At 38.7% G+C, this 288,358-nt stretch overlaps 3 protein-coding genes across 4 annotated transcripts in view; 2 read left to right on the plus strand and 1 right to left on the minus strand.

Moving 5' to 3' along the window:
- Positions 1 to 68,535: 68,535 nt before the first annotated feature.
- Positions 68,536 to 213,765, plus strand: ST8SIA1 (ST8 alpha-N-acetyl-neuraminide alpha-2,8-sialyltransferase 1). 2 transcript variants are annotated; one of them, XM_044227706.1, is made up of 5 exons: positions 68,536 to 68,771; positions 119,697 to 119,841; positions 155,086 to 155,195; positions 165,028 to 165,120; positions 210,660 to 213,765. In XM_044227706.1, the coding sequence occupies exons 1-5, from the start codon at positions 68,536 to 68,538 to the stop codon at positions 211,144 to 211,146; spliced, it is 1,071 nt and encodes a 356-aa protein (XP_044083641.1). In that variant the 3' UTR covers positions 211,147 to 213,765. The 2 variants fall into 2 exon arrangements, with proteins under 2 accessions (XP_044083641.1, XP_044083642.1); XM_044227707.1 differs by lacking the exons at positions 68,536 to 68,771; positions 155,086 to 155,195 and having other exon boundaries at positions 119,780 to 119,841.
- A 31,677-nt stretch (positions 213,766 to 245,442) lies between these two features.
- On the plus strand, positions 245,443 to 261,339 carry LOC122890928 (sulfotransferase 6B1-like). The gene is made up of 6 exons (XM_044226364.1): positions 245,443 to 245,587; positions 247,922 to 248,106; positions 250,520 to 250,646; positions 256,598 to 256,692; positions 256,838 to 257,024; positions 261,221 to 261,339. Exons 1-6 carry the CDS (start codon positions 245,443 to 245,445, stop codon positions 261,337 to 261,339), a joined length of 858 nt encoding a protein of 285 aa, XP_044082299.1.
- A 13,980-nt stretch (positions 261,340 to 275,319) lies between these two features.
- Positions 275,320 to 288,358, minus strand: part of CMAS (cytidine monophosphate N-acetylneuraminic acid synthetase) — a 20,345-nt gene continuing 7,306 nt past the window's right edge. The window contains exons 2-8 of the mRNA XM_044227181.1: positions 287,747 to 287,889; positions 287,449 to 287,604; positions 282,193 to 282,326; positions 280,394 to 280,488; positions 279,845 to 280,016; positions 278,921 to 279,074; positions 275,320 to 275,917 (exon numbers count right to left, since the gene is read on the minus strand). Of these exons, the coding sequence (XP_044083116.1) occupies positions 275,727 to 275,917; positions 278,921 to 279,074; positions 279,845 to 280,016; positions 280,394 to 280,488; positions 282,193 to 282,326; positions 287,449 to 287,604; positions 287,747 to 287,889 (1,045 nt within the window). The 3' untranslated portion in view covers positions 275,320 to 275,726. The remainder of the gene's footprint in view (positions 275,918 to 278,920; positions 279,075 to 279,844; positions 280,017 to 280,393; positions 280,489 to 282,192; positions 282,327 to 287,448; positions 287,605 to 287,746; positions 287,890 to 288,358) is intronic.

Raw genomic sequence — 288,358 nt, forward strand, 5'->3', positions numbered from 1 at the left:
GTTGAATTAATTAGCTAATGAGAAGATTCATGAGTAATAATGACAGTTATCTTAAGCCAGAGAATTTGGGGGTAATTTTTATGGAGCAATAACTAACCAACATACAGCATTAACACTTTACACCGTTGTTGATTCGTTTTATAATTTTGGTACTTTTACTTTTTTGATGCTATGAATTTAGGTTTATGTAATTTTGTGATTTATTATCACCTTTGTTGTTTACATCTTTTATCAATGTAAATGTGTTTTTTCTTAACATGAAATATATTCCCACAGATGTATTTCTTAAAATCATATATTTTGAGCAATATGAACATTGGTGTGCCAGTTTTCTTTGGGTTAATTTTTGCCTGGTCTGCTTTTTTCCCAACCCATTTTATTTAAATTCTCTGTGGATTTTTGTTCTCATTGTGTCTTCTTATGTATGGCCCACCATTCCTTTGCTTCTTTTTTTTTTTCCTCTTTCTGTGTTTTCAGTTGGATTCAAGTCCTCCTACTTTTTTCTCTCATTCCAGTATGAAAATTCAGATTTGAAAAAACTAATGGGTGATATTTTATTTTTCCCCATGTGTGTTCTGAAGCAACCGAGAGATAGACAAGAGAGTGAGGCAGACAGAGGTCAAATGCCACTTTTATTAGTTATGAAGGTCTTGGACCACGTGACTCTAAGTCTGTTGTCTCTGAATTAGGCAGAACTACCTGGTCCCTAGTAGTGTTGCATAACCACAGAACTCCTTCCTCAGGGACAAGCACAGTTGAGCAGAACAGAGTGTTTATGTTCTCTCCTGGTAAACAGATCACAAGAGAGGAAAGAGATTAGAAGGGGCAGAGCTAAGCATTCAGTTTTGTTGGAGGAGGTCACTGAGAAGATGTGACCACTGGTTGGACTCATGAGCTGGACCCAGGGAAGTCAGAGGCTCTTCACCCTCTCCTGTGTCCTAGGAATGTATGTTCTACCCACCGTTCCCCGAGTAGGATCTGTTCAGAGATAGAGCTTTGAGAGAGTGAGAGGTTGTTGAGACCATCTGGACAGTATACATGCCTTTGGGGGTGCCTGGGTGGCTCAGTGGGTTAAGCCTCTGCCTTCGGCTCAAGTCATGATCTCAGAGTCCTGGGATCGAGCCCCGCATCAGGCTCTCTGCTCTGTGGGGAGCCTGCTTCCTCCTCTCTCTCTGTCTGCCTTTCTGCCTACTTGTGATCTCTTTCTCTGTCAAATAAACAAATAAAATCTTAAAAAAAAAAAAAAAGAAATGGACAGTATACATGCCTGAATCCAGCTAAGTCCTTCATATAAACCTCTAAGAGTCTGGCAGGGAGAGGCAGGGATTTTCTTGTCTTGCAGCAAGACTCCTATGCAAGTTTCCTTGCTTTTTAAAACTGTCACCTGCCAGTCTGGAGTGGGCTGTCTCTCCTTGCCCTCTGTGTACAGTGGCCAGTTTGCAAACCAGCAAATTGCCTTTCCTGAACTGTCATTCTGAGAAGTAATTTGTCTACCAAACAAGAGTGAGGAGGAGTGGCCTGAGTGCTCAAGAATATTATTTTAATAAAAATCACCCTTAGAAACACAAGTGGAAGCATACGTATTCTTAGAAAATAAATAATATGTTCCACAGCTGTTCTTTTAGTTACTCGCCCAAATTTTTAATCTATTAGTTTTCTATGGCTGCTGTAACAATTACAACAAATTTGGTGGTTTCAAACAACACACATTTATTCTTTTTTTTTTTTAAGATTTTATTTATGTATTTGATAGAGAGAGAGCGCGAGAGCAAGCGAGCAGGAGCACACAAGCAGGGAAGTGGCAGCAGAGGGGGAGGGGGAAGCAGGCTCCCCGCTGACCAGGGAGCCCAATGCGGGGCTCGATCCCAGGACGCTGAGATCATGACCTGAGCTGAAGGCTGAGGCTTAGGCCACTGAGCCACCCAGGCGCTCCCCGACACATTTATTCTTTTACAGTTCTGGAGGCAGGAAGTCTGAAAGCGGTATCCCTGGGCAGAGACCCAGGTGACAGCAGGGCTCTCTTCCTTCCAGGTGCTCTAGGACTTGAATCTCCTTCCTTCCTTTTCTACCTTCATGTCCTTCATCTTCAAAACCAGACCTTCAGCATCTTTGTTCCATCATTACATTGCTTCTGTCTCTATGCTCATCAACTTTCTTATGTGGACACTTTTGATTACATTAAGACCCACTTGGACAGTCCAGTGTTGTCCCAATTCAAGATTCTTTTTTTTTTTTTTTTAAGATTTTATTTATTTATTTGACACAGAGAGAGATCACAAGTAGACGGAGAGGCAGGCAGAGAGAGAGAGAGAGAGGGAGGCAGGCTCCCTGCTGAGCAGAGAGCCCAATGCGGGACTCGATCCCAGGACCCTGAGATCATGACCTGAGCCGAAGGCAGCGGCTTAACCCACTGAGCCACCCAGGCACCCCCAATTCAAGATTCTTAAGCCCATCTGCAGTGTCCCTTTGTCACATAAAACACTTTCACAGGTTCTGAAGATTAGGACATGGCTATCTCTGGGGGGCCCGTGTTCAGCCTAGCACACATATATATGTAATATTTTAGTTCTCTAACAAGTCTAAACTTAGAGCCTTTCTATCCTTCTCTCAAATAAGTCAGGACTTAATGTTGTTGTCTATGATTTTTGATTCTAACATTTTAAAACACATACAAATGATAGTTGTTTTTATATTCTAAATATTTACTGAGATTACCAATGTGCTTTTTTGATGTCTACTTATTAGTTTCTTCTGGGTTCATTTTCCTTCTTGCATCTCAAGTTTATTTTTTAGGTGTTGGTTTATTCAAATTCTTTTTTTTTTTTTTAAGATTTTATTTATTTATTTGACAGACAGAGATCACAAGCAGACAGAGAGGCAGGCAGAGAGAGGGAGAGGAGGAAGCAGGCTCCCTGCAGAGCAGAGAGCCCGATGCGGGACTCGATCCCAGGACCCTGAGATCATGACCTGAGCCGAAGGCAGCGGCTTAACCCACTGAGCCACCCAGGCGCCCGGTTTATTCAAATTCTTATCTTTCGATAAAAATTTGTACCTAGAATTGTTTTTGTTCCGCCTTCACTTCACTTCAATCTAATTTAGGTGATTATAGAATCCCAGGTTCTGGGGCGCCTGGGTAGCTCAGTCCATGAAGCGTCTGACTTTTGATTTCAACTCAGGTCATGATCTCAGGGTCTTGAGATCGAGCCCCACATCAGGCTCCTTGCTGGGTGAGGAGCCTGCTTCAGATTCTCTCTCTCCCTCTCCCTTTGTCCGTTCCCCCTCCTCAAAAAAGAATTCTAGGTTCAAAGTATTTTTTCCTCAGAACTGTACAATACTTCCTAGCAGAGTAGCAGAACCTCCAGATGAATGAATGCGTTTTTCAGATATTAGGAGGACAGAATAGTGAAAATAATCCTGGATTAGGAATCAGATAAACTGGCTTTAAATGCTAGATCTTCTACTTATTACACTTAGGCTTTGGTAAAGCCATTTAGCATAATGGTCTCACTTGAAAAAGGGACCCTAATTCACAACATCTTTGTGAGTTTTGAAATAAAAAGAAAAGAATGGATTTGAAAATTATTTGTTACCATCCAGTCATATAATTTCTTAGTGATCAATTAATTATTGCAAGGCAATTAATATCAATTGACAGATGTTTCCAGGATACTGACTTTTAAATCCCCATCCACTTATTGCATTTGAAAATGTGCCTTGCAGATGGTTTAGAATTTTTGATAAGGTTGTTTTATTTTTTACTGCTAAACTGTAGAATTATTTTATTATGCTTCACAGACATAACTCTTACCTGTAGAATTCAATTATGTCAATTAGTACAAAGTATACTGCCACGGCAAAAATGGATATTGCATATTTAAAGAATCCCCTCTACTATAGCAGCCATATAGTACTTTCATTGTGGTTTTAAAAATAATTTTAAGTATAAATGGTTACTTGGAAAACTTGATATTCCTAGCAGTAATGTTTTTTGACAGGAGATTATTTATTAGAGGTTGTTTAAGTGAATTACTCTGTAGAGAAGATGACAGATGAAGTTTAGAATGAATAATGATATGGAATCTATGATGGTTAGAAGAGTTTTTCTCCTTTTGCATTGCTGTCAGTCATGCAAGCATTTTTAAAAAAATTTATTTATTTTTAAAGTAATTACTTTTATTTAAATTCAGTTAATTTATAATATATTACTGGTTTCAGAGATAGAGGTCAGTGAGTCAGTCATCAGTCTTATATAACACCCAGTGCTCATCATATCACCTGCCCTCCTTAATGTCCACCACCCAGGTACCCCATCCCCCCACTCCTCTCTCCAGTAACCCTCAGTTTGTTTCCTATGCTTGAGTCTTTCATGGTTTGTCTTTATCTCTGATTTCATCTTGTTTTATTTTTTCCTCTCTTCCCCTGTGATCCTCTTTTTTTCTTAAATTCCACGTATCAGTGAGATCATATGATAATTTTCTTTCTCTGATTGACTTATTTGGCTTAGTGTAACAACCTCTAGTCACACAAGCATTTTTCTCACGGGTAAGGTTTTCCAAGCAACCACTCGAGATCAGGTCGAGGGAACAAGGTAGATTCTTTCTGACATAAGGATATCCACACCCTACAAGACACAAACATGTACATAGGTTTTAATAGCAGAGTCATCTGGTTAAATTATTCTTGTCTGCCTTGGGGGTATTTGCTAAGCTTGTTTAGAGAAACTGGTTTATCTGCAGACGTTATCCCTATCTCTTTGTCACTCCCTAAAATTGAGGAGAAATTATTTCTGTTTTCACCTGGGCACACTCAGTTATGTTTGATGGGCCCCCTCCGAATTTAAATTGAGGCATTTCTTAATCCTCCACTTTGAAAGAAAGTACTCGGCTGTTATTGGTTCCCAGTGTAGATATTAGAAATGCTTATTGGTCTGTAAGGTTTTCTTCTGCACATGGCACAAAGATCTCATTTACCAAAGGGGATGGTAATGGTGGAAATCACCGCTAAATCATCACTTCATAATGGGTAGAAGGAGGTGGTAGCAGCTGGGTTCTGGGTTGATTGCTGTTTTCCAGAGAGGCCTTTCAGATTTATTCTAATGATGTTGCCCAGGCATGAACCGAAAGGACCGCCACTTAATGGCCCCCACCATAGACCAATTTTCTTTCATACTCAACAGGATGGACAGAGGTAAACTTTACCCCTAATAACCTCTTTACAGTTGCTTTGATATTGCTTCAGCTAATCTTGGGATGTTAAGGGTTCTTCCACCACCGGCACAGTGACTGGTACATAACAAGGGAAAGTAAATATGTATTACATGTAAAATGATCGAAAGCTTTTATTTCTTCTTTTTTAAAAAAAACTTGAAAGGCTATGTTTTTACCGTCCAAGATAAATTTTTTTTTAAAGATTTTATTTATTTATTTGTCAGAGAGAGAGAGAGAGAGAGAGCGAGCACAGGCAGACAGAATGGCAGGCAGAGGCAGAGGGAGAAGCAATCTCCCTGTGGAGCAAGGAGCCCGATGTGGGACTCAACCCCAGGGCACTGGGATCATGACCTGAGCCGAAGGCAGCTGCTTAACCAACTGAGCCACCCAGGCGTCCCCCAAGATAAATATTTAAGTAAAAAGATGTTTAAGCTAAAAAACAGTTAATTCCCTAAGTGTTTATGTATAATCTGTAGTAGTTTGTTACCTTATTGGTGTCAGGCTGTCTGAGTTTTAATCTATCTAGGAGTTATCTTGTGTGTCTTTTCAGTTAACATTTTATTCTTTGATATCAGTGTTTCAAAGTCTTTGAAAATTTTATCACTTCTTTTGTAGGCTTGTTTCTGGAACTCAATGTGATATTTTAAAAGGTCACTAACCAAGAACCTTTTATTTGATTTTTCACAAACATCCCCTGCTATCTAAATAGCAGCCAATCTAGGAAAAAAATTAAAAGCCAATGAGGTCAATTATTCCTTTGCCCAAACTCCAAATTGATAATCCTCAATTATGATATTCATTTTGCCTAATTACTTAAAGCTTTGGCAAAAGTAGTGATAGATAAGAAAGTTGATATTAAGCCTGCCTTCCTTTCTTCTTTCTTTTCTTTCTTTCCTTCTCTCCCTTCCTCCCTCCTTCTCTCTCTCTTTCCCTTCCTTCCTCCCCTGCATTTTGCAGAGATGTTCAAGATTCATTCTCATAACATGACTTACTGATTGAAATTTGGATGTGTTTCATTGCATAAAATACCACTTATCTAAGATAGTTATTTTTCCATTTAAGATGACCAGATGAAGTAGTTTGCTCTGAAGGCCACATTTACTTTGAAATCAGAATAATGCCACTAGAGTGAAATTTTAAAAATAGGCTTTGGCACAGTCATTAAACCATCATCCAGCCCAGGTATGTTGGCAAGAACGTTGGTATTCCGGGAACTCTTCTGGTCCTGGCTCTTCTACCTGGTATTAATACTTCTTCAGCTTCTTCAGCTTAAAGTCACCTCCACAAGGTGAGAAATTTCATCATCTAACGAAGCCCAATTCTAATTCTCTCCCTGGCACCTACCACTCACTACAGATTCTCCTTGTTTGTTTCTTTTGATTATCCTCTTAGAATTTAAGCTTTAGAGATGTTACTGTCTTTCTTTATAGCTATACCCAGCATCTAGAAGAGAGCCAGGAATATACCATATATCCCTGTATCTATGATGACATCAATTGAAAGATACACCACCATTTCATGTATGTCTGAAACAAAAATGCCACCTTGTAAGTTATGGGGACAGTGCTATCTTGTCACGTCAGAGTTTTTGTTTTAATTCACTGAAGAGCTCTTTTAGTTTTACTTAGACCACAGATTGATCATATGTCTTACTGTGCACTCTAAATATGAGGATATAAGCAAAATAAATTGGTTAAGCTGTTCCTGAAACAACTCACTTGGAGTCCAAGTCTTCATTATCAATTTTCAGTGACAAGTTGCCAATATACACCTTTTCCTACACAGTACCACTCTCTGCGCCATCAAGAGTGTTGGTGAAGCAGTATTTCTTAAAAGATCCCTTCATTATTGTCTTTGAAATTTTCTTTCCAGTTGATGACCTTCACTCTGTGAGTCTTGGTGCTCCTGGCAGTCACGCCGGCAGGCATCAGCTCTAAGGCTAACCCTGATTTCAGAAATGTCACAATGTGAAAAAGTATACCTCTTTTTTTTTTTTTGAAAAAGTATACCTCTTTAAGTTTCAGAAATAGGGTGTGTGTATTCAGTAAATAAGTACTTTTTGAATACACAGATAAATGACTGTTTTCAACTATCTGTGTTCTTGGGTGAGCCAGTTTTTCCTTAAGCCTTATTTTTGAACTATTAAAAAAAAAAACAACAATGACTCTGTTCAGTCTAGTCTTAAAGGGTTCAAGGTCCGGGTCAAACAGTAAGACTCCCACCTGGCCCTTCTTTAGATAATCAATGAGAAGAGCAAGACTTCAGATCAGAAGATGAGTTATGTGAAGTCTGGGGGTTTTTGCCACATTTAGCTGACCCCTTTCTTTCTCCTGCTTCTAGCTGGTTGGTATGTAGTACATAGAACGCTATCATCAGAGAAAGAAAAGGTAATCAGTGAGAGGATTTACACACAGGAAGAACTGTACATTTAACCTTTAGATAGCTCAGTTCCCAGGCAGTGAGGGAAGGGACAGCCTCTGGACTCTGAAAGGTTACAGAACCTCTAGAGGGGCCGGGCTGAGGCTAAACTTCCAGTTGCAGCCATGACAGACTCTCCAGCCATTGTGGGGCTATCTGGCCTACCTGCAGGCGACCCAATAGGCAGAAGCTAAAAAATCTTGGTTGTCAAGTAAGAGCTGTCTGTACACAGCCCTCAGAATCGTATCTCTAGATGTGGCTGAATGGCCACTTTGTAAATACAGAATTGCTCGTTTATAAGCCTGAAGCCAGTGCCTACAAATGGGGGGGAGTAACTCCATGAAGCCCCACGAAACCTGTAGGTACGCGCACTATCCAGCTAAAAATATCTACAGGCCATGCCCCGCATGGTGACTTACACCCATTCATCTCCATGGCCTTAAATTTACTACATGTCCCACTGTGTTTCTGGAGACCGTATCTTGGCTACAGTGACCTCCTCCACATCAGTCAAAGGACGAAAAGTCGAGTAAGGAAAATCAGGATTGGTTTCTACTTTGTTTCTTCTATTACCGAAAGTATCTGACTCTATTGTAATTAATTGCTTCCTGCCTGTTTCTTTCCGTGGGTTATGAGATACTCCCCAGAGAACTGAGGAAGAACAATGGAGTACATTTATTAACTAAAATCAGTGCATTACTTTTTTTTTTTTTTTTTTTGGTAGCCATTCTGGAATAGATAATTTATCGTAGTTTGGTGCCCCAGGAAACATTCCATTTTGGTGACATGACAGAGAGGGGAGTGGTCTTAAACATCCTCACAGACTCCTTCATGAACTTGGCAGGATGCTAACCCTCGACACTGGTGTGGGAATCTTCTCTTCCCAGCAAAATTTGAATTTCTACTTCTAGATTAGAATCTAATAAGGATTAGAAGTCCATTTTAATATTTAAAGACCATTTTAGGACTACTTTTCATATCCTGGCAGTTATGAATGTTTTGCATTTACTAAAAATTGCTAAGTATGCTGCCAAATTTTTTTGTTAATATTATAATCAGAGTTACTTAGTTACTGATGTTTCTGCAGCCATGGAAAATGCCATGCAATTATATACCGAATATATTTTCTCCTTTGAAACTGCAAAGCCCCCGAGGTTCAGCCTAATAGCCATGCTCTTCCAGATACATTATTCATTGTAAACTAGCTTTCCAGAGTCCTACATTATGGAAAATTAATTAACCTGTCACATTTTAAAACACATGTGTGCTAATGTATATTATGAGCAATTTGAACAATCTTTCATTCCTGGTCAACTGCTTTTTTTTTTTTAATTATGAACCTTTTTTGGCAAAGTTTAAAAAATAAAAAAATAACAAATTAGGGAAATTTGACTAACAGAATTTGATGCACTTCATTATTAGATAAATAAAAAGTAAGTAAAATGTAGGATGGGTAAGAGATTTATGTGCTGAATCAACTGTTAAAATGTAAGTCTTTATTGCTTTTGATTCCGTGTAGGTGCTAAGCCTGAAATGGAAGTGATATGGGATGTGTCTCCCGATTGAGGACATGAAAGACACTACTCACCAGCTGCAGGCAATACCTCTGAGAGGATTAGATGGGATGATTTTGCTAGCTGCCCTGCTCCCTGTATATGGAGGTTTCCCAAAGCATAATATATTCAATTCCATGCTTAGAGGGGGTTTTCTGGTCACCCGGACCAGGCTTCTGTCTTTAAATTCATCCTTTGCTATAGTTTTTAGGGAAGGATGTTCAAAACTGGTCTTAAGTACAAGTCTTCAGAAACCCTGGGAAGTCCTGAAGTATTATAATCCACAGAATAGAGAGAAAATTTGAACAATAACAACAAACCAGGTACAATATTTTTTAAAGATTTATTTATTTTAGAAAAAGAGAGAGAGAATGAGTGGGAGGGACAGAGGGACAGGGAGAGAGCATCTCAAGCAGACTCCACACTGAGCATAGAGCCTGACATGGGTCTTGATCCCAGGACTCTAAGATCATGACCTGAGCCAAAAACTAAAACTCTGACACTTAACCAGCTGTGCCACCTAATGACCCTGAAACCAGGGACAATTGTTAGCAATATCTAGAATATAGATCTCCTCTGGTCAGACTTTCTCCATTAATTCCACCTGCACTGATGTCTCATTAAATTTAGAATGCAGTTAAAATCCCACAAGATTCAATACGAATTGTCTTCTGCCACTCTAGCTGACACTAGCTCTTATTTCTCTCCCAGTGTCCCTGGATCCTCTGCTTCAACTAACAGAAGATAGTTGCAATCACTGTATTCCTCACATAGTATTTAATAAATATTGGGGTGCCTGAGTGGTTCAGTTGGTTAAGCATCTGCCTTCAACTCAGGTCATGATCCCAGAGCCCTGGGATCAGCCCCACATCAGGATCTCTGCTCAGCAGGGAGCCTGCTTCTCTCTCTGCCTGCCACTCGTCCTGCTTGTGTGCTCCCTCTCTCTCTGACAAATAAATAAATAAAATCTTAAAAAAATAAATAAACATGTATACAAGTCTACAAAAAATGGAGAAGTTTCATATATGCATTTGTGTGTACATATATAAATACATAAATATATATATGTTTGCATGTACATATATGTATGTGATTTTTTGAAGACTGGTGCTTTATAGTTTTCAAAGTACTTTTACTTGTTTCTCTTGGTTTCATCTTGTTTCCAGAAACTTTCTACAGTTTTTGTCAGTTCTCTAAGAACTCCCATATTCTTGATATTGGATTATTAGGGTATTAATTATTAGGACATTAGCAGTTGGTAGAAGTAATAAAAAAAACTCAAGTCAATCAATGTGGCTTGTTGGAGGCATTGAAAACACAATTTAGTACAAAAATAGATGGGCAAATTTATTTATTGCTGTCAGAAAATACATGAAAAAGTCAGTGACTCCAGTTAGAAAAGTCAGACAGAAAGTGAGATTTTTAGCACACTCCTGGAAGCAAGGTAAGACCAAGTGCACAGATACAGAATAGAGTGTCAGCTGGGCAATTAGTGTACAGGGAAGAACTGCATTTAGGGGAAACCTTGTGTATCACAGACAGCAGCCTCAAACCAGAGGAAAAAGTCATGTGTCCTTAGATTGAAAAGCCTGTTGTGTCTTTAAGCCTGTCTTGTATGAAGGTGATGGTAACACTTTCCATCATGGGACCACTTAATGGGAGTAGAAAACCCAGAGTCATGTGCCCTCTGTAGAAAGAATAATTAGCATATGTGTTCAGATTCTGTTTATACTTCTGTCATAAATCTAAGTGTTTTCTTAGTTGAATGAGAAGGTCGCTTGCTTCATCCTAGCTCCAAGTTCAGCCTACAGCGTGTGCTGGCTGTTGACCACTCTGGCTGGGCTCACTTATTTGCTCAGCTCTGAGCTTTTCCTCCCTCACTCATGACATGAGAAAAGTTCCACAGAAAGTGTTTATGTGCTACATATCTCTGAGTTTCAGCTGTGAAATTAAATTGTTTGGTTTAAAATCTCGACCACTTTTTGAAGAATGTTGAATGAAAGGCTATAAACAAACAGGAAGGTGAAACTCCTTCTGCCTCCCCCACCAAGTATTTATCAATGCGCATTTATTTGTTTATTTTTAAGATTTTATTTATTTATGTATTTATTTATTTGAGAAAGAGAGGGAGAGCACAGGGGGAGAGTGAGAGGGAGAAGCAGACTTCATGCTGAGCAGATAACCTGATATGGGACTTGATTTCAGGACCTGAGCCAATGGCAGATGCTTAACCAACTGAGCCAACCAGTTGCCCTAGCAGTAAGCATTTATTTATTTATTTATTTTTAAAAGATTATTTATTTATTTATTTGACAGAGAGAGAGAGATCACAAGTAGGCACAGAGGCAGGCAGAGAGAGAGAGAAGGGGAAGCAGGCTCCCTGCTGAGCAGAGACCCCGATGTGGGGCTTGATCCCAGGACTCCGGGATCATGACCCAAGCCAAAGGCAGAGGCCCAACCCACTGAGCCACACAGGCACCCCAGCAGTAAGCATTTAAAAGACGTAGTGGCCCAGCTCACAGTGGGACGATCTGTCCTGAGTTACTGTGTGGCTCACTGTATTTACCAAAATTGACAATGCAGTGTTTTGAGTTACACATGCTCCCTAGACCTTGCCTTTCTGCACCAAGAGGTGAGGTAGCTATTTCCCACTTGAAATTGAAATAGAATAAAAGGAATTAACAAGTATAGGAGATACTACCGAACTTCTGAGGCTTCATCCTAAGAAGGTGATAGAGTCAATTCTCTCTCTCTCTCTTTCTCTCTGTCAATACTCAGCCTTGAGGTCCAGCCCCCCATGTTTTAAAGAAGCTCAAATGGCTGATGTGAAGAGATCACATAAAGCGTCATCTCAGACAGTCAGCATTATTGCCAGACATGTGTGGGAATGAGTTTTCACTTGATTCCAGCAATAGTTGATGAGAAATACAGATTTCATGTTCTTTGCTCGCTTGGAGGCTTGCCATAACCATGTTCTGTGCGATCTGCTTTGTGCTTCTGAATGTGTCATGCACTTCACTTGGAATGCGCTTCTCTTCCTCTCAGCAAATACACCTTCTCCATTTTCATTTCCCGGCATAACCCAAAACCTGTCCTCCAGAGCCCAATGCTGTTGTCCTTACTCTGCCTGTCCCTTCACTCAGTGAACATATTTATACTGTATTTTTCTTCATTCATGTGTGTTTTGTTTTTCTTTCTCTTTGCTTTTTCCCTCAGGGCCAAGTCTTGAATATTCCATTAGACCACGAATGACTAGACATTACAGGGAGGCAGAGGGGGTGGTGGGTTAAGAACATTGGCTGAAGGCCCAGACTGCCCAGATCAGGGGGGTGGCTCCACCACTTACCAGCAGTGTGCCCTTGAATAAGCGACTAATGTCTGTGTCAGTCAGGGACCTACCAGAGAGACAGAACTGCTAGGAGGTCTATACGTAAGCACATACATACACACACATACAGAAAACATTTATTTCTAGGAATTTCATGATTGTGACCTGGTGAGAGAAATTTGAAATTTATGTCTTTGCCACACCAGCTGAGAAGATCCCAACCCCGGGCCAGGCCAGCCATCTACCCTTTTCTTGCAAATTGGTACTAGAACGATCTCAGTTGAACCGTAAGCAATACACAGTAGACGTCCTCCTGTTTCTGTCAGGCTCCCTCTCCCCTTCCTCTCAGTAGCTAGGGCCATCTGTACCCCAATGTTTATAGCAGCAATGGCCACAGTCGCCAAACTATGGAAAGAACCAAGATGCCCTTCAACGGATGAATGGATAAGGAAGATGTGGTCCATATACACTATGGAGTATTATGCCTCCATCAGAAAGGATGAATACCCAACTTTTGTTGGGACGGGACTGGAAGAGATTATGCTGAGTGAAATAAGTCAAGCAGAGAGAGTCAATTATCATATGGTTTCACTTATTTGTGGAGCATAACAAATAGCATGGAGGACAAGGGGCGTTAGAGAGGAGTAGGGAATTTGGGTAAATTGGAAGGGGAGGTGAACCATGAGAGACTATGGACTCTGAAAAACAGTCTGAGGGGTTTGAAGTGGCGGGGGGGTGGGAGGTTGGGGTACCAGGTGGTGGGTATTATAGAGGGCACGGCTTGCATGGAGCACTGGGTGTGGTGAAAAAATAATGAATAATGTTTTTCTGAAAATAAATAAATTGGAAAAAAAAAGAAAAGAAACATGAAAACAAGCAATTAAAGAATATAATTTTGTAAGTGAAAAAAAAAAAGAAGTAAATAAAATCTTAAAAAAAAAAAAAACAAAACTTATTTACTCCTCCCTACTCTGCCCGAGGATGGGGGAGCCCTCCTCCTTTCTCTGGCTAATCCCTTTGTTGAGTTGAACGTCTCATCCGTGAGTTTCCTCCTGGAAATCCTCCCAGTTCTAATCCATCCCTTTTATTTTTAAGCTTTCCTCTCTTCTTGTTCTTGGTCTTAACCTACAAACTTGTTCTCGCTCTTCCCTATGTCAGTCTTCAGCTGCTGGGCCTCCCTTCTTCAAAGAAACTTGGTGAGAAAGTTGTCGTTGTCCTCTTTTCATCCGCACTTGCTGCTCACTCTTCCATCTGTGGAAATCTGGCTTCCACCTCTGTCTCTCCACCGAACCTGTACACAAGGTTGATGACCTAAAACCACAGATCCAAGAGATGACTAAATAGCATGTTGAACAATCTTGTTCCAATCTCAGCAGCTCTGGACACTGCATACCACTCTGCTCTGTGTGGATGCCTGTCTTTTCCGGGCTTCTATGGCATTACTTTCTCAAACACTTACGTCCTTTGTTATTCATAGTAATTGCTCAGCCTCCGTTTGCTCAAGTTCTCATGTCCTCCAATCAAATGTTTAAGAACCTGGAGGCTTACTTAGTGCCGAGGGGCCTCTCCACTGTCCACGTGCCAGGGCAGGAAGGAACCAAAGACTCCAACAGTCCATTGGGAGACTCATTTTTCAGCTGCTATTACTTCAGTCACGGCCACTCAGCATTCCTGTGGAAAACCTGTGAGACGTGGAGTCTTCAGGTCTCTTTCTTCAATGATGAAAATGCTGACCAAATTGAAAGCATGGGTTTATCTAAAGAGAAAAGAATTAGAAAACTTTAAATGTCCAGTTTTAAAAAGTCCTGCCTAACTGGCATTATCATATTTCACACAGACTCACTTCTCAGTTACATGAAAATATAAGTATTTCTTAGAATATAGTTACTTCATGTAGTATGGACATCTTAAAATAAAATATATTTTATATATAAAAATATATATAAAATATATTTTTATATATTTTTGGAGTTGTCAAATTAATTCTATTAGCATTAACTCTCTTGGTTACTATTTATTGATTCTGTAATTTGGACAATTCCTGGCTTATACTGTGCTATTTGTGTTAAATTTGTGGGCAGTATGTAACCTTAGAGTATAAATGTTATAATCCTCTATTTACTATGAAAATATATGAGGTGGGTTTTAGGGATGTCAGACTGTCAAGTGTAAAGTAAAGAGAGCTAAGGGGCCATGTAATAATTGCCTAAATTGGCTGATGGGTAGCTATTAAGAAAATGCAGTCATTGAAAAGGAGACCCGAGTGCTTGAGGTGAATTGAGTGAGTCAGTAGTTTTCTTGAAGACCAAATCAGAAGAAATGCACTGATATAATAATAGAAGGTAGAATATCAGCCCCGTGTTTGTGGTCCTTTATTTCCACCTGAACAAACCATAGCAAAAATAGCAGACATTTATATTATGCTTGTTATGTACAGGTGTTATTCTGAATGCTTTACATCTGTTAACTTTTTTGTCCTCACAACTTCCTGTGAGGGAAGGATCATACTCTCCTCATTTTTTGTTTCATGTTCTCCATGAAACACAGAGAAATGAGTTATTTTCTCCAAAGTCACACAGCTAGTAGTAGAAAAACTATTGTTTCTTTTTTTCTTTTTATTTTTTTATATTTATTTACTTATTTTATTACTATTATTTTTAAACATATATTATTAGCTTCAGGGGTACAGGTCTGTAAATCACCAGGCTTACACAATTCATAGCACTCACCATAGCACATATCCTCCCCAATGTTTATTACTCTGCACCCTATCCCTCCCCCCTCCACCCTCAGCAACCCTCAGTTTGTTTCCTGAGATTAATAGTCTCTGATGATTTGTCTCCCTCCCTGGTCCATCTTGTTTCATTTTTTCCCTTCCTACCCCCCACAACTCCCTACCCTGCCTCTCAAATTCCTCCTATCAGAGAGATCATGTGATAATTGTCTTTCTCTGATTGACTCATTTTGCTTAGCATAATACCCTCTAGTTCCATCTATGTCATTGTAAATGGCAGAATTTCAGTTTTTTTTAATATTTTATTTATTTGACAGAGAGAAATCACAACTAGGCAGAGAGGCAGGCAGAGAGAGAGGAGGAAGCAGGCTCCCTGAGGAGCAGAGAGCCTGATGCGGGGCTTGATTCCAGGACCCTGGGATCATGGCCCGAGCCGAAGGCAGAGGCCCTAACCCACTGACCCACCCAGGTGCCCCAGGATTTCAGTTTTTTGATGGCTGTATAGTATTCCATTGTTTGTATATATGTGTTTGTGTGTGTGTGTGTGTGTACACATATATACACACACACAACACCACATCTTCTTTATCCACTCATCTGTTGCTGGACATCTAGGCTTTGGTTATTGTGGACATTTCTTGTATAAACATTCAGGGGCACGTGCCCTTTCGGATCCCTACATTTGTATCTTTAGGGTAAATACCCAGTAGTGCAATCATTGGGCCATAGATTAGCTCTATTTTCAACTTTTTGAGGAACCTCCATGCTGTTTTCCAGAGCAATTGCACCAGCTTGCATTCCCACCAACAGTGTAGGAGGGTTCCCCTTTCTCCGCATCCTCGCCAACATCTGTCATTTCCTGACTTGTTAATTTTAGCCATTCTGACTGGTGTGACGTGGTATCTCAGTGTGGTTTTGATTTGTATTTCTCTGATGTCGAGTGATGTGGAGCAATTTCTCATGTGTCTGTTGGCCATCTGGATGTCTTCTTTGCAGAAATATCTATTCATGTCTTCTGCCCATTTCTTGATTGGATTATTTGTTCTTTGGGTGTTGAGTTTGATAAGTTCTTTATAGATTTTGGATCCTAGCCCTTTATCTGATATGTTGTTTGCAAATATCTTCTCCCATTCTGTCAGTTGTCTTTTGGTTTTGTTGACTGTTTCCTTTGCTGTGCAAAAGCTTTTGATCTTGATGAAATCCCAATAATTCATGTTTGCCCTTGCTTCCCTTGCCTTTAGTGATGTTTCTAGGAAGAAGAAAACTATCATTTCAATTGAAACTCTGAGTTGATTACAGTAAAGCCTGGACAGAGCTCTTTGGTTCCATTTTACCAACACGAGTGACCACAACTTCTTCTGTTTTTAATTCTATTGTCTTTTATATTGCTTCCTCTTCTGTCACAAGAAAAAGACAAAAAGGGTAAGTGATATAATAGAACAAACAAGGGCTTCACCCTTGGGGTACCTACCATAGACCACGAGGCAACAAGAGCAAGAAATGACTGGTGTTACTCACTGCAGAGCATCAGTGAAATGGGAGGCAGGTGGCTGGCCTAGGAGCTGGAAAAGGACATGCAAAAGTGTAGGAAGGTGTTGAGGGCGTCTGCAGTTCTCCTGAGTCAGTGGCATTTTGGATATTTATAATTTTTTCAAAAGATGTATGGTGGCTTCTATTCCACTTTAGATCACTGGAAGCTGCTTAAATAGAAATTACTGTGAATACTCAGCAGATGTGGGAAGAAAGTCTGATGTCCTTTACTGACTACATATAAAGTAATATCTTGCTGATATTCCTTGTGGAGGCTGAGGTGTTTGATACTTGTGTTGTTGAGGTTATAGAAATACTTACTGCATATATTTCCATTTCTTTTTTTTTTATGTATTTATTTGACAGACATCACAAGTAGATGGAGAGGCAGGCAGAGAGAGAGAGGGAAGCAGGCTCCCCGCTGAGCAGAGAGCCCGATGCGGGACTCGATCCCGGGACCCTGAGATCATGACCTGAGCCGAAGGCAGCGGCTTAACCCACTGAGCCACCCAGGCGCCCCTATATTTCCATTTCTTAAAAAGATTTTATTTATTTCCAGAGAGAGAGAAAGAGAGAGAGAGCAAGCAGTGAGGGCAGCAGACAGAGGGAGAAGCAGGCTCCCTGCTGAGCAAGGACCCTAATGTGGGACTCGATCCCAGGACCCAGGACCCAGGACCTGAGCCAAAGGCAGATGCTTAACCAACTGAGCCAACCAGGTGTTCCTATATTTCCATTCTTAAGAGCACAACTTTTTTTTTGAATGACATGACTTTTCATCCCCAAATTCAAAGGACTGATTTTGTCTCTTTGCTCTTTTGGATTGAGATTCCACAGAACTGTAGACCTTGTCAAATGTAAATTAACAAGGAATTTATTTTCATTATTTCAATGATAAACCTCAGCAGCCTTGACTCAAATAGTTCCCGTGAAAAGAAACTTACTGCTCACAAGGCAGCTTATTCTATTTTTAAAAAGACAATTTGAAGTATCAGAACACTGATATTAGGTAATTGTCAGAAAATGTTTTCACGATCTGTAAGTACAAAATATTCTTCATAGTTTGTGGCTCACAAAAGTCCATCTCACAGAGGTGTAACCAGGATATACTTTCAGATCTGTAACTACTAGTTTAAAGGACTCTTTGTCTCCTCCTTCCTCCCACCCGAGGTTGCCCAAATGCCAGTGCCCCACTCTGCTCTCCAAGACAGTGTTCTGAATCTAGGGACCCACTTCAGTGCAGTCATGTGTCACCACCACCACGAATTCTGACACAGAGCAGTTCTTCATGAAGCATACGTAGAATAGCAAACCTCTATGATTACATTTCCTAGTTTCCTACTTGAGACAGTTTTTAGTTTTTCTGACCTTAAAAGCCAGATGTCTAACACAAAGAGCAGTCTTGTTTCAGAAATCCCATTGAAAAAGTGTACTGGTAGTTGAGAAAACTTGCTCTTTTAATTGTAATACTGACATAAACAAGTTAAATTTCTAATCAGACAAGGGCTGTCTTTCTCTTTTTTAAACATAAGAAAGCCACACTGAAGTTCCCAGTGTTGCTCTAAGACGATGGGTACTACACAACAGTCATCTGGAAAAAAAGGGCCAGAGAAATGATTACTGGAACTGGATTATGTAATATTGGATGTGAAAGTCATCCAAGATATTAGCATTGTCCTAGAGAGGAAAGTTATGATACCCCAAATATCACAAGGTAATAGTCATTATAAGTGGTGCTGGAGAAATGTGTGGGAAGGAGACATTATCAATATATTTAGCAGTTTTCCTTCAAGAATGAGAGTATAACAGATACACATTGGAGACATTGAAGTTATGTATTTTCTTTCCCTTCAGATTATGATGTTCTGGGACTTTCCACCCAATGAAACAGTAGGTTTCAGGGCTTCAGAGAACATGCTGTTTCTTGCATGGATGTGTTTAGGGCTCTTGTAAAAGCAGGTTTCTGAGCTGCAAAGTTTATTGAGAGAGAAAAGGATTTCTACATTCCCAAACTCCTTGAAGTCTTTTTTTTTTTTAATATCTAGACCACAGATTTATTTGTGCTGATCAAATCAACTGACAAAATAAGCATTAACTAATAAACAGAAGTATTTTTAATAATACTTGTGATATAATACACAACAACGGAAACTCTGTTTAATGATATTACTCATTTCCTCTTTTTTTTTTTGTCTACAAATTTATTTATTTATTTATTTATTTATATTTTCAGCATAACAGTATTCCTTGTTTTTGCACCACACCCAGTGCTCCATGCAATCCGTGCCCTCTCTAATACCTGCCACCTGGTTCCCCCAACTTCCCACCCCCGCCACTTCAAAGCCCTCAAATTGTTTTTCAGAGTCCATATTCTCTCATGGTTCACCTCCCCTTCCAATTGCCCCCAACTCCCTTCTCCTCTCCATCTCCCCATGTCCTCCATGCTATTTTTTGTGCTCCACAAATAAGTGAAACCATATGATAATTGACTCTCTCTGCTTGACTTATTTCACTCAGCATAATCTCTTCCAGTCTCGTCCATGTTGCTACAAAAGTTGGGTATTTGTCCTTTCTGATGGAGGCATAATACTCCATAGTGTATATGGACCACATCTTCCTTATCCATTTGTCCGTTGAAGGGCATCTTGGTTCTTTCCACAGTTTGGCAACCATGGCCATTGCTGCTATAAACATTGGGGTACAGATGGCCCTTCTTTTCACTACATCTGTATCTTTGCGGTAAATACCCAGTAGTGCAATTGCAGGGTCATAGGGAAGCTCTGTTTTTAATTTAAGGAATCTCCTTGAAGTCTTAACTTCAAATTCTACAAGGGAGCACAGGAAGAGGGAGATTACACTTTGTGGTTTGGGTAGGCTGCTGTTGGTGTAGGGAAGGGCGGGAAATCTCCAGGAAAAGAAGTGGAGAGGAAAGAAGGGTGTGTGGTCACATTTCTGACTTCTTTCTCCCTGCTCCAGGTTAAGTTCTAAGATGGAGCATTAAAAATAATCAGATAAGGCTCAGGTATGTGGTAGCAGATGGACTTTCTCATTTCTCTGGGCAAAGGCTGGGATTTCAAGTCCCTTCAAAGAAGGAGAACAACCAGCAAGGGGAAATCCCAGGTGACAGGCTGGAATGAATTAAGGGATGCTCTCAACAGAAGAGAGGAAGAGTCAGCTCCTCTGCTACCAAGTTCAGGTTTGAAGGGTTCAGCCCATGGATCTGGTCAGGACAGAGAGAAGACTACAAGTTTCCAGGGCACCTGGGCGGCTCAGTCAGTTAAGTGGCTGCCTTCAGCCCAAGTCAAGATCTCAGGGTCCTGGGATTGAGCCCCACATAGGGCTCTCTGCACAGTGGGGAGCCTGCTTCTCCCTCTACCTGTCACCCCCCCTTCTTATGCTCTCTGTCTCTCTGTCAAATATATCTTAAAAAAAAGAAAAGGAAAGAAAAGAAAAAGACTCAAGTTTCCCTTCTTGTGGATTTTAGCAGCAGCTACCAGGAAGATGCCTAGTGTCAAGGCAGGATGAGAAATGGCCTGGCAGATTTCAGGGATGGCCAGGAACACAATGCTGGCCTACCCCCAGAGCTTTGGACCCCAGGATTCTTTTCTCCTCATCTCTACACTCAGATACCCTCTGACAAAGAGTCATTGATCGATTGAACCATTACCTGAAACAAATGAAACTAAACTCAAGTAGGCTTTCTAAATATAAGGGAGCCTAAGTTACCTTTAATTGAGAAATTTAATTCTCCTTTTGCTTCAAGCCAGTAGAGAATAAGAATCTCAGATCAGGATGAGAAGACCTCTTTTATTTTCTAGAAAAATAGAGAATGCTACATCTTCCTTCTTATTTTTTTTTCTCATCTCATAGTATTGTAGAAATGCTGATTTCTACACACAAAAAACATTACTCTAAATGTATTTGTTAATTTTATTTTGTGCAGGCCCTGGCTTCTGTTGAGAAAATTCTGGTTCCAATAATAGTTTCATATTTTCATGATCACACCAGCATGATGGTCTGTGGCAAGGACATTGCTTCATCCTCCACCCATCCCTATTTCCTTCTCTCTCCTGGATGCACAGTTAAATTACATTTAAATTACATCTCAGCTTCCCCAGCAGTAAGGTGAGGTCATATGACTTCATTTTGGGAAATGGAATGTGGAGAAATATTATAGGCCACTTCCAGGCCAGGCTTCTAGAACTTCCTATGTGGTCCACGTTGGTCCTTCTCTCACCTACCAGCTAAATCTAGGTGAGGACTCTGGCTGGAAGAGCCACTGGATGGAAAATGTCTGTGTCCCTTGAATGACTGTGTGTAACGGAGCCCCACACTCCATGTATCAAGAACTGTGACGGGTCTGGGATTTTACCCTACCTGCAAGATAGTAAGTTAAGTTCTTACTGTTTCTTGGATCCTGGCAGAACACCCAAAACTCCTGAGTCAGTGATAAAGGACTTCATTATTCCTGGCAAAAACAGTAGGCAGGACTTTGGATTGGCTTGTTTCTATTCTTGTCTCTCAAGTTGCATTCAGGCAGCACAGGACATATGAGAGATGTCTGCACATGCAGTGGACTACATTACGGAAGAGGAACACTGAGTTTGGGGAATTCACCACTTTGATAATAAGGAGAAGCAAGACTGCACTTTGCCATGGAGTAGACATTTTATCTCATTTTTCAAGATTGCCCATAGCAAGTGTAACTCTTAGAATGGCCCTGGTAAAAAATGACTGGGGTCTTGGCATGACTTGTAAAACTTGCAGTGATACCCAGGACATCTGCAGTTTTGGGCAGGAACTAAACCTTGAGTAAGTTAAGCCTGTGGATTTTGGGTGGCTGTAGTAATTAGACTATCCTGCCTAATACATAGACTCATCTGGGAAGAACCTCCCTTGCTCATCCCAGAAACTGAGCAGTAATTCCTTCTTTTCTTCTGTCTCATTCTTCATTTTCTCTATCTATAGCTGATAAACATCCAGGGGCTAGATTTTTAGACTGAAGAAAGCATTCATTTTTTCCTAAAGTAACTTTTTTTCCCCTCGAAAATTCTGACTACAGTTCAAGTATATCAAGGTTTCAGGGTTTTTTTTTTTTTTTTAAGATTTTATTTATTAGAGAGAGAGAGCACAAGCAGGGGGAGTGGCAAGCAAGGGAGAAGGAGAAACAGGCTTCCCACTGAGCAGGGAGCTCCATCCCAGGGCTCCAGGATCATGACGTGAGCTGAAGGCAGATGCTTAACCAACCGAGCCATCCAGGTGCCCCTCAAGGTTTCAGTTTTATTAGATTCAGTGTCAATGTTTTTATCTAAATATACACATTTGAAAAATTTGATCATGGCAATTCTGAGAAATTGGCAAAAATTTTCAAGGTGTCTCAATTAATGAGCCATTATGAAACATAATAAATATTATTACTTTTATTTATTGGTGTTTATATACTAGTAGTAATAATAATTATACTGTTACTATCATTAAATTTTTTTTTTTTTAAAGATTTTATTTATTTATTTGAGAGAGAGAGACAGTGAGAGAGAGCATGAGCGAGGAGAAGGTCAGAGAGCGAAGCAGACTCCCCATGGAGCCGGGAGCCCGATGTGGGACTCGATCCCGGGACTCCAGGATCACGCCCTGAGCCGAAGGCAGTCGTCCAACCAACTGCGCCACCCAGGCGTCCCACTATCATTAAATTTTTAATAGCTGTTTCTTTTACTCACAATGGAAAAGTCAAGTACTAAAAATATTGTTATAATGGGTATTATACAAAAGAGCTAGCAGTATGATGTTTTGCAATATCCAGGGAAGCTAGCAGGAACATTAGAATGTATTTCTTCTCTATGAGCTACCATGGTGAATTCTTTTAATGTTTAATGCTGAACTAGGAAAATTCAAAAGAAGACAGTTTTTCTGTGGAAAGTAGTGTGAGTTAAGTTGTTACTAGTCCTGTATGGTATATAAGTACTGTATCTCATATCAAGAGTGAAACAATGGGTTACAGTGCTTGAAATAATATTTAACAGTTTCTACCACTGATAGGAGTTACAAGTATCATTTGTGTTCCTAATGGTTGGCTCTTTTTCATATTAAAGCGGGTACTACTGGTCTTCCACCTGCAGAATAAGCCATTTGAGTAGCTTTCCAGTAATAGAGATAGATTCATATACACTCCCTCCCCTTCCCACATTCTGTCCTATTGAGGGAAAATTGTACAGTATAACCTGAAAACAAAACAAAACAAAATTGGCCCACCAGGGGATTTGAACATACAACTTTGACCTCATTACTGTTCGTTGGTACCATTTTCTACTTCAAAGAGCAACCCTCCAAAGACCAGATAATAGGTTCCTGCTCCTGTAACAAGTATGTTCTTAATCAATTTTCTATGTTCACAGGGTTTTAAGCAGACAGCACTATGAATGCATTGCACTGCGTTATATTTCTCTTCAAATATAGAGACATTATAGAGATGTAATATATATTTTTCCTCCTAGAATTGATCTTTTGGAATTTTACATTTTATAAAAATAAGGATTTCCTGTCTGGATTTCTGGATGACTTAATTTATGACTATCCGACTAACTTTGACGTCTGATACCCACTGTGGCGAAACTAGTGACTGTCTGTAATGATATATGGATGGATGCTGTTTCCTGAAGTGATCTGTTGATATTTGTTTCTCCAGCAGATTTATGTTGTCTATTAAGTCTTTTACCACCATCTGGTATAATTAATGACTTGTGAAACTTGCCTCTTGTAGCACAAAATCCATCACATGGCAGACAATGCAGATGGGCATTCCATGCGATGAGCCAAGATTTTGAATACAAAGGCTTCCTCAGCCAGCTGGGAGCACATACATGAAGAGCCCTTGCCACCTGGAATTTATTCTCCTTCCCTGTTCATTGTCTCAGAACACAGGGCAGCCGCTAGGCTTTGTGGCTGAAACTGAAGCTTGGTTAGCAGTAGGGTGAGCCTAGTCCAAACCAATTTCCTCATCCAAATGTTGACTTTATACTTCACTGATATTTGCCAGTACCTTTGTTCTTCATCCACAGCATTTTCCTTTACTCAGTAATTTATGAAATTCTATATATTATGTATTCAATTATTTCCTAGACATTTTTTTGCTTTATTGCTCTTGTTCTGGGTATCCTATTTCCTAGTATATTTTATAGTGGATGGTGATACGAGAGAGGAATGTTGTTGATTTTTACATGTTGATCTTACACAGAGCAAACTTGCTGAACTCCTTTATTCTCTGCACCACTATTGGTTAATTTATCTCTTTCCTGCCAATTCTTATACCTATTATTTCTTTTTCTTATCTCATTATGTTGTCCAGGACTTTAGTACTATTTTAAAAAAACAAAAGCGATAATAGATGATGTCTGTGCGAATTCTTTTCATGAAATCAGATAATTGCTGTGGCCTACAGTAGATAGTTTACCAAATTAAGGAAGTTCCTTAGTTTCCTAAGAAAAATACACTTTTTAATGGTTCTATAGTATTCTTTTGCACAACTACATTATAATTTATTTAGGCAATCTCCTACTGAGAAATATTTAGGTTATTTTCAGAAATTTATTTTTGCTATTACAAAAAATCATACAGTAAAAATCCTTGTACATTTTTCTTTCAACATTTGTGTAAATATATATGTAGGAAATATTTTGTTTCTTTTTTAGTGTATGCTCCATGCTGGGCATGGAGTGAGTCTTGAACTCATTTGGGGCTTGAACTCACGACCCTGAGATTAAGATCTGAACTGGGATCAAGAGTAAGATGCTTAGGGGCACCTAGGTGGCTCAGTGGGTGCCACTAAGCCTAGGTGGCTCTGCCTTTGGCTCAGGTCATGATCTCAGGGTCCTGGGATTAAGCCCCGCATCGGGCTCTCTGCTCAGCGGGCAGCCTGCTTCCCCCTCTCTCTCTGCCTGCGTACTTGTGAGCTCTGTCTGTCAAACAAATAAACAAAATCTTAAAAAAAAAAAAAAAGAGAGAGTAGGATGCTTAACCGACACCACAGTAGGAAAGATTTTTAGAAGCATAATTGTGGAACGGAGGATGTGTTCCTTAAATTTTTGATAAATGTTACCAAAGAGAGAGAGCTGAGCCTTTACTCATCTTGTTCTGTACATTATTTCAAGTTAACTAAAGATCCTTAGTTGATGGAAGTTGGTTTTATAGAATCCCAAATGAAAATATAGGTAAAGTGATAGCATTATAAATGCATCATTTTATGATTTTCAAAGCAGTAATTGATTCAGACAGTGACCACTAATGGATGTTGACATCTTGAAGAGAAAAGTTGATAATTATAACAGAAGGATTGACAGCTACTGTCTGAATACACCTGTTAGTCTTAATATTGACATAGCCCAACAACCAGACTTTGTGAAATACACAGAATGACACATTAGGTAGTCTCACAAAAAGGTTTGAACCTGAATCTAGGCTTCTAAAATCTAATTTCCAGGTTAATGGGAGGAGAAGGGAAAGAAAAAATTTAAATAGCACTAAAAGGAAGCAATCAGGCAAATCCAACTGGGGACACTCTATAGAAGAACCATCTTATTTCATTCACAAGTCAGTGAATGAATATGAAAGGGAGAAGGGACTTCTAAATTAACAGAACTTTAAAAAATGTAATTTAACAGTCAAATAGCATGTGTGGACCTTGTTTGGTTCCTGTTTCAAATGAATCTGCAAAATATTTTTAAGAAAGTTGAAGAAATATTATTACAATCAAGCTATTAGATGATGCTGAAAAATTACTGATTTTGTTACAAAAGAAAAAAAATTACAGTTATGTAAGAACATGTCCTTATATTTTAGTGAAACTTAGGGAAAGTACCTATGATTCTAAATAAAACAATACCAGTACTACTCCTCAAAAAACAAAACAAAATAAAACCAAAACTAAACCAAATCCAAACAAAAAACAACCAAAACTGAAAACAAAAACAGAAAAAAAAGGGAAGGAAGAAAAGAAAAAGAGTAGTTGAAACAAATATGGAAAATGTTGATAATCGTTTAATATGAGGAATATGCAGATCAGTTACACTGTTCTCTGAACTTCTATGTGTGCTTTACAACTTTCATCTCAAGTCCTTTTTTTTTTCTTTTTAAAAGATTTTATTTATTTATTTGTCAGAGAGAGAGAGAGAGAGAGAGAGAGAGAGTGAGAGAGAGCGAGCGCGCACAGGCCGGGGGAGCAGCAGGCAGAGGGAGAAGCTGACTCCCTGCTGAGCAAGGATCCCAGTGCAGGACTTGATTCCAGAACCTTGAGATCATGACCTGAGCAGAAGGCAGATGCTTAACCCACTGAGCCACTGCAGCGCACCATCTCAAGTCCTTTTAATTAGAACAAATTAGCTAAAGTCCACAGGGTTTAAAATCTGAAACCAAATTATTTTGCTTTTGTGAATTGCAAATGCCAAAAAAAGTCATAATAAATTTTGTTGATCTTTGAAACTCCAAAGAAATTATAATCCAAAAGTCTTAAATTACTTTTCCCATCCTCTGGTTCTAATTTCTCAATCTCTTTTCTAGTCATTCTTAGTCAGATGACTCTCACTCCAGTGCCTGTGTGGATTCAGGGATTCTTTAATACAGTGATTCTGAATCTCATGGCCAGACTCCTTGAGATTCTGATTTCATTTGCTTGAGATGAGCTAGGGCATTGGTGTTCAAACTTTACTGTGCCTTAGAAACCCTGTGAAGGTTCAGTAAAAAGATTGCTGGACTGTACCCCCCAGTTTGCATTTCTATCAAGTTTCCAGGTGTTATTGTTGATTCTGGTCATGGTCTGGAGACCACATTCTGATAATCATTGGGCTATGGAACTCACAGTTTTTAAAGGCTTGGAGTTGATTTTAATGTCCGACAATGCTGAAAATCAAAGCAAGAAAAGCTTCAATGGGTACTGTCTTTAATGGATACGATTTTGGGGGATCTCAGGAAATTAATTGAAACATGCTTCATCTTTAAAATAACAGGCTACTCAACACAATCACAATTTCAGCCCCTTACACGTAGCCCACCACAAAATTAAAAAAAATAATAATATTCCCAAACTCCTAGAGAAGAGCTATCGCAAGCAAAATGATGTTCCCGAGCATAATACTTGGTAAACTCCAAAGATGGGAAGTCTGGTTAGTGAAGGAGATAGATTGAGAAGAGAATACTTTGATTTCAGGTTCATCAGAATGTCTGTCCATCCAAGTGAGTTGTTTGAATTCCATGATCTGTGAATGTTGATTCACAAGAGGTAATTATGGTACTGTGTATTTGCGCACAAGGGGGTAAAAATCCTCCCGTAGGTACTGTCATCTCTCTCAAGAATGCAGATATTTCAACGATGGCAGACCCAGTTACCAGGTCTTTTGTGGAAATCTATTTTTGCCTCAACAAGAATATTCAAAACCTCTTCATTTCTTCTTTGGCAGCGGCTACCATCCTTCTGTGACTCCACAAGTTCAGGGCATGCTACAGAAGCCACTTCAGCTTCCTCTTACTAAGAAGTGCCTGTGAAATCTGCTTCCCCTGGAAGATTTTCACACAGTCTCCACTTATGTTCCACGTGGAGTATCAGACTCAGCAGATTCCTCAACTGAGGTTGTTCTTGTTGAATCTCAAGGGTTTGCCTCTGGGAGGTTAGGGTGGATGAATGCTTTCTGTCATGTGCTCCTCAAAACATGTTTTCCTTACCTTTTGTTTCAGGACTTGAGTAGCATTTCTTACTCTTCCATCTCTATTTTCCCAAATGTGGGATGTATCTCAAGTACTTCTTTTCCCTCTGCTCTTGCTCTACTCCTTTCAGAAACGCTCAGCTGAGTTTTTCATATTTAAATTACTTTTAAAAATCATCCCCTTTACTTTTCAACTGTAGATTCCAAAAAATTCCATTTTTGTTTTTAATTCTTTCTTCCCAAGTGCAGTGCTTTTTTTTTTTTTCTTCTCATGTATTCTTTCAGACTTTGTTTTGTGGGTTTCCCATTATAAGAGAAACAAGTCATTAAGTTATGGATCTGCTAGAAGCATCAACTATGGAAACAAACCTCACTTAACTACCCCTTTTAAAATTGGCTGATCTGACATAGGAGATGTTATCCCATCAATAAAAACCTATTGCAGGCCTCTACTTGATCTATTGTTACCCTGCCTGATCCCCTTTTATCTTGCCTCATTTTGGCTGTGTCTTTCCTTAAGAGTCCCAAAATCAGTGCATTTCTTGGCATGTCCCTACAGGGCATGGTTAATACTTATATTTTCCATTTATAATAAACTTTGTGTTACTTTGAAACTCACGCACTAATTCTTTGAATATTTTACTCTATTCTTGGTCTCCCCCCACCAGTGTGTCCAAAAATTTTATTTAGCAATTTTGAATACTTTTCCCACTCTTCAAGCGTAATTCCCCCAGTTGATCTCACCATGGCCTCTCTGTACGTTTAACCCTGTCTCCAGTGGAGGACATGGGATGGGTCATTTCAGATGACGGCCAGAGACCTCATTTCTCTTCCTTTGTCAGATTTATTTGGGCTCCAGTCACCCTTTATGCTACAAAACTTGCATCTCTCTCTCTTTTCCAATATGAGCAGAGATCTCTTTTTTCATTTAAATATATCTATTCTGGTCTCTAAAATCTCATGTTCCCTTTTGTGTCTCTCTAGATTGCTTTCTCTCCAACTTCTTAAAAAATATTTCTTCCTTCAGTTTAATCAACTTGTTTTTCTTTACTTTGTTTTCATTTTTTGGTTGTTGTTTTCTGTTCTGGTATTGAAGTAGTCACACTACTGGTTTGAAACCTGTGTGTGGGGTTTATGTTAAGGACATATCCACAAATTCCCATTTTATTGAATTTTAAAAACCAAGGGGCACCTGGTTTAACCACCTCAGTTGGTTAAGCGTCTGCCTTCAGCTCAGGTCATAATCTCAGGGTCCTGGGATCGAGCCCTGCATCAGGCTATTCCTCCCTTCTTGTTGGGAGGCCTGCTTCTCCCTCTCCCTCTCCCATTGCTTGTGTTCCCTCTCTTGCTGTGTCTCTCTCTGTCAAATAAATAAAATCTTTATTAGCCCTCAGGGAAATTCAAATTAAAACCACATTGAGATATCACCTTACACCAGTTAGAATGGCCAAAATTAACAAAACAGGAAACAACGTGTTTTGGAGAGGATGTGGAGAAAGGGGAACCCTCTTACACTGTTGGTGGGAATGCAAGTTGGTGCAGCCTTTTTGGAGAACAGTGTGGAGTTTCCTCAAGAAATTAAAAATAGAGCTTCCCTATGACCCTGCAATTGCACTCCTGGGTATTTACCCCAAGGATACAGATGTCGTGAAAAGAAGGGCCATCTGTACCCCAATGTTTATAGCAGCAATGGCCACGGTCGCCAAACTATGGAAAGAACCAAGATGCCCTTCAATGGACAAATGGATAAGGAAGATGTGGTCCACATACACTATGGAGTATTATGCCTCCATCAGAAAGGATGAATACCCAACTTTTGTAGCAACATGGATGGGACTGGAAGAGATTATGCTGAGTGAAATAAGTCAAGCAGAGAGAGTCAATTATCATATGGTTTCACTTATTTGTGGAGCATAACAAATAGCATGGAGGACAAGGGGTGTTAGGAGAAGGGAGTTGGGGTAAATTGGAAGGGGAGGTGAACCACGAGAGACAATGGACTCTGAAAAACAATCTGAGGGGTTTGAAGTGGTGGGGGGGTGGGAGGTTGGGGTACCAGGTGGTGGGTATTATAGAGGGCACGGATTTCATGGAGCACTGGGTGTGGTGAAAAAATAATGAATGCTGTTTTTCTGAAAATAAATAAATTGAAAAAAAAAACAAACAAAAAAACAAAACCAAGATGAGATAGTGAATTTTTCCACTCTGCCTTGGTTTCTGAAAATTCAGTTTCTGTTATTTTATGTTTGCTTCTATTGTTCATAAAGATATTCCCAAATTCCCCCACCTAGTACCTTCTTTTCCTAATTCCTTTTTATATTTCAAGCAATCTTTTACTTCTTTTCATCTTATTGTGTAGTTCTTCTTCTCAATTTTCAGTAGACAGTTTTACTTTCCTTGTCAACTATTTCCACTATGATTTATTGATTGGACCATGACTCATAGTTGAAATATTTCTTTATTTCCAAACATGGAATATTCCCCTGTTATTTTTTTATTAACTGACCTCTAGGGTAACTGAATTATGATCTTTATTTATATGACTTTGAAATCATCTGAGAGTTGTTTGGGGATTAACTCATGACAATTTATGTAATAATTGATACGTATTTGAGAGAATGTGGTTTGCCCTGTTTGTGCGGTGTTCCATATCCCTCCGTTAGGTCAGGTTTGTAGGGTGTGCTATACAGAATTTATAGCCTTTTTTTTTTTCATCTGTATTCTATCAGATACTGGGGAAAAGGTGTTAAAAAATTTTCCATTTTGATTGTGGATATGTTAACTTCCCTTACAGTTATGTACAATTTTCCTGTTTGTATTTTGTGGTTATAAAGTAGAAACATACACATTTAAAATTATTACATTTTTTGATATAGTAAACCATTTATTTTTTATAAATAAAATGTTTCTCTAGAATCTGCAGTGAAATGTTAACACAGAAATGGTGAAAGTATACATCCTTGTTCACTGTCTTAGGGGGAAGGCATTCCTTCACCATTAGTTATATTAGTTGTGTGATTTTTGTAGGTGACTTTATTGGGTTGAGAAATTTCCTTTTATTTCTGGTTTATTGAATGTTTCATTATGACAGAGTATTGGATTTTAGCAAATGATTTGTGTATCGTATGTGTGTCTATTGACATGATTGTGTAGGTTTTGTTCTCTATTCCATAATATGGTGTTTTCCATTGATTGGTTTTCACGGTAAACCAACCTTACATTCCTTAGATAAATCTTATTTGGTCATGTTATATAATCTTTTACGTGTTTCTAAATTCAGTTTGGTAATATTTTGTTGAGAATTTTTTCATTTGTATTCATAATGGTATATTAATCTGTAGTTTTCTTCTGATATGAATTTGTCTGATTTTGTTGTTAGAATAATACTGGCCTCATGGAATTAATGGGTTGGAAAGTGTTCTGTAATGTTCCATTTTTTGGAAGAATTTGTGAAGGATTGGCGTCAATTCTTTAGTTGTTTGGTAGTATTCATCAGTGAATCCATTTAGTCTTTGGCGTGTGTGTGTGTGTGTGTGTGTTTATGTGGTGGGAGGATTTATTCCAATTAAATCTTTTTGCTTGCGATATTTCTATTCAGATTTTCTTTACTTCTGGAATCTGTTTTTTAATAGTCATGTCTTTCTGGGAATTCCTTCATCTTTGTTATACTATCTAATTTGTTGCTATGTAACGGTCATAACATTTTTGGGGGGAAATTCTTTTTATTTCTATAAGATCAGTAGTAATGTCCCTGCTTTCATTCTTGATTTTAGTAAATTGAGTATTTTCCCTTTTTTTTTTCTTTTTCAGTACAGCTAAAAGTGTGTCAGTTTTGTTGATCTCAATCAACTTTTGGTTTTATTGATTTTCTCTTGTTTTTCTATTCTCTATTTCATTTGTTTCCACTCTAATTTTTATTTCTTCCTTCCCTCTGCTTATGTTTTGTTTAGTTTATTCTTTCCTAGTTTCTTCAGGTAGAAGTTTAGCTTATTAATTTGAGTTTTTCTTCATTTTTAAGTGTAAATACTTAAAGCAAATAATTTCTCTCTAAGCACTGCTTTAACTGTATCTCATGATTTTGGTGCAGTGTATTTTTGTGTTTATTTATTTATCAACATTTTCTAGTTCCCCTTGTGATTTGTTGTTGGACGTGTTGGTTATTTAGTATTGTGATGTTGAATTTACATATTTTTTTTTGTAAATTTCCCAAATTTCCTTCTGTTACTGATTCCTATTGTCATTTCATTGTGGCTAGAGAATATACTTTGTATGGTTTAAATTCTTATAAACTTACTGAGGCTTGTTTTACGGCCTCAGATATGATCTAAAGTGAAGAATGTTCCATGTAGCCCTAAAACAAATGTGTATTCTGCTGTTGTTGAATGGAGTACTCTGTGTCTGTTAGATTGGTCTGGCTTATAGTGTTGCTCAGATCTTCTATTTCCTTGTTGATCTGCCTTATTCTTCTATCTAGTATAGAAAGTGGTCTATTAGAGTCCCCAATTAATGTTAGTGAATTGTTTATTTTTATGTCAGTTTTTGTTTCTTGCATATTGGGGCTCTAGTGTTAGGTGCTTGTATCTTTATAATTGCTGTAGTTTCTTGATGAATTGATTATTTTATCATTATAAAAGTCCTTCTTTGTCTCCAGTAACAATTTTTGCTACTAAATCTAAATTATTTTTAGTATTATAACCACTCCAGTTTTCCTTTATTTACTATTTTCATGGCATATTTTTTACATTCTTCCAATCTATTATGTTTTTGAGAATAAAATTCTAGTACTGTTTTCTTAGTGGTTGTGCTGGAAAGTACAGTGACCATCTTAACTTATTGCCTAGTTCATATTGTACCTCCTTAATATGAAAACTATGACTCAGTACAGTTCTGTTTCTTCACTGCTCCTTTGTGCTATTATTATCATAGAAAGTATATCTTTATTCAAACCCTTCAAAACAGTTTTATAGTTATTATCTTATGCAGTTCTCTATTAGATCAAATAGGAGAAGAAAAGAGTTACAAATTATAGTACATTTATAATGTCTTTTGTATTTCTAAATGTAGTTACTTTTATTGATGTTTTTTATATTTTTATATGGATTTGAGTAACTATTTATTGTCCTTTTATTTCAGCCTGAGAAATTATTGTTTGTGTCTCTCATAGGGTGTATCTACTGGAGGTAGATTCTCTGTTTTTATTTATCTGGGAATGTCTTAATTTCTTATTTATTTCAAAGGTTAGTTTTGTTGGAAATAAAACTGTTCTTTTCTAGAGAAACTTTTTATTTATAAAAATAAATGGTTTACTATATCAAAAAATGTAATAATTTTAAATGTGTATATTTCTACTTCTACAGTCTATTTCCTTTAGTGCTTTGAATATGTTGTCCCACCATTCTTTGGCTGTGATTTCTGATCAAATATGTGACCTTGTCAATCATTATTTTTCAAATATTTTTTCTTCCCCCTTATCTCTTTTCTCTCCTTCTGGTATCAATGTATGTTGATATGCTTAATGATCTCCCATAGGTCTCTGAGTCTCTGTTCGTTTTGTTTATTCTCTTTTCTTTCTCTTCATAGGTTTGGATAAGCTCAATTAACCTAGGTTTAAGTTTTCTGGTTCTTTCTTCTGCCATTTCAAATCTGCTGTTGAGCTCCTCTAGTGATTTCTTTTTTTTTCACTTTAATTATTCTTTTCAATTGCAGAATTTCTGTTTGGTTCTTTTCATAATTTTTGTCTCTTTTGATATTCTTTGGTGAAACATTGTTTTCATATTTTCCTATAGTTCTGTAGATATAGTTACTTTCATGTCTTTGGAAATATTTATAATAGTTGGCATAAAGCCTTTGTCAGGTACATACAGTGTCTGAGTACTCAGGCCCATTTCTATTGACTTTTTTTCCCCTTGTGTATGGGTCATAGTTTCTTGTTTCTTTGCATGTCCTCATAATTTTTTGTTTAAAACTGAATATTTAGGGGCACCTGGGTGGCTCGCTGGGTTAAGCATCTGCCTTCGGCTCAGGTTGTGATCTCAGTGTCCTGGGATCGAGCCCTGCATTGGGTTCTGCTGGGCAGGGAGCCTGCTTCCCCCTCTCTCCCTGCCTACTTGTGATCTCTCTCTGTCTGTCAAATAAATAAATAAAATCTTTAAAAAAAATCCTGAATATTTAAAATAATCAAATATATTACCTCTGGGAACCTTTTTTCTTTTCCCTCCTTAGGGTTAACTGTTGGTATTTGTTGATGTTGTTGTAGCTGTTTGTTTAGTGACTCTCCTGGACTAATTTCATAAAGATTGTATTCTTTGTTGTATGCAGCCACTAAAATGTCTTTTCAGTTAATTTATTGGTTATGTAATGATTCAACAGGTATTTCCTTAAATGTCTTGATCCAATTGAGTATCCCAGTCTTTGCTGATGGGTATTGTGTGTGTGTGTTTTCAATGCTACAGCAGGAAGTTCATGATTCTTCCTTAACCTTCTCTTCCTGCTTGCACACAGCCTCAAAGTCTGTCTGAAGTCCAAGATCATGGCTTTGTCAGATCTTCCTGAACATGTACAGAGCCAGCCCTAAACACTGGGTGCAGCCATCTAGATTTCCTGGAATGTGTCAGAGCTATTCAATGCCCCTTATGGACATTTCCTTTCTTTTTAATGTTTTGGTAAGCTTTTTGTTAGCCCCACTAATTATTTTTAAGAAACACCCTAGGATAGGATAGTTTGCACAGATCAAGTCCTGAGTTAGGTAAAATGACGACAAGTTTTGAGAATGAAGCTTTTTCAGAGAACTGACAAATACTGATAATTCTCTTACTATGGAGCTATTTGAGGGGCTTCAAATCTATTCTGTTTCCTCAGGGCCTTTTGGCTGCTGGTTTTTAAAACTATGACAGTTGTGAATCTCTTGGTTTTCATGGCTATTACAGAGCTGGACAATCCAGATGAGACAAGAGAAAGTTAGAGGCTCACTACTATTACTGTAAATCAGCCTTGAGTAAATGTCCCATGAATTGTTGTTGCAAGCCAGTGGTTAAATTCCAGAATTCAGAAAAAGTTGCTTTTGACAATATTTTCTTTTGTGAAGGACCTGATTTTCAGAGATCCTTATTCCACAATCCTGAAAGTATTTCACCAAGTTTTTTTTTTTTTTTAAAGATTTTATTTATTTATTTATTTGACAGAGAGATCACAAGTAGGCAGAGAGGCATGCAGAGAGAGGGCGGGAACAGAGTCCCCACTGAGCAGAGAGCCTGATGTGGGGCTCAATCCCAGAACCCTGGGATCATGGCCTGAGCCGAAGGCAGAGGCTTAACACACTGAGCCACCCAGGCGCCACTTTCCCCATGTTTTAAAAATATTTTCAAAAGATGTTAAATTTTTCTCATTGTGCATTTTTCTAGATAATTTTTTTCTGATCTATTGTGCATTTCACTAATTCTCCCTTTAGCTCTGTCTCATTTGCTATTAAAATTTCCCAAATGAGGGACGCCTGGGTGGCTCAGTTGGTTGGACGACTGCCTTCGGCTCAGGGCGTGATCCTGGAGTCCCCGGATCGAGTCCCACATCGGGCTCCCAGCTCCATGGGGAGTCTGCTTCGCTCTCTGACCTTCTCCTCGCTCATGCTCTCTCTCACTGTCTCTCTCTCTCAAATAAATAAATAAAAATCTTTAAAAAAAAAAAATTTCCCAAATGAATTTCCCTCCTATTCCCCCTCTCCTCCACCTTCTTCTTCATAGTATAGTTTTTCTTTCTTTCTTCATTCCTTCCTTTCTTCTTCTTTCTTTCTTTCTTTCTTCTTTATTATTTTCAGGATCCCAGTGAGTTTTCATTTCAATAACCATGTTCCTTTGAATCAGTATTGTCATAGTTTGTAAAAAACCTTCCAACTTCAAGAAAGTAATAATGAAAAAATAAGTACATATTATATTCATGAAATTCATTATTAAGTTTTTTAATTCTAGAAGTTCTGTTTGTACTCTTTACAAATCTGCTGGTCTTTCTTTATAGTTTTCTGATTCCTGCAGATGCTTTCACACTAGTCATTTATGTTTTAAGCACAGTAATTATATTTCTGATAATTTCAGTCTGTTATCTTTTTTTCATGCCTGTATCTGCTATTATTGCTGCTGGTTTTGCTCATTTTGCCCTGTTTTTGCCTGTTTCCGGTGACTTTGAGGTACAATCGCTAATCATCCCTTTAAAATTATTTGTGGAAATTCTTTGATGCCTGAGGTAAAGATGAATTCTGACAGAAAGGATTTGTGTTTGTATTTGCTAGACCGCAGGCAATGCTACCATCTGAGACGATTTTACAGTGAATTTTTAATTTAGGATGTTTTCACAGTCCAGGAAATATGAACATGATCTAGTGATCCATGTGTAGACTCATTTGTGTTTCTTTCTTTTCAGGCTCATTCTCATTGCTCTCCTTTTCTGTTCAACTGAGATGCCGTTCTTTGTGACTATTTCTTAGGTTTGGGCCGGGAGAGTGGATTGACATTGTTTTTGCATTTATAGATTTAGTGTTTCTTCTTAGTTTCCTGAATTTCTCAGCCTAATGACCAAAATCTACTATAGCCAAAATCATAGTGGCTCACAAAATATAAAAATGTATTATTTTGTTCATGTCACAGTCAGATATAAGTCAGATGGCTCTCCTGGGTTCATCTCCTTCACAGTTTCTCTCAAGAAATCTTTCACTTTTAGATAAGGAATTTGGGGGTCTTACAGATTACCTTAAGGGCCAGGCCTGGAAGTGGTGTATGGAAGTTTCATTGACCAAAACTAGACATGTGCACTCAAAGAAACTATGAACAGGAATAGGAACAGCAGTCTTCCTGTGGGTTTGAGATGAAGAAAGGGGATCTCTGAGCACATCTGCTTTACCTCTCCATCCAGGACCATGTACTGCTGGAGGAATGAGAACAAAATCACAAGTTCTCCAGGTTTAGCAGATACTCTCAGGGCAAAAGTAGCCTCCTTGCTTGGTTTCCTTCTTGGTTCCTGTCTTCATCTAGATCTAGGTCTTGGAATTGCTTACCATCTCCTTTTATCGTGCCTTTAAGATGAGATGAAAACATTCAAGTTTTATTCAGGATTTACAGTTGTTTTCAGCTAGAGTGATAGCTCAGAAATCTAGGCAGCCTGTGTTTCAGAAATGGAAGTCATAAAAACATTTCCACTGCCTGGGCTTTTTGGGGATACACTATTCCTGTGATTCCCAGGAGCTCTAGTACCCAAAATTAATTATTTGTTTGGAGCTGATAATTATTAGGTTCTTGTTTTGCAAATCTAAATAATACATGTGTGAAGATAGAAGAAATAGCATTACATAAGTTTTAAGTGATCTTACCTCTAAGCCTCATACCAGCAATTTCAGGAAGGACTACTTTGTCTTTCTAGGTGAATGGGGAGAACTTTGGCCTTACCCTCTTTATGCCAGGGCAAAGATGATCTGCATTTTCATGAGGCTATCCAAAATTACAGATGGTTTCCAATTTACAATGATTTGACTTAGGATTTTTTGACTTTATGACGGTGTGAAAGTGATACACATTCAGTAGAAACTTACCTCAGATTTTGAATTTGATCTTTTCCTGGTCTAGCAATATACAGTATGATCCTCTCTGGTGATGTCGGCGAGTGGCAGCAGCTCCTGGCCAGCCACGTGATCACAAGGGTGAACAGCTGGTACACTGACAATCATCTGTCCCTGTACTACCATTCTGTTTTTCACTTTTACTACAATATTCAATAAATAGCATGAGATATCCAACACTTTATTTTATTTTTTAAAATATTTTGTTTATTTTTTTATTTTTATTTTTTTCCAGTTTATTTATTTTCAGAAAAACAGTATTTTTGAGATAGAAAAAGAGGAAGTGCACTAGTGAGGGGGAAGGGCAGAGGGAGAAGCAAACTCCCCGCTGAGCAGGGAGCCCGGTTCAATACCAGTTCCCTGGGATCATAACCTGAGCTGAAGGCAGATGCTTAACGGACTAAGCCACCCAGGAGTCCCTGGCAGTCTCTTTTTAAATTGGTTCTGTCATCTTGGGCATGTCCCAGCTGTACATGTGCAGGGATGGGAAAAACTTCTGTCTTGATTGAGTTTGGACACCACATATCAGCTTTCAGTTTGAGGATCCTCTTATCTCTCACTTCTTGTTCCAGGTTCATGGTATCCAAAATTCTGATGCTCTAACTCTGATAACATATTTTTTCTTTGATTAACATCATCCATTTAATCTCTCTCTCTCTCTCATTTTTTAAATTTTTTAAAAAAGATTTTATTTATTTATTTGACAGACAGAAATCACAAGTAGACAGAGTAGCAATCAGAGAGAGAGGAGGAAGCAGCCTCCCTGCTGAGCAGAGAGCCCGATGCCAGGACCCTGAGATCATGACCAAAGCTGAAGGCAGACGCTTAACCCACTGCCATGTAGATATTCAACACTTATTTTATTTTATTTACTTTATTTTATTTTATTTCCAACACTCTCTCTCTCTTTCGTTTTACGAAAGAATGCAAGAAAGGAGTAATTCTTTTTCTTTTTCATTTTAAAAATTATATTATGTTAGTCACCATACAGTACATCATTAGTTTTTGATGTAATGTTCCATGGAAAGGAGTAATTCAGGGACGCCTGGGTGGCTCAGTTGGTTAAGCAGCTGCCTTCAGCTCAGGTCATGATCCCAGGGTCCTGGGATCGAGTCCCACATCGGGCTCCTTGCTCCACAGGGAGCCTGCTTCTCCCTCTGACTCTGCCTGCCACTCTGTCTGCCTGTGCTCACTCTCGCTCGCTCCCTCTCTGACAAATAAATAAATAAAATCTTTAAAAAAAAAGAAAGGAGCAATTCAGACCTCAATTTCTTTGCTAAACATTTCAGAAGCTACAGAAACTGTGGATTCCATGTAAGATGTCAAACTAACCTAAGCCATATTATTTTTTTCCCTACTGCTTGAAATGTCAGGTCTAGGTATGATGCCAGTTTATTTGATCATAATTTATGAGAACCATCCTTAATAGAAAAGTAATAGAACTTAAATATTTAAAATAATGAGAGAGTAAAATAATAGAGTCTTAATCCTCCAGTTGCTTTTTTTTAACACCGTTTTCAAATTTAGTAAAATAGATTGCCCTGCAAATGGTAAAACTTATACATGTCTCAAAGACATTTAACTTGAATAGTATTCTATGTCTTTTGGCCTTGTATAAACAAAAATTTAAGAAGATATGATGTTATATATATTTTAGCAATGAAATTTTCAGGAATCTATTTAATATATAATTCAAATAAAGAAATATTTCTAAGGCTGTCTTTGAAGAACAGATTTTTCTTAGAATCTAATTTGTTTGTATAACTCTCAGTTACTTAGGCCAGGATTGTCACAAAGGAGAACAATTTTAATATACACTTAAAAAGATTTGTTGAAAATATGAATTTATGAACCAGCAATGGAAAATTATTTCCCCCATAATTAGCCTTTTTCATGTATTTCATGTATTCTCAAATACATGATATATATTTATCATTTAATATTTTAAAGTGGACAGACTAGAGACCATTTTTATAGTAAGAGACAGTATGTCTCTTAGACACAGATTGCATGGTATGATCTGACCCTTTTCCTCACCTGCCATGTGTACCCCTTGGGTACGTCATTTAGCTTCCTTGTGTCTTGATTTCCTGTCAACAAATTGCGTTAAAGAACAGTAATCCATTTCATAGTATTAATGTGAATGTTAAGAAAGTTAATACATGTAAAGAATTTAACACAGCCTTTTGTGCATAGTAAGCATTAAGTGTTACCTGTTACAATGATTGACATAAAGAATATTTTATTAAACCCATTGTTTCATAGGAGCAAGTTATTATTACTGTAATAAAAGTAATTTTAAAATGTTGTGTTCCTAGAACCATAGGTCTCAGGCTTTTTGATATAGTAACTTTTCTGCCACTCACGACCCCTCCCAACCTGGGTAAGCTCCTAAACCTCTTACTGTGTTATCTTTTCCATTCACAAAGATGGACATCACAGTAGTATGCACTTAGAAAGTTGCTTGGAGGACCAGTTGAATGGGTATGTCAAACTGCCAGAAAAGGGTGTGGTACACATATGTACATGACAAATGTGAACCATTCCCACATCTTTGTCACCACCTTTGTAAGAGTCACTAGGTCTCCTTTCATCTAAATCTTATCTCTCTTGGACCCATTTGAGTACTAAAAGGAACTCAGAGATATATCTTATGTTTTATTTTCAACCCTGTAAATTTTTGTATTTATGAAATACAGAAATATAACAGAATATTTTACTAAAAGTAACTGCATTTTTTTTTTTCAGTTTGGTGAAGTCAATGATAAATTTCAAAAAATTTTGACCAGTATCCCTTCTGATTTTCAGGACTGGGTCTCTATTATATTAAAACAAAAACAAAAACAAAACCATTGGCTATGGAGAACAAACTGATGGTTACCAGAGGGGAGGTAGTGGGGGGAATGGGTTAAACAGGTGATGGGGATTAAGGAGCATGGGGTGATGTATGGAAGTGTTGAGTCACTATATTGTACATGGGAATCTAATATAACACTGCATGTTAACTAACTGGGATTCAAATAAAAACTTTAGAAAATTTAAAAAGAAATGTAAAACAACCAAAACCAAATCAACAAACCAAAAACAAAACAAAATAAAACAAAACAAAACAAAAACCCCTGCCTATTCTAGGGTATAGAGAGAATGATTTCAGTGTTTAGAGTAATATAAATTTTCTGTCTTTCATATATTATGCCAAGTTGTTAAAAGTGTTGTATGTCTCACTCCTTATAATAACGTTGTAGGGTAGGTACTGTTGTTATTCCCATTTATTAATGGATATACTGAATCAGAAAATGATTAAGGAAGTTAAATAATTTGCCCAAGGTAACACCACTGTTAAATGGCTAAGGCACAGAAATTGAATCCAGGAAGTTTGGTTCTCAAACATAGACTCTTAAACAAAATGCTATGATTTGGAGGGAAAAGGATTTTATTTTATTTGTTTATTTTTAAAAGAATTCAACGTGGTGTGTGTGTGTGTGTGTGTATGCAAATATTTACATAAATTTTTTAGAAATTTAAATTGTTCTACCTAACACGGAGCTTGAATTAATAATCCAATGATCAAGAGTTGTGTGTTCTATCAACTGAACCAACTAAGACCCTGGGAGAAGAATTTTATAATCCTACTTTGAACTTCTTTGACAATTGCTTTCTCTATGGATTCCTTCTTCTTCTTAGGACAATATAATCAGATAGACCTGAAGTAGCGGCAGACTCTATCTGATATTCTGTAAAGCAAGCAGTTTTCTGGAGGTTTTTTTTTTTTTTAAAGATTTTATTTATTTACTTGACAGAGTGAGATCACAAGTAGGCAGAGAGGCCCGCAGAGAGAGAGGGGGAAGCAGACTCCCTGTTGAGAGCAGAGAGCCAGATGCAGGACTCAATCCCAGGACCCTGAGATCATAAACTGAGCTGAAGGCAGAGGCTTAAACCACTGAGCCACCCTGGTGCCCCTCTGGAGGGTTTTTTAATGTGTGTAGAGGAATCCTCATTTTTATTTGTATGTCAGTTCATATCTGTTTAAGCCTTAATACAAATTTATGAAAATATTCACAGATTCTTTATACAACCACAAATAAAAACTTATTTGTGTAGCCAATTAAAATTTCCAAATATTTAAACATAGATTATAATCAGTTTCATGTCTAATAGAGCAAATTTTCTTAAATACTTTAGTGTTCTAAAAATGAACATAAACACAATTACAAATTTTTCTTTACTCTTATAAACAAACCAGTTTAAAAAAATTTTTTTTAAGATTTTATATATTTATTTGAGAGAGAGAGCTTGCACTGGGCATTGCACAAGTGTGGGGTGGGGAAGGACAGAGGGAGAGGGAGAAGTGGGCTCCCTGCTTGAGCAGGGAGCTGACGTGATGCTCTGTCCCTGGACACTGAGATCATGACCCGAGCCAAAGCCAGACACTCAATGAACTGACCCACCCAGGCGCCCCACAAACCAGTTTTTCAAGGAAGAATATCATGACTCAAAATTGAGCATCATATTTTACATCATGTTACAGAGAGGGCCGGGAGAATTTTTCACCTTCATTCTCCCTCATCTATTTGAATAACTTTTGTCAGAGTAAGATTTTCACTCATTTAGATTTCCTTAGCTTTAAAAAATAGTTTTCTGTTTTATTTCATATATAATCTATTCACTTAACAAGGTGAACTCAAGCTTGTACTTTCTGTACCTCTCAAAGGTGAACAATATTACCTTAGTCTAGAGATCTATTAAAAATTAAATTCAACTTACTAACTTACTATTATTGCAGGAAAAAGAGTACCAATTTTTTAGGTATTTGAAAATACAATTCTGCTGGTATTTCACACTTTGAACTGGTTCCCCCCTTTCTTTCTTACTTTTTTTTTTAAGATTTTTATTGATTTGACAGAGATCACAAGTAGGCAGAGAAGCAGACAAAGAGAGAGGAGGATGCAGGCTCCCCACTGGGCAGGGAGCCTGACTCGGGACTCGATCCCAGGACCCTGAGATCATGACTTGAGCCAAAGGCAGAGGCTTAGCCCACTGAGACACCCAGGTGCCCCCCTTTCTTTTGCTATTATTTTTAATAAGTACCACAGGAATATTACTACTTCCCAGTGGAGACCGGTGTGCAATCCTTAGAGAACTGTGGAAGTTCCCATTCCTACTCACAGGGTCTATTCCTCTTCAGAGCTGATGTGGCTGCATAAACCAGGGTTCTGCAGCTGGAGTCAGAAACGGGCTGCAATGCTCAATATTACTAAAAACATCTTTCTTAGGTCTCTGAAGAGTCTGCTAATGGAGTCTGTGGTCTCTTACACAGAAACAAGCATCCTTATCAGAAAACCCCAAATATCAAAACTTCAAAAAACAAGCACAAACCTCAAATAAGTACTTGATATAAAAATAGGTACAGATAAGGAAGTGGATATTAAGAGTTACAGATACCAGTTTTCCAACTTTGGCACTCTTGATATTTTGGACTGGACAATTTGTTGTGGAAGGTGGTCTTTTGCATTGCCTGGCGTCTACCCACTAGATGCTAGTAGCAGCCTTCCACCAGTTATCATAGCCAAAAATGTCTCCAAGGGTCACCTGGAGAACAAAATCTCCTTGGTTGAAAACCCCTGATATGTCATACCACAATCCAAATTATGCTGCTATACAGAGAATCAGACCCAAGTAGAAGCTTTTAGAAAATCTTCTCTTACTTTGATATTGCTGACTAGAGGTAGAGAGTGGAGGATTCCTAATATTCCTCTTGCCTCTTTCCCTACTTTTGCAATTAACTACCACATCTACTGGCCCTTCACTCTTAATTGCTTTTTTTTTTTAACATTTTGATTGATTAATGTAGAAAATGACTAGCTTATAAATTTTATTAGCCTGGATGCTTTCCATTAGATTTGGCAGAATCCTTAACTCAAATGGTCTAATAAACATAGTGAATTTATTCACTCAAAAACTGAAAAGTTCAAAGGTAGATCTATAGAAACAGATCCAGAGACTTAATTAGGATCCCATTAGGATGCAGTCTCTACACACATTTCTAAGCTCTGCATTCTCTGTGTGTCTTCTTTCTCAGCTCTGTCCAAGTGGTAGTAAGATGAACACTAATATCTTTAGATGTACACTCTACTAGTTCAACTTAGGTACAAAAATATTTTCCTTTTACTAATAATTTTTTAAAATCCTAAAATAGAATCTCATTGGCTGTGATTGGCCTGAGTTGGGTTAGGTGCCCATACCCGAATCAATCAGTGTAGTAAGGGAGCCACAGTGTTCTAATGGTCCATACTTAGTTCACAGGATACTTATCCTGGAATGGGGTGGAGTCAACTTCATTTGCATTGTGTGGACAGATGCTAAAAGAGGGTTGGCTGTCACTGGGTTAGGCCCAAAAGAAGGGGATTAGAGGCTGGGACTGAAAAAACCTAAGATGTCTGTTCTAGTGTGTTCATTGGAAAAGCCAGGAAGAAGACTCGGCCATGCTTTGCTTCATAGGTTGGAAAATAAGATGTACAGTCCAAGACTCAGTAGACAATGAAATTCATGGAAATTCTCCAATTTTGATATACTTTCTTCTCTTAGCTTTAATTTATAGTGTACTTGGAAGTCTCTGTATATTTTCATTGGCATTTTAATAAATACAATTTGATTGGAAGGGTTTGGTATTTTATTTTCACGAAAGAAGTTACTTCTTTATGTCATGAAGATCTCCATGCCACATTATACTGTTAGAAATGTTGAAGCACCACATAGTTCCTGATAACTTTATGGTAGCCTTTCTCTGGCTGGTAAATTTTATTTCAGTGTTATTTTATACTTAGCATCTATGGACAAAGTAGTTTTCCTACATTTACAGGATATGAGAACCAGCATCAGACATACTCAGAAGAGAACATTGAGATAATTTCATTTTCTGAGATAGTTGGTGATGTTTTGTATGCCAGCTCTCCGGGGAAATAATTGACAGTATTTAGGTAAGGAAGAAGACTTTAAAAAATCTGTTTCAGTGTGTGAGAAAGTTAACATGGCTTTGTAAAAGGCAGTGACATTTAGTACCCAGTTGTACTGTATTTGTTTTCGCTTTTATATCTACATTATGGGAAATGAATGCTGCATAAGAAACATATAAAAATTTTGTACACTCTCTTTCTTCCATTGTATTTTTTCTCTATCTTGTCTTTCCTTTACAACCCTCCTTCCTTTCCCTTTTTGCACTATATTCTTTTATCCTGTCTTTTACTTTTCCTTTCTTTTCAATCTGGTCGCTTTGGATTAGCGACCTTTAAGCTCTTATAGTTTAGACTTTTAGCTTTTAGACTTTTAGACCTATAGCTCTTTATAGTTTTTTGAACAACTTCAATGGTTTCATCTAGTTTTTATATGGATGAGAGAGTGCTACAATTTTTAAAATTCTATCACTTGAAAATTTTTAATCTTTTCATCATTTCTCTGTATAGAAAGATTTTTTACTAGTGAATAATCCCATGGATCATAAACTTTCTATGGTGGCGACTAATGATTGTCTATAAGAGTCTGTTCTCTCACTTTTTTTTTTTTTTTTTTTAGCAACAATTATTGCTGGAGCCAAGGCTGAAGCACTCTGGCGTAATAAAAAGCACACAGATAGGATCTAAAATAAGATTTTATTTTAAAACTTATTTTTGTTAGAATATTTTAATTTTACATACACTTAATTTTATACTTTTGGGTGTCCAGTTCTATGAGTTGTGAGACACGCATAGAGTCATATAATTACCACAGCCATAGTCAAGATATGTAACATTTTCATCATCTGAAAAAAGTTTCTCATGCTACCTGTTTGTAATCAACCCCTCTGCTGTCCCAACTTCTGGCAACCACTTCTGTGTTCTCTATTCCTATAGTTCTGGCTTTACTATGATGCCATTTATTTGGAATGGCTTGGTATTAGCTTCTTGAATATGGCTTTTTAAACTTAGCATGATACATTTGAGATACATTTCTGTTGTGTATCTATAGCTCTTTTTTTTAAAAATTTTAAAAGATTTATTTATTTATTTATTTGACAGAGAGAGAGAGCACAAGCAGGCAGAGAGGCAGGCGGAGAGATGGGGAGGAGGCAGGCTCCCCACTGAGCAGAGAGCTGGGCGTGGGGCTCAATCCCAAAACCCTGAGACCATGACCCAAAGCAGAGGCTTAACCCACTGAGCCACTAAGGCACCCCTAGCTCTTTTTTAAAAAATTACTGAGTAATATTTCTTTTTATGTATGTATCAGAATTTATCACACACCAGTTAAAAGATATTTGGATTATTTCTAGTTTTTGGCAATTATAAGTTAATGCTATAAACATGCAGGTACACATTTTGAATGAGCATTAGTTTTTATTTGTCTTGAGTAAATATGTAGGAATGGGATTGCTGATTCATAGAGTGAGTGTATATTTAGTTTTATAAAAAATTGCAAACTGCTTTCCCAAGTGACAGTACCATTTCGTGTTCCCATTAGTCATGTATGAAAGTTTTAGTTGGTTTGCATCCTCATCAGCATTTAAGATTGTTAATGACTTTAAATCTAATTATGCCATTTTAATTGTTGTCTAGTGATACTCACTGTAGTTTTAAATAATTATGCATTATTCATAATGAATAAAGATGAAAAGCATCTATTTAGGTGCTTATTTCTCATTTGCATATCTATTTTGTTAAAGTGTCCATTGATTTTTTTTTTACTGAGCTATTAATTTGCTTATTGCTGAGTTTTGAGAGTTCTTTATTCTAGATACAAGTTCTTTGTCATTAACGTGATTTGTAAATATTTTCTCCAAGTCTGTGGCTTCTATTTTTTTTCCAAGTCTGTGCTTCTAATTTCATTTTCTTTCTTTCTTTTTTTAATTCCATTTATTTATTTGACAGAGAAAGAGATCACAAGTAGGCAAAGAGGCAGGCAGAGAGAGAGGGGGAAGCAGGCTCCCTGCTAAGCAGAGAGCCCCATGCGGGGCTCAATCCCGGGACCACCTTTTTGCACTAAAGACATCTCAAGAATTCTTTCTTGGATGTTAGCTTCGAACCCTAATGTCTTTCCTACATAATCTGGAAATAGAGACAGTTTTATTTGTTCCTTTCCAATCTGTAGACTACTTATTTTTTTCTTCCTCTATTACACTAGCTAAGACTTCCAGTATGATATTGAGTAGGAGCGGTGGAAGCAGAAACTCTGGCTTTATTATTGATCTTAGCAGCAAAGTCTTCAGTATTTTATTAGCAAGTCTTAGGTAGAAGGTAGGGTTTGGGGAGCTATTTTGGTAGATTTCATTATGGGAAAAGCATTCAATCTTTCATTTTATTTCTAGTTTGCTAAAGATTTGTATCATGAATAGCTATTGAATTTTGTAAATTGCTTTTTTTTGCATCTATTGAGATGACTAATCTAGTTTTTCTTCTGTTAATATTGTGCGATCTGAAACACCCTGGAATTCCTAGGAAAATACCCACTTGGTCATGATTACTGTTGTTTTAACATGTTACAAATTCTATTTGTTAATGTTTTGTTGAAAAAAATTATGATCATATTCATGAAGGATAGTTTCCCATAGTTTTTATTTTTTGTAATATTTGTGTTCTGGTATTGGTATTAGAGTAATGTTGGTCTCATAAAATAAGTTGACAGGTGTTCCTTTCTATTCTATTTTTTGAAGTGATTATATAGAATTGGTATTATTTCTTCTTTCAGTGGTGGTTGAATCTTGTTAGGGCATGGGGCTTTTATTTTATCTGTTTCTTCTTAAGTGAATTTTGGTCATTCCTTCAAACAATTATTCAGATTCATTTGAAGGATTATTCTATTTTATCCACACTTTCATATTACAGGCATAGAGAATTAAGTAGCATTCTCTTATTACCTTTTTTTTCTTTTTAAAAGATTTTATTTATTTATTTGACAGAGACACCAAGAGAGGGAACACAAGTAGGGGGAGTAGCAGCCAGAGGGAGAAGCAGGATTTCCGCTGAGCATGGAGCCTGATGCAGGGCTCGATCCAAGGACCCTGGGATCAGGACCTGAGCCAAAGTCAAGAGCCAGCTGCTTAACCATCTGAGTCACCCAGGTACCCCTCTGACGAGGAATTCAGAGCAGCCATCATAAAAAGCCTTTAACAAACAAATATATTTGAAATAAATGAAAAAGTAGAAAGTCTCAGAGAACATAGATAGCATAAATAAAAGCCTATTTTTCTGGTCCTCTAGCCAGAAAAAGAGGATTTCTCTTTGAGTTTTTGTTATCTGTGCCTACTGTGCAGTAAGCTACTTTCTGTTAAAGTCGGATGATAAAGGAGGGAAAAAATCAGAAAACTCACTGCATTACTGGTCATCATAAATTTTAATTTCTTTTCCTAATCTGCCTGCTGTTATTTAATTTTCAGAGCTCTCATGGTATTTTTGAATTCCTAACATTTTGAAGTTAGGGTTGTTGCTGACCCACTCTGGGTTCAAAGTTGTGGAAGGTGGGTGACAAATTACCAGGAACAATTCTTTTTTTTTTTTTAAACTTCTTTTCAGCGTAACAGTATTCCTTGTTTTTGCACCACACCCAGTGCTCCATGCAATCCGTGCCCTCTCTAATACCCACCACCTGGTTCCCCCAACCTCCCTCCCCTCACCCCTTCAAAACCCTCAGATTGTTTTTCAGAGTCCATAGTCTCTCATGGTTCACCTCCCCTTCCAATTTCCCTCAACTCCCTTCCTCTCTCCATCTCCCCTTGTCCTCAATGCTATTTGTTATGCTCCACAAATAAGTGAAACCATATGATAATTGACTCTCTCTGCTTGACTTATTTCACTCAGCATAATCTCTTCCAGTCCCGTCCATGTTGCTACAAAAGTTGGGTATTCATCCTTTCTGATGGAGGCATAATACTCCATAGTGTATATGGACCACATCTTCCTTATCCATTCGTCCGTTGAAGGGCATCTTGGTTCTTTCCACAGTTTGGCAACCGTGGCCATTGCTGCTATAAACATTGGGGTACAGATGTTCCTTCTTTTCACTACATCTGTATCTTTGGGGTAAATACCCAGGAGTGCAATTGCAGGGTCATAGGGAAGCTCTATTTTTAATTTCTTGAGGAATCTCCACACTGTTTTCCAAAGTGGCTGCACCAACTTGCATTCCCACCAACAGTGTAAGAGGGTTCCCCTTTCTCCACATCCTCTCCAACACATGTTGTTTCCTGTCTTGCTAATTTTGGCCATTTTAACTGGAGAAAGGTGGTATCTCAATGTGGTTTTAATTTGAATCTCCCTGATGGCTAGTGATGATGAACATTTTTTCATGTGTCTGATAGCCATTTGTATGTCTTCATTGGAGAAGTGTCTGTTCATATCTTCTGCCCATTTTTTTATATGGTTGTCTGTTTTGTGTGTGTTGAGTTTGAGGAGTTCTTTATAGATTTTGGATATCAACCTTTTGTCTGTATTGTCATTTGCAAATATCTTCTCCCATTCCATGGGTTGCCTCTTTGTTTTATTGACTGTTTCCTTTGCTGTGCAGAAGTTTTTGATCTTGATGAATCAGTGTCTTTCTTAATCACTAACAATGAAAATACAGAAAGGGAAATTAGAGAATTGATTCCATTTACTATAGCACCAAGAACCATAAGATACCTGGGAATAAACCTAACCAAAGAGGTAAAGGAACTGTACTCGAGGAACTACAGAACACTCATGAAAGAAATTGAAGAAGACACAAAAAGATGGAAGACTATTCCATGCTCTTGGATCAGAAGAATAAACATTGTTAAAATGTCTATACTGCCTAGAGCAATCTATACTTTTAATGCCATTCTGATCAAAATTCCACCAGTATTTTTCAAAGAGCTGGAGCAAATAATCCAAAAATTTGTATGGAATCAGAAGAGACCCCGAATCGCTAAGGAAATGTTGAAAAACAAACTGGGGGCATCACATTATCTGATTTCAAGCTTTACTACAAAGCTGTGATCACCAAGACAGCATGGTACTGGCATAAAAACAGACACATAGACCAGTGGAACAGAGTAGAGAGCCCAGATATGGACCCTCATCTCTATGGGCAAATAATCTTTGACAAAACGGGAAAAAATATACAGTGGAAAAAAGACAGTCTCTTCAATAAATTGTGCTGGGAAAACTGGACAGCTATATGTAGAAGAATGAAACTCGACCATTCTCTTACACCGTACACAAAGATAAACTCAAAATGGATAAAAGACCTCAACATGAGACAGGAATCCATCAGAATCCTAGAGGAGAACATAGGCAGTAACCTCTTCGATATCAGCCACAGCAACTTCTTTCAAGATATGTCTCCAAAGGCAAAGGAACAATTCTTATCAATGGGATTTGGATGTTAAAACTTTGACTCTTAAAGAATTGGGAAAATGCATGAAGAAGGAGAAACAAAATGAGGAAGAAATGGCTAGAAATACAACCCCTGGGGCACCTGGGTTGCTCAGTTGTTAGGCGTCTGCCTTGAGCTCAGGTCATGATCTCAGGAACCTGGGATCAAGCCCTGCACTGGGCTCCCTCTGCCACTCCCCCTGCTGGTATTCACTCTCTCACTGTCTTTTTCTCTCTGTGGAATAAATAAATAAAATCTTTAAAAGAACAACAACAACAACAATAAAAAAAAAAAAAAACCACCTCAAAAAAAACCCTGGTTACAAAAAACTGCTTTAGTAAAAGTTTAATCACTGATGGGACTAGGGAAAAATTCAGGTGAGACAACATGAAGTTAAAGCAGGTATTTGGAAACAAAAGAAAAAAAACATGTCAACTTTGCACATTGCTGGGTTGCACAGTATTGCTAGCTAGAAGGAAGAAGAACTACTTCAGCACACGTGAGCACCTGCCTAAAGGGTCTTGTTAAATTCGCTCTATTTACTGCAGCATGAATGAATTGAAAGTTCATAACACTGATAAGGAGTGGAAGAAGAATGTGGTAGAGCAGAGTGCTGAGTTTGCTCCATCTGTTAAGATGGTGAAAGCAAAGATGATTGACTTGAATCCCAACAGGGAGTCACAAGGCTGTATGCTGTGTTTAAATCGCATAGCCTTGGAGTGATGGAATTACAGCACACTGGTGGTGCACAATGGACTTCATTCAGTACCTGATACAGGGAAGTAGGAAACCGTCAGGAGGCTAAAGGTGAGTCTTTAGGGGTATGGTAAAGTTGTGGTGTTATATACTAGACTTATGGCAAAAACCATTGTTTTGGAAAGTGAGAGAGTAAACAACAATCACAACAAAACTAATGAAAAAAAAAAAAAACAAATGTAAAATCTTGCCGTGGCTTTCTCTATACCCAAGTGCACAAGTGGAATCATTGTGTTTGTGAATGGAGGCTTTGCTGTTGCTGGCAATTCTCCTTTTTGCTTGATTTTAATTGGTCATGTTAATTGGGAATTTTTGGATTTGCCTAAACCCTCCTTGGTCTCTGGTCTGTGAAAAAAAAGTGGGTGACTCCTGGAAACTAGCTGCTGTTTATTGTGCTTTAATCAAGTAGTTCTGCTGGTAAGTTCCAGCATGTTAGACATGGGGAAAGCTGTTCAGGAAATCCAAGAGGCTAAGATGACTGGGATACTGTGGTTGTCTTGGTGAATTCTTTCTTCTCCCTCGCAGTCTTAGATGCAAGTCAGGCAAAGTCACTCTTTCATGAGAGTGACTGATACATATTCACCATCCTTTCCTAAGGGTAGCTGAATTTGTCTATATGTTTTGACAACCTGGCAAGGTGAGGTTTAGATTCAGTCACAGTCAAATGCAAGTTAATAGTTGCATTAATGATAGCATGAAATCCTCCCTCTCAGAGGAGGAAGCCCAGAGAGAAATATTTGAGAATAACATTGGTACATTGACTAGTAGAAGATGACTAATCTGTTTGGCTAAAATACAAGGTTGAATTCAATTAGCTAAACATAGAGAATGACTTGGGTTAAAGGCTACAAGAGACAGTTCATACAAGGCTGGGGTTACACTGATATATTTGTGAGGCCCTGCTAATAAGAAAGAGACTCAGTACTTTGTGGGGTATTTGACTGTGGGGAATACTATACACTATTCCTGGGCATCTTGCTAACCCTAATATATTGAGTGGCAAGAAAAAAAATGAATTTGAATGGGATCTAAAACAAACAAACAAACAAACAAAAAATCAGGCTTTCAGAAATTTGCAGAGGGCGTTAGCCCCAAACAGTACCATTTGGGTTGGCCTAATGCACAAATTGTTTTGGAGACTTTTACTGTCTAGACACATGCACACTGGAGTGTCTTGCAGAAGTCTTTAACACTATCCTCTCCTCCCCAAACAGCGACTTCCGGAATATTAGATTCATAGTTACGTGATGCCAAGAAGAGATACGGCCCTTTTGAGTAACAATTACTGGCTTCTCACTGGGATTTAGTGGAGGTTGCTCCCACTAGTCAGGGATTCAAATGATTCTCAGATCCCAAACACCATTCTGTCTTGGCAACACCATTCTCAGATTCACTTCCCATAAGGAAGGAGCATCTCAGAGGAGCTCAGTGTTAAAGTGGAAATGGTATATGGATATAGGAGTACCTATCACGTTCTCATCCATATACCATATAGTCCCCACTGGCCGTGGCCCTGGGGATTATAGTGTATCTGTAACCATATTGCTGTCCTGCCCTTAGAACTAACAATAGGAGCTTCCAAAAGTGGCACCTCTTAGTGCTGAATGGTTTGAATTATAGGTTTCTCTCCTTGTTTTTTTGTCTTGCTTTTTTTTTTTTAAGATTTTATTTAAATTCAAGTTGGTTAATATATAGTATAATATTAGTTTCAGAGGTAGAATTTAGTAATTCATCACTTGCATATAATACCCAGTGCTTATTACATCAAGTACCCTTCTTAATGCCCATTACCTAATTACCTCATCCACCCACCCACCTCCCCTCCAGCATCTCTTATCGTTTCTCTCTCTCTCTTTTTACCTCATTTTAGTTTTCCTTCCTTCCCCTATGTTCATCAGTTTTGTTTCTTAAACTCACATATGAGTGAAATCATACAGTATTTGTCTTTCTCTGATTGATTTATTTCTCTTAACATAATACCCTCTAGTTCCAACCATGTCATTGCAAATGGCAAGATTTCATTCTTTTTGATGGCTGAGTAATATTCCATTGTATATATCTGTCTGTCTGTCTATCTATCTATCCACCACATATTCTTTACCAACTCATCATTTGGTGGACATCTGTGCATATTTTGGCTATTGTAGACATTGCTACTATAAGACTTCTCTTCTTGTTAAAGCAAAGTGAATTTCCTGGTTTACTGACAAAAGTTAACAAATTGAGAATGAAGTACAATCTAGAAGTTTGCCCCTTTTGATCACTGGCTCATAAAACCTTGGTTAAAGACACAAAGATAAGTTTTAATAATGGGTCAAAATTGAGGGTGGTGTATACGTAGTACTGCAAGAACTTGACCTTGCCAAGGTCTTGATGTATAGTCAATCAATGCTTTATGGAGAATTCAGTTATAGAAATACCTGTAGGAATTCCATTGTTGAATTGAAGTGGGCAGTGGAGATGCCAACCAGAAAGGCCCAGCTGATGGCTCAGAAGGGGATTAGAATGTAGAGGTTGTCCTTGTCCAGCCCCTGAAATAACTGCCTAGTTACTCAAACTGGGCAGCATGAAGATGCTCGTGTTATGAAATATTGGGTAGAAAAATGACAAAGTCCTTTGCTTCCTGCTGAAGCTTCTAATAATGTAAAAGATTGTATAAATGTCAGTAAGTAAAGAACTGCCTGAAGATGGGTAAGTCTCTGGGGTGCCTGAATGGCTCAGTGGGTTAAACCTCTGCCTTCTGCTCATGATCCCACCCCACATTGGGCTCTCTGCTCCGCGGAGAGCCTGCTTCCCTCTCTCTCTCTCACTCTCTCTCTGCCTGCCTCTCTGCCTACTTGTGATCTCTGTCTGTCAAATAAATAAATAAAATCTTAAAAAGAAAAAAAAAAAGATGGGTAAGTCTCTGAAGAGCCAGCGTTTAGCCGGCAAGTGAATATATGGGCATCTCAGTAGTAGTCCCAGCTGGTTTCAAATGGGTCCTGCTTGGAGTAGACATGTAATCTACTTTGGTCGGTGCTTACCCAGTGACCTAAACAGTGGCTGAGAATACCATTTATGGGTATGGAGTGCCAAGTTATACATTAATTAATTCCCTAGACTTCACTGGATCAAGGCATGCATTTAGCGACTGGCAACGTACAGAAATGGACTATAGAGATTAATAATGAATGGACGTATCATTGACTATACACAAAGTAAAAGTTTGTTTGAGATCTGGGATGAGCAATTAAAACACCTATTAGTAATCTGGGGGATAGTATGACAGGAAAAGATGCCTGACTAACTTTGATGAAGGTATCTTTCATATGACTACATGGGTAGTGAAGGGGAGATACTTTCGGACAGGTTTCTGGAATGTGGAATTGGGACAAAAGGAGTGGGCCTCAATGCAATCACAATAATCCTGCATTCTTCCTATCTTAAAAAAGTTTTCTTTGTTTTCCTGTATCCAGGTTTGCTGTCTGGGACTGCCCTTGTATGTCTGGAAGAAAGAGATAGTATTCAGAACACTATTTTAATTTCTCTGAATTTGACTCAGTGCTGTCTCACTGGTTAGTGGTAGAAATTCTCTCATCATTCTTAACCTTTCTTAGCCTAGTCCTGTTTTCCTGGGCAAACTCTGGCAAGGCTGTGCCTACTGCCTGTGCTGTGGTTGGGCACAGCCTCCTACCCAGGAAGGCTGAAACAAGGTAATAAATGGAAACTGTGGGAAAGGAGTATGTAACTGGGTAATGATGCTAGGAAAGGGCATCATCACTTTTTGAGAGAACATGTTAGAACCAGAGAATCCAGAAGTGGTGTTGAATCATAGGCAATGCTAGGTACGGCCCCCCAGATTTGTTTTCTCTTGAAAAAGAGAACTAGATTAAAGGCCATACTACAAGTGTGGAGGCCGAAAAAAATCAACGCCATCCCACCTCAGGTTTAGCCTTAGCGTAAGTACAGCCATCTTAGCTCCGGCAGCCATCTCAGACCCCTGTGCCCAAAGGCTGAACTTTGCCCCACCCTGCCTTAGTAAGCCCTACCCTGCTTTGGTTCCAGAGACCCCCACCCTGCTTTGGTTCCAGGAATCCCCACCCTGCTTTAGTAACAGGAACCCATAAATACCCCTGGTTTACTGACAAAAGTTACCAAATTGAGAATGAAGGTCGGGGTCCAAATCCCTACTCAGCTGTGTCTAAGCTTAAGCTTGTCAAATAAACCGTCGTGTGATTGCATCGGTGCTTGGCTCCTTGCTGGTCTCTTGGATGCGAAAACTCGGGCATAACCCAAGATTCACCGAAAGAATGTACTTGGGAAATTTAGAGAAAAGATATTAATCAGCGTCTCATGATGACTAATTTGAATAAGAGCAGTTTGCAATTGCCATTATGGGTAATGTTACGTCGGTTGTGTTTATTATACCTGTTCTTTTGCAGTTTCTAGAGAAGACCTATCATTGAATGGGTGCATACGTTGCAGATTTGCCATCTGTAGCTTAATCGGTGCCTTGGTGAGCTGAGTTGATAGCGTGTTAAGGCAGTTGGGCATAATAGGAGATTATTTGAGGCATCACTGCCTTCCTTGTGTGTCAGGGTCTCCTTTGCTCTTTTGACAATACCAGGTGTGAACACAAATAGAGTGCTATACAAGTTTGTTTTGATAGAATCAGGATGATGCCCCAAAAGGTGAATATTGGCTTGATAAGATTATCATATATCACTGATAGTTCATTCCTGGAACTTCAAGAAGAAAAATTGCACACAATGGTGACATTTGTTGTGCCTTAAATAATATTGGCCAAGATGTACTAAGAGGGACTTGTGGGTTTGGGGAGGTGGACTTGGCATGTGAAGACAAGTGGAGATAGCTCTTGTGGAGGCTTATCATCAAGATAGGAACGACCTGTTAATTCAGATGAGGATAAGTAGTGGGACCACTGCAGTTTTGACAGTTGATCTGAAAAGATGATGAAGCAATATGAGAATGGGCTTATTTATTACTAAATTGATGGAGGATCAGGCTTGCTAACATCTCTGTGGGAAGGCATGAACCTTGACACATCGCTTGCAGTAGCATCTGACATACTTAAAAAGGCAGTGGCCAGGAGTAATGGAAGCTCAGTCTGGAAGAGTCCATTAGTGGAAAACTATGGCCAGCCTGAACTGGCAAGATGTCGCTAGGAAGTGTGATCTTTATTTTGGTTCCATCAAACCCACAGTGCCACCAATTTCAAAAGATATTTATATTCCCCATAATTGGCTCGGTTTTGACAAATTAAAGATCATTGCTTACCATACAGAATAGCCTAAATCTTCTGCCCTTAATGACTGAGCCACCCAGGTGCCCCCAAATCTTCTGAGTCAGAATCTGCATTTTAAGAGACACTTGCTCCCCCCCATGAATCACAGGTACATCAAAATTTGAGAAACACTGAAATAGATTTTCTCTATCCTACTCATATTGTAGGATTTCTCTATTTCTTTCAGTAGATTTAGAAGAGTCATTAGGAACCTTACCCCATTTTTATATTTTCCAAATATATTATCCTGCATAAGAGAGATTTTTCAAATGCCATATACTTACCTAGAACTGCTAGGCTACATTTTTGTTGCTCCATTTGTACCCAAACATTTCTAACAGTATGTGGTAGGGCGTTTGTCTTAGTAGATATAATTGGAGTTACATCTAAATCCCTATTCTGGCACCTTTGACCTTACCTTCCCCAATCTCATTGGTATTTTACAACTTATATTAGAGTTTTCCTGCAAAACAGAACCAGTAATGTATACACACACACACACACACACACACACACACACACACACATTATAAGGAATTGGCTCAAATCATTATGGAAGCTGAGAAGTCTTCCAACTGCAGGCTGGGGAGTTGGGCAAGTCAGTGGTATAATTTCAGTCCAAGCCTAAAGTCTTGAGAATGAAGGGAGGTGATGGTGTAAATTCCAGTCCAAGGGCAGGAGAAGACCAATGTTTCAGCTTAAGCAGGCATACAGGAAGAAAAGGGGGCAAATTTCTTCTTCCTCTGCTTTTTGTTCTGTTCAGGCTCCAGGTGGATTGCTGATACCTACGCACATGGGGGAGGGTTATTTACTGAGTCCACTGACTGAAATGCTAGTCTCATCCTGAAACACCACCACAGACACACCCACAAATCACGTTTAATCTGGGCACCCTGTGATGCAGTCAAGCTGACAAATAAAATGAACCATTACACACCTAAAGAAATTTTTTCTTTGTTTCTTGTCCTTACTATTCTAATACTCTTATTACAAGTCTAGGTGGTATGTGTATAACTGTAGAATTCTATAACTGGAAAGAACTTCAACATTCTCAAGCATAATTGTTTGATTTTAGAAGAGAGAAACCTGTGGCCTAGAAGGATGAGGTGACTTTGTGGTCACTATTTGATATGGTGTTCATGATGACATTTGGAAAGAAATGAATATATTATGCCAGGTAAAGTGGGCATTTAGTCTCCACCAGGTCCCATAAAATAGATTAGTTTACAAAGTGCACAAAGAGTTTATTTGAAGATGACCCTGTTCAAAGAATTTGTTTGAATGTGACCCTGCTTCTGTATATTCTTACTGTCAAGAACAAAGATATTTGGGTATGGAAGAGCAGGGAATTTCTTTGTTTTAGGCTATGAGTTTGGGAATACAGACTTGTGTTGATAATTTTTTTTTCATGTTCCATGGGCCCTCTGTATAATGTTAAAGTCTGTTTCATGCTACACTAGTAGGAATCATGGGTAGGCATAGTCACCAATACAGCTTTATCTCCACTAATACAGCTTTATCTGCGGAGCTGAAAGGGGTGAAGACTGCAAACGCTGTGTGAATAAAGATTGTCTGTCTTGTTTCATAGCTTCATTTTTATACCCACCACAGTGGTGTGGCTATCAAAGATGGTCTTTTTTTTTTTTCCTTTGTATTTGCTTGGTGCCCGCTCTTAAGTAGTTTAAAATCTAGTGAGAAGGCAAATCATGTAAATCTAATAGGCAAATAAGAAAAAAGGTGAACAGTCAAGCCAGCTTGCAAGAGCTCTTGGTGCAGTGCTGCATGAAGTTTGTGGACACGGGCATAAAATCACGAGGGGAAAGATGACTGGCCTGGAATGCTGTGGAGGAAAAATAAACATTTATGAAAAGGATGGGATTTTGAAGTTGGGCAGGATCTGGAGAGGCAGAGGCAGTGACAGAATTTCAGACTGATGAGGGAGCAGAAGGCAAGCTGAGGACAAGCTGAACTGACACCCCACAACCTCCCTGGCAACTCCTCCACCCCCACTCCTGGGCAGGTTATGTGGGACATTCCTCGGTATCTTAATACTTTGCTAAAGTGAAAAACAAAGTTAGCTTGATAATTACAAGGCCTCCAGTATCCGGAGGGTCTTCTTTAACATACGAAAATCCTTTTGCACACCTCTCTCTTTACTTCCCCTAACCCTATTGTATATAATCAGTTGCTCCTCAGTACCCCAGTGCAGCTTTCTGCTCATGGAACCTGTTCCCTTGCTTTAATAAATCCACCTTTTTACACCAAAGATGTCTTAAGAATTCCTCTTGGCCTTCAGCTTTCAACCTTACCTACATTCAAAAACTACATCAAAAAGGGACTTAACATGAAGAAAGCAAGCACAAGAAAGTTAGGGGACACAGAGTACTAGAATGACTTAGGCAACAGATGTATGTAACCGGGAGTTCTTTTTTGATGTAATTACAAGTTTCTTTGGGGCTCCTGGGTGGCTCAGCCTCTGCCTTCGGCTGGAGTCCTGATGCCGGGGTCTTGGGATAGAGCCCCTTGTCGGGCTCTCTGCTCAGCAGGGAGCCTGCTTCCCTCCCTCTCTCTCTGCCTGCCTCTGCCTACTTGTGATCTCTGTCTGTCAAATAAATAAAATCTTTAAAAAAAAGTTTCTTTGACTAATATTTCCATGGTACACAGGATGGATGAGTGAGACGATTGCAGGAAAAGGGAATGACAGGGGACCAAAAAAAAAAAAAAATCTCAAGCAGAATTGACATGGTAACAGGATAGGAAATTGGATCCTGAAGACACACGAAGAAAAAATTGGCAGACTTTAGTACTAATTAGATGTTATAAATTCACTAATGCATCATTGTCTATCTAGAAGCTAGGATTTTCTTAAAGATGAATATTTTTGATGCATAACTTTATTTATTTTTAAAAGATTTTATTTATTTATTTGACAAGACAGCAGAAGAAGACAGCAAAAGGAGAGCAAGAAGCAGGCTCCCTGATGAGCAGGGAGACTGATGTGGGGCTCCAACCCAGGACTCTGAACTCGTGACCTGAGTGGAAGGTAGACTCTTAACTGACTGAGTGACCTAGGCACCCCTATCATGCATAAATTTAATAATTATTCTTTTCAGGGTAAGAATGTTAACCCACTTTTACCAAGCAATCTCTGAATGTATATGGGAAGTATAATACCTCAAGTCTCTCCAGTTTGGTTGCTTAGGCTTAAACGTAAGCATTTTTTAAAAAAAAGTTTGTTAAGGTGTTTCTAGGCAGACTTTGAATAAGGACAAAATGATGTAAATTGTTTAGCTTCTACATGCTTCCAATTGCTCCTTTGAAAAAATGGGGATAGTAGTATGTAGTAAATCAGAGAACTGTAGTGAGGATTAAATGAGTGAAAATGTGTTTAAGTGCCATATTTAGTATCTCAGTAAATGTTAGCCCTTTTCCTATTCTTTCTCCACCTTATATTTAACGCATCTGAAATACCTTGTTTTGAAATTATGGAAACTGTTGCTGTATACCAATATGACCACTTCTTTTCAAAATTATATTTTTATTTTATTTTGGTGCGGGGCAGAGGGAGAGAGAGAATCTCAAGCAGGTTCCACCTGCCCAATGTGTTATTCTGACGCAGGGCTCGATTTCACAACCCTGAGATCATGACATGAGCTGCTATCAGGAGTCAGAGGCTTAACCAACAGAGACTCCCAGGTGTCCCTAAAACTGTATTTTTGAAATGATTTCATATCAACACCATCAGGCCATGAGCAGCCCTCCTTGAATCAACTCCAAAATACATTCCAGTTGAACGGAGATACATTCTTTTTTCTTCTTTCCTTTTTTTTTTTTTTTAAGATTTATTTATTTGAGAGAGAGCACGAACGAGTGCAGGGAGGGGCAGAGGGAGAGAGAGGCTTTGGCGGACTCCTCATTGAGCTCAGAGGCTCCCTCCCGCCCCGCCCGGGGTCTCTGCTCAGTCTCACCACTTGAGATCTCAACCTAGAGATCACCACCCTGAGATCTACCTGAGCCAAAACTAAGGGTCGGATGCTTAACCGACTGCGCCACCCAGGGGCGCCAAAGGGAGATACAGTCTTACGCACCATTGACCATGTCTTTATTCAATACTTTATTCCTTTGCCTTCAGTGATACTCTTTGGATTTTCATTCCACCTCTTGGGCCAAGCCTTTTCCAACTCTTTTACATACTCGTTCTCTTCTATCTGCCCCCTGTAGCCGGATAATCATAGCTCATTCCTATGCATTGTTCTCTCCTTCCTGTTTTTCTCCACTAAGCTATTTCATCTTTTTCACCATTTGTGACTTACAAATAAATACCATGCCCAAATCTCTCCAGTGCGTTTTAGATACAGATAGATAGGTCCCTGTCTAGATGATAACTCTATCTGGATGCCTTAAAGGCACCCTAAATCTACACATCTGAAACAAAACTCAGGTCCACAGACCCAAATTGCTCTGCTTCTAGTGTTTGCTGTCTTTTTTAAAAAGGTTTTGTTTTTTATTTATTTGGCAGAGGTCACAAGGCAGAGAGAGGGAGAATGGAGGAAGCAGGCTCCCTGTTGAACAGAGAACCTGACTCGGGCTTCGATCCCAGGACCCTGAGACCAGGACCCGAGCCCAAGGCAGAGGCCTTAACCCACTGAGCCACCCAGTTGCCCCACTCCTGTCTTTTTCAAATTAATCTCCAACTCCTGTAAATTTTATCCCCTAAATGTTTCTTTAACTGACTTTATTTCCTTAATCTCTACTGCAAGCATCCCACTCTTAATGATCTTTCTGAATAGACTTTGGCTCCCCCAATTTTCTTTCTTTTTAAGATTTATTTTTCATTTTATAGATTGAATAAACATATTTCCAAAAGTCAGGTAGTAGCTTAAAACAATAAGTAAATAAACAGATACATAAAAAGTTCTCCCTGCTCCATCTTCTGTTCCCTATTCCACAGAGAGAGTCACTTTGAGTTCTTTCTGTTTTTTCTTTTGGTAGTTACCCCATAATTCCAAATAGTGTGCTTATGTTGCCTTTTCTTGATATTTAAAGGTTTAATTATTTATCTGACGGAGAGAACACAAGCAGGCAAAGCAGCAGGCAGAGACAGAGGGGGAAACAGGCTCCCTGCTGAGCAGGGAGCCCAATTCGGGGCTCAATCTCAGGACCCTGGGATCATGACCTGAACTGAAGGCAGATGTTTAACCGACTGAGCCACCTAGGTGCCCCTACCTTTTCTTGATCTTTAAAAAAACATTGTGTATTTTATTCTTTCTAAGGAAAATGAAGATTTTGCTATCTTATATCCTCATCTTATCCCACCTTTACTCAATATAATTTGTCCATTTTTAATTAAATTAGCATCTATTATTATTTTATTAAGAATATGGATTTTAATGTATAAAATGTTTATTTTTAAAAAAGGTTTTATTTCTTTATTAGAGAGAGAGAGAGAAGAGTGGGGGGAGGAGCAGAGGGAGACCGAGAGAGATCATCCTAAGCAGACTGAACAGAGCGCATAACCTGAGCTGAAATTAGGAGTTGGATGCTTAACCAACTGAGCCATTCAAGTGCCCCAAAATGTTTCTTTTCTTGTACAGTGTTTTGTTTTATTTGGAGTTTATTATTGCCTCAGTTTTATATTGATTTACTCTTCTATACACTTACTAGTATTGCATTCCAACCTAACACAAGTGTCTATTCTCAACACACTCAAACATTCTGGATACAATATCTGTTCTTCCAATCCATAAGCATGAAATGTTTTTCCATTTTCTTCAGTTTCTTTCATATGTGTTCTATAGCTTCCAGTGTTCAAATCTTTCACCTCTTTGGTTAGGTTTATTCCTACGTGTCTCAAGAGTTTTTGGTGCAATTGTAAATGGGATTCATTCCTCGATTTCTCTTTCAGCTGCTTCATTATTAGTGTATAGAAAGGCAACAGGTTTCTGGACATTGATTTTGTATCCTGCGACTTTGCTGAATTCCTGTATCAGTTCTAGGAATTTTTTGGTGGAATCTTTTCAGGTTTTCTTTTTGAGTATCATATGTCATCTGAGAAGAGTGAAAGGTTTACTGCTTCCTTGACAATTTGGATGCCTTTTATTTCTTTTTGTTTGATTGCGGAGGCTAGGACTTCCAGTGCTGTGTTGAACAACACTGGTGAAAGTGGACATCCGTGTCATATTCCTGACTGTAAGGAATATTTCAATATCATTTATCCATTGAAATGTAGTTTTTCATTTACTTGTTTTTTTATTTATTTATTTTATTTTTAATCATTTAACCATTGAAATGTAGTTTTCCTCCCATTGAGGATGATATCATCAGCTATTATTACTTTAAATGTTTTTTTCTCTTCATTTCTCTCATTCTTTTCTTTCTGATATTCCAGTTACATGTATATTACCTTCTGAAATTGTCCCACACCTTAATTTGGGGCATTTCTATTGACATATATTCAAGCATGCTGACATATCCCATCACTAATGAACTCTTCAAAGTGGTTCATTAACATTACAGTGAATTTTTCTTAGTAACTTAAATTTGATTTTTTTTTTTAAAGATTATTTATTTATTTATTTGACAGAGAGAGATTACAAGCAGGCAGAGAGGCAGGCAAAGAGAGAGGAGGAAGCAGGCTCCCTGCCGAGCAGAGAGCCTGATGCGGGGCTCGATCCCAGGACCCTAAGATCATGACCCGAGCTGAAGGCAGCGGCTTAACCCACTGAGCCACCCAGGCGCCCCTAAATTTGATTTTTTATTAGAACTCCCATCTCTCTGCTTATTAACAGTCTGTTCTTACACGTTGTCCAGTTTTTTCATTAAAGCCTTTACATCCTAGTCATAGTGACTTTAAATTCCCTGTCTGATAATTCTAACAGATCATACGTTCTATGCTGTGTCTGATTCTGATGCTTGCTTTATCTCTTCAGGCTTTTTTTCCCCCTTGTCTTATAGTATGCCTTCCCATTTTTTGGTTGAAAGCCAGATGTGATGTATTTAACAATAGAAAAAGAAGTAAGTAGGTCTTGATATGAATTTTTATGCTAATTTGGCTGGGAGTTCATCTGTGTTTTATGTTTGGTGTATCTAAAAGTGCTGGAGGCTTCAGATTTCTGTAATGTCATTGGTTTTGTCGTCTTATTGAATTTGGGCTTTCTTAAGTACTTATGAAGGTAAGAGAGAGAATCTGTGTCTTTTAACTCATTTAGATGTAATCTACTGATGTTCTGTTGGAGCCCTCATAGTGTGGTGGTAAGGTGTGGGAGAGGGAAGGTGTTCTATTTTCTTATGAAATTTCAGTCTTTCAGTAGGGCTGTGTCCCTGGGCAATGCACCTCACAAATATATCATAGTTTGTTTTTTTCTTTTTCCAGCTTAAGTGAAACAGGAAGGCTATTGGGGATTGAAGTGAGAGAAGTGGCCTTCCTTCAGGTAGGATAAGGTTATGATAAGGTCTTTTTCTCTGGAAAGTAGGACTTTGTTATGGAGAATCCTTTGGGCATATTTCACAATAGTTACTGTTTTCTCTATCCCTGACAGAGCACCAAGAGGATCTTTCTCAGGTTTTCACCCTGAAAACCTGGTGGGATTCCTGGAGGTAAAACCCATAATAGTGTGGAGGCCCACCTGACTCCCGAGAGTTTCTCATCCCTGTGCTAGTTGACCTTCAGCTTCTAGCAATTCCACTTTTACTAACTCCAAACTATTGTTGAGCAATTCCCACCAATGTATGACTCCAGTATCTCTTGCTCTATACAAACAGACCTCAGTTCTGACATGGATTTGCCTGTTTCTCCAGACTGGAGCTGGTAGTTTGCTTTATGACCTCAGTTCTTTGATGAATACAAGAAAAGCTGTTGATTTTCAGCTTGTCCAGCTTTCTTGTAAGGATGAGAGTTACAACTTCCAAGTTGTGCATCTGAATTGTATGTCCAAGTTGTTATGTCTGAGTTGTAACTGAAAGTAATTAATTGCTCTTTTGATCAGAGGCACAGCTATCTCTCTAAGGATTGCCTTTGTCTCTCCCGCATGAGAGCCCTGGATTTCTGGATCCCTAGCTCCCTCTTTTTGGTAAACCTTTTATTTTACTGGAGTATCTCCAATATCTTCCCAGTGGATGGGAGTGAAGTTCTTCAGACTTTGCATTTAAAAAAATGTCTTTACGTGCTCGCTTCGGCAGCACATATACTAAAAAAATGTCTTTACAATTATCATATGGTTTCACTCATATGTGGAATATAAGAAATAGCACAGAGGATCATAGGGAAGGGGAGGGAAAACTGAATGGGAAGAAATCAGAGAGAATGACAAACTGTGAGAGACTCCTATTAATCATAGGAAACAAACTGAGGGTTGTTGGAGGGAGAAGGGTGGAGAGATGGGGTAACTGGGTGATGGGATTAAGGAGTGTGGGTGATGTGATGAGCACTAGGGGTTACATACAACTAATGAATCATTGAATACTATTATCAAAAATTAATGGTGTGCTATATGTTGGCTAATTGAACTTAAATAAATAAAAATATTTTTAAAAAAAGTATTTTACCTTCATATTTGAGTCATACTTGGACTGGGTATAGAATTCAGGTTTGGGAAGAATTTTTGCTAAAAATTTTGATGGCCTAACCGTATTTTCTTCTAGTTTCCAATGTTGCTTTTGATGAGGCCTAACATCATTAGGGGTGTGTGTGTGTTTAAAAAAAAACTTTCACAATTTTTTTCCTAAAATCTCACCACTATATTATTGTTAGTGGCCTTCTGAATTCATTTTATTGAATCCTTAGTGGACTCTTTAATTTTAGGATTTTTTTTTTAAGTATGACTTTGAAAATTTTCCCCTTTCTGTCTTTTTCCCCATTCCTTTTAATTGGATGTTTATTTTTCTGTTTGAGTCTATAATTTATTATCTTTAAAAAACCCTCTTTTATCTTATTCGCCTGCTTTCTGCGATACTTCTTCAATTTTGTATTTTGACTCTTCCATGAATTGTGTATTTGTGTGTTTACCATATTTTTAATTTTAAAGGACTTTATTTTTGGTTATCTGAGTATTCCTTTTGTTCTTCATGGATTGTCTCTTATTTCTGTTGAAGTATTAATTACAGCTTTGTATTCTGTATTCTGTATTCTGCATAATCTTTCCCTCTTCTGGGTTATCTTGTGTGTGTTTCTTATTTATTTTGTCTCTCTGGTCATGTTGGAGATTCCCTTCAAATGTCTGGAGATCCTGGCTGTCTACTCATGTCTAAGAATGAAGCTCAGAAAAGAGGGTAGAAGTTCTGTGAATAGAGCTTATCTCTAAGTGGTGGGCTTCCCCATAGGGTGTTGGTCTGGGATATTGCTGTCCGATTGGAGAGCTGCACATAGCAGAATCTGTAGGTCTCCTTACTGGTGCTGTTCAATTTTTCTAGAGAGGTAACCTTGTGTTTTAAGCTAATTTAGAGAACAAGATCGAGAGGCTTCACTGCTCCTTTTAAAGACCTTCTAACAAATCTCTTATTTGGTTTCATCTATCACGTCTGCCTCAGGAGTACTAGGTTCCTCTAACTTCTAAGCCTTTCAAAATTACTATATAGCAAATTAGCTTGATTCTTGTTAACTTCTGTCCACACCCCCCCATTCTGTGCCAGCATACAAACACACACACACACCATCACTTGAAGGCTCAGAGCTTTCTATATGCCTGCCTTTCTTTCTTTCTTTCTTTCTTTCTCTTTCTTTCTTTCTTTCTTTCTTTAGATTTCATTTATTTATTTGACAGAGAGAGAAAGAGAGAGCACACACAAGTAGGGGGAGCAGTGGGCAGAGGGAGAGGGAGAAGCAGGTCCCCTCTAAGCAGGGAGCCCTAAGTGGGGCTCGATCCCAGGACCCTGAGATCATGACCTGAGCCAAAGGCAGATGCTTAACCAAATAGGCCACGCAGGGGCCGCATTTTACTTAGTCTTTTAATGAAAGATTTCTATGTTACTATTAATATTTGTCATCACACCCATTAGCATCACGCTGCCTTGTAAATTGTGTCCCATTTACTCTGATCATCTTTCTGCATCTTGTTCTCTCTTGATTTCTCAATGAGAGTTTCTCTTTTTCATCTTTTCTTCACAGCTTCAATTCTGTAGTGGTTTTGTCCCTTATACTGGCTTCTACTACAATGCTGATGTCACAAAATTATCCCCCATCAAGTTTACTTATGGCATAAAATAGCTTTGCATATCATGTTTACTGGTTCAATAAACAAAAATTTATAGAATTTTAAAAGTTGTTTAGTTTCTGAGCAAAAACCCTATTGTGTACTCAGATGCAGGCATAGAAAATAATACATAAGCTACCTACTAAAAGTTGTTTGGATCAAAAGCCCAGGCTTACCATTTGATATACAAGACCAAATACTCCTATTGCCCAGTTGCTGACAAAGTTACATATGAAAAATGCCAACAAAACAACACAACACATCTGAGTGTCTTATTTGTTGGAGTCAGCAGATACTGTAGACATTCAGAATAGGAAGTCAAAGGGAATAGGAGGAAAACCCACAAACATTTATTGAATTCCTATCTCTGTATTTTAGGTGATTTGGGAATATATTGAAGGGGGAATTTCTAGACACTTGGGTTGGCCTTTAATGATGCATTGGATTTGTATGGAGGGAGAAAAAAAATACACCCCATGCAAGATGAAGGTGGACCCCAAAAATACAGTGCCAAAATGATCCTGTGTGACTTGGAAAGGTGAGGGTAAAGCCTGTCTAGATTTGATGTGCATCCTAAGGAAAAGCAGGGAATGAGGTTGGATTGTAGGGTGAGGCAAGAGCCAAAAAAAGTAAAAGAGCCTTAGTTTTCAGAAGAAGGAAAAACAGCACATTGAATTTGAGAAGTCTCTCAATATAAGATAAGACTTTGATGCATTTTTATGATGTTATATGTGGATACATTTACATAGCCCCTTCAGAACTGCAGTGTCTTATTTTCGGTCCATGGTTTATTTATTTGCTATTTGCTCTGCAAGTATCTCTTTTACTTGGGGAAGAAAAGAGAAATTGGAATGGTTTTTGTTCTATTTATATTGTAAGGAAAAGGATGGCAGGTGATTTATTCACTGCTCTGGCAACTATGGGAGAGATCCCTGGCCTTTCCACAACAGGAGAGGGTGGGTTGGTTACTTTGCAGGGCTTCAGGTGATCTTCATTTCAAACATCTTTACTAGGCTCCACTGTGCTAAGATATAACTTTGGAATTTCACAGTTCCTGTCTCCAAGGAGTTACCTAAATAGGAGAGATTTCTGGGGCATGACTGGTCATGGAGTGCAGTGGGTCATTCTCCTAAGAGGCCTTAGCAGTGTTGGAGTATTGAGACTATGGTGGTCCTTCCAGTCATTTTTGGTAAATAACTTTCCATCAAGTTCTCAAGTTTCACCTGTCAGTTGAGAAAGATGCTGGAGAAAGATACCAGGCCTCTTAGCAGTCTGCAGAGATGGCGCTGGGACGCTGCAGACTGGTCAGCTGAGCAGTTGGAGCTATGGCTCTGGATCTTGGTTTTGTGATGACTAAGCTAACCCGGTTAGTAGGCTGCTGGGTTTCTTTGTCCCTGCACACTTTCTGCTTGATGAGATGCTTAAGCACATGGAAGAGGCAACCGCTAGGAGGTACCCGAGCTTTGCGTCGACCGCGGGGCGAGCAGAAATGGCTAACTGTGGGTCCCTCAGCTCCGCGGGTACAGGCTGGTGGCGCTTTTCCAAGGTCGGGGTTGCGATTAGCTTGTGTGTGGAGCGAGGAAGAGGTGTAAGAACAAACGGCCCTTTAATTGGAAGGGCGGAGGAGGTGAAGGCGCCTCCAAGCCATTATCTCGTCCGGAGGTCTGCGAGCTTGGGCACCAGCTGGCTGCACATCTGGATGCAGCGGCGTCTTTCCCCGCAGGGCGGAGTCGAAGCGGACGATCCCGGTGTGCACGCACCTCCTCGTGCGCGCGCGTGCGGGTCCGTGAGCATCCGAGTGTGTGTATCTGTGTGCGCGTGCGCGCTCACGAGTGTCGGCTGGAGCCGCGGCTCCGGGATCGGGTAATGGGGGTGGGGGTCCAGGAAGGAATAAATCTCCGCTGGCCTCCTCGCGCCTCATTGCGGGTTAATAACCAACCAGTTATAGAGAGACGGGGGTGACGGCGGCAGGGTGACAGTCCCAGCACGCCGGTGGCGTGTGGAAGGCTCAGGTTATCAAGCCGGTCTCTGCCACACTCCAATATATACAACCATTGGGGTTGGGAGATTATTTTTTATTGTTTGCCTCTATCTCCAGAGAACAAGGGCGGGAGGGAGAGGCGCGCGCTCCAGGCGAGCGTCGCGGATCTGAACGGGTCGAAGGAGGCAAATTTGCGGGTGGGGGAGGGCGGGGGAGACCTTGATTTCCACCAATCCCCGGGCGTTTGTCTGCGAAGTCCGGGGCGCAGCGGAAGGCTGCGGCGCGCCGCTGAATTAACTGATGAGAGCGAGTTCTTTTCTTCTCCGGGAGGGGTGGGGAGCGAGGGTCCTGGCGGGCAAGGAGGAGAAGCCCGGGGCAGGATAGCGGTCCCGGGCCGCTGTGGAAATTTCCAAGGACTTGGCGCGGCGCGGAGAGCGCGTCTGGGGGTGCCTGGCGGTGCAGCAGCGCGGGAGGCGGGGAAAGGCGGCGAAGGGCGCAGGAGCATCTCTCGGAAGGGGACGCCGCGGACCAGTTGTCTGGGAGGGAGCCGAGCCTCTCCCCGGACCGTGCGGAGGGCGACAGTGATGCTGCAGAACCGGCGGGAGCGACTCGCCGCGGCCGCTCTCTGCGCTCTCGGAGACCCCAGCGCCTGCCCTCTGCAGGGGAAGCGACCATGACCAGAGCCCGTGACTTGCCCCCCGGCCACTTCCCCTAGAAAGAAAGCCTTGAAAAAGTTGCATTTAAAAAAAAATCCTTGCGCTGACCTTTGGGGCCGTAGGGGCTGAAGAAACGTGCGTGCGAGTGCAAACAAGAAAGCGAAAGGTGTGTGTGCATGGGGGGCCGGCGGTGGGGGGACCCTCCGCTGCCACTCTGCCTAACGCTGTGCTGAGGCCGCCCCCCGGGACTCTGGGGCTGTGATGAGCCCCTGCAGGCGGGCCCGGCGACACACGTCCAGAGGGGCCATGGCAGTCCTGGCGTGGAAGTTCCCGCGGACCCGGCTACCAGTGGGAGCCAGTGCCCTTTGCGTCGTGGTCCTCTGTTGGCTCTACATCTTCCCGGTCTACCGGCTACCCAACGAGAAGGAGATCGTGCAAGGGGTGCTGCAACAGGGCACGGCGTGGAGAAGGAACCAGACGGCGGCGAGAGTCTTCAGGTACTCCTCCCCTCGCGGCTCCTCCCAGCTCGTGTCCTTTACTCCCGGTGTGCCGAGGACAGGGTCACTGGCTAGGACCGCCTTGCAGAGACATCTCTTTCTTGCAGTGCTTCTTGTCCTACTTCCTTTCTCTGCCATTTCTAAACCCGAAGACTTTAGTCGGGGGTCCTTCCCCACCCCTTACACCAAGAGATGTACAGACACCTGCTTTACCCACATAACGCCTGTAAGCATTTCTTCCCCAGCCTGAGTTACAGTCCGTGATTCGTTAATAACTGGTGGGAAGGAGAATCCAGGCTAACTTTGTCCTTTTCACAGAATGAGAATTTATCTCTTGGGCTCTGCAGATGTTTGAAGCTATAGAGAACTAGAAGAAGGTCAGAGGCATCTTCCTGAGGTTAGGTGAGTGGTTGGTAACATAAATCACCAGTGATGGACTGATGGGCTAATATTGGGCAGGAAAAACATGGACACCTAGCTAGGATCCTGCTGCTTTGTGCAGTGTGTCCATGACAAAACACAGAGCACTTAACTGGTCCCCTCAGAGCTGGGTACTGTGTGATTTTTATTGAAGACTCAACAACTTTCCAATAACAGGTATTATTCCCATCTTACCAACCACAAACTGAGTCTCCAGAAGGAGGAATTATTTTCCTGAGGTCTTGACATGTCCCTTTGAAGTGTGGGAGCTGACACTGTCATCATGTAAAGCTCCCGTCTTTTTTTTTTTTTTTTTTTTTTTGTTTAGACTGTGGATGCCTTCTGGAGGATGGGAGATGGGCTTTAGGTAGAGACTTGAAATCAGAAAACAAACAAAAACTCAAGTCAGGTTGGATATTAGAATGCTGAGGATAGCTCAGAGATTGTAGTTTCCTTTCCTTTCCGGGAATTTCAGCTTAAGTGTCTAAAAATAAGTTCTTGGCAGCAGGGGTTGTGTAGTTAGACTGGAGGGAATGCAGTGCTGCTTCCCCTTCCTCTCCACTTTCCTGGGCATGTTCAGGGGGGGACACACGTTCAGGGCTTCCATGAGGGCCAGGTGTCCTTTTCCCCTTCAGTCCCTGGGGCTAAAGATGCTGCATTTGGCCCTTCCTGAGATTGTAGTGCTTTCCTTTGCTCTTCTAGGATCTTTCTAAGCAGTATATATGGGCAGCTGAGACCCAGCCTAAACATTTTCATTACTGTTGGTTACAGATGTTCAGATGTATAGATGTTCATCTGTAAATTTCAAAAAACTTTTTAAACATATGTGTTCCTTCTCCTCCCTGGGCCTGCTTTTGGGAAGATGGTCAAAGAGATAATACCAGTTCTTGCAGGGGAGAGCAGATGAATTCTTTGAACTGAGAGGGGAGACTTTCCTTCTCTCTTTTTCTTTCAAATTCAGCTATCATTAAATTTAAAAATAATCCCACATCCCTTAAAAGTATATAAGGGCTAATTTTCTCTTACCTTCACAGTATTGATTGTTGGACTCAAAAGCACTCAAAAGGCATAGCATCCAGCAATTCTTTTCTCTAAAGGCAGAAAGCACTTTTATCCCAAGTAATATAAGGAAATGAGTTAAGAACGTCTCTTTGGTTTATGATGAAAGAGTCCATTTTTTTTTTTTTTTTGTATGGGAGGAGGACTAAGGAAGTTCCTTTAGAGCATAAATTTCTTTTACAGGACATAATCAAGTGGAAAATGCTCCATATTCAGAGAAACACAGGCTGATCATTTCTGAGACACATTTGTCCCTTGCTATCTGTAGCATGGAGTAATCTTCAGTGTGGTTGGCTGTCACTTGGTTTAGTCTCTATGTATAGAGAATTACCACTTAAAATCCACACACTATAAAAAACTGCCTACACACATATCCCTCAAAGTTAGTGTCTGTAAAATTGTGTAAGATGAACTGTTGCTTGTTGAAGAGTTTGGACTTTGGAGTAGAATTTTAGACTAGTAGACTTTCTAGGCTGTGTGCGCCATGACTAGATAGATAAGCAGCAAAATATCTTTGGCAATCCATGTTATCTCTTCGAGTTTTAGTTTGCTTATTTTTATCTCTCTCTCTCTCTCCATCTTTCTCTCTCTCTCTATATATATATACACACACACATATATATAATATATATTTATTTTTAATCTAGGTTCAATTAACATATAATACATTATTTGTTTTATCGGTACAGGTCTGTGACTCACCAGTCTTATATAATACCCAGCACTCATTATAACACATACCCTCCCCAGTGTCCATCACCCAGTTGCCCATCCCCCTACCCCTCTCCTCTCCAGCAACCCTCAGTTTTTTTCCCGAGATTAAGAGTCTCTTATGGTTTGTCTCCCTCTCTGATTTCACCTTATTTCACTTTTCCCTCTTTTCTTAGGGATAATAGCATTTACCTTGCAAGGTTGGTATAGATTTAAATTAAAAAAAAAATGATGCCAGGTGTTTGACACATTTACTCAGTCAATGGTGTTATTATAATTGTCATGAATTATAATTTCCTGTATGTGTTACAGCTTAAATAAGGACTTCGGGCCAGCCCATAAGAATTTGGAACATTTTGCCTGCCAAATTTGCAGAGCAACATGACTGGTTAATATACGACTCCCCCACCTCCCAGCTTCTTACACTGTACCTAATAAATAAGGATGAGGAGTTTTAAAAGATGAAAGTATCATGCTTTGTTGAGTCAAAAATTTTTGGTACTCTGCAGGTGTAATAAAATCTGTTGTTTTACACTTGTGGATTGTTAGTATGTGGGTAGTACTGAATGTTTTAAAAATATTAGACAGGTCAACCAGAGGTCTATATTATGTTAAGAAGGCACAACTTTTGCAAACAGATGGCTGTGTTTTCCATTATAAAATATCTTCTGCACAAATAGAAATATATGTACACGAATACACAATATGCACTTATGGGTGGAGATAAGTGTACATTTATTCATAAACTGTGGAATGATGCCATGTATATGTGTAAATTTATACACATATTCATATATACACACATACAAATTGTAATCAGTTAATCAATTTTTAAAAATAATCCTATTTTTTTTAGTGTTCCAAGATTCATTGTTTATACACCACACCCAGTGCTCCATGCAATACCTGCCCTCTTTAATACCTACAACCAGGCTCACCTAACCCCTCACCCCCATCCTCCCCACAACCCTCAGTTTGTTTCTCAGAGTCCACCGTCTCTCGTGTTTCAACTCCCCCTCTGATTTCCCCCAGTTCACTTTTCCTTTCCTTCTCCTAATGTCTTCCATGTTATTCCTTATGCTCCACAAGTAAGTGAAACCATATGATAAGTAACTCTCTTTGCTTCACGTTCACTCAGCATAATCTCCTCCAGTCCCATCCATGCTGATACAAAAATTGGGTATTCATCCTTTCTGATGGAGGCATAATATTCCATGGTATATATGGACCATATCTTTTTTTTTTTTTTTATTTGAGAGAGAGAGACAGTGAGAGAGAGCACGAGCGAGGAGAAGGTCAGAGAGCGAAGCAGACTCCCCATGGAGCTGGGAGCCTGATGCGGGACTCGATCCCGGGACTCCAGGATCACGCCCTGAGCCGAAGGCAGTCGTCCAACCAACTGCGCCACCCAGGCGTCCCGGACCATATCTTTTTTATCCATTTGTCTGTTGAAGGGCATCTTGGCTCTTTCCACAGTTTGGCTATTGTGGACAATGTGGCTATGAACATTGGGGTGCATATGGCCATTCTTTTCACTACATCTGTATCTTTGGGGTAAATACCCAGTAGTGCAATTGAAGGGTCATAGGGAAGCTCTATTTTTAATTTCTTAAGGAATCTCCACACTGTTTTCCAAAGTGGCTGTAGCAACTTGCATTCCCACCAGCAGTGTAAGAGGGTTCCCCTTTCTCCACATCCTCTCCAACACTTGCTGTTTCTTGTCTTGTTAATTTGGGCTGTTGAATCGGTGTAAGGTGGTATCTCCATGTGGTTTTGATTTGAATTTCCCTGATGGCTAATGGTGATGAACATTTTTTTCATGTGTCTGTGCCTGACTTGTGTCTGGTGTATAATAGTCATTAATTAACCAATATTTAATGACTAACTATTATACACTAGACACAAGTTAGGCCCTGGGAGATAGCAGTGAAGGGTTCGGACAGATTGCTTTCTCTGAGACCGCTTACCTCCTACTGGGGAGTGACTGACGAAAACAAAGGAGTAAAGCAATAAGAAGATTTAAATGCCTTAAGTGCTATGAAGACAAAGGAAAGTGTTTCGTTATGTGGATAACCATTAGAATTTCAGATTACATTTTGCCCTCTGTGCTTTCATTTACTTTTGTGATTTTCTCCTTCTCTTGGCTCAGACCTAAAGACAACTTCTCAGAGGGGAACCTTGACCAATTGCATAGGAGAAGCAGCAAGAATGTCACAGAGCTGCAAGAGTTTTGAACTAGAGGAGGTTTTTGTAACATCCACATGGCAATAGAAAGATAAAAGAATCAATTGACCGTATCACAGAAGTACTGGAGAGTTTCTGTGCAACTCTTGTTGCTTCTGAATGAGTAGTCAAGTAGTGTGGGAAAATGCCGAACCAGAGTGGTATGGGCCTTACTCTCTTACACCAGGGCCTTACCCACTTCATTTGCTTCTTTGAAAGAAACTTCAGCTCACAGTTTATGCTCAAGGCTTTATCCTTTGCAGCAGACATAGTAACAATGACAACAATAACAACAAAAAAACTGACAAATGATTAGGAGCTTATAATGTGCATGACACTGTGCTAAATGCTTTACATGTACTATCTCATGTAATTCTCCTAACAACCTCGTATAAGTGGATACATTATCATCCACATTTGTAAAGAGGAACATACCCAGATCCCTGCCATCAATGGATTTACTATAACCCCAGGGACAGGCATATGTGTGTATAATTAACTAATCACCTAGACCTAGGGCCATCAAAGAGAGGAGCATAGCAGAAAGAAGAACTTATGGACTCAGGAGCTGTCAGAACATGGTTGGAATCCCAGCTGTATCCCTTTCTGGTTGTATGATCATTACTAAGTTCAACCCTCAGAGCTTTGGTCCCCCCATTTGTAAAACGGGGTGTGTAATAATTTCTTACAAGTTATAGTACAAAGTACATGCACTATACATTTCTGATGTAGAAAGCACCTAGAACGATGCTTGCCACATACTTCTGTTTAAAGCATGTCATTATAACGAAAGAAACACAAGCAAAGTGCCAGGGAAGTTCCCAGAACATGGGAATTCTGCTGGAAGGAGAGAAATCAGAGAGGAGGTAGTATTTGCACTAAGCCTTGAAAGATGGTAAAATTGGGTGGTAATAAGAGGTAAGGGCAGAAGGATATTCTGCAGGGAGAATAGAAAAGGCAAAAGCAGGGAGGTATAGAAATTCTTGATGTGCCTCCTGTGTGGAAAGGTATTAATTCTCCCACAGAGAAGGTAGTAGAAGGCAGTCTGGGAGATAGATGGAGGCAAGGTCACCATCTCTGAATGGGCTTGGGGTATTGTTTGAAAAATGAACAAACATCAAGTAAGTATCAAAGGGTACCAGCCATGTGTCAGTTGTCATCAGTGTTGGCACATCACTGTTAACTGAATTAGGGGGTAGAAGATAACATACCAAAGTGCTTGGAAAATTCTCTTTATTCACTGGGTGCTAATCATTACTCTAAGCCATGATGTTCCTCCTTCCTTTCCCAAATTCTGAATGAAATACTACTCTAAGCTTTTCTAGCTTTATGTGCCTTTGTTTCTGTCCATATTTTTGAATCTGTGGATGCCGGAAACTTCAGATATTTCCACGGCTGCCCTGGTGGCTGCAAAAGGGCTCTTGGAGGGGGTAGCAGGGAAGGCAGGTGCAGCCCTCTGTATCTATGGAATGTAAGGCTTAATGTTTGGTGAGGTGGAGATTTATGGGATTCACTTTAAAAGTAATTTGGGAAAAAGATAGTTTAATACATTTTGGTGCTTAAGAAAATAAGCTTCAATTATGTTGTGGATTTACAAATGTGAAAAAACTTTATAAGCAATAACCACAATAGCAAGAATAAATCATTAACACTGATTGGGTACATACAATGTACCAGTCCTTCTTCTCAGTGCTTCTGTTTCTTATCTCTTGTTCTCATAGCTACTTCAAAAATTAGGTATTTGTATGTTCTTTGTTTTATGGATGAGGAAATGGAGATTCAGAGAGATCATTAACGAAATGATGGGTCACTTTTCCAACCCAGAGCTCTTTGGGAATAAGCCTTGTGCTTATTCCCTGATAATCTTAGATAAATGAGGTACAGCTGTCTATATCCTTATGATCTGGCCATGAATCCTTCTCCAACATCATCTTTCATCAGTATTCCTCTTTTGGTATAGTCATACTGTTCTAGTTGCTGAAACAAGCCAGGCTGTGCTGGTTTGGCTTGGGTCATTCTGTCTGCCTGAAATGCCTTTTCTTCAAGGCTGCAACCCCTTGCCATTCACCTGGCCAGTTCTTACTCATCTCTTGACAATGCATTTACTAGTTAAGAGCAAAGGTCCCAAAGTTAGTTGTGATTCTACCATTTGCTATGTTCTTGAGCAAGTCAGCCTTCACTGTCTGTTTCCTCATCTGTAAAATGTGACTGCTGTTTCTTTTTATTTTTAATGTGGCGTCTTGTAGGATTGTTGTGCGCATTAGAATAGATAATGCACTGAAAAATCTTCTGGCATATAATAGTGCTTAATCCATGTTATCTCTCTTCAAGGCAGCCTCCCTTACTCCTTTCTTCCTTCCCAGGCTGTGTTAGAAGCTTCTCCTCTCTCTCTCTCTCTTTTTATGTGCATATTATTACATTTCTTTAATTATCAAAAAAACAATTACCTCTATGTGTCTACCACTTTTATCATAGAAGATGCTAAAACTATAGCAGTTAACTTAAAATTTACTTTCTTGAAGTTCATGGGCTAATGAGTGGAGACATAATAAATAGATAAATATATAAATACTTGGTCGTGACAGGTGCATTTTTCATGATGCTGTATTAAAAATATCATTTTATTTGTCTGCCTTTTTTGCTGGCTCATTCATATTTGCATTCTCAGAGCTGAGCGCAATTCCTGGCACAGTCATTTTTGTTGAGTTATTGTGTGAGAACGTTTTGGCAAGGTATGGGACCAGATAGCTAATCAGTCCGTCAACAAATACTTAATGAGGTCCAATATTCTGCTTGGCCATGTGGGCATCAAAGGAGGAAATGACATCCTTTCTATTTTGAAAGAGTTCTAACTTGAGGGCAGAGTTTTTCATCTCAGCACTACTAACATTTCGGGTTGGAAAATTCTTTGTTGTGGAGGGCTGTCTGTACATTTTAGAATATTTAGCAATATCCATGGCCTCCATCCACTAAATGAAACAAATAGATATGTCTCCAGATTTAGCAAAATGTCTCCTAGGGGGCAAAGTTGCCCCCCAGTAGAGAACCACTGCTTTAGAGAAACAAAACCAACCCAATTGATGGGATTTAAGAAATAAAAAATCCCGGAAAATATGCCATGAAGAGCTAAATCTGGAAACTACAAACCATAAATGCTTGTGACTACTGGAAGAGGAGTGGATGAATTATACTTTGGTAGATGGCCAGGTCTTGGTTAAAGAAAAGTAGCAAGAGGAGATGCATTTGGGGAAATTTACTTTAAGCAACTGTCTCTGTTGAAAGCTTGTGTGAGAGCTGGCTAGGGTTCTCACCAGTGTCCCACTTAGACCTGGCAAAAGGATCTAGGGGGCCCTCACTCTGTTTCTCCCTTGGTCTCAGCTCTTTGCAAAGGGACAGGGCACTACTGGGACCTTTGTAGACCCTGGAATTCCCTGCCCAAATGACCCACACCTACTTCCACAGCCTGCCTGCCTGCATGGGGAGTTTCCTTTGAACCCCCATTCCAGAGTAGCTTCTCCTATTGCTGTGTGCACTCCTCAGCCAAGGGATGGCCAGGGAACAGCTCTCTGTGGGAGACAGAGGCTGTGGAAAGAACTTGGATATGGGACTGAGGGTTCACATGGACACATGGGGGTGTTCTCCCCGTGTTGCCCTGTTACTGTATCAAACTTCCTGAAGTTTGAGGGGCGCCTGGGTGGCTCAGTGGGTTAAAGCCTCTGCCTTCGGCTCAGGTCATGATCCCAGGGTCCTGGGATCGAGCCCCACATCAGGCTCTCTGCTCTGCGGGGAGCCTGCTTCCTCCTCTCTCTCTCTCTGCCTGCTTGTGATCTCTGTCTGTCAAATATATTTAAAAAAACAAAAACCAAAAAACAAAAACTTCCTGAAGTTTGAGAAGCCTTAATTTGAACATGGCATCCCAGTTTGTTATGCAGATATATTTGTTCAGGGACAAGGGTAGGAGGTTGGAACATATTTTTTTTTTTTTATCTGTTTGTTGATTTGATTGTAACTTTTAAATATTTAGATACATTTCTGCTTTTGTCCTCTGCCTTGCAAATTGAGGTGGTTTTTTGCAACTTGGAATTCTATTAGTCTTCATTTTGGAGAGAACCATTTAAGTAGCTCATTGGATTAGTTGAATAATTTTATACCTTTGTGTAGAGTATGGCCAATTTGTCTGTTGATAAAGTTGTGTTAGGAAGCCAGAGCTGGTGAATTAAGAACATACAGAGTATAACCCACTGAATAAGAAGGTACAAGCTGCTCACGCAGATGTGGGATGGTGGGTGGGGGGAAGCAGGCGGTTCCCTCAGCATTGGAGCTTTCACTTTGGGGAGGGAAACCCATATGGGGTCATTTTGATTGAGGACGCTGTTTTCAGTAAACCCCCACAAAGGAAGTAGAGTCCCAAGATTTATCAGATCCTAGAATTGAGGGCATGCAATGAACTGGAGGAAGGTCAGGCCTCTGCCTCGGGGTCATGAATGAGCAGGTGTTCGAGAGGAGGGTAGGAAGCACCTATTGTTTCCCAAAAGGTGGTTGGAGCAGAGGTCACTAACGTTTTTTGAGCTTGACTGTAAGTGGTTATTTTAAAAGGTTCCCCGGGAAGAGTACAGCAGGAACTTAAGGTGGGAATCCTGAACTTAAGTCCTTATCTAAATGTCCAGACTGTGGGTGTGAGCAGGGTTATCACACTGTAAAATGTTTAGGCAGCAACTCAGAAAAACAAAAGTCATTTTTTCTTAAAATTGTTTTTCTCATCACAGTTATAAATCATCTTGGAACTGATGCTGACTATGTGTAATTAATACAGTTTCTTTGATGGAGTTCATAGATTTCTAGTAAAATACAGTACTTTTTAGCTTTTCATTCTACTTTGGCTCTGTGTGATCTTGTGCAAGCTGTTTAACCTTTCTAGTCCTTTGTTTGGTTATCCGAAAAATGGTCTATAGTATGCTAACCCACTTCATATGTTTGTGATGATAATTGAACTAATTATTGTAGAATCATAACCGTCCTCACTGGCTGGTGAGATGAGAGGATGCTTGTCCCCACCTAGAAAGAGTGTAGACTCTGGGGCCTCAGCGAGTCAGGTTTTGATCCTGGTTGTGTCATTTATTAACTTTGTGACCTTGAAAATTTTTCCTGGCCTCTCTGATCCTTAGCTGTGGGTGGCAGTACTTACCTTAAGAGGTGATGTTTAAGCCGTAATGATGGGAAAAGCCGCTTCCTGGGACACATCTGATGCCTATTACTCGCACTTTCAGTAATGGAATAGCTAATGAACTGTGTGACCTTATGACATACCCTCTTCTTCCCTAGCGCTAGTACTAAAGTTGGGTAAAACGGCCAGTGGAATTTTAAGGAAGAGGACAGAGCCCAGCCATAAGTCACCTGTTCATTCATCCACATTGACTAACTGCCTCTTTGCACCAGGGAGGAGCTGGGAAACAGCAGTGAAAGTTAAGACACGGCTCCTGATTTCCTAAAATTTAGAGTCTGGTCTAGTGTCATTAGGTAACTTAGTAAGAAATTGAGTAATGTAGTGTTCCAAGGGCTACGGTTGGTCTGTTTCAGATAATTGTGGTGAGTTTCAGAGTGATTGATTTTCTCCTTCTCTGCTGGACTGTCTTCTCGCTATGGCATTGCATGCAAGGGAAGCAGCCAAGACCAGAGGAGCTGTGTCACTCTTTTAATTAGGTGTCAGGAGGAAGCTGAAGTGAATTCAGAGTTACACATTCTCTGTTATTCAGGGCTTAAGTAACAGGGTACGCTACCAGAGCTTTCTAAGTGAATATAATGCGAACGGGCTTTTGGCGAACAAATTGCTTGTTTCAGTTACTGATACAATAAATACACGCATGATTTCATGTCCCTTGTACTTATTTTAAAAATCTATAGTGTTCATTATTTGTCTGATTTTGGAAGTAATAGATGCTGTAGAAAAAACTTAAGTGTAGTAAAAAGGAGAAAAAAAAACATGCATAATTCTATCCCTCAGAAGTATTTCGTTGTGAACACTGTTTCTTTTGTGCATATTGGTTTGCACCTGTGTATTCCTAAGTTGTGCATATTGTTATATTTAGTTTTATATTCTCTTTTATCCACTCAGTGTTATATCTTTAACATTTTTTCATATAAATAAATAATTTTTAACTGCCAAGCTTGTGATAAAATGCTTTACGATTTTCATTTTGGAAAAATGTGATTTACTGTGAATTTTTAAAATGTTATCACTTTGGAGCAAATTACTTTCTTCCAAAGGATCCTTATAAAGATATCATATTTGCACATTAGATTTTTTATTTAAATATTTCTTCATATATTTGGTAAATACTGAGCATGGGAAGTCAAAAAGCCTCTTGAAAGAGTTCTGCTTTCTCAAATTTGGCATTTAAATGGTAAGAGCAGTACTTCGTAAAAGTACTTGACGTTTATTTATTTATTTATTTATTTATTTTTAGTACTTGACGTTTAATCACCTAGAGACAAACATTGCTAATATTTTGGCATATAGTTTTCCAGAGCATTCAGTGCTTCCACTATGTGTGTCTATAAAATAAAAATATAATGAATTTGACAGTATATTGTAAAATTTTTAGTAACAATACATGTAAACCTGTATCATCCCTTCTTATTTTAATTTTTAAAAAATCCTTATTTAAATTCAGTGTAGTTAACATATACTGTGTTAGTAGTTTCAGGGGTAGAATTTTAGTGATTCATCACTTACATACAACACCCAGTGCTCATTACATCAGGTGCCCTCCCTAATGCCAATTGCCCCATGCTCTCACCCACCACCCCTCCAGCAACCCTCAGTTTGTTTCCTAGAGTTCAGTGTCTCTTATGGTTTGCCTCTGTCTCTATTTTCATCTTGTTTTATTTTTCCTTCCCTTCCCCTATGTTCATCTGTTTTGTTTATTAAATTCCACATGTAAGCGAAATGATATGCTCTTTGTCTTTATCTGACTTATTTCACTTAGCATAATACCTTCTAGCTCCATCCACATTGTTGTAAATGGCAAGTTTTCTTTTTTTGATGGTTGCATAATATTCCATTATATATATGCCACATCTTCTTTATTCATTCATCTGTCGATGGCTGTCTGGGCTCTTTCCAAAGTTTGGCTATTGTGAACATTGCTGCTATATACATTGGGGAGCCGGTGCCCCTTCAGATCACTACATTTGTATCTTTGGGGTAAATACCCAGTAGTGTGATTGCTGCGTCGTACGTAGGGTAGCTCTATTGTCAACTTTTTGAGGAACCTCCATGCTGTTTTCCAGAGTGACTGCACCAGCTTGCATTCCTATCAACAGTGTAGGAGGGTTCCCCTTTCTCCCGATCCTTGCCAACACCTGTATTTTCTTGAGTTATTAATTATAGGCATTCTGACTGGTGTGAGGTGGTATCTCATTGTGGTTTTGATTTGTATTTCCCTGATGCTGAGTGATGTTGAGCATTTTTTCATGTGTCTTTTAGCCATTTGTATACCTCAGCCCCTTTTAATGGCTATAGGGTTTTTCTTTGTTAGGATAGTTAATGATTTATTTAACTAATCCACTATTATTCTGTATTCATGTTGTTGCAGTTTCTCACCTTTGTAAATGATGCTGTGATGAACATCTTTGTGTATACATCTTAAACATTTAATCTGTTTATTTTCTTAGTATAAATTTCTAAAAGTAGTTTCTTGACATTTTTTCCCCCTCTACCATCAATTCTTATAACTGGCTTCTTTGGTTGTTCATAGAAAATCTTCAACTTTGGCTAAGGGCAGATTTGAGTTTTTCTTCATTTCAGTGTAGAAAGTGATTGCATAAATAGAAAACATACAGTGATTGTTACCATTAAATGATGAAATTCTCCTTTGGGAATTTTCAAGAGGTGGAAGCAACTAGGAAAGATTCACATACAATGGGATGTGTACAGCAGGAGTCCCCTCATTGAGCATTGTGGAGACCTTTCTATGAGGAATTTATTTAGTTCCCTGGAAGATGTGCCTTTGTCTGTCATGATTATCCTCTTCATTACAGAACAGTTCATAATTGTTTCATTCTTATTCAAAAATGTAATTAAACACATTAAAAGTGTTTCATTCTTATTTAAAAAGAAATGCCTTTATGGGACCATTTGTGCTATTTTCTAGGATTTAAGCAATTAAAAACTGAAATTTAAAAAGAAGTTTACTTTTCCTCATGACAAGGTAGAGATTTCAAGGATAAATGTCCTAAATTTAAAAAAAAATATATGTGATGATTGTTATTTTAAGAGTCACTTTCCTATATACTAAAATTGAAAATCTTGGGGAGTCATTCTGGGTTGCTCAGTCAGTTGAGCTTCTGCCTTCAGCTTAGGTATAGGTCTCAGGGTCCTGGCTTCGAGCCCCATCTTGGCTCTGGGCTCAGTGGGGAGTCTGCTTTTCCTTCTGCCCCTCCCCCCTGCTTGTGCTCTTTCTCTCTCCCTCTCTCAAATGGATGAATAAAATCTTTGAAAAAAAATAGAATTGGAAATCTTGGGCTTGAAACTAGAACAGATCATATCCACTTGTGTGGAGGATGAGAGTACAGCAGAAAGGCACAAAAATCCCATGACTATTTTGTTGGGTTGGTTTTTTGGAAGTTGGGTGTTGGTGATTGATTGTGTTAACACTGGGCTAATCATCTCTATCCTGTGTCCTTCTCCTTTGCACCTGTTTGAAGCAGCCATACAAACTGTTGCTTGGGTGCTTTAGCGTCCGGCGTTGAGTCTTGTTTCTATTTGTCTGCCTCTGATCCTTCATCACAGTCTTACTAACAAGTACTTGTTTTACTAATGAAAACAATCCATTTTCTTTTTTTTTTTTTTTAAAGATTTTATTTATTTATTTGAGAGAGAGAGACAGTGAGAGAGAGCATGAGCGAGGAGAAGGTCAGAGAGTGAAGCAGACTCCCCATGGAGCTGGGAGCCTGATGTGGGACTCGATCCCGGGACTCCAGGATCACGCCCTGAGCCGAAGGCAGTCATCCAACCAACTGAGCCACCCAGGCGTCCCAACATTCCATTTTCTGCAAGGCCTGTAGAAAGTTGTCTGAGTACCTTTCAGGGATAGATTAATTTATTACCTAATATTGAGACTCCATGCTATTAATACTCACTACCAATTCATTTGTTCACTCCTTCACTCATTCCTTTTTTTCAGCATCTAACTGTTCAGTGCCTTCTGTATGCCGGGCATCTTGCTTGGTGCTGAGAATCAAGTAGTTAGCCAAGAAGACATAGGCCTTCCTCTCACAGAACGGATAAGCACACAGCTTACATTATAAAAAGAACAGCAATATTCTCCAAGAAAATCTCTCAACCCCTTTTTGTGGAAGAAAAACAAGTCCAGGTTTAATTAATTTCATTTTCAGAATTTTGCTATGTCTGTGTTTGGGCCAAAATCTATCCTCTGACCCCGTCTGGTTTTGTCCTGCATTGTGATCATGAGGCCAGAGGCATTTGTACAGTTTAGTGGTGTGATATCTTTTGATTCTGGTTAACCTATGCAACATATGCAACATGTGAAATATTAAGGAGGGAAAAGGCCTTCAAAAAATTGCTAAAAGATACACAAGTCCATGGGGGAAAGCAAAGCCCAATTACCGGTAGAATTAAAGAGACCTAGAGGCAGGCTGGCTTGGATGGGGATTATTTACTTTGTATGCAGCCAATCTGTTTTAAAGATTTTTTTTTTTTTAAAGATTGTATTTATTTATTTGAGAGAGAGAGCACAAGAGGGGGAAGGTCAGAGGGAGAAGCAGACTCCCTGCTGAGCAGGAAGCCCTGTGTGGGACTTGATCCTGGGACTCCAGGATCATGACCTGAGCCAAAGGCAGACTTGAGCCACCCAGGCGTCCTAAAGATTTTTATTTATTTATTTTTTAAAAAATTTGACAGACAGAGAGCATGAGTGGTGGGGAGAGGCAGAGGGAGAGGGAGAAGCAGAATCCCTACTCAGCAAGGAGCCCAATGTGGAGCTTGATCTCATGACCCTGAGATCACGACCTGAGCTGAAATGCAGACATGGGAGTTCAACCGACTGTGCCACCAGGTGCCCCTCAGTTTTAGTTTATTTTAAAGCACAATGAAAACTCCTGTGGCTACCATCTCTGCCTGCTTTGGCTCTACCTGAACCTCCAGGAGCATGGAGGAAGGGCCTTTTCTGAGGTTCTGTCTGCCTCTAGGAACTACCTCTTACCCCCATGGGCAGGGAGGACATGAATATTCAGTCCTTTTTCTCTGTTAATGATTGTGGCTTCTCAGGTGAATCCTAATGGGCTGCCCAGCTCTTCTAAGGGCAAACTGGCCTGATGAGCAGCCTTCTTGGGTGGAATACTAGTAGGCAATCCATCCACAGGCAGCTCCCCATTCTTGCCACCCCAAAAAGATTTTTATAGCCCACCACCTCCCCATCTCTTTCCATTTCTGTTTCTTGTTTCTAGCATTGCCCTTAAAAATAAAAGTTACTTTACTAGCAAAAAATGGAAAATTGCAAGGGACGGCTAATACCACAGGCTAGGCCAATGAAGGAGAGGAACATTATTTTATGGAGAAGAAGGAGGTGAGAGGGGTTGTTCTAAAGGAAAACCCATTGGAGAAAGGTAAGAGTTCAGGGTGATGATGGTTTCCCATTGGCTGAGTTGCAGGGGTAGTCAATTTTTTGTAAGAGATGCAATGTACATCTACTCTTGTTGGGAACTGTAACTGATGACTCTTCCCTGTTGGTTCTTCTGTTGGGGGAGGGGGTAGTCTAATTAAATTTCTTGAGGTAGAGTGGTACAGTGTGAGGGCTCCCCCTTCTGGCCTCCCGACTCCATCGTAGTGAGGTTTTCCTTGGTTCATTTTCACAGGCGATAGCACAGGCCCACACAGCAAACAGCCCAAGCAAAAAATGCCCATTTCTCTTTACTGTGGACCCTCATTGTCTTTACAAGTGATTATATCGGAACATCCCCCAACCCTCTTCTTCCTTTGTTGGCAGGGAGGGCAGGGACTCGCTCTACAGGGGTGGAGAGGTAAGAACCTCGTGAGATAACATGGCACTCCCAAGTCTGTGCCTTTCTCCTGGTCCTGCTCCATGTGGATCAGCTGTATGGAGATGGGACTGTGTCAGGGTCTAGCACCACTTACAGAACCTGTGGAGACGTGGCTGGCTCCAACCCTGACAGCTCTCTGAACCTAAGAAATAGGGTAATTTGCAAATATTGGTCTTAGTTTTGGCTTCTGACCATAACTCCCAGATAAGAGAGAAAAACCTCTTATTTTGTTATCTTTATTTCCTGGGTACATTTGTGTACTCTCACAAAATCCAGTCATGCTGTTTCTTTTCTTTTTTTTTTTTTTAAGATTTTATTTATTTATTTGACAGAGAGAGATCTCGAGTAGGCAGAGAGGCAGGCAGAGAGAGAGAGAGAGGAGGAAGCAGGCTCCCTGCTGAGCAGAGAGCCTGATGCGGGACTCGATCCCAGAACCCTGAGATCATGACCTGAGCCGAAGGCAGCGGCTTAACCCACTGAGCCACCCAGGCGCCCCAGTCATACTGTTTCTTAAACGATCCCTGTGGGACCCAGAAATAGAGAAATGTTCAACTCGGTCAGTTCACTTTCATATTGAGCAGGTTGATCAAGGTCTCTTATCACAAACAAGGCGTTCAAGACCCTCATGCCCTCATTTTAGGGGGCTTACCACAAATGTCTCCAATTGTCACCATGCCTTTTAGAGTCACTCTTATACTGCCAGTTGTTCCTCATTTCCTTTCCTTTCTGCTCAGGAAGCTTGGGGGCAGACCGCCAAGTATGCTGGCTAAGCAGACTGCAACTGGGGAATATTATCCCCTTGGGCACGCGCTCCCAGTCTTGATTTTCTTGGGTGATCCCTCTTCTTCAGGAAAGGGAGGAAAGGCCACTCCTCAACACGTTCCTTTCACTCCTAATTTCCATTTATGTTGACCACAATTGGGGGGTGGTTGTGTGGTGGGGCTGGATTCAGAGCACCCCCCCCCAAACTCAGCTAGGGGGCTTGCAACTGTGTCTCCAGCTTTGGACTTAAACCATGACTCCAGCATAAATTCCCACTGAACATCGGGTTACAAGAGGAAAGCACCAATAAAGAAGCCAGAAGATTGCTCCTAGAGAACCACATTTCAGGATTGAAAACTTCTAAGCAGTCTAAAAAAATTCTCTTTGGGCTTTTAGAGTAGAGATGATCTGTGGAAACCTAAGTTTATATTTAGTGAATATTTGAACACCAATTGTGTGCAAGTACTATGCTGGATGCTTTCATGTGCAAAATATAAGTCCATCTAACTCTTGGTTTTAAAATCAGCTCCATTTTTAAGGCAATAATGATGATATTTTTAGTAGTATAGTTGTTATTTATTTTGTATCTGCCATATGCCAGGCACTATTTTAAGCACTTTACACAGTGTTATCATTTGGCATTCACAAATACTCTGTGAGGGAGATATTATTATCCCTGTTTTACAAAGAATCAGGCTGTGAGTAATTATTTCTTTAAGGCCATTTAGATTGTAGGTGGTGCTGACAGCTAGCATTTAGTGAGTGCTTACTATGTGTCAGCCCTCTTTTAAATACTTTATGTATGTTAATGTCATGATAACAGCCCTATAAGATAATGTCTCCCCTTCCCCCGTGCCTGCTGAAACCATGCAAATTTATTATTTTATCTTTTTGTAGGATAGAAGTTTAACACGAGTCTCAGTGGGTGAAAAATCAGTGTCAGCAAGCTGCATTTCTTTCTGGAGGCTCTAGAAGAGGATCCATTTTCTTCCTCATCCCGCTTGTTGGCAGAATTCACTTCCTTGTGGTTGTACAATGGACGTGACCATCTTCTGGCTGGCTGCTAACTGAAGGCTAACTAGAGGCCACCCTCTTCTCTTGGCTCATGAATCCTTTCCTCCTTCTAAAAAGCCTTCAAAAGCAAGTTGGGTCTTTTTTTTTTAAAGACCTAGTTTTTCTAGAGCAGGTTTAGGTTCACAGCAAAACTAAGAGGAAGGTACAGGGATTTCCTGTATACCCCCAGCCTCACATATGCTCGTTATCAACACCTCCCCCAGAAAGCTTACTCAATTGATGAACCTACATTGACATAGTACAGTCACCCAAAGTCTATAGTTCATCTGTTTGCTCTTGGTGTCGGTCATTCTGAGGGTTTGGACAAATATGTAAGGACATGTATCTGTCATTATAGTAACATACAAAATGGTTACATTGCCCTGAAAATCCACTGTGTTTCACCTATTCATTCCCTCCTTTCTTCCCCGACCCTGGGCAATCACTGATCTTGTTAGTGTTTCCAGGGTTTTGCCTTTTCCAGAATGCCATATAGTTGGAATCATATAGTATGTAGCCTTTTCAGATTGGCTTTTTTTCTCTCAGTAATAAGCATTTATGTTTCTTCTGTCTTTTCATGGCTTGATGACTCACTTCTTTTTAGAGTGGAAGAGTAAACCACAGTCTCCTTATCCATTCACCTACTGAAGGATGTCTTGGTTGCTTCCAAAGTCGGCCTCACAGACTTAAGGCATTGGCATACTGTCTCAATAAATGTTTGAGAGCTGGATCTCTATCTAAGTAAATATATAAGCGAATAACCTCCTGTAAATAAATACCGAGAAGCATGGTCATGGGTTGTATGTAATGGTGTCTTTAAGTTTGTAAGCAGCTGCCCAACTGTCTTCCATAGTGACTGTACCATTTTGCATTCCCACCAGCAATGAATGAGAGTTCCTGTTGCTCCCCATCCTTGCCAGTATTTGGTGGTGTCAGTGTTCTTGATTCTGGTCACTCTAATAGATATGTAATGGTATCTTAGTGTTTTATTTTGCATCTCCCTGATGGCATATGATGTGGAGCACGTTTTCACAGCTGATTTGCTTTCTGGTGAGGTATCTGTTAACGTCTTTAGCCCGTTAAAAAATTTGAGATGTAATTGTCATATAAATGTTATCTTATTTTCAGATGTACAACATAATGATTTGATATTTACATATCTTGCAAAATGATCACGACAGTAAGTCCAGTTATCATCCATCACCACACAGTTACAATTTTTTTTTTACTTGTGATGAAAACCTTTCAGATTTACTCTTTAAGCAACTATAATATACAATGCATTATTATGAACTACAGTTACGGTGTTGTACATTACATCCCCAGGACTAATTTATTTGATGACTGGAAGATTGTTCCTTTTTATCATCTCCACCCATTTTTCATACCCCTCACTTCTGGCAACCACCAGCCTGTTCTCTGTATGTATGTTTAGGGGCTTTTTTGGAGGGGGACATTTTTAAATTGGGTTGTTTTCTTATTATGGAATCTCGAGTGTTCTTTTTCTGTTTTTTGGGTTTTTTTTTTTTTTCAAGATCTTATTTTTTTATTTGACAGAGAGAGAACAAGCAGGGGGAGCGGCAGGCAGAGGCAGAGGGAGAAGCAGGCTCCCCACTGAGTAGGGAGCCTGGGACAGAGCTTGAACCCAGGACCCTGGGATCATGACCTGAGCCAAAGTCAGACACTCAGCTGACTGAGTCACCCAGGAGCCCCTTCTTTGTAGATTTTGAAAAACAATCCTTTATCAGCTCTGTCTTTGCAGATATTTTCTCCCAGTCTGTGATTTGTCTTCTTGTTCTCTAAATATTGTCTTTCACAAAGCAGGAGTTTTAAATTTTAATGGAGTCTAGTATAGCTATATAACTTAGATTATGCCTTTGGTGTTGTATGTAAAATATCATTGCCATACCCAAGGTCATTTAGGTTTTCTCCTATGTTATCATTTGGGAGTTTTATAGTTCTGCATTTTACCTTAGGTCTGTGATCCATTTTGAGTTAATTTTTGTGAAGGTGTAAGGTCTATGTCTAGATTAATTTTTTTGTTTTTTTTTTGCATGTGGATATCCAGTTGTTTTAACACTATTTATTGATAGTCCTATTTTATTGATGGAGAAACTAAAACAAAAGGAGCTTTAGGACCTCACTCAAAGTTATGCAGTTAGGAAATGGGTTTTAGAGCTCTAGAGCCCCTTACTATGCCAGACTGCTCCTTTGAAGTAAGGTCAACATTGACATTCAGGGCTTCAAGTTAAATCCTGACACCTCCTTATATTGTGTTATTACAGAGGAAGGACTCTCAAATGGAAAAATTTAAGTCTATGAAGGTGAATTAATTCTTGTGGTATTTGACTATTGTTAATATCCAAGACTGTTTTTGCTATTTACTCCTCAAGGATTCTACAAATAAAGCAGTGGGCTCAAGTCATGGGCAAGGTGTCTCTTTCCTTGTTCTTTTTGCCTGATATCTTGGATTCATCCCAGTAGCTTAATTTTAAATTTTTTTTTTGTACTCTCCTATCTAGCTGTCATAGCCCACTTGGTTATTTCCCATTTATATCTATGAGATGGATGCCAAGAAATCATACAAACTATGCCGTAGTCAGGGGGACTAAAAACTTACACAATTGTGAGAAACAGAAGTGGAACAGCGACTGTTTAGAAACTTTTTCTGTGTTACCTAAAAGAGGAAGTTATTCTTTGTCTTCTCTCCATTGTTGAAATCCCCAGAAACTTTTCTTTCGAACTCAGTCACTGTCTCTGAAATGGAATGTATGTGACAATATTTTAAGTTATTCCGAAAGAGAATCTAGAGGTCTAATTTCTGTTAGAAGTGCAATTTTTGTCTTTTGAAAATTCTTTATAAGGTAATGTATTTTTATTGTAAACATTAAAACTTTATACAGGTATATATTAAGCAAGCATAAAAGTCTTCTCAGTCTCTTTCCCAAGAAGTGAACAGTGTTAATGTTTGATACTATCATTATTCCAGGACAGTAGATGTAAACTAGGACTATTTCAGTCTAACCAGGATATATAATTCCCCTCCTGTATATATGAGTTCTTAAAAATCCCTATCTATAGAAACATCTAGTTATACTCCATATATATATTACATATAGTGATAGCTTCTAAAATGGCTCCTAATGATACCCACCTTCTGGTGTTCATGTGTCTTCCCTTCTTTTGAGTGTGGGCTCGATTCATTGTCTTACTTCTAGAATGGAATGGAATACTGTGGAAGTGATGGTTTGGCAGTTCTGAGATTAGTTATATAAAGATGGTGGCTTCTATTTTGCATGCTTGCTTTCTCTGTTGGGTCACTTGCTCTGGGAGAAGCCAGCTGCCATGTTGTGAGGACAGTCAGGCAATTTAAGAGCTGAGGTAAGGCACTGGTCTAGAACATGTGGTAAGAAACTAATGTATTTGGTCAAGAGCCAGCAAGGAACCAAGGCCACCAATAGCCACGTGAATGAACTGAGAGGTGGACCCTCCTTCTTTCGTTGACTGCAGCTGCCAGCCGATAGCCTCACTGCAAGTTCACGGGAGATCCTGAGCTAGGACTAGCTAAGACATTCCTGACCCTCAGCAACTGTTAGAAAGTAAATCTTTGTTGTTTGAAGCTGCTGAGTTTTGGAGTAATTTGTTGTATAGTAATGGATAACTGACATATTAAGTAATAATCAAATCATATAAAATCGTTTTTGACAATATTCTCTTTTTGCTATCCACAACATATGGGTCAGTGGATACCTCATTTAATATGTGTGGCACAAAGCAACATTATCTCATTTTTTAAAAAAAGATGGAGAGAATACGAAATTCCATTTTAGGGTTGACTGTGGTATTTTTCTTTCTTTCCTTTTTTTTTTTTTAAATGAGAAATGGCTTTACAAACATCCTGTAATATGTTTTTCTGCTTCTGTAATTATCTCTATAGGATAGCTTCTTAAAGCGAAGATGGGTCATGAAACAACACATTTAATTTTAAAATTGATGCTTAATGAATTGTCTTCCAATTGAAGTCATCTGTTTTGTGACCAAGAGCTGTTGGCCATTCCAATATAGAAAATAATTAACCTTAAAATGTTTTGCTAATATATTGGTGAAAAATTATAATTTTAATTAATGAGACTGAGCCTCATTTTACTTTTTTATGATTATTCTTTTTTTTTTTTTTTTTTTTTTTAAAGATTTTATTTATTTATTTGAGAGAGAGAGACAGTGAGAGAGAGCACGAGCGAGGAGAAGGTCAGAGAGCGAAGCAGACTCCCCATGGAGCTGGGAGCCTGATGCGGGACTCGATCCCGGGACTCCAGGATCACGCCCTGAGCCGAAGGCAGTCGTCCAACCAACTGAGCCACCCAGGCGTCCCTTTTATGATTATTCTTGAAGAGTTCCTTTCCTGTGGAGGGAGGGCACTTTTAGGTCTTTTGCCTATTTCCTTCTCAAGCTGTTCATCTCTTCCTTTTTGATACCCAAAGTGTCCTTTGTTAAAGGACTATAGCTCTTTGTTATATCTGTGGTATATATTTTTCCCAGTTTGTTTTTTGTCCTATGTTTATGTTTCATTTTTTTGTGTGTGAAGACTTTAAAAATAATTAGCAATCAACTTCATCAGTTTTTTCTTTTACGACTTTTGAACCTTTGTGTCATGATTCCTGCAGCCCGGGATATTTTCATCTAGTTTTTTAATGATTTAATTTTTTTACATTAAAATTTCTGACCTATGATTTATTTTAGTATAATGAGGAAGATATGTTTTGCCTATGTTTTCTAGCATTATTACCCAACAAGAAAAACAAAAATTTTACCTCCTTTCACTCATCTGAAATGCCAGGTTCATCCATGCTAGATAATCTAATCTGTGTGGGTCATTTTGGAAGCCCCACTTTTCTTCCATAGCTTTATCTGATTAGTTCTATTCTACAGCCATAGTGTATCAATTACTGTAGCTTTACCATGTATTTTAATATCTCATAAGGCCAGCCACTGTTTTTTTTTTTTTTTCCCTAGAATTTTCCTTGTAACTCTTTCGTATTTTTCTCCTAGGTAGAGTTGAGATTGCTTTCCAAGTTCAAATGATTTCTGTTGATATTTTTATTTGAGTTTCATTATTTGATACATCATTACAAAATTGAGACTTTCTATTTAAGGAATAGATATATTTACTTATATATCCAATCCTTATTTTATTTCCCTAAGTAGAGTATATAATTTTTTTCTTTTAGATTCTGCTCATTTCTCATTGAGATTATTCCTAGATATTTTGTTTCTTATGCTTCTACTTTCATACTAAGAAATATCTTGTTTTTATAATTATTTCTGTGATTATATATAAGAAAGTTACTAAAATTTATTTATGGGAAGCCACCTTATTTAAGTTTCTTAGTTTGGTTTTTTTTCAGTTTATCCTCTTGGGTTTTCCAAATATGTACTTCTATTTTTATCTAACTTATATATAATGATAATCTGTTCTCTTTTCTAGTATTTACTTCTTGTGTCTTGTGTTATTTGATGCACATGCTTTCAGCATTTTTTTCAATGAATTCAATGTTGCATTTCTTTTGCCTTCCTCTTCTCTGTCTCTCTTTTTTTGACTCTTACTTCTCATCAGTTTCTAGTTCTGTGACTTAGACAAGTTACTGACATGATGTAAAGTGGAGCTTAGAGAATTAGGGAGTGGCTGAGCCAAGATGCAAACTCAGGAGTCTCTGGCTTCAGAGCTCATACTCAGCCATTTTCTTTGTTTATTCCCTTCCTCCTTCCTTCCCTTCCTTCCCCTCCCCCTTCCTTTCTCTCCCTCTTCTTCCCTTCCTCTCCCCTCTCCCTCCCCTCCCCTCTCCTGCCCTTTCCTTTTCCCCCACCTCCCTCCTCCTCTTCCTTCTGTTTCTCTTTCTCCTTCCCTCCTTACCCATTCCCTATCTCTCCTCCTTTCTCTGCTTATTGTTTTATGGATTCTCTAAATCTAGTCACCAAATCTCATCCCAGACTGCATCCTGTTTTAGTAGTTGTGTTGGAAATTTGCTTCTAGATATACCATTATGGTGACTGGAAGCACGGCATGATGTATGTCTGACCTTCAGAACAGAAGATATTATCATATAACATTGCCTATCTATGAGAGGGTTTAGTTTTTGGAGGTGAAGGGGCTTCCTGAATTGATTTATTTTTTTGCCCTAGCCACTTTCATCTTTTCCAAATTGTTCACACTTCATAATTTCTTCACTATTTCAAGAATTCTTGCTGCACGTTCCTTATCCTTCACTACCATGAGGTCCTCAGTTTGACAGGAAACACAGCTCACTGTGAGAGGCTTAAATCAAATGACTCTGGTTTCTGGAAATGCCATTACTTTAGAAAGGAGCACAGGAGGGAGGGAAGGAAAATAATTTAAATTTCTGTGGAAAAAAGGAAAGCAAAAGGCAAAATAGAAGTTCTCTTCAGAAGAGAGGAAATAGTGATAGGTTTAAAAAGTTGGTATGTGTTAAATTTTCTATATTTTCTCTGCATGAATCTTCCTTCAGAGGAAGATTGGTTGCTCTAGACTAAGTCTTTTGTTAGTGAGGTACAGGTCTGTGTTGGGTGGTTGGGATGGGGATGGATAAGGAGTAGAAGAAATGACAAAAATAGGAACCTTTTACTTGCAAGTGATAGATTTACAACTCTATTTAGTACATATATTTTATTCAACAGATCATTGTTGAATTTCTACTATGATGATAGCTTTGAGGGGAGGATACAAAGAAAGGATAAGACACTGTCCCTGATCTCTAGGTGCTTTTAGCCAGTGGGTCAGACAACTAAGTAATGGTACTTGTGAGTAAAGAAGAGTGCTGAACTTATTCCTGAAGGATGAATGGTGTTTGAATCAGCAGAGAAATAGTAACGGCACATTCTGAGCCTGGGAGAGACAGCATGAGAAATGGTTTTGTTTGTGGGTTAGTGCTGAATGGCTGGCTTCAGCAGAATTATGTGGGTGTGAGAATGAAAGAAAATCTTGAGCAGTTAGGATGAGGTTCAAGAAAAGTTTGTGAGCTACTGGAAGTTCTTTGGTATGAAAGTAACTGGATAACTGTGATTATTAGAAGCACAGATCTGGTAGTGGCATGGGGTAGACCGGCAGAGGCAGAGACAGGAGTTCAGAGGCAGTCATGCCAAGAGCCCATGGAGAGTGCAGACCATGGGACTAGCACAGAATGGGCAGATCTAAGAGACTTAGCAGAAAACCCTGTAGATTAAAAAATGATTTAGTAGAATTAATGGCAAAGAGGAAGATACACAATAAATATGGCTTGAGCCTCAACTGCTATTATTCAAAACTGGCCAGGCAAAGTTGACGTTATCTATATACTCTCATCCTGAATACATCCATCAGTCATGGAATCTGGGCTTAAATGTTTTTTTTTTTTTCCTGTCAGTTTGAGACAATTACCATTTTATTTTTTCATCCTTAAAGTTTTTCTCAGTTGTTAGATGGGATTCTTGGTGTGTTCCCATAATACTTTTGTCAGATATGTTGAGTTATCTTCAAGCAGTCCTCCAGTAGATGCTCCGGTGAGTGAAAAGCATGATGGCATAAATAGAGGAAGAGGTTAAAAGCCTGTTAGAAAACATACTGGCTGGCTTCCTTCTCTTCTTTAACAGGAGACAACTCTATTTGAGATTATTTTGGTGACTAAAGATCTGTAATGAATGCTGGTACTAATGAGCATGGTGGAGGGAATGGGAGGGTGTAAGGCTAGGCTGCTTCGTCAGTTCCTCTGTTTTAGCCCATTTTGCAGTGGATGTTTGTGTACCTGGTAGGACTGAGCTAGCAGGGTTCTGGATAGCTGGGAGAGGCATACTCCTGGACATGCATATTCTCTTCCTTTATTCTTCCTCAGATAAACCAACGCAATGCATTAAGGACCACAGAGGGCTTATTCCAGATGTCCCCCTTGCCCTGCAACACACCAAAACATAGACACAACACACATGGAGCAAATACAACCAAAATACTTTCTCAACAAACAAACATTTAAAAAATGAAAACCTCTAAATTTGCATTACGAGCAACTACCAAGGTGTAAACAGAGCATATCTACTTGTGCCAGGTATCTGACCACCAACTGGTGAGCCCATATGGCCCAAGATACCTTCCCACTGGCACCACATGCCTTTGGCTCCATGGACATCCCAGCATATTCCAGATCTAAAAGCACCTGTGTGAGAAGTTTAAAGTGTACTTACCATAAAAATGAACAAATTGAGCTTATGCATCAGCTAATCAATTAATCAAACTATACACAAAATCAATTTTGTGTATAGTCCAGTGATTCTGTTTTGTTGTCAAACATCAGGGGTGTTTGGCTTAGTTGTCCAGGCTCACTGAAATAGGGTGACATTTATGGGCAAGTGGTTACCCAAACCCTTTGGCACAGGCAAGAATTCTCTTGCTTCTTATTTTCAGCTCCCTTGGATATTATCCCATTTCTATCCCCGATGCTTTATGTGCAGAAATAACTCCTTCAGCATGTGTTCTGTGCTTTTCTTATTTTCTTTGTTGGCAAACTCAAGTGTGTTTATTTGGTGACTTTAATGCTCTGAGTTTTGTTGTTCTTCTATATCACCTAGTATTACTTTATGTTGAAAGATGAATTCAAGCAATAATGACGATGATGGCTAACTTTGAGCAATGTGGCACATTCCATGCAAAGGGACTTAAATGCATGATCTTATTTAGTTTTCTCTGCTAACTTTGAGACAGATACTATTTTACTCTTATTTCCAGTTGAGAGAACTGAGGCTTAGAGAGTTTATGGGAATGTATCCAAGTTCTCTTATGTATTAAGAGGTAGCACGAGAATTTAAATTCAGGTTAGCTTGCTTTCAAATCTTATTAAGCATGGGCTCTTACTATATGAACACATTTATGGATGAGTCATATTGGAATTGTAATACAGATAGGTCTAAATTAAATTTTTCAAAAATTATGGCATAAAATATTGTCATGTAAATACTGATCTCTACCTGCCAAATGGTTTGTCCAAGAATACAGTACAAACTAAAGTTGATTGCTAAATTAATCAAAAGTTCTGATTAAGACTTTAAGAGGACAGAAGCATTGCAAAGAATATGGAATGCTTAGTTTAGCCAAGTTTTTTGAATTTGCCCATATTGACTACAATGCTTTTGAGAAATTCAAATATCAAATTATTTTTTAAAAATGTGCTTCTTTTCCCCATTTCTGTGATCCCCTTACTTGTTTGGCATATGCCAAATACAAATGTAGTCTGCCTTTTGGTTAATTCTGCAATGACTAATTGTAGGTAATTTATATTTACAAACAAGAGCAGTGGCAATTGAAAATTACAGCCAATTCCCCACAACACTGATGATGCACTGATAAAGCATGTCTTTTCTAACAATTGTGGGAATTTCAAAACTGCATGTGTCGGGCACAAAGGAAGCATTGTTACACGGCCAAGTGTTGCACAGCGGCCAGGCTTCTTTGTAGAATGTTGAGTGACATCCTTGGTAAACTCTAAAAATGTGATGATTCTAATTCTTGAATACTAATTTTTAATAACTCTTTAAAACTGAACTTTGTAGATTGTTCATAGGTGGTCCTTTATCACAAATCAAAATCAAAATCTAAGAGATGTGCTGTTCATCTGTTATAACTCAAGAAGCATCTGACTCACATCCCTTCATGTCTTGTTAGTAGGACCTGTCGGTCCAGTATTCCTGGCCAGAAGTGATCAGGGAAATAGAGGAGGAGGGGAGATTTTTTTTTTTTTTAAGATTTTATTTATTTATTTGACTGAGAGAAATCACAAGTAGACGGAGAGGCAGACAGAGAGAGAGAGAGGGAAGCAGGCTCCCCGCTGAGCAGAGAGCCCGATGCGGGACTTGATCCCAGGACCCTGAGATCATGACCTGAGCCGAAAGCAGCGGCTTAACCCACTGAGCCACCCAGGCGCCCCAGGAGGGGAGATTTTAAAGTGGGTTGGTTTACCTATGTATTTAGAGGAAAGGGAGGATCTTATTAACATTATCCTTTGGAGTGTATAGTGTAATTTATGGAGTATTTCAACTCATCTTGATTTTCACTTAAGGACTCAGAAGTAGGTGTGGGAGTCTTTATCAGCATCAGCGTTTTACGAATAAGTACCAGAGAAAGAGAGTAAGTGACTTGCCCAGCATCATACTGGGTAATTCCTCACTTTTTAAAATGGTACTCTCTGCCTTTTCGTCTATGGGATAAAGCCTAAACTTCTTCTTCTTCTTCTTCTTTTTTTTTTAAAATAGATTTTACTTATCTATTTGGGGGGGGGGGCACGCTCATACCAGCAGGGGAAGGGCCAGAGGGAGAAGCAGGCTCCCTGCTCCAGTGCAGGACTTGATCCTGGGATCCATGACCTGAGCTGAAGGCAGACACTTTAACCAACTGAGCCAACCAGGTGCCCCTAAAGTCTAAACTTCTTAACTAGCCACGTAAAGCCCTTCATAATTTGGTCCTTGCCTACTTTCTAAACTTAATCTCCTGTGTAAAATATGACATATTTATTTGCCACATGTTTTCTGCCTTTCTAATCATGCCAAGTACTTGTGGCTCTGTTAATTGTGTTCAGGATTACCCAGATTCAGGAGTTAATGGGGTAGAAAATCATCAAATAACTTAATAAATGGACAGTTCTGATCATTTTATATTTTGGCAAATAAAGAAATAAAATACCAACTTTTTACTGAAGATTTTATATGTTCCCTTAAAATGTAGAAAGCACACAAGCTCACAGAAAAAAATGGACTGCTAATTAAAAATAAAATATAAAAGCCTCATTCATTGCCAGTATTTTCCTCATTTTGCCAGAGACTGTTGAAAAAATGGTTCTGGACTGGCACTGGCCTCTGGTGTTTGGGAACTTTGTGACTTTGTACACACTGTTTTCTCTGTCAGGGATTCTCTGCTTTTTCCCATGCCACTAGCCTTTGGCCTGTCTGCCTAAATCCTCTTAGGCCTTCAATTCTCAGTTTACATGTTGACCTTAGAAAATCTTTCCCCATCTCCCTCCACCTGTTCTCTCCCACCCTACTCATCCCTCTAGTTATCTCAGCGGCGTTCTGTACAGCTTCTTCCATGCCCTGATAAACTGTGCTGGGGATTATTTACTGCGCCACAAGACCTGAGATTCTAGAAGACAGAAACTGCATCTTATTCACCCCCTTTCCTAAAGTTTAGCACATGGTCTTTTGCATACAGTGTGTAATGAATATTTAACAGATGAATTAATGAGTAAGTGAGTGAATGAGTAATACCTGTGTACCCTTCATGGCATTTGTTTGTGTCTCGTATAACTCCCATGACCTTCAGATTTAAACGCAGAGGATCCCTTCGAACAAACACACACACTCATTGAATTGAATTAATTTATGGGTTTTGACCTCATCAGTCCTTTTATTTTTCTTTGTCAGGAAAACTAATTATATTCTCCATTATCAGAGTGTCTGGGAACAGCCTGCAGCTGCCGTCTGAAGTATCTTCAGGGGTGTTAACGCGTCTTTCTGCCCTTCCGGTCAGGTTGTGTTTTTCTTTCCATCTGTTCACTTTTGATTTACCGTGTGGATGATCACATTTTAATTTATTATTATGGCAAAAGCAATGTTGTGTCATGCTATAAAGTACGTATGGAGAATAGTCAGGAATTTTGTAGTCTGATCTAAATCTACAGAGGCTTAAATCCATCACATTTTTGTTATTGTTCTTTTTTTTAAGGTTTTATTTACTTATTTGAGAGACAGAGAGGGTGAGTGCACACAAGCAGCGGGGCGGTCAAAGAGGAGAGGAAGAAGCAGACTCCCTGCTGAGAAGGGAGCCCCACATGCCCCTCCTTTCCTAGATCATGACCTGAGCTGAAGGTAGATGCTCAAATGAATAAGCCACCAAGGTGCCCCTTTTTCTTCTTCTTCTTTTTTTTTTTTAAGTAATCTCTACACCCAACGTGGGGCTCAAATTCACAAGCCCAAGATCAGGTGTCACATGCTCTACTGACTGAGCCAGCCAAGTGCCACTCTATTATTGTTCTTTTTAAACAGCTTTATCAAAACAACTTTTTTTGTACCTTTTTTAAAAAAAATTTATTTATTTATTTGAGAGAGAGAGAGAGAGCACACAAGCAGGAGGGGTAGAGGGGGAGGGAGAGAGAATCTTAAGCCGACTCCATGCTAAGTTCAGAACCAAATGTAGGGCTCAGTCTCATGACCCTAAGATCATGACCCTGAGATTATGACCTGAACCAAAACCAAGAGTTGGACACTTAACTGACTGTACCACCCAGATACCCCACTTTTTTTTTCCCTTTTAAAAATTTTTGTCAACACAACTTATCCAGAATAGCTAGCCATAGCTTCTCCTAAGATTCGGTAGTGATACAAACACTTTCATTCGGGGACATATGATCTCTAGGCAATATAAGTTACTGGATTGAACATTATACCAGATCAAAAGATGACTGTGGGGGTGCCTGGGTGGCTCAGTGGGTTGGGCCACTACCTTTGGCTTGGGTCATGATCTCAGGGTCTTGGGATCGGGCCCCGTGTCAGGCTCTCTACTCAGCAGGGAGCCTGCTTCCCCCTGCCTCTCTGCCTACTTGTGATCTCTCTCTCTCTGTCAAATAAATAAATAAAATCTTTAAAAAAAAAAAAAAAGATCACTGTGATTTGCATTTTTCTCTCTGACTCTTACTCAGTCAGAGGGGTACTGGTTCTTTGCCTTTCTCGTAGCCATACCTCCTGTAGATAGGAAATTGCTGGGATCTCTTCTCTAAGGTTGCACAGCCATGAGAAGCCCAGGCTTCAGTCTGAGCTTGGATCTATACCTCGGAAGAAACATTAGCTTCTTTTTTTGAAAACTCTTCCTTTGCCTTCCTTAGCATTCCCTTTTGTTATAAAAATAACTCATATTTATAGATTCATAATAATAATGACAACTCCTTATGAGCACCTCCTGTTTATGAGGTACTCTATACACCTTATTTACGATATTGTCAACTAATTTTGTCACCATTTTATATATGAGAAAGCTGAACAGCAGAAGGTTAAGTGGTTTGGCTGAAACCATGCAGCAGCAAGGGGCAGAGTTAAAGCTGTATAACCCTAAAGTCTCTGTTCTTTTAATTTTGCCATGCTGCCTTCCTCGTCAGGTGACCTAGATCATAGCTATGTGGTTTTGTGCTGCTGCTTATTAACTCCTGTGAAGAGAAATAAAATAGCCAACTCTTGGGACTGTTTTGAGAACTAAATGGGGTAGCACACATATGAAAGGACCTGGGATAGTGTCTTGTGCATAGTAAGAACTGAGTATTTTTCCTAATTTCCTTTTTCCCCCTCTGTGTTGTCCTTTCTCCATCCACCCAACCCTATTCTCCAACCTCAAATTTAGATATCGCCTGATGGTCCATCCTACATCTATTCTCTTTTGTATTTCTTTAGGACATAATGTTAGTTCTCTAGGGTTGAGTATGTGGCTATGACTCAATCTTCCATTATTCTTAGAATAAAAAATGTTGGCAGCCAAAGTTTGAGCCTTGGGATATAACCACATTTAGGTGAGGAGAAGAAGTACTATTTTGTCAGGAAAAGAGAGAAAAAAAAATAGGGGTTGTTGGATATATTGATAAACTGCTGTAGATATCCAGGGAAGAGGGGCTTGTTGGAAGAAAGGATTTGGTCAACAATGTAAAATGCCAGAGTGGTCAAGATGAATAAGAAGTAAGAAAAGACCATTTGATATGATTTGGTCATTTGGATATATTTGAAGATCTTGGAGAGGGCAGTTTCAGGACAGGTGATGGGCAAGTTAAAAGGCTGATGAAGAAATAAAGGTAATAGTGCTTTGATGTGTTTAGTTTGTAAGAATTCTCAGAATTTAGCATATCTTAAAGATGTAGCATATTTCCGGGGATTTTTCCTTAACTTAGGACAAATATAAGTATTCTTATGGACAGAAGTTAATTATTTATGAAGGAGACTTTGGGGTACCTGGGTGGCTCAGTCAGTTAAGCCTTCAGTCTGCCTTCAGCTCAGGTCATGATTCCAGGGTCCTGGGTTCGAGTCCTGCATCGGGCTCCCTGCTTGGCAGGGAGTCTGCTTCTCCCTCACCTTCTCCCCTCACCCTGCTTGTGCTTTCTCTCTCAGATAAATAAATAACATCTTTTAAAAAAGAGAATTTGAGGACTCCCTCTCTTCTTCTTCTGAGGCACTCCTCATAATTCACTTAAACTCCATCTCTGCTTCTAGGAAACCCAGCTTAAGACAATTGATGCAAAAGGATCTGTCTTTTCATTCTGATTTCTTGGTTTCCAAAGATGGCAATGTAGGAACTTACCTTTTCAGTTTCCAAAGATGGCAGTGTAAGAACACACCAAATCTACAGCTATGTATGGGTCATTTCTCCCTGAAAAAGATGATCTGAAAACAGATGAACTGTTTATCCACAACAAAGGATAAAAAGACATCAAGACGGGTTCTGACACACCCTCAAAATGGGGACATATTAAGAATGTCAGGTGGTTTAGACTATCATAGAAGTTCGATGGACAACCAAGAGCTAGGGCAAGGTTAATAAGAAAGTTCATCACCTACCAAAGGTCACTTCAAGACAGAGAGGTGGCTGTTTCACTTAATACACAGAAATAAACACAGAGGGTCAAGCAAAATGAAGAAACAGAGAAATACATTCCCAGAGAAAGAAGATCAAAACTTCAGAAGACCTTAATGATGTGGAGGTAAGTAATCTACCTGATAAAGAATTCAAAGTAATGGTCATAAAGATGGTCACTGACCTCAGGAGAATGTATAAACATAGTGAAAATATCAACAAAGATAGGAAAATATAAGAAAATACCAAACATAAGACTTAGAGCTTAGGAATAAAGTAACTAAAATGAAAAAATACCCTTGAGAGTTTCAACAGCAAACAGGACAAGCAGAAGAATGGGTTAGTGAGCTAGAAGACAAAACCATGGAACTCATCCAGACAGAGGAGCAAAAAGAAAAAGTATTTTATTTATTTAAATAAATTAAAAAAATTTTTTATTAACATATAATGTATTTTTAGCCCCAGGGGTACAGGTCTATGAATCGCCAGGTTTACACATTTATAGCACTCACCATAGCACAGTGCTATGTCCATAACCCCACCACCCTCTCCTTACCTGCCCCATGGCAAGCCTCAAGGAAAAAGAATTTTAAAAAATGAATCTAACTTAAGGGACTTCAGGGATAATATCAAGTGGAATAATATTCACATTTTAGGGGGCCTGAAGGAGAAGAAAGAGAAAAAAGAACAGAAAACTTATTTGAAGAAATAATGGATGAAAACTTCTCTAGCCTAGGAAAGGAAATAGATGTCTAGATCCAGGAATACCAGAGAATACCAAATAAGATGAAACCAAGGAAATCCACACCAAGACACATGATAATTAAAATGTCAAAAGTTAAAGATAAAAAGAGAACCTCAAAAGGAGCAAGAGAAAGATAAATTATTACTTATAAGGGGAGCCCCATAAGACTATAAGACATAAGATTAGCCCCATAAGAGCTATTATTCAGCAGAAATTTTGCAGGCCAGAGGAAAGTGGCATGCCATTCAAATTGCTGCAATGAAGAAATGTCTAACCAAGAATACTCTATCCAGCAAAGTTATCATTCAGAATTGATGTATAGATAAAGAGTTTTTCTGACAGGAAAAAGGAGTTTATAACTACTAGACCAACCTTATGAGAAATGTTGGCACACCCACAGCTAACATCATACTCAATGGTGAAAAGCCAAAAGATTTTCCTCTAAGATCAAAAACAAGATAAGGATGTTCATGTTTGTCACTTTTATTCAACATAGTTTTGGAAGTTCTGGCCAAAGTAATTAGACAAGAAAAGAAAAAGGCAACTAAAACAAACAAACAAACAAACAAACAAACAAAAAAAACCCAGGAAAATAAAAAGGTATTCAGTTTAGAAAGGAAGTAAAACTGTTGCTATTTGCAAATGACATGGTAGTATATATAGAAAACCCTGAAGACTTCACCATAAAACTGTTAGAACTAATAAATGAATTCAGAAAAATCTCAGGATTAAAAAATTAATCTACAAAAATCTGTTGTATCTATATCACTAATAATGAACTACCAGAGAAATCAACAAAACAAACCTATTTCCAGTGACTTAAAAAAAATTAAATACCTAAGCATAAAATTTAACCAAAGAGGTGAAAGGCCTGTATATTGAAAGCCCTAAGACATTGATGAAAGAAATTGAAGAAGGCACAAATAAATGGAAAGATATTTCATGCTCATTGATTAAAAGAAGTACTATTATTAAAGTATATATACTATTCAAAGCAAGCTACAGATTAAATGCAATCCATATCAAAATTCCAATGGCATTGTTTCTTCACAGAAATAGAACAGAATATTCTAAGTTTACATGGAACAACTAAAGACCCTAAACAGCCCCCCCAAAAAAAACTTGAGAGAAAAGAACAAAGCCAAAGTTACCATGCTCCCTGATTTCAAACTGTATTGTAAAGCTCTAGTAATCAAAACAATATGGTATTGGCATAACAGACACCACAGACACATAAATCAGTGGAACAGAGTAGGGAACTCAAATAAACCACTACATTTAAGACAAAGAAGGCAAGAATGTAGAATGGGGAAAGGACAGTCTCCAATAAATGGTGCTGGGAAAACTGGACAGCTACATGCAGAAGAATGAAACCAGACTACTATCTTACACCATATATAAAAATTAACTCAAAATGGATTAAAAATTTGAATGTAGGGCCTGAAACCATAAAATTCCTAGAAAAAAAAACATAGGTGGTAAGCCCCTTGACATCAGTCTTAGCAGTGCTTTTTGGCTCTGACTTCAAAGGCAAGAGTAATAAGAGTAAAAATCACTAAATGGGACTACATCAAATTAAAAAGCTCCTGCACAGTGAAGGAAACCATCAACAAAATGAAAAGGCAGCCTACTGAATGGGAGAAGATATTTTCAAATCACATATCCAACACGTGATTAATATCTAAAATATGAAGAATGCATACAACACAGTAAAAAGAAAAAACAAAAACAAAAAAAAACTAACCTGATTTTCAAAAAGCAGAGGATCTGAATAAACATTTTCTCAAAGAATATATAGAGAGAACCAACAGGCACATGAAAAGATGCTCAGTGTCACTAATTATCAGGGAAATGCAAATCAAACTATAATGAGCTATCACCTTACACTTGTCAGAATGGCAATTGTCAATAAGACAGGAAATAACAAGTGTCAGTGAGGACACAGAGAAAAGGGAACCTTAATGCGCTGTTAGTGGGAATGTAAATTGGTATAGCTAGCTACTCTGGAAAACAGTCTGGAGGTTCCTCAAAAAATTAAAAATAGAACTATAATATGATCTAGCCATTTACAGAGTATCTTTTGGAAGAAATGCAAACACAAATTCAAAATGCACTCCTTTGTTCATTGCAGCATTATTCCCAATAACCAAGATTTGGAAATAACCTAAGTGTCCATTGATGGATGAGTGGATAAAGAAGATGTGGTCTATATTAACATTGGAATACAACTCAGGCCATAAAAAAGGATGAAATCTTGCCATTTGTGACAACATGGATGGACCTTGAGGGTATATGCTAAATGAAATAAGTCAGACAGAGAAAAGCAACTGCACGATTTCCCTAATATGTAGAAATAAAGAAACAAAACAAAACCTAGACTTGTAGATGCAGAGAATAGATTGGTGGTTGCCAGAGTGTAGGGTGGTTCGAGGTGGGGGTGTAAAATGGGTAAAGGGGATTCAGAAGTGCAAATTTCTAGATATAAAATAAATAAGCCATAGGATATATTATACAGCATGGGGAATATAATCAATAATATTGTATTCTGCATGGTGACAGATGGTAACTAGACTTACTATGTTGATCATATCACAATGTATATGAATGTCAAATCCCTATGTTGTACAACTGAAATTAATATAATATTGGATGTCAGTTATAACTCAGTAAAAGAGAAGAAGAAGGAGACTTGAAGATGCTGGAGAGCAGAGATAACTGGTTTGTTAATCTATGTAAATTTTGAAGAAATCCTGAGACTATAACATCAAGATCAGAGAGAAAAATCAAGTTAATTATATTTTTCTCCGTGTGGTTGTATTATTTTTTAACTTTCAATTTCTTCTTTACCCTTTTTAATATTTCCAGATTTTCTGAATCAATCACTTGTTAGTTTTTATTTTTAATAGCTCCTAAAAATCAGATTTAAAATGATAAAGTAATATAAGTTCACAACGCTAAAAATATATAGAAACACATAAGATGAAAATTAGAAGTCCCCACATAAAATTCCATTTTTATTTTTTTAAAGCAACCACCATCAAAATTTTTCTTGGTAACACACGTATGTTTTAGAATCAGAAAACAATATTGAAAAATCACAATTAAAGAAGTTAAACTTGAAAAGGATAATACAGCCTGGCTTCTGATTTCCTGACCCCTCTTGAAAGACTAATAAAATTATAAGAGAGGAATATAAATAGGAATAAACTTTTAAAAATGAAGAGAATGGAAGAGGAGACAATAGCAAAGAAAAGACATCAACAAAATTTTAGGAGATGAAAAGCAGATGGCTCAGTGTTATCTGACCAAGAGAGGACAGAAATCTAAAATTTGAGGGCTCGCAGCTGGGAAGCCAGCAAGAAAAAAGCCTGTTCATGTTGCAGAATTCCCGAAAGTTTCAACAATTAGAGGTGAGTGCTGATGACACTAAAAACAGGAGGATTATTTGGAAGTGTTCCAGATCTCCCCTTACGCACAAACATAAGAAGTTGCCCTTGCACATGTGTTAGAAGACTGGGGGACGAAACAGAGACTCTGGATGTGGGACATCAGATGAAAACAGAGGGATTAAGAGAAAGGTTGTGTTATGAAGAGTGAGATCTCAGCTCCACCCTTTTACCTAGGTCCTGGAATGTTATCTACTAGGCTTATATCTTATCAAGAAATTGGGAAGTTCCTCTCTGGGGAAACTGACTCACATAAGAGAAAAAGCTGTGGATACTGACATTTGGGGATGCTCCCATGAAATGCCAGGGTCCCTGCTGGATCACACTCTGATAAGGCCCAGCAGTTGGTAATCAGTACCCAACATAAAGAACTTCCATTTAGTTGTTTGGTACCTCATTCTTAAATGTAAACAGGCAGCTCTGGATCTATAAATATTTCTCGAAAGCCTCTAACATAAAAGACAGAGAGCAAAATGAACCAATAGAAAAAACATACACCAAACAGACAATGCAGGAAGAAAAAGAACACATAAAAAATGTTCTGACTGTGACTCCCTCACACACTCAAAATAAATTGCATTCACAAAGACTAAAAAGCTATGAAGTAAAACTTTCTTTTTTTTTTTTTTTTTTTTTTTTTTAAAGATTTTATTTATTTATTTGATAGACAGAGATCACAAGCAGGCAGAGAGGCAGGCAGAGAGATAGGAGGAAGCAGGCTCCCCGCTGAGCAGAGAGCCCGATGCGGGGCTCGATCCCAGGACCCTGGGATCATGACCTGAGCCGAAAGCAGAGGCTTTAACCCACTGAGCCACCCAGGCACCCCGAAGTAAAACTTTCTGAAGATAAAAAAAGAACTCTTTGATATTAAAAATGTGGTATTGGAAATTAAAAGGTCAGTAGATAGATTTGTTCGATAAAGTTTAGGAAATCATTTCCCCAAAAGTAGAAAAGAAAAAGAAGTGAAAAATGGGGGGGTCAGGGGGAGAAAAGATGAGAAGTCTGGATAATAGGAATGAATTCCAGGAAGAGAAATTATAAAAGAAAGGGAGGGTAGAAGTTATTAAAGAAATAGTAGAAAGCTGGTTCCAGGTTGGAAGGACCTATTTCCTGTTTGCAAAAGACCAATAAGTGTCCAGCAAAAGGAATGCAAAAAGACCCACATAATGCATATTATTGGTAAAATTTCAGAATCCCTTGTTTAAGATTTAAGAATTTTCAAAGCTGAAAAATGATTACAGTATAATCATTAGATGTGAATGATGCTAGATTTCTCAACTAAAACATTGGAAGCTAGGGAACAATGGGTAAAGACCTTCAAATCTGGAAAAAGAATTATTTCAAAATTCGGATTTTGTACCCAGCCAAACTAAGAAGTATTTTCAATATTCAAAGATTTACAAGATGTATTTTGCTTTCACTCTTTCTCAAGAAGGAAATAGAGTATATGTTACACCTCAGTGAGGAAGTAACAGCAAAGGGGGACAAATGGATAGAGACCAGGCAATCCAAGGCAGAAAAGAGGTGAAAGCAATTCCCAAGTTGACAGGTGTTTATTGAAGTTGGAGAGGAAATAGCCCAAATTAGAGCAGACCAGAGGCTTGAGAAGACATGTTTCCAGGAAAAAAAAAAAAAATTGAGCAGAATGATTTTCTGATATATTTGACCACATTAACAAAACGTTTTAGTTCTTTGAAGAATTAAAAGAAGAATTATTGAAAGGTACATAATACATGAAGCAAATGAAAAAAGTTAGGGAATAACTAACTCCAGGAGAACAGATTTTAAAAAGCTTACAAAAAAGAAAATAGAGTGATAATATATACTGCATGACTCAGCTCTTAAATTATACTTAGAGACTCATGACACTGTAATAATCATGCTTTAACTAAACATTTTTAAAAAGATTTTATTTATTTGAGAGAGAGAATGATCAAGGGGAGGAGCAGAGGGAGAAGCAGTCTCCCCACTGAGTGGGGAGCCTGATGTGCGGCCCAGTCCCAGGACTCCAGGATTATGACCCAAGCCAAAGGTAGATGCTTAACTGAGCCACCCAGATACCCCTTAACTAAACATTTTAATGTAATTCTATAGAGAATGTGAGTGAAGAAAGTCTGTGTATGTCTGTTTGGGGTAAGATTAGAAAATGATATCTTTATCTTCCATAGTAGTAAGTCAATAGAAAGATAAAAAATGGAAAATAAAAACAGCAGTATTTGATAATCAAAATATGAAAACTATTGCCTTTTTGATCCAGATGCAGTAGTAGGGACTATGAAAGAGATTTCTTATTTTTGTTGATTTAGGATACTTTAAATACTGTACATACTTTGCTTTGCTAAAAATAAAAAAATTACTTATTTTTAAAATTTAAAAATTTTTTAAAATTATTTTTTTAGAAGATTTTATTTATGTATTTGTCAGAGAGAGCTCACAAGTTGGCAGAGAAGCAGGTAGAGAGAACAGGGGAAGCAGGCTCCCTGTTGAGCAAAGCCCGATGCGGGGCTGGATTCCATGACTCTGAGATCATGACCTGAGCCGAAGGCAGAGGCTTAACCCACTGAGCCACCCAGGTTCCCCTAAACTACTTTATTTTATTTTATTTATTTGACAGAAAGAGAGAGAGAGAGAGAGAGAGAGAGAGAGTGAGCACAAGCAGGAGAGCAGCAGGCAGAGGGGGAGAAGCAGGCTTTCCACAGAGTGGGAAGCCTGATGCAGGGCTTGATCCCAAGACTCTGGGATCATGACCTGAGCCAAAGTCAGATGCTTAACTGAGCCATCCAGGCACCCTAAAAATAAAAACATTTTTAAAAGATTATATAACATCTTCTTTGAGGCAAGGGGTACCTTAGTACATAGACTTTAGTTCAGGAAATACTTTTTAAAAACTTATTCTAGGAAAATAATTTTGGGTGTGTCACAAATCTAAGCATGAGAATGTGTACCACAGAGTTGTTTGTAGCATCAGTAAACTGTAAATATCAAATTCCCATTTCAAGAGGGCATGCACTGATCTCATGTTGCTTAGTGCTGTATCTTATTTAGTATCTTGGGTCTCTGGAATTGTATCTGACACATACTAGGTGCTCAATAAATATTTGTTGAATATTTACTCAGAGAATATTTGAATTAATTCATTGGAAAAATGCCACAAAAAACAATCCATTAATGGTGGTTTTCTCTGTCTGGAGGGATTATCTGTGATAAATTATTTTTGCCTACTTTTCTAATTTTATTTTTGAAAATTTCTAAAATTAACAGTTTGAAGTTATAAATTTCTAAAATTTAGAAAGTGGTACATTAAAAATTTAAAAGCAACCAGTAATAAAGAGTTGGCCATCCATGGAGGTGAGGCTGAGATTATCTTATAATTATACTGTATTTTCTTCTGAACTTTCTGATAACTCAGACCAAAGGACCAGTAAGATAGCTCTCATTGTTTGATAAGTGGAAGCATACATTTTTATGTAATTAGAAAAAAATCATCCTGACAATAAATTCAAGGAAGAAGTTATATAGAAAACAAGAAAGACCACAGAAACATAATAGACATTATCTACAACTTCAGTTTTATAGAAAATTAAATGCTATTCCTGATGTAGTTCCTATACTGACCCTCAAAAAAAAAAAGCACAACTTTGTAATGTAGCTTGGTGAAGGCATTTAGACTGGATAATTAGTTAATTCAGAGACTTCTCAATTTTTATATAGGTTATAGTTCCAAACGATTTTTTTAAGTCCAAAATGACCAATTTTTAACCTTTTGTTCCTCAGTACGTTTCTACCAAATAGAGTGTGGGTTTGTCCTACTTTTTGTTGTACATAGCTGATTTGGTACATTTTCTCCAAATGGTTAGGTAGGTGCTGTATTCATTGAAGGATTTAGAGGCAACTAAACCATTTCCTTCATGATCTCACATCCAGGATTTTTTAGCAGTTCATCCCTCAACACTTGCCACGCACCCTCTGATGGGTGGGTCTGCAGTGATCTTGAACACAGGCAAGCATCCTGGCTCATAGCTCTTTTGCATCAGTAGTAGTTAAACCATCGCCTTCGAGTTTTTTTCAGAATGCCCTATCGTTACCCTAAACTGTCACTGGGTTAACAGACATTTGGCATCTGTGCTGCTTCTTTAGCAATAAGTGTCATCATTTCTCACTTCTCCAGTTGTATGCAGTCTTGTTAACCCCTGAGCCCTGAATACATCATAGTACGTTTATCTGGTCTCTAATTTTCAGCCTCTGCTTATCCTTTATCTACAAACCAAAAAAAAAAAAAAGTCCATTTCATCTATTATTTCTTTCTCTTTTGCCAACTGTTGTTTCTTTATTCGCTCTTTGTCAAATGACTCATTTCATCTATACTTGTAATATCCTGTATTTTTTCAATGCTTTCAGTTTTAAAAAAATCATCTCTACTCTTGTTTCCATTTCCAAGCCTACGCTTCTCCTGACCTGTTGCCATCAACTCTCTCAATACCTCTATACTCTTCTGTCATGATGGAGGTCAATGATATTCACAAAACCACTCAAAACTAAGTACAAGTGCAGTGAATGTAGCATCGAGGTGAGGGAAAATGGGTGGGTGTGATGAGAATGCCTGCTTGATTGTTTTCACAATATGTTGGTGGTAGGCTAAGTTGACACGTTTGACCTGGAAAATATTTGTCTCCATTTGTGACAGTTTATAGGATGGATATTTGAAAATAGTTGCCATATATTTTTAAAAGATTTTATTTATTTATTTGATAGAGAGATAGGGCACAAGCAGGGTGAAGGGAAAGGAGAGGGAGAAGCAGGCTCCCTACTCAGCAGGGAGCCCAGTGTGGGACTCGATCCCAGGATCCTGGGATCATGATCTGAGCTGAAGGTGGTTGCTTAACCAACTGAGCCACCCAGATGCCCTGAAAATAGTTGCTTTATGTAATGTGAATAGCTGATTTGCTCATTGCTTGACTTGATGTAAAGAATCTAGCTCCAAGTAGCAAATGAGTTAACAAACACATCCTTTCGTTTCTCTCAAATACCTGTTTCTTAACCACACATTTAATGGGAACTAGATGACAGTCAAAGGTTGTTGGCAACCTGAAATGCTGATCCTCTGTGCTGAGTAAAGAGAGACCCATATGTTTTAGAGATGCAGGTGGCACAGTTAATATTCTGTTTAGAAAATTGAGAATCCCTGGCTGTGTTGTGTTGTGACACAAACTTCCATCCTGTGGAAATGGGTCGTAGAGCAAAGCCAGAATTTTTCTCAGAAAAATAAATTTGAGGGGTGCCTGGGTGGCTCAGTGGGTTAAAGCCTCTGCCTTCGGCTCAGGCCATGATCTCAGGGTCCTGGGATCGAGCCCCACATCGGGCTCTCTGCTCGGCAGGGAGCCTGCTTCCCCATGCCCCCCCAACCTCTCTCTGCCTGCCCCTCTGCCTATTTGTGATCTTATTCTCTGTCAAATAAATAAATAAATAAAAATTTGAATCTCTTCAAATACCAGAACAGTTACTCACAGAAATTAAAGAAGCGTGAGCCCTAAATCATAGAAAAGATAATTAGGGTCTTGAAAACTTTCAGGACAAGTGCTCCTGTCCTGCATCTAATAGGCAATAGACCTGAGGTGAATTCAGGGAACTTGACTCCTGAACTTCACCCTCTAGAATTCACCATTCCCCTGGTTATCTTAATATTTGTTGATGGAGTTCCCATCTTTTAGAAAGGTCTCTGTAATTTGGAAGACCCACAATGCTTTTCTCGTACTTTTGTCTCCTCCTTTCCCTTTGTTTTGCCTTCCTATAACGTCTGCTCATCTTCCACAGAAGTAATCTCAGACTTAAGTGTCATTACAAAAAGAAAGGATGTTTCTGAAGAGAATATTTATATATAATACATCATGTCTCGCTTCCTAGCACAATTGAGGAGCACCATGGACCATGATTACATAAAGAAATCCCTGCTGCTTCCATCCTGCTGTGTAAACCTGTACATTGGAGAAATAACCCAATTTTAAATCAGTGTAATTTGTAATTTGGAGCCTTTGTCACTTACACAAGTTTAAAACTCAGTGGAGTATGGGGGTTTATTTGTGGACTGGTGGCTCTGATCTTAACCTTATTTTCAGAACCCCATGTTCTCCTGGACAGCTGGTCAGCTGCCATCCGGAGTGGACACACCTGCCCTTTCCTACGCTTCTACCCAAACCTGCCCAAGTGAATTCACTGCATTCCTCCTTTTAGATTTCAGGCCACTGAAAGCGTACTCTCCAAGTTTGGTGCATATCTGTTTAGCTGTTTTGCCACAATCCTGCTAATAGACTAAGAGAGAAACCATTTTATTATTAAAGATTAAACATACATAACAGGAAAATTTTATTTGTCTTTCAAATCTCTACTTTTTTCAAAAGGGGGGAAAATCCAAAAACAGTATGTGTAATGGTTTTCTCATACCTAAGTGTGATGGTAAGTAATTAGAGGGGACTGCAGCTTGGAGAGCTGAAGTGTGAAATTGCTCTGGATAAGCGAGAGGAGATGTGATGGAGAGGGGATGGCTGGGGTTGGTGAGAAGAAAGGATCGGCTTGTGTCTGGGCGGAGACCGGCATCCACCAGAAGATTTATGAAGTTTTGGTGGTGTGCTGACCCTGCCCCCTCCACGACAACTTCTATAAAATCCAGCTGTGTTTGTTCGATTTTGGAATTGGATTTATTCTGGAGGATCTGTGTTTGATGCCACAAGGAGTTTGGTGGTGCAGGTAAAAACCACATTTACACAACCCTACATGATCCCCTCCTGCTGACGTGCCTGCCCCATGCCCTCTTTATTAGAACTTCACTGGTTTCCTCCATGGTTTTGAACACACCAGGTAGACTCCTGCCTGAGGGACTTCACACTTGCTGGTGACTCTACCTGAACGCTCTTCTCCTGTATAACCACATGGCTTACATCCTCCCCTCCTTCTGGTCTTCACTCAGTTGTCCACTAACACCATGAGGACTTACTTAGCCCCCTGTTGAAAACTATACCCCTTGCCCCCAAACCACATCTTTTATCTTGTTTGTCTGGCTTCTCCATTAGAATTTAAGAGGGCAAGGTAGTCCCCGTCCCCTTTCCCCAGTCTGTCTCTAGTGCCTAGAATAACCTGGGACACATAGAAAGTGCTCAATAAATATTTATTGAGCGAATCAAATAATAACTGCTGTCCAAAGGAACCCAGTTACTTCCTGCTACCAAAACAGCCAACAGGCGATTCTCAAAGGATAATATTAGACTCCTTCTATCTATATAGACAGGTAAGCATAAATAGGAAGACTGAAGACAAGCATTCATTGAAATCCTTCCTAGAAAAAAATTTGGTGTTTTAATTCAAATAATGATGTGTAGATGTAGTGCATTACAAAACAAACATGTACTAGGCAAAACTGGATCATCCTTGAAATATTTATGTTCTAAAAGTTCCTCCTTTAAGTCTGTTCTTCCTGTTTTAGAGAAATGCAAATTACACATGACAGTAATCTACCTTTCTTTGGAACACTTTTCCTTTCTTAGGCAGTTATTTCAAATGGGAAGAATAAAATGCTGCTAAATAAAAGATTATTTGCTGTCTTGAGTAGTACACAAGAGCTGTTTTTCTCTGTTTCTGTCATCCTGGCAAATTGTCTAGAAGATTAATCTTTGAAGAGACTTTTTATTATATCCATAGAAAACATTATTTTAAGCAATAATCTAATGAAAGCACTTCTCCACACCATTCAAGACAATTTTACAGAAAAATAAGATGAATACAAACCTCTAAGTATTGAACTGTGTATTTTGAATCTCTTGGGTCAATGATGTCAGCTATTACAGGGGCCCACACTGTGAACAGAAGGTATTGCCTTTGTCCCAGAGAGGAGCCTGTCACTACTTGTTTCCCCTCTCCTGCTGTGGGTAGAACTGTGCTGCTGGTTCACAGCGACTTCTGCAAGTTCTCGTTCTATATCCTGGACACTGAGTCACAGTAACTCCCGACTTTTAAGCTTGTTTCAAAACCCATCATTTAAGGTCAAGATTCCTTTAAGTTAGGAGGAGAAATAACTATGTTGGCTCAAACCCTACCTCCCATAATCTTGGTGAAATCTGCCATAAGAAATATCTCTGATTTCTCTGTAGGCCGCCAAATTCTTCACTTAAAGAAAAGCCCTCTCTGATTTGAAGCTATCTATTTAGCTTCTAGTCTTTTTTTTTTTATGATTTTATTTATTTATTTGACAGAGATCACAAGCAGGTGGAGAGGCAGGCAGAGAGAGAGGGGAGGAAACAGGCCCCCCCGCTAAGCAGAGAGCCCGATGTGGGGCTCGATCCCAGGGCCCTGAGATCATAACCTGAGTTGAAGGCAGAGACTTTAACCCACTGAGCTACCCAGGCGCCGCTAGCTTCTTAATAGAGTGAACGTGTATAGTTTATTACCCAAATAGGGACATGTTTAGGAATGAAAGGGAGATGACTATTAATGTATCTGGAAAACAATCATAACCTAGGATTGTGTGAGGCAAGCTGAGCATTGTGGTTCCTAACTATGAGGGAAAGTGAAATGAATACTTACTGCAACCATGATATGTGCTAAGTGCCCTTGCACGTGCGCGCTCTCTCTCTCTCTCTCTATATATATATATATACCTGTGAGATGTATATATATATATATCTCCATATATATATATATACAAGTGAGATATTATACATATAGATACATGTATATATGCATATATGTAATATACATATATTACATATATGCATATATACATATTACATATGTATAATATCTCACTTTCAAAGCCATCCTCTGATGTGCCTCTTGGGCACATTTTCAACCATGGATCTGAGGCTCTGTGACACTAACACAAAGAGTTAACATATAATAGTGTACAAGGAATTTTAGGAACTCGATTCAGGAGAGTTTCCAATAAGGACTATTGATTTAGCTGTCTGGAGGAGATGCATTAGATACATTTTTGGCCACAAGCCAGATGTTGAAATTAATAATTGACTGAAGTCAGATATCGCTAGAATAGAAAGAACTTTTCGAAGACAAGATTACATCTGAAACCTTATCAAATATTTTAAAAGTCAAATTTTGAAAGTTTGACGCTACAGTGGAGGAAAACAGACTTTATCAGCACCATCAACTGGTGGGCCGCCCCTGTGGTGTCCGTGCAGCGGGTCAGTGATCCCAAAGGGACACTTACTACAATCAGACTAACGTTTCGTGCACAGGATAAGGAACCTGGGATTCACCACTCAGCAAGTCTCTGGAATCTTGGACCTGTTGTTACTGAGAAATGTTTACCAGTCTACAGCAGTTATTTTGACAAGCTTTTTTGTTTTGGGTCTCCGTAGTCTAAAACCATAAGGAATTGACTTCAGTTTGAATTTTGGTTAGTGAGAACAAAATGCACCTTGCGATTTTCTTTTTCTCTAAGGTTTTCTTCTTTTCTTCCTACTTGTTAATTTTTCATTCAGTCAATGTTTATTAAGCACCTGTTCAGTGTATCAGCCATTGTTTCAGGAGATGGAGATAGAGTAGTGACGAGAAGACAAAAGTCTCTCTCCTCATGGAGTTTACATTCTGGGACTTCAGGAGACAGACAATAAGCAAAACTTGAAACATACAGTATATAAATAGTGTTAAGTACTGTAGAGAAGAATAAAGCAGGTAAGGGAGATGTGAAGAATTCTCTACTATGACTGGGTCATGATGATTTTTCATGATGTCAGTTTTGGGAATTTTTCTTTCTTATGGATTTTTTTAGGGGCAAATTTGGCATATAATTCCTCATGATAAGATATGAAGAGTTTCCAACTAAGACTTTTTTTCTTGAGCAACTCATTGTCTTAATGGAATTAAGTAACTGAAAATTATAGGTAGCTCCTAAAGTTCAGCTTGTTTAATATCTCGAATGTTAACACGTCAACTAATTCTACAAAGATTTGAATTATCATGTAATCTCAACCCTGTTATTCTGCCTTACATTATTATTTAAAACTTAATCAATATTTGTTGGCAGAAAAATGATATAGTATTTTCCCCAAAGTTATCTTCCAAACACACTCTTCTCCTAACATAGCCTTTTGCTGACAATTTGTTCTCCTATGCAATCAATAATTCTTCATAATTCAAAAGTACATAAAATTAATAAATTTCACAATAAATTTATTATCAGCATTTTATTCTTCCAGAGATACATTTAAACTTCCTCTGACTGACAGAATTTCTATATATAAAGCAGATAAAGAGATTTTCACTCTGGTTACTTCTAAATTGCTCATCAGAATTTTATTTTGTTTTTACTTTTCTATTTGAGTATAGTTGACATGCAGTGTTACATCAGATTGGTTTCAGGTGTACAAAATAGTGATTCAGCAACTCTAGAGTTAGGCTGTCCCCGTCACAAGTAGCTCTCCTCTGTCTCCATACAGTATGATACCATTGATTCCATTTTCTGTGCTGTACCTTTTGCTTACAAGATTTTAAAGTTGCATATTTAGTTAAAACCCTAAACTCTGACAACATTCCCTGTGTGTGTTGTTCACAACAATACCCTGTTTAGATATGATGGTGATGTGAATTTTTACACAAGTTCTTGTCACACACCCATTCAGGGACACCAAAGTGACATTGAATTGGCTGTTTGGCTATTCGACTCCTCAGCCTTCCAGTAGCTGGGTATGAAGCTGAAGTAGAATAGCAGCTTTTGGCCAAACGTGAAACAGCAGTAGAGCTCCCCGTCACCCTTGCTTTCCCAAATAATCATTCCTTGGAAGCGGCCCAGTAGGGACAGCCATTGGAGCAACAGCTTCCCAACCTTCTTCATCTCTGGTAACTAAAATGTTGAACATGGCCTCTGAGAGATTCTCAGAAAGTTCATTTTGATACAGAACATTATTAACTGAATGGGTGGGTTTTCATCCTAATTTGCCTGTTTAGTTTCCCAGAACCTTAGTCTTCCTTGTCGGTGGAAGTGTTTGTATAATTACTGAAACACCATCAGTGCAGGTGGTTCTCTTGGCTTAGTTGGTATGCATGGCTTTCATTAGAAGGGGGTGAGAACCTGAGTGAGTTTTTAGTAGGTGGCTCCCAGGCTTCGTATTTACCTTCTCTGTGCAACTGTGGCATCATTTGATAGGAACTCTGCTGAAGCTTGAATTTGAATAATAAAAAGTATTTAAATTTTGGCTCCACTACTCAATTTACACTCATCTGAAATGCAATAATCTGCAAATTTAAACTTGAATAGAAAGGAATATACTTTTGCTTTTTTGACCCTGCGATTTTATTGTCTGCTGCAAAGAAGCAAATAATAGGCGACATCAGGGTAAAGCATGAGAAAGGGGAGGGGGACCAAACTGACTAAAAATGCTGAGCTGGTATATGTCATCTCTCCGGGTCACCGACAGGTTGGTTGGAGGTAATGTTCAATAGTCAGCTGTCAACAATTTCTTAGTATTTGTGTTGTGTATTCTGATGAAGGGATGAGTCTTCCTGTCTCGTACCGCTGTAGCAGCTTCCCTGCCTCAGATGGCTTGCGTCCTCCTTTTTCCTGCCAGCTCCTTCCAGGCTGCAGACCTCAGAGCAGGAAACCCTTCCTGGAACCCAGAGTGTGACTTCATGCCCTCCTCTTTCTGAGCAACTGCACCTGTCTGTGCACATCTGTCATGGCGCTGGCCCCACCCTCCAGCCTTCATAAGTAGTGACTTGCTTGTTGGTGGCCCACCTCTTGAGCATGTTTTCTGAAGACAGGTCTGTTTAATTCAATTTTCTATCCCAAGCACCTCACACAATGTTTGGTGAGAACTCTGTGAAAATCATGACTATTAATAAAATCATACATTTTATTAATAATTATACAAACACTTATTAACCTAATGAATTTGAGCAAGTCTCTTGGCCTGAGCTTCAGTTGCATTATAGGTTTATAATGTAATGAACTCAGTTTTTTGAGGATGAAAAGAAGAAACGAATGTGAAAGGATATAGAAGCAGCCAGGCTCTAGACAAAAGGAGGTGTTATTATATGGCCATGGCCAGTTTTTCCTCTGAATTTCCAGTAGCACTTTGTACTGAATGGTAAATTTAGCTTGGTTTGGAGGTGAGAGCTGTGGTCTGGTTGGAAGTACCGACGTGAGATTTTTTTTTTTAAAAAGGCAAAAAACTGGGAGCAAAGCCATGCCCCACCACTTCAGTAGCTATGTGACCCATGATAAGTTTCTGAAAAAAGAAACTTTTTTTTTAAGATTTTATTTATTTATTTATTTGTTTGACACAGAAAGAGAGCGATCACAAGTAGGCAGAGAGGCAGGCAGAGAGAGAGGAGGAAGCAGGCTCCTGCTGAGCAGAGAGCCCGATGCGGAGCTCGATCCCAGGACCCTGAGATCATGACCTGAGCCGAAGGCAGAGGCTTAACCCACTGAGCCACCCAGGCGCCCTGAAAAAAGAATCTTAAAGCTATTTAGCTCTAAGGTCATTCACTGTGAAGATCAAGTGGAAAAATATCTCTAAAGGCACTGGGTACAGTGCAAGTGCTTGGCCATTGTTTAGAATGCAGTCCTTCAGGGCAGAGAATGGTAAAGGTGAATCAAAAAGGTTCTGAACAGGCAGCACGCAGAGGAAAAAGCCTAACTCAAACTGGTGTGACCTGAGTAAGTCCTGGAATGACCCTAATTCCATTTCCTCAGATACAAATCAGGGGTAATAATAATAATTGTTTCTTAATTATATCTTAGGGTTATTGTAAAAATGAAAAGTGGTAAAATATCACCAGGCCTGTAATAGTGGCTCAAAAATTTATTCATGCCTATGATAATTCTCTTTATTTCTAAAGATAGTCTTTTTTAAATAATAGGTTTTATTTATTTATTTGACTGGCGGGGGGTGCGTAAGCAGATGGAAGGGCAGAGGGAGAACCAGACTCCTTGCTGAGCAGGGAGCCTAATGCAGGACTTGATCTCCAGACTCCAGGATCATGATGTGAATGGAAGGTTGACGCTTAATGGACTGAACCACCCAGGCGCCCGCCCAAAGTGGTCTTAAGCCGTGTCTAATTTTATGTTATGGAATATAGTGTCTAGGATACTCTTTTGACAAAATGCAGGCAAGTCACTGTGTAACTTGACTGCCTCATTTCAGGCCACCTATTAGGTGATGAAACACTGATGATTAATGAAGATGGAGGATTAGAGGAAAGAGGCACAGCTGGTAAGAGATGGAATGATGATGTCAGAGCAAGAAGTGATGAAAATTCTAAATTCTAGTAACTTTTTTTTTTTGTAAGTAGGCTCCATGCCCAGCATAGAGCCCAATGCAGGGCTTGAACTCACAACCCTGAGATCAAGACCTGAGCTGAGATCCATAGTCAGATGCTTAACCAACTGAACCGTTCAGGCGACCCACAAATTCTAGCAAATTTGATAAGATGAAGGCTTTCTTCCTGAGCCCCTCTCCCCTGTCCTTTCTATGGAAACCCTTGTAAAGAGGAAGTGAACTAGAGCATGCTGGGAAAAGCACCGCGAGGTGGGGAGAGTGTCAGGGCCCTTGGCTGAGGTGGGGGACCCCCGACACTGACACGGTGTATTCACTTCTACAGCAAAGTGGGACTATGTAGTAATGACATACACAGTACAATTGAAATTGTACTGTGTGTGCCACCTGAACATTTTTAGTGAATTCTCAAAGACAATGTCTGAGGCCGGTTGTGAAGCTGGGATGTGCCCCAGTTACGGAGTTAGTAGGTGGCAGAGCCAGGATTTGAACTGAAGTACTCCCCTTACCTTCCCTTTTCAGCTTTAAGCTTCTACACTATGGTGGCCAAAGATGTCTGAGCAAGCAGGTCTGTGGGGGCACCACTCAGAAGTGGTTTACGTTAGCAGTGTATTTCATTGGTCCTTCTAAAGGTGGGGCTGGGGAGTAAGCTCTTTTACTCCTGAGAGCACAGGAAATAAACACAGTTGGTTTATGACAGATTTTTAAATTGAGAAGAATGTAAATATTGGCTTGTAGACTAGTGACAGGGCTTCCACTGAGTGTCAAGCAGAAGAGCCAGCTACCTGCGAACTAGCCCAGAGGAGTGAGGTGACCCAGGAGACCCTGGCATGTCAGACGCTAAAGGAGTGGGGATCCCTTCTCAGGGGTCATGGTGCTGAACTGTGCCCAGTACTGCTAAGAGATCAGACCAAATAAGAACCAAAAGCCCCATGAGATTTACCACTTAGAACACAGATGGCTTCGCTGGTGTTTGAAATCACATCGCTCATCTCATTCTGTTTCTATTTAGAAGGATTTTCCCCAGGTGTTGTTCCTTAATTTTGTCCCCAGTTTTGGGAGGCATGCCTTCTTTTGGGCCACTCTGTGCATCCCCTACTTCCTACATGTAAAAGTGCCTGGTCATTGAACTTATTCCCCTGATTGTTAAATCACCATAAAGATACATTTCTGCTGCAGCTGCATAGCTCAACGTCTCCAGAAGACTCTCCAATCTTTTCTGGACCTGGAGGTTTCAGTCAATCAACAAATCTGCAATTATAATGATCATGTTTGCCTTCAGACACATTTTAGCTGCATCTGAGAGCTAAAATATTTTTTTAACTTTTTTTTTATTAAAAAAGATTCTAGTCATGCATTTTGATGGCTGGAAGAGTGAATTAATAGTAGTTTAATAACCGTGGAGACACAGATGATTGTGTGAGCCGGCACTGAGGTAAGGCTGCACATCTCGGTAGGAATGACAAGTGAATGAGTCTGCCGCTCACTTAACCTGCTGTTCTTTTCTCTCTCTATTTTCTCTCCTAGGAAACAGATGGAAGACTGCTGTGACCCCGCCCATCTCTTTGCTATGACTAAAATGAATTCCCCCATGGGGAAGAGCATGTGGTATGACGGGGAGTTTTTATACTCATTCACCATTGACAATTCAACTTATTCTCTCTTCCCCCAGGTTAGTATAGTTTGTTGTTGCCTTGCTGTATAGTTTCCCATGTATCTTGACATCATAGGGAAAAGATAATTGAGTTTGCCTAACAATTCAGATCTCCTTTTCATCTCCTTTCTTCTCTTCTTCATTATAAATGTTTTTCTTTATAGCTGTCACCTTTTTTGAAGAAATCGCATAATGTTTCCATGCAGGGGCCAAAGTAATAGTTTTCTTAGCAACTTCTGATTTGAGTCATATGAGACTGAAGGAAGCAAGGTCAGGAATTGTGGAATTCTAGTGTTTCAAGATTGGCTATGGAATGATCTTGAAGATTTGCAGTACTGGAATGTTTTCTTAGGACGGGTGTTCTCGGGGACTGGGAACCATATGGTTAGAAGTTTGCTTCTTAGAGCTCTTGGATCTTAATCCTGTGGTCAGACACTGCTCTTAAGTGGTGGAGTGGCGAATATGGAGGGAATGAATTCCATCATTTTTGAAATGGTCTAAATGAAGTCTTGGTTACTTATAGTTTTTCTTCTGGGTTTCCTGAGCAGTGAAATAAAATGTTTTACTAAAATATATGCAGTGAAAGGGAAAAATAGAGAAATTGTTATTTCTAGGGAGCCCAGGTTGGAGAGGGGGGTGGTTCTTAGGTGAAACTGCCCTTAGGAAGAAATGGAGAAATGAAGATTAGCCTCCCCAAGTCTTCAAGCCACTCCTGGTTTGGCCAGATGATTGGGCAGAAAGGGAATTCACAGTTAAGAGTTGGAAAACAGAGCCGGGCCTTTCGTGTGTCCGTGTTAATAGCCAGGAGGCTTCAAAGGAGGGACCTAATCAAGCTGAGGCACAGGCTCTGCCAAATCCAAAGACACACTCTGTGAACTAGCCCATCTCTGCTAGTTCATCTCTAGATATTTTAGTTGAACTTCATGATCTTAGTGTGTAATGATTTTTTGAGCCACTATTTATTTTTTTAAAAAGATTTTATTTATTTATTCAACAGAGAGAGAGATAGAGATCACAAGTAGGCATTGAGGCAGGCAGAGAGAGAGGGGGAAGCAGGCTCCCCCTGAGCAGAGAGCCCGATGCGGGGCTTGATCCCAGGACCCTGAGATTATGACCCGAGCCGAAGGCAGAGGCTTAACCCACTGAGCCACCCAAGCGCCCTCCAAAATTTTTTATTTTAAAGTAGTGAAATAGAAGGTTGAATTCCTGGCCTTCATCCATGTGTTTTCTCTCTCTTCTCCATTTGCCCCTGAGAGGCTTCTCAGTGTCAAAGGAAATGACTAAGAGCCATAAAATGTGAGACTGAATTTCTCCTCCATTTCTTACTAACTAAATGCCCTGCCAAGTGAACCCAGCTCTTTTGAGACTCGGCTTTCTCATCTGTACAGTGGCAAGAGCAGTACCTGTCCTTCCACCTCACGGAGTGGTGGTCAGGATGGATGTGAATAATGCATGTCCATGGACTTTGAAGACATGAAGCATGTTGTAAATGTCGTGGTTCGTATATTGCATCTTCAGACTGAGGAATGAAGGAGATAATTGCATTAGTCAGGGTTTAAAGCAGGGAACAGAAATCTTCCTAGGTATTTTTTAGCAGAAAGATACTTCTTATTGGGAATTAGGTACTTAAAAGAGCATTAGAAGAATGGAGAAGTGGGAGTCAAGAGTGGCTCCTGGAATTACTTAGTTCAAGACTTTACTGCCATAACTGTGGTTAAGAGATTAGAAAGCCCCAGCTGCCACTGCCATTAACATGGTCACAACTGTCTGTGACAGGAACAGGGTTGGGAAGATGGGTTCCAATTTATCTTCTTCTAAATCACCTTCAAGTGCATCTAGCAGCTAAGATTAATTTGCATCTGGAACATTAGTTGCAGAGAAGTCCAGGAGAGGCAGTTTTTAAAACAATCAGGCTTCAGCAGGAAGCTAGAAAAGAGATGGAATGGAGGGTAAACAAGCCAATCCCCAGTATCCTTTATGTACGAAACCTGATGTCAACTTGCTATGAATGAAGAAGAGATAAGGAAGCAATCTTCTTTAAAGCTCATCAAATAGAAAAATTTTAAAAGAAATCCAAAATAGTCTTTTTATACATGAGGGTTTTCAGTCATCCCAACTGACTTCTAACGTCCTGCTAGCAAATAGATTTGAAGAAAAGAGATGATTAAAGAAATACAAACTAGCCTCCCATCTTATCTGTGAGTTGCAGCAGTAAGATAGCAGGAAACATTTCCTTTTTAAAGTGTGTGCACATGAATTCTGTACTTCTTTGTGCTGGTTGTAAGACCAAGGAACCATCCCTGAATAATAAGGAAAAATGGTTTTTCTTAGGAAGCAGAAGTCATTACATCATTGTGTGTGTGCACAGTCATGACAAAGAGCTAAACCAATTCAACGAATAGATTTTTTTTTTTAAAGTTACACATGTATTTTTCTGCTGTGATTCTGAAATGACTAATTTGTAGAAATCCTAGAAAACCAGTGTGCAGTAAAAAGGATGGTATATATCCCTGTGCCCTCACTCCATTATTATTCCTTTGTGCAATATTCCTACTTTGATATCAGGAAGCTAAGTTACCAGTTAATTGATATGCTTCATTCAGATTCCTGTGGGAAGAAAGTTGTATGTGCTAGTGAGGCAGAAATGCAGCTGAATGGGTTAGGCTCAATGCTGTTGGTTGAACAAAGCATCCCTTCTTTCCCTGAATTTTAGCAAAATAATGCCAAATCACTCATGCTCTAACTCAGATGTATAATTCTATGCCACATTTTAAATTATGTATTCTAACATGTTAATCTTGATTTTTATTACACGTTCCCCCTACATGCTCAATATATGTTAGCTATCATCATTATTGTTACTCCTTTGCCTACCTTTATCCACTGTTTTTTTCTTGCTCCTGGAGTCGTTGCCAAGAAGCAATACAAGATCCTCTATGTATTGTGGAAATGTAGCAGGCCCTGAATCAGGGCTGGAGGGTCCAAGGAGGGTCCCGTGGAGAGCCAGTGTGCGTTTGTTTGTTTGTTTGTTTGTCTTAAATAGATTTTATTTATTTATTTGACAGAGAGAGAGCATGAGCAGGGGGAATGGCAGGCAGAGGGGGAGAGAGAAGCAGGCTTCCTGCTGAGCAAAGAGCCCGACATGGAACTCGATTCCAGGACCCTCGCATCATGACCTGAGCTGAAGGCTTGAGTCTTGCGTCAGTTAACCAACTGAAGCACTCAGATACCCCACCAGTGTTCTTTGAGATGCGACAGTGAATCTCCTTAATTATAAATTCTTCCTTTCTTTTCTTTTCATTTTCCTTTCCTTTTTTCTTTTTTCTCTTTCTTTCTTTTCTTCCTTCCTTCCCTTCTTCCCTCCCTCCCCCCTTCCCCACTTCCTCCCTCCCTCCTTCCCACCTTCCCTTCCTTCCTTCCCATTATAGTTTCTTATTTGGACCTCCCATAACTTCCTATAGTGTTACTATCAAATTCATTCAATTTTGCCTCATATACAGTTAGCTACATAACTGCATATCCACAGGTTACAGTTTTCCTAGAGTCATTTTCTGCTGATCTCAATACCATCTTGTGAGCTTTTGAGGAACAAGAGTATTTTTTCTGTGTTGGGCCTAACGCAGGGCTTCCCACTTGATAGAGATACTGATTTTTAGCTGCTGGTGTTTGCCTAGGGCTTCCTATCTTTGTCCTCCCTGGGGAATCCCCTGATGTGCCCTTGCTTGAACAGTTGGAGACCAAGCAGGATGTTTTGATGCAGCTATTTCCAAGTGGTTCTATACATGTATTTTCGTTAAGTATTGGTTGAATATTATTAGGCTTAAAGGGCTGAAGTTTAATCTTTACATAGATTTTTTTAGAATATTCAGTGTGTGTGTGTGTGTGTGTGTGTGTGTGTGTGTTTGGAGGGGATGTGACGGTAAGTGTTCCTGCTTTGAGAACACTCCCATCCTCTGTGTTCCCACTTCCTTCCTGCTTTGCCAAAGACTGTCCCTTTTAAGCTTGCATGGTCCCATGTGTGTAGCTATTACCTAAATAAATACTATTTTGACCTAAAACATATCCGTGCCCAGAAAAAGCATAAATTTCCTTGGAAATGAGCAAGGGAGCAGCAGGAATGTTAGAAACCACAACTGTGCAGTTATAATCTGAAAAATATTTCCTTTTGGTGTAATAAAAACACGGTCAGCTCACTATTCACTTATGTTGTGCTGAATAGTGATGTGATATAAATCAGAAGCCAGACTAGCCATTTTTTCTCCAAATATTCACCCAAGGCCATTTGTAAAGAATCACAAAGCATCATTAATGCACTGCAGACATATTTCCAGCTCCTCTGTTTGCCATAAGCTCTCTGACGTGTTCCACTTGGCTTAGACTCGCATTGCCCTTGGCCTGTGGGAAACCCAGCAGGACATTCTGAAGTAGTTTTGTCTAAATGCCTTTGTTAAAATGAAAATACACATTTTTTTTCCTTTTACAGTCATGTGCTTAATAGAATCTTCTGAGCCTCTGGATATCCCTGAGTCTCACAGCAAATTTTTTCTCCTTGCTAATGAAATTTGGATTATACTATATAATCTACAGCAAAAAACTTTTTTTCCTGCTTATTACTATTATTATGATAATTTTTCCAATCATGTACCTTTTTGACTAGGAAGAAACTAAGGGGACTGATGTTTGGTGGACATAGATCTTTGCCAAATCTGTGTTAGGTTCATGTTGTCAGGCTTACGTTTACCTCCTTTATAACAGAAACTTGGCACAGAGGCTTAATGGAATAGGTAGTTATTTATCTCCCAAAAGGGAGATAGGTGGGTAGTTGAGGGTCAGGTGATGGCTACACAGTGCCATCAAGCTCCCAGGCTCCTATCTCGATGCTTGAATGCCCTTAGTTGATGGCCACAGGACCTTCCAGGTTCCATCCAGGATCCTGCTGGGAGGAAGGAGGAAAGAGAAGAGGGAATATGGAATATATCCTGCTGATGTGTCCGCGGTCAGGATTCAATCATATGGGCATGTCTAGGTGGAAGAGAAGTTGTGAATTTCGGTATTTCAGCTCTCAGCAAATGCCCTCTATGTGCTGGCCTGTCGATCTCAGCTTCTTCTCATGTTATCTCATGCTATCATTACAGCAAGTCCATATGGATGTTCTTATGGTCTTCATTTCATGGATGAAACAGACCAAGAAGAGTTAATAAACTTACTCAAGGTTCTAGAGCTGGCAACTGGAAGGGCTGTTATCTGAAACCTGGCCTGTCTGATATCAAAGCTTCCATTGTTTATTATCTTGCTTTTTTTTTTTTTAAGATTTTATTTATTTATTTGACACAGAGAGAGATCACAAGTAGGCAGAGAGGCAGGCAGAGGGATGGGGGGGGGGGAAGCAGGCTCCCTGCTGAGCAGAGAGCCCAACGCGGGGCTCCATCCCAGGACCCTGGGATCATGACCTGAGCCGAAGGCAGAGGATTAACCCACTGAGTCACCCAGGTGCCCCTGTTTTTATTTTCTTAAAAAGACATTGGTTCTGGTGGAGTAGTTGTTCATTCTTACCACTCAGTCACCTTGAAACCACTTAAAGGCATTTCACTTCCATTATATGAGTATCCCTAGAAGAAATGGAGAAGTTTCGTTCACAGATATTTGGGAGAAAAAAAATAAAGTATAGTTATGCAAGTTGTAAAATCCTGTACTATACTGTAGCTTCCCTTTGAAACTAGTTTCCAGTATGGCGCTGTAGTTTCCCTTTGACTTTGAGCTCCCTAGCAGTCCATAATGAAAGAAGGAGTAAGACCAGTTACATTATATTGATTTCTATTAAGTGGGTTCCTGGGCGCAATTTCAACTTGTGTGTGGAGGCTTCCCCACTTTACCAAGCAATTCTTAGACACCAGCTGGATGTCCTCCAATTCAACTCCATTCTGACGCTCTACCTGGTGATAGCATCATGTTCCATAGACAAAAGTCTCAGTCCCACAAGACCACCCTCTACTTCAGACCCCAGTTGCTAAGTCCAAGTTGTTAATCTGTGCTTCTGATTGAATCGCTACAGATCAGAGTGTCCCATGACCTCTCCTTGAGTTTGATTAATTTGTTAGAACAGTTCACAGAATTCAGAAAATCAATTTACTCCCTATATTACTGACTTACTACGAAGGATATTAAAGGGTACAATCAACTGCCACATGAAGACAGGGCGATGTCCCAGACAAAGGGACTTCTGTTCTTCTGACACTTGGGGCCCAACATGGTGGCAGGTGGAAGTGTTCGAGTCCATCAATATGAAAGCTCTCCGAACCCAATCCTTTTGGGGTTTCATGGAGGCTTCATTACACAGGCATGATGAGATGAAATGATTGACCACTGGTGATTGATCCAACCTCCAGCCCCTTTCCGCTTCCGGGAAATCAGGGGGTGGGACTGAAAGTTCCAGTCCTCTATTCATGGTTTGTTGTCTGGCAGCCACCCCCACCCTTAGGTGCTTTCCAAAAGTCACCTCATTAACACAAACCTCGTTGTGGTGGAAAGGGCCTTGTTATGAATAACAAGACTTCCATTTCATCTTTATAATTTGAAGGGTTTTCAGGAACTGAGGGCAAGAGACCAAATATGATAATAGGTGCTATCAAGGCTCTTAGCGTTCAGGGGATTCCAAGGATTTTGGGAGCTGTGAGACAGGAACTGTGGACGAAGACCAGATATATATGAGAAATGATTTTTGGTCATCTGAATGATGAAATATATATATTTCTTATAAGTCACAATATTGCATCTCTAATGGAGAACTCCGAGTTCTCAAAGGGAAGCAAGTTATACTTTGCACATTGCTGCTTTATTATAGGAATCCAGAACATGATCCCACTACCATTAAATAATTCAGGTCATTTACTCTATTGCTCTTGGCCAAGTGCCAATGTTAGAGAACTGCGAAGGGAATGGAATTTAAAGATCGAGGTTTTAGACCTGTCCTTCGTATGATGACATTTGTGATTCCAGACAAGTCATATACCAGTTATCAGCCTGAATTTTATTCGGGTCAGGATTAAAAATCCCTGGTCTTTGTATTTCAGTGTTATGATGAGAAACAGTTAAAATGAGATTATGGAAGTAAAAGTGCTTTGTAACGAAGGCGCTATACAGACATCTAATACTCTTACTGTTATTATCTGCTAAAGCTTTTATGGCATGCAAACGTCTCTTTCACATTTTGGTGGTACTAGAAACCAGTGGGGGGAAGAACACTACTAGAAAAGGAATGAAGTTAATTTTCCAGTCCGTTGAGTAGTAAGAAGAGATAAATCTGTTGAGTCGGGGACTTAGGGAAACACAAAGCAGTAATGGAGAATGTTACAGACTCTGCCACTTGTACTTTCATGTCATTATAGTTGGGTAATAATTATGATAAACTGAAAGTGCAGTGTGAGAGAAGTTATTAATTTTTAGGGAATTAAGATCGTGTATCTAAATGAATTCATATCTGGTGTTCTTCAAATTGCTGTGTAACTGAGGAGATGAGGAGAGTGATGGTCACAAGATGTCACAATATCTGTTACCTTCGTAGGAAAGGAAAGCAAATGTTTAGAAGTGGGGTAGTACATGGAACTGCCCCACAGTGGAGCTGAAGGTAAATGCTAAGGTTTCTTCTTTTGCAAATATAGAAATAATTACAAATTAAGACCTTTCTTTAGTGAACATTCACAGATTTTCTATGGTTGAGAACAAAATGAAAAATTTTTTTAAATTTTATTTGTTTATTTGACAGACAGAGATCACAAGTAGACAGAGAGGCAGGCAGAGAGAGAGAGAGAGAGGGAAGCAAGCTCCCCGCTGAGCAGAGAGCCCGATGCGGGACTCGATCCCAGGACCCTGAGATCATGACCTGAGCCGAAGGCAGCAGCTTAACCCACTGAGCCACCCAGGTGCCCCAAAATGAAAATTAAATGTAAGGAATGCTCTATTGTACCAAGATGCAGACCTTTCTAAAATATTTGACAGTGTGTAAAATTTAGTACAAAGATTGATTATGGCTCAGCCTTCTGTATTCCTGGGAACAATTGAAAAGGATGCATGATGCCAATTACCACTGAGTCAAATCTCATTCTCTAGGTGTGATGGGAATGATAACTTTCTTCAGGAGGTGTTCATGTTCCATATAACATTTTCTTCTTAGGTTTGGTAACATGACAAGGTTTTCCTGTAGAAAAAGTTTGTATTTATTTTCTTTCTTTCTTTCTTTCTTTCTTTCTTTCTTTCTTTCTTTCTTTCTTTCCAATTGGTTTCTTCATCTTGGTTCTTATTATAGGCAAGGGTCCAGCTGTAGAAGGGAATTTCCAACAATTTTGCTTTAGTTTTGAGCATTTGCATGCCTGTAGGCTTCTGTTTCATTTCTGCTATTGATATGTTTATTTGCACTTCTTAATTATATTAGACGTATTTTTCCTTAGATTTTATTTACTTATTTGAAAGAGAGAGAGAGCAAGCACAAGGAGGGGGAGCAGCAGAGGGAGAGGGAGAAGCAGGCTCCCCACTGAGCAGGGAGCCTGACTCAGGACTTGATCCCAGGACCCCAGGATCATGACCTGAGCCAAAGTCAGATGCTTAACCAACTTAGCCACCCAGACACCCTATATCAGACAGCTCTTAAATGCATAAAGATTTATTTGATTAACTTATGGGGAGGTATCATATCAACACTGACTTTCTCTGACTTAATTAATGTGGTCAGGGAATGAGAAGATACAAGTGAGTACAGAGAACGTTTTCTTAACATTTGTATTTTTCAGTTCACTGTCTCCTCTACAGTGGCCTGTATTTTCCACACAGGAGATAGCACAGTATGCTTGCCATCCCTCATGGCCCGACTACGCATATCCTGTGATCCACAGGGTTCTGAACTTCTGGGTCGACATGCCCAATAGGATGGGGGAATTAGTAGGGTGAAAATAGCAGTGGACTTCAAGTTCCCAGTCCCTAGGCTGGAGATTTTAGTAACTGGCAGCTTTGAAGAGGTAATGGCCAGAAGAAGGCAGGACCTCCCTTCTAGAGGCTTGGGAATGGATCATTTGGTCAAGGCAGCCACTCAAGGGAACAAGGTGGGAGGCCCCAGCATTGGGTTCATAATTAGGGACTGTTTTTGAGAACAGGCTGAAGCATAGTTCTAGGACTGCATGTGAGCTGGTCACTGATAATTTGGAAGGGCACCCTGAGGCTGTGTTTTACAAATAAGACGGAAGACAAGTTCCCAGAGCCACACCTCAAAGTCTAGGCTAGAAGACTGCAGACATAACTTGATGGTGATTTCCACAGCTATGGCTGACCACTCGCCAAACCTTATTCCCCTAATGGCCAGGATTGATCCACATTTCCTGGGCTCGGGCTGAGTGAATCTGCAGTGGCCCCAAATGTGGGTTTAGGATTGTGTATAGAGGCTGAGAAGGAAGCCTCTGAGAAAGCAGAATTATTCAGACAGAAACATAAGGTTCTCTCCTATGCCTAGCTCTGTGGAGACTGACAGAATGGAGGGAGCAGCAGCTAAGTAAAGGAGAGAATCTGGGTGGATTGTTAATTAAGACATTGTATTGGCAGCTTGTCAGAAAAATAGATGAGTGGATAAGTATGGTGGGGAAATGTAGGTAGTAAGAGGATGGGGGTGTGGGTCACTTCTGCTGACTTAAAAGGAAACTGTGCTTTTGGGGGATAATCAACATTTTATTTTATTTTAAAAGATTTTATTTATTTATTTGACAGAGAAAGAGAGAGATTACAAGTAGAGAGACAGGCAGAGAGAGAGGGGAAGCAGGCTCCCTGCTGAGCAGAGAGCCCGATGCGGGTCTCAATCCCAGGACCCTGAGATCATGACCTGAGCCGAAGGCAGAGGCGTAACCCACTGAGCCACTCAGGCGTCCCGATAATCAACATTTTATATTCTGAAAACCCCCTTTGGGGGAAAAAAAAAGGATTTATTTATTTTAGAGAGAGAGCATGTGTGAGTGGGGGAGGAGAAGGGAGAGAGGGAGAGAGAATCTCAGGCAGACTCCCCACTGAGCACAAAGCCCCATATGGGGTTTGCTGTCACGACCCCGAGATCATGACCACAGCTGAAATCAAGAGTCAAACGCATAGCTGGCTGAGCCACCCAGGTGCCCCTATTCTGAAAACTCTTATGCATAGGATTTTTTTCCCCCAAATTTGTTTCTATCTACCCAGTCTCAGAGTTTTAGTTCTTTGCTAAGAAAAAAGAAAAGGTGCTGAGAAAAAGGCAATTGCATATCAAATTTATTCAGTAATCTTTTTGTCCGAGGTATTCTGTTACTGGTTAACAGCTTCTTATAAAGTATACAAAATCTAATAATTTTGCTTAAATTTTCTTTTCTTAGGGTTCAGTCTATTCTGATATTATATACATTTTTGGGTCTAATCAACTATTAAGATAATAGCCTATATTCACAAAGTGTTGTTAATTCTAAAACCCTAACTTAACTTTGCCAATTACTTCTTTTTTTAGAGCCTAATGTAGACTTTGACAGCAGCATAGAAGGTCAGCAAGAACTGAAAGGACTATGGTTCACAGGTCTTCTAGATGACTGACTGGGGGGCTGTTGGAAGATTTCTTTAAATCCAAAGGCCTATGATATTAGTGGACTCGGGAAAAAACCTAGTGCTTATCTATGGCCCATGAAATTTAGAGCAAGTCAGGAATCTACAAAATAAAGTCAGAGTTGGAATGAAATGTAAAATAAGGCTTTGAGGCATCCGAAATTCCCTTTCACATTTGCTAGACTTACTACCTACAGGGATATGCCCTGCTACCAGCAAAACTATGTTTTCCTGAAATTTTGATGATTCTGTATAAAATGAAAGTTCCACCATTCCTTCAGGTATTTATTGGGCAACTAGTACTAGGTGCTAGGTACTATGCTAGTTCCCGGGGAAATAATGGTAAAATGGACTGAAAAAACAGATTCAGTCCCTTCTCCCATTGGGTACTATATTTAGTGGCCTATAGGTTCCCTACCTTTCACATGTTCAGAATTTAACTCCTGCCCTCCCTGTCCTACTTCTTTTCTTTATTCTCTGTCCCAGATCGTGACCCACTCAATCACCTAATCTGGACACCTGGATCTTAACGTTTGAACCCATCATCCCTACTAACCACTATCCAAATCCAGTTTTATTTTGTAACTGTCTCTTGAGTTTATCCCCTCTTTTCTCACTTCTCTACCACTGTTAGTTCAACACTTAACAGCATTAGGTGGACTAATTCAAGAACTCTCTAATAATTTCACGACCATCACCTTGCCTCCCTGCATATCCTTCAGCCTGCTGCCAGTGTTGCTGTTATAGAATGTAAATCTGTTTTCTTGTCTCCTCTCTGCCCACCCTGGAAGCAAGAGGAAATGGCCACACAGCACACTCACCAAGCGTGTGGGAGCAGTTTTACTGGAGAAGACTCAGGGAGAAGGGCAAGTAGCAGCTAGTAGACACCCTGTTATCTGATACATCAGATACTCTCTGCCTTTTTGTGATTAGAAATAATGAAATTCTAGATGTTCTAGATCCTAGGAAAGGGAACCTGAAACTGAGCTGGGCTGTTTAGTTGTCTAATGAGAAATAGATGCACAAGTGCTTTTACTGATGTGATTCAAAGACTGATATGATATAATAGTACTGGAATAGAATAGAACCTTGTCCTGGCCTTACCAGCTCAGTGTCCATAAGTAATGGAAAGCTCTCAGTAGCCATGATTGGTAGCTAGGGGACAAGCCTTGCAGATGCAGGTGAATGACCCACCTTGACCAGAAGAGGATGTATCAGTCAGCTCATGGTTAGACAAGAGCTATTCTCTTTCTTGGCATGAAGTGCTAGGATCCCAGCCTTGCCACTGGGCAGAACAGGGGGGCCGTCAGCACTGGGCCACTGCTGGTTTCCATCTAACTTTACTGGAGACCACTTCCTTTTTTGGACTGCAGCCAATCAGTCTTATACAAGTTAGCCCTTCTTCTTTACCATCTAGAGGATAAAGTTCAAACTTTGTAGGACAGCACATAGGGCCTTCATGAGGCAGGCTAAAGCATCTTATGTCTGTAAAACTTTCCCGGTTCCCTCTCCTAAATCTCTATTGTCCTGCTGTCTTAATTTATTTTAAAATCTCTCTTTTTCACCCCATAATTTGTATATCTGTTACTGCCCTGTTGAATAACAACTATTTGTTCACATGCTTTCTGCTTAGCAGACTGTGAGGCCCTCAAGAGCAGAACCTTGACAGGGCCTGGCACATAGCATAGCAGGTGGTAATTGAAAAGTATGCTGAGTGAGCAATAGAAGGGATGTCCAATCTTTCAGAACCTTTGCAACCATATGCGTGAACCTAATTCTTTTGGAAGGAGGTGTTCCTCACTAAAATGACCCAGGATCAGTTGTTCATAGACAACAGCATTGGAAGAAGGGGAGGGTCTGGTGATAACAGTAATGCAGAGTGTTGGATGGTGTGTCCACAGTCACCCTGTTGGTGCTCAGAACTTCATCTTAGGGGCACCTGGGTAGCTCAGTGGGTTAAAGCCTCTGCCTTCGGCTCAGGTCATGATCCCATGGTCCTGTGATCGAGCCCCGCATCGGGCTCTCTGCTCGGTAGGGAGCCTGCTTCCACCTCTCTCTCTCTGCCTGCCTCTCTGCCTACTTGTGATCTCTGCCTCTCAAATAAATAAATAAAATCTTAAAAAAAAAAAAAGAACTTCATCTTACTCTTAAGCTGATGTGTTCATACGACTTTAAAGTTAAGCCACAGCTTTGGTGCTGGATGGGTAGTTACTTTGCTTTTGTTTTTCTGTTCTTACTCACTTTTAAAACATATTTTTAAAAATTTTTTATTTTATTTACTTATTTTTTTGATGTGGGTTTTAAAAATTTTTATTATTTGTATTCTAAGTTTTTATTTAAATTCCAATTAGTTAACACATATTGTAATATTGGTTTTAGGAGTAGGATTTAGTGATACCCGATACTCAATCACAAGTTCCCTCCTTAATCCCCATCACTCATTTAATCATTCCCCTGCCCACCTCCCTCCAGCAACCCTCAGTTTCTTCTCTAACCCTTAGGAGTGTTTTATGGTTTGCCTCTTTCTTTTCTTGTTTCCCTGTGTTTATCCATTTCATTTCTTGAATTTCACATATGAGTGAAATCATATGGTATTTGTCTTTCTCTCACTGACTTATTTTGCTTAACGTAATACACTCTAGCTCCATCCATGTTGTTGCAAATGGCAAGATTTCATTCTTTTTTAGGGTTGAATAATATTCCATTCTTCTTTATTTATCAGTTGATGGACATTTGGGCTCTTCTCATAATTTGGCTATTGTTGATAATGCTGCTATAAACGCTGGGGTGCATGTGTCCCTTCAAATCAGTATTTTTGTATCCTTTGGGTAAATACCTAGTAGTGCAATTGCAGGATCATGTATTATTAAGAAGTTGTTATTGAGGGACGCCTGAGTTGCTCAGTCAGTTAAGTGTCTGCCTTCAGCTCAGGTCATGATCCTGGGATGCTGGGTTTGAGTCCTGCATCAGGTTCCTTGCTCAGCAGGAGCCTGCTTCTCCCTCTGCCTGCCTGCTCTCCCTGCTTGTGTTCTCCCTCTTTTTCTCTCTGTCTCTAATAAATAAATAAAATCTTAAAAAAAAAAAAAAGAAGTTGTTATTGAATAGAGCTGAAGGACATTTTGAAGTTTGTGAAGATCATTTTTTCCTCTTTCTTGTGTCTATTTCTTATTTCCCCCCATTGCCTCTACCATCTTATTCTAGATAACAATGACTTCTTGCTTGGAATTTTGCAATAGTTTCTTATTGGCCTCCTTGTATCTAATCTGGCTTCCGCTCCAGTCCATTTCTACACTGTAGCCTGAGTTATTGTTTTAAAATGCAAATCAGGTAATGCCATCACTTTGTTTAAAACCCTTGATTAGCTTCCCATTGATTTCAGCATAAGACTAACTCCTTACCGCCCACAAGGCTCTTCCTGATCTGGGTTCCTCCAGGAGCATGCAATTCTACAACATTCCCTCTCACCTTTTACACTTTGTCTTACTTGCCTTCTCTCAGCTCCTCATAAACTCTAGACTCTTTCTCTAGAGGTTTTCAACACACCGTCTCTTTTTCTGGGAGACTCTTGTCTCCTTTTGCCTTGTTCACTTATGTTAATCCAGTAGATCCTGTTTGGAGTATCATTTCCTCTGACGGGTCTTCCTCCCAAGCACCAGGTACCTCTCGTTTGCAACTTTGTAGTCAGTTGTTTAAGTATTTGATTCAAGGTTCTGTCTCTTTCTCTCTCAGTAGCTGGGAAGCTCCCCAGGAGCAGTATTTAATCTGAGAGCATAGGGAGCTGTGGTATCTCAGTTATTAACATAATACCTGGGATATACAGAGATTCAGTAAATATTAGTGGAATGAATGAATGAATGAATGAGTGAGTGAAAGGAAGGGAGGAAGAAAGAAGAGAAGGAAGGAAAAGGAATAGGAAAAGGAAAGAAAAGGAGAAAGAAAGGGAGGAAGAAAGAAAGAAAGGGAAAGGAAAGGAAGGAAAAAAAAAAGAAAAAGGAAAAAACTGCTCGGTTTTGCTATAAAATCACTGGCTGTAAATCTGGTAGACCCCACAGCCTAAGTTTTGGTATAAATAAAGAGAGACTTGGAGTGGAGGGGAAAACCCCCACAGTGGAAGCAGTCTGCTCGGGGAAACTTGAGAAGGACTGTCTCAGCCTGGGCCTTAAGAGAAGACAGTGGAGATGATCAAAAAGGGTTACAGTGAGCTCCCGCTGTTCCTACAGCTGTGTTTTACCCATTTGTGGTTATTTATCAATACCAGTCCCAGGTACAGCAATGAAATCAGTCTTAGGAGACACTGCAGTGGAGAAATTGCTGCTCTTTCTGAAGACTTAGAATCACTATTCGAGATGTCAGCTTGGCCAGTCTCTGCCTTCTGTCCAATGAGAACTAAATGGCAGAAGCAGGCATGGAGCCAAGAGTGGGGCTGACTCCTAGGTCTCCCTCCTCCCTGTCGGGAGCTGGTGCCCCCAGGCTCCAGGCCCCTGTGTGGAGGCCAAGGTGCTCTCTGTTCTCCTCAGTCTTTCAACCTTCAGCTACTCCTGCACCAATTTCCCCACAAAATGAATGTGTGGGATTTGTATTTTGAAATCATGGATATTATAATACTCCATCTTTTAAATTAACATACTGCTTTCCTGCTTGTTTTCAAGTTATCTTGGCTCAGCTACTGAAGGAAAACATTTTTTAGTCTGTAGCGCTGTGAGCCAATAGGCTTAGGAAACAAGCCAATCAATATGGCTTCCAAACTACCTCTTGCCAGAGGCAGTAATAGTTTTTTAACCTCTTGGAAATTTAGAGAGGAAAAAAAAATTCAGCCAGATTATAGACACTAGATTACTCTGTAGTGTAGGGCAGTTGGAACAATCATCCTTTGATTTGAAAACTTCATGACTGTTCTTGAAATTAGTAAAGAACATAAATTAATCCTCTAAAACTTTTCTTTTTTTACATTGTACTCTCAGTTCATAGAAATGGTCTTGTAACAGAAGGAGTGAAATGGTCTGCAGTATTCAGAAGGAAGAATGGAACAGGTCAAAAATTAAAAGTAAATGACAATCATTAAATTCTTAAGGCATTTTATAATGTTGTTGACCTTTTCTATAATGAACAATTAGAGGCAAGGAAAGATTTAGAAGATGAAGATTTATGTTTAGGGAAATAAATAGTGGTAAGGATTTATAAGATGTGAGGTAGATAAAGTAAGGGCTAGGAAACTTTGTTGGAAAAAGGCAAACTATTATCCTTTAAATAAAAATAGTGGAAACAAAATGTCATGGATAATGTCATGTACTTAAAAAGAGAGTGTCTGAAGGAAACACAAATTTTGTGTTTTAGGTTGTATTATACTGTGGGAATCTTGGTGAATCACGTTTCTAGATGGTTCAGAGCCGCTGTAAGGAGAACAGTAGATGGGGGTACATAGTGAATGGGGGACAGGAGGGGCAGATGTGGGGAAGAGGGCACTGAAAAAATTATAGAAAACCAGGAAAGAGATTGAGCAGTATGGTTGTTGAAGCTTTCATACTTTAAAGTTATTAATAGCTAATATTTACTGATTTCTAAGTACCCAGCTTAGCACTTTTTATAATTATCCCTTATTTAATTCTCTTAATGTCTCCGTGGAGGTAGTTTCTTTTATTTACCCTCATTTTAGAAGATGAGAAAGCTGAGGCTAACGAAGGTTCAGTAACCATCGTAAGGTCACTTGGTCGGTAAGCACAGCATCTCTAACTATCTAATTTGTATGCTTAACCATATGGCCTCCATGACTTGAGAGCTGTTTCTATGACCTGGGCACTTAGAAGAGGACTGACAAATGATTTGATATGTTATGTGTATAAATATGGAGTCCATATTGTTATTGTTCCATCTGCAAAGTGTTCTTCAATTAAGATGTGCTTGAGAAGTGCTAAGGATTAGATTGGCCAACCCCGAACTTTCTATTGCCAGTGCTTCCTTGGGGCTTGCCATTATGTTTAGCACACTTGAAAGGAAATCATTCTAGTCTCGAAAATCACCCTGTGAATGTACATTTTTTTCTCACTGAGTCACTTAGGGGATATGTGAGCCAAATGGTCCATCAAAGCCACTGCTGTCGGAACAATGAAAGCTTCATTTCCTTGAGAATCCTACTGGTATGTGTAAAAAAGAAAAAAGAAATCTCTGTATGCTTGGGAAATGTCGACATCATGGACGTACCCTATCCGTGAAAGACTGCCAAAATTCCGAGAGGGACAGGGTGACTAGGAAGAATGGATGCAAGTGAATATGGCCAAATAAATATGAAAAAGATATTTAAAATTTTTTTATTGAGTTTTTAATTCCAGTATAGTTACCATACAGTGTTATATTAGTTTCAGGCATATAATATAGTGATTCAGCAATTCTGTACATGACTCAGTGCTCATTATGTTAAGTGTACTTTTAATCCCATTCACTTACTTCACTCATCCTCCACCCAGCCCCCCTTTGGTACCCATCTGTTGGTTCTCTAGAGTTAAGTCTGGTTTTTTTTTTTTTTTTTAAAGATTTTATTTATTTGTCAGAGAGAGAGAGGGAGAGAGAGCGAGCACAGGCAGACAGAATGGCAGGCAGAGGCAGAGGGAGGAGCAGGCTCCCCGCCAAGCAAGGAGCCCGATGTGGGACTCGATCCCAGGACGCTGGGATCATGACCTGAGCTGAAGGCAGCTGCTTAACCAACTGAGCCACCCAGGCGTCCCAAGTCTGGTTTTTGGTTTGTTTATTTTTTACTTTTTTTTTTTTTTAAAGAATTTATTTATTTATTTGAGAGAGAGAGAGAGAAAATGAGAGAGAGAGCATGAGAAGGGGAAGGGTCAGAGGGAGAAGCAGACTCCCTGCCAAGCAGAGAGCCTGATGTGGGACTTGATCCCGGGACTCCAGGATCATGACCTGAACCAAAGGCAGTCTCTTAACCAACTGAGCCACCCAGGCACCTGACTTTTTTTTTTTTTTTTTTTTTTAAATATTGTGGGGAAAAAAACCCAAATGCTAAAGGCTAGCACTGCTACAGAGAGGGGCTGTAACACTTGGGGGGGGATCTGGGCCCACCCTCCAAAGAGAGCAGGGGTAGAGGGGGGCTGATCCACCCTCCCCACTGGCCTTCCCAGCTATCCTGGAATGAGTCATGGCACACTGCCGTCTTTTTTACTTTTTTTTCCTTTGTTTCTTTAATTTGTTTCTTAAATTCCACGTAAGAGTGAAATCATATGGTATTTGTCTTTCTCTAACTGACTCATTTCACTCAGCATTATACTCTCTAGCTCCATCGGTGTTGTTGCAAATAACAAGATTTCATTCTTTTTTATGGCTGAGTAATATTCCATGATGTACTTATATCATATCTTCTCTATCCATTCATCTATCGATGGACACTTGGGCTGCTTCCATAATTTGGCTACTGTAAACAGTGCTACAATAAATACAGGGAGGCCTATATCCTTTTGAATTAGTGTTTTTGTGTTCTTGGTAAATACCTAGTAATGGGAGTCCTGGATTTAGGGTAGTTCTGTTTTTATTTTTTTGAGAACCCTCCATACTGTTTTCCAGTGAGGCTGCCCCAGTTTGCATTCCCACCAACAGTGCATGAGGATTCCATATTCTCCACATCCTCACCAACACTTGTTTCTTGTGTTTTTGATTTTAGCCATTCTGGCAGGTATAAGGTGATATCTCATTGTGGTTTTGATTTGTATTTCCCTGATAATGAGTAATGATGAGCATCTTTTCATGTGTCTATTGGCCAAATGAATGTCTTCTTTGGAAATATGTCTAATCATGTCTTCTGCCCATTTTTCAACTGGACTATTTGTTTTTTGGTGTTCAGTTGTATAAGTTCTTTACATATTTTGGATTCTGACCTTTTATTGGATATGTGATTTGTAAATATCTTCCCCTATTCAGTAGATTATATTTTAGTTTTGTTGAGTGTTTCCTTCACTGTGCAGAGGCTGTTTATTTTGATGTAGTCCCAATAGTTTATTTTTGCTTTTATTTCCCTTGCCTCGGGAGACATATTTAGAGAAATGTCTCACATTTAGGTCCTTAATCCATTTTGAGTTTATTTTTGTGTATGGTGTAAGAGAGCGGTCCAGTTTCATTCTTTTGCATGTAGCTGTCCAGTTTAGCCAGCTCTGTTTGTCAAAGAGACTGTCTTTTTTTCCATTGCATATTCCTGCCTCTTTTGTCAAAAGAAAAGAGTTAATTTAATGACCTCTCAGAGATGTTTCAATTCATTAATTATTATCCTATGACAAACACACATACAAATAAAGCAATATATATAAACTGCTTAAAACTATTATGCTCTGCGAAGTCAGTCAGAGAAAGACAAATGCCATATGACTTCATTCGTGGAATTCAAGAAAAAAGCATTTTTATTTTGAAGTGAAAATAATGAAGTTTGTTTAACTAATTCAGTCTCAAAATATGTAACATTATAGGTACAATGTCTAAGCAATATTAATGAAAATCAAATATAGTAGAGAAGATAAAATACTAAAGATTGGGTTCATTATATTTTTGTAATTTGATAAGGTTTTGTGGGTACATTCTAAAGCTATAGTTCGCTGAGATCTTACTGTGTGCCAGACTTCTTGCTATGTGTTTTGTATGTATTATCATACAAAGCTTATTTTATTGTCTCCATTTTACATGTAGAAACTGAGGCTATGACATGTTAAGTGGTCTGTTCAGATCACCCAGCTAGCAGCTGGTTCCAAGCTGAGATTCCAAACGGAGTCTGAATTTGCACTCGAACCTGTTGAACCAAACTCTGACTTTACTCACTTAAGCCAAACTGCCTTTCCTCTTGGATTAAGTACAACATCATAGAATGATTACAGCACAATAAAGTTTCTCCTCTGCTATGTCTGAAATAGCTGTCATAGTACCTAAGGAGATTCCCATTGTGCTTGTCTTATGGAAATGGATGAATGTGTACTCAGCTGCTTCTATTGAGGGGACCTAAGTTGTTTCAAGGTCGCTAGATAGGGAGGTTGAGACATAGGTGCTCTTAGGCACAAGTGGTGCCTGAACCAGGTACAGTTTCCTGGTAAGTAATTTAGCAATGTGGACCAAAGGCCTTAAGTATGTCCTTATTATCTGACCTGGCAATTCCACATCTAAGGATTAACTGTAAGGATATAACTGGACAAGTGCTCAAGATGACAGGTGGTGGGTCAATGACAGCATGAAGAATACTATGTGGATGGATTAGGGACAGCAATCTTGTTGAGAGGCGGTCTTTTTTTTTTTTTTTAAATATTTTGTTTATTTGGGAGAGAGAGCACAAGCAGGGGAAGCGGTAGGCGGAAGGAGAAGGAGAAACAGACTCCCCACTGAGTGGGGAGTCCGATGCCGGACTCGATCCCAGGACCCTGGGATCATAACCAGAACTGAAGGCAGACACTTAACCCACTGAGCCTCCAAGGGGCCTGAGAGGTGGTCTTGAAGAGGCTCTCGCATGGTGCTTTACATAAAATTAAGCAAGCTTTATTGTCAGCCAAAGGGAAAAATAGAATGTGTTGGTCCTTCCTTCTCTATTCACCTTCCTGGATTTGCCACAATTCAAAGACGTTTATAGCAGCATTGTATAACATAGTGAAAATTTGGGAACAACCTAAAATATTAACAGTAGGGAATTGGTTAAATTTTGAATCACCTATCCATGAAATATACATTGGTTTAAATAATGAGGGAAAGATGCCCATAATATCTTGTTTAAAAGCATAGTAAGATGATCTCATTTTGGTCAGAAACTAACAAACAGCTGTTTAGGATGAGAGGTCTCAGTCATCAAGGGCTGAGAAATCACTGTGGGGAATATCTGAGTATCTCTCTATGTTATTTTGAGCTGAGATTAGGGAGACTTCAGAAATCCTGGGGTCTGTATTCTGTTTCTTAGAATCATGAATTTTTACAAACTGCCTTAAAAAAAATGGTCTATTATTTCATCTGGGCCTGGTAAGAAGAAGAGACTCTTTCCCATCTTTGGCTAAAAGTTCCTTAAAGCATGTATTTTCCTGAATAAGATGTATATTTCTCTTTAACCTCCCACCCTGAATAAATATAAGATGGCTAGGACCCTTTCTGGGTTCTAGAGTTTATAATGGAAACTGGCTACCAGCAAGCCAAGTGTGGCCCTCAAATGTATTTTATTCAGCTTTACAATTAAAACAATTATTTGAAGTAATATTGCCAATGTTAAAAACTAGGAGATTTCACATAGAATTTATTATCAGTTGGACAAAAAATTAGAATATATGGCAGCACCTGGGTCCTATGCCCACCAGGATGGTCTGATTAGCTCCTGATCTTTTGGGTTTTGTCATGTGTCCCTTGTTTACCACAGTCCTTAGTACTCCCTATTGCCTTCCGTTCACTCCTCTCATGTTCCTTGTCTGGATTCTGTAGGCATTCGATTATGGAACTCCTGTGTGCTAGACTGGGTTAGCTCATCTGTGTATCCTTAACATTTATACTAGTAGTCTGAAATTGTTAACAGTTTTGCTGTATTTGCTTATATTCCTGGCATTTCTGGATAAATCAATCAATTAATCAAAACATCTCTGTACTTACTGAGGCTACTACATAATGTCAGAGGTTAATATTTAAAAGACATGATTTATAACCTTGAACAACGTATTCTCCACCTGTGGAGGAATGAGTGTATATACACAAAATGGGTAGCAAATAGTACTAAATGCTAAGAGTCTAGAGTGTCAGTTAAAGGGAGTGATGTTGCTGTAGGATTCTTTTTGTGACAGTGGGTAGGATTGTGGATGCTGATAACTGAAGATAAGGTTGGTCAGGGAAAGTTCTGAAGAAGAAAGGCATTAGGTTGTACTTGAGAGGTGGTGGGTCAGGGCAGGTCACAGACTTTATTGTGCATATGAATTGTGTAGGGGAACTTCGGCTTCTCCAGCTCTACCCAGAGCTGAAGTGGGACCAAGAATATGTATCTTCACTGTGCATTTCTGGGTGATTCTGGTATATGTGGGCCACACTATAAAAAAAAGAGGGAGAAGTTTGACTCAAGCCAATAGAGTAAAATAAGCAGAGGTAAGAGTGTGAGTGAGGAATTTAGAAGCTATAAAATTCAGTTGATCCGAGGCTTGTATGTGTGAGCACTGGGAGATGATTAATGGAAAAATGGTGGGAAGAAAGGAATGCTCTAGAAACAACTTCTTTTTCTTTTTCTCATAAGAAAGAATGACATACTTTTTGTTTCTGAGGGAGAGAGAGATAGAGACAGAGTGTACACATGAGTGGAGATGGGGGAAGGGGCAGAGAGAGAGACCAACCCAGGCTTGATCTTACCACCCTGAGATCATGACCTGTGCAGAAATCAAAAGTGAGTTACGTAACAGACTGAGCCACCCAGGCGCCCTGACAGATACTTTATAAAAGGGGTGTGAGGGAGAGGGGCGTGGGGAGAAAGCAGAAGGAGCCAGTTATTCTCAAAGAAAATATTCTCTGCTTGATTTCTTCATTTTGCCATGGAATAGTTGTATATGAGACAATACTAGGCTTGCTTTTTAAAGAAATTAATAATTTAATAGTTAATTAGCCAGCGATTGATCCTGGTACTATTGTTAAGGTGCTTAATCAGTTAAATTGGATTAACAGTTTAACAGTCTGCTGCATTACTGAGTAATTGCACACTCTATGGTTAAAAACAAAATAGATATTAATTCACACCACATTTTAGTGCAGGAGACATTAAGCTGGAGGTCAGGGGTGCCCCAGTACTTCATTAAAGGGCTAGTATATGGTTGTTTAGAACTCAATAAATACCTGCCAAACATCTTTAACTGAAATGTGCTTGATATTTGTAGTTCTTAATTTCCAGGTGGGCAGAAGTCTGATTAGATTAGTAATTTTCTGCACCATCAAATTCCTTGGGGTGTCTAAGTGTCACTTTCAGAAATAAGAAAGACCAAGAGAGGTGCCTACCTGTACCTCAAACAGCATCTTCTGTTTTTCTACTTTTGTTTTTTAATGGAGATTTTCTACATAAGATCTTATTTGAAAAACAACGGAAGACTTCCATTGTGAAACACATAAAATAACGTCATCAACAATAATAAGTTTGAAAGTCTCTAAAGTATTGGAGAAATGATTTGATTCAATTTCACATATATTTACAAGCTCCTGTGCACAGATTTAACACATAATACTCATGACTCATTGAGCATAAATGAATTCTAATGTTTCTCTAATCTATTTCAATTTTTGAGCAATCCTTGAACTTGTAGAGGATCTTTTTTAAATTTAATTTTATTTTTAAAATTATTTTTATTTTTTTTTACTTGTAGAGGGTCTTATTAGACATAATACCTGCAGACATTTCATGGGTCTTAATGGTGAAAAATGACTTGGTAGGTAGATAATAGGGTAGGGAGTGTGGGAGTAGGTAGGAGAGGAAGCATTATAGCAGCCTCAGCAAATGAAGGGAGACAAGAAATTCAGTCTAGTTTTTTTTTCTTTTTTTAAGATTTTATTTATTTGACAGACACAGCAAGAGAGGGAACACAAGCAGAGGGGGCGGGAGAGGGAGAAGCAGATTCCCCGCTGAGCAGGGAGCCCGATGTGGGACTCTGTCCCAGGACCCTGGGATCATGACCTGAGCCAAGGGCAGATGCCTAACGACTGAGCCATCCAGGCACCCAAATTCAGGCTGTTTTGGAGGAGAAGCCCAGTAAGTAAAATGGTATGGAGGGAATATGGAGCGTGAGCATAGATGTTGTGGTGTGAAACAAGAAAGAACAGGGAGTTTGGGGTACTGGGTTCTGAGTGCCACAATGAAGATCTCAAATGTTTTTGTCTATGGATTATGGGACAAAAATGGTACATTTTGTACATTCTTTGTAGGGGAGTGACTTGCACTAGATTTTGTTTATTGAAAAATTTACTGATAGATAAGCAATATAGAAAGAACTGTGAATATTGAATGTGTGTAATTTTATGTGTTTGGACGTAATGCAAACAGTTGTGATAACATCCCTTTTGTTTTGGAAGAAAACCAAGTACGTCAGAGTGAAGGTTAGATGGTGGGCAAGAACTAGAAGCTGACTAATAGTGGTAAGCCATTATAAAGTTTTTGCAATGAGGTGAGGCACCAGGGTGGCTCAGTGGGTTAGGAGTCTGACTCTTAGTTTTGGCTCAGGTCATGATCTCATGGGATCAAGCCCTGCTTGATCAGGGTATGTGCTCAACAGGGAGTCTGCCCCCATGTACGCAGGAGCTCTCTCAGTGTCTCTCTTAAAATAAATCTTTAAAAAAAAATTGCAATGAGGATGGAAAGAGGAGACTAGAAGAACCTCGGCAGAGGTAGGTGATAGGGTGATATTGAGAGAAAATGACTCCAAGGTTTCTAGGCCATGTTGATGAGAAAATGTCGGTCCATTAAAAGTAAGATAACAGTATTGATCATTTACTTTGTACAAGATGGAACTCATTTAATCCTTACAACTGTCTGAGGTGGGTACTATTATTACAGATGAGAACACTAAGGCCCTGAGATTAAATAAGTTGCCTGTGGTCATAGAAGAAACGTTCAGTCAGGACTCAGATAGGGTCAGGCAGGGCTGGAGGGCAGCGGTCCTCAATTGGAAGACGCACTGTGTTTGCAGAGAAGGATTCTTGCAGTGGTACTTCTACCTCAGGAGTTGAGAATGCAGAGTCTAGCAATGAATGGCATGAAGCTAGGTTCCTGCTGCTGCCGCCGCCATTTTGTGCTCAACTTCTAAGAATCACTGGACACTACCTTTGAAATGTTGTACATGGCCTTCATAGCCCTTTTCTTTCCACATGAAAAATCTCCCCAGTCTGAGAACTTTTGAAATGTGGCCATCCTCTGGCCTGAAGTAGAGGTACGGCCTTCCTTATTGCTTTGGCATTTGTGGGTCAGAAGCAACATCAGTAACAAACTTCAGTCCAATGGGAATTGATTATAAAACATCTAATGAATCTCTCAGTGGTGCCATGAACTGATGTCATATTTGGCTTCCAGGGGTTGCGTCCTGACTGTAGGTTATATATGAAAAATACATAATACTCCTTGGAATGCTTATGTACTATTTTTTAATAATGGACTGAATCAAACATTTTAATGGAGAAATAGTACCCAACACATAAATATATCACATTATTCAATTTCCAGAGATGCATCCTGTGTAGAAAGAATATTACCACTGAGTTTATCTTTTTTAAATCACAATTTTATTAGTGGAATGTGGAATACAAATCTTAGCACCTGCTTTCTGGAAATTCACTTTCATATGATTGAAGGACAGTGAAACTTCCTTGAATGGTATGGATGGGCAAATATTCTTTAATTAATACTTGTATATCCCTAGGCAAAGCTTTGGGTAATGCTTTTTAAGGGTTCAATAATTAAATATCTGTAATGAGAAGCATTAGTCTCTGAAATAAATTAACTACTAGATATTTTCATCATAAAAATGCTTACACATGCAAAGTAAGAAGACAGCAGAAATTTTAATTTGAATTTCCAAGGGGCTAGTTAAATAACTGAAAAAGCAAATACATATTTGCTTATTTACCGTAAAGGACCAAAGCTGCTTTTGATTCAGCTGCTTCTTGTCATCATTTTGCCTGTTAGCTGGATGCCATGCTTACTAGGAATTTGCTTGTGGGAAGTTGTCAATCCTTAGTGGAAATAATAAAGTGGGGGTACAGAGATAAAGAGATGTGCATCTGAAGAATATTGTTGGAGGGTTGGGGGCTTAATTGATGCACTGGTTAGAATGTAATTAGGTCCTTGAGCGGGCAGTGCAATTAAATATGCCAAGGAGGGCATAATTAGATGGGTGGCTGAATGGTGTAATTACATTCATAAGAGGGGGGCTGTAATTAGATGTGAGACAGGGGGTGTATTTAGATGCCTAAGTTGAGGATATAATTAACATATGGGTGAGAAATTAAATTATGTGTGTGGGTGAAGCATAATTATGTGTGGGAGTGCATGTGGATATGTGGGTGAGGGTACATAGAAATGAATGGGTTGGGCTGTAATTAGAAGTGCAAGTTCATATTCTTATGGACAAAAACTTGAGATTTTCATCAATAAGTGCAAGCATATGTTTTGACATCATGAGTAATAGCAGCTGGCATATAGTGACAGCCTTTCAAGCCCCTTCAAGGGTTGCAAATCAAAATCTCTGCTTTTCTATTAAGACTTGAGACCCACATCTAACATTGATAGTGATTCCTCTCCTAAATAGTGGCACTTGGTAGTGTTCTGAATACTGAGTGGTTTGGTAATTTTTCTAGCTTTAAAACACAACTGCATAGCATGGAAGACTTGCTCCCCCTTCCTATCAAAGGGAAGAGTTTGGAGGGAGTAATAGAGTGAAACAGACAAAGAATTTTCCTTTGAATTGTGAAGTGTGAAAATAAAAGTCCAACTCTTTTAGCGAAAAGAGTATCAGCATAAATTACATGTGTAACAAAATAAGGAAAATTTAGCTTGATTGCTTCACTTATTTTTTTTTAGTTACAGAAAATATTTATTCAGAAATATTTATTGCTTTCTCCCTTCCTTCCCCCGTTCCCCCAGTATGGACACCACCAAGCAGGAAATGTAGGTTACAGATGAAATAGGAACAGGAAGTGGTAGAAGAAGGCTAGAGAAAGAAGGATCTAGAACAAGATAGGTGCAAAAGTCATTTGGTGCATCTGGAAAATTACACTGAAGCAGTGAGAGTTAAATAATTGTCAAAAACACTGAGCTTATCTTTTTTTATCTGAGATATCCTGTATTAAGTTTAAACCAGTGGACTATTTTATCACCATCTTCAAAAGCAAGAGAATATTTTAAAATGCTACTTTGTTGCTTAGATAAAGTCTTGAAATTAAAGATATTTCATTGGTCGTTTAGTCTGCTTAATCTGACTCAGTCTGTTACGCAGTTCTTACAAGCCTGGGCACTGGAGAGCCTCCTCCTGTTTGGTCAGAGCTCAGATCGTTTCTAGCCGAGCTCCACTATGGATAGAATTGTCAGCCTTAAAAATAAAGTAGCCACTTATTTTACCAGCAAAATGAGTTTATTTGGGAATAGCAGAGCAATTGCAGTTTGGGACATGCAAACTATAATCAACCATAGACAAGTCTGGAGAGCAAAGGAGAGGGTTTGCTTTTAGAGAGGAAAGGTAGGAGTTGAGAGGGGTGGTTTGAAATGAAAGTGCATTGGAGGAAAGCAAGAGTTCAGGGTTGTGGGGACTTCTTTTTTGTCTGGGCTCTTGCTGGGCTAGGACAAAATCTCTTTCCTCTTGCTAGTGTGGTAAAAGAAGCTCCCTCCTGTCCAGGTAGATAAAGTAAGCTGCAAGTAGAGGTACAGGCTTGCCAACTCCTTCCTCAGGACGTCTCAACTCCAATTTGAATGAGGTTTTCCTTTACTCATTTTCACAGAATACCAGGGGGTCACCTCTGGGATTTTAAACTTTTTGGCTTCCTGATGCTCCCAAGAAGCCTAGATATAAGGTTAGTTATTTTTTATAACTTGGATGTATGGACCTCACAGCCTGCCCCCGATATCTGGTTTTGCCCTGTGGTGGTTCTGTGGAACATTTTTTATTCTTCAGTTTTTATTTCACGTCAATGCATGATGCTCATTTTTTACATTGTAGGCATACCTCAAAGACTTGTAAATTAGTTTGTGTTAGAGGTGTTTTTACTAAAATGTTGTGTCTTCCTGTAAAAATAGTTACTGCAGCATTGCTTAATCCATTCTCTATCCACTAAGTAGTTGACATTTTTTCTTTCTCCATATACTTCCTCCCTCCCCACAAGACAAGCTCAGACTCCAAAAGGGTTAGTGATTGATGGTGGTTAACTCACTTCCTCGTAGAGATAGTGTAATTATTCTTTCAAGACATCTAGTTACATCTATGGGATAGAAGATGAGTGGGCACAGACTGTCCACATGTTAGTAATTGAAGTCACTGGTCCTTAGTGCTTTGTTGTCTTGTGTGATTGCGTATAAAGAGGAAGAAGTGAGGCGTCTTGTTTTGGAAATGATTTTGGTAAATAATGCTTCATTCACTTAATTGTAAAAACCATTCTGGGATGCTCAAGAACTACTTACATAAGGCACAAAAATCATGGTTTAAATTTTTCAGATTTTAATAGCATTCTCCAGAAGTCATATTGTAAGCCAGGAATAATTCCATCAGGTGGCATTTGTAATTTGCTTCTGAAAAAGTCTTCTAGCCTGTAGTCTCTTCACCTTCATTTATGCCGTAAAACACTAAAGACCCTAATTTTGTCTTTTTTCTTTCAACTCTTCTAAGACTATTCAATAGACCAGAAATTTCAACTACTTTTCTTTTCTTTCTTTCTTTCCTTCCTTCCTTTCTTCCTTCCTCCCTTCCTCCCTCCCTCCTTCCCTCCCTTCCTTCCTTCCTTTCATTTTTAGAGATTTTATTTATTTGACAGAGAGACAGCCAGAGAGGGAACACTAGCAAGGGGAGTGGGAGAGGGAGAAGCAGGCTTCACGCTGCACACAGAGCCTGATGTGGGGCTCAATCCCAGGACCCTGGGATCATAACCTGAGCTGAAGGCAGACACTTAAAGACTGAGCCACCTAGCCACCCCTCAACTACTTTTCTTAAGCCTAAAAATGTGAGATCTCAGGTCTCAGGGTTACTTCCTCATAAAGATGTCCTATAACTATAGAGCACTCCACACTTTCCTATCATATTTGTTAGATCTGTTTTTCCTGTTAGCATGTTATGTCCATGAATGGGGTACATGCCCATTTTGTTCACAAGCACATTCTCAGCATACATGACAGCTTCTGGAATGATCAGAGATGCTCAACAAATAGTTGTTGAGTGAAAAGTTAAGTTGGACCTCAGGCTATTTAAGGAGAGGCCCAGGCAATGTAGGCTGTGAGCCATGTTAAGGAAAAGGGATAACTCAAAAAACAAAATTGGCAATGGTTTCATTCACTGGCTATTATTTAGGGAAGGGTGAGGCTCATGTTTGTTCTTTCAGTTTGGAGATTAAATTATATATCCATTGTGACATTAAGAAAATTCCACTTTAGGTAAGGTACTGGTGAAAACAGATGAGATGTTCAACAAAAATCTGATTAAATAATTAACATATTAAACAAATTGTTGATTATCTGCTCTGTGCTTACTTGGGATATAGAGTGTTGAGCAAAAAAAGATAGGCTCCTTACAATGATTCACACAAAAAATGTACATTTAAAAATTCATTAAATCCGTTGAATTATAGAAGTAGTTAATATGTTCTCAAAGACCAATGATAAAAAATATTTTTCTCAAGACCTCAATAATTCTTTGAAGTTGGAAGTATCTCACCCAAAGATAAACTACATATTATACTAGTATAGCAATATAATGGCACATTTTTTTCTCTAGAGAATTGAATTTTTTAGTATACAGTAATGTACTAATACCATATATAGGACTTCAGAGTTTCTGATGATGTTCAATGGTTTACCTTATTTTAATTCTCATAATCATACTGGGAGACAGATGGGATAGTTATTATCATGCCTGACTTCCCATGGGGCACTGAGGGTTTGAGGGGATTGGCAATCCAGAATCTGAATTCCAGATGGTTAGTATAATATAGTCATTAAGAAGATTGCCATTAATAGATGGGACAGTGATAGGCAAAAAATTTGGACAAAGATCCATTAGGTGAATTAGTGGTCCAGCAATATTTTGAGCTCCTCCATATGGCTGATCTGCCTAATCCATTTTTTCATTTAGAGAATATTTGTTTTTGTTTTTTAATTGAAGTACAGTTGACACACAGTGTTACATTAGTTTCAGGTGCACAAAACAGTGATTTCCCAAGTTTGTCCATTGTGCTATAAGCCTACCGCATGTGTAGCTACCATCTGTCTGTCCCTGTATAATGCTATTACAATACTATACCAATATACAATACCACTAGAACCACTGTTATTCCCTATTTTGTACCTTTTATTCTCATGACTTAATCATTCCATTATTGGGAGCCTGTATCCCAATCCCCTTACCCATTTTGCTTATTCCCCCAGCTTCCTTCCTTCTGGCAAACATCAGTTTGTTCTCTGTATTTATGGATCTGTTTCTGCTTTCTGTTTGTTTGTTTATTCATTTGTTTTGTTTTTTTTAGATTCCACATATAAGTGAAATCATATGGTAATTGTCTTTCTCTGTCTAATGCATTTGCACTTAGTATAATACCCTCTAGGTCCATCCATGTCACAAATGACAAGATCTTATTCTTTTTTTATTATGGCTAAGTAATATTCTGTTGTATATGTATATGTGTGTGTGCGCGTGCGCCATGATTTCTTTATCCATTCATAAACTGATGGACATAGAGTAGTATTTTTTAAGGTTAGCAGGAAGAGTTTTATGGTATACTGTATTCTCAGAATCATTAGACATTTTCTGGCAGGGATGCAAGGAGATGCATTTGAAAAGAAAGAATCCAATGCCTTAATAAAAAAAAAATACTTTTTGCCAAAATAATAATATTCATGTGGAAACAGATGACCGAAAGTACTGTCTAGTTACTGTACCCCAGAAGGAGAACTTTGTGTTCACATATCACTGACCATTGCTAAGTTGAGATATTCTGTGTTTAAAATACCACAATGATAGTATTATCTCAATTAGTTAAAATTCCACAGTATTTTCTCAGTTAAGTTTTTCCTTTCTGTAAAGCTTTGATGAGCTGTTATTGTGCCCAGAACAGTGTGCATGTAGGCACTTGACAAATATTTATTGAAATTGCTTGTGTGAGGGCTAGCCATTGACCAAATGGAGTAGTAGCAAGAAAATATTAACAGCAAAAAAAGAAATGACTCCCCCATCCCTGACCTTTGGTTCAAGAGCTTCTAAAATATTTTTATAGTATATGAAAATAATAGTTACATTTTACAATTGTTAAGGTAGAATTAGATAAATCACTGTTTTATCGTGTTTCCCCAAACCCATGGAATCCCAGTATTTTGTGGCTTGAACAAGTCAGTGAATTGTGCTAGAAGGAGGAAAGGGATGAAAGAAAAAGGAAAGGAAGAAAGAAGAAGGCAAGGAACACCATACCAGGCACCCAATGAGATGTGTGTATATCAGCTCACATAATCTCATATAATCCTGTGATATTAGCTCTCTTTAGGGACGGGAAGTAGAACACTGAGGGGTTGGACAGCCTGTGCTATAATTCCACAGTCCTACAACCTGGAAGTTAGGAGGTAGGAGGCTCCTAGTTTTTTTTTTTTTTTTTCTTTTTTAAAGATTTTGTTTATATTAGAGAAAGAGTGCATGAGTGGAGGGAGGAGCAGAAGGAGAGGGAGAGGAAGGAAATCTCAAGCAGACTCCTTGCTGAGCTCAGAGCCTGACACTGGGCCTGATTCCACAACCTGGAGATCGTGACCTGACCCGACATCAAGAGCCCATTGCCCAATCGACTGAGCCACCCTGGTGCCCCTGGAGATACCTGGCTTTACATTGCTGATGCTACTTCTGCCCTTTTCAGATATGCTGCTTCTGTGCCCAGATTTGTGCCAGGAAGCCTGGGATTGCCAGTCAACCTGGTTCAAGAACTCTCTCTCCTTTTTTTTAAGGTTTAAAAAACCTTAAAAAAGTGGGCGAGGGGCACAGGATGAGGGAGAGAATTCTCAAGTAGACTCTCTGCTGAGCATAGAGCTCAGTACAGGGCTCAGTCTAATGACCCTAAAATCATGATCTGAGCTGAAACCAAGAGTTGGATGCTTAACCAACTGAGCCACCCAGGCACCCCTCAAGGACTCAAACAGCAGTGAGGGAGGGTTTAAATTGGCTTTTAGAATGCAAACTAATTATTATTACTATGAGTGTTATTATTTTATTAGCTGGGGAGAGGCAGAGGGACAGGGAGAATCCCAAGTAGGCAGAGGCCAGTGCAGGGCTTGATATCACAACCCTGAGACCATGACTTGAGCTGATCTCAAGAGTCCTATGCTTAACTGATGGAGCCACGCAGATGCCCCAAGGCAAACTAAATATTAGTTGAACATGAATGAGCCCACACTTTTAAAATAAACTATGTAGAAATAGATATGCAAATAAACATGTATAACTCACTGAGCTCAGATCAGGCTTCTGTCTATGCTGTGAAGCACATCTATCCTTGTTAAGGTTACCAGGGCATCTCCATGTTGCTAAATCCAGGGGAAATTTTTTAGCTGTTATTTTACTTTATTTATTAATTTATTATTGCAAATCTATTGCATTTGCTGCCATTTTTCCCCTTCTTTTTTGAGAAACTCTCTCTCTCTCTCTCTTTTTTTTTTTTAACTTATCTTCCAGGACTCCACACTTTTCTGTGTCCACTCCTAAGTCTCCTTAGTGTCCTGACTTCTTGTTGGAATGTCCCAGGATTCAAGTCTTTGACCTCTTCTCTTTTCTGTCAACACCCATTACCTATTGTATGCTGATCACTCCCAGCTCTCTCCAGGAAAGGCCAGTTCCCTGGATGTATTCTCATATTTATTTGCCTCCTTGATACTGTCATTAAATGTTGTCACACATGACATATTTAAAATTGAACTCTAAACCATTTCCCCCAAAACCTGCTCCTCTGTAATCTATACCTCAGTAAATGGCAGATCCATCTTTGCAGCTTTGTTAGCCAAAACCCTTGGCATCATTCTCAATACCTCTTTTTATTTTACTCTATTTCCATTACATCAGCAAATCCTGTCAGCTTTTCCTTCAAAGTATCTCCAGAATCTGCTCACTTCTCACCATCCCACCACCATCGTCCTCGTCCAAGCCACCAGAATCTCTAGTCCCCTGTTATAGGAGACTCCTGACTGGTCACTTTCTTTCTACCCATGACATCTTGTAGCCTGTTCACACAGAGGCAGAGTGGTGGTTCCACAATATGGCATAATGTCGTCCTTTCCTCATCTTACCTTGACTTGATGTACATCTCAGAACAAAACCCAAAGTCTTTATCACCCTTCAGGGCCCTACAGACCTTATTCTCTAATCTCTCCACAAGTTAACTCCGATTTCCTCTTCTACATCTCAGTCCCCTGCTTACTCATCTTCACACACAATGGGGTCTTTAGCTCTTCCTTTCCTACCCCAGGGATGTTCCTTCCTCAAGGTTAGCGAAAGCAGTTACCCCCAGATGTCCATAATGTTCACCATCTCATGTTCAAGGATTTGCTCACATGTCTCCTTTGAGGTCCTCCCCAACCACCCTATTTGAATTGCAGTTCTTTAAAAGCCATTTCCTGATTGTCTCCTGCCAATGATTTATTTCTCTCCACAGCCCATATTGCCATCTGACATACTATGCATTTCACCCATTTGTCTTTATTCACGAGATTGTAAGCTCCACAAGAACAGGAATAATTACTTATGTCCCTGTCATCCAGAACAGTGCCTGGAACATAGTAGGCACTTAGTAAATACTTGTAGAATAAATTAATAACTAATTTGAGCATATAAACTTAAATATACATCTAACATATTATAGATCTAAGCATGTATTTCCTTTTTTGCACTTTTATTTTTTTATATACAAATATATTTTCCTTTTTTAATTTAAATTCAGTTAATTAATATATAATATATTATTTGTTTCAGGGGTACAGGTCTGTGATTCATCAGTCTTATATAATACCCAGTGCTCATTGTAACACATACCCTCCCCAGTGTCCATCACCCTGTTCCCCCACCCCCTCACCCCCGTCTCCTCCAGCAACCGTCAGTTTGTTTCCTAAGATTAAGAATCTCTTATGGTTTGTCTCCATCTCTGGTTTCATCTTACTTCATTTCTTCCTCTCTTCCCCTATTATCCTCTACCTGTTTCGGTGGATCTAACCTAGTATTTCTTTTTTTTTTTTTTTTTTTAAGATTTTATTTATTTGATGGAGAGAGAGAAATCACAAGTAGGCAGAGAGGGAGGCAGCGAGAGAGGGGAGGAAGCAGGATCCTTGCAGAGCAGAGACCCTGATGCGGGGCTCGATCCCAGGACCTGAGATCATGACCTGAGCCGAAGGCAGAGGCTTTTACCCACTGAGCCACCCAGGCGCCCCTAACCTAGTATTTCTGATGCTGACCTCAAACCCTCCTTAGCACTGACTAAGGAATATGCCACATGTCATCCTGGATCAATCTGGACCTGTCAGAGTGCTGGCCTTTGCCTGTCTGTCTTCTCTGTATCCCACTCTGAAGTTCACTGGACTGTTCTCTGTTGCAGTCATGCAGGGAATTCTTCCTTGTCTGCTGGCAAATGCTTAGACTTTACGGTTTAAGTACTGTATCTTTATCAACTATATTTTCTTAGCACTGTCTTTTTCTTGTGCTGCCTTAAGTGCCGACCTCAGCTGCTAGTTATCACACAGACTCTTGGAATTTTATTTTTCTGGTTTCATTACTTTGTGCCTATGTGAATTTCTTATAGTATATATTCATATATTCCATTTATTCTGCTGGTAAAATCTGTCTTGCTTCAAATTCATGCAAAATGGCCTACTTAATATCAGAATAGTTATTTTATGTACCAGTTCTGTAGATGCAAATTCTTCCCCCGAAGAACTGCCACCAGTAAGCATTGTTTCAGCAAGCAGGAGATTCTGTACCTGGTGGTTCTTGCTGACCCAGCTAAAAGATACTGAATGACGTATTTCACTTCCAGGGCCTATTGCTAGGTTTTGGTAGTCAGTCCCTGGTACTATAAATAGCAATTCAGGGAACACTCGGGTACACTGAACATTTTCTTTGCAGTCCAGCTCAGTGTTTGCAGAAAGAAAGTCACATGCTGTCTGGTTTGCACAAGTCACTTGCCTGTTAGCACCTCCCAGGTTCTAGACAGACCCACCCAGAGTGTACATTTTCTCATAAACACAGCATTTGCTTTCCGCATACTTTATGCCTTTGTTTATATTCTCTGCCTGGCAATATCCTATTCATCCTTTAAGATTCATCTCAAGTGAGAAAGCGTTCCCTGAGTTAGCTTGGCAGAAATTTGCCCTTTTTCTCCTGTGTGGGATTCTCCACAGCACTTAGAGCGTACCTCTTCTACAACAATTTCAGCATTACATTAGAGTTCTATGTTCACAGTCCCCCTACATCTCAAACTGTGAGTCCTGAGGCCTGTGACTTTTTGTAACTTTTTGTATTTACCCCTAGCAGTTAGCATAGGAAACACTCAGCTACTGTTTGTTGAGTGAATTGCAGACTTTATGAATGAATGAATGAAATTGCATTCAGATAGGGAGATAGAATTCATTTGAGCTTGTTCCCCATTTAATGCCTTTAAAACTAATCCAATGTTTAGTATGGAATTTTTCTCTTTTCTCTAGTAGGTGCTTTCTCCAATGTACATGGTCAATTTGGTACAAAATATGTTATACTTAGATGCACTTCAGGGAGTTAATTTTTAAATTTTTATTTGTTTATTCATTTATTTATTTTTAGTGTCAAAGAAGCAGTCTAGTTTATCCCTTATAAACTTCTTGGCATCTTTCTTTCTCCATGCTCTTTTGGTCTGCCCAGTCTTCAGTCAAATTCCTCCAAAGGGTCTGCTGTAAACAATGATTTTGTGAGTGGTTGTGTGTTCTCTGCAGTGAAAACCCGCCTTGTTTTCTGTTGCTAGGCAACCCCATTCCAGCTGCCCTTGAAGAAATGCGCGGTGGTGGGAAATGGTGGGATTCTGAAGAAGAGTGGCTGTGGCCGTCAAATAGATGAAGCAAATTTTGTCATGCGGTAAGAGAGAGCACCCACAGCATGGCCTCTGCCTTCTCTCCTTTCCCCCACCCCTTTACAAGCCCTGGGGCCTTTCAGAGCTAGTCACTTGGGATTAATCAGTTGGAACTGCTCTTTAGCTTCCCTTCAAGTTCAGATATAAGTGAATGCAGGAGAGGCCCAGGGAGCAAGGGAACATGCCCCAAGAAAGTACAAAGCCAAGGAGGGCTTAGAGGTCGTGGGGAGACCCAAAAGTAGAAACACTTAGATTTTGCTTTAGAGCATACAGTCGGGTGATAAAAACTACAAAGATTGCCTCTAAATGAATGTTTTCATTTATTTATTTCTACTCTACACCCTTGTCATCTTTGTTTTTCACAAAAGCATTTGTGAGTAGCAAGTGGGATTTGAAGACGGGTCTGATCTGTGTATGGCTGGGACAGCTGGAAGGAACGAGGGGGCATAACTTTGGAGCAGTGAGGAGGTTTGGTTAAGGGATTGAGCAGAGTGGTGACGTGTGTGTCCCTTGGAGAGGAACACAGGAGACTTCTGCAGGGGTGTGTAAAAACCTGCTAAGATGGATCCAGTCAGGGGTAGAGGCCTTCCACCTGTTGGGACACCCGCCTGCACTGGTGGGTGATTTTCACCAGAAGTGAAGACAACAAGTGATTGGACTGACATGGGTTTGGGTTTGTCTGGGTGAGAGGGAGGGAGGAGGAGGAGTAACGACACGGAAGGAAGATCCTGGCTAGAGAGAGTGTGAGGTGACATGCCTTGAGGTCTGAGCTGGACAGGAAGTGGGTGCTGAGACGCAAGAACAAGAGAGGAGGGGGCCCAAATGGGGCCCAAGGACAGGGTCATTCTGAGCCCACAGGCAGTGGGTGCTGGGAAAGATAAGAGAGAAATGGAATGATAAGAACTAACGTCAAAGAGAGGCCCAGTGGAGTTTATGATTTCAGAACTCAGTATGTCTGGGCGCTGATCTGCTGTGTGACAGAAAAAGAAGACATTTGTAGCTGAAGAAGCATAGGAACTTTGAAGCTACGTTGTAGAGATTCTTTCAGATGGGTCCCAAAGCCTCACTGACATGGGGACGACGGAGATGCAGGTGGCAAAGGCTCCAGGGCCAGGAAGACTAAGGCCTGTAGCACCACAAAGGGAAGAAGCCTAAGCCTAGGAAGGGAGTTGGGGCTTGGGATTTGGATTTTGTGATCATTTTTAAGGATAAGTAGAATAGTCTAGAAGTGGTCAAAGGTGGCTAAGAGAACACTAAACCACCTGGGAGCTCTGAGCACAGTGGGGTAAGGAGGCTGAAGACACTAGGTGAGAGTGTTTTGGCAGAAGCCATGGACTTGAGGGAAATCCAAGTTCCTGTTCAGAGAATGAGACTTGGGTTCCTTCAGCAGACTTTTTATCTTGCTCGTGAAGCCTGTAGCAGAGGGGGATGTCTTTCTATATCCATCTTTCCCTCATGGAAATGCCCTGCCATAGTTTTTCCAGTATAGAAATGTGGTTTTCTCTCCATTGCAATTATTATTATTGCTGCAGTATATACAAAGAAAAGGAAAATATAGAAAATAAAAATGTAGTTATTCTCTTACATCAGTACAACATTTATTTATTGAGCTACTACTAGGTATTGGTGTTAGCTGGGCCGAGGAATGGTGTGTGAACCATTTCTGTCTGTATGTTGTACCTGGAGTGCTCTGATAGAGGGAATTCAGAGACAGATGGTGAGGGGTCAGGGACCTTCTAAGAAGTGGTGTGTGGGGTAAGCCATGTCTACATTTCACTCTTGGCATAGGAATAGTCTTTCTGAGGCTCTGAAGTGGGAAAGACACCAAGTGCTGCCACAGTACATTGAGATGAGCCTGGAAAGGTAGTTCAGCTATGGGAGGGGCCACCATCACCTGTAGAGTTGAGGTAGATGGGAAGAGCAAAGGCCCTGGACCAAATCCAAGCATCCATTCCAATACTGGCATTAGGTAGAGGCTGAAGAGCCAGCAGAGAACACAGAGGGACAGAAGACAAGCTATTGCCACAAACCAGCTCTGTGATCTACAGCATGTCGTTTTACCTTTGCTGGGGCTCAGCATGTGAGGGAATGGGAGCAGACAGTTCCTCAGGCCTTTCCATTGTGGAAACTTCTATATAACTATATAATCCTAACAGCTCATGTAGTCTACTTTATATTTGCAAGCTTGCATTCAAGGATGTTTATTTGATCTTTCCAAAAACTATGTAAGGAGGAAGGAGGTGTGGTTATTATACTTACAAATTCAAGGAATTTAAGTGATTTTAAAAGGTCTTAATACAGTCTGGCAGGAGGCAGGACAATGTATTTTTATATTATTCCTAAGTTTATATATCTGTGTGTCACTGTATTTAGGAAGGTACATGTTTTAAACTTAACATGTTGAAGACTAGGGCTAAGCATTTTTGAGGGGTTATCTATATTTATTTATTGCAAATAAACAAGTTTGTGTTATGTACAATCAACATTGCTCTATTCAAATTCAGAATTAACGAGTAAACATAAATGTTCCCAGAATACTGAGAGAGGTGAAGATTGAAAATTCAGAGAACTAGAGTTATTTGTGCATGGGCCATTGATTTAATTTCAAAAATAGCACCATTTTCTTTTTTTTTAATTGAATTATAATTGACATGTAACATTTTATTAGTTTCAGGGGTACAACATCATGATTTGATATTTGTATACACTGAAATGATCACAGTGAATCTCGTTTCCCCATTACCATAGAAGTTACATAATATGCAGTAGGGTATTTGCTGACGGTAGTCACGTACTATATGTTACCCGTGACTTACTTATTTTATGACTGGAATTTTGTATTTCCCGACTCCCTGTTCACATTACTCTCACTCCCACCTCATCCCTTCTGGCAACCACCAATCTTTGCTCTCTATCTATGAATTTTGTTCTGTTTGTTTTGTGTTTTAGATTCCACATATAAGTGAAATCACAGAGTATTTGTCTTTCTCTGTGATTTATTTCACTTACTCTAACACCCTCAAAGGCCATCTTTATTGTGGCAAATGGTGAGATTTCATTCTTTTTTATGACAGTAATATTCCATTACTTATATACTTCATCTTCTTTATCCATTCCTCCATTGATGGACACTCCATGTCATTTGATTGGAGAATTTAGCCCACTTATATTTAAAGTAGTTCTAGCTAGGGATGTACTTTTGCCATTTAGTTCGTTGTTTTCTGGCTGTTTTGTAGTTGCTCCTTGTTTCTTCTTCTTTTGCTCTCTTCCCTTATGGTTTGATGTCTTTCTTCAGTCTTATGTTTAGATGCCATTCACATTATTTTTTTGTGTATCTACTGTAGGTTTTTGCTTTGTGGTTACCATGAGACTTACATGTCTCAGCCTATATATACACACAAGTCTATTTTAAGTTGATAGCAAGTTATGTTTGAACACTTACTAAAACCCTACATTTTAACTCTCCCATCCATGTTTTGTTTTTGATGTCATGTTTTACATCCTTTTATTTTGTGTATCCTCTAACTAATAATTGTAATTATAGTTATTTTTCCTATTTTTATATTTTAACCTTCATGTGAACTTTGTAAATGATTGGTCCATTACTTTTATTATGGATTTTCCTTTATCGATGACATTTTTACTTTTATATATTTTCATATTACTAATAAGTGCCCTTTCCCTTCAGCTTAAGGAAGTCCCTTTAACAATTCTTGTAAGGCCAGTTTAGTGGAAGTCCTTTAGTTTTTGCTTGTCTGGAAAGCTCTCTTATCCTCTCCTTCAGTTAAATGATAACCTTGCTAAGTAGAGTCTTCTTGATTGGCAGTTTTTTGCTTTTAGCTCTTTGAATATATCATGCACTCCCTTCTGATCTTCAAGGTTTCTTTTGAAAATCTGCATGCGGTCTTATGGGGGTCCCCTTATATGTAACACATTGATTATCTCTTGCTGCTTTAAGATTCTATCTTTAACTTTTGACATTTTAATTATAATGTGTTGTAGTGTGGGTCTCATTAGGTGGGCTTCCTAAACTTGAATGTTCATTTCCTCCTTTTCCAGATTAGGGAAGTTTTCAGCAATTATTTCTTAAAATACGCTTTCTGTCCCTTTTTATCCTCCTCCTGGTACCCCTATTATGCAGATGTTCATCTTTTGATATTGTCTTAGAGGTTCCTTAAGCTATCTTCACTTAAATGTTTGTTTATTTGTTTGTTTGTTTGTTTTTCTTCCTGCTGCTCTGTTTTGGTGAGTTCCACTCTCCTGTCTTCCAAGTCAGTGATCCTTCCTTCTGTTTCATCTAGTCTGCTATTGAACACCTTTGGTGTATTTTTCAGTTCAGTTATTGTATTCTTCAGCTCTGTCACTTCTGTTTGGTACTTTCTTATATTTCATATCTCTTCATTGAAGTTCTTTCTGTGTTTATCCACTCTCCTGAGATTGGTGAGCATCTATTTGATCATTACTTTGAACTCTATCAGGAAAATTACTTATCTTCATTTCATTAAGGTTTTTTGGGGGGGGGTTGTATCTTGTTCTTTCAATTGAAGAACATGCCTCTTTTCCTCATTTTGTTTGATTCTCTGTGTTTGTTTCTTTGTATTATGTCAAACAACTGTGTCTCCCAGTCTTGAAGGAATGGTCACAGGAAGATGGGTGAGTGTTTTAGTCTGCTGCCTCCATTTGACCTGGGAGTGATAACCTGCTGGGAACTGTTTCTCTAATTCTTTCAGACCTGTGGGGCCCAGATACATAAGTTCCCCTTGGCTCAGAGACAGGGCATCCCTTGTATGCTCTGAATGTACCTACTGTGTTTGGCGGCATGGATCCACAGTAGAGTGCCAGACTGGGACATGCCCTTCCATAGGCTTTGGCAGGGAAGACACGTGCTGGCATATTGGCACATATACCTGACCAGTTTCACATTTTTACATATTTTAAAGGGGGGAATGGGAGCACCATCCCAGAGCAAGCAGAAAGGTAGGAGAGTGCAAAAATGACACGCACCAGCACCTCCATCCCTGGAGAGAGTGCCAGCAGACCCCTGCCCTTCTGGCAGATGCTTTAAGATTAGACAATGCATTTCTTTCACATATGGTCTACGTGCTTTTCAGCTTGCTGTTTTTGCACTGGTACCCAGGAGAATGAGCCTTTGCATGAGCCCTTTTAAGATGGGAGTCTTCATTTTCTATAGTCCTTTGGGTCTTCTAAGTATAAGCCATGCTGGTTTTCGAAGCCAGATGTTTTGGGGCCTCTCTGGTGCAGGTCCCAAGTGTTGAGATACATGATATGGAGATCAAATAGTTGCTCCTTAGCGATATGCTCTATATTTGTGAGAACCCTCTCACTTGTGGCTTATCATGCCAGGAGAGGGATTTTTGACAAGACCGTGTCTCTGCCTCTCCTACCTTTCCTGATTTGGTCCTTTTATCTTTTGTTGTGGAGTTGCCATTTAGCTTATTTTCAGGTCTTTTTCAGGGAGAATTATTCTATAGGTAGCTGTAGATTTGGTGTACCAATGGGAGGAGGTCAGTTCAGGGTCTTCCAATGCCACCATCTTGAACCCCTGTGAAGAAAAATGGCCATTTTCATAACATACTTGAATTTTCTAAAAGCCTAGTTTATGGTTTACAATATGGGAGTAATTGAGTGTTATAAATTGTTTATCAATTATTCTCATTTGACCACTAACAGATCTACTTATAAATGGTTGCTTCGTACACATTTTTTTGAGACAATTGAGGTAGTGTCATAATTCAAAATTAAACATTTCGTGAGTACATATGATTAGAAAACACATAGTATGTCTGATCTTAGACTGTAGGATGCATGGAGAGTTACAGTGAGAGAAAAGATCCAAAAAATAGCCTTACCTGCATACAGTGATATACCACATTACAGTTCAAAATGTTTTCCAGTATTAGGATAAAACAGTGTTGTACTTTTCTTTGCTTAGACATTTTCGAATACATTTTCTTATCTTTTTTTTTTTTTTAAAGATTTTATTTTCTTGAGAGAGAGAAAGAATGAGTGGGGAGGAAGAGGAGGGCAGAGGAAAAGGGAGAAGCAGACTCTGAGATGAGCAGGGAGCCCAACATGGGGCTCGATCCCAAGGACCCAGGATCGTGACCTGAGCTGAAGGCAAATGCTTAACCACCTAAGCCACCCAGGTGCCACTCAACTACACTTCCTAATGTTAAACATCTATTTCTTGTTTTTCTATTTTCTTGTTTTTCAAAGTAAACATTTGCTCTAACCCAAAAAACACTTTTAAAAAATAATATTATTGAATACAATTTATCTGGAAGGTCTGCAAGACAAAGGTAACATGATTGCATCTTGGAGATGATTTGGGTGGCTCAGGGATACAAGTGAGGGCAACATCATTTTGGTGCCATGGAATTATCGTGTGTGTTTTGCATACTTAAATATGCATAACACTTTTAAAGTTTTTATTTAAATTCCAGTTAGTTAACATGCAGTGTAATACTAGTTTCAGGTGTACAATATAGAGATTCAACAATTCCACAAACACCTGGTGCTCATCACAACAAGTTCATCCTTTAGTCCCCATTACCTATTCAGTTCATCCCCCCACCTGCCTCCTCTCTGATAACCATCAGTTTGTTCTCTGTACTTAGAATCTGTTTCCTGGTTTGCCTCACTCTCCTTCTCTCTTTTTTCCCCTATGCTCATTTGCTCTGTCTTCTAAATTCCATATAAGAGGAAATCATATGGTATTTCTTTTTCTTTAACTGATATATTTCACCTAGCATAATACTCTCTAGCTCCATTCATGTCACACAAATGGCAAGATTTTATTCTTTTTGATGGGTGAGATAGATATATATATATACATACATATATATATGTATGTATGTATCTCACTATGGACAGTTGGTCTGCTCTCCTATTTTGGCTATTGTAAATAATGCTACTATAAACATCAGGGTGCATGTATTCCTTTGAATTTGTGTTCTTGTATTCTTTGGGTAAATACCTAGCAGTGAAATTGGGTCATAGGGTAGTTCTATTTTTAACTTTTTTTTTTGCTTTGTTTTTTTCAAAAAATTTTAAAAATATTTTATTTATTTAATTGAGGGGTGAGAGAGAGGGCACAAACTGGGGTGGGGGAGTGCTAAAGGGAGAGGGAGAAGCAGACTCCCTGCTGAGCAAGAAACCTGATGCAGGACTCAGTCCCAGGACCCTGGGATCATGACCTGAGCTGAAGGCAGATGCTTACCCCACTGAGCCAACCCGGCATCCCAAAAGAATGCAGTTCTGTGACAACATCTTTTAGGGTCATGAGCACAGTTACTAAGACACATTAGCCATTAATATCTGTTAGTTGTGCCAATGAGCAATAATGCAAAGTTTGAAACACTTTTACAGAATTATGCCTTATTAGAAACAATTTGTATTAAATGTGCCTCTTATGTAAATCTATGTAATTATCAGTTTAGGAATTGAAGAGCTAAAATTACAGTGTGCTTTTTCTAAGAAAAGAACTACAAGGAAGTGTCATAGACATTGGCATTTGAAGAACTTAAGACAGATATTTACACCAAAATGCAGTGTCATTATTTTCCAGAAATGCACTTATAAAACATTATCTTGTTATAAACAATTTCCTTGTGTTGTAGGACTTAACAATCAGTATCCAAAAGTTTTTCTTGAGCTTTGTCTGTGCGATAGAAGGTATGAAGGAACTCAGACATATGAGCCGTGGATCAACCTACAAGGAACACACAGAAAAACAGACTATTCATTAAAACTGACATGTTTCATTAATGACAAAATAGGTTAATTGTACTTTCCAACAGTTTTTAGAGGTCATAGTTTTGATATAATGTGTTTGATTCTCAAAGTTATGAAGGACCATTAAGATCAAAGCTTCATAAGACATAAATGCTCAGGGGCACCTAGGTAGCTCAGTCAGTTAAGCGTCTGCCTTTGGCTCAGGTCATGATCCCAGGCTCCTGGGATCGAGCCCATTTTGGGCTTTCTGCTTGGTGGGAAGTCTGCTTCTCCTCTCCCACTCTTTCTGTCCCCCTCCCCATCACTGTTCTCTCTCTGTCTCTCTAATTAATAATTAAAACTTTAAAAAAAAGATGTAAATGCTCAAATTTTAGCTTGTGTTTTACCCTGCAAGTCACCTTCATCAGGTGATCAAAGATCAGTTCAATCACAAGACCATAGTCAGTACCCGTGTTGGATGAGCCTGGCTGGTAAAGCTGAAGTTCACTCCCTCACAATGGTCCTCAGAAACCACACTGGATATGGTGTGACCACTAAAGTATAGACACCTCAAGAGGAGGCCCTGTGACTTGGCTTAGCCCCCACGCCCCTTACAATGACCACTGTGTTCTTCTCAATGGGCACTCAGCAAAAGTCACCAACTGGCTGACTAAGTAATCTGTGGGTAGCTGCCTGAAGGGCCAGCATCTTTTTACTGTTGAGCAGATGAAAGGAAGATTCCAAATCAACTGAGACAAGTTCCGCCCAAGATGCCCTGATGTGGTAGGAGTCACAGGACAAATACAAGACAACATCAAGGAACTTGAGCTAATCAGCTGAGTGGCTGCCTAGACAATTCCATGTCCTGGGGAAATTTGTAGGGTAAATTTAATAGTTAGGGGAATGGCAGAGACCTTAATGTTTACATCTCTTTACCTGCAAATAAATGATGTTTTAGTTTGTTGAAGAGTCAAAGTTAGAGATGCTCTGATGTAGTAGGAGTCAAGTTAGAGCTAGGGGTGACTAGGAGAAATTAGGACAAAGTAATAAAACCTAGTGGAAACTATGGATTCATTTAGATATATATATATCTTCAAAAAAATAAATATATTTAATTATAAATATATTTCTGATACACAATATTTTTGAGTTTTTACTATGGAGGAGATATCAAGGTAGGGACCTCTTATACATTTCTTACTATAATCCTTACAACAAGCTCATTGGAGAAGAAAAGTCATTATCCTCATTTTGTGTAATGAGGTAACAAAGACCAGGCAGATGAATTAACTTGCCTGAAGTTCCACTGGCAGAAAGCCATGGGATTGGGATTTGTAGTTGCCCTATTTTCCACTGTAAACATTCATAAGACATTGTGGCCAAGGAAAGCAATAAGGACTGGGGTGGTTGCGTGTGTGTGTGTGTGTGTGTGTGTGAGAGAGAGAGAGAGACAGAGAGAGAGAGAGGGGGGGGATTTATTATTGTCGCTAAGAAAACATCACCTGTACGCTTTTCCTCAGCTGAACTGGGACAGTGGAAAATCATTGCATTTCTTTAGATAACAAATCACCCTGTTCCACCAGTAGTCAACCCATACATTGGTCATGTACACCGAAGTTGGACATGCATTGATTTAGGTGGCAGAGTTTGCTGTGAATGTACTGTTATAATTTAGGATTTGGAAACAGAAAGAAAACCACAAGCAAATACAATTCTTCCCTGTGTCTTGAGGTTTCTGGGTATACAGAGAACACTGCCAGCCCTGTGTCCTAGTATACCACACCCTCCTGAGCTCTAGTTTCAAGCCTAATACTTCCTGTCCTACCAACTCAAAAATATTTTGAATGGAATAAATTCATCCTAGTTAATGTCTCTTTTTTAATAGATTACTTAACTCTCTAGCTGACATTTTCTTTTAAAACAGGGCTCACTTTTATGACTGCATTTTGAAGATGGTAATAGTTAGTCATCTAATGACTGTTTAAAGGGAGAGGTGATAAAATTGATTATTTGTGGATGAGTTAGATCTAGGAAAATTCCCATTTGTCATGATAATTGATTTAAAAAGTTTGTAAATCATTCTAAAATGTTTTGTTTCTCTAGATGCAATCTTCCTCCTTTGTCAAGTGAATACACTAAAGATGTTGGATCCAAAAGTCATTTAGTGACCGCTAACCCCAGCATAATTCGGCAAAGGTAAGAGTTTATGACTTCTGTTTCTGAGGAACTGAAGAGAAAGGCCTTTGAAGTATTTAACATCTTAAGGCAGTGAACATAATTCAGTTTGAAAAACAAAGAAGAAAACCATCTGGACAGGCAGGAAGGATGAAGGAGGGAATTGTAAATAAACTAAGCAGGATTATGGGAATCCAAACACTATTTATGCCTCTTCTGGGATTCTGTTTTTTGCCTTTATAGATGGTAGAAATACCATGAGATTCCGTTGTTTCACTCAGAGAAGCGATACAATCACCTGCTTACTCATTTCTACTTTCTAACTTGCTGGCTTTATTCCCAACTCCTTGATTGGCACTACTATTAATAGTAGTTTTGTTAAAGAATAGAAACAAAAATGGCCTATCCGCTGTATATATATGCTTGGAAATAGCAAAATTGTCAGAATATATAGGAATATATAATCATGACGATATTACATTACATTATATTGCGTTCAATCAGATTTGGGAGAGCAGACGTAAAATTCTTGCTCCCAGATCAATTCTGGAGATCTTAGACAGCTGCTGTGGGAGCTTTTGGGGGTTGATCTCTAGTTGACAGAGCCCATCGGTAAACTATGGGTTGTTTCTCCAAGGATTGCTCAGTGTAGAGAATGACTCAATCTCTGTGAAAAGAGAAGTCAAACGTTGCCTTAACACTCTCCTGCCTAGCTAGCAGTTAGGACTGCAATCTCAGATGTGGTGAGCTCAGGTTCTTGTCATCCAAGGGAGTTGTACCCAGGTGACTGCACATGTGTGTCACCTCATAAGCAATGGTGCACTGGTTTGGTTCACAAGTAAGCATTCCCATATAAAAGATGTCCAGAAATGCAACCAAACATTTTTTTTAATTTTGGCAGATACTGTGAAATCACCTCTCCAAAATGTACCATTTACTTTCCTTTTTGTAAAGGATAAGATTGCCTGTTTCCCAGTCCTAAAAACAACATTGTATAGTATTCATTTTTTAAATTTTTGGCAATTTATTGGGTGAGAAATGATATATTATTTTTGATTTACTATACATTTTTTTCTGACTACAGCAAGGGTTGAGTGACTATTGACTGTTAATATTTTCTCTGTGAATTGCCTTCTTGTATTTTTTGCTCATTTTGTGCTATTTTTCTTTTTAAAAAATATCTTCCTGTTGGTTTATAAGAACTGTTTATAAGTGTTAACTGTTTATGCTATAGATATGTTTGCTGTATATGTAGCAAATATTTTCTTCCAGCCTATCATTGATGTTTTAACTGCTGTCCTTTCAAAATTTAATGTGTTTTATGCAATGAAATTTGTTAATATTTTCCTCTATGGCTTCTTTTTAAAAAAATCTTTCTTTGATCTTACTTACCCACATAGCTTCCATTGAAAAAAATGTTGTCCTGTATTTTTCTAGTGCATTTATAGTTTCAATTTTCTTATTTAAGAAATTTAATCCAGGGGTGCCTGGGTGGCTCAGTCAGTTGAATGTCCAATTCTTGATTTTGGCTCAGGTCATGATTTTGAGGTTGTGAGGCAGAGCCCCGCACATCATCGTCTGCACTCATCATGGAGCCTGCTTGAGATTCTCTCTCTCTCCCTCTGTTCCATCTCCTGCTTGCACACTCTTTCTCTCAAAATAAAGCAACAAAATCTTTAAAAAAAATTTTAAAAATCCATCATTATTTCCCTGACCATTTTTAAGTTATCTAAATTTTTTGGCATAAGCTTAAATTATCACCAAGTATGTACTTTCAGTGTATTCTGTGTTGTGCATATGCTTTAAATATATATTGCCAAAATCTCAAAAGTGCAGATTTAGCTCTTTGGATGTTACATGTCCTCAGTGTACTTTGTTGGAATAATTCATAAGTTGAGCTTTCTGTCAGAAAAAAGGCTGATCACTTTTTAATTCAAGTATAAGTATTAAAATCTAACCCATATAATCATCTTACCTCTGAATTCTAATTATTCAACATATAAACAAAGTATGGGAATTGCCAAGAGTTTATCCCCTGGATAAAATGAAATATGACTTCTTGTAGTTCTTATAAGGATCTTTTTGCTTTTTCTCAAGGGACACTCCCTCAGACACTGTGTATCTTGGAAAAAAAAAAATTTTTTTTCTGGCCTGAGTGGTTTTTATACTCTGGGACAATGCGTCATTATAACATTTGGGTGGTAGGAGGTATGCCTTTTGTGAAGTGGAGGAGGGAAAATTATGGACATAGAGTCTGAGTAAGAGATAGTCGCCTAGACTGTCAGGTTAGGCTTGAGCAAGTAAGTTTTAGAAAAGTATGTAAGTGGAAGTTGAGGATTTGGAAGTTTGGGGGGAAGAGGGAGATAATCATGGAGGCTTCTCGAGGACAGTGTTGCCAAGGTACTCACTCAACAATATTTTTTGAAATCTGCTCTGGGACAAGAAGTACTAACTTGAATGAGACGTGACTGAAGTTTGCACCCCTAGGTTGCTCACAGTCAGCAGACATTACCATGGTTCTATTGAATGGTCTGTAGCAGGACCTAAGGGGTGCCCTGAACCACTTCTGAAATGTGTACAAAAATTTCGTACATGTGCATTTTTTCATCCGCTTTTCCATAGGTTCCATTACTCACAAATGTTTAAAACTTACTGGCCAAAGTATAGGGATAGAGGGCACATACGTCAATATCATCAAAGCCATCTATGAAAAACCCACCGCAAATATCATTCTCAATGGAGAAAAACTGAAAGCTTTTCCGCTAAGGTCAGGAACATGGCAGGGATGTCCATTATCACCACTGCTATTCAACATAGTACTAGAAGTCCTACCCGCAGCAGTCAGACAACAAAAGGAAATTAAAGGCATCCAAATTGGCAAAGAAGAAGTCAAACTATAACTCTTCGCAGATGATATGATACTATATGTGGAAAACCCAAAAGACTCCACTCCAAAACTGTTAGAACTTGTACAGGAATTCAGTAAAGTGTCAGGATATAAAATGAATACACAGAAATCAGTTGCATTTCTCTACACAAACAATAAGACAGAAGAAAGAGAAATTAAGGAGTCAATCCCATTTACAATTGCACCCCAAACCATAAGATACCTAGGGAAAAACCTAACCAAAGAGGCAAAGAATCTATACTCAGAAAACTATAAAGTACTCATGAAAGAAATTGAGGAAGACACAAATAAATGGAAAAATGTTCCATGCTCCTGGATTGGAAGAATAAATATTGTGAAAATGTCTATGCTACCTAAAGCAATCTACACATTTAATGCAATTCTTATCAAAGTACCATCCATCTTTTTCAAAGAAATGGAACAAATAATCCTAAAATTTATATGGAACCAGAAAAGACCTCGAATAGCCAAAGGAATATTGAAAAAGAAAGCCAAAGTTGGTAGCATCACAATTCCAGACTTCAAGCTCTATTACAAAGCTGTCATCTTCAAGAAAGCATGGTACTGGCACAAAAACAGACACATAGATCAATGGAACAGAATAGACAGCCCAGAAATAGACCCTCAACTCTATGGTCAACTAATCTTCAACAAAGCAGGAAAGAATGTCCAATGGAAAAGAGACAGTCTCTTCAATAAATGGTGTTGGGAAAATTGGACAGCCACGTGCAGAAAAATGAAATTGGACCATTTCCTTACACCACACACGAAAATAGACTCAAAATGGATGAAGGACCTCAATGTGAGAAAGGAATCCATCAAAATCCTTGAGGAGAACACAGGCAGAAACCTCTTCGACCTCAGCCGCAGCAACATCTTCCTAGGAACATCGCCAAAGGCAAGGGAAGCAAGGGCAAAAATGAACTATTGGGATTTCTTCAAGATCAAAAGCTTTTGCACAGTAAAGGAAACAGTTAACAAAATCAAAAGACAACTGACAGAATGGGAGAAGATATTTGCAAATGACATATCAGATAAAGGGCTAGTGTCCAAAATCTATAAAGAATTTAGCAAACTCAACACCCAAAGAACACATAATCCAATCAAGAAATGGGCAGAGGACATGAACAGACATTTCTGCAAAGAAGACATCCAGATGGCCAACAGACACAGGAAAAAGTGCTCCATATCACTCAGCATCAGGGAAATACAAATTAAAACCACAATGCGATATCACCTCTCACCAGTCAGAATGGCTAAAATTAACAAGTCAGGAAATGACAGATGCTGGCGAGGATGTGGAGAAAGGGGAACCCTCCTACACTGTTGGTGGGAATGCAAGCTGGTGCATCCACTCTGGAAAACAGCATGGAGGTTCCTCAAAATGTTGAAAATAGAACTACCCTATGACCCAGCAATTGCACTACTGGGTATTTACCCTAAAGATACAAACATAGTGATCCGAAGGGGCACATGCACCCGAATGTTTATAGCAGCAATGTCCACAATAGCCAAACTATGGAAAGAACCTAGATGTCCATCAACAGATGAATGGATAAAGAAGATGTGGTATTGGGACGCCTGGGTGGCTCAGTTGGTTAAGCAGCTGCCTTCGGCTCAGGTCACGATCCCAGCGTCCTAGGATCGAGTCCCACATCGGACTCCTTGCTCGGCAGGGAGCCTGCTTCTCCCTCTGCCTCTGCCTGCCATTCTGTCTGCCTATGCTCGCTCTCTCCCCCCCTCTCTCTCTGATAAATAAATAAAATCTTTAAAAAAAAAAAAAGAAGATGTGGTATATATACACAATGGAATACTATGCAACCATCAAAAGAAATGAAATCTTGCCATTTGCAATGATGTGGATGGAACTAGAGCGTATCATGCTTAGCAAAATAAGTCAAGCAGAGAAAGACAACTATCATATGATCTCCCTGATATGAGAAGTGGAGATGCAACAGGTGGGGGTTAAGGGGGTAGAAGAAGAATAAGGGATCGGGAGGAAGACAAACCATAAGTGACTCTTAATCTCACAAAACAAACTGAGGGTTGCTGGGGGGAGGGGGGTTGGGGGAAGGGGGGTTGGGTTATGGACGTTGGGGAGGGTATGTGCTATGGTGAGTTCTGTGAAGTGTGTAAACCTGATGATTCACATACCTGTACCCCAGGGGATGAAAATATATTATATGTTTATAAAAAATAAAAAATACAAAAAAACAAAAAACAAACAAAAAAAAACCTTACTGGCCAAGCCTGAGTCATTCTACAGTAGCGTGATGTAAAAATAGAGATGAGAGTTCTCAAAGCTTGTTTTAAAACGGTTTTTCAGTAGAGCTGAAAATTCAGTTAGCCATTTGTCCATAGCAGGAGTCCAGTATATATCAGAGTAAATGATTGTTAAAGATAAAAACTGAAACTTAATAGATTGTCCGATTATGAAATTAAGAATTCATTTTTAAACTCTGAAGCTCCAACTTAGGAAATGATTATTTGCTACAACTAGCAAAGAGCAGCAGGATCTGTGTGTGTTTCCATGTAAGCGTATCAGCGTGCTATTAGAACAGGTGTGAGTAGCTTGGGGTCAGAAATCTTTCATCTGTGTTCCCGAGCCCCCGGCATGTTGTTTGGCATACAAGATATGCAGATCAAATATGTATGGAATGAATGAATAGTGAATTAATAGCCAAATTTTACAAACCAAATTTGAATGACGTAGTTTGAATTGTCTCATAAAAGGAGATTTTTTTTCCCTTTGGTGTAAGTTAAAATATTTATGGTCTTAGAATGAGGAGATGACTTTTTTAGTAACAGACATTTCAAAACAGTATTAATGGAATATTTAGGTGGGAAGATTTATTTACTCTTTTTTTTTAAGCTGACATGAATTAGGAAACCAAGTTTTCAGAATAAATGGAGTCTAAGTCAGTGGTGGAGTTAACATTTTAAAATTTGCAAAGGCATAACTTTTAATTCATTAGCAGGACTTGATATGAGACCCCAGTATTTATGTTGAGGTTCTTAATATCAAATATCAAATATGGGTAATCTCTTTCCATACAACTGGAACAGACTTCATCCAATGTAGTGATATTAGCAAGGAGAACAATTATTTATTTTATTTATGTATTTTAAAAAATAATTCGAGAATTGAGGAAAGTATTTGGTCTAAAGAAGATTATAGCAGTTTCTCTTTAAAATTCTATATGACTCACATCTCAGACTATGTTCCTGAACTTCCATATCTGTTCTTCTGGATGACTTCTTTTTTCTTTTCTCTCCAAACTCAGAGCAGCTTATCAGTGTTTGCATCAAGGCTTGGCAGCCACTGATAGCCGTTCAGTCTAACGTCTGTCATGATAGAAGAGAATTAAAAAGCAGATACTAAAATTGGAACTGGAGAGAGCAAGTAGAAGATAGGGAAGAGATGCCTCTGGAAAGGTACAGATCTTCATGAATTTATGTCTGAGAGACAATATTACGTAGTGGTGAGGAACCCAAGTCTGGCTGTAGATGGATTGGTGTTCAAGTTCTGGTGCCAGTACTAATGTGTGCTTCTACTTACTGGCTATGTAACGTTAGTTTCTTAACTTCCCGTCTCTCAAGTAAGAATGAAATTGTCTTGAGGATTGCTGAGTGGTGTAAATGGGATCATGTTAGTGTGTCCAGTAGAAGCTGTTCTGACTTTTACCCAGCAGAGCTACTCAAGAGGACTCTCCTTTTGGAATACATTTTGTTCTTGGATAAAACACATTTTCAAATATATTATTGGGCTCACCAAATTTAGGAACTCTCCCCTCTGCACAATTCTCCCCCAAACTAAAAACCCTACAAAATGGAAAATCAGAGAACTAAAGCCAACCATGAGATGCGAAACTCTGATGTTAATGCTAAGAGCTGGAAACCAAGCCCAGGACCTACCATACTAATGTGTGTCCCACTTTAAGCCCCGATAAGGGACCTAATGTGGTCCCATGTCATTAGCAGCCCCTGGTTTCCAAGAGAAGTACAGATTGCTTCTGAGGAATACTCTCAGAATTCCCATGTATCACTTTCAAACAAATACTAAGCTGATAAGCAAACACTGAAATGCACACAAACCATTAACCCTGAGAGTCCTTGGAGTCAAAAAGCAAATGAAAAATTACAGATATAAATGCCTGAGAATGTACTGGAAATGTGCGATGCAGTACCTAAGTAAGTATGAAATCTTTATAGAAAAAAGTAAGTAGAATAAGTCAATAAGAGAGTATCAAAATCAACTAGGTAACCTTGAACAAGAACCAAGTAGAACTTTTAGAAATGAAAACGATGTGATTGTTGAAATGAACACACATCAGATTCAACATAGCTGAAGGAGAATTGGTGAGCTGGAATAGAAGATACAGAAAATATGGAAGCAAGATAACAAACATGGGTGATAGGATGAGAAGGACTACATTAAAGTAGAATTGTGGAATTATAAAATAGAGGTAAAAGTTGGGACTTTTTACAATTAAATAATGACAGAATCCATAGATACAGGAAACATGAAGCGTCAAACATTGTCAGCTAAATTTTAAAAAATGCAAACCTAAAGATAATAAGAAGCTGTAAAAAGCAGCCAGATAGAAAAGACAGATCACTTGCAAAAGAATAATTAATTGAAAAGCAGACTTCCTCCAACAGTAAAAGTGGAAGTCCGGAAGCAGTGGAAAAATACCTTCAAAGTACCGAGAGAAGAAATGATCAATACAGAGAGGTGTACTCAGCAAACTGTTTTTCAAAATAAAAAACCTTTTTGAAAAACAGATGTGGAGAGTATTTACCACCAATACATGTTCACTGAAAGAAATCCCGAAGAGTGTATTTCAGGAGAAAAAAAAATGTTACTTCAGAAGGAAAAGCTGGGATGCAAAGAAATTGGTAAGCATGTAAGCAAATCTAAACATACCTCACGTGCATGAAATAATAGTTCCTTATCTTTACATATGATTTTGATTTGTAGTGTCAGAACAAGAGCCACAACTGAAGTACTGGAAAACATCATCACATAAATTGGGAGTGTTGAAGTGTTTTACACATAGCTGAAGTGTTTTAGTAAATAGATAGTGTTTAGTAAATAGATATCAGAGTAGCCTAAATTCTCCTGGTTATTTCATGCAGGCCCATTGAGAAAGGGTAGCATCCCAGTGTTAAAAAACTAGGGCATGGACTCAGCAAGAGGACCAGTTTAGGAATGGTTATACAGGACTGACTTAAAATCTCTAACCACTCCTCCTCAACCTTCTTTTTAATATGTACTTCAGTGGTACAGTTTTCACAATCAGCAGAATGTCAGTGAGTTTCAGTTAGAGGGGAAGGAAAGGAAAAAGTGAAGGCAGATTTCTGGAAACCAGTAGGTTGGCATTGGCTGTGTGATCTCAGATAGGTTACTCAACCGCTCTCTGCACAGAGCATGGCAGGAAAAATGTTGTTAACAGTTGGCACCAGAATTTTGTTTAGCAATTATGCTGTCTGCATGTGGAACTCTTTCCTGCTGGGAGTTAGGGAGAGACTTGGGGGCATGGTGCTGATTCCAGAATTGAATGTGAATAGTAGACAAGTAGAAAACCACTAGGATGAGCCAAATGAGAGGAGATAAGGAATGGATACTGAAGGGCTAGAGGAGGGAGAGGTGGTGCAGGAGCGGGAGAGACATCTTTGGGAACCTTAGGCAGATTGGTAGAAAAGAACTGAAATGTCTAAAATCAGTTGTAAATGGTTTTCCGGAAACTAATTGGTAGAAAAGAACTGAAATGTCTAAAATCAGTTGTAAATGGTTTTCCGGAAACTATATGTTCTAATATTATTTCCCATGACCTCTCTCTCACTTTCTCTTACTACTCAGATTTCTAATCTATCCAGACATTTTTATGTATGTGTGTGTATGTGTGTAAATGGTGGAGGGACTGTTTCATCTGGGATCCGTATGGCCTGTGCTCTGAATCATGGTACTTAAGGGCAGAGACGGCCTTGGAAATGTAATTCTACCAGGAATATTCAATTGAAATTCTGGCAGGTGCTACCCTTGTACTGACTGCATGCCCCTTTGGAAAGTGGAGACACCCTCTCAACTCATAAAGACACTTCATTAGAGCCCAGGCATTTGTGCTCAAGCTTAACTGTGGGAGGCAACCTTAAATGTGAAGTCTGAAACTGGCTAATTATCTTACCAAACTCCACATGTGCTAAGAGCTTCTTTGGGCAAGATGGTGGGGGTCCATCTGTGAACAGTTCCATTTCGTGGAGTTCATTATGTATGTAGTAATTTCAGATTGTTCAGCTATTCACGAACTTCATTAATTATCCTCACAAAAAAGGGTAAGATGGTAGTAATTATTAGTATGTATAATAATATTTCTATACTCTCTGTGAAAATTACTTTATTGTGAAATTTATATTTGTAATTAATTTTACTAGAGCATATGAACCATTGTGGATTAAATAGAATATAGTTTTGAAATTATTAATTTTACTTGTATTTGATTATATATTGCTTAAAATAATATTACATATTCTTATTGAAAAAATGTTTGCTTTTCAACTTGAATTATAAGAACACACCTCTAGAAGTTTCTATTAGTAAATTGCCTTAATTTGTTTAACAGAAGGATTTTTCCTTAAATCAGAGTTTTAGTGTTTGACTGTTCTCTGAATCATGATCTGCATTTTGACGTAAGTTTCCATTATTAGCTCTCATATCTGGATCTCTGTGTGACACCTGCACACACAGCAACAACCGAGAAGGAAAGCGTGGTGTAAACGATGGACATGGGCAGAATATAAGTTGATAGGGTAGATGGCATATTTAATAAATGACTCTTACAGGTGCTAGGGAAGGGAAAAGAAAGGAGGGATGCCCACAAAATAAAACGCTGCATTTTATTGATTTTGAGATGTACCCTTTTTTTTATATTTTAGTATCTGTGAGACTGAGCTGCCTTTTAGAGCCTCTGTTGAGCCCCTAGGAGCTGAAGCAGAGTTGACACTGCCTGAGTGAGGAGGACCTTGGCCAGCGCCGCTCCTGTCCTGTCATCTTCATTGATGTTTGTACATCATTGGTACTGCACAGATCAAGTTTGATTGGCATTTAAAATATCCCTGAAAAGTTGGAATTATCTATTGGGTATTAAAAAAGACATGGAAACAGAACAGTAGGGTGGCCAGCTTGATTTATACGCAGACTATTATTTCAGGGAAATGATGGAAACCATTTTATATTTTCTTGAAAAGCAGCAAAATGAGAAGGAAGAAAATTACCCATAAAGAGGGGCAACTGTATCAGAAGTGGTTGTGAAGCTGGATGCGTAGCGATTCTCTATATCACATGCCAAAGGCTGCAAGTGAAAGAAGACAAAAATCTCTCAGTTCCTCTGCGTGGATGAAGCAGGTGCAAACAAATGGAGGGTTCTGCAGGGCGATCCAGAGCACTTCTGTGAAAACACCAAGTCCTGGTTTCTCCAGCTGTGTTCTTTGTTGTTGTATTACTGGAAGATAATATAATAGCATCTTCTATGTGATGAAATATAAGGTCTTTTAAATAAACAATACCTGCTAGTTACTCAGAAATTTAAATAATCAGACAGAAGAGAAAGGAGCCACCCTTTGGAGGAAGAGAGCCATGTAAGAGAGAGGATGGGAAGCCGCGCATATCTGTGAGGCGCTGGGGACTGGCTCGAGGAGAGCCAAGTGGGGCAGGGGTTCATTTCGTCTTGATCTTTCAGTGAGAGCTTTGGTGACAGACTGTTGAAAGATGTGCTTCAGTCAGACATGAAGTGGCTGACTTGGCCTGAACCAAGGCCTTTGGACTCTCTTTTCTTGGGAAGTAGTGGGAGATGCCACCTAGGGGCAGCTCAGAGAGTTCTGAAGAGGAAGGAGAGAAGAGAAAACTCTAAGAGGCCTGTAAATGACTTGACTGTTTATTGAAAGGGAAAGGGAGGATTTATTGATTTAGAAATAATTGGGTGAAACTCCGTGAGAGGCAAAAAAAAAAAAAGTGATTTCTGACTTTGTGACACTATGTTACGGTATTCTGCTGGCAACAGGAGATACAAAAGAGTAGAAGAATACACGTTCAATAAATATAAAAAAAACACCGCAGGAAGCCACAAGATTACTACTTACACGTGATGAACCAGCAGGAAAAAGACCACAGGCCACTCTAAGTTAATACAGGAAGCCTTTTTATGAAGCTGTAATTCACAGTATCTCTTATTTCCAGTTGTTTTTCAGAGCTGTGCAAAACAGAAGCAGCCCATCACAAAATAATTGCTTGTAGTGGTAGCTTTAACTAACCCCTAACCAATCCCATCTGGATAAAAAGCAATTACTTCTTTTCAAGATAAATTGTGATTACCCCTTACCAGGTTCTCTGCTTCTGTTTTCCTCTATGCTTTTTACAGTCTATTCTCACAACTAAATTATCTCATGATATTTTAACTGTGAGGTATTCTTCCTTAAATTCTTCCAATTACTTTGTACAGATGAGGCCAACTCATTGCCCTCTGCTTCAAGCCACCTCTCCAGCACCAGGGGTCCCCTCCTCTGGCCCCCTTCTGCCATTTCTCTGCTAGTGTGGACCTTCTCTTCATAGTGACCACGCGAGACTCATGAGCCACACTCTCTGCTTGGTGTCCTTTTTTCTCATATTGGAATACTTCCTGGTCTTTACTGCTTCCATCACCTCCTGTTAGATGTGTTTACAATCCAAAGAGGGGGCAGTTAGTTAGTTCTTTCACATACGTCCAAGAATTGCCCATCAGTAGATGGGTTCTCCCACAGCATTTCTCAAGTGCCTTCACTTGCCCGCTTCCAGATGACTGTACCATATCTTCCCCTTCATCAAACCCCAACACCTCCTCCTCCTTCATCTCCTTCAGGTAATAATCTTGCTTTCTACTTCCCTGAGAAAACAGAAGTGATAAGAAGGAAGCCTGCTCTCACCTTAGAATCCAAGGCCCCCTTTGAATACAAGTTTGCGTCTTGTTTCTTCTTTTCCTTGTCTTTAAAATGTATCTCTTCGTATTAAAACTTTCCAAACCTTAGCCAGCTGTTTAAATGGCATTCAGCAGTATCAGCAATGAATTTCAGTCCTGGAATCTTATATGTTCTAATATTTACCTGATGCAAGGTTGTTAACCTAGAATCCTCCTTCACCATCATTTTAAGAATTCCCTTCACCTTTTATCTTTATTGGATTTCCTAATTTACATAACCTGTATTGTCTTTTTTGGATTATTTTTTCATGTTGGTGGTGCTCATTCTCCCATAGCTTCCCAGGGAAAGGTACAAGGGAACTAAAAGTTTTGGGACCTTGCATGTCTGGAATTATATTTATTCTTCTCTCATACTTGATTGGTATTTTTGCTTGGATTTTATTTCTACTTTGGAAATCCTTTTACTTTAGCATTTTGAAGGCATTCCTCCAAAAGGCATTTAGCATTTTGAAGGCATTTTGAAGAACCAGTGTGGATGTCCTTCTCATTCCTGGTCTTTCATATATGACTTGGATTTCTGTTTCTCCCTGCATTCCAAACTGGTCTTCTCTTTATTCCCGCTCCCATACCCTTTCCCCCCAGGCCCCCACCTCAGAATTTTGAAATTTCATAAGGGTGTGCCTTATGATTGGCCTGATTTATTCACTATGCTGGTACTCAGTAGATCTTTTCAGTCTGCAAGTTCATGTCCTTCTACTTTGGAGAAAGTACTTAAGCTGTTTATTTAACTCCACATTGTCAACTGCAGTGTCAACTGTCTGTTCTCACCTCACTTTGCCTTTTAGTCCCACATGATAGATCTGATCCTTCTCTCTTTCGGAATTCACGTTGCTCACTTCGCTCCCAAGTCAATACTTTTGATTCTCCTGCTATTTCAAAAACCACTACTTCTCGATAGATTTGCTGACTTCTCATCTGTAATCCTGTAAACATTGGAGTGAAGGAATTGATCCGTTAACTTCTCTTTTTCTCTCTTATTCATTCCCCACAGGATTTCTTCCAGTCTCACGGCTTTAAATGCTATCCATACTCTAATGACTCCTAAATGCCTACGGCACCTAGGATCTATTTCTTTATCTCCAGACTCCCAGCTTGGCTATCCTATTTGGATATCTAACATGAGTATCAAACTTAATGAGTACAGAACTCCTAATTTCCCTCCTCTAAAGCCCATGTAGTCTACCGTTTTTCCCATCTCAAAAAATGGAAACTCGATTTTTCCAGTTGCTCAGTTCAAAAACCTTGGAGTCTTCCTTGGCTTATTTCTTTCTCTCACACCTCACTTTGATTAAATCCGAGACTAAATTATGAGGAACCTCCTTTCAAGCATTGTAACTGTTTCCCACTTTCTCCACTGCCTCCACCCTGGTCCCAGCCACCACGATTTCTCTTCTGAATTATGGCAGTAGGCTCCCAACAAATCTTTTTTTCTTCCACCCTTACCACTTGTGCCATTTAATAGCTTATTATTTCTTGGCTACAACCCGCTTTCCTATACCCCATTTTGTGATGATGGACCAAGACTCTACAAAATCACATTTTTCCTTTGCCAGCTCATTCCCCATGAGGCTTTCTAGTAGTGCCGGTGGAGCACTAGACAAAGACTGGAGAAGGAAGACGGACCTTTTATCTTCCTGTTGGCATCCTGTAGGTTTCCTGTCTCTTTGTGGTTCTTGTGTATAGCCCTAGCAGCAGCTCCTTTCCATAGCAGTAGCTGATTCCAATAAGCAGATTTTTTCACTGCTTTCAAACCAGTCAACACTGACAAAAGATTCTTATTCTTGACTTTTAATCATTTGCCATTTGGAATACCACAACAAACCAGTCGGAACACTGTAGCCCATTACATTGGCATAAAGTAGAAGCATTAATTTCAATGTGGCCATCCCAGATTTTTACGCTTCCTTCCTCTCTTTTCAGGCATTTTCTTCCTACATGGGCTTATTTTTCTACCTTGAATTTCTGTTTCAGTCTGTAACAACTATTTTTTGGTGATGCTCTTTCAGCTCAGGGGGAATAATGGCTTATATTAATTAATTTGATCAGTTGTTTGCCTCTTACGTGTTCTGGTGTGAAGGTGTTAGTGGATGTGGTGGTGATGGTGGAGAGTTGGAATGTCAGGGCAGGATATCCAGCAGGGCCTGGGGGCTTTGGGGAAGCACATGCAGTATTATAATCTAATTATATATTTAAATATTTATATTTGGAAAAATTTAAGGAATTTTCCTATTATGTTCACAATTCAAATTATAGGAAGCCAAGCTCAGCAACCTTTTTGTTTGTTTGTTCTTTTTTTTGTATTTGGGGGTTGTTTAGGATTTGTGGGAGATCTGTGATTCTTAGAGAAGGTCACACCCACCTTGACAAGAACATCAGAATCTGGAAAGGCAATGACCCAAGAGATCTTAATGGTTGCTAAAGAGGTTAAAGGGTTAAAAAAAAAAAGAAGAAGAAGTCTGAGAAATTCTGCTTTACATTGGCCTTTTTACCCATTTTGGTACCCTCCTCCTCCTGTTTTGGGTGATGTGATGTTTCTTGGTTCCTAGGCCCTCCAGATTCATACTCTTCAATCCCCAGTGTTTATCTTTTCTTCTTAAGATGGTAGTAAGTCATTTGATGAGCAGTTCTTTGTTGAAGTTTTAATAGTTGATAGTGTGTTAATGTGCCCTCCCCCAACAGTGGTTTTACTGGTATTACCTGAAGGAAATGAAGTTCTTTAGCAAATTAGGATAATTTTTGAAGTGCTTAGCAAATTAAAATAATTCTCTACCCTTGACTATCTTGGTGGTGTTGGGGAAGCATTTTAAGCAAAGGATTAGAAAGGAATCTTTATTTTTTTTTTTAAAGATTTTATTTATTTGAGAGAGAGAGAGTAAGAGAGAAAATAAGCATGAGCAGCGGGGAGGGGGAGAGGGAGAAGAAGATCCTCCCACTGAGCAGGGAACCCATGTGGGGCTTGATCCCAGCACCCTGGGATCCTGACCTGAGCTGAAGCCTGACACTTAACCGACGGAGCCACCCAGGCACTCCTGAAAAGTAATCATTCATGTTGTTTCTGTCACACCATTTGTATGCCTAGATGCCACAATAATGACAGTTTTTGCAAAACTAATGGGAAACAGACTCTATTTTTCTGAATTGCAAAGCCCTAACTACTTCTGTCCTCTAAGACCAGAGGCTCTTAGGAAGTTGTCTCCTTCTGGGGCTCCATCTCAGCTCATCATTGCAGCACATTTTGTGAAATGAAAAAAACTGCACTTTTTCAAATATTTGCTAGATAATACCTGTGCCTGATAGCAGTAAAAAGCCCAGAAGGCAAAGGTTTCATAATACAATTTCTCATTAGATGAAGAAAGTTTTCTGATTAGAAGCATTGTGCTACTGTGCAGGAGCTTTCTGTTATTATTTGTTCGAACATAATTCTTAAAGAAATGTTTGCACATAGAGGTTTAAAGCCCTAGAATTGAAACTAGTGGTTATTAGTATTTACATTACTTGACCTCTGCTGCACTTAATCCTGGCCTGTGGTTTTCTGCTCCCCTGAGTCCCAATCTTTGTTACTAGCTTCCTTTGGTGGTTTTCCTTTCATCTATCCCCTTAATGTTGGTGTTCCCCATTGTTGCCTCTCAGCTCTCTTTATTCTTGCATTGGCCTTCCTTTGGGGAAAAACAAGCATTTTTTTTGGCATTTGTAATACCAGAACAACCCAGTCTGAACAATGTAGCCTGCTACATTAGCATAAAATAGAAGATTCAGTTTCTATATGGCCATCCCAAGTTTTTATATTCACCCTCAGCCATAACAACCTCTAGTACAGATCTGTCCTGGGCCTTGGTCATCTTCTGTGCTTCAGACAGCCGTGTGTCTACTGGCTGTCTCTAGAAGCTCCTCACATTCAATATGTCCCCAAAGCGAATTAATCAGATCTTCCTTGTCCCTGTAGCAGTGATTAGCACCACCCATGCAGGCAGGGGCTACTGACCTTTAAGTCACCCTCGCGCCCCCTCACTCCATCATCCATATCTACTCAGCTGTCGCTATTACTTTCACGTTATTCATGAACTCTGTCTTGTTTCATTATTTCCACTGTCACTGGGCCTCGTTCAGGCCCTGACGTAACAATTCCTTGCCAGAGCTCAAATGGGGTCCCAAGATCTTCCTTCAATCCATTTTCTCCCCTACCATACATATTTGTCTTCTAAAATCCAACATTAGAATTTTGCCTGGCTCCTCATTACTCTCTTAATAAGTAATGGCTGATCACCACCATCCCACTGCTCGCCCCCATTTGCCTCAAACTCCACCATCACTTCCCAAAGACCATGCTCACCAGGGCCTCTGCATACATGTAATGCCTTCTGCCTAAATTGTTCTCTTCATAGTTTCTTACAAGGCTTAGCTTTCAAAAGGCTGGACTCTGCCTTTTTTATCTTTTTGTTTGACACAGAGTCCGTCTTCAGCAAGTAACTGGGTTATTATGTGCCATTCTGGTAAAATGCTCTATTCTAACTTAAATTAATTCACCATAAATTAAAAAAAAATAGACCAAAGATTCATAAGAGAAATGAAAAATAAGGATAAGAGAAAATCAGATGCTAGAATCTGCAGGGAATTTCCACTAACTGCAGTGAGGAGGGAATTGCGTCGAGAGTCATAATCCTAAACTAAGACTGCTGAACCAGAATAGCACAGAAATCTGGGAAGAAGATGGGAAAAGACTATGAGTCAACCCCACTCTATCTACTAGCAAAGAAACACAGAAAATCCCAAAGTCATGTGAACCCTTCTTGGCTCCATAGTGTCATGCCAGCCCTTCTCCCCAGCAATTCTTCTCTTCCTTCATCCACTTGGGAACCATACTTCCCAAGATATACAACTGCCATGCTAGAGAGTGACAGGGAGATGCAGTGGTACTTTGCACACTGTGATGTGTAAGAGCTTTAGGAAGATGTTCAAGCAGGAAGGATATAAGGAATAAGCCTAAGAATAGTCCAGCTGGAGATGCAATTTTTAACCTCCATCATTGGCTGGAGAAGAACTGAAGCCTGTGTATGACTCCCTAGCAGTCAGAACAGTTGGGAGTAAAAGATCCTTCCCTGATCCAGCAGAACCATGTGGTGAATGCTTGCAAGACACTGAATACCAACCTCAAAGCTCAACAACCAGGCTCAGAGCTCAACAGTTTGGTGTTCTCTGTAAGTCTCAATCCAAGAAAGAAAATGTAGAAATACCTGAATGATCAGTAACTGTGGGTTAGAAGACACCATGCACCCATTCTGTAGTCAGATATTGCTCTGGGTCAGGTTTTATGATTCTCTCTCTCTCTGTTTACTGTTTAAGAAAAATAAGTTTGAATGTTAAAAAAATTTGGTATAGATCTCCCTGAAACATTCTGCAACATGAGGGAAAGCAACTTAAAGACCTAGAGGGGGAAAAAAACAAATTTTCCAAAGGGAATAAAAGAAGAACTTCCAAAGTCTTAGCTTGATATACTCGATATGAATTTACCTACTCGGGGCAAGGAGCATTTAGGAGAACTGAGAATGAACTGAAAAGGGAGATAGCTGGGAGCAGGCAGAATTGCAAAGAAAGCAATAAATTTCACATTGGACACAGCAAAGAGCAGAGTTACAGTGCAGAAAGTAAAGTTTATAATATTTCAACTTTAAGAATGTAGAGAAAAAAAACCCAAAGATGAATATAATAAAACAAAAGATGGAGGGAAAAGAAAGGAGACCCAACATGTAGGTTACAGGTTTTCCTAAGAAAAATCAAGAAAGAAAAAAATGAAGCCACCATCAGACCCAATTTATTTATTTATTTTAAGGATTTTATTTATTTGAGAGAGTGGTGAGAGAGCATGGGGAGAGGGAGGTGCAGGCAGAGAAGCGGACTTCCTGCTGAGCAGGGAGCCTGAAGTGGGGCTCTATCCCTTGTCCCTGGGATGATGACTGGGCCAAAGGCAGCTGCTTAACTGACGGAGCCACCCAGGAGCTCCTGTCAAATACCCTTCTGGAATTACTTGGTTATTAACATGTTATATGTGTATCCGTACTGCAGCTAAACGGCAACTACAAAAGAATAAGAAATTTGTAGTATAAAGAATAATAATTCAAAAGTAATTAAAAATGCAGAGAGTTTGAAACAGTACATGTTTTAAAACCAGCTCTAGGGGTAGAGATACCCCTAGAATAGCTAGGAAAGACCTGAGTTGTAGTTCGATGACTTCTGTAGTATGAGTACTGCCCTCGTGGCTAATTTCAGACTACCGATGTGATGTCAAATGTGCAGTTGGAAAGAAAGGTGTGCATTTGACTCTGACATGCCTTTAGGGGCTGGCTTCAGTTGGACCAGTTAGTTCACAATCTGGGGGAAAAAAACTGTTAAATTTCATCTCAGACCGTGTACCAAAATGAAATCTATACTCTTTTTATTAGCTTCTTAGGGCTACCACAACAAAGTATGCAATCTGGGTGGCTTAAATCAAGAGAAATTTACTCTTACAACTCTGGAGGCTAGCAGATGGGGAACAAGGTATGGGCAAGGCCATGCTCTTTCTGTGTTTCCAGAGAAGGGTTTTTCCTTGCCTCTTCCTCACGTCTGGTGGGGACCCGCAATCCTTGGCATTTCTTGGTTTGTAGACTCATCACTTCTATCTCTGTCTCCATTGTTATGTGGCATTTCCCCTATGTGTGTCTGTATGTGTCTCTGTTTTCTCTTCTTATAAGGGTAACAGTCATCAGATTAGGCCACATCCTGATCTGCTGTGACCTAATTTTAATTTAATTAATTACATCACAAAAACCCTATTTTCAAATAAGGTCGCTCTCTGAGGTTGTGGGTAGACTTGGATTTGGGGGAGGGGTCAACATTTATTCAACCCAGTTTAAGGATTAACATAAAACATAACAAGCAAACCACACAAAAAATAGCATTGATGTGAATACTTAGTTTTTTCTGAGGGTGCATGCAGTACTTTCTGCTGGAAGAAATCATACAAGGATGTTTTATATATTTGAGTCCAAAAATTTTTAATTTCTTTTGGTCAAAACATGAACAAAATTGAAAACCCGACAATAATTTGGTAAAATACTCATCAGGTATAAAAATAAAAAGGTTAAATCTCTTTCATATATAAAGATAGTGTGTAACTAGAAAAAGCACAGTCTCAGGAGATTATTAGTCACAGAGGAGTAAATACAGATAGATGGCTTACGAAGTTAGAAGTGTTCAACCATATTAATAATGAAGTACATTTACATTAAAACAGCAGCACGCTATTTTTAACTCTTGAAGTAGCAAAAATAAAGAGAAAAGGTAACTGTGATGGTGTATCTTCTTGTGGGAGAATAATGGGAGAGTGAATTAGTCAACCTTTCTTCTAGGAAAACAAAAGAATTGACATGTATCAAGAACCTTAATGATGTTCCTCCCTTTTGAATTCGTAATAACACTTCTAAAAGTCAATCCCAAAGTAATAATCTTCAAATGTATAAAGCATAAAGAAGTAGAAATCAAAAAAAGTATCAAAGAATTAAGTATTATCTTGAGCAATTAGAAGCGCTCTATTGTTGAGGATTTATTGCGGAGAATGTAATCCATTCTAGCTCGTTTAAGCATAAAGGGATTTATTTCAAAAGATTTTTGAGTTTTCAGGAGGATGGTGAGACACAAGGGAGTGAAGAAGAGCTCCAAAGCCCTGTGGTTGAACTTGCTGTGCTCAGGCAGAGTGCAGAATCAGGAAGCCTCCTGCCACAGCTCCAGGAGCCCCAGCTCCAGCGGCTGGCTCCAGACTCCTGCTACTTGAGCCACAACCTCACTTGAAACATGGACCCCATCTCTCTCCTCCCTGAACTTCGTTCAGAATTCGAGACCCACAGGTGCCTCCTTGGCCGAGCCTACATCACAACTAGAACCCTGGCTGTAAGGAAGTCTGGGAAATGAATTTTAGCTTTCCAGCTTTCCAGCTGCTGAGTAGAGGAAGATACAGAAGGAGGCTGGAATGGATATGCTGTGACCCAGTCTGTACATTTGTCACACTCTAAATACCCAAAATACACGAAATGCATCCAGTGACTTTAAATGACTTTGGAGAGTCATTAACCTGGGTGGTTCAGTCGGTTGAGTATCTGCCTTCCACTTGGGTCAGGATCCCAGGATTCTGGGATCGAGCCCCGCATCGGGCTCCTCACTAGGTGGAAGACCTACTTCTCCCTCTGTCTACTACTCCCCCTTCTGTTCCTCTTTCTCTGTCAAATAAATAAATAAATAATATATTTAAATGACTTTGGAAATATTTCTACTTATTTTTTTATTTTAAAAAGCATGAAATAGAAGCATATTTAATGTATCATCTCAATTATGTAAAAAATATTTGGAGACAAAACACTCTAGAGAAATACATCAATGCCTTAAAACTTGTGTGAGACTATGGGTGATTTTTACTTAAGTATACATTTTACTTTTTCTGCAGTGATCTTAAAGTAATTTTATAGGCCTCATTCTCCATTAAAACAAGCAAACAAATGTTTGTTAACTAAGTGTAGGAGTCAGTGACATGAATGGACAGAAAATAAATATCTATTGTTATTTATTATGTGGTCTTAAGGTTTAAGGAAATCCAGAAAAAGATTGTTATGTTCCCTTTAGACTTGACTGTTTTACAGCAGTCGTGAGTTGTGGTGCTGGTAGAAAAGTACAGATAGCACAGTTTAAATATAAATTTAGATATAAATTTAGGTGTATATGTGTTTGTCTATGTAATAAATAAGTAAATAGATAAACATGTATTATATATATATAGTATGTCAGTATTTATGTTCAAGTACATAACTTCTGTATTTGGGTTCTCTAGAGGAACAGAACCAGTAGAAATTATAGATATATTTTTATAATTTTTATATGAAGAGATTTATTATAAAGAATTGGTGCTTGCAGTTATGGAAGGTAGAAAGTCCCAGCATCTGCCATCTGCAGACTGGAGACCCAGGCAAGCTGTTGGTGTAGTTCTAGTTCAAGTCGGAAGGACTAAGAACCAGGAAAACTGATGGTGTAAGATCAAATCCTTCGTTACAGGACGAAGGCCTGAGAACTAATGGAGTAGTACATCATAGTGTGAGAGCAGAAGACTGATGTCTGTGCTCAGGTAGTCAGGCAGAGCCATGTTCTCCCTTCCTCTGAATTTTTTATTCTATTCAGGCCCTTGACAGGTGGATGAGCCCACCCACACTGGGGCTGGCAACCCGCTTTACTCAGTGTACCATTTCAGATGCTGAGCTCATCTGGAAACACCTCCACAGACACACCAGAAATAATTATTTTATTTTATATATATATTTTTAGAAATAATATTTTATAAATACCTGGGCATCCTGTGACCCAGTCAAGTTGACATATAAAATAAACTACCATAACTATATAGAATCTTTTTTCATATTAATATAGAAAGAAACTAATTTATTTATCAATAATAAGTAAATCAATAAGTATAACAATTGCTTGCAAAAAAAAGTAAGACTTGGACACGCAGTACATATGGTCTTTTCCTAGGTAACCAGCAATAATACTATTTTTCTTTCACATTAAGAGCTACTTTAAGTTCAAATTCCATTGGCATTTTGAATGAATAAGTTTTACTGTTCATCAAGTGTAACAAAAATCATATAAATTTTTCAGTGTCTTTTCTTTCTTTTCCTTAAATATTAGAGGTTTTGTTTTTAAAGAACTAAAGCTTTTCTAATGTAAATCCGTTTCTGAAATAAAACTACCCAAGTAGAACAAAAAGGTTTTTTTGGTACAAGTTTCCCTTGTGAGGAAGCGTCTCTTAATGAAATATCTATTTGGACCCTGCTTTCCAGCTCAGCATATGACCTAGCACAAGACTTTCCTCAGAGATTATGACTTAGCTGCCTCCCCTCATTACAGGACACATCTTTCCGGGTGATGCTAAAAGATACAGACTAACATGTGAAAATAAAATTAACCCAGTTACAGATGTATACTAAACTAACTTTTTCCTCCAAATTCGTCCTTAATGTAAATATATTTGGTCTCATATCCTAACACACTGTGATTATAAGACCTGCTATTAATGATTCCACTATACACATTGTTCTGTTTTTGTTTTTGTTTTTTTACTTTCTTTCCCATTTTTTAATGGTGGATGAAGAATGGTGGTATTAGCTATATTTTAGAGAGGTAGGAGAACGGCTGCTAAAAATTGTTTACTCAAAATACTTTGTTAGCTCAGGCAGTGACTGAAGACAGAAGTGGAAGAAATTGCTCTTCGTCCTGCATCTAATATAGGTGTAAGTAGGGGGAATGGTTTACTTTAAAAGCTGATGCAATTCACTAACACGAGAATCACAACATGAAATGAAAATAGATGTTCTCTTTTCAACAACTTGTAATATAATTAACTCTTAGGCTCTGTTTTTACCTAGCCACAGAATCAACTGTTTTTGCAATGTACTGAGAGGTTTTGTTTAGGGCTGTTTGCGGTTCATGACTTGAAAGAATTTGGAGGTGAGATGCGATGAGTGTATAATTAGGTCTTGAAGTTGGGGAGAGCATGTGAGGCACACCTTCTCACCTCCTCTTCTTTCTTATTTTCTTCACCTTGCTATTTCTCTCTCCATCTCTGTTTAACATGAGCAGATAAATAATGGGATCTGTACTAGGGAGGGAAGAAATTTTTGTTCCTTTTCTCCTTTTGTATCTCAAACACTATGTCACACTAGCTCTTGATTGCCTGATCTTATCTTTCCATTTGTTTTTGGAAATATTTTTTATTCCCCTCCTTCTCTTCTCTGGTTGTTTCCCATTCTTCTCTTCACTGTTTTTTTTCTTTAATCCACATCTTCCCTCTTGCCTCATCTTCTCTTTTCCTAGCGATGGTATAAATTTCAGAGTTAGAGCATAGTAGCAAGGATGAGCAGGTTGTGTGTCTGAAAGGACTGTGTGCTTCTCCAGGAAGACTGGCATCCCGAGCGGAGTCCAGCTTGATGCTAGGAGGTAAATTAAAAATGGCTGAATGTAGTTGTGCCTGCATGTGATACTTTGGGAATCATGCCATTTCCACATTTCCAGTAGGAAGATCCAGTACACTAAAGGTACTAAGAGAAGAAGGGGTCCAAGGTTGGGAAAAGGCAATTATTAATAACTGGGACATGAGAAGGAATCACAGACTTGAGTATTGGTGGCCAGTTTGGTGTCCAAAAAACCAGAAATACTAGACTGAACCCCAAGGACCAGACAAAGATCAACCATACCACCTTAGAGACAGCTGAAGGACCCATCACTTCTGTGAGGATCCAGAAGGGAGAGGCCTTTTGAAAGGGCAGAAACCAGCTCTGAAGGAATTTTGCATTTTAAATGGGTGGAATACTGACCCCAAAGACTGTTTTACTTCCAAAGATACTTAATTACTTTTAATGATAAATATAAGGTTTTCTCTTGTCATTAATAAAAATGGGAGCCTCAGAATAAGGTGAAGGCAAGATGAGGGCGGGTTGGGGGAGGGGAGGGAAGCCAGACCTTCTGAATTGTGTGCAGATTTTATCCTGCTGTTAGAGGTGTATGTGGAAGATGGAAATCGTTATGTTAATAGAGGTCAACTCAGAATGGTGAAATGGTTGTGAGATTATTGTTTTATTTTTTCTTCTCTATCATTTAACATGTATGTACTGAACATGTACTCTTTATCAAACACATACTGCTCATCTTTTTGTTCATCTGTGTTTCCTAATTTATCTAGATTACACAATTATACAGTTTTGCTTTTGTAAAGAGAAAAAAATAATTAAACACTACTGTAAAATAAGTCTATCTGATTCACCCGTTATGGCACTTGAATGATACACATCCCACCATGTGAGTTGTAAATCAGGTCTTGGAGTTGACTCTTCTGTTTCTGAATATATGCTTTGAGGTTGGTTATTGTAAATTCCAGGCTTTTCACAACTCATCTTGTAGAGCTTCTGCAGAGCTTAATTCCCATGCAGATCTTTCATTCACAATTTTAAATCTACCATGCTTTGATTAGATACAAGTCAGCATTCTGTTTTGATCTTCAGAGGTAGAACAAGTTTGCGAATAGCATGATACCCTAGTACTCAAATGATCATACCCAATCTGGTTGTTGATTCTGTTTTTGAGATGATAATCTCTCTATATATGATGGATGTTCACCAGACCAAAAACAGTGGGTGTTCTTTGCAAATGAATGATGCACATATGGACATGACTCTGGCAGCCTGCAAAGGTAGCCTTTGCAAGGTACAAGGTACAAGTGATGCATTAATAGTGAGATACTTTCATTTGCTTTCCCAGAGCTATCAAATACACTCTCTAGCAGCTCTTGGAATTTGTGAATGGTTAGTTAGTGATTGTTTCATTTAAAAAGATTCTCATTAAGAAGACTGCCCGGAGACGCCTGGGTGGCTCAGGTGGTTGGGCTTCTGCCTTCAGCTCAGGTCGTGATCCCAAAGTCCTGGCAGCAAGTCCCACACTGGGCTCCTTGCTCAGCAGGGAGTCTACTTGTCTCTCTGCCTGCTGTTCCCCCTGCTTGTGCGTTCTCTCTTTATCTCTCTTTCCCTGACAAATAAATAAATAAAATCTTAAAAAACAAAAAAGACACCCTGAATTAGTTGCATTATTTGGCTTGGGATAGCCAAATATTCAATCTGCCAGATCACCCAACTAAAGACTGGGTGGATGAAACACTAAGTCACCTTTTGTTTCTTCAGATTTAGTCATGGCTGTACAGTGATATCAAATGTCTGTCCTGGCTGTTAAGTGTAGCTGACCACCCCCTCACTCCCACAGATACTGTGGGAGAAGGATCTGTACCTTCATACCCTTCTTGCATTTTTGGTTTAGTTTATGTCAGAAAAGAGAAATTTGACTTATTTTCTAATATAAAGAAATAGACTCTAACTCTAGAAATACAGTAAAATTACTACAGGATTTAGATTTATGATGATTTTATAGGCAAAAATTTTTAATTAAATAATAATTGAATAATGGAAACTACCATTAATTAAATGTGATAGCTGGAACAAATGTGTAGTATATTAAAAATGTTCATGCAAATGTAAATAGTTCCATTAATTGCCTTAAAATTACCTTATGGAGGACACAAATCCTTTATGATTAGATAGAGATGTTGCATTTTATAATATTTAGGAGAAATCTCATTCTCTTATATATAGCTTTTTTCTTTATGACTATAGAAAAGAGAAATTCTTTTATATTCTTTCTGCTCTAAATAGATCTCTGATAAACTACATGAAAGGGACAATTTTCACTGACCCGATGTTTATTCTTTCCTTATTTCTGAGTGTTTACTGACATTTTGGAATATCAGTAACATTTAGATTTTTTTTCACAAAATAATGACAAATGACAAGTGAATATACAGTTAACATGCACCTCAGTATTCCAGAAATGTCTGGGTAAATGCATGTGAGGCATATCCTGCCTAGCAAGTAGCTAACTTGCTTCCCTGGAGATGGTGTTCATTTTTCTAGAGGTTCTTTAGGAACTGGTTTCTCATCACTTGTTCTTGCAAAGAGAGGAAGAAGGATGATGATGATTATATGATGATGGTGGTGGTGATAATGAGAATGATGGTGATGGTGATGTTGGTCACCACGATGGTGATAGTGCTTGTGATGATGATGAAGATCACAATAAGGGTGACGATGGTGATGATCTTGGTGATAACGATGATGGTAATGATGAAGATGATGATGATGGTGTGGTGATGAGGATCATGGTATTGATGGTGTTGATGATAATGGTAATAATGATGATAGTAGGGATGGTGAAAGCTAAAAATTTTAAGAACTTTTATGTGCCAGGTACTCTTCTAAGTGCATCACACGTATGAACTCACATGGTCCTCACTGTGATCCTGTAACTATGTGCTCTTATTTTCTCCATTTTTTTTTTCAGATGAGAAAATTGAGGCACATAGGGATGAAGTAACTTGTTTAAGATTATAAAGTTTACCTTGTGGAAGAGACTGAACATGCAGTCTTCTCAAAGTACCTTCTCTATAATTGGAAGTCACATTTGAGACCATCATCTATATCAGAGATTTTTGTAAGATACAATTATAGCAAAATCAGTGGGCTTCTAAAATGCAATCTATTTTTTAAAATACAAGATTATTTCTTTGTGCCAACGTTGCCATAATTTTTTTACTTAAATGTATGATATTCCACAAACTAGAATGTAACTCCGTTAATTTTATATGTCTCAAAATGAGTCAATATCTGTTTTTAAAGTTCAGTGTAGCTTTAACTTGACACTAAAATTTGGAGAAATAAATATAATTGCTATTTAAGAACTACAAAAGGGAGAAATCATAAAAGGAGACGTGGTCCGGAAAATGAGTATAATTTTATTTTTCTGGAAAAAATGAGATTTTTCTAAATGATTCCTGAGATTAAAAATGATTATATGATTTTTGGAGGGTTGAAGCTTGTCAGAAATTACCATATTCTATTTACAAGAGAATGAACTAGTGTCTAATGAGGGATGTATAGTTAAGAATGTTATTCAGTTCTTAATTATCCATTTTCTGATCTAAGGCAGGGTAATAGTTTGCATAAAAACCAGTGAAAGAAAATGTTAATGAATATAAACACAATCAGAAGTATCTTTTATATTATCTTAGTATTCTTGAAAGGAAAAGCATTTTGTGTTTTTTTCTATAGTGTGTTTTAGAGTGAATTAAATGCATTTTGTGACAAAGATGCAAAAATGCTTAGAAATTTACTCATCCCTTTATGTATTTATTCATTAAACAATGAATGCCTACACTTGTCAGGCATAATATTAGGGAACCCAAAGATAAAGGGCATTTGCCTTTTTTGAAAGAATTCAGTTAAAGGAGCCATGAAAATTAAAGAGATAATTTCATGACAAGATGATAAGTACCTTGATAAAAATGAAGTGCTAAAAGAATGTAAGTTAAGTACCTAATCCAGGCTTGGTGCCACAGAAAGCTTTCTATAGCAGATGCCTTGAGTTGAGTACCAGAAGATTAATGAATTAGGGTAAAGGGGTGTTCACATCAAACAGAAAAAGTAGCATGTGGAATGCTTTAGAAGCATGGGTGGGCATGACCTGTTTGAGGAACATGAAGTGGTTAGGTGGGGAAAGGGTAGAGAATAATGATGAGCAATAGCAAAAAGAGAGGCTGGGGTTGTAGGACCAGGATTATATCACAAGCTGAGGACAGGCCATTGAAGAACGGTCCTTTGATGTGTAGTAACATTATCAAATTGGGGCTTGAAACAGTTATGTGGGAGTCTTGAGAAGAATGTTTTGGAAACGAAGAGATCAGTTTGGATGCTGTTGGTATGATCAGAGGAAAGTTGATGATCCGAAATAAAACTGTGGCACTGAAGATATGTAGTAGGGTGGGCTAACTGTTGTAACAAACTATGAAGTATTCTCACTCAAGTACAATGAGGGTGTGCAGGGAAGGCGAAGAGTTTGCTCCACGCTGTCTTCCATCCTGTGGTTCCACCACTCTTCTAGAGCCAAAGAATCCTGGACTATACCCTCTTTATTCTGTGTTACTGTCAGGGTAATGACTAGAGCAAATTTGGATTTGGGGAAGAGATTGTAAGGTCCAGGCTGAAAGTGTCCTACTGAGGTTCTGCCCAGAATTTAGTCACATGAGAGAGTCTGGGAAGTAGTCCTTCTGCATGCCCTGGAAGAAAACAGACTGGGTTTGGTAAGCACACGCCAATATTTAACTCTTTCTGACCTGTAGAATGGCAATTTCATGTAACTTAACCTATAAGTAATAGGGTTAGAGAAATGGGAAAGTAGAGTCAAGATGTTATAAAAGGGTAAGTAATGAACTGGGTATAGAAGCAGCAAGAAAGGGAAGACTTGTAGCTGGGTTGAGTCATTGGTGGAGGGTTGTCCTATTTGTTCAGATAAGGAATGTGGTTGTTACAAAAGGTACTGGAGGGAGATGCTTCCCACAGTTCTCCACAATACTTGCTCCCTTGTTTTCATAAGACTTCTGCTAAAATGTAACTATAAGTAGCAATATCACAACCCTCTTATTTTCTGTTACTCTACTTTATCTCTTCATGGCCTTCCCCATCTATTGTCCTTTTCTGTTTGTTTGCTTATTGGCTGTCTCTTCTCACCTGCATGAAAGCTGTAAGAGGACACAGACTCAGTCTATATTGTTCTCTTGCTATATCCCACAGTGCGTAGAGCAATGCCTGTCACATAACAGGTACTCAGTAAATAGTTGTTGAGTGTGTAAATGAATCAAAATGGAAGTTGCCAGCAATCTATTGGTTATAGTAAGTGTTAATATTTATTGCATGCTTACAGTGGAACAGACACTGTTCTGAATACTTTTTTAAAAATATTTATTTATTTGAGAGAGAGAGTGGGAGGCGGGGCACAGGGAGAGGGAGACTGAGTCTGAAGCACACCGTGTGCTGAGCATGGAGCCCTCCTTGGGGCTTGAGCTCATGACCCTGTGATCAAATACAACACAATCAAAATGGAATGAGCCATTTTGACCTGAGCCAAAACCAAGAGTTGGAGGCTTAACCAACTCTGCTACCCAGGTGCCCCTTGAATACTTTTCAAGTATTAATTTATATAATAAAACATTTTCATAAACTAGATACAACTAATAACTCCATTTTACAGATGAGGAAATTGAGTACACACAACTTAAAAAACTTGACCAAACTCACATTAGTAAATTAGAGGTGATATTCAAATCTAGGTGTTAAAAGGCTTCAGTTTTAACCGTGGTGCTTTTCTGCCATGTAATTTTGGTGTGTTTTTTGTGTTTTTTTTAAGATTTTATTTATTTACTTGACAGACAGAGATCACAGGTAGTCTGCCATGTAATTTTGGGATGTTAAACAGCTAGACTGGACATGGAGATTAGGAAGTCATCAATATGAATTTAGTTGTGAACAGAGGTTAGCCTGCCCCTTAAATTAATTTGGAACTCCTATTCTGTATCTGCCATAGAGTGTAGTGTTCTTTACATTTGTTTTGGAATTTCCATTAGCTTAAGTTTACATGATCATTGTTTTATTCCAATTACCTGTTGCTTAAATTGCCATCAGATTCCTTGTCTCCTCATCTCATCTTCCGTGACGGCTCCCTTCTCTCTGCTCCACATCAAGCCAGACACAGATTAAAAGTCCCTTTCCTTGATTTTTCCAGAATACCAATTTCTTCTTTTTTTTTTTAAGATTTTATTTATTTATTTAACACAAGCAGACAGAGAGGCAGGCAGAGGAGTGAGGGAGAAGCATGCTCCCTGCTGAGCAGAGGACCCCCTGCACCCCCGACGCAGGGCTCGATCCGAAGACCCTGAGATCATGACCCGAGCTGAAGGCAGAGGCTCAACCCACCGAGCCACCCAGGTGCCCCCAGAATACCAATTTCTAAAGGCATTATGTATAGGTAGCAAAATTTATAGAAGGTTTGAAGTGGGAGGAGAGTGCCTAAAAAACCATCAAGCAAAGAGCATAAGAACTACATATCAGGCATAAGTTTTCTTTCTTTCTTTCTTTCTTTGTTTCTTTGTTTCTTTCTTTCTTTCCTTCCTTCCTTCCTTTCTTTCTTTTTTTGTCTAAGAGTCTACGTATTTGAGAGAAAGAGCGAGAGTACTAGCAGGGCAGAGGGAGAGGGAGAAGCAGGGCTCATTCCCAAGACCTTGGGATCATGACCTGAGCTAAAAGCAGATATTTAACCAGCTGAGCCACCCAGGCACCCTTAGGCATCTGTTTTCTTAAAACTGTTTTCACTGCCCCATCACCAAGAATCACCGAGTCCCACCTGTGTTCGTCTAGTTTCTAACCCCCCAGGACGTCATTACCCCTTCTCCCTTCATCCCACCCTTCCCTGCTCCCTGCCCCCAAATTCCTCTTAACTACGTATGCAGAAGAACTTGGTTATCACTTACTTCCTTTTCTGCTATTGGGACATGCTCTTGGGACTCCACAGCCCACACCCAAAGCAACCACTATACCTAAACAAAGAGAATTCTTTTTCCACAAGGGATTCTAGTGTGTGTCATTAAAATATTTTCTACCCATTACCAGTTTGAGTCCTAGTTTAGGTAATGAACGTGAACAAATCTCCCAGAACGTATCGGAGATTTAAGAAGAGTTCAACTGTGGATGGAAAGAAAGAGATCCGAAAGTAGCTATAGAAAGAGGTACTTTTGAGGGAATTTTTGTTGTTGTTGTTAGTTTTTTGTTTCCAGTTAAGGAGACTCCGGCAAGAGCCCATGTCGGGGGAAGGGCCAGTGAAAAAGAATGAATGAAGGTAAAGGGGATAAAAGAAGGATAATGTGGCCAGAGAAGGTGCAAAGGGTCAGAACCCAGATCACAGGTAAATCAATTTATATAAGACAGGAGAGATCTGTCTCCCCCTCAGAGGAAAGCCGCACAGTATAACTAAAAGAGCATTGACTCAAAAATCATATTGTGCTGAGCTGGAATCCAGAATCTGCATTCAGCATCGTAGCTGTGAAACTTCACTTGAGTGCAGAACCACTCTTACCCTCCGTTTCCTCAACATCGGAAAAGGCATAACACCCTCTTCACAGAGTTACTACAAGGCTTAAATAAGATAACCTGTGTTAAGCAAGAATCTTATAATAGAATATATTGATTATTCCTGTGATTTGATTACAGGTTTTCTGGTTTTTATCTCCCACTCTCACTAGTGTCATAAATAAACAAATCTACTACATATTTTTTCTTTATCTGCTTCAAAGGGATTTGTGATTCCATGGTCTCATCTTCATTTGGAGTTTGGAATAAGTCTGATATCAGACTTGTTGCCAGTAGGCCAAACCTGGCCGTAATTGTTTTGCTTGGCTATTACCTTGTTTCATTTTTACTCTGAAATTCTTTAGATGAGACATGTACATTCCATTTTCAGATCCACACTCTCTCGTCTTAGGCCTTCACATATTATCCCAATCTGCTGGGCCCCTGTGTACAATTGAGTTTTTAACCCATGATCTAGACCGATTTCCACAGAAGTAGCACATGCCACTGAAAATTTCCATGTTACTAAATGTTCCAGAAGTATCTTCTGTCTTTACTTCCCTTGCTCTCTCCTCATCATTTCTCACTATTGATAAACTTTGGTAACTCTTTACTCCTGTTATTGAAGATTCTTCTGGTTTTTCTCTCACCTCTCTGCCAACCTACCCTTTGCTACAACTCTGCCTCCTTTGCCCACCATTTCAATGCTATAATTTGTCAGTGGTTTGCTTGTTGGCACATGGCTCTTCTGGGTGATCTCATGTCTGGGGTTCAGCATGTCTAAAACTGGGTAATAATATTTCCTTCAAAGTACCTTCTCCTATTGTATTACACATCATCATGAAAGAAGCCACCAGAAGTCCAAGCCACCTGGGCCCCCAAACTAAAATCACCTTCACACCTAGATGGGATACATATTTAACAACTAGTACAGAATTCACAACAAACCAGAATGGACACTGCCCTATATTCCTCACCATTGCTTTCCAGCTGAAGATCAGCCCTGCTTATCCCCATCACCACAGTCAGTTTTTTCGTCCTCCCCAATAGCCTGAGTGGTGAGACACTCCCTAACCGTTTCTTTCAAGGACTAATGAATGTTAATTAGTTTCCCTTTTCCCATATGGGTAAAATATCAACCTTGATTAGCAGTAGATCATTCTTTTATCCTGTCCTGTCCCCCATCTCTAACTATTCCCAAGGCTCTAAATCTTCACAGTATTAAATTGTTTACATTTCCCTGAATACCACCTTTCTCACCTCTGTGCCTTTGCCTACAATACTTTGTCAGACAAGCATACTTTCCCCCTCAACTCTGTTTACACAGCTAATTCTACTCATTCTTCAAAATTCAGTTTGGATTATATCCATCTCTGAAAGGCCTGTCTTAATTTCTCTCCTCTTAGCAATGTCCTCAATCTAGGTTTGGAAACCCCACTCTGAAAATATTTTAAAACTTTGCATTCTTAGGGCATATTTTAATATGTACTAAATACAAATGGAATAGCTTGGTATAATGTGTTGTTTGCAATCTGGTAAAGTATTTTCCTGTAGAAGAGTCACCCCCATAGGATGAGAAGGTCCAGGGGAGGAAGGTATTGTGGACCAATACAAAATTCTCATTGACAAAGGAAAAGGAAGCAACAGCTGGGTAAACAAACAGCTGCACAAAGGGACGGAAAAATGACAGTGAGTGACCATGAATATGGCAAATGGTCCAAAATATTAGAAAAGCAAGTAAATAACATGCGGAAATGAGTTGACCTACTGGAAAATTGCTGAAACATTTGAACAGGAAATAAATAATAAGGAAAGTGTTCAAGTAAAATTATTATAGAGAAAAACATTAGAACAAATATTCTATGTAAGAGAAATGAACTTTTAATGAAGTAAACTTAATAGAAATTAATTTGAACATTTGTGCCTTTTTTAATAAATGTGTTTTATACTGCAAAGAGTATATCATAATATTATTTAAAACTTAATGAATTAAATAACCCACTCCTAACCTTTTGTTGTGTTGGAAAGAGGGAACTAGAAATTCATGGTTGTTTTACTTCGCATTTATGTGAAAACTAAGGAGACTGACCTTTCAAAAGGAAATATTTAATAACTCAAGTAGCAACATAAATATATCACTTCTAAAGAATGAGAGCATTCCAGACACGGTTAAAGTTTTCTTTGATCCTCTACATGCACCCCCATACCCAGTGCTCTGCCTAGAGATAACCATTGTTTGCAGCTTAATGTGTATCCTTCCAATATTTTCCCATGCATTTACACACGCACATGTAAGTATAGAAAATAAATATCTTTATCTTGAGTGATAATACACTATGTAATTTCAGTATTAATTCCAAAACTTTTTTGCTTTTTATATAACATTTTGTTTTGGAAATATTTCCATGTCAATACAAATGAAACTGTGTTGTTAAAAGAATTGCCATCAATTATAGTATAGATGTAACACTATTGGTGATGGACATTGAGGTTGTTTTGAATTTTCTGTACACTTCAGCAAACATTCATGAGTATTTACTTAGTGCCATATTCCAGGCATCGTTCTTGATGTTGTGGATCTATCAATAAATGAAGTCTTCCTTGTAGACATTCAAAAAGATACAAGCCATAAAAAAAAAAAAAGACATGCATGTATGATAAAATGTCATGTAGTGATAGGTAGGATGAAAAAATGCAACAAAGGTGAGAGATGGGGTGGTCCGAAAAGGCTTCTCTGAGGTCAAATATAGTAGCCAAGATCAACGAGAAGTGAGAGGTTATTCTGTAAATATCCAAGGGGCCTGCTGAGAAACGGAAGTGCTGAGTCAATCAGTGTTCATATTGAAAATGCCAAAATATCTTCTGAGCTGTTTGAAATAATTCCTGCTCCAATTTGAAGCATAAAAGTACTTACTTCTTACACTCTACTATGTATTATCATGTTCTTTAATTTCTATCAATTGGATATGTGGAAAACTGTAATTTTCCTGTAGCTTTAATTGGTATGATTTTAAAAAATGTTATAAATTTATAATGTTAATGCTGGTGATATTGTACACATTTTAATATGTACATTTGCCCTTTAAATTTCTTCATCTCAGACTTGACAATTCTATGTCATTGTCTATTTTTCTCTTTCGTTATTTGCTTTTTTTAAAAAAATATTTATTCATTTGAGAGAGAGAGAAAAAATATAGAGAGAGCATGAGCAGGGGGTAGGGGTAGAAGGAGAGGGAAAAGAAGACTCCCCACTGAGCAGGGAGCCCGATGTGGGACTCTATCTCAAGACCCTGAATCAAAGGCAGATGCTTAACTGACTGAGCCACCCAGGCTCTTGTGTTATTTGTATATTACTATTTTTTGATGGTATTATTTACTTTAATCATGCTAGAAAAGAGAATGGTACTTAATAACCATCTCGGTTTCTTTTGTGTGTGTGTCTGTGCTGTATGTTTTAGACATAATTGGCTTTTTAAAACATTTTTCTTTATTTTTACTGTTGTCCAAATTTTTTATTTAAATTCCAGTTAGTAAACATGCAGTGTAACATCAGTTTCTGGTGTAGAATTTAGTGATTGGTTACTTACAACGCCCAGTATTCATCACAATAAGTGCACTCCTTAATGCCCATCATCCAACTGGCCCATCCCCTACTCATCTCCCCATCTCACTTTCCTTATTTGTACCTACTTTACATTGGTTTTAAAACATATACATTTGTTCTCTGAATATTGCTTTTCTCCCATTCACTCTGTTTTCTTCTTTGGGAACTCTTCCTACACATGTTTTGGATCTTTTTATTCTATCTTCTCTGTCTCTTAATAACTCTTATGTTTTCTACCCAGGTGTCATTCTGAATAATGTCTTTAGATTTATCTTTCAGTGCATTAATTCTCTCTTTGATTCTATCAAATCTACTGTTTAATCTTTTTGTAAAATATTTATTTTTAAAGGCTGTCTTTTTCAGTTTCAGAATTTCCTTTTGGTTCTTTACCAAATCTGCCTGGTCTTTTTGTATGGTGTTTTGTTTTAGGATTATGATTTATTTATGTTGTCAGTTTTAAAACATTTTTATTCAACTTATTAAAATAAAAACAAACAAACCAGCAAACAAAACACTTCTTCCATCCCTGACCCCTCCCCTCTTGCAGCCACCAATCTGTTCTCTGTATCTATGAGCTTGAGTTTTTTGCTTTTCCTTAGATTCCACAAATAAGATCATACGATATTTGTCTTTCTTTGTCTGACTTATTTCACTCAGTGTAATGCCCTCGGGTCTCTCCTTGTCTCAAATAGCAAGATCTTATTTTTTTAATGGCTGAATTATATATACATTATTATACATAATATGATTACACAATAACTTTATCCATTTATCCATTGATGGACACTTACGTTATTTTCATATCTTGGCTACTCTAAATAGTGCCACAGTGATCATGGGGGCACATATATCTTTTTAATAGTTTGGTCGTTCTATTTTTTTTTTTTTTTTTAGGAACCTCCATACACTCTTCCATAGTGGTTTCACCAATTTATACTCCCACCAACAGTGCACAAGAATTTTATTTCCTCCACATTCTTACCAACACTTGTTATCTCTTGTCTTTTTGATAATGGTCATTCTAAGTGTGAAGTGATATCTCATTCTTGTTTTGATTTCATTTCCCTAATGATTAATGTTGTTGAACATCTTTTCAGGTACCTGTTGGCCATCTGTAAGTCTACTTTGAAAAATGTATATTCGGATCTTCTGCATATTTTAAAATCAGATTTTGATTTTTTTTCTACCGAGGTTATAAGTTCTTTATATATTTTGGATATTAGCCCATATCAGATAAGTGATTTGCAAATATGCTCTCCCGTTCAGTAGATTGCTTTTCATTTTGTTGATGGCTTCTTTTGTTGTGCAGAAGCTTTTTAGTTTGATGTAGTTCTGCTAGTTTATTTTTGCTTTTGTTGATTTTGCTTTAGGTGACAGATTAAAAAAATCATCAACAAGACCTATGTCAAAGAGCTTATTTCATGTGTTCTTTTAGGAGTTTTATGGATTCAGGTTTTAAGTTCAAGTCTTTATTTCATTATCTTATTAATTTTATGTATGATGGAAGATAGTGGTCCAGTTTTATTCTTTTGCATGTAGCTATCCAGTTTTCCCAATAGCATTTATGTAGAGACTGTTCTTTCCCTATTATATGTTCTTGATTCCTTTGTTGTAAATTAATTGACCATGTATGCATGGGTTTATTTTGAGGCTCTTTATTCTGCTTCATTGATCTCTGTGTCTGCTTTTTTGCCAGTACTATATTGTTTTAATTGCTGTAGCTTTTCTTTGAAATCAGAGCATGATGTATCCAGCCTTATTTTTCTTCCTCAAGATTACATGGCTATTTGGGGTCTTTGATGCTTCTGTACAAATTTTATGATTATTTGTTCTGTTCCTATAAAAAATACCATTAGAATTTGATAGAGATTGCATTGAATCTGTATGTTGTTTTGGATAGTGTAGATATTTAAACAATATTAATTCTTCCAGTCCATGGGCATGGAATATTTTTCCAGTTATTTGTGTCTTCTTCAGTTTCCCTCATAAATGTGTTGTAGTTTTCTATAGATCAGTCTTCCACTTTTTTGGATAAATTTATGCCTAGGTATTTTCTTCTTTTTGATGTGCTTGTAAATAGGATTGTTTTTAATATTTTCTTTTAAATGGTTTTTGTTAGTGTAAGGAAATGCAATGGATTGTTGTATATGGATTTTGTATCCTGCAACTTCACTGAATTTATTTGTTTCTAACAGTTATTTGGTGGAGTCTTTAGGGTTTATGTAGTTTCATGTCATTGCAAATAGTGATAGTTTTTCTTCTTTCTTTCCAATTTTGATGCCTTTAATTTCTTTTTCTTACCTAATTGCTCTGGTCAGGACTTCCAATGCTAATTTGAACAAAAATGGTGAGATTGGGCATCCTGTCTTGTTCCTGGTTTTAGAGATCAGGATTATTGGATTATTGAGAATGACATTGGCAGGGAGTGTCTCATAATGGCCTTTATTATATTGAAGTACACTCCCTCTATACCTTCCTTTTTGAGTTTTTATCATAAATGGATGTTGAATTTTGTCAAGTGCTTTTTCCTTAATCTATTGAGATGATCATCATATGATTTTTATTATTCATTTTATTAATCTGATATATCATATTGGTTGATTTGCAAATGTTGAACCATCCTTGCATCTTCCACTCATTGATATGCATTTAAGGTTCCTCTGTGTCTTTTCATGGCTTGATAAGTCATTTCTTTTTAGTGCTGAATAATATTCCATTATATAGATATAATACATTTTCTTTATCCATTCACCTTAGCAAATCATCTTGGTTGCTTCCAAGTTTTGGCAGTTTTGAATACAGCAGCTATAAACATGTTTGTGCAGGTTTCTGCGTGGATGTAAGTTTTTGATGCCTTTGGGAAGATACAAAGGAGCAGGATTTCTGATCACATAGGAGTGTTTAATTTTGTGAGAACCACTAAACTGTCTTCCATAGTGACTGTACCATTTTGCGTTCTCACCAGCAATGAATGAGAGTTTTTGTTGCTCCACATCCTTACAGGCATTCAGTTTTGGTAGAGCTCTAGATTTTGGCCATTGTCATAGATGTCTAGTAATGGCACCTCATTGTTGTTTTAATTTGCATTTCCCTGATGATATACAATGTGAAGCATCTTTCATATACTTATTTGACATCTGGTGAGGTGTCTGTTGAAGTCTTTAGCCCATTTTTAAATTGAGTTATTTGTTTTCTTATCATTGAATTTGAAGAGTTCTTTGTATAGTTTGGATAATAGTTCTTTATCAGCTGTGTCTTTTGGGCACATATTTCTCCCAGGATGCAGTTTGTCTTCTCGTTCTCTTGATATTGTCTTTCACAGAAATGTTTTTAATTTTAATGGATTCCAGTTTATCAGTTGTATAGTTCATGTATTATACCTTTGATTGTGTATATAAAATATTATTGCCACATCCAAGGTCACCTAGGTTCTCTCATTATTTATCTTACAGGAGTTTTATAGTTTTGCATTTTACATTTATGATCCATTTTGAGTTAATTTTTGTGAAGGCTATCAATTCTCTGTCTAGATTCAACTTTTTTCCTGTGGATATCCACTTATTTCAACACCCATTTTTTAAAAACATTATCTTTGTTCTGTTGTATTGCCTTTGCTCCTTGGTCAAAGATGAACTGACTATATTTATGTGGGTCATTTCTGGGTTTTCTATTCTCTTCCACTGATGTGACTATTCTCTTGCCAATACCACATTATCTTGATTACTCTAGCTTTATAGTAAATCTTAAAGTTGAGTAGAGCCAGTCCTCCAAGTTTGTTCTTCTCCTTCAATATTATATTGGCTATTCTATATCTTTTTCTTCTCCATGTGAATTTCAGAATTAGTTTGTTGACATACATAAAATAAACTTCTATGATTTTGAATGGGGTTGCACTGAATCTATAGATCATGTTGGGAAGACCTAGCATCTTAACAATATTGAAGCTTTCTATCCATGAACATGTAGTATCTCTCAAAATCTAATTTATTTAGTTCCTTGATTTCATTCTTCAGAGTTTTCTAATGTTCCTCATATAGGTCTTGTACATATTTTGTTAGATTTATACCTAAGTATTTCATATTTGAGGTTTGCTAATATAAATGACATTTTATTTTTTATTTCTTTTTTTTTTTAAAGATTTTATTTATTTGACACAGAGAGAGTGTGTGCACACAAGCAGGGGAAGCAGCAGAAGGAGAAGGAGAAGCAGGTTCCCCACTGAGCATGGAGCCCAATGTGGGACTCGATCCCAGGACCCTGGGATCATGACCTGAGCCAAAGGCAGATGCTTAACCAACTGAGCCACCCAAGCACCTTGTATTTTATATTTCAAATTCTACTTGCTTATTGCTTATATTTAGGAAAGCATTTGACTTGATATAGTAATCTTATATCCTACCACCTTGCTGTAATTGCTTACGAGTTCCAGAAAACTTTTTTTAAAATTCTTTCAGATTTTCTACATAGATATTGTGTGACAATGACTATACTTGCAAAGACAGTTTTATGTATTCTTTTCCAAACTGTGTATCTTTATTTCATTTTCTTGTCTAGTTGTATTAGCAGTGACTTCCAGTATAATGGTGAAAAGTAGTTGTGAGAGGGAACATCCTTGACTTATTACTGATCATAATAGGTAAGTTTCAAGTTTCTCACCATAAAGTATGATGCTTGGTGTAGATTTTTTGTAACTATTCTTTATCAAGTTGAGGAAGTTCTTATCTATGCCTGGTTTAGCTATGGATTTTTAAAAACTGTGCTTTTCTATGTCATTATTAGCTCCAACAAATCATTTTCCAATTGCCTCTCTTATATATATTCTACACAGGTAATTATATCATCTGCAAATACGGAGAGATTCCCCCTTAACAACATACTTGAAATACACTTAAAATATTTTTTTTTCAGGACACCTGGGTGGCTCAGTTGGTTAAGCTTCTGCCTTCTAGTCAGGTCATGATCCCAGGGTCCTGGGATTGAGTCCCACATTGGGCTCCCTGGTCAGCAGGGAGTCTGCTTCTCCCTCTGCTCTCTCTCTCTCTCTCTCACTTTCTCCCCGCTCTTTCCTTCAAAAATAAACAAGTAAAATCTTTAAAAAAATTGTCAGTGCCATGTGTGTATCTTTGGGTTGTTGACTTTTCATTTTAGATCAGGTGTTATGACCTGTATAATTGTTCTAATATATTATATATATATATAATATATATATGTATTTTGTGATGTGTGATCCTTTTTAGAACTTTTTGTGTTTAAAAATAATAAACTTTTTATTTGAAGACTCTCTATGACTATGGATTTGTGAATATCTAAATTTTAATCAGTTTTTGCTATATACACTTTGAAAATCAAGTAGTTTGGCAAAGCTTAAAATGGCAAGAAGCAAACTCTTATCTCACATTCCCCCAAGTAATGTTCCAAAATGTTCAAATTCTCTAGATTTTTCTCTTGTTGCATTTTAAAGCAGCTTAATTACAGTTCTAAACTTTTCAGTTTATCTATTGATTTCTTACAGAAAAATAAAGGTTTTTTTCTCTTAAAGTGCCACTCAGCACTCCTCCATACACACTTACCCTTTCGTAACTTCTCAATTAAGATATATCACAATTAAATTAATAGATCTTACTTATTGTCTACATAACAATTCACATCTAAGACAAAAAAATCTATTTTTGAGTATTTGATATCCTGTTCAACTCAATTTTTTTCCTCTTAATTTTTGTCCAGAGCAAATACAGGCTTTCCATGCAATAATCACTAATTCATCTCCAGACTCCAGTTAGAGCTGTGACTTTTCTTTCATTAATGTCAACATCTATCAGAAGAGTCTATCAGAGGCACTTTTTGTTGTTGAGACAACTCTCCAGGAAGCGCCCTTTCCCTTTCACTAAAATCTGCTTGATAGGTTTCTAGGCATGTTTTGCAGCTTTTTTCCTGGAGATTTCCTTTACCAGAATCCATCAATTATCTTAAATTGCCAAGAGCTGTTTCTTGTTACCTAAATGTTCTTTTTCTTTTTATGGCATCCTGTAGCTAGTTTTATCAATGGATCCAGTAAACTATTAATATTTCTAAACAAGCTAATTACAGATTTTAAGAGTTTTCTTCTGGCCCTTGAATAACATTAAGTTATTTATTCTTCAATTTTGTTCTCTGACTCTCCTGGTGGAGGCTTTCCTTTGGTATCTTCTGATCTTGGCTCTCTGTTCTTGTTTACCAACTGGAAGCTCTGTGCAGACTAGGCTTTAATTTTGGTTGAGAAGGTAACAAGTGGCTTTCTTTTGGGTGGCTCCCAAATGTCATTATCTATAAGGTGTCTTTTCTCTTGGGCCAGTGTCAGTATTCTACTTGGGAATTATAAACTTGGCTGCCAATATTGTGCAAGTTGAAAAGAATCTCGGTTTCCCCACAGCTGGGCCACTTCTGGGCACACAGTCACTGTTCCTCTGTAGAGGCTGATACTCTCTTCCTGCTAACCAGAGTGATAATTGACCAGTGCAGGATTTTAGGGTTCAGTCCACTTGGATGTCTCTCCTGCCGCATGTAAATAATTGCCTTGTTGATTGTTACAAGACGACTAGCTTCTCAGTATCCTCTGCCTTTAGGCATACGGCACTGCTACATTCTAGAGCAGTACTCAGCAAATTAGCTTATATTCTGGTTTCTTTCTGTAAGCATTCTGTTTTTCAGAGGTAAACAGAGTTGGGGATTCATTGAGGGTTTCCCTTCTTTTCTTTTTGTTAGGGTAGATGTAGAACTTTAAAAATATTTTTTCTTTTACTTCTAGACATTTGCTGGAAGAGGGGAGATCTGAACTGTTACCTTTCTTTTTTCTGTTCCGTTTGCATCTTGAGTGGCATTCTGAAAACGAACATTTAACATTTTTTATTACTTGCATCTGTTTTTGTCCCTTATCTGTGTTTTTGTCCATTTTCATATCATTATATCAATTTATTTAGACTCTTTAATGTTATCAATATTGAGCTTCTATTCTTATATTTGTTGAGAATACTTTTCAGAGTCATTCCCTTTTTATTTTAGTTTTCTTATTTTCATGGCAATGAAATTTTGTATCTTCATGTAATCAATTTTGGCAGTATTTTCCTTTATAGAAAGACAATTTGCAAGTGGCTGATAAATTTGCAGTTGTTTTCTTTAGTTTTTCTTGTAATATAGACTATAAGTATTTATCTTACTTATCTTGAAATTATTTTGAAATTTTCTTGTTGAATATAAATCTATTCCCCCTCCAATTTTCAAATTGTTAGTTAGCTTGATAGTAACTGTTTAAAATTTCAATGATTTTCCCTTTATTATCATGTATGCAATTTGTAGTGTGCTTTATTTCTGTGATTTCTATTTTTATTGGTATATTTTCCTATTTCATGCCCATATTCATTATGTATTAATCATTTCTATTTTTAATAATTCATTGGCTGATCTCATTTCATTTTCTTTTTTCAGTTGAATAATGTTTTCCATTTGTATAGCATACAACTATTCTGAGCTAAGTTGTAAAAATCAGAAGACAAATAAGACTTGTCCCTTGTCTTCAAGGAGTACACAGTCTTGGAGGGTAGAATCAGTTCATCCCAAGAAGTTCCAAGAAGCCTCCTTTGAAAGCTTAAGTTGAAAGGAAGGAATGAGCTTTAGAAGGAGAAGCTTGAGTCTTGATGGTCAGAATTTCACCAGGGCCATGAATATATAAGCCAAAAAGAAACTACCAGTGCAAAACGATGTGGACAGGTGCACATACAGAGGTGGCTGGAATAGTGGGTGAGGGTATAAGGAGTATCTGAGAATGAGGCTGGAGAGATAAGGGGAGGAACACTACTCTTATAATTCTAGTTGAGTTCAAACCACCTCTAGTAAGCTCTTCATCAGACTAACATTAGATCTATCAGGGGTGCCATAAATAAGCACTGAATTGATTAAAGTTCTTAAACCATGTCATTTGGTGAAAAATGGGATAGGTAAAAATAATAAAATGTTATACATAGGTTGGTTCTTTAACAGTATCAAAAAATCAAGGCTATGGTAAATCCAAGGTGTATGTTCCTTTTCAAAGTTAAAACTCAAGGAAGAAAGACTGCCCTCTTCAAGGATAATCAGTCAGCTTTAAGACAGGGAACATAAAATCAATTTTCTTGATTTTATTGGAGCTGTCTTTAATTCTCATTAGTATGTAGTCCACTACAAAAATCGGAGTAAGTTCCATTAACCAGCAGAGTGCTGTGGAATAGGAGCCATTCTGCACAGCAGTGAGGAGGAAATGGAAACAAGAAAGGAAATAGATAGAAGTAGACCGGTTGCTCTAGAATGTTGATAGTGAAATGAAAAAACTAGAATGTAGCTCAGGGAATGGTATGAGCATGTGAAGAATTGCATCATACCAAGTTCTAACCATGCTTAGAAGACAGAAGGGAGTAATTTGGTATAGAGGGAGAGGTCAAATGTTTGTGTTTTTAAAAAGATTTTATTTATTTTTGTGGGAAAGAAAAAACACATAAGCAGGAGCTGGGGAGGGGCAGAGGGAGAGGGAAAAGCAGACTCCCCACTGAGCAGAGATTCCCAGTGACCCGGGGATCTTAATCCCAGGACCCGGGGATCACTGAGCCCACCAGGCACCCTGAGGCTAAGTGTTTTATAGAAGCAAGATCCACTTTAGAACATGAATTTTTTTTTAGAAAATATGAAATGATTTGTTCCAAAACACAGAGGGGAAGAGGGAGCACTTCTTCCTACTAGAATTACAACAAAGATAAAATTAGAAGATGTAAAGAAAGAGATGTTGAGGGATAGATGGTAGAGAGCTAGACAACTTACATGGATGGCTTTGATCTTCTAAATAAGTCTATCCACAGGACCCCTGCACCAGAATCACCAGGGAGTACTGGATTATGCATTCAGCAGGATTACTCATTGGAACCCAGGAAGCTGTAATATCAGGATATTCTAACTGGAGTTTGAGACCCATGGTTTAAAAGAAGTAGGAGGTTACCTGCAGGGTATGTTCATATTATTGGGAAAGTATTCATGTTTTAAGGAGGACAGCAGAAGATCAGGATGGGCAACAGAGAGACTAGAATTATTAAGCATGGGCTAGTGGAGTTAGAGGCAGGAGTTTGTGTTGGCGAGGCTGGTCTAGCCCTGGAATATGGTTAAATGTGTTTCCATGACTTCTTCTAGAATAAAGTGATCCCACTTACAAACCCTGTCAAACCCTGTCAAACCCTGTTATCCCTTTTGTTTTTTTTTTTTTTTTTTTTTTGGTCAGGGCCCAGAGAAAATTGCTAAAGTAGGCTTCTGAGTCAAGGACATGAAGAAACCTGGAGCAGTTTTCCCTCTGTGGGGCTTAAGGAACATACCTTTCTTGGCAGGCAGAATTAAGGACTCTAATTGCTACAGAAAACCCTGTGGATTTGTTTATTCAGAGTTTGAGTTTCACATATTTGTGATGAATGATGCCAACGTGTCAGGCCACACTTTCCCCTGCAAGTTTTGACTCCGCTCCATTCTTACGTGCATTGTCTCCATCTGTATGTAACACGAGACAGGTGACAGCCTGGTGTAAAAGAGAATAAAAGTTGCTAGAGTCTGAAAAACAATCTGAGGGGTTTGAAGTGGCGGGGGGGTGGGAGGTTGGGGTACCAGGTGGTGGGTATTATAGAGGGCACAGCTTGCATGGAGCACTGGGTGTGGTGAAAAAATAATGAATATTGTTTTTCTGAAAATAAATTGGAAAAAAAAAAAAAGAAAAAAGTTGCTAGAGCCTAAGTGTAGTTCCTTGCTTTTTTTTCCCTTTTTATACTTGATCTGTCTCAGCAACCTCCTCACTGGTCTCCAAGCTACCAGCCTCTTCCTTGCGCAGATCACCAGTTACCTTTTTGACACAGACTGACCACTAAACAGATGAGGAAATATTTGTAATGCAAATAGCGTCTGTGAGTTTCCCCTATCACCGCTGACTGAAGCCCACAAACAGATTAGAGAAACGCTTTTTGCAGCATGTCACTGCCTCCACTCATCCTGCCTCCCGTGGCCCAGGAAAACAGGCTCTTCTTCATGAATGTTCCAGGACACCGTGCACGCCAGCCTGTGACCAGTGTTTCTTCTCATTTAGTTGCTCTGCTTCCTGTTGTCCCCCCACAGGAGCTGTATTTAAACGTCATCCCCTCTAGGAAGCTTTTACAGGCTCCACTCTTCTCCTAAGGCAGGATTATTTTTTCATCTGTATTCCCACAGTACTGTATACAGATATCAACTGTTGCATTTAGAACATTTTGTGGTACTCATTTACAATTTTGTTTCCACACTTGGACCTGAATTTCCTCAGAACAAAAATTGGGTCATTAAATTTTTAATTCCCCTGTGCCTGACACAGAGGATGTATACCACAAATTTTAGTTGAATACATTGAACTGGAGATCCTCTTTTTATGGAATCCAAACTGCAAGAACATAGGGAAGTAGAGTTCTTTGGAGCGAGCAAAATGGGCAACAGTGTCAGCGTCATTTTATAATAGTAACAAGTGCTTCTTTTTCCATGTAATATTATAGTTACAATATAATGTCAGATAATCTGAATACTTCTAGGATCATAGAATTTCAATGGGAAGAAGTATTTTCCAGGTGGTTCCTTTGATTTGCAGATAAAGAAACCAGTCCTGTGCTTATATCAGACTGCACAAGTAGTTTGTTTTTTTTTAAGATTTTATTTATTTATTTGATAGACAGAGATCACATTTAGGGAGAGAGGCAGGCAGAGAGAGAGGAGGAAGCAGGCTCCCCGTTGAGCAGAGAGCCTGATGTGGGACTCAATCCCAGGACCCTGAGATCATGACCTGAGCTGAAGGCACAGGCTTTAACCCAATGAGCCACCCAGGTGCCCCTGCACAAGTAGTTTTTAACAAAATCCTCTCCAATAGGGCGTCTGGATGGCTCAGTCAGTTAAGTGTCTGCCTTCAGCTCAGGTCATGATCCTGGGGTCCAGTGATCAAGCCCCACATTGAGCTCCCAGCTCCGTGGAGAGCCTGCTTCCCCCTCTCCCTCTGCTACTAGCCCCCCTGCTCATGCTCTCACTGTCTCAGATGAATAAATTTTTAAAAATCTTTAAAAAAAAATCCAAACCAACAACCAGCAACCTTTGTGAATTCATGAGTATTAAACCATTTTTACATTCCAGGCAAATAATTCTGGGAGAACAAAATGTACAGTACATTTTAGTTCAAAGGGAATTTCATTAAGGACTCTTAACCTGAATTTAAGACTGTTGGGGTTGGGGAAAGCCAAGCTACTTGATGAGAAATAATTGGTAAGTTCAAGGAAGATTTTAAATATAAGTGAAGCATCTTTCACGTTTTTTTCCCCCGAGATAATGTGAACTATCAAGGCCATCAGACGAACAATAGAGTGGAATGTGATGAGTTCCTTTTCTCAGGGTTTAGCTGAGCCTCTTCTTCTCTATAATAGGTTTCAGAATCTGCTGTGGTCCAGGAAGACTTTTGTGGACAACATGAAGATCTATAACCACAGTTACATCTACATGCCTGCCTTCTCTATGAAGACGGGAACAGAGCCATCTCTCCGGGTTTATTACACACTGTCAGATGTTGGTGCCAATCAAACAGTGCTCTTTGCCAACCCCAACTTCCTGCGTAGCATTGGAAAGTTCTGGAAAAGTAGGGGAATCCATGCCAAGCGCCTGTCCACAGGACTCTTTCTGGTGAGTGCGGCTCTGGGCCTCTGTGAAGAGGTCGCTATCTATGGTTTCTGGCCCTTCTCTGTGAATATGCATGAGCAGCCCATCAGCCACCACTATTACGATAACGTCTTGCCCTTCTCTGGCTTCCATGCCATGCCAGAGGAATTTCTCCAGCTCTGGTATCTTCATAAAATCGGTGCACTGAGAATGCAGCTAGACCCATGTGAAGACACGTCACTCCAGCCCACTTCCTAGGGACCATGGAAAAAGAAAGAACTGAGACAGGGTATTTTTGTTAGGTTTTCTACGTGACTCCAAAAGGTCAAGTCATTCCATGGATTCACATGGGCCACTTGGAAAAATAAGACAAAACAAAAACAAAACAACTATAAAAACCCAAGAGAAACTCTACTTTGGATGTTGTCTTGGAGGACAAATAAGAAATGAAACATCCTGTGAAATATTTTGTAGCACATTGTGGATTTTCAACCAGTAACATGCTGATGAGGTGATGTTGGTGAAGCACATTTTGGTGGTTCAAATCTAGAAGATGCAGTTCACAAGACAGAGCTCTAATTGCTGCAGTTGAGGAATTAATCAAGGTAGAATAAAGGAAATGCCAGGCAAAGTGTTACTGATTATCAACACAATCTGGCTGTAGGGAAAACAAACAAAGAAACCTATCTTATATCTTAGAAGTATAGGTTTTTAAAAAATGATTATTTATTTTTGCCCTATTTAGGGGCAGTGAGTGGGTGATGAGGTAGATTTTAAAAAATCCCTTACTGAGTAATAAAGATATAAAACACTACAGCTAATTATTGTGATTTGTTGAACCAAGTCTATGTTAACTCTAGTCTCCTTCCATTTAAAAAATGTTAAGAATTGCTTCCTCGCCTTCTGTCAAGTCTACTTAGACAATGTGAAACATTGTTGAATTTAGACTGTGTTGATTCATAGTCTGGATAACATGAGCCACTTTCCCTTCTCAGAATTGAGGGCATAAACTCAATTTTAGGTCTGCATTATTTAATGCTGTTTGTATTATTATGTTATTTTAGTGCAAAATAATGTGAGTGCATTATTTATTTGCAAATTGGCATAATTCTCTTCATAATTTAATACTCAGATAAAGTAAAGCACAATGATGTAAAATTTAGTCACAAAACAGACTGGAAGGCACATCCCTTTTCTATCTACCATGGTATATTCACTCCAGGATACATGCACACAAATAAAACGTATATATTCATGTACACACATACTCACACATACACACAATTAAACAAAACTCATTCCCACGCAACTCTGAAAGCTGAACCCGCATGACTGAGTCTGGAAAAATCTGTCATCATTGTTGAAAAGCTACAATTGAATTACCCACTACCCAATACTCACTCCCCTTGACATAGGACAAGCCAGCTCACCTGTTGTTGCACATAAAGCTCACAGCAGCGTGACCCCCACATGCTTACCCCAAATGAACGGAATTGTTTTGCTCATTCTGACCCTCCCTAACATCTCATGAATGGACCCTATGTTGAGCACGGTCACATACATGTGGTTCATACAAGTAAAGGGATGTAAATTCACAGATGTGGATTTTCTTGGTAGTAGTAGGTAAGGCCACTTAGAAAGCTTTTTATATAAGCTTCGACAAACTGCAAACAAACTCCCCTGACAGATTATAAACAGTTAGGTGTGTTTATGTGTGCAAGGAAGGTAAAGGAAACCTTTCACTGTCTTTGTTCTTTGGAATGCCTTAATCTAAAAGGAGACACTAGAAATCACTATTTTTATTCATTTAAATGTCACCAAAATGTAGGTAAACTATGCCAAAAAGTTCTGCTCATTTTTAATGGTAGAAACTTAGTCTACCATATCAATTAAAACAGGTGGCAGTTTTTGGTGGGTTCATTTAAAAGCACTGAGACAACAGAGCCCTTGGAAAAATTCTGTATCACCACCAGAATAAGCAATTTCTAAGTAAGACTAAATTTTGAGGTTCTTATAGAAATCAGCAGTTAAAAAGTGACTGGTTGACATAACACATATTATACAGATGCTTGGAGAGTTAAGAATTTGAGAATACTGATTCTGTACAGGACTGATTTGTTATTTTGATCTATATGGCAGCAAAAATGTAATGAGAATGTACTAGGAGTGAACTCTGTTGAATACACACTAGATATGAAACCCTAAACCGATTTCCTTTTTAAAGCCATTGTTATTATTTAATAATTACCATAAAAAGGAATATATTTTTACCTATACACTTCATCAAAAATGTAAAAGTGCTAATGAAGAACATGTGTCCTGCAAATTAGCATTTTAACTGATGAAGTTGTTAAAATGTAACTACAGAGCTCCATCAAGCCCATGCATCCCAGTTCCACTGAAGCTGTCCTTTGGAAATTGAACATCTTGTTATGATTTCTGGGATAGATTTACACAATGAATTGTGCAATTTTCAGACTATAAATTTGTGGCTTCCGAAAGGCAGAACAGAAATCGCCCAAGATGATAATATTGAATTAGACCAATACTTCTCGGCTGGGGTGGTTCCCCTTCCCTATCCGCTGACATTCGGCAGTGTGTAGAGACATTTTTGATTTTTGTGATTTGGAGAATGCTCCTGGCATCTAGGGGACATAGGCTAGGGATCCCACTAAACACCCTGCACTGGAGAGGTCAGCCCCTCACAGGGAAGGAATATTTAATTAATATTAAAATATTAATAGAGTCAAGGTTGATAAACCCTGGATTAGACCAAAAGAATGCTTTGATTGCTCCAAATTGTCTTCACTTAGGGACACCTATACATGCTCACATCATTTGGAATATGACTACAGTTGAATGAGAATGGTTTCTTAGAGTAGATTGCAGATGGCATTATTTTATATTGACTCAAAGATATGCCATACATATTCCTTTTTCATGGTTAGATAGAGGTATCTAAACTAGGAGTGTGACTATCCTTGTGTGTGTATGTGTGTGTGTGTGCGTGCGCACATGTGTGTTGTAGCATGAAGTCATACATATCTATCCTTATTGAAATATATGTTTTCTAAGTGACACTCTCTCCAGAATTATCTTGCAGAAGAGACTGGAATACTTTGTTACTGTTAATTATTTGAACTCAAAGCACCTGTTATTTTATTCTGTTTATCTGGAATGGGGCCTCATACTTTGCCAAATTTGGTCAATGACATGTTAATACTAATGACCATAAGATTAGCTCAGAAGATATTCAGGTGATGCTAGACATACTCAGTAAGAAAATTTTTCATTGTCTTCAATGCATCTGCCGAGAGAGTGTGTCACCCTCTAATACCGGTCTAATTTTGAAATTGCTTTTTATTGGAAAAAATTAGCTTGCTCCCTGGGGGCAAAAGAGGGAGTGACGAAACTGACATGGGTACCTGACTTGATTTTTACCTTTTATCAACTCCCTCAGTCCCAGTTTGAGAATTGCATTGACGCTCAGGACCATAAGTAAGGGTGACCTCTGTTTAATTTAGTTACATTAGAGTAAAATTAATATAGGTGAAGGATTAGGTCATTCTCTAAGACAGAAAAGTGATTTTTTGTATGAAAGATTTTTGTATGGAAGAGGACAATGGATACATATACTTTAAGTAGAGTATTTGATCAACAGTTTATATAAACATCTAAACTGCAACCAAGACATGAAGTTAAAGAGGGCCCATGGGATTTTGTTTCTATATAGTTCACTTCTAATTTAAAAAGGTAAATATTCCAAAATGATACAAAGGACTCCAAATGATAGATACCCAGACAACACCTGTTTGGCTTTGTGATGTCTGATGCCCTTGGCTACAAGACTAATTTTAGGTTATACGTAACTTGTACCTGAAGCAGTGGGCAACATAACTTCACAATCTATGTGGAAAACAATGGAAGAAATCCCAGGATTCTGAATTTGACAAATATATTCTTAGATTATTCAGAAGCTTTACAGAAGTGTTAGAGATGATTCTGAAATAGAAAAAAATATCAAGAACATTTCTTCTGGTCAGCAACTATCACAGTTTTTATAATGTATTATATACAGTTTTCTGTTTCTTTGAAAAATAAGACTCCATAATTTTAATTTTTATGTTTAAAACTACTGGCTTTGTGAAATTTTTAATGGACAAATCCTTGTTAGGAAGGACCTAAGACATAAAAAACAGCCCAGTCCACCAAAAACTTTAGGGAATTCTGATTGTGTTGTACAAAAATGTACCCACCAGAACCAGGTAATAGTTTCTGTTCCCTTTATAGAGTCCCAGGGATCAAGAGCTGTAAAGACTTTTGTGAGAACCCAAGGACAGATATGCGGAAGCATAAGGACCGAGAGCATTACTATGCTTTTTATATTTTTATCTTCCCAGTGTGGAGGTCAACTCTCAGATGATGACTTTTAGTGAGCGCACATCAGGAAGTCAGTAAACAACTACAAGGCACCTAGAACTTAGGTCGAGCCTCTGGCAAAATCTGTAGTAACTAACTAAATATAGCCTGCCACTTGGGTCTCTGTGCCAGGGAGAGGATGAGGCAAGTGGAAAGGAGGAGAAAACCCTACTCCCAAGCTCTCAGAGTACAGAAGGGTCAGAGAAGTCTCTGCCCTTGACCTTGACTTTCCAGCACTATCTATTTCTATCTCTACCAGGAGGCTGGGCTCTCTGTGGGGTCAAGCTAGTAGCCTCGTGACTGGGGACTTGGTGTGAAAACTTGCTGAGAAGCTCAAAATTTTATACTGCCTTAAACAGTATTTTTTTCCCCTTAAATTTGTGCTCTCTAAATTTGGGTGTCCTGTGACAGAATTCTGGTCACCCTGACCTAATTATGGCCCCGTCAGTGATGATTAAAAATGGAAATTTTTTCCCATTCAGATGGATTTTCTGAGTTCTTGAAGCTAGGGAGATAGCAAATATAGTTGACCCTTGAAGGACACAGATGAGAACTACACGGGTCTACTTATATATGGATTTTATTTTTTAATAAATGTAGTGAAGTACTGTAAATGTGTTTTCCTTATGATTTTCTTTTTTTTTAATTTTTAATTTTTTTAACATATAATGTATTATTAGCCCCAGGGGTACAGGTCTGTGAATCGCCAGGTTTACACACTTCACAGCACTCACCACAGCACATACCTTCCCCAATGTCCATAACCCAACCACCCCATCCCTACCCCCCTCCCCCCGGCAACCCTCAGTTTGTTTTGTGACAGTAAGAGTCTCTTACGGTTTGTCTCCCTCCTGATTCCATCTTGTTTCATTTATTCCTTTCCTACCCCCCAAACCCCCCACGTTGCCTCTCAACTTCCTCATATTCCTTATGATTTTCTCAATAACATTTTCTTTTCTCTGACTTACTTCATTATAAGAATACAGTATATAATACAAATAACATACAAAGTATGTGTTAATTGACTGTTGATGTTGATAAGACTTCCCATCAAAATTAGACATGGTAGTTAGGGACTAGTTATGTTTTGGGGGAGTCAAAGTTTGCAAACAGATTTTTGACTGCATGGCAGGGTGGACCTGATCCCCACATTGGAGTGGACTGTGTTCCATCAGTTCTTATATAGTCTCTTTAAAAGCTGGGGAGACTGATCCAAAACAATCTGGAAGCCTAGAATATTTGGTTTTGATTCCTAAATATGAGGGCAGAATATTTAGGTTGAACACTGTAAGAGTCCTATCTTGTAAGTGGAAAGAGACTTACATGAAACTACAATTGCTATAGCCTTTTTATTTTCGTATCATCAGAAAATGGTTACAGTTGACTCTAACCTCAGCCAAGGTGTCTCTTGCATTTTTTACATACCTCCTAGTGGTGAAAGATCGAAACAAGTCAGGAAAGGAAACCTCATTCAAACATAAGACAGCCTCTGCTCATCATCACAATAAGGAAAAATGACATGTTTCTGTCTCCTCCTTCTGATTTTCTTCTTTCTGGTGCCAACATTACTGATTTCTTCTCTAACAAACAAGGAATAAATAACTTATAAATTGACATATAATACCTGTGAACATTTGTGCAATAATCAAAGCCCACAGCTGTAACTTTTTTAAAGCACAAGAGAGGAATTATATTTTGTTGATGGTCATTTCTGTGCCTACCTCCTCTGTGTTCTTACTGATCTCTGCATTGTGCTAAAATCCTTTCTCATTTTGCTTTCCTGTTAAAGCTGTAGGATATAATCAATGATGCAAAGCTGTTTGGGAGTTTTATAGAATAATATTCAAATATATTGATCATGTCTCTTTCTGCTTCTATATAATTAGATTTTCCCCCAGTTATTTGTCATTTTAAAAGCATATGTTTCATATGATACCAATGAACATCTAAGGGGTATGAGTTTATCCAGGGCAGAGAAAATTGGGAGCCAGATATGTCTGTTTTTCTCTGTATCATAAGCAAAATGGAAAATTGTAATAAAAAAGGATTTAAGCAAAATGAAAAAGAGAAAGATAAAATTAGGATTTTAATTGTGAAGGACCCCTGGGAGGGATCTGAGTATGAAGCTAAGCACAGAGCACAGGGGCTGTTGTCCTTGAGTGCAGCCCCAAGAATAGAACCTTTCAAAACATTTTAAAGGAAATATATTGTTATGCCGTTGTTATGGCTCATGATGAAAAGACACTAGAGGAAGCAGTGTGAGAGCCAGATGGTGAGACACTTAGGGAAGAAAATGGAAGAGCCGCACCAGTTTACCTACTTGGCCCTTCTGCCTCAACTCCGAGTCATGCTTTCCTTGGTGTCTGAGCTGGGATATGCAAACGCTGCCATTTTCATGGCCCCTTTTTTATCTCTACTTTGACGCATGCACAAGGTTATTATCTAGATCTGGCGTGGTGAGGCAGCGATAGTAGGAAGTGTCACTTTGAACTTGATCCTTTGAAACATGGTCACCATATGCTATGCCAAGTGACAGTTACAAAGATTTAGATGCATTTTCTCCCCTCTGTTCTAGTGTACACACACACACACACACACACACACACACACCTTGCATTATTTATGCCCACTGAAAAGAGAAAAATGGCTGAGCAGGTGGAGGTGGTAGAGGGTGCCTTAACTTTTTCTGGCTTGGGTCCCACTTCCTTCCGTATTTCCTTCCTGTGCCCTAGTCACTTTAGAGGCGTAGCTGTGTCTGTTCCAAGTTGTATCTTTACCAACAGCAAGACCTCTTATAAATGTAGTGAATGTGACTCTTTTATATAAATGCACAATAGTATATAGGCCTTGGAGACATCTGATAAAGGTATGTAAATATCCTTTGTTGAAGTAGTAGAAACTTCTTATAGAGAGCTCCTTAGATGATAGCTACAGGAAAACTAAAAATGATTATATTAAAAATGTTTGTTTCTCCAGCAAACACTAGCATTCATGGAAGCAGGGAAACAATTTGTTTCTATTTCTCATTCACTCTTAAGCCCCAATTCTTTGTGCTTTCCTATCTATAAGTTACTATAGACATCCCTCTCGACATACAGGATTCCACAGTTTGTGGGGATTGATGGCCACAGGAGTACATCACAGTCAGAGACACTAGAGGGAAGGGGAGAGATGGACAAGGAGCAGCTCCACTGAAAAACTTGTTTAATTTTTTTAAAAGTCTGGAACATCATTAGAACTCTAGGTACCACACAGCAAATTTGGTCTGAAAAGCTTTGAGGAATGAAAAGTTTCCCATTGTTCTCTTTAACTGGATGATTGCACCTTCTGTATCATTCCACATGTGTGCAAACTGTTTCTCAGCCAATTCGCAGATGCGAGGTAAGAGAAAAATAGAGAAATTCAAATATTCTTTCTCATACAGTGTAGTTTGACTACCAGTCCCATAATGCAATAATTCTGGAAAAGACTTTTTAGATTAGACTATAAAATTGAAATCACCTTTGAGTATATATGGAGTTACTTTTTCCTAATAAGGCTAAATTCCACTGGCAGGTGGTGTGGGGGAAAATCAATACTCTTCATTTCTTCTTCTATTTTTTTTGAAGTTTCATATAAAATGTAGCAGGTAAGAAAAAAACCTTAATTGATACTTTTTATAGTGTGACTTGAAAAAACAGTATCTATCTTGGTTCTGCTGAGTTGGTTTCTACAGTATCTAAATACAATGTCATAGGAGGAGATTTGCTGTAAAAACATGTCTTTTTCTTTGGTGTGTTCATTGTAATTATGGCTGGTAGTGAGAAGGTTCAGTAAGTCTCAATTTCTCTACCTCCCTTACTTGGAGAAAATTTGGAGATGTACCCTGTGAATAAAATGATTTTTTTATAGCTTGTGAAGTCTTTTTATTTCCCAGAAGCGTATGGGTAATTCTGTTTCCTTTTCTATTCCTCTGTTTTGTATCCATATCAGCTACACTGATTTTTTTTTCCTTCTGGATGAAAACTCATGCTGCTGGGTGAGAAAATTATTTTAGAAATACAGAACTCTAAATGCTATGAATAGAATACAAGAACACTATTGTTACTCTTGTGCAGGTAAAAGGCCTTATCTATTGGGCAAAGTAGAAAGAAAATTGAGCACTTCTTTAATGTGATATATGTACATGAGCCTATTTTTTTCCAGCGATAAAATTTTCCCTTTATGTAATGGGTTGGGATCAGTGTGTGTGTATCCTAGAGATACTTTAACAAATTCCTAACAGGATTCAAAATATTTAGATTCCCCTTCTGTTCATATGGGTGACTTTGACAAGCCCGAATGTGCCTTCTTGTCTAAATTATTTAGATAATTGCTTCGAACCCCCATTTCCCTTGGGATCTAGTGACCCAGTTCTGCCAGACACTCTCAGCAGGAGGGACATCAGGCAAAGTGACCTTGGTCCATTCTTTATCATACATTTCACCTCAGAAATTGATCAAGATGCTTTGTACAGATCTCCTTATTAATTCTCTGCGTTCGCTCTCACACAACAGCCTTTTGGGCTACAGCTATTTTAAGAAGGTCATTCTGTTACCTAATGTTAAGACTTCACTTTAGATATTTAGCTGAATCATTCAGGGGTAAAAAAGGCAGAACTCTAGTATAAATGTGGGTTACCCTAACCTATTCTCAGACCATATGGAGAAAACAGATTTAACTTGTTTTTACCAACTATCATTAAGTAAAAAAAAAAAAAAATCTAGATATTACTGAGCTCAAGAACATTCAAAAACAGATATTAAGAATCCAAAAGCATTAATTACTCAAGAATCTCTAAACCAAAAAAGAAGGTAATTACAGTCACAGACTAGATTTTTGCTTGAAAACTTATTATTTTGGATGTACAGATTCTTGATGACACGAAGAGCCAAAGATGTAGGATTATTGAATTGAATTTTGTGGAGTTGGTTGTGAATGAGCTGGAGAACATGGGATGAAGTTGAGACTGTATCTGACTATGCTTAACATGTATAATTCTTAGACATATCTAGTTTCTAGGATTTTGAAAAGATGGGAAAACAAAAACCCTTTATGTTTTCTTTTATATAGATAGAATTAAAGTTGTTTCTTTACCACACAAGAGTCATGGTTTCCAGGCATGAATTTAAAAATCAGTATTTGGGAACTTTTTTTTTTTTTTTTTTTTTTGATAATCACAGTCAAAAGTTATAAGGCAACTGAGAGTGTGTTGGTCTCAGGATTTAATCAGGAAGATTTCAGCTTTTGCATGTGGAGGAGGGGTGAAAAGTAAGAATAGGAATGTTCGTTTGGTGGGTCACTTTCATCAACCTCCCACCAGTTGGATTACCAATCTGCTGGGACATGGTTTTCTAACTGAATGTTCAACGTTGGCCTTTGCTATTACTGGTGGGGCCCTCGACAGATGTTAGAAGCCAGGTTATCGATTCCATGAATAAACTTCTATACCTGCTACCAAAGCCACTTTGTATAGAAGCCCACTGACAAAGTAGTGCGGTAATTGAGAAAAGAGATTAACTGATATCTGGACCTCTTATAAAGGTATGGTAGTTAATCCCTGCAGAGGCCAAGAATGATTACCAGTACTTTCCATCATGGAGCATGTGACAGTTTGTTCTCGCTGAAATAGATATTTATTTTGGATTTGCATTTCCTTTCCTCAGTGCTTCTGCCAGTACCCCACCTATGAACCTACATAATGAATTATTTATCATATTGGTATTGTATACAACATGGAGCATCCTTTTGGTCAAGAAGCACATTTTACAGCAAAAGAGCATAGAGAGGAGCTTATGCCTATGGAAATAATGGGTATTCTCTACCATATTATGTAGAAAATTCATTCTCAGTGGGAGGAATATTGCCTCCACAAGAGGAAAGAGTTGGTTCTAAAGGGAAAAAAAAAACCTTAGATATTACAATGACTAGAGGGAAAAAAAAATCTTAAAATCTTCCTTGGGGGGCAGAGGTGGGGATTTAAAAAAAAGGTTAGAGAAATGCTGATCTAGAAGCACTTGCCCTACAGAACGTTGGTAGGGCCTAATAGAGACTCATTTTAAGAACCATCTGAGAGACAACATCTTAGGGGTGTGGCACCATCTTGTAAGATGTGGTGTGTATTTTGCATAGTGACCAATTTTTCCTATATTTAGATACTTGGATCACATTTAGAATATTTGGATCTGGTGACTAAGCGATGGAAGTGGGAGTGAATTCCACAAATTGTAGTATATTGTGCTTCCGTCATGGTTTAATTCAAAATACTTCCCAGTATTTTAATTCAAAATACTTTCCAGTTACCTTGTAATTCTTCTTTCACCCATGAGCTTTTAGAATTATATATTCTAATTCCCAGTATAAGGGGGGAGGGCAGTTAATGGTATCTTTTTAATCTTTTTTAACTTTAATTTTTTCATGATCAAAGGGTACTCTATGTGTGATTTTTAACTTCTTAAAATGTATTGAGACTTGTTTTATGGCTCAGCTTCCACAATTACTTTGAAAGTCAGTACATTCTACAGTTGCTATCAGGAGTATAATAAATATGTTTATTAGGTCAAGTGTATCTTCACTGACATTTTATCTATTTGCTCTATCAATGACAGAAAAAGAAGTCCTAAATTCTTCCAATATGATATGCCCACGTCTCCTTTCATTCTATAAATTTTAGCTTTATGTGCTTTGCCGTTCCGTCATAAACTATATAAAGTGAAGAGTATGACTCCACGCCAAACAACTATGCTGTTCCTTCATACCCAGCTATATGCAGTTATAAGGCTTGGCCTAGCAGGCTTCCCGCAGAGAAGCTGTCCTGCCCACACCGTATTTGTATGCAGCCAATATGCTGGTCTACTGGAGCGGATTGCAGTCAAGGACTCAGGACCCCGGAGACAGCTACTGTCAGATGGGTGTCTGCATTCCTAGCCTAACACCTCAATTTGAAGGCCTCATCAGGGGTCTATGCAAAGCAACTTTTCTCCACTTTGACTCAATACTTTCCCACACCTAGTTCTTCCCTCTGTCCCTGCTGGCCCTCAGGTCCATAAAGAGGGAGAAACTTTTCGTGCTCCTTGGTGTGAGACCGTTCCCCCACCTGCACAGCATCTCCTGACTCCCCCTCCGCACCCCCGCCAGTGCTATTTCATGAGGAAAAATGAAACCTTTAGGAACTGGGGCCTGTTTTTGCTTCCCATTTGCAATGTCACAGTAAGTGAATAAAGGCTTGATTATTATTTTTAATTTGGCTCATTATCTTAATTGGCCACCTCGATACCTGATTACTTGAGAGTTGCATTTATAACTATTGTATTTTCTTCAGGAATTGACCCTTTTTTGTTATACTTATAACAACACAAATATTATGCTATGAATAAATATCAAGATAAATGTGTAAATTTCTTTTGTTAATTCTGGTAATCCTCCTTGTTTTGAAGTCTACTTTGACACCAAGAAAACCTTACAAGATTTCTTATGCTTAATGTTTTTACGATATATCTTTTTCTATCCTTTTACTTTTATCCTAGTATATTTTTAAAATGCATTTCTTGTAAAAAACATGTATTGGGTCTTGGTTAGCTTTGTATGTATTTTGACTGTCTCTCTCTTTTAACTAGAATGTCTAACCCCTTTATATTTAGCATAGTTGCTGATCTGGGTAGGCTTAAGTATATCATCTTGCTCTTTGTTTTCTCTTTATTCACTGTGTTCCTTTTTCCTTTCAGGCCATTGTCTTGCTTTCTTTTAAATTAATTGTGTATTTTATTAGTATCTTACTTTATCTCCTGTATTAACTTTTAACCTACGCTTTTATTGCAGTTCTTGCTCTAAGGATTATAATATGCTTTTTAAATCACAGTCTATCTTGAAGTAATATTATGCCACCTCACATAAAATAAAACAAGTTTACAACAGGATAAGACACTTTACTCTGCCCTTCCTGTCCTTTTTTCCTATTGTCATATATTATGGACTGAATGTTTGTGTCCCCTACCCCAACTTCATATGTTGAGACTCTAACCCCCAATGTGATGATATTGAAAGGTGGGACTTTTGAGAGAGAATTAGGATTAGAGGAGGGTCATGAAGGTGGAGCCCTTACGAATGGGTTGAGTGCCCTTTTAAGAGTGACAAGAGAGCTTGCTTCCTCTCTCTGCTCTTTTCCTTGGGAGGATACAAGAAATCGGAAGTTTGGAACCTGGAAGAAAGTCTTCACCATACTTGACCATGCCAGTACCCCGATCTTGGACTTAACAACCTACAGAAAGGAGTGAAATAAGCTTTTGTTCTTTATAAGCCATCCACTCTATGGAACTTTGCCATAGCTGCCCAAACTGACATGAAGACATCATGTATATTACTACCATGCATATTATAAACCCCATGATATACTATTGTTTTTGCTTGAAGTAGGTGGTTATCTTACAAAAATTAGGATAGTATGATGTACTTTTTCATGTTTACCCCATGTCCTAATTTCATGCTTTACAATCCTCCCTGTAAAACTGGTATCATTTCTTGACAGCCTGATGAAATTCTTTTAGCTTTCCTTGTAGTGCTGATAGTAAATTCTCTCAGGCTTTGTCTGAAAATGTCTATAATTCATCTTTATTTTTGAAATATATTTTACTGGATATAGACTTCTAGCTTGACAGTTTTTTACTGTTAGCATTTTAAATATGTCATTTCATTATTTTCTGGTTTGTCTAGTGTTTGATGAGAATTTTGCTAAAATTGTCATTGTATTATATTGTTATATTTGCTTTATTTTCACTAACTTCTTTTAGGATTTTTTTTCTTCATCTTTGGCCTTCAACACTTTGACAGAGGTCTCACCTTTGGACTTAGCAGTATCAGAGTCCCTAGTTCTAATTATCACCAAAATGTACAAATCTACATGAGTTCTTATGTTTTTCAAGTCCAGACTTACTAACCTTTTCCCATCAAAGTTGTTGTTGGTGGTGGCTTAGTAGGGAGGGGAATGTCACGTCAAGTAGATTACTAGTACACCTGAGGATTTTCCTGTCCCTTGTGCTCCCATTACCAGCAGCTTGAATGGATTATTATATTATTACTTATTTTTATTATTTAACGAACAAGTTACCCAATATCTGTGTGGGAGATGAACATTATACTTTAATTAAAATATAATTGGGAAGTTAGTAAATTTTTAACAACTTTATTTAGGAATAGTTTATGTCCCATACAATTCACCCATTGTAAATGTACAGTTTGATTATTTTTAGTAAAATTTATGGTTGTGAATCCATTACAAGAGTCCAATTTTATAACTTTTCTGTTATACCCCCAAAGTTCCCTAGTTCTACTTTATGGAAAACCCCTGCTCTCAGCCCAAGAAATCTGGATCTGCTTATAGTTTTGTCTTTTCTGGAAACTATGTAATTGAAATAATAATACATAGTCATTTGTCTCTGGCTTCGTTCACTTAGCAAATGGTTTTGAAGTTCATCTATGTCATTGCATGCATCAGTAGTTTGTTCCTTTTTATTGGTGAATAGTATTCCATTGTTGAATATCATTCCATTGTATACATTTAACACATCTAGCTTATTAATTCAGCAGTAAATGGGCGTTTGCATTTAAGTGATTGCCTATTTTGAATAATGTTTCTTTAAACATTTGTGTGTAGATTGCTAATTCACATGGTAAGATTTTCCTTTTAAGGAACTGCTAAATTGTTTCGCAAAAAAGTTATACCATTTTATACCAACCAGTGTAAATGTATGTTTGTTTCTTCACATCCTCAACAATGCTTGGTATTGTTGGGCTTTTAAAAAATATACCCATTTTAGAGAGTATGTAATGATGTCTCTTTGTAGACTTAATGTTCACTTCCTTAATGACTAATGATGTTGACTACATTTTTGGTGCTTATTAGCCATTTATATATCTCCTTTAATGGAATATCTATTAAAATCTTCTGCACTGCAGAGACACCTGGTGGCTCAGTCAGTTGGGCCGCTGCCTTCGGTTCAGGTCATGATCCCAGAGTCCTGGGATTGAGTCCTGCATCGGGCTCCTTGCTCAGTGGGGAGCCTGCTTCTCTCTTTGCCTCTGCCTGCTTGTGCTCTCAATCTCTCTCTCTGACCAAAAAAAAAGTCTTCTTCATTGCCTTTTTGGGAGGGTTCCTTTTATTATTGAGTTCTTAGATTAAAAAAAATACCTTTGTATACATGTCTTTTCTCAGGTATAATATTTGCAATTATTTTTTCCTTGTCTATGCATTGTTTCTTAATTTTCTTGATTTTCTCTTGAAAATCAAAAATTTTTCATTTTGATGTTCATTTTATGCTTTTCCATGAAGATAATGTTATTACTGATGTTATCTGAAAATAAAAACACATGTATTTCTTTCTTTTAAATAAGTATGCCTTTCACTTCTTATTCTTATTAAACTGACTAAAACTGCAAACACAATGTTAAATAGAAATGCTAAGAATGAACATCTTTGCCTTATTCCTGATCTGATGTGAAAATGTTTTATTTTTCTGGATCAGTATAATTCTAGCTGTAATTTATTTTTGTATATGCCCTTTATCCAAGTGAGAAATTTGATTTCTATCCCTAGTTTATTGAGAGTTGTTAACATGAATGTTTGTTATTTACAAATTCATTTCTGTGAATTTATTGAGATGATCATCTTTGGTTTCTTTATTCTGTTAATGTGTTGTATTAAAGTAATCAATTTTAAGATATTAAACCAACCTTGCATTTTGTAATAACCTGCTTTCTCATGTTGTTTAAAATTTTTTATGTATTTCAGGATTTGGTCTGCTATTACCTTGGTAAGGATTTTGTATCCGTGTTCATGAGGGATATTGGTTTGTTTGCTTTCCTTGTGATATTTTTGGCTTTGAGGTAATACTGACTTCATAAAATGGGCTGGGATATGTCTCCTTCTCTACTTTTAAAAGAGTCTGCCTGAGATTCATATTATTTCTTCACCAAATTGTTGACAGAATTCACTAGTAAAACTATCTGGACCTTAGTGGTTTTTTTTTTTTTTTTTTTAAAGATTTTACTTATTTATTTGGCAGAGAGAGATCACAAACAGGTGGAGAGGCAGGCAGAGAGAGAGAGAAGGAAGCAGGCTCCCGGCTGAGCAGAGAGCCCGATGCGGGGCTCAATCCCAGGACCCTGGGATCATGACCTGAGCTGAAGGCAGCGGCTTAACCCACTGAGCCACCCAGGCGCCCCTGGACCTTAGTGTTTTTTGATGGGAAAAAAATTCAATTAGCCATTTATATTTCTTCCCAGAATATAGGTATTCAGAATTTCCACAAGTTTGCTTTGTTAATTTGGGTAATTTGTCTCATTTCTTGGCATAAACCTCTAGATGATATTCTGTTATTATCCTTTTAATTTCTCTAAGTCTGAGGTGAAATCTCCACTTTTACTTCTACATGTATATTTTAGGTCTTTCTTTTTTCTTCAGCTTAATCTAGTTAAAGTTTAGCAATTGTTTTTGTCTTTGTAAAAAAGAAATTTGAGGTTTCATTCATTCTTTTTTAAAATTTCATTTCAGACACTTGGGTGGTTCAGTTGGTTAAACGTTTGCCTTTTGCTCAGGTCATGATCCCAAGATCCTGGCATCGAGCCCCACATGGGGATCCTCCTGCTCGGTGGGGATTTTGCTTCTCCTTCTGTCCTCTGTTCCTCCCCCTGCTTGTGCTTGCTTTCTCTCTTTCCCATTCTCAAATAAATAAATAAAATCTTTTAACAAAATAAGATTTCATTTGATTTTTGCTTCAAGCTGTGTTACATTCTTCTTTCTACCTTTCTTTACTTTGATTTGTTCCTGGAGGGATAAAGATAAAGTGCTATGGCAGTTTAAACAATGATTACTTCTCAATCTTGAGTCTGGGAATCATTGAGGAGACAGTGGAGTTCAGGCTGGATCTTGAAGAGGAATAGTACCTCATGATTATGTATAGATTAAAAAAAATAATAAGAGGTGATGGGGAAAGACATTTCAGGAAGATGGAATAACACAAGGAATCCAGGCAAGTGAAAAGTATATAGGAAACATATATACCAAAAATATACCAAAAAATATATACCATGAAATATACCAAAAAACACAAATATACCAACTATAACAATTAATTTAAATGTACTAAAGTCTCCTGCTAAAAGACAAATGTCCTGCCTTTGTGTTGTGTTTGTCAAATTGGAGTTTTGTCTAATTTGTCTATATTTAATATATTTTGAAACTATGTTATTAGGTACAGTTTTAGAACTGTTAAATCTTTCTGATGACTGAATATGTTGAATTTATTCCAGAATACAAGGAGACTTTAATATTAGACAATAATATAATGAATCACATTAACTTGATTAAATCATGAAATGTCATGATTGTATAAGTAGTTTAAGAAAAATCACGAGGGGGGCACCTGGGTGGCTTAGTGGGTTAAGCCTCTGCCTTTGGCTCAGGTCATGATCCCAAGGTCCTGGGATCGAGCCCCATATCAGGCTCTCTGCTCAGCAGGGCGCCTGCTTCCTCCTCTCTCTCTGCCTGCCTCTCTGCCTACTTGTGATCTCTATCTGTCAAATAAATAAATAAAATCTTAAAAAAAATCACGAGGAGAAATTTAATAATCATTCCTGATTTTTAAAAATTTTTTTGTCAGTTTAGGAATAGAAGATATGGGACACCTGGGTGGCTCAGTCAAATAAGTGTCTGGCTGGATTTCAGCTCAAGTCATTATCTCAGGGTTGTAAGATTGAGTCCCCCCCACACACTGGGTTCCACACTAGGCATGGAGTCTGCTTAAGAATCTCTCCCTCTTTCTCTCTATACCACCCCCATCATCTCTCCCTCTCAAAAAAAAAAAAAAAAGATAATTTTCTTAACTTTATAATGGTAGCTACCCAAGAAAAGCATAGCAAAAGTCATTCTTAGTGGTGAAACATTAGAAACATGCCTTTAAGAATAAAGAATGAGAGTAGGATGTCATATTATTCAATATTGTCCTTGGGATCTAGTGGCACAATAAGAAAATAAAAAGAAATAAACACAAAAGAACTTGAAAGGGAAATGCAAAGCTGTTCTTTATGAAAATGATAAGAAACCCAAAATTATCATCTAATTCACCTATCAAAGTTTGCTAAATCTGTAAAATTAATGCACAAGTTTATCAAAGTCACCAGACATAAGATCAACATATGAAAGTTTATTTCATTTTGTATCACCAGTAATAGTTATAAAATACTAAATGAAACCGTTTATGATCCTAACAAGAATAATGATGTATCAATCCATAATAAACACAAGATGCACAGATATTTTATGGAGTAATTATAAAATGTAAGACAGTAAAAAAAATGTACGCTAATTGGAGAAATGCACTATACTCATGAACAGAAAGATTCTTAAAGATGTCATAGCTCTTAACATTGATCTAGGCCTATAGAGTTTGTTGTGTAACTTAACTTGTAACTTGTTTGGAAAAGAAAAGAGCCAAGACTAGCCAAGACACCCCAAGTTACTATAGTTTCAGTGAGCTTCTCCTTTACTGTTAAGGTACGTTGTTAAGGTGCAGTGTTAAGGTACATTGAAAATCAAATTACAGTGTACGTTATGTGAAGCTGTTGGATACCAATTCCAAGTGACTTCCAACCAGTCCACCATTAACTCAACCATGATCATTCTATTATTTTGCCATGTACACACAGTGGCATTTTTAGAGCCGATCTCATTCTTAGGTTTCATGTTGTAGCTAAAATTGATAGATGGAGATCATTTTCAGTTATCAGTAATTATGTGTATTACCAGAGTGATAAGCTAATTTTTACCACTTGTGCTCACTATCATGATTTCTTTAACACCATTAACACTGTCAATACGATTTTGAGGAATGTTTCTAACTTAACGGTTTCACAAGGATTTTCAATTTACCATTACTACCGTTTCTGCTTTTTCCTCAAACGAATCATGTAGCATTGCAAGTAAACAACTTCTATTTCAAATTATCCTGAAGAAACTGACAATGTAAATCTTACCGATCATCTTCTACAATGCATGAACAGATCACACCATTCTCTCATTACTTTAAAGTTTCTGTTATCTATTCAGAGGGGTGCCGGCAAATTTTCTCTGGTTGCATTTCTTGATACATGATAAGCAATCTGTTTGTATTAATCTCAGTAATAAACTATGACATAGCTCTATCAACCTTTGCAGTTCTCGTAGAAAACTTAGTTGTTTTACAGCACAATCTGGGAATACAATCATTCTTCCAAAAACTGTTCAGTTCAGACTAGTCAATGTACAAATTCACTGCATAAATTTCCTGCTTTTGGCATACATAATAGCTGTCTGTTTTTATGCCAAATAATGGCTCTCTATTTATACCTGTAGATATGCAATTGTTAGTGTATCTTAATATCTATCTTTTTAAAGTATTGAAATGGCAGTTAAATTTAACAAAAGTGGGACAAGCAAAGCCCGTAGTTGAACTGATATGAACCTGAGAGGTGCCCTCACCAAGTTTGCACCTGTGTGGACAATGACGAGGTCAGGAACACCACACAGCTCGGAGTGATATGGAGACACATCACATGTAAGATGTGGTTTGATTTCAGAAGTGTTAAAATGTGAAAAGGTGTATTTTGGAACCAATAAAACACTCTATCCTCCATTCCTGGGGTGAAAGAGAAGGCAATTTGGAAGGAGGCAGAAGCACAAGTCAATGCTGCAGCCGAGAATTAATGAGTTCTCATATCCTGCAGCTGGTCTTTCTCCTCAGAAGAATAAATTAGAGAAATAAGAAAAGGACCGTGAATTAATAGAGTCAGAGATCATTCCCTTGAAAGCTTGTTCCACGAATTCTTGTTCATCTGGGCTCCTTCCACAGGCTGGTTTTGCACACTAGGGGGCTCTAACACACAACATGTCAAATGAAATACTGGTAGACTGTTCTTTAAAAAAAAAAAAAGGTTTTCTCAACAAATATTTACTGAGCATGAATTGTTAGGCTCAGAGTGAGGAAAATAAAAACGAGTACGTTCTATACTCAGCCTATAGGAGACTGACAGTTTGGTATAGGAAATGAAGCACATACGAAAGTTAAAATGAAGGGAGACATGAAACAGTGTTGGAAAACAGAAACAAAGAATTATAAACTGTCAAAAGAACAGTGAATCCTTCCTTAGATCAGCTTAAAAATCTTTGACTTGGTAAAAAAAAATTTAAACATCTCCCTAAGTGAAGTGGTCAGACCCTGTATTTCAAAGGACCATCCTGACTGGGGTATGGGGAAGGATGGGAGCTGAGACCCTGGCCCCTGGAGAGTACCCTCGAGGGGCTGCCCTTGTTCACATCACTGGCACTGACTCTTCTCCTCTTCCTTCCTCTCTCCTTCCCTTCTCTTTCTAGACATCCCTTCTTTCGTCGTCTTCTTTCTTGGAAGATTCCAGACTCTAATGACCTGGCAGCAACTCTACTATATGGCCTTAATCTCATGGGCAAGGCAAATTCTGGGACGTCTCCTTTTCCCAGAAAATTTGACAACTATCAAGACCCCTAACTAATATGACTGCATTTTATTTTTTTTTAAGATTTTATTTATTTATTTGACAGAGAGAGGGATCACAAGTAGGCAGAGAGGCAGGCAGAGAGAGAGGGGGAAGCAGGCTCCCTGCTGAGCAGAGAGCCCGATGCGGGGCTCGATTCCAGGACCCTGAGATCATGACCTGAGCCGAAGGCAGCGGCTTAACCCACTGAGCCACCCAGGCGCCCCAATATGACTGCATTTTCTATTGTGGCCAAAATTGCGATAGGATGCTCAGAGCTCTCTGAATTAGGGAGGCAAATTTGTAGACCAGGAGCAGAAACAGGACTACAGAAATACTGACCTCTAACCTTTACCATCACACATACACATTTTTGCTCACTTCCTTCCTGGGGCTTCTTTCCTGTTTCATTTTCTGTACTCCTAGACTACCCAAAGTTACAATCTTGGGAACATTTTGAAATTTCTTTCAACAATCTGAGAGGTCTACTCTGTTATAGGAGGTCGAGGTAAAAAAATTATTCGCTTTCTCATTTTTGGTTTACCTTCTTAATGGAGAAACAGCTATTTGAATGAAGATTTATCTTCTTTATTCAAAATTTTTAACTTAAAAGAACCATCAGACTTAAAAAGCTGTAAAAATTGTATTCCCGTAGAATCTTTACTCAGAGCCAACAATCATTGATACATATATTTTAAAGATTTTACTTATTTATTTGACAGAGAGAGAGAGATAGCAAGAGCAGGAACACAAGCAGGGGGAGTAGGAGAGGAAAAAGCAGGCTTCTCACTGAATAGGGAGCCCAATACGGGACTTGATCCCAAGACCCTGAGATCATGACCTGAGTGGAAACCAAGAGTCTGAGGCTTAACTGACTGAGCCCAGCAGGTGCCCCAATCCTTTACTCTTAAAATCTTCAGCATTCATCTCCTAACAGCAAGGACATTTTTCTATAAAACCATCGTACAAAAATAATTTCAGAAATTTAATGTTGATATAATAGTATAATCCAATCTAAGCTTATATTCAAATTTCACCAATTGTCCCAGTAATGTCCTTTATAACTTTTTTTTTTTCCTGTTCCAAGATCCCATCTAGGATCATTTTGAATTTAACGTCATGTCTTTTTAGTCTCTTTCAACCTGGAACCATTCCTCTTCCTTTATCTTTAACATTGAAATTTAAGAATTCTGGTCAAATTCATGTCTCAATTTGGATTTGTCTGATATAGTCTCATGATTAGATTTGGTTAATAGATTTTTGTCAGGAATGCTACAGATTCTGAGACATTTTCAGAAGGCATAAAATTCCCCTACTTAGGGACTGAATTTCTTTTAATCCTCAAGCAAAGCCAGTGGGCATTTCCCCACTGCCTGCCCAACAGAGTGTGTTGTCAAGCTTTTAAATTTTTAAATCACTGTGATAGGTGTAAATGATATCTTAATATAGTTCTTAAAAATGTTTATTAAAGTAGAAATCAAGAAGAATAACATGAATCCATTTTAAGTGCATAATGTGGTGAGTTTGACAAACCATGTAAGATCTAGACGATGCCTGTGGTTCTAAAAAGTTTCTTGTTACCCTTTTCAGTAAATCTCCCCAAATTCCGGTCCCAGGCAATTGCTGATCTGCTTCCTGACACAATATATTAGTTTTTTGTACTCTAGAATTTCATATAAATGGAATCACATAATGTGTACACCTTTGTGTCTGGAAGGAAGAGGATACTGGTGATATTCTTATGATAGATGAGACAAAGGAAATGATTTATTATTTTTAATATAGTCCCATTTGTATATACAGGCTAGATGGTCTATGCATGCAAATAGATTATAAATTTAGATTATAAACAAAGCTGAATTTTTCTAATCTTAAAAAAAAATACAGTCTCTATTCTTAATTTTCTTTTTGGTCTTACTATGCCAACATCCTAAGCCCAGAACGAATGGTAGAAATATAGCATCTCTAAAAATCCCAAGAGATCATTTGAATAAGCTCCAACCTTATTATTAAATGACATTATATAATCCTCTGTGACAAAGATTCTGTATCTTCCAAAGGAGTTACTCTCCATTTTAGAGAAAACTTCTTTCTCCTTGGGAAACTATAGCGGAATCAATGGTTCGTTCTTAACTTTTTCCTGTGTAATAGGTGTCTATTCCAAGGCTTATGAGAAACAAAAATTGTATCTATGATGCTATATTTATTGCTGACTTGACTTGGTGTTAGTGCTGCTTTTCACAAATTAGGTGTGAATCACCCCTCCCAAATCAATCTCTATGTATTTCATATTCAGAGCTAAGCTTCTTGGCAACGATAATCAATACATGTGCGGGGCTCAAAAGGAGAAAAGCAATTACTCTTCATACTTCAGAGAAACACCCACACTGTGGGTACAAAATAGTTCCCCAAACTGAACTTCATCTGCATAAACTATGTCTCTGAATCAACAGCTAAGTGAAAAAATAAAACCCTGGTATTTAAAGGCAGTAATACTTTGGTTCAGTGGCCTTTTGATTAGACAGACTTGGGGGTTGCTTGGAAAGGACACACTGAGAAGAGAGTGTGGATGTGTGATTGGCAGGCAGTGAGGGCGGAGAAGACGATGGCGTGTTTCATTACCAAAACGATAAACCTACAGCATAAATGACCTTAGCAGGAAAGACACAAACATAATTACATGATATTTCCCTTAGTTTTTTTTTTAAGATTATTTTTTTTAATTTTTAAAGGTTTATTTAGTTATTTTGTGAGAGAGAGAGTGAGAGCGGGGTGGGGGGGCAGAGGGAGATGGAGAGAATCTTAAACCAGGCTCCCTGCTGAGCATGGAGCCCCACACAGGGCTCAATCCCTCAACGCTGAGATCGTGACCTGAGCTGGAACCAACAGTGGGATGTTAACAGATGGAGCCACCAAGACATCTGGGTATTTCCAACAATTTTAGATTATTAATTGAAAAGCAACAGGGGAGCCTGGGTGGCTCTGTTGGTTAAGCATTTGCCTTCGGCTCAGGTCATGATCCTGGGGGCCTGAAATGAAGCCCCAAATCAGGTTCCTGCTCCGCAGGGAATCTGCTTCTCCCTCTTCCTCTGCCCCTCCCCCTGCTTGTTCTCTCTCCCTCTCTCTCTAATAAAATCTTTAAAAAAAAAAGAAAAGAAAAACTATGAATTGACCTGCTGATTGAAAAGACTTCTAACAATTTATAAAGAAAGATAAACGATTTATCAGATAATTTCCGTAGCAACATTCAAGACCCACCTCATATTGAACACACACAAACACAGTAAATAGCAAAGAGTGTTGCAAAAATCTTTGATCGTCAGGTTCTGGGTACTGAAATATTTTCCTCAATAATTTTAACAGCTTCACTGAGGTATGTTTGGTATACAAGCAACCGAACATATTGAAAGAACACAGTAGGCATAGGGACACACCTGCAAAGTCATCACCACAACCAGCACAATGAGCACATCAGTCACACCTGGAAGATTCCTGGCACCCCTTCATGGTTCTCCCTCCTGCCCCTCCCCACCGTTTTTGAACCTCGGGCAACCCCAGCCGTATTCCGTCATCACAGACACATTTACCTTGTTCAGAATGTTATATAAGTAAAGTCATGCAGTATATACTCCTTGTTGTCTGGCTTTTTTATCAAGCAAAACTCTTTGGAGATGCACGCATGCGGTGGCCTGTTCACTCCGTTTTATTGAGTAGTATTCTGTCACACAGATGCACACATTTTTTATCCACTTACCTCCTGATGGACATTTGTTGTTGTTGTCTTCACTTTTCGGCTATTACAAGTCAAATTGCTATGAGCTGTTGCTTTTCTTAGCATGGAGAGATTTTTTTTTTTTTTAATCCTCATCTCTCTCTCAAACAGGAAAATGAAAGATAGCCTGAGAAGCTACGTATTTAAATGATAAATGAAAGGCAACATGTTTGCTTAGGGAAGTCAAGTTAATTTCTAAATGTTTAGTATAAAAAAGAAGGCATATGTCTGTGCTTTCTACGTGGCCCTCTTCACTCATTTACATCACATCCTCAGCCTCTGTGGGTGTGATTCGATCTTGTAATGACCCCAGATGAGAAACGAACCCCTGCCTCTGGCCCCCAGGACTCTCCAGTGCAGAGACCCAAGCTGATCTTTTAACCTCACCTTCTGCTACTCCTAGTCTATCTTCAACCCAGGTTGTCGCTGAACTCTTCAGGCACTGTCCTTGAGGTGTACAGTCTCTCTCCTACAGCACCCCCACACCATTTTTAGAAATGGCGACGCACCTCCACTTTGTGAAAATCTTCCTGTCTTCAAATCCTTTGTCAAAGGCCACCTCTCCACGGAGCCATTACCAGTCTGTTCCTCTGACATGCTTTTTCTCTCCTCAACTAACACAGCCCTGTGTTTCCACCAAACTCGACCCTGGATTCTGCTCTAGGTTTTTATTTCCCACTGGGGATTATGCCTAAGTTTCTGGAAGACCTCAAAGATGCAAATAAAGTTTTTAGGAGCAGAAGAGAGTGAAGAGAACATATTTATTAGGACAATAAATAGCAGATATAAACTTCTGATATTTAAAGATTTATTACCGGGACATTTTACTCACACATGTGTACACACTCACACACACACACACACACACACACACACACAAATGCTCTTGCACAGATACAACTCAGAGGATACCACCTAGTGATTAAGAACAGGGGCTTTCAAGTTAATATTTAACACTGACAGTAGTAGTCTAGCTAAGTGTATTCTTAAGTAAATTGTAATCCCACTGAGTCTGTTTTTATCACTAAAAAAATACGAGTTTAATAGTATTTCTTTGATAGTGTTGTGGGGAGTATTAAGTAAAGATAGGCAATAGAACACTTAGCACAATGGCTGACATGTAGTAAGTACACCATAGATGGTACCTTTTGTGAGAGTGGCAATATTTTCAACATAATTAATATACTTTCTTCTTTTGAATTTCCAAGCACATGAACTATACCTCAGAACCCCTAGAGATTGGGAAAGGGAATTAGCAATTATACAAAAGAAAAGCAAATAAAAGTAATTTTCCATATTGAAAGTAGAATTACGCAACAAGACATGTTCTATAAACCAAATTATCATTTTGAAGGAGGATTTAAATACTTCTTTGAACATTCGCTCCCCTCCCCTTCTAATTTTTCTTAGCACATCAAGGCTAGTCTCTTTGCCATCCTAACCAGGGCTTCATGGTTAGTTACTCTTATGGGAGTCTGGACAGTAAGATCAATGTGGAGAGTCTGCCCCTTTCTGGCCCCAGGGGATTATGGGAAGAAGTGAGTGAGGAGATCTGGATTTGCATGATTTACTGATGGCAGTTGTCATTTCTCGGTCACCCCTGTGACACAAGCCAAAGCCCTTGTCTAGCTCCAGCATTGCCATTGGCTCGGTTGTCACACCACGAGGGGTCCCCAGCTCTCTCTCAGAGAGGAGAAAAGCACTCCTTGGAAGGGGAGCTGAAAGGGGTTTCCTGGCCCATACAAGTAGAATGATTTGGGCCACCATTCAGTTTTTGAGCTACCAAGTGTCTCTCACAGGACCATCCAGTGTTACCTCTAAACACATTTCTTTCTTTCTTGATCAGGCATCCTTTCACGGCCTTCTTCCATCTCAGGATGGGTTTACTCGAAAAGTGTATCTAGCCCTCATCTCCCCTATCCATTTTCTACAATGAAAATAATTTCATATTTGAGGATATGAATAATATATGTTCCCAGTAGAAAAAATTCAAGTCATCATTAATATGTATATAAACAAGAAACTGATACTTGAAATTCTTTCATCCTGAGATAACCACCATTAAAATTTAATGCTTTTGCTTTCATATATCTCTTTATGCATATAGACATGTATAGGCATTTATTATATGCATATGTAATTTCGCCTAGTTTATATCATATCATGCTTGCTGTTTTGTCAGGAAGACTTTTCTTGTTCTCTGTTTTTATTGCCTCTTTCTTCCTTTCCTTCTTTGCGCACTTTTATAGCTATTCACATGTGATAACTAGCCCTACATTTCTCTTACTGTATTATCATATGCACACAAATACATAGTGTGCCATACATAGCGAGAGAGAAATTGAGGCTTGAGGACTACTGTTTGCTTTGTAAAAACAGGACTGAATGGTGTACATTTTCTTTGTATGCTGCTTACACCTTCAATGCATCTTTTTTTTTTTTTAAGATTTTATTTATTTATTTGACAGAGAGAAATCACAAGTAGATGGAGAGGTAGGGAGAGAGAGAGAGAGGGAAGCAGGCTCCCTGCTGAGCAGAGAGCCCGATGCGGGACTCGATCCCAGGACCCTGAGATCATGACCTGAGCCGAAGGCAGCGGCTTAACCCACTGAGCCACCCAGGCGCCCCTCAATGCATCTTTTTAATGGTAACATAATATTTCCCAGTATGGCTGGATCCAAATTCATACAACCATTTCCTTACCGACAGGAGTAAGATGTGTGTGAGTAAGACATTGTCTCCAACTTAGGAGGGTTCAACTTGTGATTTTTCAGCTTCATGTTGGTAAGAAAGCAATATGCATCTAACAGAAACCATACTTGGAATTTCACAATTTGGTCTTTTCCTTGGCTAGTGATATGCAGTATAAGACTTGTGACGCTGGGCGACGGCTATGAGCGGATTCCTGTTCAGCCGCGCCATCACAAGGGTAAACAGTCAGTGCTGACCATCATTCTGTGTTCCCTTTAGGTATAGTATTCAATAAATTTCATGTCATGTTCAACACTTTTTATAAAACAGGTTTGTGTTACATGATTTTGCCCAAGAGTAGGCTAATATAAGTGTTCTGAGCATGTTTAAGGGAGACTAGGTTAAGCTGTGATGGTTGGTAGATTAGGTATAGTAAGTGCGTTTTCAACTTCTGGTATTTTCAACTTATCATGAGTTTATAGGGACAGAAGCCCATCATAAGTTGAGGAAAATCCTGTGTACTTATATGCCATTTGGATCTGTAGTTTGTCTCAGACTTTTTGTCATTTAAAAAATTTTTTAAATCAGTTTTTAAATCTTTTTCTTATAGATGATAATGTCATACCATTTGGAAATATTTTCACAATCTTGATTTATCTTTTGATTTGTGATATCTATTCCCACTAAATACTTATATTCTATCCTGTCAAAAATGTCTTTTTTTAATGTCTTATATTCAAATGTTAAACCTCCTGGAGCTGTCTTCCATTTTTATTATTTTTACCTTATTTCTTTAATTTTTGCTCTGTGTTTTGTCATTTTTCCTTCAGTAGTTTTTCTAGGCTACCTATTGCGTATTTATCTGTAACCAATTTCTCCTTTGATTCATCTTCTGAATTTTGAATCCTAAATCTTTCATTTTAAAAGGTCTTTTTTAAAGGTTTTAATAGACTCTCCTTAAATGTTCTTATTATTTATTTTCTAAACTTACATTGTCACTTATCTTTTCCAACAATTCTAATTCACCAAATCCTTCCAGATCTGGGTGTTTTGTTCATAGTTTTTCTTTCCAGCTGCTCGCTTGTAATTATCAGTCACTTGCTCATGGTTTTCCACCCTTAGACCTCCATTCTTTTAGGTACCCCATGTTGTCAGCAAACCTATCTGTGGTGAGAGAAACAGCATGCTCTGCTCCTATGGACCAGAAATGCACCCCCTGACCAAACGAATACACCTGATCCAGACACCAAGCCAAGGGCTGTCTCTTCACTACAAAGACTCAAAGTCTCAAAGCGTCTCAGGGAAAGGGGGAAGAAAAGGAAGAAAGGAAGGAAAGAAGGGAGAAAGGAAGACAGAAAGACTGACAAAGACAGATGGGAGAAGGAAGGAAAGAGCAAAATGGTAGAAAGGTTATTTGGTAGAGGGCTCTAGCCAACATTCAGCATCATCTCCTCCTCACTGTAAGTAAGTCATGTTGGAGCACCAGCTCAGTCTTCACATTCCTCCTAGCTATCATGAGAAGACTCTAAATGAGAATTGCCCAGTGAAATCATAAACTATGACAGACAATACACTGTTGTCTGAAGATGCTACGTTTTAGGAGTGGTTTATTAGAAGCGCCTGGGTGGCTCAGTTGGTTAAGTGCCTGCCTTTGACTCAGATCATGATCCCAGGATCCTGGGATCAAGCCCCGTCTCAAGCCCCCCATTAAGCCCCACATCTGGCTCCCTGCTCAGCAGGGACTCTGCTTCCCCCGCCCCCCGGCCCTTCCCTCCCAGCTGGTGCTCTCTCTCTTGCTCGCTCACTCTCTCGCTCTCAGATAAATGAACAAAATCTTTTTTTTTTTTTAAAGGAGTGGTTTGTTATTCAGCAAATAGATGATAAAATGGAGATTTTGAAGTGTTTTTATAACTTGCATATGAAGTGTTTTTATAACAAAAACCTACAACATGTAACATTGACTTGGGGACTAGACAGTGAGCAGAAACCTGACAAGTTACCAGAAACTTGTTAACAAATTCTTGGTAAGACAGTGATTAAGAGGGGCGTGTGGGTGGCTCAGTGGGTTAAAGCCTCTGCCTTTGGCTCCGGGCATGATCTCAGGATCCTGGGATCGAGCCCCGCATTGGGCTCCCTGCTCAGCGGGGAACCTGCTTCTCCCTCTCTCTCTGCCTGCCTCTGTGCCTACTTGTGATCTCTCTCTCTCTGTCAAATAAATAAATACTTTTTTTTTTAAAGACAGTACAAGATAATGATAAAGTGATTATTGGAGGCTGAATGAAAGAGGATATGAATCATATATTGAAGAACAATTAGCAACACTCTTCCCTAGAAAATAGGAAGAGTACTTGACACATGTGGCTTTGTGAAGGAGATTATCAGGAAAAATGTTGAAAGAGATAACTGGTATCTTCTATTGCCTATAATAAAAATAGGAAGGGAGTTGAACTAAAGAAGAAACTGCCCAGGTTTTAATTAGAATCTAGAAACAGAGGGGGGCCCATGACAGTCTTTCCAGTGAGCAAGATGGTCTCAAAGTAAGGAATGACACCAGAACAAAGATCACATCCATAACACCACCAGCAAAACACATTCTCAAGGTGAAAATGAGGTTAAGGATGTGGTCATAAGATCCTTTAATGACACCTCAGAGAGATTAAAACATGTTTGTGCCTCACAGACTTCATAGGTAGGCAACAGGCTTTTAAGAATCTTAAGGGCTTAATTGAATTTCAATAAAGTAAGATTTTTAAAAAAGACTCTTAAGGGCATAAAAAGAAAAGAAAATCTTAAGGGCACACGTGTCAAATATTACCTGCTAGACAAATATTACCTTAAGGTCTCTAAGAACCTTAAAGACATAATCTCCAAGCACTCTCATGCTCATCCCAAAGGAGAATGCAGCCTATTTGTGGATGTGGCTTTGACTCACAGAGGGAGCACCAACAGTAACCACAGAAAACCTAGATACTGTTTTTTAAGCAAATGAACAAACAAACCAACACCCTACCTGGACTTAAAGGGACAGAGCCAACTCTACAGGAAAAGAGCTATAGGCCCCCAACCTTCTACAGGCATGAGTCAGCCTGAGAAATCAGCTCAGTGGTTGAAGTGTTATTTCTGATGGAGAAGAAAGATGGCTCGGAACCAAGAGCTTAGATCACAAAGCCTAGAGCCATCCAGAATCACGGATAGGGAGAACTGGACTCCATGAAATTTCTATCGTCCTCCAACAGTTATGTCCTTTGCCTTTTTAAATGAACGTGTCTCATACCCTTGTTCCTGTTGTATGGTGGAGTTTGGAGAAGATAACCGGTCTCTTTAATTCGTAAGCCTAAAGATTGAGAGAATCGTATTGCAGAAGCTGCGCTCAAGGAGCTTCCGCAAAGGGAATGGCCCCAAGAAGCCCCATTGATATCTGGACCTGATTTAGGAAGTGAGATCACAGACGGGAAGCTTGACCCTGACAACTGACCGAGTGGGACCTTGGAGGCCTTGCGAAGGTTGTGAGAGCGTTTTGCTGCCAGGAGGGAAATGAGACATTGGAAGTCAGAGAACCCTGTAACAGCTAGTTTCCACCAATGGCTCCGTGAACTACACTTCCCAGTGTTCATCTGCCTGGGGTCCTCTCCCCACAATGAGTCTGGGCTGATCCTGTATCATCGGTAGAATATTGCTGAAGTGATGTCACACGACACCCAAGACTAGGTTATAAGAAACCTTGTAGTTTCTGCTTTGGTTTTTTGGAGCACTCCCTCTAGGAATGCTCCCATTCAAAATCTAGCCACCATGCCGTAAAAAGCGCAAGCCACGTGGAAAAGCCACGCATAAGCTCTTTGACAGAGAGCCCCATCTAACCTCCCAGTAAACAGCCAGAATTAACGGCCAGCCGTGTGATCAAGCTGTCTTCTGTGACGAGCCCAGTCAAGTCTTCAGAAAAATCCAGTACTTAACTACAATTTGACAGCAACTGCCTGACAGCAACTGGCTTGTTGTTAAGGATTTTATTTATTTATTTGTGAGAGAGAGGGAGCAAGTGAGAAAGAGAGTGCCCAAGACGGGGCACGGGGGAGGAACAGAGGGAGAGGGACAAGCAGACTCTGCACTGAGCAGGAAGACCCACTCAGGGCTTGATCTCCTGAACCTGGGATCATGAACTGAGCCCAAAGCAGATGCTTGACAGACTGAGCAACCCAGGTGCCCGTGCCTGAGAGGTCTGAAGCAAGAACTATTAAATTGAACATGGTCAATCCACAGGATTGTAAAAGATAACAAATCAGTTGCTTTGAAGTCATTACATTTTATGGTGGTTTGTAGCAAGCTGCAGACAGATAGAATACTGTCATACACCTTTATGATTTGACTGTAGCCAATTTCTACTCCTACCAGTGAAGTATGACAATATCATATGTAGGCCAATATATGACTCAACTATAATTCTTATTAATTTTGCTGGTCAGGGATTCTGGTGAATATACTGTTACTCTGAATGTACCTGTGAATCTATCATAAAAGTAAATGAGGGCTATAAAAAAAAAGTCAAATGCTTAGGAAAAGGATAAGACCATGCTTTATGATCCTTTGTTTTTAAGAAACTTCAACACAGTATTCTAAAGCATATTGACCACCCGGCTTACTTAAACTGCCTCAGTTTACACATCTGTAAAGTAAAAGCAATCCTAGATTCCTGCAGTGCCACAATAAGCATTAGAAATCTGACAGGGAATTTAGTAGATGCATATTATAACTTCCCGAGCTTTTCAAGGCATCTATGAGAGAAAAAGTTTAGATTCTTCCACTTTTCTTGATTTTCCTGCAGAAAATCCAATAGAGGTCGGTAAAAGATGGGGGTTGGGGAGTGGGTAGGGATTGGAGATGGTAGCAGAGCCAGTGTTAGAGGGAGGAATGAAGTCACCTTGCCCCACTCTTCCTTAACCCTTCCTCACCCATGTGCCGCCTCACAAATCCAGAATAAGCAAACATTAAAAAAAAAAAAAAAAGACTGTCTAGAAAAGTCATTCCTTCAGAAATCAGCAGGTAAAGCCCAACAGGGCCACAGGGAATAGGGAATGATGAGGACTAAAACAAACAGGATTGGCCAAGCCAATGCAGTTCAAATGTAATTTTTCGAATGGCAAAATAAACACAAAATACGCAACCTGAATCTGGCCTGTGGGATTGTCGCTTTAGGGACTTGACTTGCTCCTTCATCCACTGTGTCTAATTGGTCACTAACTCCTAGAGATTCTACCTTGGATGCACTGTCAGCTCTGCTCATCTTTCCTCATCCCCATCTGCATCTGCTTGAGTTGCCATCTTCAGTCTGAATTAACTGCAACCCACCTCCATCCTGCTGGCAGATGGGTCTTTTTAGGATGTAATCTGAGCTCTTCCCTCCATGCTTAAGGTCTTTGGTGGCTCCCATAGCTCTCTGGACAATGTCCAGACTTCTTGGTTTAGTGCAAAGGCCTTCCAAGATATAGCCTATTTCTCTACCTTACCTTTTCGGCCTTTCCTTGGGTCTGTGCTATTCCCACACTCAACAGTGTAGACTTGGCCCATTTTTTAAGGGGGTTGTTTTGTTACTGAATTGTAAATGTTCTCGACATGTTCTGGACTCAAATCCCTTACTGGATATATGACTTGCAAATATTTTCTTGAATAAATATATCGTCATTTCCTTCCTGATTTTGAATCATTACTAGAGATTTTAAATGTTTATTTTATTTTTATTTTTATTTTTTAATTTTTTAAAAGACTTTATTTATTTATTAGAGAGAGAGCAAGAGTGGGATGAAGGGCAGAAGGAGAAGCAGACCACCTGCTGAGCAGGATGCCGAATGCGGTGCTCGATCCCAGGATCCAGTGTCGCGACCTAAGCTGAAGGCAGATGCTAAACCTACGGAGCAATCCAGGCGTTCCTAAACGTTTATTTTATTTTTAAAATAATTGTCATTATTTATGGCTGTTTCATCAGGGAGTGGGTCCACAGAGTTTATCATGACAAAGTAGTGGGAGTAGATCTTCCCATAATGCTAATTTTAATTTCCATTTCCTCAATAATTGCTGATGTTAAACACTTTTCCAAAGATTTATTCAGGGGTATGCTTTTTTGTTGTTGTTGAGGTTGTTGAGTTGTTTGATTTTTATGTTATTGATTATTAGAAGTAATTTAAAGAGTCTGGAAGTGAGTGTAATGTTGAATATATGTAATTACAGTATTTTCTTCCTAGTCTGTGTCTTGTCTTTTACTTTCTTAATGGTGTCTTTTAATTGACAAAAGCTCTTAATTTAATCAGTCCCAACTACAATTTTTTTTCTTTAATGGTCAGTGCTTTTGTGTATCATATTTAAAACAATTTACCTGCCAAAAGCTCATGAAAATATTCTGTTTTCCCCCTGGAAACTTTGTTTTTAAATTTAATTCTATGATGCAGCTTGAATTTTTCTTTGCATATGATGTAAGATAAGATTTTTTTTTCTCCATATGAACCTAATTGAATGAAACAACATTTATTCAAATGAACATCTTTTTTTTTTTTTTTTACACTGAATTACACCTTTGTCATGAATCAACTGACCTTTTAAATGTGGGTCTTTTTCTGTACTCTTATTCCATTCCATTGATCTATATATGTATCTTTGAGCTCAGGCCACTCTGTCTTAACTAGTGTTGCTTTATGCTAAAGCTTAAAATCTGATAATCTAAGTCTTACAAGTTTGATCTTTAAGATTTCCTTGGCTCTTCTGCTTTTGCATTTTCATATAAATACTTGTCAATTTACAGACATGCACACGCACGCACACACACACACACACACACACACATACACACACCTGTTGGGATTTTGATCAAACAGAATTGACTTGTAGATCAATAAGGAGAATTTTGACATTTGAATAATATTGAGTCTTCTGGTCCATGGACATGGTATATTTCTCTTTTTACTTAGGTCTTCTTTAACTAGTTTCAGTAATAGTTTGTGATTTTCATGCCTTGCATATCTTTTCTTAGATTTATTTCTAGACATTTGATTTTTTTCATATTATTGTAAATAGTGGTGTTTTTCAAATTTTATTTTTCAGTTGGGTTGGCTAGAATGTAGAAATACAATTTGTTTTCATCATCTAGCAACCACGCCCAATTTACATGTTTATTCTAATTGTAGATTCTTTAGAATTTCCTATGTATATGATTATTCTGAATGTCATTTCTGCCACTATCATGAATATCTTTCTTCTTTAATTATTTCTTCCACAGTAGACCTCTACTTTTTTATGCTCAATAAAATGCTGGTCATTTCCTGGTTGACATACATTTCTTTTGATGGTTAGACAAGTAAACAAAAAAATTCACTGTGGTTCACTGAAGTTATTGGGCACTTTGTTGCCATATCTCATTGAATCCAGAATATAACAATATTAGTGAGAAAACCAAAGAATGACTCAGACAAGAATTTTGCTTAATTCAGCCATAAACTTCTATACAACAAAACTCAAGATACCTATTTTCTGGCTTGGGTTTCCTAAGTCCCATGTTATCTTTCTTAAAATATTTCCCATGAAATTTATCTTTAGTCTCAAGTTTATCTGCGAATTCTGAGAAAAATTTATATTTTCTCACTCCCTTCTCTCCTCTTCCAGCAATGCAATACATATTAGCTACTTCCTCACTATGTGTTAATATTAACATGACATTCAATTTTTCTTGTCCTTTCCAAAGTGACATAATCCCTTATCACCACTAATCCTTTTCTTTTTAAGGCCAAAGGAATTGATTAACTCTGGTTCTTTCAGATAATAATTACATTCTGATAGCTTGATAGCCTTATAGGTAAACTATTTTGAATGTCAAGTTGGAGGAAATATTTTGTAATGTGTTATCAAGAAAGTGACATCATTTTCACAGTAGACTTTGACTTAGTTATGGTTTAAAAATTACTCCTGTGAAGAATTGCAAAACGTATATATATACATATTCCTCTAGCTGAAACACCAGTTTAGTAATTCTAAGATTATCCTGCCACTGAGCTAGGATTAACATCAAGGAACTTACTTATTCTGTGCCTTGTGTAAAGTTAGTGTTTAGTAATACTTTTTAGTTCATTTGACGAAAGATGTCGTTCCAGAACCAGTCAAGTGTTCTTCATAAATTCAAGGGGATTCTCTTTTCCACTATGTCTTCAGAAGAACTTCTAAATTCCCTGGATTTTTTCAATGCAAGAGAAGATGATGTGTTTCTGGTGTCCTATCCAAAATCTGGTAAAGTTTACTTTAATGTATTTTTTAAATGTATAAGTACATTTTAAAATGTGTGAAATATAAGAAATAAGTATAATATAATATTCTACTATATCAAAATATAATAATGATATAATAATATAGTAGACTATAGAAATATAATAATTTTTACAAAACATTTATTTTTCAGAATTTATCCATAGGAAATTTAAGTATCTTAAATGCTCATTTTAATGAGAAAGTTTGACATGAGAAGGTTGAAAACTGTGTTTCAAGAAAATTCAACTAGAGCTTTTACTACAGTTTTGTTTCTCTTTTATTCATTAAAGTATACAAATGTTGATATACATAATAAGCATATTGTCTGTAACATTATAAAGTTCTCTTCATACTTGTACCAGGCATGGCCATAAGCAGATTTGTTCAATTCATACTTTAATGATTGATTTGTAAATGAATAATTTCTTTCCTGGGCTAATAAAAAACCATAAGTATTTTTAGTGTTCATTTTTTTTGAGAGACAGTGATAGAGCAGGAGCAGGGGGCAAGGGCAGAGGGAGAAGGAGAAGCAGACTCCCCACTGATGGGGGCTCCATTTGAGAACCCTGAAATGATGATCTGCGTTGAAGGCACACACTTTACCAACTGAGTCACCCAGGTGCCAGTTTAGTGTTCAATTTTATGCCTTCTTATGCAAAGTTTATTTCATATATAGTTATACACTCATGAAAGGACCATTATGAATAATGGCATCCTGGGGATAATCTAAATTAATTATATATTCTTTTTAATTTTGAGAGGTGGCCAGAATATGTAATATCCACCTGCCTGCTGTGATTTCCAGAGGAGTGGACACGTGTGAATGGGCATATGCTTGTTAGCATGATTCAGCAACTAAGAGTTTAGCTCTTTCAAATCATGTCTGCATTTTAGTCCTTTTATCTGATTGTGAATCAGGCCCAAGAAGCCCTCTCCTTTAGAAGACACAGAGTTCACATAGACCTTCTAGGGTGTTTTTGGAGAATAAATGTAAATCACATATGTAATTATTTTATTGGAAAATGGTGTTGCAGATGGAAATTAAGTGATTGCTTCTAGAATACCTCAGTATTTTCTCTATGTGGTAGGTCACTCCGTGAATAAACATACCTTACCCCAAATTGATATGTTAGTTTAGAAAGTAATCTATGATACTTTTAAAGTTCTTTGAGCAGGTGCCTAGTTTATACCTTATATAAACAATCATACATAAAGTTTCCACTGCACATATTGATTCCTATAAACTGATATCACCCGCCAGCTCTGGAGGTCCCCTGAATACAATCCAAAACTGTATTCTGTCTTCTTCTGTCTTCTGTCTTCTTCACCAGAATAAATCAATACATCCTGTGAAAATAATAGAAATGTCATTAGTTATATTAGTTATGTTTATATGAATATTAGAGTTGACTTATGAGCATTACTATCTTCAAGTCTTACATTTAAAACACATCATGAGAGGACCATTTAAATATTTATTCAGCTATAAATTAGTGAATATTACAACAGATTTTGAATTGGAATTACAAATGAGTTCAATGGAAAGGAAATAGGCCTGATTTAAACTTTTTAGGAACATTGCTTTCAAATCAGCAAAGCATCCTCCCCATCCAAACTTTTACTTCCCTGCTCCAGTTTACTATTGTCTGCAACACTGGAGCATACCCACATTTGCTTTATGTATTCCTTCCAGACTTCATGGTAGCATAGGATTGTATCTTTATGCTGTTTGAATGTAGCATTTATTCATTGTTCAAGGGCTTCGTTGGCATGACGACTCTATTTGCACACAAACAAAAATAAGATCCAGGGGCTATCTTCCAGGGGAAAATGGGGAAGTATACATGAATACAAGCAGTAGCAACTAAACTCTGGTATGTTTACCTGGGAGGGACAGAAAGGGTAAACAGTTATGCCAGGGGACGGGAGACTCAGAAGACAGTTTAAAAAAGAGCAAGATGCATGAGCTTGCAGGACCAGTGAGGAACTGTGTGTGGCAAGATCTGCGTATTTGTGGATTAGAGAAGGTGCTAGAGATAAGTGTAGCACGGGAGAATATTTCAAGCTGAGAAAAAGGCATAGACAGTTCTCAGTCTCTTCATGCTTTAAAGTGTGACTCTTCCTGTCAAATGAATTAATGCTGGTGTTTCAACAAGTGTCTCAGGTTTCAATGGGTGTCAAGAGGTAATAATAACTATTTATAACAAAATTAATGTGCTTCTTGCTATTATAAACTCATGCTAATTTTCTATATTTATTTTATCAAGAGTTTCAATTAATTAAAAAAAATGTGTTTTGTTTTATTTTTATGTGAAGGTACTCACTGGATTGCGGAGGTCATTGGGAACATTCCCAATGCTCGAATTAATCTAACGTCTCCTATCGAGTTGGGAGACATTTCTAAACTTGACGAGCTAAAAATGAACTCTAAGAGAAGAGTTATTCCCACACATTTGAGCTACAACATGCTACCGGTGAATATTAAGCAAAAACAATGCAAGGTGAGTGCAGTGGTTAAGGGCAAAGGCTTGGGAAGACCAGAAAACCTGGCTTGGGTTCTTGCTCTGCCACTCTTGGAAAATTGCTGATGCTCTCCTAGCTTTGGTTTCCTCCTTTGATACAGAAATAACAGTATTCATCGCATACAATGTGGCAAAGATTAAGCTATGTTTTGTAAACGCATTACAACAAAGGTAACAGTAGATTTTTCCTTTCATCGGCAAAGAAACTGAAGCTCAGAAAGGGTGGGCGGCTTCTTAAAACCACCACAGTAAAGACAGAGTTGTAAGGTACAAACCTAATGGGAAATAAGATTCTCTGGTTGCACTTGGTTTCCCAAGATGATGATCTGTCCTCTGTTGCCCCCTGCCTGCCCTCAGAGCTTACAAGCTACTGGAAGCTTTCCTGCTCCAGCAGGCCTGTCAGATGATCAGTTCCTCTTGTGGCCCTCAACCCTAGTTAGCCTCCTATGTTTTCTTCCTAATCTTTGTCTCCCCATCTTTTTTTCTGCTTCCAAACTCTCTTACATGAAATGTCTGTTTTCAGCTCATTTCCTGATATTTAGTTAACATTTAATTTTTTTCTCAGAGTACTATTCTGCCTTCTCTTCATATCTTCCAACCATCCCCTAATATTTCTCAGAATATTGTATGTGTGTGTTTATTGAGTATCTAATTGACATACAACATTGTATTAGTTTCAGATGTACCACTTAACGACTTGATATTAGTATATATTGTGACATGATCTCCACAGTAAGTCTACGTACCATGTCACTACACATAATTACAGAATACTTCTTTTAACTTCTTTTATCAAAATATGTATTAATGTGTTAGTAGTTTGCGTTGTCCTTCCCACTGGATACCGACGTGTAATGTCGGGTATTCTCCAAAGGTCCTGATGCATGCTTCTGTCTACCAAAACAAACAGACAAAAAACTCCAACTAGATGGCTAAGGCTTCCCATCCCACCACTTTATCCCTTTTTGTTAAAACTATGAGGGGAGGGGTGCCTGGGTGGCTTAGTCTGCCTTTGGCTCAGGTCATGATCCCAGGGTCCTGGGATCGAGTCCTGCATTGGGCTCCCTGCTTGGCAGGAAGCCAGCTTCTCCCTCTCCCAGTTCCTCTGCTTGTGTTCTTACTCTTGCTGTATCTTTCTCTGTCAGATAAATAAATAAAATCTTTAAAACAGCTTTAAAAAAAAAATAAAAGAGTGAGTGGATTTTTAAATCGCTTTCAGATCTTTGGGTTTCTGTGAATCTGCTCCAGAAGCAGAGTAAGAGTTCGAGTAAGCCTGAAATGTTGAGTTACTTCATAATTTTCTCTGGAGAGGAAGAGAGGATAATGGGGACACAACAGGGGCTAAAGGTGGCTTTTCACCTTAGTGCATAGTGGCCTTTACACATCTCTAAGAGGGGTGGGTATTGTTCATGTGGGTTACACACACCACTCCTGGACTATGAGCATAGCACAGAACGATAGTTACATATCAAGCATGACTCAGTAAACGCTTTCTTACCTACGTAAAATGTGTCCACCTGATTATTGATCTAAGAGCAAGTGGAACATCTAGTCCTCATGCAACACTGACCGTGATGGAAAATAGTTCAGCTCCTCGCCCTGGTTTTCTGAGGTTTTTTAATAGGCACGTTCCTGCAGTCCAATGTCCCTGTTATAACCTTCATGACTCCGCGCTCCTGCACCTGACTGTTTTGAGGGAGCTGGTCATGTTTCTGCCCTATTGCTCCTGTTTCTCCGACCGGGAACACTCCACTCTGCCCAGTCCGTAGTCCATACTAAACAGAAATGCATTAAACTGAATCCGATTACAGGGGTAGTGTTTGTGTAAATTAGGAGGGTGGCTCAGATTTCCTGCTCTGTGGAGGATTCAACTGTAGAAAATGAAATTCTAAAATATCATTCTTCCTATAAATAATAGTAGACAATTTACAAGAAATCTGAGTATATTTAAATCATGTGTTATAACATTAAAGTTATTTAAATGTTATGTTAAAAAAATTTTATATTAAGAAAGCAATCATGTCCTACAAATGGATAGATGGGTTCTTGAATCCACTGCTAAAAAATGATGGGGCCACAGTTAGTGCCTAAATTGAAAAAGTGTGGTCAGTGGACTGGCATTACCAACCTCTCCTGGGAGCTTATTAGAAACGCAGAATGCTGGCCGCATGCTGGACTCCCTGGGTCGGAATCTGCATTTTAGCAAGATTCCTGAATAATTCTTGCACACGTTAACTTTTGAGAAACACTGGCCTGAGTCTGTGCTGAATAATCAGTGTAAGCTGTCAATAAATCCTGGCATGGACAGGTTAAGTCCAGTTGCTTTTTTTGAGAACATGTTTTGCATGGGGGCTGTTTCCATCTAAAAATAAACTGATCTTTTTTTTAACAGATTATCTACATCGTTAGGAATCCAAAAGACACGGCTGTTTCTTTATTCCACTACTACAGAGATAACCCGAATCTCCCTGGCATTGAAACCTGGGCTGCATTTTTCGAGCTTTTCCTAAGAGGAGATGGTAAATATAACAATGATTTCTATTCATCATATACAGTTCCCCTCCAAATGAAAGCATTTTCTAAAAGTTTAACTGGATCCTAGCGACCCATTTTCAGGAACACATTTGAATAGGTTTTTTTTTTTTTTTTTTTTACTTCTAAGCCATTCTTTCTTACTTTGTTTCTTCATGGACTTTCTTATCACCAGTAGGTAGTACAGATTTGCAATTACTTATTGAGCCGATAGCAATGTTTGTAAAACAGAGATTAATTCTGATCAAGCATCACTTTTTTTTCATATGCCATCAGTTTTGCCAGTGAAATAATTATGCATTGATTGGAGTAGAGCAAGATACAGTTGAAACCTTCACAGGCAGCCTGAAACATGTCTTATGTTTGCCTAAATGGAAAATAACACCAACAAATGATACACACGCGTGCACACACACACACATTCTCCCTCTTCCTCTCCAAAGAAAGGAATAAAATTCCCCAAATAAAAGAAATGAAAGTATTAGTCATCTTGACACTTGCTTTATAAAGATGAACAAAAAGCGATTTCTCCTGAAAATACTAAACTGATACATCATTTGATCGAGTTGTGCAATGCATATTGATCTTGCCTAACCATGCATGATCTTTGAATTTATTAATTTTTCTCTGACTCATGGGTATCTGGAGCACTTAAAAACAAAAACGAAAAACAGTTCCCAAACCTGAGTTCCCAACCCTTTCATTAAATAAAAATAACGTACCAAGACGATGCAGAATTTAGAAGAGGCAGGATTTCGAAATGGTTTGTACCCACAGGATCTTCCTTTTCCCTGGGGTTAGAGGTAGACCTGCTTAATTGTTAGTTTCCCTATTTCACTTGCCAATGATTACGCTTTTACTTGTTAATTTCAGAGGGGCCACAGCAAGTGTAACTTGAACAGGAGGGTATTCAGAACTGTGTTTAACACTTTCTTTTGCCCTGTTCCCTATGGAAGAATATGCTATGCTCACAATAGTTGAGCTCCTCTTTGGCAAACATTTAGTAGTCACAAATTTTCAGGATCGAAACTTTCAGGTCAAAGTTTCAGGTCTATTGAAGATCGTCTGGTTAAAATCACCGAACTCATGTTTGAATTGCCTTTATAAGATTCTCAAGGATTGTACTAGCTAAACTTGAACTTCCTAATTCGGACAACAGGTTCACACTCCAGCTCCTGCCCCCAAATGACTCGGTCCATCTCGGTACTGTAAAGATGTTTAAAAAAATCTTACTATGTGATATAGTCACTTAGCTAAGTGCTATGCAAACAGAATCTCCTATCATCCTCACTAGAACACAAGAGCCAGCTATCATTCTTATTTTATAGGTGAGGGAAATGCAGACATTGGCGGGCCAGACAATTGTATAACTCATAAGAAGCCAAGGTTTAAATTCAGGTGTCAGTCTCCCAGACCCTTGCTGTTAGCACTGTGGCATAGCTTGCCTAGAGAGGAAGCTGTTCCTCTGATCACTAATTCCTCTTCCCCACGATAGCCTTCTAAATATTTGAAGATAGTTAACATGCCTTACTCTGCCTCCATTCCATTTTTGGAGTGAACAGAGTTTAAATACATACATTATTTAAAAAAAAAAAAAACCAGATCTTGAGTCTGCTTTTCCTCAAGAAAAGAAAAGCCATGTTTGTCTCTAATTATTACACCCTGGGGGTCACTACCCCTCCTGCTGCTGCACAAGCTCTAATTTGGCTCCATCTCTACTGTTCTGGAGTGCCCAGAAAAGTTGTCCAGAGGAAGTGCTCTGGGTATGACCTTAGGACAGTATAAGCAGGCCTGTTAGCGCTCGCGTTCTAGAGATTATTTTTCTATGAGTGTAGCCACAAAAAGGGCAACTCAGTCCATACGCAGGGAGGCAAACTGGCTGTCTGAGGACATCCACCACCCCATTATCTGACATCAACGCAGAGTATCTGGGAAGGGCAGTTAGTTGGAGAAAATATTCCAGATGATTCTTTTATACCTTCTAGGTGCGTTAATAGATTTTTAATTGCAAAGAGATCTGCTGTGTATTATATAATCGGGTAATCTAGCCTGGGCAAATCCTGCTGACACCGGAGTAAGCAGTGAATTGCTAAAACTTTTTAAAATTTACTTGAGTGGAACAGTATTTATAATATAAGGTTGCTTGTTCTCCTATCAAAGGTAGGTGACTATATTTCAGGGATGTCCTTCAGTGACTACTCTTTGAGGAGAGGATTCTTTCTCCTGCCAATGATAACATGATACAATAGAACCGGCTATGGAGACAGAAGAAGAGGGATCAAGTCTTAACTCTAATTTATCCCCTGTATAACTGTGGACAAGTTGTTTAATCATTTTGAGGCCCAGACTTGGATTATGTAGGACTATTTAGATGTTCAAATGAAGTCATGACTAGAAATTTACTGTAGAAATCTACTCATTCTATTGGACATAGACTTTTTTTTTTTAATTTATTTATTTATTTGACACAGAGAGAGAGAGAGGTAGCAAAAGGAGGAACATAAGCAAGGGGAGTGGAAGAGGGAGAAGCAGGCTTCCCGCAGAGCAGGGAGCCTGATGCAGGGCTTGATCTCAGGAGCCTGGGATCATGACCTGAGTGGAAGGGAGATGCTTAACAGCTGAGCCACCCAAGTGCCCCTAGACATAGACTTTTAAAGGCAGGCAAAGACTTTTTAAATAGTTTCACTTTCGGGTGGAAAGTTTCCATGTAGGTATTTATCCAGAAAGATTATTTTACACTGAAGCATCATGATATCCTATACCCGTTTCCAAAACATAAGTATATACACATTTTATGAGGAGACTGTACCATAAAGACATAGATAGCCACACATTTGTCTAATCATCTGATTTACCTTTCAGACAGTTTACAAATACATTTTAGTTTTTCAAATTAAATAGTAACTATAAATTGTGTTCTGGCAATATTCTGACAGAGTAGTATCTAGTGAAATATTTTAGCACCATACTTTTTTTTCCCACTAGCCCCTTTTTTGTAAGAACTCCACATTTCCTAGGCACTTCATCCTCGTGAATTTCTGCACAATCATCAGAGTGCTTTCTGGAAACTGGAAATTAAGATGTTCGTTGAAACTAGATAGGAGTGGGACAAAGGGTTTGCAGAAAGCATGGGAGGTTTGAAATCACTGATGTGGAAAATAGGAGAAAGTGTTAATGCAGGACAAATAAGTTTGCTAGGCAGCCTCAGGACCCTTAAGGCTGGAGAAATGAATTTGCAATGGTGTCAGTATAGAGTTGTATAAATTTCTTCAGCAGAGCTCAGTAGCATTGGGCAAGGAGAAAAGAAGGTAAAGTGCTTTGATTCAATACTGAATGTTTTTTCAGGTGGTTGAAATAAACAATAAAGGAAAAAGGGAAGTTGAAGGTTTTAGCTAGAAAAAGGTTGGGGAGAAGAACAAGGGGAAGAAAATGAAGATTAAAAAGGACATAAATGGTCCAAGTAGGGTATTTGCAGAAGCTGTCCATCAATGGGTGGGTGACAAGACCTCCTGCCTCAGGAGGTTGTGTTCTAAGATCAGAGTCTTCCATGACTGCTGGGAACAGATCAAAAAGTCCACTTCTGACAGATAAGGCTAAGAAGAGTGATATATTTAAAGGACACGAGTCCTGTAGGAGCCTGCATTACTCAGAGGGAGGAGCTCTGGAAGTTGATAGGAAGCCGTGAGATTGCCGATGCACAGTCCAGACCCTAACACACTTGGGTTGGCCGAGTAAGAGCAACTTTTCTGGTCAGGGCATTTCGGGGAGAACAAGTTATTCTGGATAACAGAAGGAAGGCCATGCAGAAGGTAGTAGAAAATTCTGACTTTAAGTGAAGGATGTGGAGAAAAGCATTTCCCAGAAAAAAAGAAAAGATTTTTATGTCTCTGTTTTGGAAGCTGTATTTTCTTTAAAGCCCTAGGTCTGGACAATGAGGATTTGGATTTAAAAAATGACCCAAAGTATAATTCTCTACATTGGTAAGGAAGACCCAGGCAGCCAATTTCTTTAGATTCTTCTGTCTTTTTGGAACAAGACGGAGTGTAAATTAATTAATTAATAATAGAATATCTGGCTGTCAAATGATAGGCTATAATCCAAAGGATTTTTCTTACATTTATTTGGGGTATGTTGGAATACATTTCCTGCCAATGTATGTGATTTCCAGTGACTTCCTGTGATTTCCAGTCAATCACAGGTAGCCACCGGCCATGACCCTGGGACCCGGAGTCTCTTTTCCTACCCAGGCTGGGGGTGGGGGGGCGGAGGCACAGAAGCCTGGGCTGCCTGACAGTGTAGAGGGTGGTGATGTTTTCCACCGGGGCTGGGCTGCAGCTACCGGGGGCGGGGTGTGTGTGTGTGTGTGTGTGTGAGTGGGTGATGCAGGTGGCAACTGCCAGCGTAGTCGGAGTCAATAGAGACCAGTTCACTGCCTAAACTCCTAGGAGAGAAAAATCAGTGCTCTATCTCACCCTGTGATTGTTCTTGGCAATAGGCTGGCAGTTCTTAGGTCAACTCCTTATCACTTGATAGGGTAATTTGGGTCATTCCAAGATAAAGTATTTTGTAAGTCACTGAACTGGCAAGTGAGAATGCTGGGAACTGGAGACCTATTAGTCCTTCCAAACACCTGTTCTTGCTTTACAACCCTCTGGGCCCCTGGGGGTGGAAAATCGGGCTCTGTGATGATACCATCACAGTCCCGGAAGTCTGGTCTTTTACAAATGCCTTCTGGTTATTTTCTTGCCCTTTACTTACTTCCCAAGGGGCCGAAACTGTAAACAATTGCAGTTAGCTAGGAGTTAATGACACATCGATTTATTCAAAAGTTTCGTGTTTAAAAGCGATATGGCACAGTATCTGGTAGACACTAATGACTTCATAAATGCTTATTAAATGAATCAATAGTCAGCAGATCTTCAGAACATTGTGAGTGGAGGAACTCTTTTATAATTTGGGCATTAGCTAGTATTACATCTATGGATAATAAGGATGCATGGAAAGATGTATACCCAGTATTTTAAATTACTCTATTATATACTTTAGATTATCAAGCTAGTCAACTTTCTGTGGTACAAGAAATTGCTCACTTTTTGTTTTTTATCATCACAATTGATGATTTATTTTGCATGGTAACATTTTACTTTCAGCCCTGGACATTTTTGAGATCTGTCAAATTAACAAAACAATAAAGAGAAAATATCATCTACTCTTAAAGCCCTTACACTATATTTTGCAAACTTGAACTAAGATAAATGAATAGACTTCTTTTCTCTCCCACCACTTTTTTGAGAAAGTTTATAAACTTTTTATGCTAAGAACTTATAAAAAGCATGCCATTTACAGGAAGAAAGTAATAAATTCTCAATGTTTCTCTATTTCTTCCAAGATCCAAAGTAGTTATCGGAACAAAATTATTGGGAAAATGTGTATCTCTGTATTTCTGCTGTAACTTCTGATGATGATAAAAAGATATTTACCAAAATAAGAAAAAAAAAACACCCCACAGCCTTATTAAAAGATACAGCCATCCAGCTTCATTTCTTAATATTGCATTTAGTTGAAACAGTAGTGTTTTAAAATTGGGCTCTTCTAAGGAAACTTTTTAAAAAAAATATTTAAGATCATATTTAATTTTTAATTATTGAATTTTATTAAAACTAATTATAAGTTTCTTCATAGATAGTGAATGACATGGTATTAACATATGTAATTAATATTTTCTTTTTTTTTTCACTTAAAACCCAGTATAGTTAACATACAGTGTTATATTAGTTTCAGTTGTACACTATACTGATTCAACAATTCTTAAGTAAAACCTTTCACTCCAGAGTCTAGTATGTGTGTGCCTTATTTTGCCTTCTTTGGTGAAGTGGGAAGAATCCTGGGATGCTAACTCATGATTTTGAATATTAACACAATTCATTTTTCCTTCTAGTTGTATATGGATCCTGGTTTGATCACGTTTTAAGCTGGGAAGAGCACAAAAATGACAAAAACATTCTAATTATATTCTATGAAGAAATGAAGAAAGTAAGTCCTTCCTAACATTTCAACAATCAAAATTTAAGTCAAATGAAAACAGAAAATCAATAAATTCTGTTTTCAGGGTTGAAGGAATGAATTTGGTGTTTTGTTGAGTTACACTTTTTTAAAAATATTTTTTCTTATGGCTTAGGATCTTTCTAAAAGCATCAAGAAAATAACTACTTTCCTTGATATAAATGTGAGCGACAGTGAAATTAATAAGATTGCTCAGAAAACATCATTCAGTGAAATGAAAAATAATGCAGCCAAAGAAAACTGTGATCCAAATCATACCATCTGTGCCCTCACATCTAACAGGAACCTGGTATTTAGAAAAGGTAAGTCAGAAAGGGATGTGGTACTCTGGCTGGAAGTAGTGCCATTTTATAATTTTTAAATCTCTCATTTTACTATCATACACCCTACCTCTTGCACAATGGATTGTTCATTGTCATCCCTGAGTGAATGTTTATTAAACAAATTTCTTAAATCACATTATTTCCAGAAATTGAGATTTCCATACCCAGTTATGAACCAATTGAAGAAAGACACAGGTGTCAAACAGATGGAAATGATAAAACTCCCTGAAGAATGGGCCTCGGGTGTGCAGCCTTGCGTGTTTGCTAATAACTTACCCTAAATTTTGCAAACATGCTTGCTCAGTCACAATCAAATGCAGTCCTGCCCCTGCACTGAGGCCTCCCACAGAGAGCACGGTGGAGAGTGGTACATGACATGTGCTTTTTTCAGAAGACAGAAGGGAGCTGATGAATGTGGACAGTGTTCTTTCCCAAACTCCCCAAATAACTCGCCCCACAGAAGTACGGGGCAGAGAGAGAAGCTGGCAGTGTTATCCAACGTACTCCTCTGCCTGAAAACCCAAAGAGAAGGAAGTAAATCTTCTCTACTGCTTCCTAACATGTAACTTAGAAGTAGTTTGGGTTCATCCAGATATAGAATCATTTTGATACCCATGCGAATTTTAGTCCAGACCCCAGGGAAAAATATTTGAACATTCTTCAAATTTTTCATAACTTACAATGACAAAATTTTCTACATTTAATACTCAGGTTTCCTACTAGAAAACACACCTTTGTTTCCGTTTTTTAGCTCATCTGAATAGAATTCTTCCCAAAGCAAAAATTGGCTAACTCATATGGATCAGGTAGTCCCTTAATTTTGCAAGTCACTTTTTGTCTTTTTTGGTAGTTCATTTTTCATTTTCTTATAGTTGCAAAACCAGGACTGGGAGGGAGGAGTGAACTCAATTCAGCAAATATTGATTAATAAACTATTTTCTAATAACTAAGATTCAAAAATTAAATAAAATAGTCTTGTCCTTCAGAAGATCATAATGTAGGCAATAATACAAGGTGATTAACAACTTTATTAGTAGTATGAGCAACTGTGAATAGCAACATGAATAAGGGTGAGATAAATTTTCCTCAGCAAAGCAGGTGAGGAGGTGACATTGGATCTGGGACTGGAAGCATAAGCAGGAAGCATTTACCAACAAAATGACAGGGAAGAAATATATTCCAGCAAGAGCTAACAGCAAGAAGAAAAGTCCAGAACTACCATGGGATTGGACTGGATTTTCTTTTAAAAAGAGCAGTTAGTCTCCTGTTCTAGAAGAGTATATGACGTGTGGAACAGAGTGAGGGAGATAAAAATTGGGGCCAGAGACCAAAAGCTCTCTGTACATTATGAGGGGGTCTTTTTCTCTCCGTTTGCTGTTTTAAGAAGGGAACTGAAAATAATAGAGTCAAGTGGGAAGTTGTTTAGAAGAGTTGGTTAGAAACCAGAGGCAGAAAGTCCAGTAAGCGGTTATTTTAATAGTCCAGATAGGAAACATGGAGGGTCATAACTTGGGTAGTGGCAGGGAGCCAGTGTTTGGTGGATCTCAGCTCAGAAGTCAGTTTAGGAGCCATTGGCAATTTGTGGAGTTAAGTAAAATTCTTCAGCGTGGCTGGGAAGGACTAGTAGGGAAAGGGTTAGAAAGGGAAGCCCTAGAGACTGTAGCATCAATGGGAATGAAATAGCTAAGACGGGCCAGGAAAGGAAATCAGCCAGAATTACGAAGAAAGCTGGGGTCAAACGTGGCCATTTATCATTCATGAATTCTGAGGTTGATTTCCATAGTGGTGGCGATGGGAGGCAAACTGAGGGGATTAAAAAGATGAGAGAGAACGAAGGGATGGAGCAGATAAGGACCACTCTTCCACGAAGTTTGAAAATGGAGGACAAGAGCAAGATGACATGGGGGGGTCAAGAAAAAGATTAGGCTGGGTGGGAAAGAGAGGATACAGGGGAGACAGGGAGAATTTAGAAAAGGATGCATGAAAGCAGGTAAAATAAGCAAAGACGCCTGAAACAGAGATTGGGAGGGATTATGGTAAAGAGAATGATGAGAAATTCGGAAGTTCTGATGTTTCGTGGAATCCAGTGCTTCTATTGATATCTTTTATCACTGACCTTTGAGATCTGATTAGCAAAATACAGTTTTCACCCGTGTTACCCTACTGACTTGGGAAATTTTACTCTAATGAAAACAGAGGTAGTAACCCTACAAATATCCCCAGGTGAAACCCTATCAATATAATTGTAGACAACAAACATTAATTTTAATGCATTTAAACTAGCAAAAAGTAGTTTCCTTATATAGGATCTGACAAAACATGGAAGGTTAACCCTGATCCTGGTCCCCATGACTGCCTATTGCTAAATTTGGACTATACGAGGCATTAAACACAGGATGGGTCCATTCACTTTATTCCTTCTATTGGCTGGACGAGGTGGGAGTAGGGATCCATCCTCTGAAAATAATCATGTTAAGTAAATGACTGAAGTGGGTGATTCAGACTCCTTGGTGCAAGAGATATTCCTCACCGTACAGAGGAGGGTTCTTGCCTGCAGTTGGCTTTAAAGTCGGAAAAGGAGCTGATATTCTAGAAACTGTCTATGGAGATAAGGTAGCAGGCATAGATACAGAATGGTCCACGTCAGTGTCAGAAGTCCCAGGGCCCCTATGTACTAAAATTTAGGGAGGATATTACAGGACTAGGGAAAGATGTATGGACAGGATGCATGTTGTAATATTGTTCATGACATTGAAAACCTAAAATGCACTCCATTGGCCTCTAATCAGAAAGCGTTAAATGTACTACATCACATCCATACATCACATCCATACTATGTAGCCAGGAAGACTGTGGAGTGCGAATAGCCAGCATTTACTGTGGGCTGACTATGTGCCGGGCACATTACTGGAGTTATCTTACACTTGACAGCAGACTTCTGAGGGTGGTGTTCATAGTGTTTACATTTTACTAAGATGCCAAGCACCTCAACAAAGCTGTGCAACTAGTTGCTGGTAGAGTGAGAATTTCAATCCCAGCTGTCTTACCCTCCTCCCCGTAACTTTCATTGCTGAGAAGGAAGTACTGATACGGGAAGATGATGTGTAACAGCATCTATACGCTGAGGTCCCAGGAATGAAGCCTGGGGCCAGAAGTGACTAAAGGCCACGATGGGCAAGATCCAGGGTTGGAGCTTGGTAGAGGCAAGAAGAGTGGTCCTGCGGGGTTGGCGCTGTGGCCAAGGCTGAGGGTGACCTGTAGGATCAGGAGATGGACCGAGCTGATGGACCGAGGGAAGGATAGATCTGATTTTGCTCTCCAAACACCTTGTTCGAAGGTGAGGACATCACACAACTAACTTGGTGCTGATATCTTCAACAGTTATCAATGTTGTAAAGTACATTTCCTTACAGTGAGACCCATTAAGGTGAAACAGGTGAAAGGGTTTCAGAGCACACTTATCATGATGAGCATTGAGTAACACATAGAACTGCTGAAATTATTGTAACACACTGTGTGTTAATTATACTTGAATCAAGAAGAGAGACTGATTGCCCAGGCCTGTGATAGGGTGTCAGCACAGTTATTGCTTCATAGGTGCACAGGCAGGGAAATAAGTGACATTATGTCCACTTTGTCTGCTTTCATGTTTTTTTTTTCTTTTTTAAGATGTATTTATTTATTAGGGAGAGAGAGAGATTGAGAGACAGAGAGGGAGCACAAGTAGGAAGGGCAGGGAAAGGGAGAGAGAATATCAAGTAGACTCCACACTCAAAGTCCCCAAACAGGGTTGGACCTCAGAACCGTGAGATCTCAACCTGCACCAAAACCAAGAGTCGGGGCCTTAATCGACTGAGCCACCCAGGCACCCCAGCTTTTATGTTTTAACTAAGGTTAGCTGAGACACTTCTTTGTCTGCTATCATAAAACCTAGAACCTTTATATATCTGAATCTTGTTTTCTTTTTAAGAATTAACTTTTTACACTGTATATATTAATACGCAACCATTACTGAGGAAATTGGAAACAACAAATACGCAAACGAGGAAAAGAATAACCCCGCATCATCTTATCAGCAAGAAATGAAATCATTCACATTTTATTGCAAATCTGACAGATTTCTTTTGTGAATACTGTATATTTAAGTGGATTCTTGTCTGTTCCAATTTTTCCAGGAGCGGTGGGTGATTGGATAAACTACTTTACTTCAAAGCAGAGGAGAGTATTTGATGAACTATTCACGGAGAAAATGAAACACAGTGAACTAGCAAGACACTTTGAAGATTACTCTTAATATAAATGGGAAATGAAACCACTTTCCAGGGGCACCTGGGTGGCTCAGTGGGTTAATCATCTCCCTTCAGATTGGGTCATGAACCCGGGGGTCCCCTCGGGGATCCTGCTTCTCCTTCTCCCCCTGCCCTTCCCTCCACTCATGCTTCCTCTCTCAAAAACATAAATAAATAAAATATTTATTTTTGGAAAAAAGACCACTTTGCATTTTGTGGGATGCAGTACTTGGGGAATATATAAATATTTTTTTTACCAGTATGAAAAGCAGCTATTTCTTTAAGTGAGAAATGGACACTTAATGAATGTGTCAAAAGTGTCACGTATGAGAGACTGTTATTACTATATTTGGTGGTAGCAGATAATTATTAGTAAAAGGAAATAATATGCGATTTTGAAATGGCCGAGTTATACATCTGCTTTCAGGATATTCTTAAGGGAAGGAGATTATTTCTATTCAGAGGGAGCGTAACTGCGGGGGTTCTATAAACTGCATTAATGTACAGCAAAAGGGGCGAGGGATTATCTAAAATAGCCAATGTCTGAGAAGAATTTATTTTCTGCCTCTTTGGACACAATGACCTCTAAACAAACACTTTCATCTCAGCATTCTCTGGTGTTTGTGTAGAAATGTTCTCCATTGTCCATTATCAGAACAATGACAAACAGTCTTACTGAGGTGGAACACCGAACAGGCAGATTATATCAAATGATCACAATTGGTGAAAAGAAAGAATGAAAAGGTACTCTTTCATGTTAAAGTAACACTGGCATGACATGCTAGTCAGGAAAGCCTGCTCTGATAACTCTGTCTCCTATCCCCTTTGCTCTCCATTGTCCCTCACTGGCCCTCCAGGGACCCTTCCCTTCCCACTCTTACTCATTCAGGTCTTGTATTATGAAGTAAATGTCTGTCTCTTAGTCCAGCCTGTAAGGTCCTTGCCAGTTAGAGTTCATGTTCTCTTCATTTGGGATCTTCCACCACAACAGCCCCGGACAGCCCTCATCATGGGTGCTTCACAAACGGCGGCGAACTGAGTTCACAGACAGTTTAATCCTACACGTTCCAGAACACTCAGTTCCAGGACTGTTCCCCACTTTGCCCTAATTTCTGTATCCTGCTATTGCTTCATGTCTGCATTAGTCAGTTCTTTTTTCAACCTGATCCTATATTTTCATCTATTATTACTTTACTATTCACAGGGTGTGAGTCTTTCCCTCCCAATTTTATCATATCCTTACAGAGAGGCCCTGGGTGGCTTCTCCAGTGACTGACACAGTGTATCGCCCTCAGAAATTGTTCAACAAAAATGTGTTGAATGGAAGAATGAATGAGTGGATGAATGATTTAAAGAATGAAGGGACTCATTTCTGCATCTCTACCTGCTCAACTTCTTGGTCCTACAGGCAGGAACGCTTACAGTCATGTTTAATTCCTTGTTTTCTCTCCACTTTCCGAATCAAACCAGTCCCAAAATACTACTGAGTCTTGCTTTTTAATATCTCTTAATTCATTCAGTGTGTAATGAAAGACCTTATCCATCTTCCTTCAAACATAAAGGTAAACAAAGATGAATTATAAATGGGAAGGATAGCCTATAACTGTCCCCCACCTCTAAGGTAAATAAATCTGGTGGAGAAGTCTGTGGGGGGTTGCATGTCTGTGTGCTTTTAACCTTTCTTTACTTCATTATAATTTTTCCTTGCAATGTGTAAGATTATAAAATAGAGATGCTTTTTTTTGTATTTAAGCAGCTCATTCACACGTTTATGAAATATTAATTATCAGAGTCAAAGAGGAATAACGCAACATTTAAATAACATTCACATTGGTTTTATTTATTTTTAATTTAGTTGAATGAAATAATTATTGGTCCTTTCTCTAAATACACAGACATAGATGGAATTTTCTAAGGAGTTAGCAGGGGAAGAAGTGGGAAACTGTCCTTTGGGCTATTTTGAAAATGAAAAGGCACAGGAAACAGGAATAAGTAAGGATGCATCTATCCACCTAGCCGCCCAGTTGATAATTAAGAAACTAATTCCAGAGAAATACCATGTATCTAAACACCATTTAGGTAAGGACATTTTGGGTTATTATCCTTTCAAAGCTCCAGGAGCATAATCTTAAGCTGTAACTAAGCAGATTTGGGTAAATAAATTGGGACATTTTGTTGTTGTTGTTTGTTTGTAATATAATCATTAGTAGCTTAAAATGTTCATGACAACTGGTATAATAGTTATGAGGGTTTACTCATCCTTAATTGTTGACTGGCTGGGTTACCCTTAATCCTGGCATGATAAGGAATATCTCAAACTATAATTCCTAAGAGGTGTACAAATCTGAGCCAGTGTATGCCCATGATATACATGTATATATGTGAACGGATACATTTCTGAACACGTAATTCTGTTCAGTTCGAACGTGCTCTTTATTTCAAAGGCTTATATTAATTTGTAGGATCACGTCTTATCAACTGGAGATGAGGAAATACAGGTCTTTAGCCATTGTCAGTAGTTCAGATCTCTCCTGCATTTCGTGAACGTCTGGTAGTCCACGGGGATCTGGACAAATGACAACTGGAGAGAGAGGCAGTCGTTCCAAACCATCCTTGCAACAAATGGCCAGGGGTGCGGGACAGAGGGCACATTTCTGGGGCATTGACCCGAAGAGAATTTAATTAAAGTAAATTAGTGAAACCAGCTAAGTTCCGCTAGGTAGTCTGGAAATATACAGTTGAACTAGAAAAGGGTCCTGAAAAGTTTTGCTTTTGTTTTTGTTTTTTGTTTTTTTTTGTTTTTCTCCAGCAAAATTATTTTTTAAACCATCGGCTAAATACACAAGTGAATAACATTGATAGTAATTTTGCCCCAAAATGTTGGTCTAGCCAATCCAATAACTATCCCATTTTGTTCTTCCTTTGTTTCCGCCTGTCCCCTGTTTGGTGACTGTTTAGCTTCTGATTTATAACTGAGGGTATAAGCTTCTGCCGCCCAAGGGGCAAAGTCACGTTTCTCCTCTGAGATTCATGCAAACTGAGGAGGGATGCCCTGGGCCCTGGAGGGAGTACAAGCAAACTGAAACCCGAGGGTGATGAGGCTGCGGTGACAAGCTTCATTACCGTGCTCTTTCTGGGGTGTCGGCCAAGCAAAGGGCCCGTTATGCAGGAAGGACAAGCAGCCAGTGCATTTGACAGGCCTCACTGAGCAACACCATGAGGGACAGTGGTCTTCTGGCTCAGGGAAGCTCCTGGCTTCTCTCAGAGATGCAGGATCTCTAAAATCTGGCCTCGGCCCCGTCTCTGCTATGAGGGAAACAAACCGAAATTCAAAGAGACTGTGGTCAGTATCACTTATTTCTATAAAATGAGGAGAGTGCACAAAATGACCCCTGAGGGCCCATGTAAGCCAGACCTTTCCCTTGCTTTGAAGTGCTTCCCTCGGGGACACTGAGCCTGAGATCTGGGAAGGCTGAGGGTGTGGGTGCAGGGAGTGGGTAGAGGATGGAAGGAACAGGACTCAGACACGGGGTGTCGTTCCCCTGGTCACACTGGACCCTGTTTTCACTTGGATTCCTTATCTCTGTTGCTCTCCTCCTGCCAGGACTATAGGCTTTCTGCTAAGCAGATATAAAAGGGTTCCCTTTTGGAGACTTAGCCCACTACTTTTTTGGGGGGTGGTGAGAGAGAGAGAACACAAGCGGGGGAGTGGCATAGAGAGAGAGAGAGAATCTCAAGCAGATTCTGCACTGAGCATGGAGGCTGACACAGGGGTCGATCCCACGACCCTGAAATCATGATCTGAAATGAAATTGAGAGTTGGAAGCTTAACCGACCTACCCAGGCACCCCAGCCCACTACTTTCCTATTGGTGGAAGAGGGTAGGAAATCCCTTAGAATGGACTCCTGGTGCTGTCTCATACCCTGAAAACACTGAGGAAAAAGCCAGAAGGTGTTGCTTCTTCGGAAGTTACGTCCCAAGTGGAGGGTGATATTTCCACAAGAGAAGTGCAATGGCAGAGCTCTCGGGGCCTAACGTCTCGGCGTGAAGTCAGGAATGGGGTCCATAAAGGAGCTCTGGGGACTGCCACTGTGAGACAGTGGTCCCTCCTACATGAAGGATCCATCACCGCACAGCAGGGAACCTGGAGGGCCCACATGGCCAGCTGGGCTGCAAATTTTGCAAAATGCAATCCTCTGGCTGCGTGGTCAGGCAGGAGGGGAGAGACACTGTGGCTCAGCTCAATGGCCCTTGACAGACCCCTCCTGCTCGGTCTCTCACATGGGGTTTAAGACTGTGTCTGGATGCCCCAGGTCAATCATACTTTAATGCTGCCTGGAAGGGTCTCAGTCTAACGGAAAAAAATTTTTTTCCTTGGGATTCTTTCCCCTGCCCTACCTTCATATTATTTAAGACAGTGTCTCAAAGAGTATTTTGCAGAATTTGCATGAGAATCACCCCTCAGTTACTTGCTTAAGATTCTGTTTGAGAACTGCTGCTCAAAGACAGGAGTTATTGACTCTGCATATGACAATAATCTAAAACAAAACAAAACAAAACAAAACCTTAAAAAAAAAAAATCTCTCTTCTCTGGACCCCATATCCGGAGCTTAGGATTTGATTGGTCTGGTTTAGTTCCAGGCATCTGTTTGATATTAAGGTTTCCCTCGGTGACTTGAGTGTGTAGTCAAGGTTGAGAAGCCCTGAGTTCGGGGGGCCTCCACCCTGTTTGGGTGGAGGGGTGCTGCATGGGGCAGGAACATTGAGGCCTGCAGGTAATCAGGAAGAAGGGCTCCAGCACGTGCGAAGTGTCTGTTAAAGAGGTATGGGCTAGTTCCTGAACTCCGACTCCATCCCTACTACACTTTCTGAGGCTCAGTCTCTCTCTTCCCTTCCAGGGAAGGAGGGCATCCCAATGTCACTTCTCTCAAGGATTCTCAAAATTTAGTGTGCACAAAAGTCACCTGACAGAATTTTACTGAAATGCAGATTCCCAGACCTTATCCCAGAGGTCCCGATTCAGTAGCTCTGGCATGTGGCTAGAATATCTATGTTAACAACTATTATATTTAATGATGATTATATAGAACTTTGATGAAGGTGGTCAAGGGACCATCACACTTTGATTAACACTGTCTCGTCCTTCACACCAAAGGTATAATCTGCTACTCTTTTTAAAATTTTTTTTATTTTTTAAAGATTTTATTTATTTATTTGACAGACAGAGATCACAAGTAGGCAGAGAGGCAGGCAGAGAGAGAGGAGGAAGCAGGCTCCCTGCTGAGCAGAGAGCCCGATGTGGGGCTCCATCCGAGGACCCTGGGATCATGACCTGAGCCGAAGGCAGAGGCTTTAACCCGCTGAGTCACCCAGGCGCCCCATAATCTGCTACTCTTGAGGAATTCTCTGTCTCGAATTCTGTCTCTCTGCCAACTTGTGTCTGACCTCTCTCTGCCTCTGTTTCTCCATCTGGCAAAATGGAGGAGATAAAAGTCCTTGCTCTATGGAGGCTGTGAGGATTCAAAGAAGTTAAAACAGAGGTTAAGTTTATGGCCTGAGGTAACCAGATGACCGAATTGGGTAGCTTTGAGAATACATCCATTTACTTAGCTCTGGACCTCTAACACAGCAGTAATCCAACCAGTTCCAGATCCTCATTAGGCCTTAGCCTGCCTACACCATTTCTCTACCCACTCTAGATACCCCAAACATTGTTAGAAGAAACTTTATTTCTATATGACTTGTGAAGAAAGACTGAAGCATACTGAAATTGCACTTTACAAAGAATTTCCTCCAGAGGATATTAATGTTCTAAATATGGTTGAATGGTGACAATTTGTTATTAAATCTTATTAGACTCCATTAGTCACTTCCAATCTTCTGGTTAAACCTCCATCTTTTTTTTAAGTTAGCTCTGTGATGACACCCAGTGGCCAAAATGTTAACTAACCACTGAGTATTGTTTTGTTTTTAAATACATATGAAGTACTTTTTTCTCAGTATAAAAATTTTTAATACTGCATCTAATTTGTCTTTAAAACTTCAAAAGCATGAAACAGTTCTGCATTAGGAATATCATCGATGAAGTGTGGGCAAACCAAAACATTTTAGTAGTATTTTTAGTAGTAGGACTTACCCGGCCAGTTCAGGCAGACAAAACACAGCAGGTCGGGGATGGTGACATTCCTAACCAGAACTCTCAGACTTGGAGAAAGGGATTTGTAGCAGTACGTCATCAAAAACAAACAAAAGTCACAGGAGAATTTAACGGAGACTGTTAAGATGTCACCATAGTCCCACCTGGCACTTTAAATGAGGAAATGATGAACCATTCAGGTAACAGTAATTACTTGACTAGTCTTCATTCCACACCGGCATAGGATGTGTTCTGTTTATTCATTCATTGATTCACTCAGGAAATATTTCACAGAGAGGCAGACTCTCAGAGGGAGACCAGTGCCCGGGAGGTTTATGAGGGGGTGCTCTGGGATAATGCCTGTAGAAGGGAAAAGGAGAAGGGAGGAGTGGGCGGAGGGAGGGAGGGGCTGCCATGCAGTCTCAGCAAAGGCTTCAGCTGACCCAGCAGGGAATTCTGAGGCCAGCGTGGCCCTTCAGTGTCGCCTCTTATTGGGGCATCATCGCCTTTGTCTAGCTGCTACTAGGATATTGGCTATCCCTGGGGAGCAGGTGCCCGTGGCTGAAGGAGCTTTTAGCTGAAGCAGTGCTGCCGCCGTCTGACAGCTGAGGCTTGTCGGCTGACCGTCCTCCCGGCAGTGGGGAGACTCAGTCCTCCAGGCTCGAGGGGCATCTGCACGACCCATCACAACCCCCACGACGCTGAAGCCATACAATGCCAACAAGACAGCAAGGCTTTCTGACTTTGGGGAACTTACAGACACACATTAAACCAATGAACGAACCGATAAATCCCAAGAAAGCCTGGACTTTAAGAGAATACCTAGCGGGGACGGACTTAAGAGAGAAAAAGGCTAGTGCCTGGCTCTCTGCTAGTTTCCTCCGTGCAGGAGAGGTGCGGGGAGGGTACAAAGGAGAGTGAAGACGCTTGAACTGGGAAGCCACTACCTTAGCCCGTGAGCAGTTTGGCGTCCCTCTAAGTTTTTACAATGGGAAGAGCGAGCGCGAAGTAGACAAGTAAGCTGTTCATATAACAAACTGGATTCAAAAGACATTGTGAGGTTCAAAGTGGACACGGGATCAAAAATTTTTTTGAGAAGTCACTCCTCATTTGGTCCTAAATTTCTGTTCTCATTTCTCGCTGTCTTGCTCTGGATCCTGTAGATCCTGTATACTATGGATCTCTCCCATTCTCCGAACACCCTATGCTAATCCCACTTCTCCGCTATTATCCTTTGACACCAATGACATTTTCTGGAGTCCTTCAGGCCCAGCTCGAGTTTCACCTCCTCTTGATAAGCTTCTCCTGTTTCAAGCCCTTTAAAGGTCTCTCTCTCTCTACCTTTATTCTGAGAATAAAGTTAAAATCCTTAATGTAAGCCACAAGACCCTACATGACCTGGTTTCTGTTTATTTACCTCTCATCCTATTCCCTTGTATTTGTCTGCCAGCCTAGGGGGTGAGCTAGGGTCTTGTTTATCCTTTTTCTTCAGGGACTATCACAGTGTCTTTAACACAATAGATCCTTCCTTCATCGCTGAGTTGAAAAGATGTAAATCGTCCTCACAGATGAAGTTACTTTATTGATAGCTGTTCTCTTACTAAGAACTGTAGAGTCATAAAGTCACATAAAGAATGAAGAGGACTGACTTCTCAAGCTCATCGATGTGCAAAGAAATGTAGAAGACTTCTGCATTATGATTTTGTAGCCAAATTTTCCCAGAGCCCTAAATACCTGTGTTTATCACAAATCAGGCATATATGTCTTCTATGTAAAATATTTCTTCTTCTATGTTAAACATCAGTACATCTGGCTGCTAAAGAGTTAGAAGAACCATAGAGGCAATCTATTATAATCCCCTTAGTTCATAGTCAAGTAAATTAGCTTGGCAGTGTCAAATGATTTGAAAATGTTACTTAACTAGTTTGTGACAAAGTTGAAGCTAAAACACAAATGTCTTAATTGCTAAATCAATCGTCGTCATCATCATGAACAACATTTAGAAATCTTGCATTAGTCAGGTACTTCTCTAAATATGCTACTTATATTAGCTGTTTTAATCTTCACAATACTCCCAGCAGTAAAGAAGCTAAGGCGCAGAGAGGTTGGCTAACTTGCCCAAAGTGCAAAATGCATAATAACACCCTCAAACAGATCTTTTTCTAGCTTCTCCAAATCCCAAGTCCAGACATATGGACAGTTACTGTAGAATAAAAATAGAATAAATTTACTGTAGAATAAAAATTCCTTCAGAGCTCCTGGGTGGTGCAGTGGTTAATGTCAGACTCCTGGTTTTGGCTTGGGTCCTGATCTCAGGGTCATGAGATCGAGCCCCATACTGGGTTCCACACTGAGCATAGACTCTGCTTGGGATTCTTTTTCCATCTGCCCCCACCCCCATGCGTGTGCTCTCTCTCTCTCTTTCTTTCTCAAGTAAATAAGTAAATCTTAAAAAAAAAAAAAAAAAGAGGGCAACTGCGTGGCTCAGTTGGTTAAGCATTTAACTTTGGCTCTGGTTATAAGCCTTGGGTCCTGGGATTGAGCTCTGCTTTGGGTTCCCCGATCAGCAGGGAGTCTGCTTCTCCCTCTTCCTCTGCCCTCACCCCACTTGTGCTCTCTCTCTCTCTCAAATAAATAAATAATATCTTAAAAAAAAAATAGAATTCTTTCTACCAGGAAGTAGACTCTTCTATCCTGATGGCTTGATCTGGATTTGATGGTCAGCAACTTGCCTCACTTTGACCATAATCACTATGGATAGATCATCCAAACACAAAATCAATAAGAAGACAGCAGACCTGAATAAAGCTATAGAACAAATGGACCTAACAAACATATACAGAATAATCTATCCAGCAGCACAGGGTGCACATTCTTCTAAAGCACACACGGAACATTCTTCAGGAGAGAGAATATGTTTGGCCACAAAGCCATCATTAACAAGTTTAGAAATATTGAAATCCTATCAAGTGTTTTTTTCTGACTATGATGGTATGAAAGTAGAAATCAGTAACATAAAGAAAACTAGAAAATTCACAAATACTTGAAAATTAAGCAACACCTTCCTGAGCAACTGAGTAAAAAAAGAAACAAATATCTTAAGACAAATGAAAATGGAAATATAAAATACCAAAACTTATGCAACTTATGCATTGCAGCAAAAGAGCTCTAAGAGGAGATGGGTATAACATATAGTGTTTAAAGTGTTTCTTACTGCCTACATTAAGAAAGATCTCAAATAAACAAACTAACTTAGGCTTCGAAGAATTAGAAAAAGAAGAACAAACAAAACCCAAACTTAGTGGACAGAAATAATAAACATTAGAGCAGAAATAAGTGAAATAGAGATTAGAAAGACAATAGAAAAAAATCAACAAAACTAAGAGTCAGTTCTTTGAAAACAAACAAAATTGACAAACCTTTAACTAGTCTAACCAAGAAAAAAAGAGAGAGGACTCAAGTAGAATTATAAATGGAAGAAGAGACTTTACAGTTGACACTACAGAAACACAAAAGATTATCAGAGACTGCTCTGAACAACTACATGGTAACAAATTGGTCGACCTGGATGAAAGGGACACACTCCCAGAAACATACCTTGTAAGAGTGGATGCTCAGACAGCAGCTCGTGTAAAGTACGTAATATGTCTTCTAGGGAGAAATTGCGAGATGGGCTATTTTGGCTGGGTCCCTCTGCATGGAGTCCTCGGGAGATAGCCAGGACCGGTGTTTGTATGCCTATGAACAGCTGTTCCTTTGCTTGCTGTATGTAGTCTTTTAGGTCTCATTGGCTTTCAGAGTTCAGTGTTTTGGGGACCTTTCCCTTGGTTATAAGCCTTAAAAATTGGGGCAGTTAAATATGGGGTCCAAATCCTTTACTCCTAGGGAGAAGTTGGGAGTTTTTGTTTGTATGACACTGTATTGGGGATGCGGTTTATGGTTGGGCTGGGGGGACTCAGCCTAATTTCCTAATGTTTTCAGTGACAAGATGTTCTCATTTGCCTGATGTCTAGGAGTTGCTCACTAGTTTCTGGACTTATATAAAAAGGAATTGCTCCATGTGTAGCTGTACATTTGATTTGAAAATGGAATATTATATATAATGGAGTATTACTCAGCCATAAAAAAGAGAGGAAATACTGCTGTTTGTGATGACATGGCCAGAGCTTGAGAGCATTATGTTAACTGAAATTGGTCAGACAGAAAAAACAAATACCGTATGAACTCATATATATGTGGGCTCTGCAATAACAGGGAGTACACTGGTTGTTACCAAAGGCTAAGGGATGGGGAAGATAGCTGATGGTGACCAAAGGGTCCAAAGTCCCAGTTATGAGTCTGTTCTACATACGGCATGGTGACTATAGTTAATGACACAGTGAAACTTTATACTTAAAGGCTGCTGAGAGAATACATCTTAAACGTTGTCAAAACAAAATCTGGGTGGCTCGGTCGTTTAAGCCTCTGCCTTCGGCTCAGGTCATGATCCCAGGGTCCTGGGATTGAACCTCGCATCAGGCTCCCTGCTCAGCAGGGAGCTTCACTTTCTCCCTCTCCCTCTGCCTCTCCCCTCTGCTTGTGCTTTTTCTCTCAAATAAATAAAAAAAAATTTTTTAAAAAATGAAAAAAAAAAGAATAGGAAGAGAGAAAGGAATGGAGGCTGAATGAGGTCATGGGCTATATGAGGTCACAATAAACTTTATTGTGGTGATCATTTCCCAATGTATACATATTTTAAATTATCATGTTGTATTTCTTAAACTTACACAATGTTTTATGTTGACTCTGATTTTCATAAAGCTAGGGAAAAAATTAACACATGTAATTCAGATGTATAGAGAAAAAAATAAAATGAAATAGGCCAATACTGAAGCTCACCCATTCTTTCCTCATTCTTTTCCATTCTTTCCTCATCTGTTTCAAATCTGCTGATTCAGCCATCAAAAGTATTCTTCATTTCTGTCACTGTGTCTTATTTCTAGCATTTCATTCTGATTCTTTCTTACAGTTTACATCTCTCTATGGGCATTACCTATTTGGTCTCTCATGTTATAGACTTTTTCCATCACATCCCTTTACATGTTAGTCACAGCTTTTTAAATTCTGATGATACTAACAGCTATGTCATGTCGGAGTCTGGATCTAATGAATACTTTGTCTTCTTGGGCACTGCTTTTTCTTGCCTTTTGGTATGCCATATACTTTTTTTCTTTTTGAAAGCCAGATATATTGTCGAGTAATAGGTGCCAAGACAAACAGGTCTTTAGAGCAAAGATTTATGTTAATCTTGCTGGGAGTTGGATTGTATTTAATGCTTCTTCTAGCTGTATGTACGAGACTTCAAATTCCTTCAGAGTCCTTGTTTTGGCTTTGGGACTTCTTGTGGTATTTCTTCTCAGGCAGTCTGGGCTCTGCAGCCTACTCATCTATATTAAACTGGGGACTTATTGGTGTGTTGTAGCTTGTGAAAGAAGGGAAGCATTCTAAAATCTTCTAAGTCTTGGTCTTTTAGTGGGCTTGTCTTGAGCGTATGGCTTTCACCTGTGTTTTTGGGTCTCATCGATGGGTCCAGTTCTCCTAATGCTCCTGTTCCTCCTGCCTGCGGTGTACATGATCTATTTCCTTCACATCCTCTCCCCTGTTGACTATGGAGTTTTTCTCCTTTGTAGGTGACACAGGAAGGCTGAAGGGAGCTAGAGTGAAGTGGGATTCCCTTCTCCCAGTTGTGGTAAGTTTGTATTATACCAAAGCCTTCTACTGCAGAGTAGGAGCAGGGACAAGGAACAGTACAAGTATGAGAATATTAGAAGTAGTAGAATATTCTTCCAAGGGGTCCAAGGGGTATCTTTCTTGGATCCTCAGATCCATCCTGAGAGAACCTGCTGGCATTCCTGGAGGGAAGGTGTGACCCACTCCCACCTCAGCTCATGACTCATGACCCCAGCTCACGACTTCGACCCCAGCTCATGACTTTGACCTGCAGAAGTTTCTCACTCTAACAGTAGTCCATACTCAACGTCCAGCAATCCATCAAAATTACCAGGTAAGTGTTCTTGCTCATTTAAGGCATCCAGCAGTTTCTGCTCCAGGTATCAGGTGCTGTATTATGATGGTCATGTCCATCCCTGCAGGCTTTGGAGAGGTTGCTTTTTGACCCCAGTTCTCTTAGAGGTCCAAGAGTAATCACTGATTTTCAATTTTTCTCTCCGTAAGGAAGGGATTGGTAATTTCTGTTCTTTACATGTCAGAGCTGAACATGTATTTTCTTGACTAAGACTCCCTACTATTGAGAACACAGGAAGTAGTTCAGTGAGGACTGAATTGTCTTTACACTTGGCTTTGGTCACAAAATGAAAGGATTCCAGTGTAATCATAGTATTATACCCAAACACTATGGTGTAATAGTCACGCGTAGCATTTACTGTGGGTGGAGGCATTTTGACAGGAGTTTTTTGTGGAATGAATGATTAGCATGGGGATTAAAGGAAGAATTTAAGAAGAGGCTAATCAAGGCATTGCTGGAGAATTATAGAGAGTAATTTGATTGGGGTGGAGGGATCCACAAGAATCCGTAGGAACTGAGGCTGGAAATATTAAGATATGTCCAAAGTACATATGGACTAGAAAATGTTTTATCAAATTCTGTGGTCAGCATGGAGTCACTAAAATATTTCATAAAGGGTAACAATGAACGTCAACAGTTAATCTAGCAAAAGTATTAGATAAGCTGAAAGGACACTGAAGTAATAGTATCAAGCTCAAGATTTGGTATCGGATGAGAAATGAAAAGGTAAAGTTGAGCAGGCTGTGATCTCAAAGGTCAGATCAGACACTTGAGCGGTCAAGTCCAAGAACCCAGCTTACAACATGAAAAATCTGAGATGCAGTCAGAGCTTACAACAGAGACTAGATTCTGGAGTCACTGCATGGAGGCTATAGCTTAAACTTTGAATATAGATGTGGTTCTGGGAAGGATAAGAACTGGGGTTAGAACCTTTGGGAATGGGTACAATTAAGGGGTAGGAAAAATGAATTTAGCAGTGGAAAAGCCAGAAAGGTGGGAGAAAAACTAGGATGAGATACAAAGCAAACTAAGGTAGAAGATGTTCTTTTTTTTTTTTTTTTCTTTTCAAAGATTTTATTTATTTATTTGAGAGAGATAAGTGGGAAGGAAGGGGAGAAGCAGGCTCCCTGCTGAGTGGGGAGCAGGATGCAGGTCTCGATCCCAGGACTCTGAGATCATGAACTGAGCCGAAGGCAGACACCTAAGTGACTGAGTCACCTAGGTGCCCTGAAGAAGTTCCTTTTTTCTTCTAGCAATGTCTGGCCTTTATGGTCAGATGCTGAACTGGACAGACACACCCAATCCTGACAGAGGAAAAGAGCTTTCTGTATGACTTGGCTTGAATGACTTACTTCTTGCCAGAACTGAATTCTTTTTACAGTGGAAATAGATGTAAATGTTTCATAAGAAGTGGTTAGTGTTTATTAGGTAAAAGTCCACATTTATGAGATAAAGCTCCGTTCTTGGAATTCACCCAGATAGGAGAGTGCTTTGTGGTGGATATGAAATTGTGGTGGTAGTCAAATTTTGTATATAAAATTGCCATGCCCTCGGAGGTAACTGCAAATGATTTACTCCAATGTACAGTCTTCACAATATATGAATTTCTTTGCAGCTCTGTATTTGTATGGAGTGGCTGCTATATGTATACATACCTAAAACACAAGCAGATGCTCTATGCCAGGTCCTGACTGGCTTGTTCCTCCTGCTGACCATGTGGTCAGTGTTTAAAGGAAAACAGGAATCTTTGGTAAATCCCTGCTATAGCAACAAGACAGTTTTCATCAAGTTTGTGAAATGTAATTTTATTAATTAATAGAAGGGCATGTCTGACCAGACACATTGTTCCCAAATAAATAAAATCTCAGCATCATTAAAAGCACACAAACACACAGTTTAACAGGGTACAATACAAAGTCAATTGAGATGATGTTCTTACTTGCATTTACTAAAAATCTGAGAAAGACTGTATTAATCTCTAAATAATTATCTTGCATAAAGAGAAAAGTAGAGCACAATTATTTTGTAGAAGTTTTTGGGAGTGACAATTTGAGAAGACTTCGCTTTAAAATATATTAAGGTACATCACAGGTTAAATCACACTCTTAACATTACAACATGGAATTGTACTTAAAAATAAAAGTGGCTAAAGAAGGCTGTATACTTTCTTCTTCTAACATTATGCTAATTTCTATTTTTGGCATGAGTTAATAACTTTTTCCATTAGTAGGAAAATGTGCTCTGCAAACTCTCGGAGGGCACCACGGCCACCATTGCATTTGCAAATATATCCAACAGCTTTCTGGGCAGTAGAGCAGGCATCAGCAGGCACACCACTTAGGCCCACTTTCTTTAAGCACTCCTCGTCAGATACTTCATTTCCTACCAAGTGAAAGAAACACTGGGTGAGAATTTAAGGAGACAAAGAATACTCAGTTCTAATAACACAAAACAGGTAAGTAATTCTGGTGGCCTCAGTAAGACCTCAAGCACTACATTTAAGAATACCCCAGATTGGGGCGCGTGGGTGGCTCAATGTGTTAAGCCGCTGCCTTCGGCTCAGGTCATGATCTCAGGGTCCTGGGATCGAGTCCCGCATCGGGCTCTCTGCTCAGAAGGGAGCCTGCTTCCCTTCCTCTCTCTCTGCCTGCCTCTCTGCCTACTTGTGATCTCTCTCTGTCAAATAAATAAATAAAATCTTAAAAAAAAAAAAAAAAGAATACCCCAGATTATTGGGTTATGGACTTTGGAGAGGGTATGTGCTATGGTGAGTGCTGTGAAGTGTATGAACCTGACGATTCACAGATCTGTACCCCTAGGGTTAATAAAACCTTATATGTTAATAAAAAAATAAAAGATTATTAAAAAAAAAGAAGCATTTACAAGTGTAACTGAGGTCTAGGATTCTCTGTAAGCGATTAAAAATCAACTCTTATCAGTTAAAGAAGAATGGATTATAATTTCTGATTGCTATGCATATTAGAATTATGAGAAATTCTGTAAGTAAAATGTGAATTATCTAAACTTTTCATTTAAAAAATCCCAAACACATGCAAGAACCCCAAGTTTATGTGGAATGATTATCAATGTTTTCGATCATTTATCAATGTTTTTCTCTTTGCTCCACCCCTTAGTTTTTTAGAGGGCTAAGAAGGAATTCTTCATGTTTTTACCCAAAGCTCTTCAGCATCTACCTCTAACACATACCTATCTCTAGTAGGTATGTCTTTTTTTTTTTTTTTTTTTTTTAAGTGAGACAGTATCATCAAATTAACAATACCCACAATTCCTTAGTATCATCTTGGGGCACGTGGCTGACTCAGTTGGTTAAGCATCTGCCTTTGGCTCAGGTCATGATCCTGGGGTCCTGGGATTGAGCCCCATGCTGGGCTCCCTACCTAGTTGGGGGTCTGCTTCTCCCTCTCCTGCTTGTGCTCTCCCTCCCCTCCTCTCTCAAATAAGTAAATAAATAAATCTTAAAAAAAATATTATCTAGTAACTTAGTGTGTGTGTGCTCAAATATCCCATTGTCTCAAATTTTTTTTTATAGTTGATCTGTTTGCATCAGAAGCCAAAGTCCACAACTATATATTGCTCTATATCTTAAGTACTTTTAATGTGTAACAGTTCTCTTTGATTATTCATTGAAGAATTACCATCAGACTGACAAAACTATACCCTTTTCCACCTGCCCTGCTATGCTCTCCCCCTTTCTGTTTTGTGTTGATAGGATGAATTTCAGAAGCACCCAGTACCTCAGATTCTCCATTCCGAGTAGAATTATTAGTATACCACAGACCAACTACTACTAATAATAAAATGCTTGTTAAAAAAATTTTTAAATCTGTTCCACATTAATCTAATGAAAATTTCTAAATGATTAAATGTATTGAAATCTGAATTTTTTCACTGAAAGGTGATGAAAATTCAAGTATTTATTTTGAATAATCTACCTCTGAAACTAAGCTATGTTTTGTAAAACTTACCTATATAAGTGTTGATATTTTTAAGGAACAAATTTTCATACGTTTGTTTGACCCATGCAAAGTAGTGTTCTGATCTTAAAATTTGGAGTCTTCTCCTATTTTCTTGTTTTCTAGCCTCTGCTTTTTATAGTTTTTTTTAAAAAAAATTTATATAAGTAATGCATATTTTTGGTAGAAACATTTTTTTAAATCAAGGCAAAAACAAAATCACTATCATCTTAATTACCACTATTCTGGATCATCACTATATTTTGGCATATGCAATTGCATGATTTTATCAGCATAAGTGATACACACTATTATTACTACCTTCAGGCACTATATTAGGCATCCTATATTATTTCCAATTTTCTTTCCAATAGCTTTATAAAGTCTGCTTTGCATTTATACTATAAATAGGAAAACCAAGGTTTGGAGAAGCTCGCTGAGGGTCGCATGATACTTAGTACACCTGGAATTTGTTGTATGTGCCACTAAAATTGTTTTCTCCTTACAAAAACTGTATCATTTTCTATCAAGGACTCTGTTGTCTTCTCCACTGAATCTGAACATGCAGTTCAAGGGCTATTCCTGAAGTCCTCAGATGACCTGCTCCCAAAGCATTCCTGTACTGCTTCTTTTGAGGCCCATGTTACCCTTGTAACTACCTATCTCACACATGGCTTATGTCATATGTATTTCAATAACTTGTCATCTTTAATATCTAAAATGTAGACACGAGACTGCAAGCTCGGGAGGCAGTCTCAGCAACCACCCCTAAGCCTGCACACAGCGTATCTGCTAAATGCCACCGTGAAAACCTTGACACATGACCCTCTTAGTACAGATTACATGGTTGCAGAGCGTTCCACTTTGTGGATGTTTTATGCTTGCAGGATATTTAAGTGGGCTCTTTTTCTTTTTTTCTCCATTATTCACTCATTTGTCTAATTTCCTTCTGGAATTGGAACTGAAGTGTTAAAACTTGGAGCATTTTAATAAAGCAAACACCATCCAAAGTGTACTTCCTATATGTTAGGGATCTGCTAAGTGCTTTACCCAGATTACCTCATTGCTTCCTCTGACAGTCTTATGACACAGGTACTCTTGACATTTCCAGTTTACAGAGGAGGAAATGAAGGCTCACCTTACCAAAGCTGACCAGTCGGGTGTGGTCTGACTGCAAAGCCATGTGTCAGTTATCATTCTATTAGGATACAACTGATATGTACTATCAAACTAATCCCCAGAAAGCCCATCCCAATTTAGCACTTTCCTCAGTGGTGCAGAGAGTTTCTATTTCTCTACTATTATGCCGATCTTGGGAGTTTTCTTTATTTCTCTATTTCTTTAAAAAAGAAAGAAAGAAAAAAGAAAAATCCTGGCCCACTTTATGATGACTGAATAATAAGATACCAACCAAGATATGCCACTTCTTTCCAGCACAGGCCCATTTCTTTTCTCCACTCGTCCAGAACTGCCAGCTTGTCTGGCACATTGACTTCCATTTTGCAATCCAGTTTTAAGGAAGAGAGTGTCTGCTTTGAACATGCCCTTTCTGAGATTAACCTCACCTTAAAAAATAAAAAACGAAAAGAAAAGAAAGAAGGGCAAGATGAGTAAATAAACAAGTATTTCCTAATAAAATAAAACCTGGTAAATAATATGAGTCACAAATGAGTGAAGGACCAATTAAGTAAAATCAAATGCTATTTTAAAATGATGAATTTTTACAACATTTTCTAATAGTCCAATAAAGGTAAAAGACACTGTTTTTTTACAGTGGGAAGGAACCTATCTGCAGTTTAAAAAATATACGTTGTCTGATACTAACCTAAAATTCTCCTATAATTCAATTTATCCAGAGGAAAGTCTACAACTTGTCTCTTGTGCTACTTAGGTACATACACATATTTAAGATTTCTAGGGAATTATAAGAAATTATCTTAGCTTTCGTTTTTGAAAGTATATTAAGTTATTTTGAGTTAAAATTTTCAATCATAAGAATAAGCTAATCTTAAAAAATCCACAAGATATTTGCTTTTTTCCCTAAATTCTGATACCTATTTTTTTTGAAATTTTTCTTATTGAAAGATCCTATAGGAATTATTAGACAGTTACCATTTAAAAATAATATGTTTACTGAATAAACAAGAAATATTTGCTGACATATTCCTAATTTTATTCATCTAAGAGTAAAGGTATGACAGTTTTCTAGCCATGTGAAGGCTAAATTTCAGATATTTTAATAGAGAATACTAAAAATTTAAATCTATTTCCCTCACATGTTCTTTGACCCTGAATCATCACCTTGAAAAACATCACTATATTCGGGGGCACATACCTCAATACCACTTTTCTTTAATAAACTTATCCCAATAGCATCTTTTACATCATAAGATATTATTTCTTTTTGGTCTCCTGATACATAAATGTGGCCATTGGTGAGACATCCATCAATATTGCAAACCAAAAGTTTTATTTCCTTAAGCTTCTCTTTGCCAAAATAGCCATATCTAAAAGAAACCAAAATAGACCTCTGAGTACAAATGCAATACTAATCACTCCCTCTTGACGGGCTAATACCAGTAAACTTAAAAACCATTCCCACTCAGTTACTCAAACATTACCCTTCACATTTACGTCACATATACACTTCAACTTCCAGTGCAAGACCTTGAGTAGAGTGGTCTAACCAGACTATGTGTTTCTCAAGTTACTGAATAAGCCATCTATAGGCATGTTTTATGTGTCTGTCTTCCTCACGTGAACAGACTATTTACAAAGATCCTAAAATGTCTGGAGTATCAAAAATTAGTGTCTAGAAAACTGTACATATCTACTAAAAGTATGTCAGGGTCCAGTGCAAAGGCTGTGCAAGTCTTGTTTTTACCTTAATACTCTTTGTTCTGCAATAGGCCAATCAATATCCACATCTATATCCACACTGTGCTCAGCTCGCATTTCGTAGTATGCCATTTTTCCACCCTAAAGATGGTATAAATGCCATGAGTACTGTTTTTAACATTTATTCACAATTCCCAAAGTTTATAATAATGCAGAATAATGAATTCATTTCATTTCTACAATACTGAGAAAAAAAATAACCAAGCAAAATGACATTCAACAAATAATTTTTTGAGGGAAAACCTTTTTGTTTCCTGTATCTTCAAACCATAGGCCATAATATTCTTCAAGTTCTGTCCACATAGTGCAAGCTTCCCATTTTTAAGTAGATTTCTATTTTAAGACTGAAAAAAGCAGAAATAGCCATCTTCCAATATTCTGACAAAAAATTTTCTAGAAATTGCCTAATTGTATCCCCTTCCTCTGATAGTTTCTCCTGTCATCATCCAAAGCAGTATAAAGATTTTCAGAACTTATGTTCTAATTTGCAACTAAGTGGCAAGATTGGGGAGGAAAAATAACTGTAGTATCTATTGTACAGAATTGTCTTAGATCCTTGAACTACCCGTAGGAGTGGACATTAATTGTCTGGATCACATGTGGGCAAAGGGAGGGACAATTTCCTGATCTGGGGGTCTGGGGGCAAAGGGGGAGGCCTTTCCTATGACTGTGAAAATCTGAATATCAAAATCAACTACTGGAAAATTTCGTTTTTTAGAATTGTCAGTCTCTTCATAAATCTTACGATGAGATAGTTCATTGTTCTCCACACTTTAGGAAAGGGTCAAATAACAGACATCTTAGCACAGAGTTTGGAAAGAGTGCTATCTACATGTGTCAAACCTAATTTTCCTGAATACTCAAACTTTACTAAACAGTCTACAGTTTGCCTATATACTGCCAGAAGATTGTTAAAAACCCTCTTACCTCAGAACGTAAGTCACATTCGAATTTTTACTATAGTAAGTAGAGGGTTTTTTTTAAATGCTGATTTTGAGTAACATAAGGACCTAAATCCAAATCCTAATAGTACCACTTCTACCTATTTATTCCCTGAGCCAATTACTTCCTTTTTTTAAAGCAGTCATTCCCTTCTCTATAAAATTGGGCCAGGAATGTCTACTTTATTCCACTGCTATACAAATTACATGAGATAACTTATGTAAAGTGTACAGTCCTTGGTACATAGTAAGGGCTGAATAAATAACTGCTATTAACCGAAAGGAACAAATACTATATGATGCAACCATGTAGGCTCTAAAGATGTGAGAAATATCCCTCCTTCCCATTTTAAAATGAGAGCAATGAGTTTCAGAAAAGATAAAATGTATTTTCAAAGCCACATAGTTAGAGGTAGAGAACTATAATCTGGCTTTCCTGACACCCAGGTTGGTGATCTTCCACATCTACTATGTTATTTTGTCTCTTTTTAAAAGCAATAGATTTTTATTCAACTGTACAACCACAACCTGATGGTAAAAAACCATGGATTAAAAAGAGAATTTTGAATGGAATAAAATGAAAATCAGGACATGTGTACAACATTCAGTATCTGATTCATTTCTCAGTTGTAGCGAAATTCCTTGCTTATTCACTGAATGGATTCCAAAGATTAGTTTATTGTAAGCCTACAGGATAAAGGCCTCAGATGATAAATCTTATCAGTTATTGCCTTTCCTACAGGAACTGATATTTTCCTTTAGGAACTGTGCCATACGTCTTCCTTAGAACTGAGTTATACACATAAAAAGGTTTAAAAGATTTTTGCAGAATGAAGGCACAAACCTGTAAATAACCCATCTCTATCAAATGTCTCTTAGCAAAATAAAATGAGCCATTTTCATATAATTCTCCATCCCAGTCTTGTCGACGAGGTCGTTTAGCTGGATTCAAATTCAGAGGCTCAGTCACTTCACGAACTAAAAGCAAAAAGCTATAGTAAGTCTCTGTTGCTTTGAATACTGAGTATTCATTTAGTAGCTTTAAAAAATAAACTGAAACTGTAAAATAGATTTTTAAAGGAATAAAATCTCTAATGATGCTGATGATTTATCTTTGGTAATATTATTTAATAATTAATCATAGAAAAATAAAGTATTTTACAGAGGAATTCTGAATAATTGAGATTTTAAGGCATTTTTAAAAATACAAGGTTCTGGGAGGACATCAAGGCAACCTTAAGGCAGCTTCAAAAGGACTGAACGTGGGCGCCTGGGTGGCTCAGAGCGTTGGTCCTCTGCCTTCGGCTCAGGTCATGATCTCAGGGTCCTGGGATAGAGCCCCGATTGGGCTCTCTGCTCGGCAGGGAGCCTACTTCTCCCTCTCTCTGCCTGCCTCTCTGCCTACTTCTGATCTCTGTCAAATAAATAAATAAAATCTTTAAAAGAAAAAAAGGACTGAACTTGTCATACAATATCCTTACTTGAATATTTTAATATAGTTCTCATTATTAAGTATTTACTTCTATAGAAATACAGTGTACATGTTTATACAAGGTGGTTGAGAAATTACTTGCAGAGAGTTATTACAGAAAACTGAAGATTTCCTCATTGAATTATTGAGACTTTTATATTGATAAAAATGTTTGCATATTACATATTCTTACCAGTAATTTAAAAATATACTAAGCATAATAATAAATAACATTTACTTATTACACATCCATGGTAATGAAGGCTCAGTGATATCAGCATTAGTGATTACAACATGATGTAACAAACGAAGCTCTCAGTACTGGTAAATAGCGATCCTCTTGCCTTTTCACTGTATTTTTTCCAAACTGTGTTTATGGGTGTGTATTGACATGCATACATGATTCTGGTGTGTGTGTGTGTAGGGGCGCCTGGGTGGCTCAGTGGGTTAATGCCTCTGCCTTCGGCTCAGGTCATGATCCCAGGGTCCTGGGATCAAGCCCCACATCAGGCTCTCTGCTCAGCGGGGAGCCTGCTTCCCTTCCTCTCTCTCTGTCTGCCTCTCTGCCTAATTGTGATCTCTGTCTGTCAAATAAATAAATAAAATCTTTAAAAAAAAAATAAAGCTGGTGATTATTCAGAATCTTTTTTATTCAAATTTTGGTTGTCAATTGTGTGAGCAATGGCTTCTAGAAATAACTTTACTTACTTCCCTAACTAAACCATCCTTTTTTCAATCCTAGTCCATCAGTGCTTGATATAATCTAGGAAAAATATTCAGCATAAATACACTGATTAGCTACATAGGGTATAGTTTTACAGGCACTGGATACATAGCAGTGAATACAACTCTTTCCACTTTAACAGAATGTGCAATCTAGTGGTGGAGATAGGCAATAAACAAACTAATTCAAGTGGTGCTTTGAAGGAAAGGAATGAGGGGGCAAGTTTTTCCTAAGTGAACAAGGATCAGTGGCTGCTTTCTCTCCGGGGATATTTGCTGCATCTGAGGAAGAAGTGAAAGAAAGATCAAACTTGGCATAAGCAGAAGGACTTTGCTGGGGTAAAGAGAAACCAGAAGAGTATTTAATGGGCCCTGTAGACTAGAATCACAGATTGGCTTCTATAAGAGCCCACCCACTTTTTCCCCTGCAGGACGTTTCCTGAGTGAGCTGAGGCACAAGAAGCTAGAATGGGCTGGAAGGCAGGAGAGATCATTAGAGTTTTGTGGGGCTTAGATCCCAAAGTCCTGGTAGCTTGGGGTTATCAGGAATACATACAAGATCCATCTCCTGGCCAGACATCTGCACTAAGAGGTAAAGTGAAACTAAAGCTCAAACCCATCAGCAGAACTCCTAAATGGATCAAAGTGAGTAGCTCCATATCCTATCTGCCTGATAGAAGAAAGGGTGTGCCCTCCCTAGAGGAAAATAATATATACAGACCCTTGAACAACGCTGGGGTTGGGGTGCCAACCACTGACATGGTCAAAAATCCACATGTAACTTTTGATTCCCCCAAACCTTAACTACTAAGAGCTTACTGTTGACCAGAAGCCTTACCAATAACATAGTCAGTTACTAATACATATTTTGTGTATTTTATGTATTGTGTTGTTGCAATAAAATAAGCTAGAGAAAAAAATTCTACTAAGAAAATCATCAGGAAGAGAAAATACATTTACAGTACTGTACTGTATTTATTGAAAAACACTGTGTACAAGTGGACCCGTGCAGCCCAAATCGTGTTGTTCAAGGTCAACTGTACTCCAGTCTCTCTATCAGGCAGATGACTAAATACGAATCATTCTGAAGAAGCAGAAATACATTACCCATAACTAGAAAAAGAAACAAACAGTTGTAGAAACAGAACTACAAATGACCCAGATATCGGAACCCACAATCGAGGATTTTCAATTAACTATCATAAATATGCTTAAGATATTAGAGGAAAAGATTTTAAAAAGATGAAAAGATGGAGAATTTCAGCAGAGAACAGAATGTCTAAAAATTACTCCAATGTACATTCCATAATGGAAAACACACGTATCTGAAATAATTCACTGGACAGGATTTACAGTGCTCTGGACAAGTCAAAGGAAATGATCAATGAACTCAAATATGTCAACTGAAATTACTCAACATGAAGGACAAAGAGAAAAATCAACAAACAATACAGAACAGACTGTGAAAGACATGTGGACCCCATAAAACTATTTAATATGACGCACTTAAATCTGAGTCCCACAAAGAGAGGAGAGAGAAAATGTGGCGAAAGAAATATTTGGAGATAATGGCATAGAATTTTTGGAACTAATGACATATATCAACCTACAGATATGAGACGTTCAGAGAATTCTAAATAGGATAAATACAACAAAACGACAGCAATACAAATTGGAGTCAACTACGAAAAGTTAAAATAAACGGAAAAATCTTAAAAGCAGCCTGAGGGAAAAAAGACATCATATTTAGAGAAACAATGATCAGAGTAATAGCTGATTTCTTTTAAGAAACAATGGATGGCAGAACATAATGAAATGATGTGTTAATGATGCATCTTCAAAAGAGTAACATCTTAAAGATGCGATCTGAAAATCCTGAAAGAAAGATAAAGCAAACCAAAATTTTATATTCAATGAAAATGCCGTTTACAAATAAGGGCAAATTATAGACATTTTTAGACAGACAAAAGCTGAGAGGAGCAGTTACTAACAGATAGTACACTATAAGACAGAAGCACATGGTAAGTGGTAAGAAATGAAGAATAACAAAAAAAGATAAATATGCAGGTGAAGATAAGTGACTATTTTAAAATAAAGTACCATTAACTATTTAAAATAAATAGAACAATGTATCATGGCTCATAATATATATAGAAATAGATTATGTGACAACAGAACAAAAGGCAGGGGCTAAATAGAAATTTACTATTGTAAGGTTCTTAGTTATTTGTGAATACAGTTATCTGTAGTTATTTGTAGACAATAACAAACTAAGGGTGCAGAGTATAATCTCTTGAGCAGTGCTGTCCAATAAATATAATGTTTATATAATATAATTTTAAGTTTTCTAATGGCTACAATTTTTAAAAAGTACAAAGAAGTGAAGTTAGTTGTAATAATAGATTTTATTTAGCCCAAGTATCTAAAATGTTTTTAACATGTAATAAATATAAGAATTATTAATGAGATATTGTATATACTTCTTTCACACTAATCTTAGAAATCCAATGTATATTTTATGCTTAATGCGTATCTCAATTTGGACTAACTACATTTCGAGGGCTTACACTGCTAGAGGCTACTATATTAGATGGTAAGGTTCTAGCGTGATGACAAAAAAAAAATACAAAAAGTTATACAGTATAAAATGGAACAATTTTTCAAGTATTGATTAATCCAGTAGCACTCTTAGTGATTTTACAAACAAGGAACATAAGAATAGACTCACAAGAAATACCATTCTGGGTTAGAACCACTGTTCATCAATAGCATTCTGTTTCATAGAATAGTAGAAAATTTATGACAAGACAAAGGTCTTGTCCCTAGTATTCACTTCTTGATGTTAAAAGACATTTATTCGAACATACCTAATTTTCTTAAAAATACTTACAGATCTAATTTTTATGGCTTTGGCTTTGTCATCTATTTAACATACATATTTCTTGGACTTCTTGAACTTCCATCATATACCATATAAAGCTCAATATTCAGTTTCACACTGGGCTTCCTTGATTTGCTTCAAAAATTTGTTTCTTAAGCTTTAATAAGAGCCTTCCTGGAAATTATTTCCTCAGAAATAAAAATTTCTGAAAACTGGTAAGTTCAACGTTAAAATGTATAGCTTAACAAAGAACATGGCACAGAGAAGACAATATTTACTGAAAGTAATGAATCTGTAAATGCATTTACTGATGGATTTCATTGGTTTGGGTAACGTTCAGATTTTGAGACTGGAGAATCTTATTCTCAGCCCTTCCATCCTCTTACTTGCTCTCTTTTTTTGCGCTGTCTCCAGTTTCATTGCTCCAGTTTCACTCATATGCATTTCACTGTCTTCTTGAAGTCACAATAAGGCAGCTCTATTATACTCAACAAATGCCAGGGCACCTAACAGAAATCAAACTGCCTCTCCTTACATATGTTACATTTACCTACTTGTTGGTCATCCTATTCTTTACTCCATATTTTACTAGCTTACCTACCTAGAAATCAGACTCCTGCGTCTTCTTACATTGGACAATCTAACAAATTTTGGAACACAATTCCAGAATTCATTCTTGAGGTCCTCCAGAACTTTTTGATAGACTTCTATCCCCACAATCCTATTATGACTTATATGGAGTTTGCCAAGCAAGTCTAGAACCAACACAGAAGTATTTCACATCTGGAAAAAGGACACGCCTGCCTCAAAAGGCAAATAGAGTGTTAAAATGTCCATTTGTAAAAAGTAAAGCAGGGAATTTGGTCTGTCTTGTCTCAATAATCACAAGACTTAGAACTGATTATAAATGTCTACCTACTACAGTTAATAATCACGTGTTGCTCCCTTCACTCCTAAAGAATATTTACATATGAAAAAGCGGGTTCTCCATAAAAGCTAAAATCAATACCGATATAACAGATTACCTCCTTTCTGAATTTCACTCCATCGAAACTGATGGCGTCTCACAACAGAGAAAACGGAATCATATCCTTCTTCTCGAATCATTTCTGCAACTTTTTGAAGGTCAGTAGGATGTAAACATGGAGAAGTTGCTTGAATATTTCCTACAATGTCAACCTCTTAAAAAGAGAAAACAAATGAAGAGGACATCAAAGTTCTTTGCAAGGAATACAAAGATCTTAAATTCAAATGTGAAAACAAGTCTTATGAAATAATAAATTAGAAATACATAAAATTTTGAATGAACTATCAAATTCATACCATTGTGATAATTAAGAAATTCTATGATGGCATCTAGTGAGGTAGAACTGTCTTTTGAAACTTCAGAACTTCTTCGATGAACTTGGGCACCAAATTGTTTGGCCACATTCTCAATTTCATCATGGTCTGTTGAAACCCACACACTGGATAGATAGTAAAAAATAAATATAACAAGTCAAATCATTAAAAGAAACCACTAAAGATAAAAAGGAGCTCTGCAACACCAAAATACACCTTACATGATGTTAAAATAGTTTTTATACCACCAAAAAAATTACAGATCTAACATAAAATTTAAAGAATTATATTTTGCATAATATATAATAATAATATATATAACACTTTATTAACTGTCTGAATAAAAGTATAGTAACAAATATACTTTTTGTTTACATAGAAAAATACTTGTATTTGTATTGTCTTATGTCATTTATTTATATAAGTATTATTTTGTAGCCCTAGATACAGTTTTATAAAAATAGAAAAAAATCACACTTGGTATATTTAAGGCTACTGGTATATTAAGTAAAATAGAAGTTCAAATCTAAAGGCAATTAAGAAGATCTTGCTTCTTATTCCTCATTCAATCCAAATTAGTGTGTGAAGAATTTT

This window comes from Neovison vison, chromosome 12 (genome assembly GCF_020171115.1).
Source record: "Neovison vison isolate M4711 chromosome 12, ASM_NN_V1, whole genome shotgun sequence".
NCBI lineage: Eukaryota > Metazoa > Chordata > Mammalia > Carnivora > Mustelidae > Neogale > Neogale vison.

Coding starts and splice junctions, on each gene's coding strand:
- ST8SIA1 (XM_044227706.1), top strand. CDS start 68,536: ATGAGCCCCTGCAGGCGGGCCCGGCGACACACGTCCAGAGGGGCCATG. Junction 68,772..119,696: donor ACGGCGGCGAGAGTCTTCAG/GTACTCCTCCCC, acceptor TTTCTCTCCTAG/GAAACAGATGGAAGACTGCT. Junction 119,842..155,085: donor CTTATTCTCTCTTCCCCCAG/GTTAGTATAGTT, acceptor TTCTGTTGCTAG/GCAACCCCATTCCAGCTGCC.
- LOC122890928 (XM_044226364.1), top strand. CDS start 245,443: ATGTCGTTCCAGAACCAGTCAAGTGTTCTTCATAAATTCAAGGGGATT. Junction 248,107..250,519: donor TTAAGCAAAAACAATGCAAG/GTGAGTGCAGTG, acceptor TTTTTTTAACAG/ATTATCTACATCGTTAGGAA. Junction 257,025..261,220: donor GAACCTGGTATTTAGAAAAG/GTAAGTCAGAAA, acceptor CAATTTTTCCAG/GAGCGGTGGGTGATTGGATA.